Raw genomic sequence first — 256,564 nt, forward strand, 5'->3', positions numbered from 1 at the left:
CCTCCCACAAGCCCGAATCCCACAATAATTCCTTCCTCACACCCTCCTATGGAGTGTGCCCCCCTGGGGTTTGTTCTTCTCTCTGCAATCAGAATGAGCCCAACTCTTAGCTATAGGTGAGCTCCTGTCAGTCTCCTGCAGGCTCTGGCAGGTGGATTCCATCAGATACCCCCACCGCCTAACCCCTGCAGAGGTCAAAGCCAGGGGCCGTCATCTCCCTTTGCCCATGAGGGAACTGAGGTACATAAAAGCAACCAGACTTGCCCAAGGTCACAGAGCAGGGTGAATATAGTTTATCTCCCAAATGGGATACCTTTGAGAGTGAGAGGGTGCACCACTAATAACTGAGCGGGGGCAGTGGGCACAGACCGGGACTGTTCTGGGCAGAGCCGCGTGTTGTCTCCCCGTCACGCCTCCCCATCACGTGTTGTCTCCCAGCATGTCTCCCCATGACGGTGGGGGTCTGGGACTGGAGTCCAAACCTCGGTCTCACCTTCTCCCTCCTCTGCCCCAAGACCTTGGCAGGACTTCCTGGGACAGGGTTGGCGTCTCCCTGCTGGTGGGCCTGCAGCCAGAGGCTCTTGGTTTTCTGCGTAAGGTCTGGGGAATGCCTTGGCATGATGATTCAGGGACATCAGGGCCACTTGGGAGATTGCACACCACACAGCTGTCCCCTGTGGTCACTTTCCGGAGGGTGCCTGTGGCACCCGCCAGGTGTGATGCCTCATTTACCCCGGAGGTTGGAACAGGTGGTTTCACATAAAAGAATTTGCAGGTGAGTGAAGGTGACCCCTTTCAATGCTGACAACGTTTTTATTTCAACCATTTGTGCTGGTGCAGCTTCTGATTCAGGTCGCCTCCTCCCCACCGTAGTGAGCAGAGCACAGAAACACCGTACACCTCACACAATCCCAGGACTCGGGGGGTCACAGGTAGGAACATCTGCTGCAGCCCGCAGGTGCAGGGTGTGCCCAATAACACCTTTCACCGCCCAGGCTTTCATCCTGGAGGCAGTGTGACCCAGAAAGACGAGGGAGTGTTGGGGGGCGGGGCTGTGCCCCTCTGACCCAGTGCAGAGGGCTTCCCTGTCCTGCTGCCGGGGCTCCCAGCCCTGACCCGGAGCCCTGACCCGGAGGCCCAGCCCAGCAGAAGGTCTCCCCGTCCCAGGTGGCCCAGGGGGCAAGCTCTCTGTGTGTGGACCTGCTTGGGGATGGTGCCACTGCCCCTTCCGCTGAAGCAGCTGCCTCATTCCCAGTGCTGGGGTGCAGAGGGCGGGGCGGGGAGCCACATACTAAAAGCATTGTGCTCGGTGATGCCACACCACAGTGATGTTTCGGGGGGCTGCGGACGGAGCTGGTGGAGTTGTTGGCTGCAGACTGCTGGCCCGGATGTCACTCTGCTGCCTCTGGGGCACCAGGTTTTTACTGTAATTTCTGTTTCCACCTTGGCTCCTGCTCCGCTCTCTGTCCCTACCTTATGAAACACCGAGCTCACTGGACTGTGAGTCCTTTAAAGGCAAGAACTGTTTGTTCATCACTTCGTGCCTCTGTGCCCTCAAAGATTCTGGCTTAGTGTCTGGCATATAGTATATGCTCAGGAAATGCCACCTGGATCCAATTAATCCAGGAGGTTTCATTTCACCCACAGTCCTGAGCCAACGCAGATGTATTCTGCAGGGAGGGGGGCTATTCTGGGGGCTCTTCCCCCGGCTTTGTGACTCCTATGCAGGCCCTTTGGAAGCTTGAATGCCAGAGCATAAAGGGGCTGGGAGTCTGAAAGTTAGGGAAGTGCAGGAGGGGCTTATCTGCAAAAGTGTCCTGGGTTCTGGTCAGTTCCATACACCCTCGATGACCACTGACTGACTCTGGACACCGGAGACACCAACGTGAGGGAGGCAAGGGCGCCAGCCTTGAACAGTCATGCTCCTGTAATGAGCGCACAAGCCCCAAAGGTGGCGCCAAGGAGCTAGGACTAACTTGTTCCTGGAGGCGGTGACCTGGGGAAAGGCTTTCAAGAGGGGGGATATCTGCGCTTGGGTCTGGCGGAGGAGCACAAGTTTGTCAGGCAGACAGCATGGCCTAGCAGGGGCAGCAGGGGCAGTGGTAAAGAGTAGAGGGTGCAGCATGGGGCCAACACCGGGGAGTCAGTTGGGAGGTCAGCAGAGGTCAGTCCTGGAAGGGTTTGGACCCCTGAGCAGCAGGAGCCCCAGGAGGTGCACGCACGTAGCTCTGGGTGAAGACAGGTCACACCCGGTTCTGGGCTCAGGAGGAAAAGCAACCCTGAGAGGCATTCCTAGAAGGTCAGAGAACCAGGCGTAGCACCGAGGAGGACTCTTGTTCGGAGGCCAGCTTTGGGGGAGGCAGAGAAGGCTCTTGAGGGCCCCGGCTACTGCAAATCCCCTCAATGAAGAACGTTTTACCTTCAAAGCTTTAACCCCCAGGGTAACAATTAGAACGGCAATGGTCCGTTGAGAGTAATCATCCCTTCCCCGCGCGTCTCTTTACAGTTTTCCTGGTGCTCCGGGAACCTCCATAAAACCCCATTTTGCAGATAGCGAAATTGAGGCCCAGTGAAATCATACAGGGTTAGTGGCTGATGCTGGGCTAGTGCCCAGGGCCAGCTCCATCCAAGCCCTGAGCATCCGGCTCGAAGCCCAGTTCTTTGTCTGGGAGGGGGTCCTCGGGGCTATCCGGCAGCCCGTAGTACAAGTCCTCTTCCTCCTGCTCTGGCTCCCCTACACCCATGTCCGAAGCCTCCTCTTTTTTCCTCGGGGACCGCTGCCAGTAGCTTGGTAGGGCCGTGTCCTGCCCCGGCCCCTCTGGATGTGCGTCCTCCGACGTGGGGGCATCGATCAGATCAAAGTCCCGGAAGCGGTCCAGTTGGCACCTGCAGGCCCAGGGCTCCTCCCCGTCAGGTGGAGACAGGTTGGGGCTGCTGTCCTCACTGGAGCCCAAATCCAGGTCATCTTGGAAGGAAGCCAAGGGTGCAGGGCCCTGGGGACCCGCTGGGGGGCTGCACGGACAAACCAGAGAAAGCAAGGTTAGCTCTGAGTGGGATCACCTGGGTCCAAACCTCAGCCACGAACCACGAGGCCAGCCGAGGCGAGCACACCTGTCTGGGCCTCAGCTTCCTCCCCTGTTGGGTGGGGAAGTAACGGTATTCACCCCTCTGGTGTCTCTGAGGTTAACAGGGGTAAAGGCTCTGTGCCTGCTGATCCCACTTATTCTGAACAATGCCTTTAAGCAGAATAATTGTTCCGGTTTTTCAAATGAGGATGTATCAGCAGTCAGTAGCAGTGTGCAAAGTACTTTGCACAATGCCTGGCACATATTAGGTGCTCAAGAAATGAGCCATTATGATGTTATTGTCCAAACCAGTCACTCTTCCACTTCTCCAATAACTTGGGGGTCTCCTCTAGGCTCTCGGTCCCCATTACATTATATGTCGCCCTCTGTTCCCTCCCCCACATCCCCCATTGGACTGGGAGCCCCTGCAGGGTGGCGGCCACCAAGACCTTGCAGGGAGTAGGTGCCCAGTAACACTGGTAGGATGCGTGAGTAAATGTATGAACAAGGAACCCAGTTTATCAAAATCCCAGGGACTGGGTGGAGTGGGGAGTGACCTGCCCAAAGTCGTAGAGCACGTTCCTTGGCAGGTCCTCTGGCTCCTTGCCCCCCACTACATGTGACAAGAATTCAGACAGTACAGCGCTCCTGCAGTGTGCCTGGCCCTGAAATACACTGTCCCAATCTTCATAGCACCCCTCGGAGGAAGGAGCGATTATTCCCATGTGGGGAAACCTGAGGCTCAGGAGGGTAAGAAACCTGCCAGGGTTACACAGCAGAGCTGCTGGGATTTGAACCCAGGCCCATCCAAGCCCAGACTCGTGCATTTGCTACACCTACTACCTCTCAGGCTATCCCCACTCCCACTGCCCTCTCTACCCCCAAATGCACCCAACCACCCCTCAGTGGCCCACACCCCAGAAGCCGGCATCGCTCCCACTCCTGTGCTCTGCACACTCACCTGGGGCCGCTCTGAGTTGGGTTTCTTTTTCCCCCGACCTCATCCAAGCCCCTGTGGATGACCACAGCAGCCTCCATCCAGGTCTGAGCCTCACGAGGGCTGCCATCCCCTCTCTCACTAGCTTCTGGCTGCGGCTGTCCCAGCTTAGGGGTCAGCAGGGGGCGGGGATCTTCACTGTATCCCATGACCTTCATCCGGATATGGCTGAAGTCAGGCAGGCTCTGGTCATAGGCAACTTCGTCCCACAGCCTTACATAGGGGGGCTGAGGGCTAGGTGGGGACCCAGCAGACAGCAGGAGAGAAAACAGACCGGTGGGCAAGGAGTCATTCAGCAGACATCAGTGCTGTCGCCTGGCCCAGTGCTCTCTGCCACGTCCTGGAGAGCCACAGCTGCGCGCCTGCTTACGAGGCGGGGCAGGTCTGGTCTGTCAGTGACTCCCCGGGAAGTCTGGGGCTTGTGCTCGCACTTCTTGAGCCTCAGTTTCCACATCTACGTAAAGGAATGGCATCCCCCTCCTCCCCTTCACGTGGTTTCTATGAGGACTGAAGGAGGTGAGGGGTGCAAAATGTCTGATTTACAGAGGGCCTGCTGTGCACCGGGTTCTGTTCTTAGTACTTTGCTCATATCATTATCTCACTGAATCCTCCCTGAACCCCCAGGAGGAAGGTGCCATTTTCACAGAGGGGGCAAAGAGAGGTGTGTCACTTTCCCAAAGTCACACAGCCAGATAGTGGCAGAGGCTCGGGACTGCGCCTCAGCCCTCACCAAGCCTCTCCTGCCTCTCGCTGTCTGCAGCGGCAACAGCAGTCACAGCCCTCTGGGGTTTAGTGTCAGACCCCATGCTGATTTCTGGTCTGCCACTAGGTCACTGTAAGACGGGATAAGGTCCCTGAGTCTCGGTGTCCTCATCGGTAAAATGGGAATAATAATGCTTACCTCCCAGAGTTGAGAGTTCAAAACAATCCACGATTTCTTATGATATATTCTAAGTTAAGTGGGAAAGCCAAGCGGGAGCCTGGAGCAAGGGGAGGAGCCCCTGCCCCACCCCACCCCCACGCCCGCCCACACTCTCCTGTGTGAGAGGAGAGGGCTCACTGCCCTCCCCTTCACTCACCCCTCCAGGCACAGAAGGCCTAGCACCTACCTCTTCGTTTCGGCAGTGAGTCCGTTCTCCAGCAAGCCTGTTGGCTTTGAGGACAGGATGCCTTGGAATTCAGAGTCAGCAGGGATGAAGGTGATCTGTAAGGCAAAGGGGAGATGGCTTCTCTGTGGCTACCAGCACACACTCTTGGCCACTGCCCTACCGCCCCCCCAGCCCTGGAGGCATGGGCCTAACCTCTCCACATGCCCTGGGAGAAAGGCCCAACCAGGGAGCACCTCCCCTTTACGGCAAGAGAGGGGTCTGCTGGGGCCAGCATTAGCGGATGAGTGGATCCCTGGGCGCCTGCTCCCAGGTGGCTGACGTTTACCCAACATTTACTGAGCACCTGCTGTGTGCCAGGCACTCTTCTAGTCCCTAGGGGGCAGCAGGGAGTGAATGAGATAAGCGCCCCTGCCCTGGAGCTGCTCACACCTTGTCCTATAGCAGGGTCCTCATCCAGCGCCCAGAATGTGCCTGGCGCCTCATCTGTATCTGACAAATGAGTGCAAAGCAGGCCACTATGACGTTTCTTGGCACAGAGGCTGCGGTCGGGGACAGATGACTGGGGTTGTGCCCACCAGTCCCTGTCCCTGAACTTTCAGGCATCAAGAGGACTCTGCGAGAACAGGCCCGTGCTGTGGGCACGGGGCGGTAGAGGGGAGGCAGGATCGTGAAGAGGGCCGTGGAATGAGGTAGAAGGAGCCTGCCTTTGGAGTCTGGGAGACTGCGTGAGAGCCCTTCCTCGGGCAGGCCACCCCCCTCCCAGAGCCTCTCTGTCCCTCTCCGTAAAATGGGGCCGGCCTCGAGGAGACGTCTGCCGCATTGTTCACAGCAGACAGGAGGTGGAAGAGACCCAGGTGTCCCTACACGGATGAACAGATAAACAGTGTGGCCTGACTGGTCAGTGGGACATTACCCAGCCTTAAAACGGAATGAAGTTCCAACACAGGCTACCACATGGACAGAGCTCGAGGAGCAAGCCAGTCACAAACAGACAAACTCAGTGTGATTCCTCTAACATGGGGCATCTACAGTCGTTCAAGTCATCGAGACAGAAAGCAGAATGGTGGTTGCCCCAGACTGGAAGGAGGGCGTGAGGAGTTACTGTTTCATGGGCAGAGCATTCGGGTTTTGCAAGGCCCGAGGAGTTCTGGAGATCTGCAGCACAGCAGTGTAAATGTAGCAACGCTTAAAAATGGTAACACGGTCAATTTTATGTTGTGTATTTTACCACAATTTAAAGAAATAAGACCAGCAACGCCTGTCTGCTGGGGTTGCTGTGCAGATTCCACGAGGGACTAACGTGGAAAGAATCCCCCACACAACGCCTGACACGGCAGCTGCTCGGTAAACAGCAGTCCGATGCAGCTGAAGGTGAAGTTCCCTTCTGACCTGCCCGCCTCCGCTGAAACTTTTTTTCAACTGGTGTTTGATGAGACCCTTCTGCGCTGTACCAGGTCCATGAGTAGCACCACGCTTTCCCTCTCCATAGAGTGCAGCGAGGAAAAGCTCCACCCCGCTCAGGAGTCCGGAACGACGGGTGGGGGGTCCTTGGAACTCCGTGGAGGCGTAAGCTTCCCTCGAATGTCCGGACATGACACAAGGGTCTGGGTATCTTCCACACCCGCTAAGGATGGCTTGCCCTCGCCCTCTGACTCTGCACTTCAAGGAAGCTGCCCCTTTGGATGCCTCAGTGTCACATGACCAAGTCACCATCTTCCTCCTTCTCCTCATCACCATCACCACCACCACCACCATCATCATCACCATCACCACCACCATCATCGCCAACATCACCACCACCAATATCACCTCCATCAGCATCACCATCATATCATCACCATCATCCCATCTCCATTATCCCCATCACCTCCATCAACATCATCACGGCCACAGTGAAAAGCCTGGGGGAGAAAATAAGACGGGAGCACCTTCAAACACAAGTCCTTTTAAGAGAGGGGAGCCGAGCTGAAGCTAGGGAGGGGAGAGCAGACCATGAAGAGCCCAGAACACCAGACTAAGGAGTTCAGCCTTTGCCCAGAAGCAGCGGGAGCCCTGGAGGAATTCTCCGCGGGGGAGAGCAGGCAGATCTGTGTTTAGGCAGAGCATTCAGCAGTCCCCAAAAGCGGGGAGCAGAGGGAAGGAGGGAGGCCTATGGAGAGGACAGATCCACCATCCACCAGTCAGGGGCCCAGCTCTGGGCTCCAGCCAAACAGGCAGGAGTGAGGAGGGGGACCTGTGGGCAGGGGCAGAAGGTGGGCGGGGCGAAGCACCGCTTTCCCTGCCAACTCTCGCCTCCCTGCAGCTCCTGCCCCATCTCAGCTAACAGAGGCAGCATCCCTCACAGCGCCACACACTAGGCTTTCCCTGATTTCTCCTCTCCAAAGCCGGAGGCCCAGCAAACCACGGCATCTGACCAGGACCACCTCGAACTCCAGGGAGAAAGCTGGAGGGAGGAGCGGGGCCGTGTCCCGCCACCACAGGTGCTATACACCTGATGAACGTGACTTGTCCTCTCAGTTCCCACAGTCCTGGCCTGGGGTTCTGGCTTTGTCCAGGAGGCCATCACCTCTCCCTGGGACCAGGGAAGGCGCTTCCCCAGCAGGGTGCCCCTGGGCCTCCCTCCTTCCCACGTCGGCCTGATAACTGTCTGGAACTGCAACGCTGATCGTGTCCCTCTCTTGTCCCATCACCTAAAGGGTGAGATCCAGATTCCCTGGCAGGGCACCGTGGGCCCCGCAGAACTGAGCCCTACTCTCTCTCCCCATACTCCTCCCCCATCCCCACAGCCCTGTGGCTCTGTCGCCGTGGGTCTTTGGTCATGCCGTTCCTCCACCTGGAATGTCTTTCCCATCTTCTCTGCCTGGTGAACTTCCGCTTAGCCCACGGAGCCCAGCTCCCCTTTTCTGTGAAGCCTACCCCCACCCGTCAGGCAGAAAACTGTCTTTCCTGAGAGGCCCCAGCCCCCAAGAGACAGGGACAGCTTGATTCATGTTGGTACTGCTACCTCTAACCCCCAGATCTTCATTGGCTGGTTCCAGTCCCTCGTATTCATATTTTTAATCTAGGAGATCCCCGTTTACCAGCCACTCAGAGGCAAGGGAGAATCCTGATGGGGGGATGGGCACCAGAGTTTGCTGAGCATTCAGACGGCCGGGCACCAGGGAGGCGGTGTTGCAGGCAGGGCCTCCCCCTCGAATGGGCCTCCCCCCACAATGAGCCTCCCTCATTTCCAACACACTTCCTTCCTGCCCTCGGTGTGCACATGTAACACCCACAGAGACCCACACCTGCACTCGCCCAGACACGGTCCTGAGAATAATGCACAGAACAGCTCTGTGCCAGGTGTGATGTGGATCCCCCCACACCTGACCCCACTGGTTCCTCCCACTGGGCTCAGGAGGCCAGAGACTCCCTCCAACAAGGTCACAGAGGTGGGGCAGGAGGAGGAGGGATCTGCATCTGGGCCTGCTGAGCACTCAAACGCATTTCCTCCCCCCTTCCCCTCCCACCCTGCCCAGGCCCCGCTACCTCCACAGCACAGGGACACGTGGATCCATCAACAGTTACTCATTAATACACGGCCATATTCCCTCTCCCCTCTCCCTCACCCCCCACTGCCACCCAGCCACTGCCCACCACCCCAGAGCCCCTCTGGTAAACAGGGGTGGGCAGGAAGGGACACTACCCTCTGGACCCCTGTTGGACCCCAGCGTCCAGCCTCATCACTGGGAGGAGGAGGTGGATGGAGGTGGTGAGGTGGCTGGCTCCGCCCCCAGGCACCTCTTCTCTAGGTGACCTGGCCTTGCACAGACAGAGGTGAGTTGACTGTAAACTGCTGGGTAAATGACAGCAAACCAGCCAGGACCGCCCCAGCACCAAACATTCTGACAGTCTGGGGCTGGCCCAGGGAGCAGGCAGGCCTGGGGAGAGCCAGGCCCAGGCCCCCAGGAGCCTCCTCCCTCCTGCCTTCTCCCCTGAACAGCGCCCCCACCCCACCAGCACAGTCACCCAGGTGAAAGGTGAGGGGGGGACTGCAGGTGGTGTGGGGCTGCCCAGGGCCCAATGTCAGGGCCAGCGGTGCCTTAGACGCACCACTTCCCTGCCCCAGCTTCCTGACTCACACATTGTTCAAATGAGGAAACTGAGGCTCAGAGAGGGAAGGGATTGGACCGAGTCTTCCAAGTTAGAATCCATGCTTCTCTTTTTGTCTCCCTGGGTCTGTCTGACCAGCTGTGTGACCTCAGAAAAGCCACACCACCTCTCTGAGCACTAAAGGCTTACAATTCCTGATGCGTCCATTCCACAGGGTTGCTGGGAAGATCAATAACCATAAGGGTGACAGCTGTTCACCTAAATATAACACTCTACAGTTTATAAAACATTCCTTTGTCCCATCTCTTCTCTGTTTGTAATAACTGTGGGAGCTGAATAACTGTGGGAGCTGGATGAAATAGAGGTTTGGGGCCCCGCTTTGCAGATACAAGAAACTGAGGCTCATAAATACAAAGCTCTGGGACAGAGCTGGAACCGGAGCTCAGGACCCGCAAACCAACGCTCTCCCCGACACTCAGTCACTCACAAGGCTAGGAGTACATGGAAGCCTGAAGGAGAGCGTGCTGCCCAAGCCCCACCCAAACCAGCCAGGTTACACCTGACCCACCCAGAAGTCTCGGCAGCTCTGGAACCCAGGGACAGCCCTCCGAGGTAGATTGTCATCTGAGATATGGACACACATCTGAGCCCCGCTGTCTGACCCCTAGGGGCTGTGGGACCTCGCCTTTCTGAGCCCCGGGCTTCTCCACTGTAAAAGGGAACTACAGGGGTGCAAAGAGTTCTGGCGGAGGCTTGAGCTGCACAGGGAATGCAGGAGTGACTGGCAGGTGGCCAGCACTCATTTACTCTGGTTTCAAGCACATAGATGATTGTGTGTTGGGTTTCACTGGGTCTCCTCATGGGCCTAGTTCAGGGTTCCTGATGCAAGGGGCTTCTGATTGATCTTTGTGATAAGGAATGGATGGAGGGATAGATGGATGGATGGGTGGGTGGGTGGATGGATGGGTGGGTGGATGGATGATAAGGAGAGTGGAGAGGGGACAAGGGAGTGCAAAGGGGGGGATGAAAAGATGACTGAAGGATGAGGCATTATGCCTAGAACAGAGGCTCAGGCCCCTGCCCTACTGGCCCCTGGCCCCCAGCTGACCCTCCCTCATCACCGCCTACCTTGGGGTAGCACTGGCACATGCTCCAGATGACGCCCCCGATCACCATGACGCTGCCCATGGCGTAGAAGGTGCCGTAAACCTGGGGCCGGTCGTGGCTCATGAGGAACGTGCCGAGGGCCAGCAGGAAGAGCCCCAGCACGATGAAACCGATGCGGAAGGTCTTCTCATCCGCCATGGCTACTCTGCCAGGCTGCGGTCCGTGTACTGCCCGCGGAGGGGCGCCCGTGCACCAGCGTGGACACCACAACCCTCACACCGGAGGGAGGACGCTCCAGGACCACTACAAACCTGGACTTACACTTGAAGAGGGGACCGGTCCAGCCGCAGCTCTTGGGCGCACAGGCTCACCAGGCTGCAGGAGCTACGCTTCAGTGGCCCCTGCCCCACCACCCGCCTTCACTCCCTCTCACCTTCCCTCTGGGCCCAGCCGGAGTGTGTGTGTGACTCTGAGTGAGGGAGCAGCCAGGAGGGAGAAGGGGTGGTTACAGCAGCTGGGCCCCAGCCAAGGTTTTGACATCACCTCATTTGCCTGTGTGGGGCTGAGCTGGGTGGACAGGAGGCCCCGCACCCACTGGTGATTGGAAGCCTGGGCCATAACGCAACCAAAACACATCAGAATGCCCCTGGACGATTCCAGGGTCCCACAGGCTGGCATTTTAGAATCCTGAAGCATTCTAGGCTCTTCAGGGTCATGTGCCCATCTGAGGTTCAGGAGTGATAGGTCCTATTTACCAGACAGTGGCTGCATGCGTGGTGCTCTCCTAAACACGCTATAGACATTCCTCTTTCAGGGGGAATCCTATGAGGCAAGCACTGCTATCCTACTTTATGAGGATACCGATGCACAGACAAGTCACTCCCCCAAGGTCACACAGCAAGAAATGGCAGAGCACCTGGGACTGGAACCCAGAGGTCATGCCCCTAGCCACTGTGCAGTGCTCCCTAACTGTAGGAGGAGGGTTAAAATGTCAGACTCTGGGGGCCAGGCACGCTGCCTGGACTTGGGTTAGGGGGTCCTCTACCACGGACAGTGTGGCCTTGATCAAGCTACTTCCCTGTGCCTCAGTTTTCCTCCTCTGTAAAATGGGGATAATTACAGCAGCTCCCAGAACAGCTGTCTGCTGGCCTGGCCTCTCTGGGCTCCTCTGTGAGTGGCTCCGGGAAAGGCTCAGGTGTTTGTCTTAGTGCCCCTGTAGGGTGTGAATGACTGGCCACAATTTCCTTGTCTTCTAATCTAGTAAAATGACTTAATTCTAAGAAGGACATCATAATGGTGGAATTCCAGTTCTGGGATAGGCTGACAGGAAAAATCAGATCCCCTTATAGAATTATAGGAGAATGAGGACCATCAGTGTCTAAAAGAAAATGTTCGCTTGCCATTCCATACACGGTTTGGTTGCTAATGCGGGATATGGCGCCTGTGTGGCATCTGGAATTAGCAGGTTGAGGATTTTCCAGCTTGTTGTCCCCCTCCTCTCCAAGCCGTGCTTCCAGGCGACACGCCTGCGCTCACACGGCACCCTGCGGTTTTGCCCACGCACACTTTGCAGCGGTTTCCCCTCCACCGGCCCTGAGATCCCAGGGTGCAAGCACCTGAGTTCTCCAGTTTGCAGGGGAGGGTCCCTGTCAAAGCGCTCGGGAGAAAGCCTCCCAGTGCAAGGTTGCCGAGGATCGCGGAGGAAGGCTGAGAGTTAGCAGGTCAAGTCTAGGTCTGATTCCCAGAAGCTGGTGGCTCCACTCTTAGCTTTAATTTTGTCCCCAGAGAACTGAAGGTGGTATCAGGGCCACCTCCCTGGTATTACGCAGGTCAGTGACCTAATGGAGGAGAAAATGCTTTGTAATCTGTGCATATCAATAGGGCGGGATCCCCCACAGAAACCCTGTTGTCATCTTACAGAGAGGATTAGAGAAGGGAAGCAAGGCAGTGTCTGCCTTCCCTCTCCCTCTCCCGAACGGATCTCCCCGCTTGCAGTCCAGAGGAGTCTTGCGCGCCCCCTTGTGGCCGCATAGCCCTACCTGGCAAGGGGCTTTCATCCCCTTTGGGTCACGCCCCTGTCCCTCCGCCAGGAGCGGGGTGCGGTGGAGGGGTCATCAAGTCCGTTTCACAGGTGAGGAAACTGACGCTGGGGAGGGAAAGGGACTGGCTGAGATCCTCCCAAACTGAGTCGGTGGCTGAGGGGGGACTGGGACCCTCAGAGCCTCAGCCTCAATATAGATGGATCTGGTCCTTAACCATTCCTTCTCTCCCCACCTTTCCCGTCCTTTCCTTGTTCAGTCTCCTTTCTCTTTTCTTTCTCCTCTTTAAAAAAATAATAAAGATGTGAGTAAAAAGCTCTGGGACAAATAGGTACTCAATAAAATGGGTCTATTCTAACCTCTTCCCCAGAGTCGTGGTGAGAGATCAACAGCAGTGTTGGGTTACCCACCCTTGGTTCCCATTCCCCTCCCAGGGGCCTCTGACTTGTACTCCCTCCCCAGCAAAGTGCGGAGATGAGGGCGGAGTGGTTCAGGCGTCTGTCGCTTTCCAGCAGAGGGCGCGCTAACCACTGTTTTCTTCTCCACCTAGGAATACCGGATCCTCACAATCCCCTCGGAGGCAAAGAGGGGAGCGATCAGGTCTCAGAACCTGTAGGTGGAGCCAGGATTCCAACCAGGTCCCCTTAGCCTGCTGCTGAGCAGCTGCTACATGCAGGACACTCTGAGGTATGAAACATTATGATAAACATGGGTTTTCAGAGTGATGACACTTAGTCCTGCCTTCTGGGGAAAAATATAGTAAAGGCTCTGAGACCAGTGGGAGGTTCTTCCCCCCTCCTTTTAATATATTTTATTGATTATGCTATTACAGTTGTCCAATTTCCCCCGCCTTCATTCCCCTCCACCCTGCACACCCATCCCCCACTATCCCCCCCTTTCATTCACATCTATGTGTAACAAGTTCTTTAGATTCTATATTTCCCATACTATTCTTGCCCTCCCCCCTGTCTATTTTCTACCTACTGTCTATGCTACTAATTCTCTGTACCTTCTCCCCCTTCTCCTCCTCCCATTCCCCTGTTGCTAACCCTCCAAGTGATCTCCATTTCTATGGTTCCACTCCTGACTTAGCTGTCCTCTTAGTTTCTTCATTCTTTTCTGTTTGGTCATTCTTTTCTTCCTTCTGGTCCACTCCCTTGATTTGAGTCCCGGTTTCCTTTCCATCACTATTGGTTTCGTGTGCATTTCCCTTCATTTCAATTAGTTTAGCCTTCGTTGGTCCCTCTAATTTGTGACTAAAATCGACCAGTTCTGTGAGCATCCTGATCACCAGTGTTTCAAACTGTGCATCTGATAGGTTGGCTATCTCTTGGTCGCTTAGAAGTATTGGCTCTGGGGCTTTGAGCTGTTCTCCTTGAGCCATAATGTTTTGGTCTGTTCACACCTGTTCCATATGAGGGGCGGAGCCTTAGGTGTTCACCAGGGTGGGGTGACCCAGTCGCTGGGTTGTGATGCTGTATGTGGGGGCGGGGTCAGAGAGGAGCAGTGGCGTTTTTCTGCTCTCTCTCGTATTTCGGTCCCCTCTGCTGCTTCCCGAAAGCAAACTGGGACCCACTGGTGCCAGCTCCCAGGTGTGTAGGCCTGTGCGCCCTCCAGGATCCTGTGGGTCTCTCCAACAAACTCTCTGTGAGCCTGGGAGCTTCTCCCAGCACTTCGACCCCAAAAGTCTTTCCAGTTGGTACTTTTAGGTTTTAATTCCTGGTGCTGGGGCCCTGGGTTGCGCAGTCTATCTCACTGCTCATTTCTTTGCCTGGTTAATCTGTGCGTGAATGTGTGACTGTGGTCCACAGCCGCCTTGCGCCCTCACTGGGTCTGCCTGTTGCCACTCCATGCCTGGGATCTGCCAACCACCGCCCACACCTGGGTCAGTTCAACCACTCTTTTCTGCATGACCTTGCTCTGACCCTGCTCCCCCAGCCACTGACTTGCTGACTCCACCCCTCTTACCAGTCTGGCTGAATGGTTCATTGTTGTTGGACTTCCGTACAGTTCAATTTTCTGTGCTTTGGTTGCGTTTTTGTTACTAAAACTTTATTGTCTTTAAACTTGGTTGTGCGAGGAGGCACAGTGTTTCCACCTATGCCTCCATGTTGGCCGGAAGTCCAGTGTGAGGTTCAATGTAAGTGCAAAGCAGAGAGAGGGATAGACTGGGGACTGGGGTGAGTAATGGAGAGATTCACAGAGGGAGCCTTGAGGAGTCCGCTGGAGTTCTTCTGTCAGGGTGATAAAAGCAGTTCAGACCAAGAGACCAGCGCGTGCAAAAGTCCACGGGCAAGGGAGCTCTGACATGTGGCCACAGATAAAACTCTAAATGCAGTGCACAGTCTTGTCCCTACACGGCATACTCCTCTCCCCTCTCCTTCCTCCCAGACCTACTGCTCCCTGGTCAACTCCAGCCTTCCAGTGTTATCCAGGCCAGTTCCTAGATAGCCGGGCCTCCTCTCTCACACCTGCATCCCATCAGCTCTCCCTCCAAGGCGGGAGAACCCCATCAGTTCTCACCCCCTGCTCATCTGAGCCTCCATCATTTCTGTCCCCCAAAGTGCTCTCTGCTATTACCTTTGTCCCCTGAAGTCTCTTTCCAATCCAAATGCCAGGTCAGACATTGCCACTTCTGCTCAGAGCCCTGGAATGACTCCAGAGCGAAAGCCAAAGACCTCAGAATGCCCTATAAGACCTTAGAATGTGCCCGGGTTGCCCACCCCACCCTCCTCTCTGAGCTCATCTTCTGCCATCCCTCCCCTTACTCCTCCACTCCAGCCACCCTGGCTCTGTGCTCTTCTTGGAACACAAGGCACCCCAGGGTCTTTGCACGTGCTGTTCCTGCTTCCTGGGATGCTCTTCCTCCAGATCTCTGCATGGCTCCCTCCCTTACCTTCTTCAAGTCTTTGTCCAAATGCTAGCTTTACCCCAAGGTCTTCTCTGATGTGATAGTGCCCCTCCGCCAGGTGTTCCCTATCCTTTCCAGATTTACTTTGCTCCTGAGTACTTACTGCCATCTCTCATACTATATACATTGTTTCTTTACCTTGTCTCTTGTCTGGCTCCCCTCCACTCGAAGGCAAGTGCCCACAGCGGGGACTTTGTTTTTTTCGCTGTGGTATCCTCAGGGGCCAGAGAAGGGTAGGCTCTGGATTCAGATTGAGGAATGGCGGGGTGGCTATACATTCGAGAGGAAAGGGTGCCAGAGAGGAAGCATGGGCTGGCCCTTCCTGGGATCACGCTACGCTATCCAACATCTTCCTCAGAAGTCCAGAGAGAACTTCTAACAGGGGTATGCAGGGGAACAACACAGATCTGATTTTAGTTTTACCAAGACCCTCTGGTTCTGAGATCAGGTTGGAAGAAGCAAGAAGAGATGGTGGGAGTGAGGAGCAGTTGCCAGGCTCTGGCTGAAACTTGGTGGGGTGGGGGCGGGGTGGGGGGAATTAAAGTGAACAATTTTTAGAAATAATTAGTTGCTGGGGGAAGACAGAGGGCGGCATGAAAATTTACAGTTGGGAAATTTCCAACCGATTCAAAGTGGAGAGCTGCAGGGGTCGGGGGTCAGCAGCCGACCCAGAGGATGCGCTCAGGGGAAGGGTAACAGGCCTGAGCCCTGAGGGGCCCAACATCTCAGGCCTGGTGGCAGGCACCGGATGTGGGCTGTGAGTGGTGGGTGCAGACACCAACAGCTGAGCCCAGGAGGAAAGAGACCAGGAAGCAACCTAGTACCTACTGGGGGCTGCGGAGTGGCAGACCGGCCTCACATGGCTCCTCCACCCCCAGGCCCTGCCAGTGAGCCCGAGAACCCCCAGTCCACAGTGGGGCCGCTGCAGCTCAAAAGGGTCAGGTGGCTTGCCTGACAGGAGACTGGCTCCATGAGCCTGGTTCAGCCTCCAAGGTGTTGGTGACCTTGAGCAGGTCACTGCCCCTGCTGGGGGCTTTCACAGAGTAGTTGGTGTAGAGAGAAAAGCAGAAGAGCTTTCTGAAGGTTTCCAGGCCCCCTCCCTCCTCTACCCTCCAGCTCCTGCCAGGCAAAGGTGGCCCATCCTAGTCCACCTGCAACTCATTAGCTCACCTGCCTGGGGAGATTCCTCACTTTGGGGTAGGAGGGAGGCTGGGCTTTGCTTCCCAGACTGGAGTCCTATTAATGCTTCAGGAATTTCGGAGAGCCTGATAAATCCCCACCCCTCTCCTCGGGATACATACGGGAAACGGGTGTATGTGTACAAAGGAGAGAGGGAGGGAAAGAGACCAGCTCAAGGTCAGGGCCAAGGCAAGAGCCAAACTTACAAGCAAATCCTCTCCCTTGGGCACAAAACCAACACCCTCTGCCAAGTGTCTTTAAGATCACACCTTCCATGAGCCCTCAGCAGCTTTCCTTTTCAATGTAAGAGGTAAGCGTCCCCTGTAAGCACCTGTCTTCCCTCCCTCCCCTTGTCTGTCTGCCAGAGACCACCTCTCCGTCCCTCCTTTTATTGTGTGCCCTTAAGGCAGAACTCTGCACGTGGATGGGAGTCTGCCTTCCCAGGTGGCATGAACTGCCAACAGCGTAATCTCCCAAGAAGCTCGGGGTTTATTTATCCTCACATCCCTCCTATCCTCCTCCTTTTTTTTGGCTCCTAGTTGAGCTCAGTCAACTTCCCAACCTTGTCAGTCAGTAGAACACCTGAAAATGATGGTGTACTCTTTGAAATCTTCGTGTATTCAATTCCTTTGTGTGGCAGTTTCATAGAGGAATTACATTTGAATTTTCCATTTATATTTATTGGCTACTTTTTTGTCATCTAAGAGACAAGCTAAAGTAGTTTATGAAAAAGCAGAGTGTTTCTTAGAAAGAGGAAATTCCATTAAAATTTGGGAAACTAGGAGGACTGTCACCATTCTATTTTTTAATTATATTTTATTGATTACACTATTACAGTTATCCTGGTTTTCCCCCTTTGTCCCCTTTACCCAGCACCCCCCACTCCCTCAGGTAATGCCCCCACTATTGTTCATGTCAGTAGGTCATGTGTGTAAGTTCTGTGGCTACTCCATGTCCTGTACTGTACTTGACATGCCCATGGCTATTCTGTAACTACCTATTCGTACTTCTTAGTCCCCTCACCCCTTCCCCCATTCCCCACACCCCCTCCCATCTGGCAACCATCAAAACGCTCTCTGTATCCATGATTCTGTCTCTGTTCTTCTTGTTTGCTTAGTTTGATTTTTATACTAAATTGTTGATAGATACGTATTATTGTCATTTTGTTGTTCATAGTTTTGATCTTCTTTTTCTTAAATAAGTCTCTTTAACATTTCTCATGATAATGGTTTGGTGGTGATAAATTCCTTTAACTTGACCTTATCTGGGAAGCTCTTTATCCAGCCTTCAGTTCTAAATGACAGCTTTGCTGGGGAGAGCAACCTTGGCTGTAGGTCCCTACTTTTCATCACTTTGAGTATTTCTGGCAAATTCCTCTGGTCTGCAACATTTCTTTTGAGAAATCAGCTGACAGTCTTATGGGAACTTCTCTGTAGGTAACTAACTTCTTTTCTCTTTTTGCTTTTAGGATTCTCTCTTTACTTTAACCTTTGACATTTTAATTATGCTATGCCTTGGAGAGAGCCTCTTGCATTTATTTTTTGGGGGATTCTCTGGACTTGCACGTCTATTCCCTTCACCAAATTAGGGACGTTTTCTTTCATTTCATTTTTCTTGCAAATGGATTTCCAGTTTTTTGCCCTTCCTTTTCCTCTGGCACCCCTAGGGTGTGAGTGCTGACCTCTTGTGGTCGTCTCAGAGGCTGCTTCTGCTGTACATATTTTTTTGGACTGTTTTCTTCTTGTTGTTCTGATCGGTTGTTTTTTTCCTTTCTTATGTTCCAAACCATTGATTTGATTCTGTTTTGTCCACTCTACTGTTGTTTCCCTATACACCATTCCTTATTTCAAGTAGTGAATCCTTTGGTTCTGACTAGATCTTTTTTCTTAAAGATTTTATTTATTTATTTTTAGACAGAGAAGAAGGGAGATAAAATAGAGGAAGAGAAGCATCACTGTGTGGTTGCCTCTTGCACACCCCATGCTGGGGACCTGGCCCACAACCCAGGCATGTGCCCTGATTGGGAATCAAACTGGTAACCCTTTGGTTTGCAGGCCGGTGCTCAATCCACTGAGCCACACAGCCAGGGCCTGACTGGATCTTTTTTATGCTGCTGAGGTCTTCACTAAGTTCCTTGAGCATCCTTATAACCAGTGTTTTGAACTCTGCATCTGATAGATTGCTTATCTCCATTTCGTTTAGCTCTTTTCCTGGAATTTTAATCTCTTCTTTAATTTGGGCCATGGTTTTTTGTTGTTGTTGTTTTTTTGTTTCCTCATTTTGGCAGACTCCCTGTGTTTGTTTCTATGTATTAGGTAGAGCTGCTATGACTCCCTGTCTTGATAGTGTGGCCTAATGTAGTAGGTGTCCTGTAGGGCCCAGTGGCACAGCCTCCCCTATCACCCAAGCTGGGTACTCGACGTGCACCCTTTGTGTGGGCTGAGTACACCCTCCTCTTGTAGTTGAACCTTGGTTGCTGTTGGCAGGTCAATGGGAGGGATTTACCTAGGCCAGCCAGCTGGTGGAATGGGTGTGACCACTCACCACCACCCTCTACCCTCCATGGAGAATCAGGGGCAGGGTGGTGATGCTCCGAAATGGTCTGTCACTGCCCACTGGGTGCACAGGCCCTGGGCTTTCCCAGCTGGTGCAGGCTAAGTTCAGCCCCCTCCTGTGTTTTGCCCATGGCCACCCTGCCTGAGCTGTAAAGCAATCTGAGATGGCTGCTACTTGTGCTGGGCTTGGAGATTCCCAGGTGAAGCCAAGCTGTGAACCTAGGCTGGCTGCTACTAGTGCTGGGCCTGGGGCTCACTGAGGCCAGCTGTTGGTTATTCGAGAGGATTTGGGACATTATAAAGCCCGAGCCAAGACCAGCCATTCACATGGAAAAGTAGCTTGGGTGGGCGGGGCAGAGTCTCAGCGGATCTTCAGGGCAGAGCAAGTAGTGTTAGGTTGTTGGAGTCTCAGATATGGCACCAGCTTGCTGTCTCTGTGCGGGGAGGGTTCCGGAAAGGGACAATGTCCTCTGCTTGCCTTGATGCCGGAAACTTCAGTTTCTCCCTGTATGCCTCAGGTGCCTTTCAAGCTACTACCCCGGTGCTGGAGCTCAGAGGGAGTGAGTCTGAGGTGGTGTATTCATTTGTGGGTTCTTTGATAGGAACTGCTCGGGGCTCCAGAAGTTTCTTCCACTGACTCAATCCCCGCTGTTTTTTGCAGCCAGAAGTTGTGGGGACTTATCTTCCTGGCACTGAAACCCCGGGCTGGGGGGCCCTGTTGTGGGGCTGGGACTCCTCACTCCAGAGGTATCCCACGCAAATTTTTATCTACCACAGGTGGATGTGGGACCAGCCCATTCCATGTCTCTAACCCTGCCTGAAGGTCTGGATGGATGTGATTTCTTTAATTCCGTAGTTGTCAGACTTCCATTCAACTCGATTTCTGACAGTTCTGAGTGGTGGGTGTTCTGTATTTTAGTTGTGATTTTGGTATGGTTGTGGGAGGCGGCGGCCGAGTCTGCCCACACCGCCATCTTGACCGGAAGTTCACCATTCTATTTTTGCTGTAGAACACTTTTGTTCACAGAGAACAGTCAAAGGAGGGCCGTCAGAAGCACTGGCCTAATTAGAGAAAAGGACACATTCGGGCCTTGGTTCTGTCATTGTTTCAGTCTACACAGGGCTGTTCCTCCACAGCTCACTGGCAGAACAGGAGCTTTCATGAGCCAGGGCCTTAACTGGGGGGCAAAGGGTTCTGCTCTCCTGGAACCTGGAAGAGCCCGGTGCTTCTACATCAACTTGAAGTCCTGAGAGGGAAGCGTGGTGGAGGCACCTTCCACCAGGCTACAGAGACCATCCTGGGCTCTTCCAGGATGTCCTGGCGTCAGCCCAGGACACGAATGTTTGGTAGGCAGTGCTTGTGGGAAGATGTTACTGCTGTGTCCTAGCCCCAGTGTCCATCCAGGGCTACTGCTTTCTGTTTGAACCTCGGCTTCATCAGTGGCAGATTTCTTATCCCCAGGAAGTCCAAATGTCTCTCCCCCCTTACCTTGTTTTGGATTCTCATGCCACTCTGCAGCTTTCTTTGTCACTAGTGACATCACCGGGAGACCAAGGTAGAGGTCCCTGAGCTTCCCTCAGCCCCCTGCTTTGTCCTGCCAGCCCTGAATGTCGCAAACCAGAACACAAAGCTACCTGCAGCTCGTCTGAAGCAGATGAATGTGTTGCTCTGTCCAAGGCCAGCAGCTTTGCAGACATGATGGGGATCCTGAAGGACTTTCATCAGATGAAATAGAGCCAAGGTCCATAAGCATTTGATAAGGGGCTCTGGCGATCTAGTTACTATTTCAGTCACCTGTGGCCAATGATCTAGCAAGTCCTCAGTAGCAGCCGTGTGTTCCTTACAGTCCCAAAGCTTGATACCTACTTGCTAATGCTGGGGCCCAGGTTGAGGGAAAAAACACTTTGCATTTGTTTGGAGTGATCTCACCCAACCAAATGTTAGAGGAGGAGGAATTTTCCAAGGTTCATCTAACCCTACCTCTCTCTGCCCCCTAGGCCCTTTCCCACTTTTGCTCTCACACAGCTGGTAAGTGTCCCCACGCCCCTCCCTTCTAAGTGGGGTTGCATAATTAGTATCTCAAATTGGTAGACTTTTTTGGTGGAAGGAGAATTGCATAAAGTTGGGAGTCTCTACTTTCAAATACAGTGATCCATTATGCAAACTAACTGCAATTTTAGAGATTTAGAACAAGGAAAGCTTTTTTTGAGGCTCAGAGGAAGTTCCTAAACATGGGTACCAATCAGAATTGCTCATATTTGTGCACAAAACACCTTACCCTGGCTAAAAGGCTGAACCCACAAGGAGTGGAGTCCTAGGTGTTTGATGGGCGTGTGAGGAAACCGGGGAAATATACTTACCTTGGGAAACGCCCCTAGCAGAGAAGTCCTCGTGCTCCGGCTGGAGGGAGGGACCACGGTGCAGTGTTTCCACGTGTGGTCTGCTCACCTACATGGGACTCGCAAGAGGAGCTTGTTGGCAGGTTCCCAGGCATTGAAACATTTAGGTTTGGCATCCAGACCCCGAAGGCCAGAGGTCAGGATGTGTAGCCGTATCTGTTAATGGAGATTAGAAGCTTTTGTGGGCAGTGAGGGCTGTCTCCTGGGTTCATGAAGTCCCCGTTGAAGGGAAGGTTGCTCACCTTGTGCTAGAGCCCATTTCCCTCTGAAAACCAGACAAGGCCAAGGCCAGTCCTTGTTGCTTCCTGGTAGGCAATCCTTCACAGAAGTCACTTTCACCTTCCTTCTCTGGCCCTAGTCAGGTTGGTCTTGGCCACACTCCCGGTTCTTTGGTCTCCCACATTCCCAAATTCAGCTGCCTCCTTGGGGCTGCACTGAGTCTTTCTCTTCTGGTCAGTGTTTCATGGATTCTCTCAGACTTTCTTTTGCATTCCTCTTGCCCCATATTAGATCCAAGCCCCTCCTCCCACTGGTGTCCTGAGATATTCGGTCCTTTGTTGGTAAGAGGAGGTGGGTTAAGGACTAAGGATGGGAACGAAGGGGTAGAAATGTGACAGACTGAAGGCAGCTACTCTTGTTTTTGCTTTCATAGTTTACTAATCAGTCTTGATCCTTATATCTAGCCTAAGGACTAGTAAAGCACCTTCATGAGGATGTGTGTGTGTGTGTGTGTGTAAGTCCCCTAGGACTTTAAGCAACTGCTTTCCAGATATCTAGGACACTTTTATGACGTTTCAGAGAGAGAGCAATGGGCTGCAGAGTTAACTGGGTCGGCCTCCCCCAGCACTGAGCCCCAGGGCTGTGAGGAAACTGCCCAGAGCCCCGACTGCGGCTGTTGGTTACCTCTCGGACAGGGGTGCCAGGGCTGTGGGCAGGGACCTGCTGGCCCTGAGCACCCTCAGCGAAGAGCTGACTCCAGGAGTCCTTACCATTCTTTTCTCTGTCCCAGGAAAATGCAGGAACAGGGCACAAACTTTGTTTCACCACTCCTGCGTTTTCTCTCCTCCTGGAATCCCTGGATGTTTGGAAGAAGACAGGAGCCTGCCCCTATTTTCTCTGGCAGACACCTTTTGCAATTTAGGCTTGTCCCAGGGCTGATGGCCCTGGCCCCTGGGGGGTTTACTGCGTCTCTTGTACCTTGATGGTTCTTTTTCTTAGATCCACAAAGCCATTCCCTTTTCCAGGAAGAATCCTGCTCTCCCTCCTTCGGATCCAGCAAGCAAGGACTTTCCAAGTCCTGGTGAAGGAACAAGCCAGTGCGTCCTGGCTCTCTCCCGCACAGACCGAGGTGCCAGGCTGGGACAAAGGCAACACGGCCGAGACTGGAGTTCCCATCCGTGGTGGCCAGGAGCCTGCAGGGACTGAGGAGAAAGTCCAGCTTCCTGGGTGTCTGCAGGGGTGGAAGGGGCTAAAGGGCACAGTGCCGTGCATCATCCCCCAAGCCCTGGACCAGATGACCCGGCTGGGCAGCGTCCTTCTTACACTCTCTGTTGGTCTGACTTCTGCAGGAGATGAAACATTCCCCTGATCAATATCATTGTCTTTCCTAGTAAAACAGACGTGAACAACTATCACTCTGCAGGAAAACTCTGCCCTGGGCAGGACTGAGCTGGCTCTTTCTGAAATCCGTATGAGCCTCTATGATTACCCAGTACAGGGGTCTTGGACTCTACATGCCTTTGCAGCTGAGCTTCTAGCTTTCAACTTCTCTATCCTGTCCCAAATGATCTTTCTAAAACACAGAGTTTGTATATTCCCCTACTCAACCATATGGGTGCTTCCCATCACCTACTAATAAAGTTGAGCCTGGCACACAGCCAGACCCCAGCCTAAGTTTCCCAGCCGAGTTTCCACAGGCGGGGTTTGTGTGACCAAGGGCACATCAGCTTTGCTTTCCCCTTGTATTTAATGTGCTTTGTGCTCATGAACCTCGCCAAATATTACTCCTGGGTATTACCCCTTGGGAAGCAGGCTCAGTGCACCATTTTGGACAGCCTCGAAGGCCACATTAACCGTCCAGCTCCAAGGAACCCTCTGGTGACAGTGTGAACACATGGGTTCCCCACTCCCCAGACATTTCATGGCTTAAGAGTAAAGACAATTAGATGCAAAGTCAACCAGCAGGAAGGACAACAGTGGAAAACAACTATTAGTGTCCAGCCCACCGATTGTACCAGGTACAGAATGGACTAATGCCACAGAATTCCACCCCCTAAACTATGCCAAGGTCTAATTACAAACAGAGCTGAATTACCAGTTTCCTCTTTCCTTCTCTAAGAATTATACTGCAGAAACTATGTTTTGTGAAAGAGTTCTCAACGTAGCCTAAGAATCCTGTGTAGACTGTAGGATATACCAGAATTTTGAAATTTGAAATGGAATTTTGAGATGGAAAGTGTTTTTGAAAAAAAAAAGCCTGCTGCTGCTGGAGCCGAGGGGTGTAAGTATTTGCGGGGGTGGGAGTACTTGCGGGGGTGAGAGTACTTGCGGGGGTGGGGGAGTGCATTCTAGAGGTTTGTGCACAGCGACCTGGGAGTCACACCCCTAGTCAGAGCTCTCCTGGGGCACCCTCCAACTAGCGGGACCCTTGCTCCACAAGCCCCCTCCTGCTCGCAGTCAGGTGGTCCCCTGCGGGGGGACGTGAAAGCGAAGAACTGTCAAAGGATGATGAGACACAAGCCGGCTTGATGTCAACCTTCTTCAGAAAAAAAGCCACAGTGAACCCTGACTACTTGAGAAGATTCACACGAAAACACCAGCTATCGATTACTCTTATGTGGACTCTTCACTGTGACCAGCCCAAGACATGCCCCAAAGGTCAGCTCCCCGCAGGCCCCCAGCCCCAGCTAGACCTCTCCCCACTGCTCTGATGGAATACAAATGTTTAATATTAGACTGAGTGAAGCAGAAGCAGAAAAGTATGTTTGTAAAAGCATGTATATATTGCTTTTCAAAAAACAATGATTTCTTGTGTTCACAACCTCTAATAGGTGAGCTATTTCAACACAATACCTTGCTGTCACCACTTACAAATGTCCCCACATGAAAGAATGCACACATTCCTTTTGCTCCCTGGCTGCTCCCAGACGGGCCACCATACCTGGCCGCAAGGTGGAGAAGGAAGCAATGCTGGTCTGCTGGACACCTGTGGGTGGGGTTCGTCTTTGAGTAAAGGAGATCTTAGCCTTTCTCTCTTCAGGAAAAAGTGTTAGCATTTTGGTGCTTACCTTGATTAGATGTGTCTAAAAATGGGTAGAAAAAATAATAGAACCTATTAATATCAAAACAGCTGCCAGATAGGAGAAGTTCCATAAACCCCAGTGACTCCCCCGCTGGGCCCTTGGGGCTTTGCTCAGACCCTATTTCCTAGGCCGTTCTCGCTGCACCTGTCTTCCACTTCCTGCCAGCCCGGTGGTGTGTTTTCTCGGGAATCACACGTGCCAGCTCTAACCCAAGCTTCCTGCTCCCCATGGAAGTCAGGCCGAGTAAACAAGCAGGGTTTGTGGAAGGGATTCCAAGGACGATTAATAGTTAAAGAGAACGATTCTCCATCAGCAGCAGCTGGTGCAGGTCAATAGTTTTCAAGCAGTTACAGAGCGGTTAAGAGCGTGGCTCCTGCGTCACACAGCTTGGTTCAAGTCAGCCCCGACTCTGCCACAGCCGCTTGGCTGGATGACCCTCTGCAAGCTGCTTCATCTCTCTGTGTCTCATTCTCATGTGAGAAACGAGGGAATCCCACTGGGCAGTTAGGGGGGTTGGAGAGTTCATTCACATACAAGTCTACACAGTTCCTGGCTCTCGGCAACAGGATGGCATTCAGTGGCAGGACAGAGACAGTGAAACAGCATCCGTCTCATCCTCTCATTTCAGGCCCCTGAATACAGTACGAACTGGATGATGCACTAGAGAGGTTTTGGAAGTGCCAGCTTTTATAACCCCATCCTTACGTAGTCTGGTTTGGTTTTGCTTCCATTTGCTTATCCTGGAATGCCTGAGAAGTAGGCAGAATAGGATTGCATTCAACTCAATTTGGCTGTGAAAGTCCGAGAAGAAATGGAATCTGCCGACATTCGTGCAGCAAGTTGGAAGCAGGTGTGCAACCTGCACCGAAGTTGTTAATTCCAGCCCACAGCTGCCTTCATCTCACTTTTACATTTGGAAACTGAAAACTGAAATGGTTAAAAGAAGACAGAAATCCTGGCTTTAAAATTCATACTTTGGCCCTGGCTAGTGTGGCTCAGTGGATTGAGCACTGGCCTGTGAACCAAAGGGTTGCCAGTTCGATTCCCAGTCAGGGCACATGCCTGCCTGGGTTGCAGGCCAGGTTCCCCAGTGAGGGGTGCACAAGAGGCAACCACACATTCAGGTTTCTCCCTCTCTCTTTCTCCCTCCCTTCCCCTCTCTCTAAAAATAAATAAATCTTTTTTAAAAAGAAGAAGAACCACCCAGCTGGACCCAGGCAACCCAGAGAGTCAGGAGAGAGAACAAAATGGATTTATTTCAAGCCATTTGTTACACAGCAATGGATAAGCAAAACAGCACTGAGAGACAAACATCTGCTGAGCACCTACTGTGAACCAGGCGCTGTGTTGGACCCTAGAAGAAGCTGAGGACTTGTCTCTGGATTCAAAGCCTGGTGGGAACCTTTAACTTCCTCCTGCTATGGCCTGAACCGGCCAGGCAGCGCCAGATACTGTCTCTCCAGGGATGGCTTCAGTGGCAAGGACGACACATTCATAGCTGGGTGGAGGCGAGGCAGGCTGCGTCCCAAGCAGGGCAGCCCAGGAGGCACTGAGCATCAGGTCTTCCTCCTCAGGGTGTGCAAGGGGTGCCAGGGGCCCCTCAACCAGCGGGCAGTGCACAGCCTCCTCATAAGTGGGGATGGCAACCAGTTTGGGGGTCCTACAAGGACAGGGAAGAGAGGCTGTTAGCAGGGGCAAAGGCAAAACCAACTGTATGCCAGGGAGAGAGTGGTAAGGGCCAGGGGCAGGGAAGGCTGCATGCCCTGGCCCACATTCTTTGCAGGCCCCCAGGGTCCCATATGCACACTGGGAGCTTGGCATGAGCTGCACCTGCCAACCTCAGCTCTCCCATCCTGGCCACCCTGCCCCTCCCCACATGTATTCGCCATGCCTCCTTGTTCTTTCTGCAGGGAAAGTCCTTCTCACTCCCTCCTCCTTCCCTGCTGGTCAGTCCCAACTTGTCCCTTGAGACTCCTCAGAGAAGCTGTCCTGACTGGACCTCCCCCAGCAAATCTCCCGCCCCCTGCTCTGGCGCTTCCACGACACTGACCCCTCCTGGTTGTGCTCTAGGGCAGGGACTGACTTTGAGTGCCACAGGGCTGTGAGCAGACGCTTGGGGGTGTTGTTGAGAGACGGAGTGATGGTCCCTGGGCAGAAAGGCTCCCAGCTTGCTGGAATATCTCCTGCAAGAGCCACAGTTGTGAATGCTCGGAGCAGGATGGAAGGTCTCATTTCTGCTGCCATCTGGGTGCCTGAGGCCCTGATGGAGTAAGTCTGCCAGGTGAGCACCTCTGCTTGTATACCTCTGGAGATAAAGTCAACCGTGCCTACCTCTGAACGGCTTGGCTTCCTGATATCAGACCTGAATTGCCTTAAATGAACCAGCCTGCAGGGACTTGAGGCAGAGACCGGGTCTCTGAGGCTCCCCTGACCACGCTCTGCAGCTAGATTCCAAGGACAGGTCCCCTGCACCCCATGCACACTAGTGCTGAAGGGAATGATACTGGCCCTCTGTCCTCTCAGGGCCCCAGCAGGTGACCTCTGGGGAGTCCCTTACTCTTCTCCTCTTAGGACCCTATGGGGTGGGAGTGTCAGTGATCCTAGGCGTGGGCTGCTTCTGCTTTGGGGATGATGTTGTCAGGAAGTGGGGGGCAGGGGGGTGACTAGGTGATCTTGAAGGTCCCCTCCTACCCCAAGTCACTTGAGGGCTGGTTATGGTTATGAGTCTGGGCACTCACTGGATGGTTCAACTCCCTGATCTGTACAGTCCTGGTGGGAGGTCAAGGTCAGTAACTCCATTAATCTGGGCCTCAGCTTCCCCCACTGTGGATGGGGACACAATGGCCCCTACCCCACAGAGTTGTGTGCAGATTAAGTGAGATCATGCACAGGGTGTGCTTAACCCATGCTCTGTAAATGGCAGCATCACAAAGTCTCAAAGGTCTCCTGGAGGAAGGGGTGTGAGGAGCAAAACTCAGCACACAGCTCCCAAATAGCAAGTCCTACAGGGGCTCCGAGAGGCTGTCACCAACCCACAGTCATCAGTTTGGAGCTGGTGGAGAAGCAGTTCAGTCCACACCAGTGGGCCTGCCTGTGCAGACAGGGAGAGCAGATGGCAGAAGCAGGCCCAGGGGACAGAAGAAGTGGAGAGGACTTTGCTCCAGGGCGTAGTGGGGGCACCATGCTGAGAGCCTGCAGATGCCCCTCATGTGACCCATCACCCGCTGGGGACATGGCCTGTTCCTAGGCAAAGTGTCTTCTCCGCCCAAGCGCACCAAAGCCCTCAGAGCAGCCCACTGAGAGGCGGGTTTGCCACTCCAACCACAGTCCTGGAGCAGGTTTGGGGGAGTCTGGGACTGACCCCCAGCCCATGTGCTAGTCTGATGGAGGCCACCAGCCAGGAGCCAGATCTGGTACACCCCGCCCAGTGCTCTTGCAGACATTTCTCAGAGACCCTCCACCTCCTCCAGAAGCAAGCCCAGCAGCCCTCAGCTGAGGATGGTGCCAGGGAACTTCATCCTTTTTTGCACTCCAGCCTCCTCTGCAGGTGAGAGCAGGCAAAGCCCGGCTCTATTGCCGTGTGACCTAGACTGCGCTCACAGCCCTCTCTGAGCCTCTTCCTCATCTGTAAAATGGGGGTGATAATTTTCATTGTATAGATTCAGAGCAGGGAAAATGGAAAAAGCTTTGATAACACTCAGGAAAATGTAGGTAATAAGGCTTCCAGAGCCCCAATCTCCTGTCCGGCTCACTTCCCAGCCACATCTCTGCCGCTCCTGCTTCTCCAAGCCCTGGACACAGGACACAAGTGTTGGGCACGCTAGGGGCATGCCAGCCGCAGACAGCTGGCAGGGCAGGGTGGAAGTGGGCTCAGCCCACAGCCGGACGTTTGCCCAAGGGGCAGATGTGAGTGGCCTGCGTGCCACCCTCTGGGCTGGCCCAAGTCTCCACTGTCGTGGTCCAGAATGTCGGGACTTGAGCACCACTGGGAGGAGGCTCTGTTCATGGTGTGTTCTGGGTGTGGCACCCTGCACTCATGTGGGGAGGGCTATCACTATGGTCCCCTTGCACAGGAAGCTCCACTGACGCTGGACTCACCCACTCTCTGGGGCCTGGTTGGGGCAGAAGACCTGACGTGGCGCCGGCTCCTCCACCCTCAGCTGAGGCACACAAGCAGGGTGGGAAGAGGGGAGGGGTTGGGCATGAAATGCTACTTGCCCAACACTGTTTGGACAAGCCCCCTAATCCATCTCACATTCATGACAATGCTGGGGGGTAGCCTCTCTCAGCCACTGTACATACAGGTGAGTGAAAGGCACCCCTCAACCAAGCAGCAAGGCCCCAGCTCTATCTGACTACACCCCACCTCACACACCTGTCCCCACCCTGGCCCTGACCTCCCCTGTGAAAGTGGGCCTGAGCCTTACACCTACCTCCCAAGCTGCCCCACTCATGCACAGTGAGGCTCAAACCAGTCAGTGGGCATAACGGCACAAGGAGACTGTGGAGCACAGTGCACGCACTTCCCCACCTGCCATCCCACCTGAGCACAACAGCAGTCCCAGGGGAGGGGTCTGCCACCACCTGCTGCCAGATGAGGAATCAGACATTGCTCAGAGAGCCTGAGTAACATGTTCAAGGACACGCAGACTATCAGAGAAACAGCAGAGGCTGAAACCCTCGTGTCTGAAGAGGACCATGCTTTTTTGCTGTCCCCACTAAGGGTGGAGGCCCCAGGGGCCTCCTGTCTAGCCACCTTATTTAGGGGCTCACACATCGGATGGGGGCCCCCAGAGGGCAGGGTTTTATCTGCTTTTGTCCAGTGCTGTGTTGTCAGTGCCCGGCACAGGCACACAGTAGGTGCTTGGTAAATACGGTTAAATGTGTGAAAGGGTAAATGGACAAATAGCTGGAGAAAGTGAGGTCTAAGAGGAGAAACACCTGGCCCAGCCATCAGCCCAGAAGGCCTCTCCGACCTGGGTTTATGCACATCCAGGGACTGGCAGGGAGTGAGGGCCTGGGACAGGAGCAGCACAGTGGCCTGCCCGTGGGCCAGATGCTGGTCTCACAGGCAGCAGGGCAGAGCTGAGTCAGCCCCAGGGACAGTGAGGAGTCATCAGCAGAAGCAGCCTCCCTGACACCCAGCCACTCAGTTCTGAATCAAAGACTTGGGTCTCCAAACCGGGAACACTCTGCAGCCTCCTGGCCTGGCTGGGGAGGAAGGCTGGGTGGCCACACTGTAGCTATGGCCCGGACCCTGTTGGGTCAACACAGCTGTGTGTACAGACAGCACTCCCCCTGCACACTCCCGCTGCCCGGGTTGGGGAAGGACAGGCACAGAGCCAGAGTGCCCTAGGCTTGGCCTTGTTCCAGCTGACCACTGGCTCACTGTGTGACCAGGTAGGTCACTGGTCCCTCCGAGACCCAGGCTTCTCATCCAAAAAATGAAGAGTTTGGCTAGAGAGTTCCCAAGGCCCTGCCCCTCCCTCTAATTGTCAAGCCAACCAAGGCCCGACCTGCAGAGTAAGTGCCTCTGCTGGATACCCCACTGTCTCTCTGACATCGAGGATTCACAAGCCAGCAGTAGGAACACAGTCTGTTACGTTCCTTAACTCAGAATGCAGGTTCACCTTTAACTGAGGGGAGAAGGTTCAAGTCCCCGGCCAGTGCACAGACGTCTGGCTTAGCCCCCAGTACATCCAACCTCACAGAGTGCTGTCAGAGAATGCGAGCTTTGCAGCCAGCAGGCTTTGCCACTGTTTATTTGTATAACCCCAGCTTCTTCTTCCATCAAGGGCAACAGGGGCCCTTCCCTCTCAGGGCACAGAAGGACTGGGGAGGACGTATGCAGGCCCCTGACATGCAGGTGCACCCAGTGCTTGGCTGAATGAATAAACACATCAGTGCGGGCATGATTCACTTTCCCACGGGGCAGAAATCGGTTCTCAGTATGTCGGTGACACAAAGCACAGGTATACACGCAGTACAGAAACAAATACATCGTGTGTCTGTGGTAGTTAAATCTCATGGGGGAGAATTAAGAAAAATACCTAAAAGGGGGGGAAATGGGACAACTGTAATAGGATAATCAATAAAATATATTTTTTAAATGCCTAAAAGCCTCCTTCAAGGGAGTAAAAATAAAAAATGAGAGTGAGAAATGTCGTCTAATGCAAGATTTTGCCTCCACCCCCATCCCACCACTGAGCGTCTGCACATGCTCCGCTGCCGGCCTAAAACTCGTCCCGCCTCCTTAGCCCCTCAAGGAAAAGCTGGCTGCTACTGAGCACCTGCCATACGCCAGGCGTGAAGCTAAGTTACTTGTCATCTCTCTGAATTCTCCGTGTCCTATGACTCAGGGAGTGGATGACAGCATAGACTCTGGGCCCAGGCCCGGCCCTGACATATACTACCTGGGTGTCCTTGGGCAAGTTACCTAACAGCCTGCTGCCTCAGTCTCCTCATCTGTAAACAGAGTTAATAAGCATACCTACTTTAGAGGGCTGCTGTCAGGACTAAAGGAGTAAATATGAGAAAAGCACATGAATCAGTGTCTGGACCATGATAAGTCCTATACCAGTGTTTGCTGTTATTGGTGCTGGTCTTATCGTTCCTGTTTTATTTCAGACGAGCAAGCTGAGGCTCAGTGGGGCTTCGTGACCTACTCGAATTTCTACTGCTAGTTAGGGATATAACCAGGAGAGGATCCCAGTCAGTCTGATTCCTGTGCCTGGGCTCTTAACCCTTGCCCCATACCATGCTCAGCTCAGCTTCCACCTCCTTCAAGAAGCCTACCTGGATTTCTCCACATCTCCACACAACCACGACTATGCCTCTCTCAAAGCTCTAACTATTCTGCTCTGTCGTGGAGGAGCTTTAAACTCCTCTAGGACCATGCTGATCAGCTTTCCAGCCCCCAGGGCATAGACAAAGCCTGGGCCAGAGGAGGAACCCATGAGAGTTGGCTGAACCGCCCCCCCCCCCCGCTGTGGCCCCACCTGCCACCCATACCCTTCCCCACTAACCTGCAGCTCTCCTTCTCTGAGGGATCCACAGTGAGGTAGTACAGGTCTCTGGAGAGGTGATACGGGTCCCCTTTGGGTGGCCCCCAGATGCTAGCCTTGAAGGACCACAGCAGGCCAAGGAGTAGCAGCAAACCACCTACCCCGCAACAGAAGAAGCTGATGGACCTCAGCAGGGGTCTGGGGGACTCAGGCATGGGGTGCCCAGTGGATGGGGCTGGCTGGCTGGCTTGACCACCAGTATCCCCTTCACTCCACCAAGCGAAGCAGAGTGTCCCAGCCACCAGAGCCACCATGCCGCTGACCATCATGCAGTAGCGGAGGGTGGAGGCCACTCGGCCCCTGTCACAGTTCTAGATGTGGAAAAAGGAAGAGGAGAAGAAAAATGGACATGTAAGAGGCCTGCTGAGTACTGGAGACCCAGGTCTTAGTTCTCCCCACCTGAGGTCACCATGCAACCTTGGAGAGGCCGTTTGAGCTCTCTGCCTCAGTGTCCTCATCTGAGACATGGAGATGCTACTGCTAACTGTGCAGGGATGTTCAAACTGAGCACCACACCTGGGGTCAGGTAGGAGTTTGGTAAGTGTGGCCGGGTTCACCCTGGGCCCCCTCCAGGCGTCAGAGGCCTCATCTGCCTGGTGGGTGTAAGCCACTCCACTGTGTCTACCACAGGCTGGGAGGCTCCCCCAGGCCTGCCAGGATTGGGGCTGGCTGGCCACACCTTGCCTCTCTTCACCCAGTCACAATCCCAAGAGGTCAACCCTGTCATCTCCACTTGACAGAGGAAGACACCAAAACCCAAGATGGGTGCAGGAGTAAGTATGAGGGAGGCATAGAGAGGTCCGAAGGGACAATTCATGACATGGAGCAAAATCACGCCAAAAAAAAAGTTCCTTCTGGCCTTATTTCTGATGGCCCTAACTTGGAAAGCGCCAAAACGTACAGCTGTAGGGACAGGATGAGTAAACTGCGGCATAACCCTTAGATGAACTATTAATGTCTCCCTTTAAATCAAGCTCAGCACAAATGTTTCACAAAAGGAGGAAATGTTTTTAATGTCTTACTTTTTTCAACTAAGTGTACCTAACTATGCATATAGCGTTACCTCAGTCAGGTAAAGAAGAATGCCCAGGAAAAACAACCATGCTGGGGGGAAACCTGGCCCCGGACCTCACGGACAGGAAGGGGCTGAAATACACACTATTCCCTCTTCCTGGCAACTGGCCATTATCGCCCCTCAAGGCTCAGCTCAGCCCCCACCCGGGACGCTTTAAGCACCCAGTCCCCACAGCCTTATTGGCCCACAGTACTTACGTGTCTGTGGCTAACGGCTCCTCTGCTGTCTGTATTGGCCCCCTTCACTGCTCTATCCCCAGTGCCTAGCACATAATAGCTGCTAAATAAACATTTGTTAAAGCAATTCCCTTAAATGAGGGAAAAAGTGTCGCTGGCCAAATGCTTGTTGTGTGAAAAGCCTGCCCCACAGCTGGGAGGGGCTGGGGGAGGCAAGGGTTCCCCAGGATTCTAGCTGCTTCAGCACCGGCCAGGCAGCAGAGGCCTGGCGAGGGCCCCACCCTGCCGCTCACCAGCTGTGTCCTGGGGACAGGCTCTCAACTGCTCTGGGCCTGAGCCTCATCTGCAGGAAGAGCAGGTGCTCCGGTAGGCTGCTAGGAGAACGTCGTAGGGCACCATCTCCCCTTCCAAAGGCTGAGCCACAGAAGCAGGGAACTCACAGACCCCAGCGAGACTACAGTGACCAGAAACACCTTCCAAATGGGCGCTTGCTCAGCACCGGAACGATGCCTGGCTGGGCAGCCATTCAAAGGCATGCTCCTAAGGGAGCAGGGGCATGCACAATGTTCAAGATACAGCAGGTAAAGCATGAGATTTCAAAAGGGCATGTTCCCACTGGAGGGGTGGGGGAGGGGTGGGAAAGGGGAAGGCAAGCAAGAGTACAAACTCCCAGTTACGATACATGTCACCGGGATGTAAAGTACAGCACAGGGAACAAAGTCAATAGCATCAAATAAACTATGCGCCGTGGCAGATGGTTACTAGATTTATTGTGCTGATCACTTTACAAGGCATGTAAATGTTGAATAACTATGCACAGCTGAAACTAATATAATACTCTCTCAATTAAAATCTGAAGTACATAAATTTTTTTAAAGGGCCTGTTCCCAAATGTGTTTTAAAATGTGTGTGTGGTTAAAAAGTAATTCCACCCATGTTATCAAAAAGAAAATGTGTGTGTGGGCACGCATGTGGGTTCACCCCAATTCTTCGGAGCCCCCAGACCACCAAAAGTATATAGAAAAACACCATTTGTAAAGTACCTGCAGTTCTCTTCCTACGAATATGTCTTTGGGGCAAGTGCCTCCCTCCTGTCTCCAGCTCAAGGCATGTTGATGGGGGAGACAAAGGACCCGACTACCCGCTGCCCAAAGTCAGGCAGCTAGGAGAGGCTGTCAAGAGAAAAAGCTGGAGAAACCAACTTGAAAAAAGAATCCAGCAAATCAATCATCGTAAGCCCTGAGCTACATATTAAGGCTCTTGACAGCTGCCCTTCACACCCAGCATCTCGTCCGACCCCCCACACCAGGGCAGGGGAAAAAAACGCCTGCTTTGCAAATAAGGAGACAGGATCCAGAGAGGTGAGGACTTTTCCCACACCCAGATCCAACTAGGTTTCTCAATGCTGGAAGAACTCACTCCTGTAGAAGGTAACTTATGATGCTTTTTGCTGTGGGGAGAGGAGAAAACCACAGACGGGTATAAAAGTGCAAAACAGAAATTCTCATTCAGCCCGCTGCTCAGATGAGCTGATCTCCACGTGAATGAATGTTCCATCTCTCCTTCAGCCTGCATGCACGGTGATGGTGTCCGCCGCTGTGTGCTGGGCATTGGCACGGGCCGGACACCACACCAAGCACTTCACAGGTCTCCTCCCCTCACTTAATCCTCACAGCAGCAATATGCCCCAAGGACATGAGGTTATGAGGGTGAGTGTGTCCAAGGTTAATGCCAAATTTAAGCCCAGGTCTAGTGTGACGCAAATCCCTGTGGGTGTGCACAGCTAGATCTCTCTGTATTTTTAGTATATAAAGTTGAGACCTTGCTGTGAAGAGAGATGTCTGCAAGTCTTTGGCACCGGCGGTTCGCACTCCCCAGAATGCGATGTCCTCCTCAGACAGGCGTGGTCACCTCCTTCACAGGTGTGGTCATCTCCCTCTGTGCAGGTGTCCCCCCTGCCATGTGGATCCCGCCTTGGACAGGCAGGCCGCATGCTAACCTGCCACCCCGAGGGTCAGAGGGGGTCAGTGTCCACCCAATGAGGGACAGCCTGCTCTGTTGCTGCATGGTGGTTTTCATTATCATTACAGATCAGAGCTCTGGTTATCAGCAGCAGGGTGTCCTGGCTCAAGATTCCCCTGATCCACTTCAGAAAGGGCTCTTTGGTCAGCTTACTCACCTCTCACATCTGTGTGCCCGGTACCCTGATGGGGGAGGAAGCAAGAGCTCCGTGCCCTGGAGGGAATAACCCCCATCCCGGAGAAGGCCCACTCCTGACCCTGGCACTCAGACAGGGCCTGCCCCCAGCCCTCTCCCTCCCCTCCCTCCCCTCCTTCACACTCCCACACATAGACTCATCCAAACTCCTGCCACCTGGGGGCCTAAAGGATGTTGCTCTCTCAGCCTGGGGAGCCCTCTGTCCCCATCCAGGGCTTCATTTCACAGCCCCAGCCCTTCAAGACCCAGCCCAACACTTCACCCTCCCAGAAGCTTTTCTGCAGCTGCCACCCCCACCTCCCACCTCCCACCTCCCACCAGGCAAAGGAGGCCTTTCCCTGAGTCTGATCTATTGCGCTCCCGAACCTTGGCCATTCTACTTGTCAGCTCTATGACCTTGGTCAGGAGGCTTGATCTCTGACCTCAAATTCCCACCTCCCTGGGAGGAGCAAATTGAAATGAGAGTGAAGGTGAGAAGCCAAAATGGCAAGCTGTGAGGGAAGCACAGTGACACAGGCCAAGCGGGACTGAGGCTGGACCTTGGCTCTGACACGGGCATGTAACTTAGCTTCTCCATGCCTCCCTTCCCTCCTCTGTGAGATCGGCCCAGTACCATGTTGCATTCTACCAACAGGGAAGCTTTAGGTGCCAGTTTTCTTAAGATTTTATTTATTTTTAGAGAAAGGGGATGAGAGGGGAAAAGGGAAAGAAACATCAATGTGTGGTTACCTCTCCTACGTCACCTGGCCTGCAACCCAGGCATATGTCCTGACTGGGTCTCCAACCAGAGACCCTTTGGTTCTCTGGCCTGCGCTCAATCCACTGAGCCACACCAGCCAGGGCAGGTGCCACTTTTCTGTAAAGAACTGAACCATCTTCTCCAAACTCTCTCCACCTAAACACCCGGTAAACTGAGGCCTTGAGCCCCACGGCCCAAGGCACTCAGCGAGTTAAAACACAGGAAGAGACCTGAGTGTGCAGACTGCCCACCACACCTCCTTGGTCAAGGGAAAGGGAAAGGACACGGGTTCCGGCGGGGTGGTCGTCAGGAGGAGCCGAGATGCTCCCGAAGGAAGAAGAGGGGAGAGCTACCCACCCGGGGCGCAGCCACGGCGCAGCAGGCAGTCAGGCGCCGTGCAGGCGCAGGGAGCCTGGTTGGGCGGAAAGGCATGTTGGCTGTGGGACTGGAGGGCGGCACGAACCTGGAAACGGCGGCCTTCGGGTGTGCAGGGGACTCCGGCCGTTAGGGGGTGGCCCTGGCTTTGGTCTCCTCGCCCCGCAAAAACGCTAAGGTCGGGCTCCGAGTCTCGTTCCGGGGTTTCGCACGTCTCCCGCCCGCCAGCCGCCGTCCGTCCCGTCTGCTCCCGCCGCCCGGCACCCGGAGCGGAGGTGCGGAGCCCGACTTCACCCGGCAGGCGCATGTCCCCGTGCTGCGCGCCCTGCAGCAGCTCTGCTACCCCGCGGGAGCGCTTCGAGGGCCGCCGAGGGCGCGCGGAGCCTGGTCTTCGCCCTCGACCCGCGTGCTGACCGACCCGGGCCCAGGTCCCGGTCCCGGTCCCGGTCCCGGTCCCAGTCCCGGCCCCGGCTTAGCCGACTGCGGCTGGGCCGTCCGGGCTCCGGCTCTGGGCGCGACCCGCCCCACCAGTCCCCGGATCGAGTCCTCGCGGACCTCCGGGTCCCGCGGAGACACCGGGGACCGGCTGCGGGCGGCTCCAGGTGTCGCGGACCGCCCCGCCGGCCCCGCCCGACTTTAAAGTGACAGCGCAAGCGGGTCTGGTGGGGGTTAGGGTTTCCCCACCCGGGAGCGGCGGACCGCTGTCTCGGAGCTGTCGGGAATCGCTTGGGGAGGACCTGAGAAGGGAGACGGACTGCTCGAGAGCCATCGACGCTCAGTCAGAGAGCGATCTAGGATTCCGGAGCCCAGGCCTCCTCACTCCCATTTCACAGCAAGGAAATCTGGGGCCCAAAGCGGGAAAGTCACGGGCCTGTGCTTTCCGCAAACTCCGTTTATGTAACTGGCTTTTTCTTCTCACAGAGGTCAGTCTGAGAGCAAGCCCGTGGAGAACCCCCAGGCCTCACTTGCGGAGGAGGAAGGCATTCTCAGAAATAGTGGCCTGCATTTTAGTGCTTCCCCAGCTCCTTCCCCAGGTTCCTACCCGCAGCTGGCAGGCAAGAGGCCAGGGAGCATGGGGCCTTCGAGAGAGCAGGGCCTCCGCCCTGATGAGTGCCCTAATTTCTCTGAACCTCTGTCTCCCTTTGTGTCGAAGGAGAGCTGAAGATCTCAGCTCACAAGTCTGTGAGGACTGAACGAGTTAAGTAGTCCAGGTTAAGGGCTGGGCCGTTTAACTAGTGCAGCCTAAAAGCTGTTTTTGTGGTCAGGTGATTTGGGCACCTGGAAGGAGGGTCAGCAGTGTGTGTGCGCGCACGTATGTGTGTGTGGGCGCGAGAGTGAAGTCTTCTATGGGAGGACACACGAATTGCCTTAGAAAAGTAGGAATGGGGCATAGCAGCCGGGCTAGAGGGGTAGCACGTGCAAAAGCTGGACAAAGTCTCAGGCTGGTTAAACCTTCAGTTCGTGTGCGTCAAAGGGAGCCCATTCCCAGACCAGCCTGGGTCTTTTCCTGCTGCTCCCATAAGGCGGGGAACAGGACTCTATTTGTGAATCTCCTTAGTCCGTGGTGACCTCTCTGAGGGCAGGGACCCCATGTGACTTGGCTCAAGACCCAGCCAGGCCCAGCAGGGCAGCACCAAGGGATCTGGTCCAGTTTTCTGGCTCTGGCTGCCTCTTCCCCACCTCTTGGGAGCTCTGGGGAGCCCCATGGGCTTGGTATTCTTGCAGACCCTTTCTGATCAAGCAGCCTCGGGTGTTCTGTGGCATTATGTTGAAGACTCAGAGGAGAAAATTGGTCACCACTTATTACAAATGTCACCAGCCAGCCATTTTTCTTGTGGTTTTTATTTTATTTGACTTGATTGATTTTTTTAGAGGGAGAGAAACATCAATTTGTTGTTCCACTTATTTATGCACTCATTGGTTGTTTCTTGTATGTGCTCTGACCAGGGATGGAGCCCACAACCTGGATGTATGGGGACAATGCTCAGACCGGCTGAGATACCTGGCCAGGCCTCTTGTGTGTGTTTGTGTTTTTAAATTCATTTTTAAATTACAGTTGACATGCAATATTATATTTGTTTTTCTTGTTTAACTGTCACACAGCAAAATCATCAAGGCTGAGGTAAGTGCCTTGCCTGAAATCCCACAGCTCGTAAGTTAGGGGTAGGGAGCGAAGGTGGGGAGAGGAGGTGTCGAAATACACATCAGTCTGAATTTTCCAGGTCCATGCGCAGAATATCCCCCTTCACAGATAAAGAACAGTGGTCAACCTGTAAAGAAAGAAAAACATTGCTCTTAACACAGCCTCATCTGCACAGGCTCTGCCCACCCTCTGGGGCTGGTGATTCTGGGCCCAGCCGCCAGATTTGGAGAAGCAATGAGAAATAAGCACTGGAATCAGGCCTTTTACAGTTGTTACGAGGTTAAGGGAGTTATTATAGAATATGCTTGGCTTGTAGTAAGTGCTTAGTAATATTGGCTATTATTCTACCATTTTCAATAGTTTTTCTTTTCATTTCACACACTTCTCCATGAACATCTGCCCATAACTCAGTGCATTTTAGTTACTTCCTTGTGTATCTGGCTCCCCTACAGACAGCATCCTGAGGGCAGATGTGGACCTCTCCTGTCCTCTCCCCACCCCACCCTTCTCCTGCCATCTCTAAGCTGGCACACGGTAGGCCCACCATGAATATAAATGGTGAACAGCATGCGATGTACAACAGTGGTGGGTCATTCTGTCCCCTGCCTCGGTGCACACTCATTTCTGTAGGGAGGGAAGAAGGCCCATGGGGTGGGGACATCTCAAGGTCTGCCAACAATGCAGCTGAGGCTGGTCTAAGTCTAGGGTGGAACTATCTTTAAAGAAGACCTCTTTCTTTAAAGAAAGACCTCAGCCCTGGCTGGCGTGGCTCAGTGGGTTGAGCTCTGGCTTGTGAACCAAAGGCTCACTGGTTCAATTCCTAGTCAGGGTACATGCCTGTGTTGCCAGCCAGGTCCCCGGTCGGGGGCATGCAAGAGGCAACCACACATTGATGTTTCTCTCCCTCTCTTCTCCCTCCCTTTCCCTCTGTCTAAAAATAGATAAAACCTTTCAAAATATAAAAAAGAAAGATCTCGAGCACATTCATGAATGCCAAATAGTAACAGGATTCTAAGGCTTGGCTTCCTGAAGGAGGGGTTCGGACCAGTGTTCCCAACTCCCAGAGAACACCCAACAATGTGCAGAGACATTCTGGGTTGTCACAACCATGGTAACTGCTACTGGCATCTATACATCCCACAGCGCACCACACAGCCCCCTGAAAGAATGACCCATCCCAGGTGTCAGCTGCCAAGGCTGAGAAACCTGGTTTAGACATCGCAGTGGGGCTTTGGAGACTAACTGGTTCAAAGAATGTCACTCATGTTCTGCAGAGAGAAGGGGATTTCTCTATATGATAGAAAGAAACGAAAGAGAAAATAAACCTGAGGTCCTAAAAACTGAGCCCTGTTTCTCCCGTAGGCAAGTCTCAGGAACTTTAACATGTAACTTCTAAGCCAGACCTCCCAGCGTGTCTCTCACACAGAAGGAGCAGAAAGGGTGGGGTGGGCAGTAGCGGGCAGGGACCCGGGCCCCTCTCCTGGCCGGTCAGAGAGAGCAGTGCCCTTTCGATCAGCCTTTGAGGCTAGAGTTCTGTGTCAGGTTCTTTTTGGGGGGTGAAGGGGGCTGGAATCCTGGAGCTGGGAAATGGGTGGAGAAAAGTTTTAAAAACCACTGTTCTGCTTTGATTTCCGTTTCTATAGGCCTAAGAAAGAAAAGTGAATGGCCTGAAGTGACACAGCAAATCTGAAGTACCGTATTTGCCATGTATAATGTGCATTTTTTTGCCCAAATTTTTGAGGCAAAAATTAATACGCCCATTGTGCATGGGTGTAATGAGTATGTGCCATGGGTGTAATAATGCCACGTATAATGCACACAAAAAAGTGGGTCTGCGTTATACACAGCAAAATACGGTATAGCAGGGACCCAGGCAAAGATTTATGAGACCCAGGACCCCTTTTCCCCAGCCTCTTAGCTGCTCTGCAGAAGCAAGATGTCTAGACCAGCAGTCAGGCACCCGCAGTTGGGGGGTTGGCAAACCACGTCCCACAAACCAAATCGGGCTCACGACCTGTTTTCATGTGGCCTACTGATGGAGAACAGTGTTTCACATTTCTTTTCACGGTGGACAAACTTCAAAGGAAGGCTAATATCTTATACATGAAAATTTTACAAAATTCAAGTTTTAGTGACCATAAAGTTTTATTGGGACACAATCAGGTTCTTTCTTTACATATTACTTTTGTTCTACAATGTTAGAATTAAGGAGTTGTGACAGAAACCATGTCACTCAAGCTGTTTGCTACCTGGCCCTTTGTAGAGAGTGTTTGCTGACCTTGGCCGTAGCGTCTTCTTGGCTCTGCCACCAAGGGACTATGCAACCCCAGGTGACTGAGCGGCCCTCTCTGGCCCTCCTCACTTGTAAAATGGCAAGACAACTGCTCTCTATGGGCGGGTGCCACAGTAATGTTCTGTTGTTGCATAACAAAGTATCGCCAACTTAGAAGTTTAAAATAACACCCACGGGTGGCCCTTCAACACAACAGTGGTTAGGGGCGCCAGCTCTACCCGCTGAATAGCTGAAATCCAAGAAAACTTTTGACTCCCCCAAACTTAATTACTAAGAACCTGCTGTTGACCCGAAGCCTTACAATAACATAAACAGTTGAGTCACACATATTTCGTATTTTATATGTACTATATAATGTATTCTTACCATGAAGCATGCTAGAGAAAAGAAAATGTGATTAAGAAAACCATAAGGAAGAAAAAAGACATTCGTAGTACTGTAAGCTTACGCCGTCTGTTTGCAGGATGGAAACATCTGCACGTAAGTGGCCCTGTGCAGTTCAAACCGTGTTGTTCAAGGGTCAGCCGTACTTACTATCTCATAGTTCTGTAGGTCGGAAATCCAGGGGCGTTCACCTGAGTTCTCTGCCTAGGATTTCACAAAGCCAAGGGAGGTATCCTGCCCCCCAGTTCATTTGGGGTGTCGGCAGGATTCCACCCCTCGTGGTTGTCGGACCAAGGCCCTGTGTTCTCTCTGGTTGTCAGCCAGGGTCTGCGCTCAGCTTCCAGAGGCCGCTCACAGGGCCTGCCGGGGAAGCCCTCCACCTCAGCACTGGGGAACCCCTCTGGAGTCAAATCTGTCCCCAGCTTTGAATCTCTCCGATCACTTTTTCCAATACCAGTGGAAGAAAACTCTGATTTGAGACCAACCCAACTCTCAGTTTTAAGGTCAGCTGGTTAGTCACCTTAATTATGTGGAAAAAATTCCTTTTGCCATGTAAGCAGAGGGCAAAGGTCATGAGGGCCATCTGAGAATCCTACCCACCACGGGTGTGCCAGGAAGGACAGAGGATGTGTGTTGTAGACACTCCAGTTACAGGGTCACGCCCTCTGTTTCAGGTGCCATGAGTCCTGCCTTTTGTGTGCAGGATACAAAGGGCAGGACTCATGGGGTGACAGTGTTCCCACGGAATGTGGAACAAGCCAGAAGGTGACAAGAGCTTGCCTCTGGATGTCTGCTGGGGGGGATGGTACAGAGGACAAGCAGGATTTTGAGGTAGACTGCTGGGGAGGCTCCGCAGAGGCGGCCTCCGAGCTGGGCTGGGACATGGACAGGGTTTCTATGGGCGGAGAAAGGGCTGGGACGGGGTAAGGGAGAGGCCCCTGCCCAAGCCTCAGCACAGGCCACCAAAGGCTGCGCCATCCTTATCTTGACAATGGAGTATTTTTAAGCTTTTTGTGTAAATCAGTCTATTAAGGATTATCAACAGAATAGAAGTTAGCATCCACTGACTATCAGCACAATGCCAGACTGTGCTAGGTAGGTACCTTGTATACTTAGGCCATTTAATTCTCAAAGACCCCTCCATGGCAGAAATTTTTTTTAGCTTTATTGAGATAGAAGTATCATAAAAGTCACACATTTAAATGTACACTTCGGTGACTTTCAGTATATTCACAGAGATGTGCACCCATCACCACAACAAATTTAAAACATTTTCATTGCCCTCAAAAAGAAACCCCACACCCCTTAGCCATCAAATTCTTCGATTCTTCCAGTCTTACACAACTACTCATTTCCTTTCTGTTCCTATAGGTTTTCCTATTCTCGACAGTTCATGTAAATGGAAACAAGTAACATGTGGTCTTTTGTGTCTGGCTTTTCTCACTTCGCACAAATATTTCAAGGCTCATCCATGCCGTAGCGTGTGTCTGTGATTCGTTCCTTTTTATTGCCAAATTATATTCCATTTTATGGACACACTGCATTTATTTATCCATTCATCAGTTGATGGACATTTGAGTCGTTTCCAGTTTTTGGCTGCTATGGATACTGATGCTGTGAATGTTCACCTACAAGTTTTTGTGCGGACATGATGTTCTCATTTCCCGTGGGAGTACAACCTCGGTGCAGATTTGCTATGTGGTATCTCCACATTTAACCAAAAGGATAAGGTGGGAATTTTCATCTCCACAGGAGGCTCAGAGAAGTTAAAACGGCCACTCAAGGTCAGAGAACAGAGCAGGTTTAAAGTTGGGTCTACCCAGCACCTGCCTCTGGGGATACACAAAACAGCACAGAGGCCTCCTTTAACCATTTTCCTCCTAAAATATTCATTTCCTGAGAGCAGGGATCTCTGTTTTATCTGACACACCCAAAACATCCTAGTGCCTAGAAGAGGCTTGACACAGAGTAGATGCTCAATAAACACTTGTTATGTGAAGGGGAGGATGAGTCAGTGAGCACAGGGTGAAGGTGGGTGAGTAAGGTTATGGGAAATCCCCCAAGACCCCTTTCTGTCCAGAGCTGCACCAGCCCGGGTGCCAGGATGGATTTTTCAGACTCTTGGAGCTGGCTCCAGCTTCTCTGCCAGGGGCTGGCTGCTTCCCCTGCAACGGCCCTCCCCTCTAGTGGCCCTGAAGGTTCCAGGAATTTGTGCCCGGATGACAGTCTATTCACAGAGAGGCAAGGAGCTGCCGAGTCCTCTGCATCCACACTCTAAAAAAGGAAACTGCCCTCTGTGGACAAGAAACAAATTAGAGCCTCAAGGCCACTGCCACTTTCTTGGAAGATATTTTCTGCTGCGATGAGACGGTACAGGGCTGTTCTGGGGCCTCTGCTCTGGAGGGCCCAGGCTGGGCCAGCGGCCCTGGAGCAGCAGAGATGCAGGCTGGTCAGAGAGGAAATCTTGTCTGCCCCCACTCCCACCCTGAGACAAAGGGCTGAGAGCCAGGAGGGTGTGTGGATGGAGGGCTGGGGACAGGATGGACTCCAGGGGTGACCTCTGGGAGCTCAGGCAGACACGTGAAAGGGCTCAGATTCTGGGAGGGAGCCAGCTGCTCTCTGTTTCCAGAGATCCCAAGAAAGATACTGCAAGCTATTCTCAATAGGCTGCAAATGGGTGGGGAGGAGCTAGCCAGGCAGACAGGAGGCCTGGTCTGGGCCTCCTGCCCTTGGCCAAGTCTCTGCCGCCTCTCAACCTCAGTTTTCCCATCTGCAAAAAGTTGGGGTCCTGTCAAGCTGTGAGATGCTATTTGGAGGCTTAGTGCTCTTTCCTCCCCTTGCAAACTGAAGTCACTAAATGGCAAGTTCCCACCCAAGTCTCACAGAAATCCTGGACTCTGATTGTTCAGAGTCGGCACTTTCCTCACAGGTTACAGGCTCTTCTGGAATCAGCTACTGCTAACCCAGGACTCCCGAGCAGCCCCACTTTCTGCCTCAACTCCCGCCTCCTGTGCCGGTCCACTCCCAGCGCCAGCCCCATTCACCCCGTGGCTGATAGCCCATAAAAACCTCCCACGCAGCCTGGTCAAACCAAGTCACCACTCCCCCCTGCCCCGGTTGCCCTGTCTCCAGTGGTCAGTGGTCAGCAAGTGGCAACTCCAACCACCCATCCAAGTGAGGACACCAGCCACAGCAAAGCCAGGCTCTGGGAGACATGTTGTCATGGGCTACCCTTTCTGGGCCTGGCTTCTCAACAATTAAACAAAGGGTTATAGCTGACCATATTCGAAGTTGCTGACAGGCCCAAATGCTCTGAATTCACTCCCAAATCTGCTGTGAGCCCACAGAGTAACCCTGGCCACGCCCCTCCTCTCTGGGGCCTCAGCGTCTCCAGTTGAGGTGGTCGCACTAGACGCATTTTGGGCTGGAGGAGTGGAAAAAGTACTCACATGGGAGGCCTCGGATCTTGCTTCGTCCCAGAGCCCCTGGAGGGTGGCAAGGTCACCAGATGCAAGGACTCTGAGCCCTCAAGTGCTTGTGTGGAGTAGACCCTCTCGGCGCATCTGACCTGCACTGAACTGTGATGGATTGAGAAATCCTCAGTGTGGCTAAGGGCTGAGGTTTGAGGGCTGCTTGTTGACACCTTCAATGTTATTTCCTCTAACACTCCCAGTGTCCTGACTGCCCAGTCGGACAGACTAGAGGGAGGGGGCACTGCGAGGCAGCTGAGGGCCTCGGAGACTGGGGGCCAAAAGGTAGGGAGGACAGTAGGGAATGCCCCAGCCTAGGGGCTGAGGACTTGGTTGCTTCTCCGCCACAGAGGTGACCTGGCACTAGCCACCTCCTCACAATGAACCTCTGTTTCCTCACAGGTCAGATAAGAACGAGAGTCACTACCTTATATAGCTGTCACGAGTGTCACAAATTACACGGACTGCGAATCAGGGTCGCAGGTTCCATCCTCAGTCAGGGCACATGCCTGGGTTGTGGGCCAGGTCCCCAGTAGGGGGCGCGCGAGAGGCAACCACACATTGATGCTTCTTTCCCTCTCTCCTTCCCTTCCCCTCTCTCTTAAAATAAATAAATAAATATCTTTTTGAAAGCCCTACGAGATAAAATAATTTTTAAAAATGTTTTAAAAGAAAAGAGCATCACAAATGACGTATGTTCCATGCCTCAGCTATCACTCTGCCTTATAAATGTTCGTGTCCCTTGCTCCCTATGACATCCCCATCAACACAAGGCAAACCAAGGCGGGTAGAGAAGACACAGAATAGCTAGCTCACTTGCGTAGCGCTCCTGTGACAGGCACTATTCTAAGCACTTTACAACAGACCCCTTGAATTCTCACAGCAGCCCACTCCACAGACCGGGAAACCGAGCTACAGTGAAGGCAGGTCACCTGTCCAAGCTAGTAAGTAGCAGGGCTGAGATTTGAACCCACAGTCTGGCTCCAGGTTCGGTGCTCCTAACCGAAGCGCTACCCTTCTAAGTGAGTACATCCTCTTGAAAAGGGACAGAAAGAGCCACTGATATCAGGTACCTGGAAAGAGCCCTTCACAGTCAAATCTGACTTCCTGTCATTCCCTGACTGAGCAGACATCAAGGAAAAGCCAGCCTCCCTTGGGGCCCCCCAGGTCCGGAGTCCCCAAGCACGCAATGGCTTTTTTATGGCCCTTGCAAAGGCTCAGACCTACAGGAAACCGCGTCCTTTCTGGAAGCAAGCTGACACTGCTTTCTTGTGAACCCCTATGTTGGAGTTTGAACTGGAGCCTCACTCAGCAGGACCATCCAACCTAATGCCTATATGTTAACAGGTACCAGGCAGGTATCAGCGGGAACCTCGCTCTACCTGGGAGGGCCAAAGTCACTGTTCTGAATCCTGTCACCTCAGACTGGCAGTTAGGACACTCAGGATTCATTCCCCAGGTGGACCACACACTGGCTGTGAGGCCTCAGGGGTGTCACTGGTGATCTTGGGTCCAGAGAAGACCCGTCTTCAGGAGGCAGTCCCCCAGGCTGAAGGCACCGAGGGCAGTCACCGCCTCACACTCATCTGTGCCTCCCAGCAGCCAGCACGGGGCCAGGCACCAAGTGGAGATTCTGTCAGTGATGACTTAAGAATCCAGCTGGGGTGGCGCTGCAAGGCTGGGTTTGAGGGCCTCTGATAAAGAAAATAATAAGTACTGCTTCCATTTGCTCCTACTTTTCCCAAAAACTACATGAGAGAGGAATGACTATTATACGCATTTTTTTTTATTTTAGGAAGGCGGAGGTTCCGAGAAGTAAATGACTTGGCCAAGGTCACATAGCCAGGTCAGAACACTGCATTGTCGTGCCCTTGGGGCCTGCCATCCAGACTGGGTTGTTGGTCTGGGTCTGGGAAGGCTAGCCTGTATTTCCCTGGCAAAGGCTAGCTGCAAACACCACGGCTCTTGAAGTCAACTTCCTAACTAGCTTGTGAAGACTATCAGGGTGCTATTCAGCAACACAAAAAGAATCCCAAATAAGTCCTGGGGGATGAAAATTAAAAATAAAGGAAGCCTATGAGCGCCACCTTGTGGTGATCCCTGCCATCATCCCCTCTGACTGTGGGGCTTGGACAATAGAAGACACATTATTTATTGTGGTTCCCAGAACACATGGGCCACAGGAAACGTAAGGGCTCCAGTGACCTCCACCCAGCCACGTCCCCAGGGCCAGGAGCCCAATCAGCCAGGCACAATCCACAAGTTGTCTTTAATGACGCAGGGCAGAGGCCCTAGATTAAGCCCACACCCTCTCAGGCACAATGGGGTCAGTTGCCCCCTGGGTGGTCCCTTACTATACCACCTCTCAGGGTCCAGAAGTTCAGCCTCACTCATTCCACAGGTACTTTCTGAGATGCTGTGCCAGGCTCTGTACCAGGCTCTGGCTGCCTAGCTGACCCCAAAGCCTGATCCCTGGAGGTCCCGTGTCCTGTACTCCTGCCAGGGCCACCTCGCCCCTCCCTGACCCAGTACCCCTCCCTGACCCACATGCCCATCCATGGCACCTACTTCCATCCTGGGAATCCCCCGGAGTCTCTCCCCCTCTCCAATCCTGACCCCAATCACCACATCTAACTATTGTGGGCACCCCTCAATTTTTTTTCCTTTTCCTCCCTGCCTTAGTCATAGCCACCAGCTCCACCCTGGACAACTTCAAAGCCCACTGACTGGCCTCACCCCTATTCAGACCCTGCCCTTGTTTGCACCGTGGCCAGAGCTGACCTTGTAGAAGGCAAGTCTGAGCCATGGACATTTCTCCACAGAAACCCTCCGGGGCAAATTCCCAGCTCTACTAAATATAAAAAGGAGATGTAAAAGTTAATAGGTAAAGCAGTTATTTTTAAAGTGCCCAGTGCTTGGCACCTAGAAGATCTTTAATACATATCCACTAAGTCTTTGCATTGCTCTTTAACGTATAGCCAGGACCAGCCTCATCATACCCCTGGGAGCTTGTCAGAAACAGAGAATTTCAGCCCCACCCAGATCCCTGAGTCAGGATCTGCATTTTAACACACTCCCCAGGCTTCATGGGCAGTGGACTAAAGGCAGTGACAGCAGAGCCCATATGTCCTAAATTAAGGTCCCCTGTTGAAGCCAACCAGCACCCCCACTGCTCCCTCCGGGGAGAAGGAAAGGAAACCTTGGGTCTCGCTTTGATGTGCTGCCACCTTGTGGCCTCACAGGGAGAGCTTTTGTTATTTTTCACCCTACGTGCCCAATGACTTGTGAATTGTTACCGGGCTATTACCTCCAGGTCCTTGACTCGCCCAGGAAAAATGTCAAGGACAAATCAGAGTGAGAACAAAGCAAGTTTTATTAAGGTAGAGGAAAAGTAAGAGGCTAGCATGCGGGCACCACTGCAAAAGAAGCAAAAACACACATCCGAGTGGACACCAGCCAACTCAAGAGTGAGTTGCTCCCACGGCCAGTTAGTTATCAGGATTTTTATGTGTTTCCAAGCTTGGGGCCGGGGGTTGTCTTCAAGCCTTGTGGTGCCAAATTCTGCCTCTGCCTTCTGGTTGGGAGGGGGCCTTGTTGGGGTGGCTTCCCAGACCACCACAGGGCTTTCCTGCCGTCACCTGTTTCCCTCCCATCATGCCTGGAGCTGGAGGAGCCAGTTTTGATGAGGGATGTCGGCTCCCGCTTCCTCACTCCACTCATGGGGATCTTTCCCTAACTGCTTTCTATTGTGCCTCAAAACCAGCCGGAACTGATTTAACCATAGTAAATCTACCTCCCAAGGCCACTCAAAAAAGATATTCTCAAGTGCTAAACAGCAAGAAACCACCAGCATGCCCACACTGACTTGTAAGTTCAGCCACAGCCATAATTCACGGTGCTTTCAGTAGTTTGTGAGTCTGCCTATAACTCCAGGTAGTTAACAAGTGAGTGAAAAGAAAGAGAGCAAAGGGAATTCGGCATTGAGCTTAACACACTGGGGAGCCACAGCCTGTTTGCTTCACCTGGAAACCACAGCTACACACCCCGGGGGGTCATACCATTGCTCCACCAAGGGCATTAACACTCCTCCCTTCCCCCTTCTGGTATGGGATTGTTGAGGGGCTCAGGGGAGGTGATGACCATAGAGGCTTGTCAGTCTAACTAGGGGGTGAACCTATTAAAAGACCGAGAAAGCTTGGGAAGTTGATCGGTTACTTTCAAAGAGAACCTGATCCCAAGCTAATACCAGGTCTGTCCGGAAAAAGTCCAGCCATGGTTAATATAACAGGAATGATTCATGCGACATTGATGTAACGTGGCAGCCAAGGAGAATAGACTGGAATGCACATGAGTGAACAATGACAATGTCACTGTACACGTCAGTGAACTAGTCAGTGAAGGCAGTAGACACCATCGAGTGAGCATGTGTACTGTGTGGCCGTCGCATTTAAAGTGACTGAGTGAACAGAGCAACAAATCTGCGTCAATTTTGCGTTAAAGCTTGAACATTCCTCCCTGCAAACTATCCAGATGATTCAGGAGGCTTTTGGGAGCAATGCAATGAGTGCGCTACAAATAAAAGTGTAGCACAAACACTTCAGAGATGGTTGAGAATCTGTTGAAAGTGATCCACGTTCTGGAAGGCCCACCATAAGCAGAACCCTGAGAATATTGAACGTGTACGGGCTGCAATCAACAAAGATCAGCAACTGACAGGATGAGAACTAGAGGCTGATCTGGGGATTCCAAAAACCACTGTGTCTGAGATTTTGATGCAGGATCTGGGCATGAAACGTGTTGTGGCAAAATTCATTCCTCAGCTTCTGCTACCAGAGCAGAAGGAACATGGTGCTGCAGGTGCTAATGACTTGATTCAAACCGCTACCAGTGAACCAGATTTCCTCAAGAAGGTCACAACTGGAGATGAATCATGGTTCTACAGCTGTGATCTAGAAACAAAAGCCCAGTCGTCCCAATGGAAGTCACCTGGTTCTTCATACCCAAAGAAGGCACGGCAAAGTCAAAGCAAGATCAAGATCATGTTAACTGTGTTTTTGATTGGCAGAAAGTTGCCCATCACCAGCATGCCCCTGCAGAGCAAACAACTAATGAGGAGTACTACACTTCAACATTCTCTGTCAGTTGAACAATGCAATACAACAAAAACAGCCACAGCTACAGGCAACTGGTGACTGGCGGCTTCATCACAACAATGTGCCTGCTCATGTATCATGTCTCAAGAGGAGTTTTTTTTTGAGAAACATCAGATCACTCAGGTGACTCAGGCCCTCTACAGCCCAGATTTGGTGCCCTCCAACTTCTGGCTTTCCCCAAAACTAAAATCACCTTTGAAAGGGAAGAGATTTCATACCATTGATGAGGTTCAGGAAAATACAATGGGGCAGCTGATGGCAATTTTAATAAAGGATTTTGCGGAACAGCAGAAGAGAAGCCAGGAGAACTGTGTGAGATCCCAACTGTGAAGGGGACTGAGTGGTCATTGTCCTATGTACAGTGTTTCTTGCATCTTGTATCTCCTTCAATAAATGTCTGCTTTTCATAGTGCATGACCGGATACTTTCTGGTCAACCTCATAGAATCCCAGGAGAAGAAAGAAGCTCTCTCTTACTCAGTGACCCAAACTCATGCCATTCTTTTGTGCACTCTCTCTTTCACACAGCCACGTGGGTCTAGCAACCATGTGGCCCGCAGCAGACCACACGGGCTCCAAAGGCTGAGCTTTATACGAAACAGAAACTCCGGACACTGGCCTTCGTTTTGACCTTGCTGAAGACACAGTTGGACTTTTTCCATGGTGGGGTGGACAGAGGAGGGGCATTGGAAACCCAGGCGGGGCTCTCTTTTGATTTTGCATCAAGCACCCAAATAAATCCTACCACCAGATCTCCTCCTCCCTCGTGGGCCCCTGAAAATGCTTTTTCTCATGATACTGCAAGACTCCACGTCCACCAAAACACCCCCGTTTGTAGGTAAGCATATGGTTTATACTGCATTTCTTGGATCTTTGAGAATCACCCGTAATGGGGGAGGGGAAGAGTGTACCACGGTGCAGATTAAATAGTCCAGGCAGCACAGGCTGTTCTCTCTGTGCTCCAGGCGCTGTCCTTGGATGGGAGAACCACGGAGAGCAAAAGGGAGCAGGTCCCCCTCATTGCGGAGCTTGGAGCCTGGAGGCAGAGACTGGTCTTCACCACGTAATCACATAAAAACATTGTCTCAAAATGAGATAAATGCACTGAAGAAAACATACGTGCGGCCAGGAAAGCAAGTAACGGGGGGGTCATTTCCAGTCTGGGGAATTCTGGCAGAAGTGACTGCTGAGCAGAGACCTGAGGAACAGGTGAGGATCAAGAGAACAGCACAGATATGGAATGAATTACCCCAAATTCCCCCAAATTCAGATCTCCAAGCTCAATCCCCAGCGTGACTGTATTTGGGGATGGGGCCTTTAAGGAGGGGATGAAGTTCAACAAGGTCAAAAGGGTGGGTCCCTGATTCAGTAGGACTGGTGTCCTTGTAAGAACAGGAGGAGACACCAGAGATCTCTCTGTCCTGGGAGCACAAGGAAAGGCCACATGAGGACACAGAGAGAGGACAGCCAGCTGCAAGCCGAGGAGAGCGTTCTCACCAGAAACCAGTGCTGACGACACTTTGATCTTGGACTTCTAGCCTCCTGAACTGGGAGAAAATAAATTTCTGTCGGGAAGCCACCCAGCCTGGTTCATTACTGCAGCCTGAGCAGACTCACACAAGTCCGTACGAAGGTCCTGAGGTGACGGGAGTCCGATTCATTAGAGATATGGAAAGAGGATCACTGTGGAGGGAAGAGGAAAGAGGGGGCAAGTCCAGTCTGCGGAAGGTGGAGGGGAGCCCTTGGGGATTGGTAGGCCAGGTCTGTCTAAAAGCGATAGCAGACCAGTGAAGAGCTTTAGGCAGCAGGCTGGCATCTGATGGTGTTACCACAGATAGTCAGCTAATTATTAATCAGGAAGAAAGCAAAGGGAATTGGACATTGTTGAGCATAATCAACTGGGAAGCATAGGCCTGTTTGCTTCACCAGCAAACTACAGCTTCACACGTTCCAGGGGATCACAGCATTGCCTTGCCGAGGATTAACACCCCTGCCTTCCCTCCTCTGGTACCAGATTGTTGGGGGTCGCAGGGGGAGGTAAGCACACGTACAATAGAAGTCAAAATGGTGCAGCGGGAGGAGCTTGACCATAGAGGCCTGTCAGTCTAATTAGGGGGTAGATCCATCAGAAACCCACAAAAGCTTGGGAAGGTGGTTATTTTGAAAAGGTCCTAGTCCTTCCTGAGATAATATAACCTTAGGGGAACAAAGAAATTCTCTCTCTCTCTCTCTCATCTGCACTCTCCCCTGCATTCCACATTCTCTCTCCATGGCCACGAGGCTGCAAGGACTCCAACCCAGGCTCAGGTGGGAGCCTAGGTGCAGCATTGCAGCCAGGCACACAAGCTAAGCTGGCCAGGTGGTGAGAAAGGCTGAACTGGACTAGCCTCGGCATGGCACCGGAACCCTGGACACTGGCCTTTGTTCTGGCCTTGCTGAAGACATGGTTGGACTGCTTCCATGGCAGGACGGATGGAGATGGGACACAGGGGAGGCTTCCACCCAAATAAATTTTTTTAAAGATTTTATTTATTTATCTTTAGAGGGGGAGGGAAAGAGAAAGGGAGAGAAATATCAATGTATGGTTGCCTCTCACGTGTCCCCTGCTGGGAACTGGCTTGCAACCCAGGCATGTGCCCTGACTGGGAATCGAACCGCGATTGTGTGGTTCACAGGCCCGCACTCAATCCACTGAGCTATGCCAACCAGGGCCCACCCAAATAAATTTTGCCATACCATAGTCTCTCATGCATGGGTTGGTGAAATGCTTTTTTCTCTATCCCATGAAAGAGCCCCACTTCCACTGGCAACAATGCTTTAGGTAAAAAACAAAAGAGGGCCCTGACCAGTTTGGTGCAGTTGATTGGAACATCGTCCCACAAACCTAAAGGTCACAGCTTCAATTCCTCATCAGGGTACATGCCTAGGTTGCAAATGATGGATGTTTCTCTCTCACATCACATTTCTCTCCCTCCCTTCCCCTCTCTCTAAAATCAATAAGCATGTCCTCTGGTTAGAATAAAAGACAACAAAAACAACCCTGGTACAATATGAAAAATGAATTGGAGCAGGCACAGTGACCCTTGGAGCAGGGGGAGACCCTTGAGGACACTGTTGAAGGACCAATGAGAGATGGTGACAGTTTGTACTAGGGAGGGGCAGAGAGAAGTCAGCCAGCCTCAGATGTGCTTGGAAGGCAAAGTCAACAGTGCTCGATAATAGATGTGGGGAGGGAGAATAGAGAGCCTCACAGTGATAGCTCCTAGGTTTCTGGCTCATCCAACCTGAGAGACTGGATGCCGCTTCCTGAGATGAGGTCACTAGAGGAGGACTGAGTCTGAGAGGGGAGCACGTGTTGGAGGCTAGGTGGACGCACTGGAAAGGCTGAGGGACATCCACATGGAGCTGCTGGGGGTCAGGGACTGGCCAGCTTGGCTACTTACTATCCACTTGACTTTGGGTAAATTATGGAATGCTTCTGATCCTCCATTTTCTAAGCTGTCCAACAGAGATTTAAAAAAAAAGAAAAAAAACACCTGTCGCATTGAGGAGTTGTGAGGATTAAATTTGGCAAAAAGATAAAATGAGTATAATAATATTAAAATGAAAAATTTGAATAGTATACCAGGATATAACTGATACTAAACACCAGGGGCTCCAGGAAGAGGGGACCAGGTAACCGCAAAGGGAGGCGTTTGGGGGAAGCAGCTTTTTACTGGTTGGCACAGAAATACTGCACTATTTTAACAACTAGCAGAGCCACCAGTGAAACAGCAGTCCTACATGGAAGGTGGGAATTCTAAAAACGTCCCCATATCTCAATCCCTGGAACCAATGTGCATGATGACACATCACTCCCATAATTATGTCATATGGCACAGTTGGCCTTAAGAATGGGGGGGCCTAGTGTAATCGTTGAGACTGTTCTCGGGCTGGTAGCAGAAGAAAAAGGCAAAGAGATTCACAGCACAAGGGGGATTTGACATATTGTTGCTGAAGATGAGGGCGGGGGGCCAAATAAGAAGAAATGTGGGTGTCTTGAGGAGTTAAGAGAGAGGCTCTGGCCAACAGCCAGCAAGGAACCATGGCCTCAGCCCTGCAACCTGAAGGAAGCTAATTCTGCCAAAGACAAGCTTGGATATGATTCTTCCCCAGAGGCCCAGACCACCAGCACCTTGACCCTGACCTTGCAAGATGCCAAGCAGAGCACCCAGTTGAGCCATTGTTTTGTTAAAAGTTTGTATATGCAAAGAACTGCTCCCCCAACGCTGAAGAATGAAGTGGACAAGTCCAGCTTGTCGGTTTATTAGTTTAGTGGGGAACTTGTGTGCAGAAACATACTCTTGAGTGGCCGCAGTGTTGCGGCGAGGTGGAGTTCTTGCAGCGCCACGGGGAAGCACTCCAGGAGACCCACGAGGGGGGATGAGGTGTGGCGAGATTCCTTTGGGTGGAAAGAGAAGGCTGCCTCTGTGTCCCTTCTCTGTCCATCCTGCCATGGAAAAAGTCCAACCGTGTCTTCAGCAAGGCCAAAACAAAGGCCGGTGTCCAGAGTCCCCATGCCATCGTTCTGGCATCGGCAGCCTCAGTTCCCGTCCAGGCAGCTTCGCGCCATCCCCAACTATGCTGCTCTACCCAGCCTCCCCCCCACCCCCCACCCCGGAGCCTGTGTTGGGAGCCTGCACAGCCACCGGCTGTTAGACCTGCATGGTTATCATGGAGAGAACACGCAAACAGGCAGGGCAACCACGGGTCACCCGGTGAGAGAGAGAACTCTGTTTTCTAGGATTATGCTATTCTGGGCTTGGGGAGGATCAGACACTTTTTCAAAATAACCAATCAACTCCCCAAGCTTTCATGGGCTCCTGATGGGACCACCACTGACCAGTCTATTTCCCTTTAGGCTGGACTGACAGGCCCCTATTGTCATGGGTTTAGCTCGTCTACCCTGAACACGCTCAGTTCCTCCTTTATTGTTCTATCCCTTCCCCAGGCGATCTGTGGGGAACGGACCAGTGGTTCCCTGGGGAACGTGTAAAGCTGTAACTTCCTAGCGAAGCAAGTAGGCTTATGCTTCCCAGATGTATATTAGGCTTAATAACGTCTGATTCCCTTTGCTCCCTTCCTTTATGAATATTTAGCTACCTATGCTAACAGCAAGAAGATCAGATTTTGACACCTGTCCCCTCAGGGCCATCTGTTTATACACCCTAAGCAAACAGGGCTGTGTGCTGGGAAAGGAATGCAGGAGAAACCAAAGGTAACAAAGGGACCAGATACTGGAGGACTCTGGCACCAGAATGAGTTAAGAGATAGATAACATCTAGGGCTCCTTGCCCCAGAGGAAGAATTACTGTGATTTTCTGTGACTAGCCCAGGGCCTAAGTGTACATTCCAGAGTCCACCGGAAGGAAGAGGAGGTCAGCGGTCAGCATTGACTCAGATGAGAAGATGGTGATCAGCTCCAGGACAGACTCAGTTTTTCAAGATGGAGTTAGCTCTGTTCACGCAGCCATGTTAACTTCTGCCCTGTGAATGCTAGGACAATGCACGTGTCTGGCTTTACGCTGTTAGATTGGGGGTAATTTGTTACACAGCCATAAAAACTGACACAGAGGAGGGTCCGAAAGGGTGGATTTGGAAGGAGTGTTCACACAGAACTTTCTTTGGAAACAGCTGCCGATGTGCTGTGTTACTTCCTTCATCTCACCTTCAAAGAAAAGTCTTCCTGGGGTCCTCTCAGCCCCTCAGAGTTTGTTCTTGAGGCAAAGCAGCCTGGGGCCTGACTCTGAGCTGAAGAGCAGAGGAGGCTGTGGCAGGAGGTGAAGAGCACACAGCTTTGAGGACTCCAGGTGTTCCTCAGCTAAACCTGGGCCACAGACTGAGCCTTCGGGACCCTGACTGACAGGGGGAACTCAAGAGTTGAATTGGGATGCACAACCTACCCTGACTCCAGGCGGTCAACAAGCAGTTCAACCTTTGTACTCCACCAGGTCTGCAAGCAATGGAGATAGTACCTGAGCCATTTTGTTCCCGAGAGGGAAGTCTGGGGCGGATAAAGAGTTGTTGATCAGCAGGTAGAGGAATGTTGGGAAAATTGCCCCAGGGTTGTAAGTCTTATCCAATTAACTTTTTTTTCCCCAAACCTCTTACCCACCCTTTCCTGCCTTATGAAAAGGTTGTCTTGAGATGAGATGTCAAGACAGCTTTTAGCATGCTTAACCCGATGTCTACTCAGATCACCAACCTCCTGAATAAAGTGCCCATAAAGAGTCAACCCTTGTCTCTACTTTTGCTTCTGGTAGTGACAAGTGGTACAAACTCCAACTTTTCCAGTTTCATGACAACTCCTGCAAGGGGGTCACCCAGGTGGTGACAGGCTCCTGCTGAGGATCTTCAGCTGTGACACGTGGGAAAGCCCGAGTCTGAGGGGAAGGAGCATCAGCCAGAGAAACAGACTGCTGGAGAGCACTCCAAAACTTTCCAACGTAAGGCAGAGTCCACCAGACAGGCAAGAGTTTGCCTTGTGCCCCAGAGAAGGCAAAACCAGTCTGAACCTTCCCATCAGGTAAAACCTTTCTCGCACTCTCCTTCCCGGGCCCCAGCAGAGGGGCCTGAAGCGGTTAGCAGGCTTCATCATTCACTGAGCACGTCGTTCCACCAAATCGCACAACTCTCCCAGGAGGTAACTTTACAGATGAGGAAACTGAGGCACAGAGCAATGAAGGGATTTGCCCAAGATCACACAGTCAGTAAGAGGGTTACAGAACAGACTGGGGCAGGGGGTGAATGATATATTATTACCAAAGGACCTCCCCTTTTTTCTCCGGGGGTTCCCCGCTTCATACTAGGTTCGTTTTGCCCACTACCAGAGGAAAGATGTCTCTCAACTGGTGAAAAGGAAAGACATTATTTATTTAAAGGTTATACAGACTTAGAGCAATGACTTAATGTCTCCATTGAAATCCCAAAGTCCCTTAGAATACCCATAGACGCACACAGTCCTTCCTTCTCCCCTCTGCCCAGTCCAGGGTACCGTAGCTCAGGAAAAGAAGTAGAAGTCCGTGATCCAGGCTCCCAGCGCCATCAGCTATGTTGCCTCCATGATCTTCAGTTAACCCAAAGCTATTAATTCACCTTCTCGTGACCCACCAGCATGAATCCTTTCACCCCTTTTCTTCCCAGCAAAGTCTCTCCTGCTGCCTCAGCCACGTGGCAACAGGGAGCACCCCAGAGCCTCGTTGTCCCAACTCCTCCAAAGTCATGTGGTCCTGACCCGGTATGGCTGCCATACCTGGGTTTAGATTCCCGCACCAATCTTCCTCTGTAGTCCCATTTCCGACTCCTCCCACAATCAGTTACACCTGCCAGCATTCCTGTATTCGTCCAGCTTTACTGGGCTGCCATAGTAAATCCAGGCAGGCGTGGCCCATGGCATGGAGCCAATCATCTCCAAGCTCTCACGCAGGTAGGCAGGCAGGCGCTGTAACCAGGGGGAGTTGCTTCCCAGTTACATCCTGGGTTAAAGTCACTCCCATCCCCCTGGCTCAATGCATGGCCACAGCTATCTAACATATCTATGAAACCAGTAGAAGTTTATAGATGTGTTAAACGACCATGCCAGAGGTTAGCTGCACAGCTGCTGCTGTACAACACAGCTCTCAGTGGCCCTGCTCCATGTGTCCCATCATCCCCCAGCTCAAACTGGTGGGGGTGAGGACATGATATATATTTTTTTCCCTAATATTTCCTGAGTTTCTGGGCCCCATTACAAATCCCTATTTTGGGACCCCCTGCTTGGCTATACCCTGTTACAAGAGCAACCCTGAGATTCAAGCCCACCCCTCTAAAATCAAAACCAGTGCTGTTTCCACTGCGCCAGAAGCCCTCGGAAGGAGCACGTGTGATGCAGACACTGTGTGTGCCGGTTCCACCTGCTCTGAAGCGCAGCTGTGTGGACGATCTCGTTTTGTCTTCACAGCATGATTATATTTTATTACACATATTATTATATACTTCCTGATTTTTCCAATGAGGAACCTGAGGCCAAAGTCCTTTTTTTAAATCTTCACCTGAGGATATGTTTTTATTGATTTTAGAAAGAGAGGAAGGGGGAAGGGAGAGAAAGAGAGAGAGAGAAACGTCAACCGGTTGCCTCCCTTATGCGCCCTGACCAGGGATCAAACCCGCGGCCTTTTGGTGTCTGGGACAGTGCTCCAACCAACAGAGTCACCCAGCCAGGGAGGGTTAAGTTCGTTCCCACCTCTTCTGATGCCACATCCTTTCCCTTGCTCTTTTCTCTTCACCCTCAGCTCGGACAGTAGTGATGAAATAAGCTTCCAGGACAGGGGTGTCAAACTCATTTTCCCCGGGGGCCACATCAGCCTCACAGTTGACCTCAAAGGGCCGAATGTAATTTTCAGACTGTGTAAATGTAACTAGAGGCAGGGAGCTCAGCGCTGCTGCCAGGTAGAAACAAGGTGCCAGGCCAGACAAAACGTGGTGAAGGGCCAGATTCAGCCCGAGGGCCCCCTGTTTGCCACCTCTGTTCTGGAAGGTAGAGGGAGCCAAACTAAACTGGAAGGATGGAGCAGATTTGGAGATACAATGTAAGTGGAGCATTTGGGTAGGAAGGGCATGATCGAAGCTTCTCAAAGAAGAAAGCCCACGCACAGAGTGTTTGGGAGTGGACAGACAGCAGCGACCAGATCCCAGCCCTAAGGAGGCCCTCCATTTCCCCTGCCTGGGTCTGGCCTCAACATGCGCACACAGCCTATGACCATACCTCCGACCAGGCATCCTTGAGAGGTTGCACAGGATGCCAGAGAAGAGCAAAGGCCACGGGGTCAGGCTGCCTGGGCTTGAACTTTGGCTCTGCCGGTTACTGTGTAACTGCATGACCTCATTGTTCTGTGCCTCTTTGTCTCCTCACCTGTCAAGTGGGGCGCTGATCATAGCCAGCACCTGCTGTGGTCTCTCGTTGTGCCATCTACAGTGCTCAACAGGGCTTCATGTGCACACAGGGCTTTGGTGGGATTGGATGAGCCTGTTCGTGGGAAAGGCTTGGAACAATGCTTGGCCCATAGTAAGTGCTCAACAAATGTGAGTCATTATTGTTGTGAAGGAGTCCAGCTCCAGACCAAAACTTTTAGGACATACCGTACCGTAGGCTGTTACAAAACTGGACCTGGCAGGCCCCCTGGGAAGGCCACCCTCCCGCACCAGACCACACGCACAGCCTGCACACAGCATGCTCTGAGTGGAGTTGCAGCCAAGCACTCAGGCCCCCAGTTCTGCGAATCTCTTCCACGTATCTGCCTCTCTACCCCAGGCGCCCCCATTCGGAGGCATCTCTCTGGGGCCTTTGACAGGTGCCTCTGCTGAGACCTCCATATCAAGATCGAGCTGGGGATACAGAAGGCGTTTATCTCCACTCTGACCCTGTGTTCAGGGCTTCTCCACCCCAGTCCTCCCTCTCTCCCTCTCCCTGCAGGAACCTGTTACCTGGGGATCCAAGCTGGATCCGTGGCTTTGCTCATCCGTCACTCTTTGGCAGGAAATGGAACAGAGGTTTAGCCCCTTGCTTACACAGTAAGTGATTAAAGCCTTGACAATTCCTTTCATTTAACTAGTACCTTAATCGGCTATGCTGTTCTTTCGAGGCCAATAGCAGATATCAATAATAACACCCACTGGCTCCACCCACGGTCCCCTCAGGCACCAAAAGGAAACCCTTAGAGCACAGGGCCCACCCTATGGCTTTGGAGCGCAGTGCTGCATGCCTCTGTTTCTAATGGCCCAGTGTTCAGGCTTGTTCCTGAGGGCCCTGGCCTGGCCCCTGCAGCCCTCCCAGCCTCAGCTCTGCACCTCTAGGTTCCCCTCCAGGGACACTTGCTGGGCAGGCACACAGGAAGGCCCTCTGCCTGGCTGCTCTGTCTGACTCCCCTTATCTTTCAAAAACAACATCCCTTTAATAAAAGGTGATGACGATAGCTAACATTTACCAAACACTTAGTATGTGCTAGGAGCTGGGCTGAGCATTCCCCACACATAATCTCCTTCAACCATAGGAGATTCGCTGTGTTCCTTATTATCTCATATTACAGGTAAAATCCACCTCAGACTCGCTCAAGGCCACACGGGTAACAAGAGGAGGAACTAGAATTCGAACCCAGGTGTGTATGTCACCTGAACTAAGCTCTTTTTCAGGACAGAGCTGAGCCTCAGGCATACACATGCAGTGGCAGTGAGTTAGTAGAATGGGTCTCGGAGGGAGAGATGGGAGGCAGCCAGGGCATTTAAATGGATGGAGGATACCAGGGTGTCCTCCAAGCTTTACATGCCTGTTATTCTTTTGGTCTTACTTGCCCCTTGCTAAATTCTGAAGTCCTGAGGGCAGAGATTACTTTAATCCACTTTGTAGCCCCCGCCAACCCCCACCCAGGGCCCAGCAAATGAATTGATTCAACATACTGTGTGCTTCCAAAACAACAAGTCTGTGCCATTCGTCTCCACATCCCTAGTGTCCAGCACTGGGTCTGGCAGCTTGGGGAGGGTCCTCATGTTTGTGAGATGATGGCCCCTGGTCGTCACCAGGCTTCTCATGAACTAGAAACCCCTGAGAGGCCATGACACCTGACTTGCTCCCCGTGGACTTCATCAGAAAGTTACCCCCCATTTATCTCATCTTCATGGACAATTGAGCGGACCCAGTTCACCAGGTGCTTCTCATTCTTCTCTGCTGGAACCTGATTAGACCAGCCACTCACCCTGTGAACGCACTGTGCCCCGGCAGCGCTCCAAGTGTGCTCTTTACCCAGTTACTACTCATTCCAGCAGCAGCCCAAAGGTAGCGGTTTTTGTCTCCCACCTTCCGGAGGAGGAGACGGGGTGGAAGTGGGAGTGATTTGCCCACCAAGTGCAAGAGCTGTGATGAGAAGCCCGGGTCCCAATGATTTCAAAACCTGGACCGTTTTTCATTTCTTACCACCTCAAAGAAGCCAAAAACTTATTTTCAGTTGAACCAGCATAAATTTTATCATCAGGCCCTTCTGTAGGTTGAGCATGAAAAGTATATAGCAGCCTCATCCATTCTCTCTATGTGCGTATTTGCTGTTATGCTCCAGGCTCTCCCGCCCATTGATGCCAGACTCAATGATGCCATGGCTGCCCTCCAGGAATTCAGAGTCTAGGGGGAATGTTTTGCTAATTTGTCAACTGACACATCATAGAATATATCAGTCAAGTTCCAGTTATTTTTAAAAAATATTTTACTTATTTATTTTTTAGAGAGAGGGGAAGGGAAGGAGAAAGAGAGGGAGAGAAACATCCATGTGCGGTTGCCTCTCATGTGTCCCCCACTGGGGACCTGCCCCGCAACCCAAGCATGTGCCCTGACTGGAAATCGAACCGGCGACTCTTTGCTTCACAGGCCAGTGCCTGTGAGCTACACCAGCTAGGGTAAGTTCCAGTTATTCTAACAAAGAGTTTAGTATACAGAAATGTAGACTGAGTTAAAGCTATTGACTCAGTCATCAACAAATCAGGAAGAAAAACACTTAGCTGTCAGGGAGGAAGCCTGAGCAAGAAGCTGCCTGCTTCCTAGGGCTGGGGCGAGAGGGGCAAAGGGAAGAGGTTGGAATTGTCACCAGACAGGACCAGGCCTGGTGTAGGTCTGCCTTGGGCTGGCTGCTAGTGTGTGGGTTCCTAACTTTGTGCAGCAAAGATTTTGCAACACAAGTCCAGGTGATTCTGAGAGTCCATTTGTTAGAGCTGGGGACAGTGAAGCAAGGAGGACTTAGGACAGAAGAAGCAGCAGGAGAGAGCCTGGGCGGGTGGCTCTGGCTCTCCAGAAACGCCGCAGGGAAGAAGTGAGCCAAGGCAGGGCTGCTGTCAGCTCACTGGAGAGTCAGAGGAAAGGGGGCCGTAGAGACAGGGTCAGGGGCCAGCCCTGGATGAGCTGCCACTGCCTGCTGCTCTCCTGGTTGCCAGTCTCATGGGGGCCTCCAAGTTTAGGAGAAAGTTCACATCTGAGAAAGGAGAGGCGTGGGTGTGCCTACGCTGGCATCCTTTTATGTCTCTTTTGTAACAGGAACACAACAGGGCAAAGGGTTTCAGGGGAGGGTATCAGCAGAATATCCATCGCTTTTCCAGGTGTGTTTTTCATATGTTGATGTACCAAAATGAGTGCCTAGAGGTCCAGGGTCATTTTCTGCTCAGCTTTGCCTCTATTATGGATTTGACTCTAATTGGGTTCTTTGGTATTCAATCCCGACTTCATCGTCCTTGGGTTTGGCTGACACCAATGCACTAATTATCTTTGCTGTCTATCTCCCTGATCAGAGGGACTTAAGCTATTTATTCTCTAGATAAGGAGGAGAGTTGTAAATGATTTGCTTTCTAGCGTCCTTAGTTAGAGAAGACACGATCTTTCCATTCACTAGCTAGCTGTCAATTGGTTGATTTGCTTGCCCCCATTTGTTGAACCATCTGCCTCAGTGTCCCTTTACCCACTTGTTAAAATTCTCCTACCAGCTAACTATGCTGCCTCCGAATTATTAAAAGTAAATACTTGGAGGAGGGGCTTGGGGCCTGGGACCCAGCTCTTGGGGAAGGGATACTGGTCACTGGTACTGGTGCCTGTGAGGCCATGGTGTGATGAGGATGTTCTACAAGTACTGGAGGGATGGCAAACCAGATCCAGTAATCCTACAGAAGAAAATGGTGCTGAGACAGAAGTATTGCTGGGTGGTGCTCTCAGGAGAAGGAAAACAGATAAGAGGCCTCCAGAAGCAAGAAGGAAGAAGTCTTTCTTCTTCCCAGCCCTACATCTAGCTGATGGCTGACTAGTCTCTCTCTCTCTCTCTCTCTCTCCCTCCCTCCCCCCACCCCACACCTCTCTCTCTTTCCCTTTCTCTCTCCCTCTCCTGTCTCTTCAGCATGTGCTAACAGATCCTAACAGGGGGCCAGTGGGCTAAGAACCATGGTTTGCACAGTCCCGGCTCCACCATCCAAAGCCAAGTGTGGAAAGTAGGGCTGGAACTGAGAGGCAGTTGTCCTACAACCAACACACAATGCAGGAAAGACTCTGCCCTGGAAAGCAGGGCTCCTGAATCCTCACCCTGCCTCTCCTACTAGCTTGCTCTGTGGCTTGAAGTAAGTCTGGTTTCTGGAGAGGAGTGCTCTAAACGCCTGCCTCTCAAACTGTGGTGCTCAGACCAAAAGCACTGGGGTCGCTTGGGAGTTGTTAGAAGGGCAGACTCTCAGGCCCCACCCTGCCACCCCGATTCTGAATCTGTACCTGCAGCAAGTTCCCAGTGCGCAGCCCCATTTGAGAAGCACTGCTCCAGGGCCCCTCCGAGCCAGGCACACAGCAGATGAATATAACAAGGCAGCAGAAAGGCGTGCTAGTAAAATCAGACTCAGTCGGAATCCTCATTCTGTCATGGAAGCCTGGGCAAGTTGCTAACCTCTCAACTTCACTTTCTTCATGTGAAAAAAAATAAAAGGGAAAATTTCATGAAATGCACAGGGTCAAGGTAAGGATGAACTGAGATGAAGTATTCCAATGACCCCAACACCAGTGGGGGCTCAAGATTATTTGTAGAATGTTATAAAGTCAGTGCGAGTCTGGATATCAATCAGGGCGGGCTTCCTGGGAGCAATCCAGAAATTAGCCCTCAACAAATTCATAGGATGAACAGACAAACCGCACTCCAAAGAGACGAATTGTGATGAGGCACACTAAACACTTGGGAAATGCCAAACATTGTTCTTGCTCTAGAGCAGACAGTGCAGTAGGAAAGGTACAAATCTTGAATCGCCTTGTTTGGGCCATGTGGCCTTGAAATCATACTGACTCTTCTCCTGGCCTCAGTTCCCACATCTGTAAAATGGGGTCATTCTGTAATTTTTCCCCGCTGAGTGTTACTTATGTAATAAATAGATATTTTGCAGTGACTTATTTTTAAAGAACAACTGGACTCCAATGCTTTCGGCCTGGGGGACTATACTGATTGCACCATAATCCAAGATAGGGCTTTCAGGAGGATGAACCAGAGTGTGACAGGAACTTGAGGCACGCTGACTTTGAAGCTCCCATAGGACTCCAAGTAGAGACGTCCGGAAGCACTGGGTACATAGGATAAGAAAGCGGGTATGTTTGTACATGTGTCCTACTTCCCCTGATCAGTGCACAAATAGGGTCACATCTTCGTTTTCCAGATGAACTGCTCAAGCCCCTACCTTAACAGGAAATCCAGCATCTCTCTCTTAAGAGACCTGCCTGCTTCCCAGCGAGCCAAGGACTCTGGGGACCGAAGTCCTCACCCCACCGTTTCCCTGTTATGTGTCACAGTCCAACACCACTCCTCCTGCAGCCAACCCCTTCTTCATTTCCCAAAACAGAACAGCACAGCCAAGCAGTGCCCAGAAACCAGCCTCTCATGGTGTGCTGCCTTTTGAGGTTTCTGATGACCTTTTGCCCAGCTCCATGATCATGGACGGGACCGTGGGTCTACCTGCCAGTATCTCTACCTTTAGATCCCAAGGAGAAGGGGTTGGGGAGGGGTGGTGTCTCAGGCCCTCCTCTCCCCAAGGCTGCTGAATTCCTTTGTCAATGGGCCCCTGGTCTCATCAGATCCCCTACCTCTGAAGAAGAGAGGTGACTTTGCCTAAGAGCCCCTTGTCCCAGAATGATGTGGCTGAGTTCATACACCCGAAAAGGTCATTGCCAAGGCGTCTTGCTTGAAACCTGAGTTTCTGCCGTGCCGGACTTCTGCCTCCCAGAAAGGTGTGGGCACCTCTGCATGCAGTTGATGGGTGAGGTCATACTGTGGGTAGGGTGGGGGGCAAGCATTAGGGCAGCAGTGGGCCCTGGGCCACACGGGGAAGAGCCAGGCACAGGGCTGAGGAGATAGACTGGTGGAGGAGGGTGCTGGGCCACAGGCCAGGGAGGACTGGGCTTCAAAGAGAAGAGAAAGGACCCAGAGGGCAGGAAGGAAGACTGAAAGGGGCCTTCAGGGTCTGGCAAGTCTAAAGTCTTCGGTGGTTTAGGTCTGAGCGTTTAGGAGAGGGTCAAGGGAGCCAGTGAAGTTGCCGAGCTCATAGGAGTGAGGGAAAGGGGCAGAAGTATAAACTTACCCAAGGAGCATGTCTATAAAGAGAAGCAAGAGTCACGGTGGTGAAGGAAGCCAGGAAAAGCAAAGGCTTTGTTGTGACAAGGGCACCTTGGTAGACAGGACAGGGAAGGGTAATTGTACAAAGGAGGAGAGAGAGGACTGAAGGCAAAGGTGGAAGGACAATGGGAGGAGAGGGAGATAAACAGGAAGGGTGGGTGGCCCCATCTTAGGTCATCTCCTGACGACTGGTTTGAGAAACCTGTGTTTCCACAGACAGCAAGAAGCTCCCAGGCTGGTTGAACAAGGGCGCATAGGATTGAGCTGGGTTTGCAAAAGGTTCACTCAGCCGGGGCAGGTGCCTGCAGATCTCTGAGACTGACCGTGGGTTTTAAGCCGATTTATCAAGTGATTATGAGTGATCCAATTAAGGCGTATTTCCACACTCTGATTTGTCCAGCCTGCTGCCTCCACAGTGAGCTGAGCACATCACTCTGCTAATGAAGAAGTAAGGCTTGACTTGGGCAAAGGCCTGTGTCGGAAAGCTAAATAGGCCAGTTCTGGGGGGCGGGGATCAAAATGTTCAACGCCTGAGTAGGGTGACGGTTGCACAACTCTGCAAATATACTAAATAACCATTGAACTGTACACCTTAAGCAGGTAAATTCTGTGGCATGTAAATTCTAACTTAATAAAGTTGTTTTTTTAAAAAAAAAAACCTGGTACCCAAATAATATGCAGCCTCCTGGGAAGCACGAAGCCAAGAGAAACAACTGGTGTTCCCACGATGGTGACAGAGGGCTTCGTGCTGGGGACTCCAGCACTCCCAAGCCACCTGGACGCATCCTCCCTAATGCCAACATTACAACAGGGCCATCCCTCGCTCCTGCTCCGATGCCAGTGCCGGCCGAGTTTTTGTTTCTACAGAACAGAGTTCTGATTACAGAACATCTGACCTATCCCCTTGCATGGCCTAGCAGACCAGCTAACACATGATAGATGCTCAACAGATACTTGCTGAATAAATGAAAGCGTGACTTAGCTGGGATGAACATGAAGGTTAATCTTAATATCACTAACTTTAAGGCCAAAACACGGATGCGCAGAGAGGTTAAGTGAACTGAGACTGCTTAGCTGGTAAGAGGCGGAAGGTTCACTTCAACACATACTTACTGAGCATCTGTGTATGAAGAATTGTTCTAAGCACTGTGGGCCATACCGCATGATGAAGACGCGGTCCCTGCCCTTCACAGGTAGGGGGTGTAAGTCACGGCACCCGCCAGAGAGAAGGGAACGGGCACTGCACTCGGGACCTCTGCCTCCCACTCTCCTTTGGTCTTCACAGGTACCATATGGGGGGGATCTTGTCCCCAACTTGCACATGAGGAAATTTCATCTCAGGGACATGACACACTAATTAGAGAGAGACTCAGAATTTAAACCCAGGTCTATCTGGTGGCAAAATCTAAGTTCTTTTCATAATACTAATACACTTCAAAACATAACAGCCAAGTGAGTTCAAAAGGAAGAATTCAGATACTGAATTCAAAGGAAGAAGTTGCCCACGCTCTTTGGAAGCTGTAGAAAATGTTTCCTGACAGAAATAGCACCGGGTCCTTGAGAACATACTTCGACAGAGAGCCATGTGGCAGGCAGAGACAGGGGCTTTCACAGACCGAACAAGCGTGGAGAAATGTCATGTACGAAGAAAGGCCCGTGTCTTGGCTCAGCTGGAACCAGAGTCCATGTAGAGCAAAGTGGGAGCAAGGTGGGAAGGGGAATTTAGGGCTGTATCATATACAGACCCTTGAAAGCCTGGAAGAGAAACTTGAACTTAATTTCAAGACGGTGTTTCAGCAGGGAGATGACACCAGAACCAGAAACAAACTTTGGGAAGATTAACTTTTTAGCAGGCTGGTTGGTACGGGCTTGTGTAAGTCAGGCAGCAGAGACAGATCAGTTAGAAGGTTGCTGAAACAGGTGCCTGTGCAGTGGAGCTGGAAAAGGAACACTGATTTATGTTGCTGTAATGAACACATATCTGGATATGATGCCCCCCTGTATTATAATTACATAATTGCTGAGTACAAGTACTCAGTAATAATAACGGAGATGCTTACCAAGTACTCAGGCCATACCAGACCCTTTGTTAAGTGCTTTATCAGCACTAATTCATTACTATTCATAACAGCCCAGTGAAGTAGAGGTTATTATTATCCCCATTGTACAGATGAGGAAATTGAGGCTTAGAGAAAATGGAAAACACACGCAAGGTCATACTTACATACTTAGTTACATACTTAGTAACTGCAGACTACAGACCTCCACCCAGAGTTTTTGACTCCAGAGTGCATGCTCTTCCCCACGTGTTGCATACTCAGCCCTCACGGCCATCTCTTCCCAGCTCAGCCTCCCCTAAACTAACAAGATTTTGATGGAAATTCAAGAACAGCCTGGTAGAGTGGAAACAGCATGAGGCCTGGAGTGGCACACCCCTGAGTGCAGAATCCTGGCTCAGCTACTTAAAAACTGTTCCTTGTCCTCCCCGAACTTATTTTCTTTCAATAAAACAGAGATAGCAGACCAGCTCCCCAGGGTTGTTGAGAAGATTGAAAGCAGGAAAAATGGACTGTCCCCAGGTAGTGGGTGGCAAATGGTCACAGGTATTCAACCAATGGTAGCTGATGATGGTAGTAGCAGCAGCAATAGGCACCCGGATGAGGGCCATCAGGCTGACAAGAGGACCGGAGATCAAGCCCCGAGAGGGCTGTGCTTACCCACTAGGGGAGCGCTAAGTACCATCTGCAAATGCAGGCAGTGTTGTCAAGTGGGATTAGACAGAGAGAACTCACCCTATGTGACTCAAGAGGACAGCACTGGGTCCAGGGAGGCCAGTCTGGAGTTCCCAACCACCGGAGGTGACTCACAGGGGAACAGACTGCTTTGACTGACAGGTGGGATCCTGTTACTGGAAGTTTTCTGAAAAGGGCAGGTGCAATTGATCTAGAAGGGGTGCCTTCCAACAGCGGCTCTGCTCTCCAGCTCTGCTCGGGTGTATCAGAATCACTCGAGGGCTTGTTAAAACACAGGTTGTTGGGCTCGCATCCAGAATGCTTACGTCATCTGGTGGAATGGGGTGGGGGCGGGGAGGTGAAGCCTGAGAGTTTGCATTTCTAAGCAGTTCCCAGGAGATGCTGATACTGCTGGCCCGGGGCCCACACTTGGAGACCCTCTGCGTCAGAAAGCAGTGCTTTCTAAATCCCAGGCCCTTTTGGTTGGTCCATAACGATGCTTCCAGAAGTTACAACAAAGTCAGGAAAGCTGTGAAATGCATCAGTGCTAAAGGTGTTCGATTTAAAGGATTGTCCTGTATTTTGAGACTGTGACCGTCTGACTTTTTCAGACATTAAAATTCCCTTCCTTTCAAGAAAAGATAATGATAATAGGTGGTGGTTCTTTTGTTAGTTTGAACCTTGGTTCCTTTGTTTGACAAAATAACAAGTGAGCGACCCTGGAATGGTCCTCAATTTTAAAAAATGTGTTTGGTCCATGTACTTCTTAACTCAAGAACACGCTGATCCTGGACCTGTAAGAATTTAGACGATGTGGTTTCACTTCCAAAAGTTCAGCTCAGGTGCCTTTTAAAAAGGCATTACACACCTCTTTGCCTGGCTGAACAGCTTACTTGGAACACCTCTGACCATTTATTGATGCTTCAAGGGGTCATTGTGCACATCTATTACTCAAAAGCCACAAGCGTGCCCTCTGGGAGAAAGGACTCTTTGTCCCTCCGCAGAGGGTCAAGACTGCCTCTCTGCTGCTGGTGCGTGGTGGGGAGCCGTCCCGCTGCCTCTGCAGCCCCCCTCGCCCCACCTGCCATCCAGTCTCCGCGTGCCAACTTGTTCCTCCACCCAGCGCCCCAGAAAGTCAGCCCCCCCAAGCTTATCAAACCAGCAGTTTGATTTTACACATCAATTTAAGTCAACAGTTTGTGACTTGGCGACCCTTTATCTCCACCAAAGAGGGTGATCAAAGACACTGCACACCATTCTGGTGAGAAACCGTAATGATAGATATTGTTCACTGGAAAATTGCCACTGGCCAGAACTTATCAGGAGCAGTTAGTAACTTGCCCAGGGTTAACCCATGAAAGAGTCGGTTTCAATCCAGAACTATCTGAACAAAGTTGGTATGGCTAAACTTTACTTGATTTCACTGTTGTTTCTAAAAATGAGATGCTGGAAGTCTAATCATTTAACAAATGAACATATATAGAAGTTTTTGTTTGTATGTGGTACTCATTTACCGATAGTTTTTCAAGGGATGTTCTGACTTTATTAGAAGAAACTGAAATTATTCTGATTCAAGAATCAAGCTAGGAGCCAGTTGACTTTGGAATGCTGGCCCCGTGCTGGGCCCTGGGCACTCAGATTACAAACATTAAAACAAATAAATAACAGGGCTCACACACTAATGCGTGGGGGCTTATATGATCACTCTGTTCAATAGATACTCGGCGGTTTATTAATTGATGTTTCAGTGCATGAGTGTTATAACCAAGAACTCCAACCAGAAAGATGGTGGCTCACCTGAGCACAAAGAAGGCTGTCACTACAAAGGATTTGCAAGAACTGCCCTGAAGTGTGACCACACCCTGAGCTGCCACGGGGCTGACAACGGAAAAGACAGTACCTCTGACACTTGCTGGCTGGCTGTCTGCCAGTCGATCCAGGGCTGGTCAGCCTGAAATGTTTATTTCCATCTTTCCTACCTAGAAAGCACCAAGAACTGGACATCACGGAAGACTGGAAAACAGAGCAGCGGCTGGATTTCCCTTGCGGGGGGTCGGTCTTCAGCAAACCCCTCTCACGTGTGCTGCGAGAAGGCACATGGCCCAGCCAGCTCCAGTGTCTGAAACTCCCCGCCTGAGCAAACAGGACAGACCATATTGCTAGTGAGGGCGTGGGAAAGCTGCTGTTCTTGTGTCCTTATAATTCTAACGTCCCGTGTGTGAGTGATGTTGTCAGAAGGCAATTTGGCAATGGGTTTTAAAATATAAAAAGAAATTTAAGAAAATGTCCTAGGTTCAAACACATGTATGATAATGAGAGCTTGTCAGAACTTTGCTCATTATAATAAAACTTTGGAAACAGCTGAAATGTCCTGCAATAGAGGATGATTGAATAAATGAAGCTACATATCTGCACGCACACACACAAACACACACGTTGGGATACGAGGAAACAGCAACAACAAAAGAATCCATTAAAATTGTCAACAGCCTCTGGGTAACTTTTTAAAAAGTAAATTGAAAAGCTCATGTTGAGCTGACCTTGTTTTGTAAAATCATACATGTACGTGTATGTCTGCCTACGGGTATGTCTAGAAGGATGGTCATGAATATGTGAACTTCAGTTATCTCTGGATGGTGAAACCTGAGGTGACTTTTTACTTCTCTGTTTTTCTGTATAGTTGGAATTGTTCATTGGCACAAGCAACAAAGCTATTTTTTACATAAAAATAGAATAACTGTTATTGATCACTTTTTACAAATATTTCTTCTTCTAAGACAGCCATGCTTTAGTAAGAGCTAATTTGTCGTATTCATTCATTAACTCTTAGCAAGAAGACAACAGTGCCCTGGAGGGAAAGGATACAGGAACTGGGCTCTCACCGCTCATCTGCCAATCACCCGTGATGATGTCCAATTATTATTTCTTTGTCCCAGACCCAACGAACTCTGACTCATTGCATCAATCAGTTCAGTGTGCTATAACAGAACACCATAGACAGGGTGGCTTAAACAACACGCATTTATTTCTCACAGTTACGGAGGCTGGAAGTCTGAGATCAGGGTACCAACGCAGCCTGGTTCTTGATGAGGGCTCTCCTCTCGTGGCATAGGCGGCTGCCTTCTCCCTCTATCCTCACACGATGGAAAGAACGAGTTCTGGTCCCTTTATCACCTTATAATCTCACCATGGGGGCTCCACCCTCACGCCTGCATGGGACCCCAGTTACCTCCCAAAGGCCCCATCTCCTGATACCATCACACCAGGGATTCGCGGGCCAGAAAATAGTATCCACGGAGCCACTTTAAAACGGAGCTGGAGCTGCCATTCCAGAGGAGCCGCCTCGCCCATCGTATGCCTCAGAGCTTTGGAATATTAACGCAGGGCAAAATAACCTTTGGACCGGATCCAAGCAAGCTTGAGCCTTGAAAAAGGACTGTTTGCAAAGATAACAAGAAAGCAGTCACAATAACTACTGAATTGAAAAGTAAAAACATCGTCTGGAATTAATATCGCCGTGTTATATCTGCAGAGTAGAAATGCCTTCCTTCTACGGATGGTCATCTTCCCCTTCTCGTAAAGTGCCTTGTCTATGAATCCGAGCACTATCTGGGCTTCTGCCTAAATCAGTGTGTCCAGAATAGCGGTTCTTATTGATCTCAAAGAAACACTTGTTGCCTCTCACTTTAGAAGGCCTTTTGATGTTTAAGCTAACATCAGTTTCAATATATGAATTTGGGGAAATACAAACATTCAGTTCATTGCGCTGGTCTGTTCTCCTACTCTGTCCCAACCTACGCTCTCTACCTTGCTGGTGAACAACCTCCTCTGCCTTGTCATCTGAGCAAAATGCCCAGAAATCACCCTGGACTCTTCGTCCACTTCTCCCTACCTGCTCCTATATCTCTCCAACCTTTCGTCTCCTTTCCAGTCCTACTGACACTACCTTCGTTTTGTAACCCCATCACTTCTCACCTGGTTTTTGGTCATGTCTTCTGATCAGTGGCCTCACTTCTGCTCAGATTCATTTTCCCTCCTGCGACTAGAGCAATCTTTTCAAATCTAGGGGGCAAATAAGGCATCTCTCTTCTAAAATTTGCTAGTGGTTCCTCATTGCTTGTACAGTACAGTGCTAATTCCTTTCGGTTGTCCAAACTCCACACCCCTTCACCTCCTCTGGGCTTTCATGCATGGTATTCCTCTCCTGGAATGCTCTTATCCCTTTAAACCCAAACACTTCACCTGGCTAACTCCTGCTCACTTTATGGTGTTTCTGTTTAGTTATCAATTCCTCTCAGAACTCTTCCTGGACTCTGTGTGTGTCTTCATGTGCTTCTTATTGTACCCTATAATTCCTTGTCAGAGTACTTAACACATTAGTTTATCGTGACCTATTGATTTGTCTAGATCTCCCACAATGATCTGTCTGGGTAAGGACTGGGTCTAGCCCACTACTGTATCCCCATTACTTTGCACAATTCCTGCACACCAGTAATCACTGAATGGGTATGCTATAGACACAGTTCATTTCCATCTAAAACAGACTCTCCTTCTTCTGCTGAATGTTGCTGTATGTGGTGGAACACCAGAATGGTGGCCACTCCGGCCACCATCAAAGAAACTGATCTGGGAAACAGAGAGTAAGCAGAAGATAGGAAGAGCTGGATCCGTCCAGATGTCACTCAGCAAATGAATTCCCAGCTCTGGGTCAACCTGTATTCAGTTTTCTTGAGACATGAGAAAGTAATCACCCTTGTTGTAGCTCTTTTGTTACATGCTGCCAAATCACCACAAGTGAGAGACTGAGTGAATTAATGAATCAGTCAGCGACTCCACCCACTGGCGTAACAAAGTCAACTTCTGAAAGCAAGTTCGTGTCTTGTTTTGGAAGCTTCAAAAATCACTTGCTGTTCTGAAAAGACTCAAGGCAGTAAGACAGTAAAATTCCTTTCTAAAAATAGTTTATTTAATGTTTTTCTTTAGAGAGAGAGAGAGACATTCATCTGTTGTTCTATTTATTTATGAACTCATTGGCTGACTCTGGTATGTGGCCTGATGGGGTATTGAACTGGCAACCTTGGCTTATTGAGAGGAGATGCTAACCAACTGAGCGATCTGGCCAGGGAAAGACAAACAAAATCTTGATTATCAGGAAGCTTAGTGTATTACAGTTTTCTGGATAAGTTTGGTTTTTAGGTGAAAGCTGAACTTTGCAAGAGAAAGGAATCTCTTATTAGGGCTTTATTTTAAAAAACAAAGATAATATTTTAGAGAAGTGTTTCAGAGTCAATACGCATTCAGTCCAATCTCCTAAATGTTAGCAGGCATAACCTGGAGACCTTTTTTAAAACAGCCGATTCCTGGGTTCACCTCTGGAGATTTAGGTTCAGCGAGGTGTGGTGGAGTCCAGGAGCCCATATTTTAACTGGTATTCTGATGTGGCTGGTCTGCAGACCACACGTACCTCAAGAAACCCTGTTCTAAAGCTTCTCCTTTACACCTATAGAACTGAACCATGAGAAATGGGGTTTCACAAAAGAATCAAAAGAACAGGTTGAACTGATGGGAAGATCCAGCAGATGGGAGCCAATCTCAGCTTCTCCATTCTCCAGAATAAGACAGTAATTGGGCATGTCACTTAAGTTCCCTACATCTGAATGTCCCCATTTATTAAAAATAACACCAGTTAGTAGTTCTCTGCATTGTCACCCCTCAGACTGATTGTACCAACCAAGTAATTTCAGTAGATGTACTGTACGAAGATAAGAAAATGTTCTTTGTTAGAACTCTAGTGTTTATTGAGATCCATAATAAAAAATATTTGTGTTCATTAGACTCTATTCATTAAGAAAAAATGGGGACTCACATTTTTGAAAAATTGCTGCATGGTCAAACTGTAAAGGGGGTTTTGCTTCACTTCCAGTTAACCTGAGAATTTGCTAATGAGAACATCCCATTTCTAAGCATTCTAATTGAGTTTGCATGTAAATAATGTATATTTAATATTTTTTAAGATCTTATTTATTTATTTTTAGAGAGAGGGGAAGGGAAGGAGTAAGAGAGGGAGAAAAACATCAATGTGTGGTTGCCTGTCACGCTTCTGTTGCTGGGGACCTGGCCCACAACCCAGGCATGTGCTCTGACTGGGAATTGAACCAGCAACCCTTTGGTTCTCAGGCCCGCACTCAAGCCACTGAGCTGTACCAGCCGGGCTAATAATGTACATTTATTATCAATACATACATTTGTGAGTAGACTCCCTGTAAAAGGAAGCGTCCTTGACTTGGGCAAAAATTAATGGGCTAAACAATCCAGAAATAAAAGACAATATTTGCAAAGCATATATCTGATATAGGATTAATATCCAGAATACATAGAGAACTTCTAAAACTCAACAACAACAACAACAAAACCCACCTGGTTCAAAGATGAGCAAAGGATTTCAATTGATATTTCTCCAAAGAAGATATAAGATTGGCCAAAAAGCACATGAAAAGATGTTCAGCATCACTAGTCATTGGGAAAATGCAAATCAAAACCACAATGAAAACGGACACATGGACATGGACAACAGTATGGTGATTGCTGCGGGGAGGGAGGTGTACGGGAACTAAATGGTAATGAAAATAGTATAATAAAAATTAAATTTAAAAAATGACAATGAGCCCTGGCTGGTGTAGCTCAGTGGATTGAACACGGGCCTGCAAACCAAAGGACTGCAGTTTGATTCCCAGTCGGGGCACGTGCCTGGGTTGCAGGCCAGTTCCCAGTGGGGGATACATGAGAGGCAACCATACATTGACATTTCTCTCCCTCTCTCCTTCCCTTCCCTTCTAAAAATAAATAAATAATTTTTTAAAAGATGACAATGAGCTACCACCTCACACCCATTAGGATGGCCACTATTAAAAAATGCAGAAAGCAAGTGTTGGCAAAGATGGGAAGAAATGTGAGCCCTTGTGCAATGCTGATGGGAATATAACATGATAGTCGCTGGGGAAAACAGTACGGCGGTCCCTCAAAAATTAAACAAAGAACTACCATATGACCCAGCAATTCCACTTCTGGGCATATATCCAAAAGAATTGAAAGCAGGGTCTTGGAAAGATATTTGAACTTTTATGTTCATAGCAGCAATATTCATGGTCATTAAAGAACAGAAGCAACCCAAATGTCCATTAATAAGGACTGGATAAGCAAAATGTCGTACATACAATAGAATATCATTCAGCCTTAAAAAAGAAGAAAATTCTTTTTTTATTTTTTAAAGATTTTATTTATTTATTTATTTATTTATTTATTTATTTATTTTAGAGGTTGGAGAAGGGAAGGAGAAAGAGCGGGAGAGAAACATCAATGTGTGGTTGCCCTCGCGTGCCCCACACTGGGGACCTGGCCTGCAACCCAGCCATGTGCCCTGACTGGGAATTGAACCAGCAACCCTTTGGTTTGCAGGCCTGCACTCAGTCCACTGAGCTACACCAGCCAGGGTAAGAAGGAAATTCTTGACAACTGTAATTAGACAACAATAAAGTTTTAATAATTAATTATTAAATTAATTAATTACTTAAAACATGCAAATGATAAACAATGAAGGAAATTCTGCAATATGCTATAACCAGGATGAACCTTGAGGACATTATGGTAAGTGAATTAAGGCAGTCACAAAAAGCCAAACACTGTGTGATTCCACTTTTATGAGATATTTAGAGCAGTCAACTTCAGAGACACGGAGCGGAATAGTGGGTGCCAGGGGCTGGGGGAGGGGAGAATGTAGAGTCCCTGTGTCATGAGTAGAATTTCAGTTTACAAGAAAAGAGTTATGGGAATGGGTGGTGGTGATGGCTGCACAATAATGTGAACGTATTTCATACCACCGAAATTGTGTACTTAAAAATAGTTAAGATCATCATTGTTATGTTAGGCGTATGTGACAATAAAAAAATCTTTTTAAAAACAATTCATGGGGTCAAAATTACACACTACATGCTTCCATTCATAGGACCTTCTGGAAAAGACAAACTTATAGTACTGAGAACAGGGCAGTGGTTGCCAGGGGTGGGGGAGGGGACTGGGTGTGACTACAGAGGGTTCAGGAGGGAGTTTTGGGGGAGATGGAAGTATTCTTTATCCTCATTGCATTGGTGGTATAGGCACCTTTACATGTGCTAACTCGCACACACTATACATAAACACCTTTACTGTATGTTAACTTAAAAATAAAATTAACTTACACAACTCGTGGTAACTGTTTTCCTTGCCTAGATAATAGCAACCATTGGAGTGTGTAGAGAGAGAAAAGAATAATCAAGGGCACAAGAGAGTAGGCAGGGAAGGAGAATGAGAACATGCCTGCTGTGTAAACAATTGTTCTCAGCACTTTTTTATTCCTTTTCTTTTTAGAAAGTTGTCCCCTAAAGATCAGTCTTGTATATTTCTTGGTGCTTCCTCTTCCTTTTTCCAAGTGTAAAAATGTTCTGATTACCAATAGGTAATTTCTCTTGTATCTCCTACAAGGCGCTAAACACTTTGGTCCCATGTTAGTTTGTAGGTTGAACTTTACTTTTCAGATTACCTCATTCCCCAGCAATACTCAGGCTGGCTGAGCCCTCAAAGTAACGCCCTCTGTAACAGTTCCAAAATTTTAATTCAGACAGAACCCGGGGAAAGGCATTTTCCACAGTGCCTCACCCTTTACTCTCCAATTGCACCCTTTTGACCGGAGCTGCTAGAGATACAATGCAAGACAAATCTGTAATTTTTAGTTTTTTAGTAGCCACATTAAAAAGTAAATAAAGCAAGTGAAATCAATTTTAATACTACTTTTATTTAACCCAGTATATCAAAATGTCATCATTTCAATACACAACCCATATAAAAATTATTGAGATACTTTGCATTCTCTTTTTTGTACTAAGTCTTTGCAATCCACTGTTTCACACTGAAAATACATCACAATGGCCCTGGCCGGGTAGCTCATTTGACTACAGTGTTGTCCCCAAACACCAAGGTTGTGGGTTTGGGCCCTCATCAGGCACATACAAGAATGAACCAGTGAATACACACATCAACGTTTCTGTTTCAAATCAATAATAATAATCAACACACATGACAGTTTGGACTAGCCGCATGCTGAGCCCAATGCAAACAGCCTCTTACTATTTGGACTTCGATCATTACTGAACAGTGAGCCTCTGCCTCCATTCTTCATTCATTCAGTGGTAAACAAGCACGGGGGTGTGTACTGTGCACCAAGCATTATGCTGGAAACTGGAAATAGAAATGTGAATCACACAGTGATGGCTCTACAGCTCAGTTTTTGAAGGTTAGACACACATAAAGAGAGTTATAAAATAATGTGAAAGAATCACGCATGACATAGATGCACTGTTTTATCGGCACCTGAGAGGGAAAGGAAGTGACAAAAATGTAATTTTAGAGGTGGCCTTGAGCTGGCTTCAAGAATGTGTAATGTTATCTCTATGAAGGGGATGGGAAAGAGCATTCCGAAGGTGCCGGCTTGAGCAAAGGCCCTGAAATAAGGGAGAGTGGGTCCCAGGGAGCCCCCTAAGAGTGCATGTGAAGGCAAAGATGAAAGAGGAAAGCAGATAGGTTCGCAATGCCAGTTGACAGGCCTGGTGAGTTACGTTTAGCTTCTAAAATAAAGTATCTCTGACACTTGCTAAAATTTCAGAAGAGATGAAATGCACATGACATCGGATTTAGGCTTTTGCGGGTTACAGTCACGGCTCCTCTGGATTGGCTGCTCCGTGAGGACAGGGCCATCCGCTTTGCTCACCACCCTACCCCAGGCCTCGCAACACTGCCTGGCACAGAGCAGGTGCTAGAGGGTCTACGGTAGCTAGAGTTCCCTCTATCATTCTTTCCCTTCCAGTTCTCCCCAACCCCCTCAGCAGAGTGGGAAAGGGGGGAAGTTACTAGTCTAGCCCGGAATCCCCAAGCTCCAGGGTGACTAACCCAGGGGACACCCCCACCCCACCCCTTGGGAGGTAACTTGACTCACGACGGCTTCACCCGCTTCTCGCAAAGGCGCCACCTATGGACGTGGGGAGGAGGAAACAGTCGCCCCCGTTGGCTGAGGAGCAGCCCTGGCAGTCCCCAGGGCGAGAAGCCCTAGTCGCCCCCGCCCGCGTCCCTAAAGAACCCGCGCGGCAGAGCGCAGTCGACCCCGCCAGAGTGTAGGTCCCCGGGCAACCCCTCCCGGCGCGTCCGCGAGGAGAGGAGGGTGGAGCGGCCCGACTCCCACAGCCAATAAAAGCAGCGGGTTCCTGGTCCGATCTCCCGCGCGGCTCTCCATTGGTTGCCATCCGGGTCTCGGCCCACCGAACCTTTGCAACCCGAGCCAATCGCGAGGCAGCAAGGCGACCCCCGGCTCACCAGGAGCCGGCAACTGAAGCAGGCGGGCGCAGGCGGGTGCTGAACGAGTGGCGGCGACAGGCGACGCAAGCCGGCAGCCCCCTCCCCCGCGTAGCGCGCCGCCGGCCCCACCATGGAGCCGGCTGTGTCGTTGGCCGTGTGCGCGCTGCTCTTCCTGCTCTGGATCCGCGTGAAGGGGCTGGAGTTCGTGCTCATTCACCAGCGGTGGGTGTTCGTGTGTCTCTTCCTGTTGCCGCTCTCGCTCATCTTCGACATCTACTACTACGTGCGCGCCTGGGTGGTGTTCAAGCTCAGCAGCGCGCCGCGCCTACATGAGCAGCGCGTGCGGGACATTCAGAAGCAGGTGAGCTCTCCCGGCGGTCACCGGAGCCTCGGGCCCACGGGATTAGGTAGTTAGCTTGCACAGCGGGGTGCGGACTGTTGTGGGGTGCTGGGAGAGCCCAGACTGCACGGAGTAGGTGACGTGCGAGAGGGATTTGAACTCAGAAATCTAATTGTGAGAGCTTCCCTGTGAGGGAGTGGGGTGAGCAAAGGCTTGGAGAGAACAAAAAAATTGTTCCGTTGTTTATGGAGTTCCCACTATGTGCAGAGTACGTGCGGATACCAGGAGGAATATAAAGAATCATAAGATAGGGGGGTTGGTGGGCAATGAACGGGAAGCTATCTCCAGGCCTGAGCGATTTCAGAGGTGCTAGGGCTTCCGGGAGGTGGAGCTGGCTGAAGACTGGGAAGTAGGGGAAATGACTGGGGAGAGACGTATGGGGGTGGAGGGTCCAGTGTGAGCGGAAGGCTGAGTTAGGGATGAGGTTGAAAAGTCAGTTTGGAGCTAGGTTATGGAGGGCCCTGAAATTTAGAGTTCACTCTGAGCAGCGAGGAGCTTTTGAAACACTTAGAATAAAGGACTAAAATGACAGCCTCTGGGCCAGGTGCTCACTCCTGAACAAGACAGGAAGTGGGCCACCTCCCCGTACCTCTGCACATCCTCACGTGTCAGCACCCACAGAGCCTTGTCCTGCTGCTGCTCAGAGCCGAGCCTCCTTCTTGTGTCCAGGGCTGACATGGGCATTGGGCCTGAGCAGGTTCTTGGCTCCTTCTGTCCCTCCTTAAGTTCCTCTCTTACTTGAGTCAGGTTGCAAAGGGCTTCTGTTTCCTGCTACCGCTCTCACCACAGGTGTAGCAGCCTCCATATTCTTTGTGCACCAGGCTGGGTTTTGCAAGAGTGTGAAGATGGATGCTGAGAGCATTCATTCCCACAAGAGAGAAGAAACCGTGGGCTGGGTGGGAGAACACGGGGTCTGCAAGTACTTTACTTGGGCTGCTCTGGGTTTTGCCGGTCACAGTCATGGCTCCAGAGCCCTGCCTACCCACCCGCTCCACAGCTGCACCCTCTTTCATCACTCTTTCCTTGTGATCAGATTCTCTGTGTACCTGTTTGTCTCTCCAATCAGAGTGCGTGCTCCTAGAGGGCAGGGACTATTATCCAACTCACCTGTGGCCCATGGGACCTGGCCCATAACAGCCCAGAGCTCTTATTTATTTAAACTAAACCAAAGTGTTCACTGCGGACAGGAAGACAGCAGTCTTGGGACCTGGCCTACTGCCCTGGCCCTGCCATGGGCCACGTACAATACCGCTGATGTTTGTTATTTCTAGTCCTCAGAGCAACCCTGGCAGGTCTTATACCTGTTCTACAGATGGGAAAAATTGAGGTTCAAATCGTAGGTCAGCTGATTTCGGAGGCTGAACTCTGATGTTTTTTCTTTCCCATTCCATTCCATCCTGTAGATCTGGTTCTGTTGTCTCACATCTGGCATGTTGTAGTAGCCACCGGACTAGTTGCCCCTGTCCTGCCCCCTGCCCCCCCCCTTTAGCCTATACATAGTCACAGGGGTCACTCTCCACAGCATTGACTCCCTGCCCCAAATCTTGATTGGCTCCAATCCAACCAATGTTTCAGCCTTTATGGCTTCCACATTCACTTCCTATCTCATGGCCCACCCTCCAGGTTGGTTGTAGCACCCCATCCAGTTCCCACCTATGAGCTTGGATTACGTCCTGGGACTGCAAAGCTGGGCAGGGGCAAGGCCTATGTGGTCATGGAATCCCTTCCTCCGTGCCTTCCCTGCTATTCACAGGACCCCTTCCTCCATAACTGCCCCCTGCTCAGACACCTCTCCTTCCCGTGGCGCCCTGGCTCCAATTGCAGGAAAGTTCTTATCCCCGCTGAGCTGTTTGTTCAATCAGCTTCAATGCACCATCTTCCCAGACTCTTGGTTGCAAGTGATAGAAACTCAGCTTAGACTGTTGAGCCAAAAAAAGGGACTTCATTGACCCAGGTCCCCAAAAAGTCTGAGAGTCACACTGGCTCAGGCATGACTGGATCTAGGATCCCCCATCTCCACCTTTCTATCCATCTGCCATCTCTTGGCTCTGCTTTCCTCTGGGTTGACTTCATTCTCAGGGAGGCTGTCTCCCTGTGGAGGCTCCGGCAGTTCCTGTCTTTCATCCAACCAGCTTAGCAGCCCCAGTACAGCAGGAGTGCCTCTCCTGGAGCCAGTCTTATTGGCTTGACTTGGATGGTGGGTCCCATCCATGAACCAGTCACTACGGCCAAGAGGGTGGACTCAGACCTCAGTCATATGCCCACCTCCTGGGGCAGAGGGAGAAGCAGCATCACCTGGACCAAAGGAGAATGGGAGCATGAGAAGCAGACAAAGAGAAATGGATGGCCACAGGTTACAGCAACAGGTAGCCACCTCCCATGTTCTTGATGGCTTGTCATCTCCTGGGCCATTTGTTCTCTGTGTTTTGTGTTCTGGTCACTTATGGCAGAGGTTTTGCAAAAGTTCTTCCTTCCATTGGTTTAGTGGCCCTCCCCTGTTTCTTCTCTAAAAGTGTTGATTGTTTATTAGGTTGATTGTTTATTAGGCTCTGCCCTTCATTGGTTATATAACCTTGGGCAAGTTACTCTGCCTCAGTTTTCTTGGTTGCTCCTATTACTGTTACAAAACCTTCCCTGGCCTTCCCAGTTAGAGTTAGTGTTCTCAAAGCACTTTGATCCTGTATCTTAGCTCTTTCTTCATTCTGCCTTGTGGTGTGGCAACACCCCAGCTTTTCTCTCAGCCTCACTGGCCAGTGGGCCTTCCAGTGTCTGGAACAAGATAAGGATTCAGAAATTAAAGGGCAGAGATTATCAGATTGTTTTTTAATGTTTGCTGACAAGCAGAGGTATGCTTCCCAGCTCCCTCTCCTGGAAGCAGGGCTGTGAGCTGCCCTGGGGATCCAGGAGGGGTTAGCTCAGCTTCTGTCCCTGGTTGCAGGTACGAGAATGGAAGGAGCAAGGCAGCAAGACCTTCATGTGCACAGGGCGCCCGGGCTGGCTCACCGTCTCGCTCCGGGTTGGGAAATACAAGAAGACACACAAAAACATCATGATCAACCTGATGGACATCCTGGAGGTGGACACCAAGAAGCAGGTAAGAGCGGTGTGACTCCCTGGCTCTGGCAGTGGGCATGCACTGCCCCTGGCGCAATGACTGGCAGGGAGATGATTTGGGCCCAGGGTGTCCCAGAGGAGACAGGACTGAGAACTCTGGTCAGCGCCGGAGGGTCTGCTCGCTGTTGCTGTCCTCCAAGGCCTCGAGGCTTTGAAGGAGGTTAGTCGTAGCCCCATCGCACAGAATATTGTTCAGTTTATTGAGATTTACTTGGTGGCCCAGAATGTGGTCTCTCTTGGTAAATGTTTCATGCACAATATTTCTTTTGTTTCTTTTAAGTTATTTATTCATTTATTTATTTTACATTCAGTATATCTTGTGTTAGTTCAGGTGTACAGCATAGTGGTTAGACAATGGTATACTTCATGCACATTTCTTATAATGTGTGTTTCGCTGTTTTGGGGTGGTGTGTACTATACATGGCAATTAGGTCTAGGTGGTCCATAGTGTTGTTCAAGTCTCTATTTTTAACATTTTGCTCTTGGCGTGCTCTACGCATTATTGAAACAGGGCTATTGAAATCTCTGCCTACGATTGTGGATTTATTTCTATCTCTTGCAGTTTCATCAGTCTTTGGCTTCATGTGTTTTGAAGCTCTTATTATATAAATGTTTAGGACTTTTATGTCCTTTTCATTAATTCACTGAGCCTTTATAATTACAAAATGACCTGTTCCTAGTTATATTCTTTGCTCTGAACTCTACTTTGCCTGATATTAATAAAGTCATTCCAGCTTTTTTGTTTGAGTTGTGATAATATGGTGTATCTTTTCCATCTTTTTAATCTGTGTTTTCAATATGTATGTTCAAGATGTGCTCCTTGTAGGCGGCGTTGAGTTAGGTCTCGCTCTTTTGTCCAACCTGACGGTCTCTGCCCTGTCACCGATGTGGGACACGCCGCTTCCATGCAATGGGCTTGTCAGCAAAGTTTGGCTTAACTCTGTCACCTCGTTCTTTGTTTTCGATTTTTCCCCCACTTGTTCTTTGTTCCCTTTTTCTTTTCTTATTTTTTATTTACCCTAGCTTCCTTTGGATTACTGGTTAATTTTTTTTTAAGACAAAAGAGTGTTTGTTGAATATTCTTTTTGTTATTGTTGCTGTTGCTGTTTTCAACTAACTTGTTTTGAACATTTTTTTCAGTTACAGGTGACATTCAGTGTTATTTTGTGTTAGTTTCAGTTGGGTTATCAAATAATTTTAATGATTCTATTTCAGCTTTTTTGTTGGGTTATTAACTATAACTCCCCGTTATAGTAGCAGTTGTTATTTTAGCAGTAGTTTTAGGGTTTCTAGTATACATTTTACTTATCACACTCTACCTTCAAATGGTACCCTATTTTGTGTATGCTATAAGAACCTTATAGTACATACATACTTCCATTTCTCTCCCAACTCCTGTGCTGTTGTTGACATACTTTTATGTATGTCGTTAAGCGCACACTACATTATTTTTAATACCTATCCTTTAAGTAAATTTAAATAAGAAAAAATCTTATATACTTGCCCATACAGCTGCCATTTCTTCATTGCATTGTGTAGATTCGCATTTCCATCTGTTTTTACTTTCCTTCTGCCCAAAGGGTCTTTGTTAACATCCTTTGCTGGTTATCTTGCTGGCGATGAATCTTTTAGCAGTTGTGTATCCGGAAACAGTTATCTTACCTTCATTTCTGCCCCAGGTTTTATTGTGGTAAAATACACATAACATAAAATTTACAGCCTTAACTATTTTTACATGTATGGTTCAGTGGTATTAAATCTGCGTACAGTCCTAAGTTTATGTAGCCGTCACCCCCCATCCAACCCCATCAGTCTTTTCATCGTGCGGAACGAGCCGAAAGCGGTAACTCCCGTTCTGCCCGCCCCCCCAGCAGTCACTGTTCTGCTTCCCGTCTCTGTGATGTTGACTACTCTGAGCACAAGTGGGACTGCACAGATTCGCCTTTTTGTGACCAGCTTATTTCACTCAGCATAATGTCCTCAAGGGTCATCCCTGTCATGGCACAGGTCAGGATTCCAGTCCTTTTTAAAGCTGAGTAACATTCCGTTGTACACATATGCCATCTCTTCCTTATCCGTTCATTTGCTGTTGGGCACTTGGTGGCTCCCACGTTGTAGCCATTATGAATGGTGGTGCTGTGGGCATGGTGTGCATATGTCTTTTCAAGACCCCGCTTTAATGGGGCGTGTACCCAGAAGTGGAATTGTTGGGTCATACGGTAACGCTGTGTTTCATTTTTGAGGCACTGCCATATTGTTTTCCACAGTAGCTGCACTGTTTTACATTCCCACCAACAGTATGCAAGGGTTTCAGTTTCTCCACATCCTCACTAACGCTTGTCATTTCCTGTTTTGTTTTTTTTTGTTGTAGTAGCCATCCTAATGGAAGTGTAGCTGCCTTTATTTTTTTCTTTTTATCCTCATCCAAGGATATGTTTGATTTTAAAGAGAGAGGAAGGGAGGGAGGGAGAGAGAGAAAAACATCAATTGGTTCCCTCACCCACGTGCCCCCACTGGGGACAGAACCCGCAACCCAAGCATGCGCCCTTACCAGAATCGAACCTGTGACCTTCTGGTTACAGAACGATGCTCCAACCAACTGAGCCACAGCGTCCAGGGCTGCATTTGCCTTCATTTTTGGAAGATATTGTCACTGGGAATGGAATTCCATGTTGACTTTACAGACGCTTCACTCTCGCCTTCCCTGTGTGGTTTCCACCAAAATCTCTCATCTTTATCTTGTTGCTCTGTCCCGTTTGTATCCCCTCGGCCTGTTTGTAAGACTTTCTCAGTGTCACTCGTTTTGAGCAGCTGAATTATGATGCGCCCTCGTCTAGTTTTCTTCATAATCCTCTTGGTTGGGTTTTATTATAATTTTCATCAAATTTGGAAATTTGGGGATCTTTATTTCTTCGCATATTTTTTCTGTCCACTACCCTCTCCCTTTGAGGATGGCTTCACATGTACATGGAGGCCACTTACAGTTACTCCCCTGATCAGCTCACTCTGAGACACAGTTGATTTTTTTTTCCTTGTGTGTTTTTCATTTTGGATAGTTTCTCTTCCATGTATTAGGTTCACTACTCTTTTCTTCTGCAATGTCTAATTTGCTGTCAGACGTTGTGGTTTTATTTCTAGACGCATGATAGGGGTCTTTTTACTATCTTTTTCGTGTCTCTATTTAACTTTTGAGCATAAGGAATGCAGCAATAATTATTTCCATGCCCTTGTATGCTAATTTTAATAAACAGATTAACTGAGTTTTCTCCTCATTGTGGGTTGAATTTACCCCTTTGCATGCCTAATAAACTTTGATTGGATTTTAGGTGTTGTGAGTTTTACTTCACATTGTGAGTTGGGTGCTGGATGTTTCTGTATTCCTATAAATCTTCTTGAGCTTTTTCTGGGACATAGCTAAGTTACTTGAAAACAGTTTGATACTGTTGGGTTTTGATTTTTCAGGTGGGGCCAGAACAACATTTAAATCTAGAGATAGCTATTCCCGTGTGAGGCACGACCAGGCTGAGCACTCTACCCAGTGCCCTGTGAAGCGTGAGGCTTCCAGGCTGGCTGGCAGGGACAGACACTGTTCCCTGCACTGTTACCTGTTATCCTTTCTGCTTTCCCCGGCCCCAGCCTCAGGTAGTTGCCTCTTGAGCAAGCACTGATCTGTACTCGGTTGAATACTTAGTGGGCACCCTTTGCAGCTCTTCAGTTTTCTCTCCGAACAGTTTGCCCTCCAGTACTTGTCCTGAACATTCTCTTCACCTCAGTCTTCTGGGGCTCTCAGCTCGGAGGCCACTGGGCCCCCCTTTGTCCCCCTCCCAGCACTGCCTCACTCCCATCAGTTGGCTGGGGCATTCCCAGAGTTCCCTTCGTGTGGTTTCTTGTCTCTCAACGGTCATTAACTTCCTTGACTGCTCTCCACTCCGTTGAAAACTCTTGTTTTATGTAATTTGTCTGGTTTTTGTTTTCAGGAAATAGGGTTTCCATCTTGGTTGGAAACAGAAGTCTACATGATAGCATATTCATGTGTCCATTAAAAATCACATTTTCTGAGGACAGTAGTTATAGTGTCATGTTGGATTTTAAAAGCAAGGCAAGAAAGGTGTGTGTGTGTGTGTGTGTGTGTGCATTGTAGGAAAACATACAAAAGAGCAACATAGGCGTGCTTGGAAAAAGACTGAGTAAATATACTCCAGTATTGACATTGTTACAGATGACTTTTCTTTTCTTCATATATGCTCTTTCTTCCAAATACAGGGTTCCTTATTCTATAACCCGAAAGAAAAATAAACTAAGTATTAATTGTAAAGATATTAGCAAGGACAAGATTGAACCATCGCAAACCCAGGTTCAGAAACCCCACTCACTGGAAGGATAGATACTATAATGTTAGGAAAGAGACTAAGGGCTGGTGGGAACCTCCACCGTGATTGGATGGGAAGGTCTGAAGGACACCTGCATGCAGGCGCCTGTGTTAGGCCTGGCAGCCTCCTTGTGACTCAGGGTTTCTCTGCTTGTGTCAACAGATTGTCCGTGTGGAGCCCTTGGTGACCATGGGTCAGGTGACTGCCCTGCTGACCTCCATTGGCTGGACCCTGCCTGTGCTTCCCGAGCTCGATGACCTCACAGTGGGTGAGGACTCAGTCTTAGGACCTTAGCCCACCTTCCCTCCAGCACAGGAGTTGCCTCTACTCCATCTGTGACAGAAGTCCCCCCAGTTCCAAAGACAGGGACCCCCTGCAGGCCATTGGGTTTCTGAACAGCTCGAATGACCAGACAGCACCCTTTACTCTCGGGCTCGAACCTGCTTCCCTGTGGCACACCCTTGGCTCCAGCCCTGCCCTGGGAGAGACTGTACAATAAGTGAAGTCTCTCTCTGCCTCTGGAGGACTCAGGGGCCCCACAGCCTCCTCTTCTTCAAGGGAAGCACCTTCAGTTCCTTAACTCTTCTCATGGGACACACCTTCCGGCACCCACACAGCTCCCCTTGTCATTAGGGTCCCTCTGAGAATGAATGCACACAGCTTTGAAGGTTGGGTCTGGCCAGAGATGAGGGTGGGAGAGCCCTGGACGGGGTCTGTTATCCATCCCCTTCCTCCGAGCAAGTCCTCACGTTCTCGTCGGAGCCCTTCCTGCTCCCCAGATCCACAGAAATGGGAACTGTCCCCAAAGTAGGCAGCCCATTTCTGCCCGCCCTGTCACACCACCCTCGTGCTGTGAGCTCCCCAGCTGCAGTGAAGTGCCCTTTACCTCATTCCCCTCCCTGCCCCTCCCCCCACCACACACACACACACACACACACACACACACATATACACATATACATGCAGCTCCTCCTCACTAACGTGCATCTTTGCAGGGGGCTTGATCATGGGCACAGGCATCGAGTCATCGTCCCACAAGTATGGCCTGTTCCAGCACATCTGCACTGCCTACGAGCTGGTCCTGGCCGATGGCAGCTTTGTGCGATGCACACCGGTGAGTTCGGAGAGTCAGGATGTCCCCACCTGCCTGCCTTGGGCATCAAGGACCCTGGCACTGGGAAAGAGGCACCTTGGGGTTGCTTCACTGCAAACACACCTGTTCAGTCTGGGTCTCAATTCATAATAACAATAAAGATTTATAAGGCCCCTTTATGTGCTCAGTCACTGTTTAAATGCTTTATATATATTAAGGCTTTTAATCCTTCAACAACTTTATGAGGTCAGTACTATTAGCCACAATTTACAGATGGGAAACGAAAACATAGAGAGGTTCATAAGCTTACCCAAGGTCACGGAGCCCATAAATGCCACACAGCTGGCATTCAACTCCAGGTTACCGGGCTCCCAGATCCCTGTCCTTAGCTACCCATTACACTCACTACCTGTGTAGGGGGGTCAGGCCTCAGTGTCAAAGCTCTACACCAGATGGTGTGCGGGGCAACCAAAAGTGGTAAGAGGCTGTTTTGGAGAAATAAAAAACCAATTCTATTGCCCAAAGATACAGACATTTAAGGCACTTTGAAACCTCAGAGAAACTCAGTCTCCCCAAGCGTGTCTGCAGGGTCCCTGAGAAGGGAGCGACAGTGTGAGCCTTTAGAGCAGGTATTTGAGAGCCACTGGAGTCACTGGCCTCACAGAAGAGTCCCGGGCAGAACCCCCAGCGTGGGAGCTCAGGTCTTGGACAAGAGTGACCCCTTTCACATCGGTTTCACCCATTTCCCTAAACAGGCAGGGCCTGCCTTTTAAGCTATTTATTGCCAACAAAGAAAGGAGACAAACATTCATGAATTACCTTCTCTACAGCCCTGTGTCCCATGTGACAGATGTGTTGTCAGGAAAAGCAAGTAGGTGCCATATGGGCAGCTCCTAGCTCAGAGCTGGGCCCGTGGCAGACGCCTGGTTGCTCCTGCTGTGATCTGGCTATGGGATCAACAGGGGCCCTGGTGGGAATCCATTGCCCACCTGGGCTGTTCCAGAGGCTCCCGCCAGCCCCCCGCAGGGCTCCCCTGCTCCAGCTCCTGCCCCGCAACACTGCAGGCAGCTGAGACCACACCGCTGTCCTCCAGATAAAGCCTGGACAAGGCTGGACTTTTTCAAAAGGTGCTTTATTGGAATCAGAGAATCAGAGTTAGAATGGCCAGAGGAAAAGTCAGTTGTCTGTCTCTAAGACAGTTCCCGAAATAAGAAAATCATGATGTTAGAAGCAGATGAGGCTGTGCAGGCAGAAGGCTGGATCGGGAAGTCAGGTGATCTTGCCTGAGCCCCGGCATCGTGGCACTCCCAGCGGGGAAATTTGGGTGGGCTGTGCACCTCCAGGCACTTGGCTTTCCTCCCCTGTCCGACCAGAAGTGTCAATGCTCTCCGTAGGCTGTGGGGCGGGTTCTGGCAGGTAGGATAGGTAGTAAACTAAGGCAGGGAGGAGGAGGGAGACATGCCTCACCCACCACTCAGCAGTCCTGAGCCTGGTAGGATAAGGTTACCAGGCGTCCGAACATCACAAGCAGGGATAGCCCAGGAGGAGGGGAGTCCTTGAGACTCTGTGCTGGGAACGGGAGCCTCTGTAGCAATTTCACTAAGACAAAGAGCCTTTACTAGCCAAGAAAGAAAGTCTTTGTAGCTGTACCTTACCCCGCAAGCTTTAAAAGGGGGCGTAGGAGGAGGAACCTAGAAGCTCACTAAGGTGTGTAACCCCTGTACCACACAAGTCGGCACACTCAGGTTAGCTGCGTGCCCACTTGTAGCCCGGGCTCAAGTGTATAGAACAAACTTACTAACAACTGTATTTCCTCTGTACGTAGGGCTTTCAGACTAGCCCGGTGCCTGCTTGCAGCTTTGTTTATAAAATAGGCATTTCGTAAACAACCTTGCCATCTCATTTCCACTGTACATTTTTGTCTCTCACATGAATTTGTCTCTTGTAAACAAGACAAGAACCAAGGAAGCAGCTCAAGGTGGGAGGGGATCCCCCGATTCGGGTCTTCCCCAGTGACAATTCCACAGCTAATGGACAGGGAAAGGCTTTGTAAATGTGGGTAATGGCCCAGAAGGGAGGTGCTTTAATGTCTCCTGGGGACTGTCACCCTCAGTAAAGATTCAGCTCGTTGTTTAGCCTGACGTGGGCTGGCCCTTAGCCCTCCATTTTGGGTCTTTGGGCAGCGCCGGTCATGGCCTCTTCCTGAACAGCCTGTGATAGGGGGCTGTGCCAGGGTGGAGGGGGAAGAAGCCATCTCCGGAGCACACATGTAAGATCCCATGTCACGCAGAAGCTGCAAAAGGAAGGATGAGGCCAGGAAGCAGTTTGTGAAGTGCCTTGCGGGGTTTACACGAGATGGGATGGAATAGGGGTTTAGCTCAGGCCTCGATCGGGCTCTTTGTGCCCTGTTGGCAGCGTGTGGGCAGTGCGGGGCCCAGGGCGCGAGTTATCAGCATATGTTGATCTGCCTCACAGTCGGAGAACTCAGACCTGTTCTACGCCGTGCCCTGGTCGTGTGGGACCCTGGGCTTCCTGGTGGCTGCTGAGATTCGCATCGTCCCCGCCAAGAAGTACGTGAAGCTGCGGTTTGAGCCCGTGCGGGGCCTAGAGGCGATCTGTGAGAAGTTCAAGCACGAGTCCCAGCAGCAGGAGAACCACTTTGTGGAAGGGCTGCTGTACTCCCTGGAGGAGGCCGTCATCATGACAGGGGTCATGACGGACCAGGTGGAGCCCAGCAAGGTAGGCTGGGGCAGCAGCTGCTGCAGACTGAGGCCTGGGGGGGAGGGGAGGCCTGGGTGGGCTGGGGTGGAGCCTGTTGCCCCACCTGACCCGGACACCCACCTTCTTCAAGGCTGCAGCCTGAGTCAGCTCACCCAGGGTTTGGGCAACAGGATCTACAGTCAGAGCTGTTTTAGGCCATGACAAATTCTCCCATTCCTTCTGCTCCACCACCTGCTAGGTGTGTGCGTGTCTCTGGACAGGCCTGATCTCTGATCCTCACAGCAGCTCCATTTTAGAGATGAGGAAACCGAGATCCAAGAGATGGTACAAAGTGGTGCAAGACGACAAAGCCAAAATTTGAGGGACTGATTTGATGCCACACAGTCCAGATGGACACTTCTTCAATTTACTATATAATTTTTAAAAGCAACTTTCATGAGTTTTATTATGAGAAACTTAGAAAGTGTAAACAAGTAGTAAGAAGGAAAAGACTCTACCCATAAACATGACCCAAAGCCAGCTGTTGCCAAGGTGTTTCATATAGTTATTTCTTCCCCTTTATGGTGCATAGATCTTTTTTTAAGTTTTTAAACTACAAAAGTAGTAGTATAACAATGTTGAAAAGACAAAGAAAAAATTAAAATGTGCTTCTTTACCCCCAGGCATATGAACACTTGTAATAGTTTGGATGTATGGGATCTTTAAGGCCTCTTTCTCTCTGTGTGTGTGTGTGTGTGTGTGTGTGTGTTCACCCTCATTTCATTCCATAGAGTCTCATCGTTGGATGGAAGTAATTGGCCTCACTGCTTACTGATGAGTGTTTATATTGCTTTGAATGTTTTGCTCTTAAAGATACAGTTACAGTGAAGATCCTCATGCATGTATCCTTTGCCTCTTGTGCGAGCATTTCTGTAGGATCGAGGCCACAGGGTGGGCTTCCTGACCCCAGGGCCTGAGCACGTTCCGTGCAGATGGCTGCGACCAGGCAGCTCTGCGGGAAGGCCGTGCGCGGTCCGCTTCTAGCAGCGAAGTGTGAGTCTGTCTTTCCCCACATTGTTGCCAGCACTGGGTAGTTTCGCTCTTTCATTTTGCCAATCTGATAGGGTTAAAAATAGTATCTCACTCTGTTTTGTAGTCCTCAGGTCACTCGTGAGGTTGAACATCTCATTGCACGGTTTTTCGGGTTGTTTGTCTTTGGCTGTGATCGCCTGTTCAAATTTGTTTTTCCTGTCCAGTGTGATAAGCATTTCCCCGGGTGTTCACACTGTCTTCAGAAATGTCATACTTCATGCCTACAGCACGTTGCCTTTAGTGAGTGCCCTGTTGTTTGCTAAACCCCGGCCCCAAAGCTGCAAACTTAGGTCAATTCCAGTTTTTCACTATTTAAATTAATGTAGCAGTGACTGTCTTTTGTTTGTAATTTAAACACTGTCTTAGAGTAGAATTAGTACAACAGATCGAAGGATAGGCACTTTTAATTACGGTGCTTAAATACTTACATCGATACCTACATACTTAAAACAGTTTACAGTTAGCGGGGACTCGCAGGTCATCTGACACAACCCCCTCTCCAAACAGGGAACTGAGGCCCAGGGGAAGGAGCCCCCTGAGCGTACTGGGCTAGCGCAGGACAGGCGCCAGTCTGGGTCTCTGACTCCAGCTCCGCCATCTCTTCTCCTCTGTGTCAGCTTCTAGAATGTAGCACCATCCGCAGAGGCTGACTGAGCACCATTCCTTTAGGGACTCTGGTGAGCACTGCGGGATGGGGACCCGGGACCAGGGGTGGGAACACCCGACACTGAGCCCAAGTGCCCGGCACTCCCTCGGCCCTGGCTCCGCCTGATCTGGGCGAAACCCAGGTGGCCCGTGTCACCCAGCCATCTGGCAAGGATGTCTCATTCAGAGCTTCTCCAGCGTGTCTGAAGCATCCCTGTCAAGGCTGCCAGTGGCGATAAGAGAAAGGGGCCAAGGGGAACTGCCGTCCCCACTGAACCAACTCCTCTGTCACCTGTTTGATGTGTTAGATGCCCCCTGCGCTTATAATTGGACAGAGGGGTTTGTGCAGCTTTTAAAATGTTGGAACGCCCTGACCCTTTTTTCCCAAGAAGACCAAGACCTTCCCCAGAAGCTTGTCTGGTGTCGCTGGCAGAGGGGTGTCATCACAGGGTCCTGATAAGCAAGACCCTGACGCCCACCGGAAACAGGTCTGGGGGAGGAGAGCGAGAGATGCCCTTAGATGTGTGGACATTTCCTTCAAGGAAGCTGCTCAGGAATTTGTCCCTGTGTGCCAGGCACTGTGACTGGCCCCCTGCAGGCCCTGGGCTGTGGCGTCTCACTGCTGCCCTGGGAGAAGGCAGCCCACCTCCACTTTGAAAGAGGCCCAGAGGTAGGAGGAGGCTTGCTACCTAAGTGCCAGGGCTGGAACCGGAACTCAGGCGGCACCTGGCAGCCCCAGCTCTGTGCCCTGGGAGAAGGGAACAGTCTGGGTTCTTGATAACACCCTGAACTTCTCTGGCACAAAGGGTTCCTAACAAGTCAGTCCACAAGCACCAGGAGCAGCTGTCTCCAGGTGCCCCCAAGTCTTGATATCATTCTGCAGCTGGTGCCACTGGCAGGTGTGTGGCCAGGCCTCACCAGGGGTTAGATCAGGTTGCTGTGCACCGGTTGGGCTCGGTCTTCTATACCTCCGCAGGCAGAGGCCGGCGCATAGTGTCTTTTGTCCCGCCCCGCACTGTCCTCTCAGAAACTGACTTGGACAAACAGGCTCTGTAACCCCAGTTTCCTGGTACACCGTGGCCCCAAGCTTCCTCCCTGCAGAGTGGCCTGCACAAGAGGGTGATGTCCAGATAAGCAACCACCCAAAGGGTTGGCTGGCTCCAGAGTGAAAGGGGTTGGCGAGGGGATGAGGTGGGGGAGGTGTAGGAGGCCAACAGGGACCAGGAACTGGATACTGTGCCGCTGCTGTGGGCAGGCACCTGTCACGGCACTTTCCACATTACCTTTTAGTCTTCCAACCACTGCAGAAGGTAGTAATGTCTCCAGTTTGCCTGCACAGAAAATTAGGCTCAGACCCAGGGCCCACCTAGTGTGTTATAAGTGAGAGTATGCACCGGATTGTGCTGTTTTTATAAATCTGTGAGTATGTGCACACAGAAAATAAACCCTAATGGAGACACATTAGTTTTAGTAGGCTGTGGGCTGAGGGCGAGGCTGCAGAGGCGTCTCTCTCCACTTTATGTACTTCTACAGTGTTTAAAGTTGTCATAGAGCATGGCTTTTAGAATCAGGAGAGAAGTGAATAGCTTTTTTGTTTGTTATGACAACGTCCTCATTTCCGAGCCCACCCTACAGGATTCCCTGCCCTCCAACCCCGGCCTTGTGGCACCACGTGGGGTGCATCCTTGCCCTGCTTCTCACCAGCCTTGTGGCCTCGAACAGTCTCTGCAACCTTGATGATTCTCAGTCTGACCCATGAAACAGGGACAGCCCCCTGCCCCGTGCAAGGTCATGGCAGGGAAAAGGGACGAACTCATTAGGTGAGTTCACCTCATTAGGTGCCAGTGAGGTGCCTAGATCATGGTGCTCAGCACGCACTGCGATTGTTCTCCACCAACTGCTCTGAGCTGCTCATTTCTTGCCTCTGCTCCAGCCTTTCCCTCCCAATGGTCCCCTAGCCACCCCCTCCCTCTCCTAAGTGGCCTCCACTCTCTGCTCCCTAACCCTTTGCCGAGCCCACCCAGCTGGGTGAGATCTCACCTGCCCATAGAACTCTGTGCCTCTCCTGCCCCCCAGGGAAGCTGGTCTGCGTGGGACCTGAGCATCTGCGTATGTGTACATGTTGTTTGATTTCCATAGGCCCCAGTTAAACTTCCACAGAGCATGTATTTTTAATACCATTTTACATGGGAAGAAACAAGCTGAGAGGGTGACTTGCCCAAGGTCACAGAGCTAGTGGGTGACTGGGCCAGGGTCTGGCTCTGACCACCCAACGCTGGAGCCCGAGCTTCTTCAGGGCTGCTGCCCCACCTCTCTCCAAAAAGCCCCTGCCCATAATTCATCTCACGGGTGAGGAAGCCGGGGTCCAGAGAAGCTAAGTCATCCTAGAGCTGAAGAAAACATCCGCTAAACAGAAAACGTTGGCCTTAGGGGCCACAGGGGCTAACACGGGAGGAGCGTGTGGTTCACTCTGGGAGCTTCCTCCCCTGGCAGTGGCTGCAGGGGTGAGCGCCACGCTCAGGACCGTGGGACCAGTCTCGAGTGGCAGGGAAAGGGCCGTGGGTCATGAGTGCTGTCGGCCGTGGGACCTGGCAAGGAGGAGAGGACCCACGCTCAGTGATTGTGCCAACAGCCTAGTGGCCGGGGGAGGGGGGGAATTTACCTCCATGGAACACTGCATTGTGGCAGATGCCGGTAAACATTTGCACTTCGGTTTTCTCAATGAGACGGAGCAGCAGACTAGGTCAGGGTCCCTCAGCTCTCTAGACTGTCAGAGACGAGTGGTCAGGCCCTAGGCACACCCCTTAACCTCGCTGAGCTCTCGCTCTGCTAGAAAATACCCGTGGTGCTTAACCCTGCCAGGCTTTCAAGAGTCTCGGAAGCGACAATAGACATGAAAGAGCTTTGAAAGGGCCAGGAGTGCTGAACCGAAGCTGGGTATCGCCGTTACACCCTGATGGCATTTGGTGCTTGTCCGCCGGCTGACACAATGCCTTCTGTCATTTCAGCTGAATAGCATTGGCAATTACTACAAGCCGTGGTTCTTCAAGCACGTGGAGAACTACCTGAAGACAAACAGAGAGGGCCTGGAGTACATCCCCTTGAGACACTACTACCACCGGCACACGCGCAGCATCTTTTGGGAGCTCCAGGTGAGGCTCGGATTTCCCCGTCGGCCTGCCGGGCAGGGAACCAGGGTAGTTCACGCTGTGGCCACAGACTCTGTGTTAGGGGGAAAGCATGGCTTTGTCCTAGGAAACTGGAACATCCTCTTACACAGCAACAAGTTCGCTTCTGTCCGAGGGATCAAACCATCTTCTCTTAAAATGGCAGGCTGTCGCCCGACCGAAAAATGGAGCACTGGGCGTGTGCTTGGGAAACGCTCGCCTGTCCCGTCACTGAGGAGCTGTAGCCAAGCCAAGCAGACAGCCTTTGCCCTGTAAAGGGCCAGGGGAAGGGGGAGTGGCTAGTATACTTCTCTCTAGGGTTGGAGGTAGCCAGCAAGCTTGGACTTGACAGGTGAGCAAGAATTTGCTGTTGTGTGTGGAGGGATGGGCAGCGGTGACATGTCAAATGAGGGTGTCAGGGAAGGCCCCTCCAGAGATGACTTATGAGCAGGGACCTGAACACAGGGAGGACAAGCCATGCAGAGCTCTGGGAGAGCGCCCCGTGCAAAGAACACATGCAACTTAGTGGCATTCAGTGCATTCACACTATCATGCAACCACCGCCTCTATCTAGTTGCAGAGCATTTCATCACCCCAAAAAGAAATCCTGTACCCATTAATCATTTCCCATTTTCCCTCTCCCTGGCCTCTGCCACCATCAATCTGTTCTGTCTCTGTGGATTTGTGGATTTCCCTGTTTTAGATGAACTCACAAACGGAGTCAGACAATATTCCAGCCTTTCGTGACTGGCTCCTTTCGCTTAGCACAACGTTTTCCGGGATCACCCGGCCGTAGCGTGTGAATGCACTAACTCCTTTCTGTTGCTGGATAACACTCCTGGGTGTGGAGAGACTGCAGCATGTTTGTCTGTCCATCTGTGGTTGGACATGTGGACTATTTCCACCCATTGGCATTGTGAGTGGGGCTGCCTTGAACATTCATATACAAGGATTTGTTTGGGGTTTTTTTTTAAAGATTTTACTTATTTATTTTTAGAGAGAGGGGAAGGGAGGAAGAATGAGAGGGAGAGAAACATCAGTGTGTGGTTGCCTCTCGCTCACCCTGGACAGGGGACCTGGCCTGCAACCCAGGCATGTGCCCTGACTGGGAATCGAACTGGAGACTCTTTGCTTTGCAGGCCCACATTCAATCACTGAACTACAGCCAGGGCTACAAGGATTTGTTTGAGCACCAGCTTCCCCTTTGGGGGTCTGCCTGTGAGTGGAATTGCTGAGTCACATGGCAGCTTTGTGTCTGAGTTACTGAGGAGCTGCCAGGCTTTTCCCACAGCGGCTGAGCCATTTCGCTGTCCCAGCTGCAGTGTTCAGACGCTTGTTAGATTCCGGGGCTTGATTATAGCCGTCCTAGTGGGTGTGGAGCGGAATCTCACTGTGATTTTGATTTGCATTTTCCTATTGACTAATGTTTCACATTCTTGGTTGTTTGCATATTCTTTTGGAGAAGTGTCTATTCAGCTCCTTTGCCCACCTTTAATTGCATTGTCTTTGCTGTTGAGTTGTAAGAATTTATATATTCTGAAGACTATAGTCTTGTACTAAGGGTACTAAGTCATGTACCCTTACCAGCTACATGACTTACAAATATTTTCTCTCATTCTATAGGTTGTCTTTTCACTTTCTTGATAATATCTTTTGATGCACCGAAGTTTTTAGTTGTGATGAAGTCCAGTTTATCTGGTTTTGTTGTTGTTCTTTGTGATTTTAGTGTCATAGCTAAGAATTCATTGCTAAGTCCAAGGTCATGACAATTTATCCCTATGTTTTCTTCTAAAAGCTTATGGTTTTGGCTCTTATGTTTAGGGTGTTGATTTATTTTGCGTTAAGTTTGTTATATGGTAGAAGGCATATAGTTATCCAGTGTCAGAGCAGGTTACATTTTTGAAAACAGCAAAAAGCCCCTGAGCTAGAACCGTGGTGGAAGGTGAGGTCACACAGCAGCCAGAGCCTACATCAAATGTGCCCTCGTAGGTCAAGGAAGAGCTTCGTGCCATACTCCAGGTATGACAGGAAACTGGTGGAGGACTTTGCACGGAAAAGTGGTATGACCTGATTTTTGTTTTAAACGAATAACTTTGACAGCTGAGTGGAGAGGAGCGAGGGAGGGAGGGGGTGGAGGAGTGGAAGAGAAGAGAAGATGTTTGTTGTCCCGGGTGGTGGCAGTGTGGGAGGAAACGATGTCAGATTGGGAGATTCTGGGAAGGCCGGACCATCCACCCTTCCAGACAGACTGGCTGTGGGTGTAAGTCCACCGTTAGGGGCCCGAGCTGCTCGGGGGCTGGAGGTACCGTTGACTGCTGCAGGCCCCCTGGGGAAAAGGTCTGGGAAGGGAAATGGGAACTTTGGTCTGGGACGTGTCAGTCTGAGATCCCGTCAGACATCTAGACAGGACATGGAGTGGGCAGCTGGCTTCGTGTCAGGGCTTCAGGGCGAGGTGAGGCTGCGCACACCCATGTGGGCATGACCGGCATTCCTATCGCGCCTGGGCCGAGCCTGGCCGGTCCCGCCCCTTCCTCTCACCCAGCTGGTCAATCAGCAATATTTGAAGTCAGGGCCAGCTACGTAATTTTCAGGGCTCAGTGGGGAAAGCAGGAAAAAGTTGCCATTAAGGTGTTCAATTACAAAGTTTTTTCCTTTTTCTCATGGTTTCTTTCTTATCATAAGTATTTGCTATTTCATGTTATGTTAAGTAAAGAAAAATTAAACATTTAAATTCTTAGCATGAGTTTTGCTGTTCATCTTTTAAATACAGTGTAAGAGCATTTAAGTCTTCATGCATATGCATTTCATTCTTAAAAGACCAGTGGAAACACTGCACGAAACTAACTCAGCTGTTTTTATTTACCTTCCGGCCAACATTCACGTTCTACCAGCACTGCATCCTGGAGACTCATGAGTAGGAAGGACTATATGGAAAAGGGACTCCAATGGCCTCGTTCTGATGAGGCCTTGTTCTCAGTGGTGTAAATGGTTGACTGCTACAGGGAAGTAAGGAAGGGTAGCTAGGTCCTGGGTTGTTCATGTTTCTTAGAAGGCCATTGTCACAGGCCCCGTGTCTGGGGTTTGGGATCCTGGGTCAGGCTGGACCCGGTGGACCTGTGCCAGTGGTGGGACCCTGTAGCTCAGGAGAGCAGAGGAGACCAGTAGCCGGCTGGACCCAGAAAGAAGCCAAGGGCAACTGGAAAGCATGAGGCCAAGGAGGGAAGAGGCTGTGGCGAGCGGGGCAACATAGACGGCTTTTAAACATAAGAAAGGTGATACAGTCTCACCTGGAGTTGGGGCGGCCGAAACCAGACTATAGGAGTCTCATGTTCTGCCTGTCTGAATGAGAGATACGCAAGTTCGATAACGCGCGCCGGCTGAGGCGCGGGGAAATGGCAGCCTCCTCCGTCGTCTGGGAGAGTATACTATGGCACTGGCTCTTAAAATAGTGTCCATTAAAGTTGCATACACTGTCTGAAGCAGAATTTTCCACTTCTAGGAATTTGTCTTGCAGGCAAACATGTGTATGTGGACACATGCACAAAGGACATTCACTGGACTAGTCAGGAAATAATGTAGACGTCCACCAGCACCGAGCTGATTAAATACATCAGGCTACGTCTACCCAGTGCAGCAGAGGTCAGCAAACAGTCTCTGTAAAGGACCAGGCAGTGGTATAGACTTCGTGGACCCCTATACCACCAGAGGTCTCTCCAGGAGCAACTCTGCCCTTACAGCCTGAAAGGAGCCATAGACAGTCTGGGAATAAATAGGCTTGGATGTGTTCCAATAAAACTTTACTGACAAAGCCAGAGGGTGGGCCCGCTTTGTCCCAGGAGCCACGGTCTGTGGGTCTCTGCAGTTCCACGACAAAGAATGCGGTAGCGTGGCGGGTGCCGGTGCTCAGGATGCGGTGATAAGCAGGAGGGTGTTGGATGCCTCTGCCTGGGAGTTGTGTTTTTGTAAAGCCCACCTGCTCGTGTGCATCACATGTCTCTAGAAGGTACACAAACAACCCCTAACAATGCTTGCCTTTGGAGATAGCAAAGAGGGGTCTGGGGCATGAAAGGAGGCTTAATGTTTTGAACTGTTGGCATTTCTGTTGTGGGCACGTGCGGCTTTTTCCAAGACAACCAGGGAAGCAGTGTGTTGCTGTGTCTCGCACCCTTGTTGTGTGCCAGGCATTGGTGTAGGCGCCGGCATCTAACAGAGAGGAGGCAGGTCCCTCCCTCGTGGGAGTGGTCTGGCAGAGTATGACTCCAGGAAAATGGAGGGGAGAAGTTGCTCAGCCCCCAAGGCTCAGCATGGCGGCCTCTTTGGGAAGCCTCCCGGATCTGTAGTCTGATGTGGACCCTTTTACAAGCTGCCTCTGCATCTCATTGCCCCAGCCCTGTCCATACTGTATCCCAGGGCCTGTTGCACACATGAGGACAGGAACCATGTCTCAGTCATCATGGGCACCTTGTAATTGTCTAATGAACGAAAGAATGTCCTTGGCTTCAAGGGCCCAGGAGCTGTAAGAAGAGCATACCAGGAAGACACTGGTGCCCCTCAGGAAGTTAGCAGACTGGGCACAGATCTTTGCTGTTTGCTGGTGGGCAGGATTGCCAGCGGGTGGGGAGCAGAGTGTGTCTCTGGAAGGCCGTGGTGCTGGGTGAGGAGGAGCAGTCCCTGTTCAGGAGAGTTTCTAGGGAGACAGCTGGGGTAGGCAGGTGGGCTGGTGCTGTGAGGGCCGCAGGAACATGGAGAGGAGACGGCTGGTCTTGTCCAGGGATGAAGGTAGCCATTAAGCTTGACTTTGAAAGGTGAGCAACAACCAAAGCAGCAGCCACAGCTACTTATTTTGCTCCAAGCAGTGGGCTGAATGCCTTGCATTTGGTGGGTATGTCACTATTCTCAGAAGTCCATTTTACAGATAAGGAAACTTGCGTTCAGAGAGGTTAAATAAGCAGCCCAAGGTCGTCAGAACTGGTAAACCCCAGGGCTGAGAATCAAACCCCAATCCAACTGGGTAAATCCTGGGTACCACTACGCCCCTCCAAATGGGAGGGGTGGACCCTGTCATACGTGTCAAGCTCTGAACAAGGACCTGGCACCTAGCACAGAGACACTCGGCCCTCACTGGTTCCTTCTCCCCATCTTCAAATTTTGCCTTTCAGGACATCATCCCCTTCGGTAACAACCCCATCTTCCGCTACCTCTTCGGCTGGATGGTGCCCCCCAAGATCTCCCTCCTGAAGCTGACTCAGGGCGAGACCCTGCGCAAGCTGTACGAGCAGCACCACGTGGTACAGGACATGCTGGTGCCCATGAAGTGCCTGGAGCAGGCGCTGCACACCTTCCACAACGACATCCACGTGAGTGAGCCATCTCGGGACCCACAGCCTTCCCCCTGACCTGCGGGGCTGACTGTGGGCATGCCTGACCCTGGCCTCAGTTTCCCCCATGGCCCTGATGAGAGAGAAGTTTTAGGGCCCAGCGAAGCGCACTTCTGTGAGCTGCTCAGATTGTGTCCTCTAGTGTGGTGGAGTTGGGTGCTCTCTGCCGGGGCTTGTGGGTGAGGGCGAAGCTGGGAGCAGCCAGGGGAGGGGCCCCTGGAGAGAGTTGCAAAGCCTTCCTTTGAATAGATGTGGGGTGGGCCAGCTGGGGGCCCACCGCCTATTGGAGAAAAATCACCAACACCCTCCTCCCTGGTCCACGCAGGTCTACCCCATCTGGCTGTGCCCATTTGTCCTACCCAGCCAGCCAGGCCTGGTGCACCCCAAGGGAGACGAGACTGAGCTCTATGTGGACATTGGAGCTTATGGGGAGCCACGCGTGAAACACTTTGAAGCCAGGTCCTGCATGAGGCAGTTGGAGAAGTTCGTCCGAAGCGTGCATGGGTGAGTGGCTCAGAGCGTAGCACAGTCCCTTCAGCCTCCAGCCCCAGAGGACTGCTGCAGAAGGGTGCAGGGAAGGGCCACAGTGGCCATCTCTGGAGCCAGACCAGCTGGTTGCTTCGGGACTCTGTCACTGGAGCAGCCTCTGCTTCGGGAAGTACCTTGTGAACGGTAAGGAGGTGGGAGTGCCAGGCTTCCGCCCCTCTCCTCTCTGCATCCCCCTCCTCCAGCCAGCACACCTGCATCCCCACAGCTGCCCGCCCCAGGGCAGATGAGGGGGTGGTGTGCCATAAGTTCAGGGCCGAAGACCGAGGCTAAGGCAGGAGAGATCCATGACCGTGATAGCTACGGGGAGGCCTGGGACAGAGCAGTGCTCAGAAGATGGCCTGGAACGAGCTACTGGGCTACACAACACGGGCGACTCTCAGAATAACTGCTGACTGACAGAAGCCAGGAAAAAGGAGTAGTGATGTTTCCATGCATTAAATTCCTGAATCTGTGTCAGGAAACAGACCTGCCTGGGATGGAAGGGGGCAGCAACCCCGGGGCGTAAGAAACCCTGGGGAGGTTGTTTTGGTCATTATCTCAATGACGAGGTTACGGTCTCTAGGTTGTATACATGTGTCAGACTTAGCAAGTTGTCCCCATTCAATCTGCGTGGTTTATCAACATCAGAAAAAGATACAAGGAGAGCAGTCCGTGGCCCCATCGGGGAGGCGGTTTGGGCTGCACCAGGCACAGGGGAGGAGCCAGCAGTCTGAGTCTGCTCCTGACTTGGCCTCCACTTCCAACTCCCAACCCTGAGCCTCGGTTTCCCACCTGCCCAGTAGGGGTGAGAATCCCCACACCACTCTCCACGACCGGGTCATTAGGGGACTGAACACAAGAAATCCTCCGAACAAGCCTCCTGCGCTGCAAAACACACTGCACATAAGGGCGGTTGGGGTTCTGTCTCATCCCCTCCCCCTCCCTGCCCCACTGACTTTGCCTCCCCATGTCCTCACCCCCATCTCTGCTCTGCAGCTTCCAGATGCTGTATGCCGACTGCTACATGAACCGAGAGGAGTTCTGGGAGATGTTTGACGGCTCCCTGTACCACAAGCTGCGGGAGCAGCTCAATTGCCAGGACGCCTTCCCCGAAGTGTATGACAAGATCTGCAAGGCCGCCAGGCACTGAGCCCGCGCCCGCCCACAGAGAGACTGACGTGTGGGTGACCACTGTCCCCGGGGCCAGGAGGCATCTTCTCTTCACTCAAGCTTGGCTGTTCTCCCAGATCTACACTTTCCGAAACAAACCCCTCCAGAAGTCCCACACAGACAGCCTCAGCGACTGCTCCCAGCTTCCAGGGGCTGCCCAAGTGGAGAGAGAAGGACATGGGACTTGTAGTCAGATGAACCTGAGTCCAGTTCCCAGTTCAGCCACTCAGCCCCTGTGAGGCCGGCTCTTCCCCTGGTGACAGGGGTAGCGATATCTGCCTACAGGCTGCAGTGGCTATTAGTGCTTCCCACTGAGCATCACATCTGCCCGAAGTGCTTTGCATTCGGTGGTTGAGTCCTGAAGGCTCCATGTTAGGTCACCTGGACACAGGCATGGCTGGCGTGACGAAAGCATGTCCTGGAGTCGCACTGCCATTGCTTCCATCAGCCAGAATTGCTCCTCATGGGACGGGGGGGGAGGGACCTCTCCATCCCTGGGGTCTCAGGAGAGCAAGAGATGGGCGGGCAGGCCCAAGACATGCTGTGCCAAAGCCAGGTCCAATCCCAAAGTTTTCTCTGCCATCCTTGGTGATGATGTCCTGTCCCTCCCTCCTTCATGCTCAGGCTTGCATGCACCACCCCCCTGCCCTTGCAGCCATCACCGAGTCTGCTCCTAGAGGACCATGTCCCCGGGGAAGACATTTCAGGGTTGAATCCTGTCCCCAGCTTAGGCCTGGGACACCTGCCCAGGTGTAGTGAGTGGTTTCTGCTCCGAATCGGATCCAGAGGATCTGGGCTTGTCCTTGGCTTTCTAACTCTCCATGCCTCACCCCAAGAACCTGCATAGTTATCATGGTGGGGTGTGTCCACGCTGCTTTGCAGCATCGGGGGTGGGGTGGACCATACCTGCAGGAAAATGGAGCCTGCTGTTGTTAGGTTCCATCACGGGGCGGCTGAAAGAACAGACCATCAGCGTGATTTCTCCAGCCACTCATCCCTTTTTTTCTTTCTCCCCCACCCCCAGCTGTAGTTAATTTCAGTGCCTTACAAATCCTAAGCTCAGAGAAAAGTTAGCTCCATTTCCGTTCCAGAGGGAAGGGACCCTCCCTAGGTCCATCCCCTCTTATTAAAGCTTGGTTGTTTATGCAACTCCATCCTAAGAACTGCCCAGCCTCAGCTAAAGACCTGGAATCTGTGGAATTTTGTCCCATAAGGGAAGCTTAAGTGAGCTGTGCCAGGCAGTGACATTCTGAGAGGGAGAGCGCTGTACCAGGAGTCAGGAGACCTGGGTTTCAGCCCCTGATGTATTGTCCGTGAGCTATGCAACTGTGGGCACGTCGTTCGTTCCTCTGAAGTACAGCTTTTCCTCGTCTCACGTCAGTATAGACAAGACCTCCCTGGGGCCATTCTGCTGTCCAAGTGCATGGCTGTCTTAGACCTCGTGGTTGCAAAGCCTCGTGTGTGGAAATCAGAGGAAAAATAAATGATCAAGTGGATACTTGGGGGTGGTGTGCTCGTCTTTTTCAGAAGGGCTTGCGGGAAGGGGCAGTGCTGTCACCACAGGCTGCCAGAACCCTCACGGTCCCACTTCAGTGACGGTGACGGATGCTCACCCACCCTGACCAGGGCGTGGCACACTGCAAAGTAGCTTAGCTTGGTCCCGGGAGCGCTGGGTGCACTGATGGCTCTCAGAAGGCGAAGGAACCCTCTTACCTATTTGGCCTCTGAAGGAGGCCTGGGGGAAATTCAAGAAACCTCATTCCCTAGCTTATATGCAGAGCACGTGGATTCCCACATTAGTTCTCATAGTGGGCCCCTGCGCTTCCCGCCCAGGGTGAAACATGATCCTGCTTGCTGCAGTGTAGAGGAATGGTTAACCCGGGGAGTTGGCCCAGCAGATCAGATAAGGTTCCCTGCCTCACCAGTGGGGCCTCCATCCCTAAGCTGCTGGGAGGTGGTCCCAGGTGCCAGCAGCCTCTGCTGTCCTTCGTCCAGCAAACCAAAATCCTGTCCTTCACAGACCTCACCTGGAACCTGGGGTGTGGAAGGGAAGTTGTTGGCATCATACCAGCCTCAGGTTACTGTTTTATTCCAATAACCTCGTGCCCGGAAAGGGCAGTCTTCCCAGCACGGTGAGCTGTCAGCCTTTCCTTACAGCCAGTCCCATCACTGTCCATCCTTGTGGTTTCAGATGGAGAACTTCACACGGGGCGGGGGGGCATGGGGAGGCAGTGCATGGAAAGTAAAAGAATGGTCCTCTCCAGAGCCGTGAGTTTCTTGGCTGCACGAAGGTTTTCTGTAAAGTCAGTTACAGCCAGTTTCTTTGGCTGCAAGGATCCATAATTGGGTATTACTAAAAGGGAAGCGCAGGTGGGGCTGTTGTGTGATTTTTTTTCTTGATCCCAAGGTCTGAGGAGAAAGGCGGGAGTCTCCCTTAGCAGGCTCTATGCCTGCTGTCCATCCAGAAGAATATTTCACAACCCTGCGGCTGTGTGGCCACCACTTCTGTCAAAATAAAAGTGTGACCTGGAAAGTAGCCTTTGTTGTCCCTTGCTCTGGGGACCGCAATGTGGAGTCGGACCTGGCTCAAGTGCAGGCTCTGCCACGCACCAGGAACAAGGACTGAAGTGACAGGTTTGTTAGGGCAGCGGGGTCGTGGGTGACTTTCTGTCACTGGTCACAGTGTGATCCGGCGTAGGTGTTCACAGGCTCCCCCGTCTGCCAGGGGGAGGATGGACTGCAGCGGGGAAAGCTAGGAGCCAGGAGACCAGAGGAGAGTCTTGGTGAGATTCTGGGGGCTCAGATCTGGGTGGGGTTGTGCTTTTTAAGGTCCCAGACGTGGTTGTCAGGTGCTATGGGACACAGCCCTGGCTTTACCACCAGGTTGTGACCTAATGGGTTTTGGCAAGTCAACCTGGAAAGAGTATTCCCTCACGGACAAACCGGTGGAGACCCCTGGCTCTCCACTAAACTCCACCCCTCCTCTCCTTGGACACTGCCGGACTGCATTTCCCAGCCTCCCTAGCACTGAAGCATGTCCTCTAGAAGAATGTGGACAGGGCGGCAAAAACCTCAGTGAGGTTCTCCGGGCTTCGACACCTTCCATTAGCTGGATGCCAACGACAACCAGGCCACAGGCCGTGGCAGAACCACAAACTGGAAGGAGCCTGGATCCCTGAGTCACTGGAGATGGCCTGTGAACCTGAAGCCTGGCCCGGTTTGCTGTGGGAGCAAGAAATAAAATATTTACTGTCGTTGAGCCACTACATACAGGGGTCTGGCACAAATAACGTCCCCTTTTTATTACAAAATCTTTTATTACAAAATCATAAGCATGTCATCCTGTAATATAACAATATCACACTCAAGCGCACCCTCTGACATTTTAGGTGAAATGTTCAAATAAAACAATAAATTATTACACTCACTACCCTACCAAGCACGCTCAACAGGCGTTGCTCCTGCCGGACCCTGTGTCTGGGACTACTTGGTAGGGCAGCTTAACTCACCCCAATTGTTGGAGGGTTGTCAGAATTAAATGAGCGGGGACAAAAGAGTTGAGATTAGTGCAATAAAGTTGTATGCAAATGCACGGATACACACGATAGACACTGTCCTAGACTGTCCATGATGTGGGCGTCCCTTCCTAAAGTCATTTGAGAGGACCCTTTTAGGAAATTCCTTTTCCAGTTGTTCAGCTTCACAAATCTGGACTTTGTGAATTCTCCATAAGCAGGGAGACATCTATCATGTTCCTTAAAACAGATTTTATAGTTTAAGCCTTCAATCTCACTTTACATTTGAATTGCACACAACACACAGCCTCCCATTGAATCCTCCCCACCCCGTCACAAAGTCAGGTCCATGTTTATCTCCATTTTACACAGAAGGAACGTGAAGCTCAAGGAAGGCCAGGCGACTTGCCGGAGGGCCTCGTGGAAGCGATTCAGGAGTTGAACAGGGATGCAGGCGCATCTAGCCTTGCAGCACCACGGTGCTCAAAGAGCCTGAGCCGGGGCCAGCGGAGACGGGCACCAGCTCTGGGCACGGTGGAAGGAAGCCTTCCCTGGCGGCCAGAGAACCTCCCACCGCATTCCAGTAGGTGGCTGTCTCTTCTCTGCGTACATGGCTTCTGTAACAGAGTTTCATTGTTATCTCGTGGCCAAGTACTTAAAGAAGGAACTTCCTCGTTTAGAGTTGTCTCACAGGTGTCTCTTACAAAAGGCAAGGACTCCAAATTTGCCAACTTTACGGTAACAGTAACTGTCGGTAATATGACGGCTAATACATTTGAAAAATGTACTTTTTCTGTGAGGTCAAAAAGGTCTAACATTTTTATTGCATATTTTTTACACTTTATTTCGAATTAATTTAGACTCACAGAAAAGTTACGAGGATAGTACCGATTTCCAATCCCCTCACCAGCGTCCGCAAAACCACAGGGAAGTGGTCAAAACAAGACATCAACACTGGCCTAATGTTGTTAACTTAACCACGGCCCTTATTTGAATTTCGCCAACTTTAACACTGATGTTCCTTTTCTTTCTGGAATCCTTTCTAGGATCCTACATTGCATTTTTCCTTGACTTCTTCCAAACCGTAACAATTTATCAAGGTAAAATGAACACGTAGTAAACTGCACGTATTGTAAGTGTGCAGTTTGCTTAGTGTTGACACATGTGCGGATGAACCACGAATACTTCTGCATTCATCTGTTGATGGGCGTTTGGGGCATTTCTGCTTTGGGGCTATTAGGAATAAAGTGGCTGGACCGTCTTTGAATGGACAAATGCTGTCCTTTTCAGGGAGATACCCAGGAGGGGAATGGCTGGACCATCTGGTAGGTGTGTGGTTAACTTTTTATCCTGCCAAACTGCTTTCCAAAGGAGTTGTAGCATCTCACATTCCCCCACTGCAGAGTGTGAGCAGTCCATCCCAACACTGGCACCAACACTGGGTATGGTCAGGGGTTTTGATTTCAGCCATCCTAACACGTGGGTGGTGGTATCTCATTGTGGTTTTAATTTGCACTTCCTTGATGACTATGAATTCTGGGTCAGTCCTTTATCAGCTATATGATTGGTAAATATTATCTGTTGCTAGTCTTTCCATTTTTTTAAGAGTGTTTTTAAAAGAACAAGTGTTTCATTTTAATTAAATTCAATTGAACAAATTGTTAACTGGTTAAACATTTGGATAAGTAGTTAAATTGGTATCTGAGAAATATTTGCCTAACCCCAAATTCAAATATTTTCTCTTATGTTTTTTTCCAGAGGTTTTATAGTTTAGATTTTACACTTAGGCCTATCGTCCAGGTTGAGTTAACTTTTGTATGTGATGCAAGTCTGACTGGTCACGGTTCTTTTTATTTGTTGCATGTCGACAGCCAACAGTTCTAGCACCCTTTGCAGAAAACACCCCTCTCTTTACACTGGGTTGTCCTTGCATCATTGCTGAGCATCAGTCACCCGTGTGTACGTGTGTGTTTCTGGGCTAAGTTCTATTCCGTTCATCTGTCCACCTAAACACCAATTCAACACTGTGGCCTCAGGTAACGTTAACCCTTCAGCTCTGTTCCTCTTTTAAAATTTGTTTTGGCTATTCCCTGCTTTGGTTCTTCCCTGTAAGTTTCATGATACGCTTGTCAACTTGAAACTGACCGGGTTGCTTTGAACCCTCCTACCAAGGCTGAATCTCTGACCCAGGAACAGGGGGTGTCTCTCCCTTGTTTGGGGTTTTGCTTTCTGCCGTCCACATTTTGTAGTCTTCCGTGCACAGAGCTTGTATAATTTTTGTCAAATTTAAACCTGTTTTGATGTGATTTTGATGTTTTTTTTTATTTCACAGTTTTGATGTGATTTTAAAGGGCATTTTCCATTTTTGATTGTTTATTGCTAGTATACAGAAATAGTTGATTTGGGTATGTTGCTCTTCCTAAAACCTTGCTAAGTAAGCTGACTTATTAAATCTAGTTTGTGTCCAGTTTGGCTTATCAGCCTTTTATTTTATTTTTATTTTTGAGGTTTCAGTATGATCTTTACACAGATTCATGTTGTCCATGAATAAAGACAGTGTTACTTCTTCCAAAACAGTCGTTTTGCCATGAGTGAAAAAGAAACTGCTTTTGGTAACACACTCAGACTCTGAAGGAAGCATTTGGAGTATTTTTTAACCATTATGTGGGTTTTATGGCCGAGGCTATGGCGTCCTAGTCTCCTTTCCTCTAGCGACAACAATCCCCTATTCTCCCACCCAACCTCTCACTGACAGAAAACCAGCTCAAGACCCTGAGATCAAGGCCCACAGACCCCCTCTGTGCTAGACAGGCTCACAAGGCGTGACTCTGGGGGACACACTTACAGTTCCCGAAGGCTGCACGTTGCCTGCAGGTCAGCAGGGGTCCTTAACGCAGAGGCCCTGCCGAGCTTCCAGAAGCATCCTGGGGTAGAGACGGAATACTCCTGGAAGGGACCCAGAGCTGCCTTGTGACAGATTTCACATTCTTTCGCCTCTTTTTGGATTTTAATGAACAGGGCGTCAAGGACTTTGACTTTAGAACGGAAGGGTCCCAAAAGTCTCCGCCATGTTTCCCCCTCTCGGTCCATCTGCTGTCTGGCTCCCGTGTTCACGTCACTGGCCGACTTGAATTCCCAGAATGACTGCTCCCTCGTAGCAAAAGCTATCTGGCCCCAGGTGTTCCAGCAGACGTCTGGACCTCCAGGTAGACGTCCCCAGCGAAAGTGATCCCGCCACATCACCATATCTCTCCCCTCTCCCCTGCATCCCCATGTGTCCTTTCTCCAACACCCCTCCATCCCCTCTTCTACTCTCCCATCCCCAGATTTGTCCTCAGTCCTTTGGGCCCTCTGGCCACCACCGGCTGTCCTTCACGTGCGGCTTTAGGGAGTAGGATCCGAATTGTGATCCACAGTTGGCGGGCACTTCCCCTTAGTGAAGGGTGTGAGCCTTTCCCTTTAAAAAGACAGGAAAAAAAAAGAAGAAAATGGAACTGGTCCCTTGGAAAAGAGTGAGCCCCCCATCCCTGGAGAGCACCCACAGGAATGAACAGGTATCTGCTGGCTGTGCTTCCCAGGAGACCCTACATGGGGTGCGAGGCCAAAACCAACGACCTCCAGAGCTTTTCCATCAGAACAGCCTGGTTCTAACCACCATACTTTGCAAAGGCGCAAAGCCTTCAGAATTCCGAGGAATAATCATTTCCTACCTAAGAATTTATTTCCAACCAAGCTATTGACTAGTTGCACAGGTGAGAAGAAAAAAATTTTTTCAGGAATGCAGTCTATCAAAAATGTTACCCTAATCACCTTTTCTAAGGGAGCCGCCTACACAAGGGAATAGATCAAAGAGGAAGACACAGGACTATTTCGATAAAAATAAACAATTCAAAGCTGGTTTTCCCCGAGAGCTCTTCTCCCCAGAGCCTGGTCCTCGTGCCCTCACCAGGGTTTCCAACAAATGACCAACTCCGAGGTGCGCATCTGTTCACACTTCCACATTTCTGAGATGGAGAACACACCGCAACTGACGGCCCCTCGGGTCTGTGAAACACGGCAGCTGCTAATCTTTGCGACCTGTTTCACAGCTAGCCATCGTATTTCATGCACTTTTTCTTTGGGCTTCACAAAAACCTCCTCTAATGGGTTTTACCAACCCCATTCTGAGCACCGAGAAACGGAGATTCCACAGGGTGAAGCCCTGCGAAGCAGAGCCCAGAATGGGCGGGTGGTGGGAGGAGGAGTTAGTGTCGGTGCCATCTGTCTCCTTCCGCTGCTTTTAGAGCGTCTCACTTCATTCTCCACAGTCCTCTGCTCATTTGACAGTTGAGGAAAATGAGGCTCAGAGAGGTTAAGCAACATGCCCCACCTCACACAGCCAGGAAATGGCAGAGCCAGGATCTGAATTCTCTCCACTGCCACAGCTGTTTGCCTGGCACTAGGGGCAGCAGCTATGTTCCCATAGGAACCAAGGACCAGGTGGGGAGGACCCCACCCACTCCAGAGTGAGCCGTTCTGCCCAGGCCCCTCTGCTGAAGCTCCAGGGGCACTCACTGCATGAACTTGTCCCAGTCCGGGTCTGAGGGGTAGCGCTTGGATCCTCCCAAGAACAGGGACCGATATCGCTGCCTTTGGTCCTTCATCTCCATCGGCCAGGTGTTGAAGTAGCGGCCCACACCCACGGGGTTCTGCACCACGGACAGGAGGCAGGATGTTAGCAAGCTGGACACCTGGTCTGGAGACTTGACCTCGGGCCTCCTCCCCTCCCCCAGGCTCTTCTCTACACCATCTGTTATGGGTTGAACTGCATGCCCAAAAAAGATATGCAGAAGTCCTAACCCCCAGTACCTCAGAGTGTGACCTTATTTGGAAAACTGTAATTGCAGATGCAATTAGTTACGATGAAGTTGTACTGGAGCAGTGTGGGCCCTTAATCCAGTGTGACTGGTGTCCTTTTACAGGAAGAGCCGGGGGCAAGATGGCCACACAACACGGAGGTGGAGACAGGAGGGATGCATTTCCCAGCCAAGGAACCCCAAGGCCTGCCGGCCACCATAGCTAGGGAGAGGCCAGGGAGGGTTCTCCCCTGCAGGTTTCAGAGAGCGCACAGCCCTGCTGACGCCTGGATTCCAGACCTCCAGCCTCCCAAACTGTGAGAGGATGAACTCCTGCTGTTTTAAACTATCCAGCACTTTGTCCTGGCAGCCCCAGGAAACGAGCGCACCATCCATCAGACCCAGACACCTGGGCTGGCCGCAGACGCGAGAGGCACCAACAGAGGGTCAGAGAGGAGACGCAACCTGCCCGGGGAGACTGGCAGGGGCAGGGGCCCAGCCCCCTGCAGAGAAGCAGTACCCAGGGTGAGCTGGGAGATGTTAGGAGCCAACACTAGTCCCCTGCGCAGCTGAACTTGTGGCCAACAAGGGAGAGGCCTGTTTCGAGGGGGAGCAGGCTCACGTCAGCCCCTCCCACTCTGGCCAGCCCTGGGACAGCTGTGCGGTCGTTGGACCCTTTCCTAACAGGAAATGCAGGCTGGAGGCGAGAAAAGGAAGGATTCAGGGGACTGACCTGCTGGTCCTCATGAGAATAAGGTAGGGTAGAGGTGGAGGGAGGTTGTGGGCACTCTGGGGATGAAGCCAGCCCTCGGGGAGGTGCAGAGGGCGGGAGAGGAGGTGGGAGGCACACTGCTCTCCTCAGAGGAATGGGGGTGGGCGTGGGGTAGCAGGAGCATAATGAGAAAGCAAATAAGCAACTGCCAAGATGTTCCCAGGAGAGGCCTTAAAAATGTACAGCGGTTCAGAACCAGGCAGGACAGGGGGAGATTACATCACATGTGTGGGGCTGGCTGCCTCTGGGGAGGGGTAGAGAGGGAGGGGGAAGGGAATGCCGGGGGTCTCTGCCCAGCCGGGCACAAGAAATGGGCCAACTCCACGAGCTGCCCCTGAGGCTTCAAGACAAATTCAAAGAGAGAATAGAGGGAGGGGAAGATATTCCAGGGGGAAGATAAGGGAATGAGTTGGTTCTGGGGTGATGTAGCACAGTAGTTCTCAATGTGTGGTCCCTGGAATAGCAGGGGGAAAGAGGGGGAATCAGCTCATTCAGAGCTTCAATTCTCAGGGGCAAGAAGGGTTTGGAAATGCTCATCACCCCACAGAGACCCACTCACCCAGCTTCCCAGGAGCATCTGGTAGACCCTTAAGCCTGTCCGCTTGGAGGACAGCAGGAATGGAGGCTGGCTGGTGTGTCTGCCTTTCTTCTCTGGAGGAAGCCACATACTGGGACCCTAGGGGCAGGGGAATGAAGACTGAAAGCTGGGAAGTCTGGCAGTGATCAGCTGGGGCAAATGAGGGCTCCCTGGGCCTCCAGCCAAGGACATTGGGAGGTGCCCAGCTGTCCCCCAGCACACCAGCAGCCCACCCTCAGGGGCTGAAGGGCCCTCTGGGGCCCTCGTGACCCACGCTGCCCATGCAAACCCCTGGCCACTAGTCTGACACCTCTTTCCAGGTTCCCAAGGGCCTCCAGGCCTAGCGGAGTCCAGAGAGATGCCCAGACCCAGTCTGGGGGGAGATACCACTCAGACTTCAGATCTAGATGAGTGGGGTTCCAATCTGCCCCTTCACACCATTGCTGGGGGAGCCTGGGCAAATCCCTTCCTATCTCTGGGGGGTGTTTCCTTTTGTGAAATGCAAATGGTAATCGCTCCATGGGGGAAAGTGCTGGAACACGCCTGGTCCAGAGCAGGCATTCAGAAAACACTGGTACCCTTTTCCCTTCCCCAGGCCTTACTCCTTCCCAAGCCCTTAGCAGTTCTCTCAAAGGGGGCAGACCCCACGGCGGGGACGGGTGCTGCTCAGGCACAGTCAGGGGCCTGCTCTGATGAAAACAGATTATGGAGCCCAAGACACCCTTGGCCAGTGTGCATCCCTTATTCACACTCTGCCCTGGCCCAGTGTCCCCTCCTTTTCTAAGGGACAAGGTAGAGATCAGTGCTGGCCAGGCACTTTTGGGTACCAGGCTCTGCACGACGGGCACCAACCCTTAACCTCATTTAAACCTCACTGCACCCTGGTCCCACTCCAGGTTACATCAAGTGCATGAACCAAGGCTGGGAGAGTGAGAGGGATGCAGCCAGCAGGACTGGCAAGTGCAAGACTGGGACCCTGTGGGTCAGACACCGAGGCTGGGCTTCCCCGTGAAACACCCACCCCACTCCGCCCAGCCCCGCAGGAGCAGCACCCTCCCAGAGAGGACGGCGGGCGGGCCCTGGCAGGGACACTGACTAGTTTTCCGGGACACTGGCTGAGGGTGCACCAGTAAATCTTCTCTGTAGGGGTTGTTGGGTAGCGGGAAAGTTTCGAAAACACCCCACGCTTCTTATTGTGAGGGGAGTTCAGTTCTTCCACGAAGCTCTTAAAATCCATCAGTTCCCTGGGCTTTTTCTTCTGTGAAACAGAGCGGGGAAAGGTTATCTGTTGTGCCAGGACAAGCCATGCTCCCCTCTCTGCACTCTGACCAGCAGTCGGAGAGAAGCGGGGGGCCGCACAATGAGCCAGCACTGCCACCCTGCCAGAGGACCTTCTGCGGCCAGCCCCGCCGCCCTGGGTGGACGAGGAGCAGCCCCCAGCCCGGGGTGGGGGGCCTGGGGGTGCTTAGTCTGGCTGAGTCTCTAGCACCGCCCCTCCCACCGCCCACATGCCCCACCCTACAACCCTACAATCCAGCTTGAGTTTATCCATTCCTTTCTTTCACTCATTTAAGAAACACTGAGTTGGGCACAGCTCTAAGCAGGAGTGGTAGTCCAAATATTTAAAAACCAGGGTGATGGGGGAACACAGAGGACTTTCGGGGCAGTGAAACTACCCTGTGTGACCCTATCACAGTGGGTACATCTGCCCAAACCCACAGAACGAATATCACATAAAGTGATGCCTAGGTAAACTATGGACTTCGGGTGAGGGTGCAGCAATGGGGCTTCACGGATTATGACCAGTGATCCACTCTGGCGCGAGGTGCTGACGGTGCAGGGGGGTGTTTGTGAGGGGGACACAACGCATGTGGGAACTCTACTTTCTGCTCAGTTTCGCCGCGAACCTACACTAAAAATAAAGTCCACTATTTTTTAGATAATAACAAAATCACTCTGAATTCATTCTGAACCTCCTGCATCCAGAATGGACATTGGCTACCAGGCCTGAGGGAGGTCCCGAGGTCCCCGCTGTGCTGGGAGGCACACCCCACCGGCCGGTCACGGAAAGGCCCGCGGAGCCGGCACTAGGTGGAAGGCTCCGTTCGATGGCTGTTCACCAACTGGCCCTCCTGATGCCCTTCTCCCTGGCACTCACCACCTACCAGCACACTACATGGTGTTTTACTCACGACTGTGTTTCTATTTCCATTAGAATGTAAACGCCAAAGGGGCAGGTCCCCCCTGCACCCAGACTATTGCCTGGCCTAAATGCACACACTGAGTGAATGCACAGTAGAGACAAAACTAGGGGGTCACACAAACCCTTAAGTCCGGTTGCTATGCGCATGAAGAAGACAAAGCATGGGGTGGTGTGAGTCACACAACAGGAACTTCCTGGGTGCAGGAAAGGGAGGTTAGAGCTGAAATTCCACCTCAGTTTCCCCTTCTGGCCCTCCAGTTTCCTGCCTTGTTAGTAGTGCGCCACTAACCCAGCCGGCTCCATGGGGTCTGTGATGTCTGGAAGTGTGTCCCAGACATCAGGACACCCAGACCTGAGCTGTCAAGGTCCCTGCAGGCTGTGTGGCCAGTCTGCCACCCATCCATCCTGGCACTGTGGCTGTCAGCCCTGCCCCTGGAGTTCACGCCAGTGCAGAGGAGTGAAAACTGGAAGTGAAGTCAAATAGACCTGCTGGTGTTCAAACCCCAGCCCGGAGGCCTTAGTGGCAGTGGGCCAGCCTCAGTGTCCCCCTCTAATGCTACCAGGGAGAAACACACAGGACGTGAGGTGGGCCCTGCACGGTGCCTGGCACGCAGAGCAGTGCTCCCAGTGGTAGTGAGGAAGCTGTCCTGCTGGAGAATGGCCCCCACCCCACCTGGGCACACACCTGCGTGGAGTAGTGTCCATAAGGCTGGGGCCTGCTTCGATCACCAGTGAAAATTTCATAGGGACCACGAGTGCCCATGGATCGTTCCAAGCATGCCTCTATGCCGCTTTTGAGGGAGTAGGTGCACGGTGCCAGACCGCTGCCCTGGAACAGAGCACAGACGCCAGCCAGTCCCTGCAGGAGGGCTGCTGAAGCAGGCCCATCGCCCCCTCAGGGACTTTCCGCATCTGCGCCTGGAGCCTGCCCCCAGAACTGTGTAGGAAGGCAGCCAGGCCTGGCCAGGTCGGGGGCCTACCTGATGAGCCAAGGGGGGTGGCTTGTTGGTCATCCTGCACAGGAGGCCCTCGGAATGAGACCGGTTCCAGGCTTTCTCCTCCAGCCTCGTGTATGGGTTGCCCTTCACACCATAATTTCCAGGGCCTGGGTAGTAGTTCTGTGGGGGAAGGGGGGACATGGAGGCCGTCAGTCCCACTCCTCGTGCTAAGTGCCCCTGAGGAGGAGACGCCCCCGAGAGGAGAACAGGACTTTCAGGGATTCTGGGGGTCAGCCACCTCCCAATCCACAGTACTGCTGTCCCATGAGCCCCTGCGCCAGTCAGACCCTCAGGCCCGCGCTCCAACTCTTCACCAGGGCCCTCTGCCCCGTCAGCTCATGCTGCCTACATGGGTCCTTGCTGGTCCCCAGACACGTGCGGTTCTGCTGGCCTCCCTGCCTTTGCTCACATGTGCGGTTTCGCTGCTACCCAAAATGTCCTTCCTGCCTTCTCCCCCTTGGGAAATTCTTCTAATCCTGCAGAGCCAACTCAAACGTCTTCTCTCCTGGGAATGAAGCTTTCCTTCACCTGTCACTTCAGAGAGTTGCTTTCTTTGGTGGCCTCTGAAATTCCATCCATTGCACCCATGTCATAGTCTTGTATTTTCATGAAAGGGTCTCACACCATGCTGTGAACATTGCTGTGACCAGGAAGGATCCAGAGTCCTGGGTTTGAATCCTGACTTGCTGCTTCCTGGCCGATGTTGAGCAGACCACTTAGTCCTTCTGAGCCTCATAGAGAACCTTTGTCACATGGGGATAGTAATACTTTCTTCCAGGGTAATGAGGATGAAATTTTTAAGTGTCTATAAAGCCTCTTGCACAGTGCCCAGCCCATGGTGGGGCAGCTGTCTTGGAGGGGGCGGGAAGAGGTGAGAGAGGCTGAGAATTATGACTGGAAGGGTGGAATGACCTTCTGGGACTTTCACTGCCAAGGTCGGAAGTCTGTTCTTTGTAGGTAGCCCGATGAGAGCCACGCTGCAGTGTAGGTGGGTGGGGGTCCTTGGGCAGAGAACCAGCAGGATGTTTGTTGCTGCTCTACATCTTTTGGTCACCAGAGGTCGCTGCCGCTCCACTATCGCTCAGCCCTTCCCACCTCCACTTCTCTAGGGGAGAGAACCCCAAACCAGGCAGGGAGGAAGGGACAGGGGGACTCTGCTGGGAGAGTCAGGGCGCTGCGGGCGCCCAAATTGTTCCCCCTCAGAGGAACACGACTGAATGTTGCCCTCTTCCAGAGTCCGGAGTTTCCAGTGTGTTCCAGAGAAAAGCCCCAAGGTAGGAAGCTGAGTCCCTGCCTCACATGTTAGCTGTTTCGCGAGCCTACTATCTTGGTCCTGAAGACAACCAGATGAGATCAGATCAGCGCCGTCCGCAATTAACAGATGGGGAAACGGAGGCTCAGAGAGGCGATCCTTGGCTCCAAGGCCCGACCTCCGGAGAGGGGCAGCGCGAGGGTTTCCGCTCCAAAATCCACCATCTTTCTGAGCCCCTACTGTTTGCCAAGCACCATGTAAGCACTAGGGTAGGAGAGCAGTGAGCGCCACAAGGTGGGGGTGGTGGGGAGGAGGCATTCAAAGCGACGGCTGTGAAAGGGTAAGAGTAACCCCTGACCTGCTCCTGGGCCCAGTGCCGAGCGCTCTGCTGACAGAGCCTCACCCTTCCTTCCAGGTCCAGAGGTGTGGCAACGCATTGGGCTGATGGGAAAGCCCGTGATTTCATTTTATTTTTTAATATTTTATTTCTTTCTTTCTAGAGAGAGGGGAAGAGAAGGAGAGAAACATCACTGTGTAGTTGCCTCTCTCGCAGCCCCAACTGGGGACCTGACTGGCAACCTAGACATGTGCTCTGACTGAAAATCGAACCAGCGATCTTTTGGATCACAGGCTGGCACTCTAGCCGCTGAGTCATACCAGCCAGGGTGAAGGCCCTCTATTTTAAATAGAATGGTATGTTGACAGAGCTTTGGGACCCAGGCAGGAGGAGCGATTAATTCTGGGGGGAGGGGTGCGTGGGAATAGAGGAATTGGCACTTAAAGATTTTTTTAGATGGACCTTGAAGAATGAGAAGGATGCCAGGAGATGGGTGTGGGGAAGGGGGCAGTTCCCCCAGGCAGAGGGGCAAAGGCAGGGAGGCTGGAACACCACTTTGAGGTCAGTTGGGAGAAGCACGCTGGGAAGAGGGTGGGAAGAGGGTGGGAAGGGCCCCGGAGGCCCCACTGAGGCAGGTTAAGACCTGATTCTGAGGTGTGCGGGTGCTTAGGAAGGTGCTGGCCATGTAGGACACCAGCAAATCCACCAGGAAGTCACCCCTGGGTGGGGCTGGGGCAGTGGTCTGGGCTAGGACAGAGGCAGTAAGGATGAGAGGAGGAGGAGGAGGGAGGGAGGAAGCTGAGAACACAGACCCCAGCGACTGCAGGGGAACAAGGTGTGTGGGTTCCTGGCTCTGGCAGCTGGGTGGAGCCATTCCCTGGAAAAAACGGGAGATGCTGACATGTGATGGGTGGGGGTTGCAGAGTTTGAGGTGCTTGCAGAGTTTGAGGTGCTGAGGGACCCTGTGCCGGGGATCTGGAACCATCTGCGTGGAGCCTGGCTGGGTGGAAGCTCGGGGGGGGGGGGGAATGCTGGGAGAGGAGCCAGGGAGAAAAGCTGGCATAGGAACTTCAGGGCCACAGAGCCCAGTGTCCCCAAAGCCAAGAGAAGGGAGAGTGTACGAAGTGGGGGAGGGCAGCAGCACCCAGTGCCAGTGGGGGATGGGTTCAGAAACCAGAGGAGAAGGCATTGTCTTTGCAGGGTCCAACAGCCCCATCCTCTTGGTGGAAGGAGTCACGGGACCCCAAGGCAGGCACCCACAGCTTTGGGAAGTGATGTTCCAGACCTGCAGTGTGGCAGGGGGTGGGGGGGCGCGGGAGGGAGGGCCTCAGTGGGGACCAGAGACCAGAAGAGGCCATCAGGGTCCCAGCCCAAGTCTCACAGCAAGACAACAACTGAGAAAAGCAGGTGTTGGACCTGAGCTCCCCCAGCCACTGCCCTCACGCCCAGGGCAGCGACCCCACGTTGAATTACTGTCTGAGGCTGAGCCTACGAGAGTGACTCAGAAAGGTCATTGCAGGTAGGGGGACCACAGGGGAGAAGAGACAACTGGCACGGAGGGACCCACCATGGCAGTGTTGCCCTGCACAGCCAGCATTCACAGATGCCCCAGAGCTGGAGGCCAGGGACACAAGCAGGAAACACACAGTATGGGATGTGTTCCCCCAGCTCCTCTGCCCTCAGCTGTGCTGGGCTCCCCATTAGGCCCTGCCCTTCACAGTGAGTTGAGGAACAGAGGCCGGGCCTATGGGGACACTGCAGTGTTAGGCGCGAACACCTGCATTCAAATCCCGCTTCTGTCCCTTAGCAGCTCTGCGACCCTGGGCAGTGACCGAAACCCTCTGTGTTCCAGCTTTCTCTTCTAGAGAGTGGAGGTAATGACAGCACCTAGCTCACAGGGTTAGTGTCAGGGTTAAGTTCATGAGTGCACTGGAGTCCTTAGAAGGTGTCTGGCTTGTGGTAAGGGCTGTGTTTGGGGTCAGCTGTGACTTCTTCAGATTTGAAGGTAACGACTCGTTTTTAAATGCCTGCAGGCAGCCCCTCTCCCTGAGTTGCAGATACAGCGTCTGAACCTGAAGATGCAGGTGCTTGCCTCCTGAAAAAGGCAAGAAGTAATTTCCAGGCCTTGGAGCAGGCTTCCCAGTGGTGAGGTGTGGGGAAAAGGCCCCTGGTGTGGGCTTGCACGTCCCTCACTGCAGCTGTGCGGCCTCAGGCCAAGCTGCTTATGCTCTCTGAGCCTCCAGGGCCTCGTCTGGGGTGAATGCAGAAAGTGAGAATGTTCTGGAGAGCCTGGTACTTAGGAGGCATGTGTGCAGGCAGTCCACAGATACCTATGGTGTGCCTACTGTGTGCCAGGCACTGCTAGGACCTGAGAATTCTGCAGTAACTAGGCACACGTGGTCCACTTGCAGGGGCTGATGTCCAGTGGGGGGAGGGGGAGACACTAAACACATGATCACAACAGGGACTCTCAGGAAAGGGAGATGTCACCTAGCCGGGGCTCAGGTCAGACCTTGGAGCTGAGAGCTGGGGGCTGAGTGGGAGATCTTCAGGTGAAGGGCTACTCAAGGGAGAGGGCATGTCTGACACAGGAAGATCAGGTACAAAGCCCTAGCTGAAAGAATGTGGCTAGGTGAGGAGCTGGGAGAAGGCGGAGCGCCCAGCATAGAGGGCGTGAGGGCCTGGGAGGTGAGGCGCTCAGGGAACCACAGCACTCACCTGGTGTGGTGGGACTCCTGCCTTCTCTCTCATGAACTAACTGAGCTTGAACTCCACTCTGCCCCCCGCCCCACTCACATGAGATGTTCATCCCAGCCTAGCCCACACCACAGCAGCCCTCCGGGCACCTCCACCTCCCACGGCCATCGCCTCCCATCTGGACCGCTGCAGCCTCCAGCCCTCACCCTCACAAGCAGGGTGTACCTCTGAGCATGTTAGTCGAGCCCTTCCTATCAAAACCCTGCTCTGACTCACACAGCACTTGGAATCAAACCAGAAGCGCCGACATTGCTGCTAGGTCCTCACAGCCAGCCCTCACCCCTCTGCTCTCTCCCTGCCCACTCTCTCCGGCCACACGGCCTCCTGTCGGCTGGTCTAGCTCAGGCCCTGGTCTTTGCTGCTCCTGCCCGCTGAGCACGCTCTCCCACAAACATTATAGATCTCAGTTGCTCATGTCCTGCAGGTTTTGCTCAGATGTCACCTCCTCCCAGAGGCCATCCCTACCACCCTATAAATTGCTCCTCTGTCACTTTCTACCCCTTCCCTATCTCAAGTTTCCTGCCTATAATACATGATCTGCTTCTTTATTCTGCTGTTTCTAGCAGCAGGGTGCTCTCCAGGAGAGCAGGCACCTTGTCTTCATCACTGCTGGGTCCCCAGGACCAACAGTGCATGGCACGTAGTGGGTGCTCCATCATGATTCGCTGGCTGGATGGCTGGATATAAACATGAATGCGTTTGCTGAGCTCCTAATGTATGCCAGGCTCTCTGCTGGGGACACAGAGATGCACCAGACCTATCCCTGCCAGCAGGAAACTTCCAGTTTAGTTGGGGGACAGATGCAGAGATATACAACAGCCAGTGGGCTTGAGGTCGTGGTGCTGGGAAGCTGAGGGCTGTAGGGACCCCAAGGAGAGCCTGGCCAAGCCTGGGGAGGAAAGGGGATGAGGGGGCACTTCCAGCACCACCCAGGCTTCAGGAGCGCACCTACCCCGATGGGTCCTCGGAAGCGGACCTCCCCGGAGCTGAGCAGCCCCCGGGTGCTGCACGGTTTCTGCTGCAGCTGTTCTAAGAAGTCCTTGAAGTTGTAGGAGCCAGGCCCCAGCTTTTCCTTCTGTCCCAAGAGAAGAGAAAAGGTGAAAAACTTCCACTTGGGGATGTCCATGCAGGAAGTAGCCTGGGGATGATGGTGTTCCTTAAAGGGTGAGCTCTGCCTGGGCCCTGGAGGACACCGAGGCCACCCTTGGAGTGGGGAGGGGTACGACCTAGGGACCTCACCTGCAGCCTCTTCTGTTTCATGATGGCCTGGTACTGGAAATGGGGCAGCTTGGTCAGCCGCGTCGCTTCCTGGGCCCTGGCCCAGCCTGTGCCCACCTCCTTCTTCAGCTTTTTCTTGCTGAAGCAGGTGCTCTTGCTGCTATAGGTCCCAGGTCCTATATGGGACTGAGTCAGAGTGCAGTCAGGGCTAAGGCAGCCTCACGCACTCAGTCCACCCACAGGGCAAGTTCACACAAAGCTGCCACCATGACCTGGGCGTGACCTGCCTCTCTGCGGGCCCACCCCCAGCACCGAGCCTGACACCAAGGTGCCACCATGAATTCCTCCATCATCGGCCCCTCCCACTTCAGGGAGGAGTAGTAACTCATTCAAGAGTCCACAGCCAGTCAGTGCAAGAGATGCAAATGGAACCCAGGTCTCTGTGGCCCCAATTCGTGCTTTTTTCACTAGAGCCCTGTGCCGGCTCTGAACCAGGCTCCGTGCCGAAGACTGGGGGAATAGAAGAGGTTTAAGGCACATCCCTTATGTGGCTCAGCTCACCCACCATGCTGGGGGACTCCAAGGGCTAAGGCCTGACCCTGTGGGAGAGTTGGCGCAGCTGAGCACACTCACCATATCCACTGAGTACAGCCTGGAGTAGGGGGCCTCCGTGAAGGTGCTCATCTTCTTCTGCTTGGGGTGGATAGCAGAGACATCAAACCTGGGAACAGACAAAGGCCCAGTGAGAGGCCGGCGCCTGGCACCCAGCCCTGGCGTGAGCGGTTCTGGGGTAGGGAAGGTGCCTTTAGAACTAGCCCGTGAAGGGTGAGCAGAGCTGCCCCCACCTCAGGGTCTCCATCCTTCCTGGTTACCTCTCCCTGGATACCGCCCTGGCCAGGTCCCCCCCTTCTGCTGGGAGCCTGTACTCAGCCATTTTCTCAGAGCACCCCCACGCCAGATCCTGGTCCCCACACCAGCACTTACCAGGTCCCCCTCCCAGCTCTCTTTTCCTTAGCCCTTATCACTACCCAACATTTTATACATTTTTCTTTTTGGTTTATTATCCATTCCAAACACCCTACCCCACACAAATGCAAACCCTGAGTCCAAGGTTTTGCTCATTGCTCTCTCCCCAGATGCTGCAACTGTGCCTGATACATAGTAGGTGATATATGAGGGGGGCCCCCCAAAATCCTGGAATTATCTTCTGGAGGGTGGCCTCTGTGTAGTACAGGCTTCCCATGCTAAGTAAGTGTTGTAGGAACCCATCTGTATCAGTGTACCAGCTGGCGTTGCTGTGAGAGGCGGTGTTCTGCTTAGGTGGAAATTTTCTGAAGACTCAACGCATTTGCCGATTTCACAATGGGTGATCACAAGCACACCTACCCAAACCTCACTGAGTGTTCAGCAGTTTTTGACCTGAAACAGAACTGACCCCCATGCCCACCCTCCCTATTCACCCAATCTCACCCCAGGCGACTTTATTGTTGTTTCTCCAGTGGAACAGGTCCTCAAAGGGAAACATTTTGCTGATGTGGGTGAGGTAAACCAAAAAAACGGCAGAAGCACTCACAGTGCATCCAAATCGACAAGTTCAAAAACTGGTTTGGGAAGGGAGGACCGTCTCAGGAGGTGTACGGCATCAAGTGAAGAGCACTTTGACAGTGACAGAAGTTTAAACGTGAGAATAAATACACTGTTTTTCACAAATAAGTTCCGGGTTTTGGGGGGAGATATATATATATATATACACACACAAAATCATTCATCACTTATTCATATACATATGAATATAAAATAGGTGGTTTGCCCATGTCTGTATGTGTGGTATGAATATGCGTATACATACACCTCAATATCGTATGTATGTATGAATAAAGAGACACCTGGGCTGAAACCCTACCCACCACTTTTAAGCTGAGCGACTTGCTATGGGCCAGGCCACTCAGCCTCTCTGAGCCTGGCACATTATAGGTGGTTTTGAGGTGGTTTTGAATAACTTAGTAACGGTGATGAACGGACTTCTGGGCAGGGGAGCGCAGCAGACAGGAGGCAGAGAAAGTCCAGCCCCGCTCCTACAGCGCCCCCCTCCCCCAGGCTCCAGCCCTGCTTCTAGGGCCCTCTCTCCCTCCGGCCCTCTGGCCCAGCCCCACCTGTGGCTCTGCACCCCGAAGGGCGCCCCGCTGAACCGCTTCACCTCCATGGTGCTCGCGGGCCCGCCCCCAGCAGCGAGGCCCTTCCCTCTTCGCGGGGCTCCGGCAGCGGGACTTCTCCGCTCAGCGGGTCGTGGGTCCCCCTGGTCGCTGCCACAGCAACGGAGCCTTAAGATTTGTGATTCACCAGAGAACCGCGGCCACGTCTCTGCCGACGCGGCTGCCTGCGCCGGCCCGCCCGCGCTGGCCTGCCCGCGCTGGGCTCTGACTTTTCTTTTCTTTTTCTCTTTTTTCTTTTTTTTAAGCCTTTATTTATTTATTTTTTAGAGAGAGGAGAAGGGAGGGGGAGAAAGAAAGGGGGAGAAACATGGACGGGAGAGAGAAACATCCATCAGTTGCCTCTCGAAGGCCCCCACCCGGGGCATCCCGCTGAGACCCACGGAAGGGCTCACCTGGGTAAAGAAGGCACCTGGTTCCTCCTCCACTTCGGGAAGAGAAGGAGAGCCAGAAGGGGAAGGCATGAATAAGGCCGCAGAGAGGGAAGGCATGGTTGAAAGGGTAGAGTCAGGACTCATCCTCCTTCAGACATCCCTCAAAAACACACTCACCTCCATCTGCAGAGGCTGTACAGGGTGCATGGGACCCACATGAGGTCCCGGGCCTGAGAATCTAGTGTGGAAAACAATGACCACAAAGTGTGGCCAGGCCTATGAGAGAGGGAGGTCTCTGACCCAGCCTGTGGGTAGATCAGGGAAGGCTTCCTGGAGGAGGAGCATCCCAAACTCATCATGGAAGTATGTGTTTGACCTGCTGGGTAAAGAAAGCAGTTGAGAGTGTGCACTTTCCTCTCTCCTCCTTGTCTATCTGGAACAGCAGAGAGCCACATCTCATTCATGACGACAGGACGTACGTCAGAAATAGGACTTCCTTTGCATCCAGCCCATGGCGGAACTGGACTACTGGGGCAGTGGGTCTCCTTTCAGGCCCCACCCAAAGCCCTTCTGACATCCAGTGAAGCATTTTTAAAAACACTGTATTTATTTATTTTCAGAAAGAGGGGAAGGCAGGGAAAAAGAGAGGAGAAACATTGATGTGTGAGACAAACATCAATCAGTTGCCTCTTTCACGCCCCCCAATGAGGACCTGGTCCACAACCCAGGCATGTGCCCTGACAAGAAATCAAACCAGTGACCTTTTGGTTTGCAGGCTGGAGCTCAATCCACTGAGCCACACCAGCCAGGGTCAGTATAGTATTTAAATAGGAAGTCCAGGCCCCAAGCATAGCCATGAAGCCCGGGCACCAGGCTAGGCAGGCACACAGCCCCGGCTGCTGAGCTGAATGCACAGAACAGACAACTGGGTCATCCAAGCACAGACTCTGCCCCTTCCCAACTGTGTTACCTTGGGCAAGCACTTCCTTCTCTGATTTTCAACTTTCTTACCCACAAAGTAAAGCTTATAATCTCTGTCTCTCCAGATTGCTGTGAGGATTAAATGAGCAAATTTAAATATTCTCCTGGCAAGTAGCGGAAGCTCAGTAAGAGATCATTACCTGCCCTTGGAAAAGTACCTTCAGAAGGTCCAGGGCAGAGACAGGGTCTCATTCACTCTTGGAGCAGTACCTGGCACATAGTAAATGCTCAGTAAATATTTGTTGAATGACAAGTGAATGAGTAAATGAATCTAGTCCAACTTCCCGAGAGTGTATGGATCCTCAAAGGGACTCGTGTTTGAATCCTGGCCCCGCTGCTTCCCAGCCAAAGTTCAGTTTCCTCATCTGTGTCAGGAACATGGGACTGCAGCCTCCTGGAGGAGCTGCGTTTGTGTGTCAGTGAGGTGTGGCTGTGTACACTACCAAGTCCTGTGCATGGCGAGTCCTTGTGACCAGCCCTGGGCCTGCTCAGGTACTCTCAGGGTGACCCAGACCTGCCTGGGCTGCTTCTATCCCACCTTGAGCCCCTTGGTTGTAGCACTCACGGAGGAGTGACCACAGGATGTGGGCCAAGGTCCACTGGGCTGGGAGTCCTGGCAGCCAGACAGACCAGAGCAGGCCGGGGTGAGTCAGCTGTGCAGCGAGGCAGCCTGCCCTGGTCAGTCCACAGCCTCCCCACCACAGCAGCTCACTCTCTCTCTGCTGGGCAGTGCTGCAAGCCGCCTCCTACCCGCATTACACAGGAGAGGAAACTGGGGCTCAGAGAGGGAGAGTAACTTGCCCTGGTCACATCTAGTGAGGTGTAGGATCCGACAGTGGATAAGAAACTCACAACTGGGGTCGGGAGTTCCCTGGCTGCAAGAGTTGCTAACTCTTCTCTCCCTCTTTCTCCTTCCCTTCTCTTCTCTCTACAAATACATACATACAAATTCTTAAAAAAAAAAAAAAAAGCCCTGACTGGTGTGGCTCAGTGCACACCAGTGGCTCAGGCCATCTTCCTGCAAACCAAAAGGTCGCCAGTTCAGTTCCTGGTCAGGGCACATGCCTGGGTTGCAGGCCAGGTCCCCAGTTTGGGGAGTGTAAGAGGCAACTAGTCAATATTTCCCTCCCTTCTCCTCTCTGTAAAAATAAATAAATAAAGTCTTTTTAAAGATTTTATTTATTTATCTTTAGAGGGAAAGGGAAGGAGAGAAGGAGAGAAATATCAATATATGGTTGCCTCTTGTGAGTCCCCTGCTGGGAACTGGCCTGCAACCCAGGCATGTGCCCTGACTGGGAATCGAACTGCAATCGTGTGGTTTGCAGGCCCGCGCTCAATTCACACCAGCCAGGAATAAAATATTTTTAAAAGTTTTTAACTCATCCAGATTCTGGAGCCATCTATGTTATCAATCAAGTCAGGTCAAGCTTCTCGGCCCGGACGCAGGCTTCTGTGGCGGGGCTGTGGCCGCTGCTGCAGTCCTCGCCCCCTGCCCTCTCCAGACCACGCTCCGTGAGCTTTACCCGTGTGGGCTGCTCTGTCCCACGCACACCCCGCACCGCACACCCCGCACCGCACACCCCGCACCGCACACCCACAGGCTTTTCACGTGCCTTTCCTGCCATCAAAGTATAACTCCTACTCACCTCCTCAGTCAGAGCAAAAGCCATGATACAAAGCACAAAACGAAAACTGGAAAAAATGACAAGTGTTGGTGAGGTTGTAGGGAAATTGGAATATTTGTGCATGGCTGGTGGGAATGTAAAATGGTGCAGCTCCTGTGGAAAACAGTATAGCAGTTCTTCAAAAAATTAAATGTAGAATCACCACATGACCAAGCATTTCACTTCTGGGTATATATCCCAAAGAAAGGAAAGAGGGGTCTCAGATAGATATTTGTACGTCCATGTTTAGAGCGGCATCGTTCCTAATAGTCAAGAGGTGGAGGCCACCCTCTCGGGGTAAATGGGTGGATGGATAAAGAAAAGGGGTAATATTCACACAATGAAATATCCAGCCTTAAAAAAAGAAGGAAATTCTGACATATACCACAATGTGGATGAACATTGCCAACGTTAATCTGAATGAATGAGCCAGGCACTGAAGGGCGAATGTTATATTATCCCACTCGTTTGATGTAGGTAAGGTGGGGAATTAGTTGAGACAGCAGTTGAATGGATGGCGGTTCCCAGGGGCTGGGGCAGGAGGGGCTGGGGAGTTGCTGTTCAATGAGGGCAGGTTTCAGTTTGAAAAGGTGAAAAAGTTCTGAAAGTGGATGGTGGTGATGGCCACACAGCCGTGTGAATGCACTTAATGCTACTACACTGTACACTTAAAAATGGTTAAAGTGGTCAATTTTATGTTAAGTGTATTACCACAGTAAGTACTTTGTAAAAAGCCAAACACTCTGGAATCCTTCCTGGTCCTTCTGAGCAGGTCAGAGCCCGCATTTTGCCTCCCAGTCTCCAGAAATTCATGGTAACAAATTTTCATTAAATTATTGAATCTTATACTTGAAGATTACAGGTGAAAACAGCCCCAGAATGTTGTTTTCGTTTACTTTTTTTAGTGTTCAAGCCAAATATTTTTCTAAGTTTACTAGTTGGCTCTATTTCCTCCTTTGAAAATGAGGCTCTGTTTTTCAAACAGTCAAAGCAGCCGGGCCTCCAGGAGCCCGGCCGCACTGAAAAGAGGGGCAGGGGGGCCTCAGAAGTCCAGATGGGCTCCGAAACCCAAGCAAGCGCTGCAGAACCAACAGCCTTGTAGCAGGAGGCACAGCCCAACCTTCTGAGAGTGGTGAGCCCAGGCTTTTCAAGGCCTCAGGTCAAGTGCAGAGGGTGCTGGGAACCAAGGGTGAGGAGTGGGAACTGGCAGTTGGGCAGAGTAGCACCAGGTTTACCCGTGACATCTCCCCTGCCCCTGGGTGAGGGGATGTCACCTTCGTGTCAGAGATGAGGAAAGTCTGAGGTGTGAAATTATAAAGATCATATTTTAGCGGTGGAGACCCAGCATTAGAACCAGCACATGGAGCCCCTGGGTCTTTCCAATGGGGCCAACTGCAGGGCAGAGAGAGGGCAGCAAGATCCCAAGTGCAGAAGCCTGGTGGATAAGGCTGAAGGCAGAGCGGGAGGGAGGTGGCAGGCTGTTCAGAAGAAGGAGGACACTGAGGCACTATGGTGAGGATGGGACAGCAGCAGGAGTGAGGGGGTCTGACGAAGGCATCTGGTAGGGCCGCTCCTGACTCTCCTAGTCAGTGAGCTCACTCAGGGTGGGTGGCGCAGTGCCCGCTGAGGAGGGCCTGCTTGAGAACATCTCAGTGCTGTGACCTCGGTGAGTCCTTTTTCCTCCTGAGCCTTGGTTTCTTCAGCAGAAAATGAAAATATGCCTTTTGCCATGAGCCGGGGTTTGTGCGTCCGCATTTGGCAATGCACCTGCTTATCAGGCACACCTGGTCGAGCAAAGCAGGCATCTAAGAGCGGCAGAGCAGCGAAAGCGGAAACACCCACAGGGACCCACCCACCGGCGGGAGGCGCCCGGGGACCCGGAGGTGGCCGCGCCCTGAGCCAACGAGCGCTGACCTTCGCCTCCCGCGCCGGCTCGCTCCAGTGGGCACCTCATCCACCGCCCTCTACAGCCTCCGGGGCAAGGGCCAGGTCCGGGGAGCAGTGGAGCAGACATGGCGGACCCCGAGGCCGTGGCCGAGGACCTAGACGCCCTCATCGACGACCTGGACTACCTCCCGGGCCACTTCCACCTAGAGATGCAGCTGAACTTCGAGCCACGCTCGCCGGCCTCGCTCCGCGCCCGAGACCTGAAGCTGCAAAGGGATGGCCTGCAGCAGGAGCTCGAGCTGGCTGCTGCCCCGCAGCGTGCGGCGGTGCGCCACCTCCTGGGCACCTTTGCCTTCTACCTGGAGGAGGTGGCCGAAGCCCGAGAGAGCTTCCTCGAGGTGGCTCGTGAGGACCCGGGCAACCTCAACGCCTGGGCCAATCTGGCACACGTGTACGGGCGACTAGGGCAGGAGGAAGAGGAAGAGGCTTGTGCTGGGAGACTGGCCAGCCTCATGGGCCTGGAGGCTGACACCAAGGCCGACGGGGACCCCCAGCTCCGAGCCGCACGCTGCCTGGCGGAGCAGGGATATGCACACGGCTTCGACGTGGGCTGCGCCAGCCCAGAGGAGCACGCACGGGTGCTGGCGGCGGGCATCGCACTCTATGACAAGGCGCTGAGCTACGGGCAGCAGGTGGGTGACCCTACCCCAGGCTGGGAGGGTTGAGGTCGTGGCCCTAACATCTACAGGGATGTCCCTGCACCCTCAAGACCCCCCAAACCCTAGCCCTTTGGCTTCCAGGGGAACTTCCGAATGTGCCTCTCCTATCCAGCATCGCCCTTGGGTCCCAGACCGAGTCTGAAGCTTTTCTCTGGTGGACTAGAGGTGGACCCTTTTCCTAGCAGTATTTGTTCTGGCAACACCACAAACTCAACTTGGCCAACTCGTCCCTCTCACTGTACCCCTCCCAGCAACTACCTGTCCATGTGTCTGTGCACACCCACCTAAGCAAAGGCTCAACCAGACATCCGACCGGAAATTTGGGCTCCTCGCCCCCTCTCCCCACCCATTCAGACCTCACATTCTACCCATTCTAAACCACCTCATATCTCTGAGGTCTGCCTCCTCCTCTCCAGCCTCCATCATTCCCCGCCAGCACCAGCATCGTTGCCATCCTCCTCCTGGGTTCCTGCCCTCTGGTTTGACCCTCTGCCTGGTCCTTCACCCTGCTGCCAGTGTCAAGTCGCCCAGTCTGGCTGGCCGTGTCCCTCAGCTGCTTACAACCCCCAGGGGCTCTGCACTGCCTGGCAGACGAGTCCGAGGCTCTGCGGCAGGCGTGTGAGGCCCTGCTTGATCTCTGCCCTCCCCCTGCCATGTCCCCCTCCAGCCAGACTTTTCCCATGCTGAACTCCCCCTTGCTCCCCCTGAGCCAGGTCTCCTTACAACCCCCTTGCCACTCTCTCAGCCTCTTTCTGAGGTGCCCCCTTCTGCTCACTTCTGCCTGGAAGGCTCTCACAGCCCTGGACATCCCTCCACTGACTTTGGATTGCATCACGTGCCCCCTGGCTCCCACAGCACTGCTCACACGGTGCATTTACATCTATCTCCCCAACTCAACCTCGAGGTCTTTGAGCGTGAGGACAATGCCTGTGTGGCTTACCACTCTCAACCCAACACCTGGAATGGTGCCTGCTACGCCGTGGCACTCACTAAAAATGCATCTTGAATGAATGTGGGTGCAGCATAGTGCGTGGCACTAAATAGACAAATACTAGGTGTATTAATTACCTATTGCTGCGTAACAAATACCCTTCAAAACTTAGCAGCTTAAAGCAATAAGCATTTATTATCTCAGGGGTTTTGTGGGTCAAGAATCTGGGCGTGGCTTAGCTGGGTGCCTTTGGGCGGTGGCCTCATCTGAAGGCTTGCTTGCTCTCCTTCCAGGCTCACTCGCTTGACAGGGGACAGGATTTAGTCCTCACTGGCTATGGCCAGAGGCCTCCCTCAAATCCTTGCCACGAGGACATCCCATCATTTTTGCTACATTCTGTTCAGGAGAAGCAAGTCCTCAGGTTTAGCCCTCACTCGAAGGGAAGGGGTCGCACAGGGCACAGGTGTCAGGAGGTCAGGATCACTGGGGCCAGCGCAAAGGCAATCTGCTTCGGATGGCAGGTGAATGGAGGGCCTCGTCCTCCTCCCCACAGAGGAGGGGCCCTCAGTGCAGAGACGCACCGTGAGTGTCCTGGGAAGGCTCAGCACAGGCCAAGTCGAGCTGACAGCAGTGACGTTTCATGATGGTTCAAATCTGTGATATTCAAATAACGGCATTGCCTTCACACCAGGCTCCCCTCACAAAGCCTCTGTGTGCCTCCTCGGAGCCTCTTCCACCAAACCTCATGGCTTCAGAGAGGAAATGTGGGCTCCTGCCTCGCAGGTTGCAGGGTGGAGGGCAAGGACTTAGTAGGAGCAGTGCAGGGTGGAGGTGAAGACAGCAGACTCTGGTCAGGGGGTCTAGGCCCAAATCCCACCTCCCCCGTGCTCCCTCACCTCCCGTCCGTCCTTAGCATCACTGGGCTTCTATTTCCCTCTCTGTAAAACGGGGTTACTAATGGTACTTATGTCCTTGGCCTCCTCACCTATGAAGTGAGGACATTCTTACCTGGTTGGTGTTGTAACCAGGAGTTGATATGTGGAAAGCAAGTGGAGCAGAGCCTGTACAGAGACTGCAGGACCACAGACACCCTCTGTCTCTCCCGACCCGGGAGACTCACCTCCACCCCATGCCGGCTGTCTCTGTGGCCAATGAGTGGGGCCAACTGGTCCCCTGCTTTAAAGCAGGAGCCTGAGGCCCTAAATGCCAGCTGCCCTCAGTGGGAAGGCACGGCCAGCTTTGTTGGTACTGAGTGTGGTCTCGGCAGCAGCAAGACCCCCGGGCTAGGAGCCAGGAGGACTGCTTGGGGGTCTTCTGCTGTCTGGGTTGTGGTTTCCCCAACTATGAGATGGGGGAAGGGAGGGACGGGGTGGTCTCCACAGTCCCTCCCTCTTCTCCCGAAGAGGTCCACTGGGGGAAGCAGGGAGGCGGAGGTCGGGCATAGGGATGGACTGGAGGCTGGATACTCACTCCCCGGCAGGGGTCACCTGCCTAGAGAGGTACTTCCCAGCAGAGGGAGCGTCAGGCAGGCCACTGCCCAGTGCCCCAGGGAGAGAGCTGATCGCATCGGGTGGGAGGTGGCCCCCTGCCCGGCTGCTGCTCCCCAGGTCCGGACAGAGAGGCTGTAGTCACTCCCCCCGCCCCCAGTAAATCCCAGGAGAAAGCTGGGGGTTTGGAGCTCGCTTTTGTCACCTGAGCATTAGAAGAGGTGGTGTTTATAAAGTACCTGGCACCGAGTAGGTGCTCAAGAAATAGCAGCAGTCAGGATAATGATGATGGCTTCATTAGAGTCAGAGGAAGGGGGTTGGATTCGAGCCCTCAAGTCTCATCACTGTGCTGTGTGGCTCTGGACAGGTAGCTGTCGTCCCTGGCCTCAGTGTCTGCTGCAGGAACGGTAAACAGTCGAGATCTCAGTTCACTGATTATCTGATTGAGTCAGGAGGTGAAGCTGTGCATAAGCTGGTCGATTCTGGGCGTGTCTGTGAAGCATAGATACAGCATCTTATCATTTGCTGAGCCCCTGCTGTTTGCCAGACCCCATCTTTAAGAAGCTCATAGACAAAGGAGGAGATAACATCTGTTTCTTCATAAACTAGTCTTGCCTGGGACCCTCCGCTGGGAGCAGGAGCCAAAGGGGCAAGTCAGAGATGTGTCTACGACAGGCTGAGGTCACAGGCACTCATTACATGGCCTGTGCCATGGGACAGTCACCTCTGAGTACTGAATGACCGACCACACTTTCTGAACCAAAACAGGCCCCCGGAGGCTGACAAAGGACGTGTGCTTTGAGGACATCAGGACCAATGTCGGAATCCGCAGTGACCTGAAGAGTCCAGGTTCTGGGGACAGAGTGGCAGTGACTGAGTATCAGAGGAAGAACACTTCCTTTCTGCTCAAGTGACTGAGGGAGGCTTCTGGGTGAGGCAGGAGTGGACTGGCAGGAAGGGCGTGAGGGCACCCCCAGCGGCAGGCCTGTGGGGGACTTGTGGGGGGCCTTAGGGCTTTGGTGCAACTGCCCTGGCCTGCAGGGGTGAGGCCTGAAAAAAAGGCAGCCGGAAGCTTCACGGGGAAAAGCTCGGCCTGGCCCTGAACAACCGCTGATGGTGAGGACCGCACCACCGCAGTCTTACTTCCCTCGAACCTACTTCCCAGCCATGCTTATCCTTCTCCAGACACCCTGTGCTGCGCACCCCTCCCCGGGCAGCCACTGTTCCCTCTGCCGAGAAAGCAGACTCCATCCATAAAAACTCAGCTCAAATGTCACTTCCCCCTGAAGCCTTCCTTCATACTACTCAGCTTAATCAGCCATATTCATGTCCTCTGTGGGTGCCTTCCAGACTTTGTCTTCGACAGGCCTCACAAGAACCCTCTGATCCCATTTTACAGATGTGGGAACTGAGGCACAGCCAGGCTGAGTAACTTGCTCAGAGCCACAGTAAGTCGCAGTTAAATCCACTCTGCTCTGCCTGACTTCAGAGGCTTTGCTCTCTCTGGAGAGGTCAGAGAAGTAGGGGTACAATGACTGTAGTGTGGATGGCTGGCGGGTGGTGAGGGGAGACCCCTCACAAACCACCTCCTGAAAATCTGGGGTGAAGGAAGTGTTGAGAGAGAGAAGGCGGTTTTGCTACAGAGAGATCTGATCAGACCACTGGGGAGAAGTAGGGCGGGGCCATAGGAGGAGTCAAAGGTAAAGTCTAGGACGGGATTGGCTGAGAAGCTGAATGCCTCCAGAGCACATGGAATTATGGGCCAGAAGATTTGAAATAAAAGAAGGACTCTCAGGCCTTCAGATGGGCTGATGCTGTTTCAGGCTCTTCTCCCTGGAAAAAGCGTGGGTGGTTGTGCTGCAGCTGCCAGTGTTCCCAGTTTGGACGGTGTTTTGGATGGGAAGGAACTCCGGGCGCAGCCTCCCATCAGGCTGGCCTGGCAGAGGGTGGCAGGGTTATTCTTCTCTGGGGGCTCTAGAGGGGTTGAGCTGTGAGGCAGAAGCCTGCCATTCTTCCAAAATTGGGTAGCTTTTGTATCTTAGGTTGTTTTGGTTCGGAAACTAACCCTATAGAAATAAGATCATTGAAAACAGGGAGAAGGATAGGAGAACTCAGGTGTTAAAGAGTTTAGCCTTAATTGACTGGTTTAAGTGACTAATGCAGGTAGAAAGCGGTTATCCCAAAATTGTGAAGCTTTTGAGTAGAGACGCCTTCCCTTGAACACCAAACCTTTGCCTGCCTCCGGAATTTTGCCTAGAGGGTGGCAGCGGGCGGCGGGAGCCCAGTTGCTGTTCGGAAACAGTTTTCCATGTATCCTAAGGGGTCTGGGAGAATGAGGGAGTCAGAGTCGGGGCCAGGGAGGAGGCGGTGGGACGGCAGAGCAGCAGTTGCCCCCCCCCCTCCCCCAGGAGCAGAGCTGGGCTGAGCGGCTGGTGGTCTGAGCACCCTGTGCTGCAGCTCCGAGGTTTTCCATCCCGAGAGGCTGGGACTGTCCCAGGCAGGGAGGGGCCCCTGGAGTTCGAAGGCTAAAGAGCCTCTGAAGAACCCGTGAACAGCTGCTCCTCTAACTAAGATCGCAAGAGAAAACATTCCAAAAGCTAATAATCTGGCCCGTAACCCCAAAACAAGCCGAGTGTTTGTGTGGAGTGGGTGAGTGTTTACGGCTTCCTTTCCCAGCTCTTCATGCCCTCCTTTCCTCTTTCTCGTTACAAAAATATGATTAGGCAGATTGCTTTCATCTGTCATTCCTCCCCTCCCTCCACTCCTCCCCCCACACATATGGTCACAGATGGATGCTTGTGGCAAATCACAAGCTTGAGTGGGTATTAAGAGCATTTGGAATTAGACCAGGTTAAAATTCTGCCTCCATCACCAGGTGGCTACAGGCAAGTCATTTCACTTCGCTAAGCCTGGGTTTCCTTATCTGCAAACAGGAATTTTAACAGCTGTCTCACAGGGCCGCTGTGAGGGTACAGCGAGAGAACACGGAAGGCTCCCGGGAGGACGCAGGTCACATCAGGGGCCCAGCCCTTCTCCCTGCCCACCCCCTGGCCCCACAGCGCTTTGCTGTTGCGTCTCAGCAGAGCCATCCCCAGCCTCTGGCTCATCTCCGAGGGATTTGCCCTCCAGAGGGCCAGCCTGTCTGGGGCCTCCCCTCTACCTTCCCCAGCAACAAGTGTCTAGCACAGAGCCGAACACCCAGAAGGAGGTCGTGACGACTGTTCAATTGAGTTGAATAACTGAATTTTAAGTCTTAAAATTCCAACCCTCTCTTATTTTTTTTTGTAAATAAGGCAACTCAAACTCGTATTTCTTTAAAAAGTGGCATCCCTGCCCTGGCCACTATAGCTCACTTGTTTGGAGTGTCATCCCATAAACTGAAAGGTTGCTGGTTCAATTCCCAGTCAGGGCACATACCTGGGTTGTGGGTACATTCCCCAGCCGGGTATGGATGACAGGCAACTGATCGATGTTTCTCTCTCACATCAATGTATCTCTCACTCTCTCTCACCCTCCGTTCCCCTCTCTTTAAAATAAAGAAGCATGTCCTCAGCTGAGTATTAAATAAAAAGAAAGAGTAACATTCCTGTCCCAAGCTCACTCAGTTATTTGAGTGTCTCCCCCTTTTCTCATGGTCTAATGCCTGTGGCAGGCAGGTGTGCCGTCCCTCTCCCCGGCTCCCAGCTCCTGGCGGGCCCTGGGGGACGAGGAGAACAGACCACAGAGGGCGGGCGCCCTCCATTCCAGCCTGTGCTTGGAATTTCACATTCCTTCGTGCATTCAATTTTTATCCAGACCTCACAGACACTCTGCCAGCAGAGTATTGTGGTTCCCCATTGTACCAAGGACACATGAGGCTAGGAGAGGGAGGTGACATGCCTAAGGTGACTCAGATTTCACCTGGCAGCAGGGGCAGGTGGGGAAGAAGGCCGTCCTGGCAGGCCAGCCTCACAAACAAAGGTGTGGACATTCCAGTCACCACAGCCATGGGGTGGGGACCTAGCAGGAAGGCCAAGGGCACAGCCAGTCAGGAATCCACAGGCCGCCAGCACAGACACACCCTTTGCCCATGGTCCCCCTCTCTCCCTCAGCCTTCCTTTTCCACTCTCCCCTACTTCCCTCAACACCAGAGCTGCCCCAAGACACGGGCAACTCTGACGCTCTGTGCAGGGCAGACGCGGTGTGACCTCAACCAGTGCCAGCATGGGAGGCTGCAGGGGCATCCCCACACCACTGGCCATGCCCTGGGTCACCCCGGCCAGAGGCTTGACCTCCCTGAGCACCGTGTCTGCCTCTGAAATGGGGGCAGGGGTGCCAGCCCAATGGGTATAGCAGGCATGACTGGGGTTGCAGAGAAAGGGCCTGGCCTCAAGGGCAGCAAGCACCAAGGGGCACAGGCTTCTTGTCCTCATCCCATGGGGCTGCCAGGACCAAGGACACACAAGAGCCATAGACTCCTCTTCTCAGCGAGCCCGTCCCCTTCTCTGCTCCCTCCTGCCCATCCTGTGGTCTCCCTTATCCTGAGCCAGTGCCCACCTTGGGAAAAGAACAGAGACACTGGAGAAGACCCCCACTCGGGGTCAGGGGCCAGGATATGGGTCCCTGCCCCAGCCCTGCCCCAGCCATGGGACAGCAAGTCATCTCCCCTCCTGGGGCCTCTGTGTCCTTCTCTGTCAAATGAGGGCCAGACTCAGGTGGTGGGCAGGGGATTTCAGGGACAGGAAGGACTCTAAGAAACCAGAGGCTAATGAGCCTCCTGGTGGAAGAAAATGCATAAATACACCTACCGAGTGGGAACCCCAGCTCAGGGGGTATGGGAGACAGTGTTTTGATGACTTAAGAGTTGATCCCCAGCTTCAGAGATCATGGACAGGGTTGCTCCTCCTACAAACACACACACACTCGCACACTCACTGCACAACCCTGACTGATCTGATGTGGTCACACTAGAAAAGGAGACAGTGACTGCTGGACTGTGAGCTGGGCACTGTGGGCACTAGTGTGCTGCTCACAGACAAGTGCACTTGATCCCGCAGAAATGCTGGGAAAGGAGAACTGGTATTAACGCCACACTACTGATAAGCAAACTGAGGCTCAGAGAGCTGTAGTGACTTGCCCAAGGGCACGCAGCCCTGAATGGCCGGCAGGAACTAAATCCAAGTCTCTGGGGCAGAAAGCCCAGGCTAAGGGACAGCTTTCCAGGCCGAGGCTCCGGCTCTGGTGGCATCGGTGCCACTCACATTCGCAAATCGGCACCTTCCAAGTTTGCTGCTGGCTTCTCTCCCTGCTTACCTGGCCAAGTACAGGACCCCAGAGCCAAGACTGGCCCAACTGCATCTTTTACAGGAGAAAAGATAAAGTTATACGCAGGGTACAGACCTACACGGGGCTTGGAGAAGACGCAGGCATCACTGTTGCACTGCACGGGGCAGGACGCTCCCTCAGACCCACCCAGCCGCCGCCGGTGCTAGAGCTGGATGTGGGCCCAGGACTAAATAGGACCCCCTTTCTCTAGAGACAGTGGAATAGGAAAGTGGCTCCAGCAGGCCTGCAAGTCTGGGGAACTAGTGCGAAGCAAAGGTGACCCGCAGGGCCTGGGTTTGCATAACAGACCAAGGCCTGAAAGGGGGTGACAGGGAGCTGCAGCTGGTCTGGTCAGCTCTCAAGATGCACACAAATCCTCCAGGGAGCCCAAGACTGAGATGAATTAAGTGACCCACTTCCATGGCATAGCACCCCATCCTTCAAGTCCCCTCAGCCCAGTCACATTGGCCACCCCCAGCAACACTCCTGGCACAGGCGGCCAAGTGGGTCTCCCCAGTTTGCAGATGCAGAAGCTGAGGCCCAGGCTGGGCCAGCCGATTTTCCAGGATCCCTGGGGGAGGTAAAGGCAGGGGTGGGCCTCCAATCCCATCTCTCTGTTTACTCCCCACACCCACTGAGGCAGCAGCTGGGTCTGGGAGGAGAAACCCCCTGCCTCTGCCCTCCTGCGCATGCCCCCAGGTGGCAAGGGAGAGCCAGGTGGGGTGAGACCGGGGCTCGGTGTGCAGATCGGGGAGGCACCTCTGTGTCGTCACAAAGGACATTCCGGTTGTACAGGAACAACAGACTCCTGAGTCCTGCCACGTTGCAACTTTTCTTTCTGCAGCGTCAGTCAGCCTTATCAGGGTCAGCTTGGTGAGGTGGAAAGAACTGGTGCGTTGGAGGGAGGCAGATCTGAACTGGAATCCTGACACTGCTGCCTGTCCTGACCTGAGGGGCTGGGCTGGCCCTGGCTTTTCTCTTAGCCTCTGTTCCCTCACCTGCAAAAAGGGGAGGATGCGCTACACCTCAGGCTGCCCTGTGGATCCAGTGTCACGAGGCACTAGAGTGGATGTGCCCGGTGGATAGCTGGTGCTTGAGAAATGTTGTTCTTCTTCCTCCTTCCCCCTCCTGAGGGAAAACCAGCCAGCTCTCGGGAACTAACCTGCGGAGGTATGCTACTGCAGTCATCAGGGGCAAAGTTCAAGCTGCAAGGCAAATATTTCCTTAAGCACCAACAGGGCCTCTGTATAGCCTCTTCGGATGTACATAGAATCATAAGCCATTGGTACACTGAAAGATCTTTTATTGAAATCCTTACAAATAGCCAAGCCCCCAGGATTTCCTTTGGCGGGGGCACCTTTGGAAATAAATAGAATGGCTGACTAAGATCTATCTTCATGCCACTGAGTTAACACAAACCTGCTCTGGAATAGTTTATCCTAATCCTACTAGTCTCTCTGTGGGTTCACCCAGTCACCCACCTTTCTCGCTCACCCATGGAACTGTAGCAGCTTAAATCTTCAGGCTTCTCTGAGGATCTCCATTGCTGATCCTTCGGCTCATTTTAAAAAAGACCCACCAGCCAGCCTGTCCTCACACGGCTCCCCGAGGTGTGGTACAGAGAGAGCCTGCGTCCGTGGTTCTCAAACGAGGGTGTGGCCTGGGGGGCTTGTGAAAACACCAGTAGCTCGGCCACACCTCCGAGTTTCGGATTCAGTGAGTCAAGAATCTGCACTTCTATCAAATGCCCAGGTGCTGCGGGTCCTGGGCCCACACTTTGAGAACCACTAGTCTAGGGTACTTGGGTGCAGGGACTTAGAGGCTAAGCCGCTGAGTTCCCGGCTCTGTTACCTTCTAGCTGTGCCACTCGGGGCCACAGTTGCCTCATCTGTAGAATCAGGACAATAAATGTCTCTACCTCATAGGCAAACCTGGAGAGAGCAGAGAGTTTTAATGAATGCAAACTATGTGCCTGGTGCGTAGCAAGTGCTCGATAAACTTTGCTGTAATTAGCATAGCAAAAAATAAAAATAAAACACCATTTCCAGGTTTTGGTGCAGACTTTCACAGTGGCCAGCCATGTGATTTCAAGGACATCGTCTTGCCTCAGTTTTCCCATCTGTACTAAAAGGGTAATGAGGACCCACTTTACATTCCACTCATGGCCGTCTGAGGGTCCAGTGGAATCTGCGTGAGTGCACTTTTTAAACGATAAGCCCTATATAAACCCCTGCAGCTAGATGTTGTGGGACAGCATGAACGTGGAGTCGGAGAGACCTGGCCTGAAGTATCAGGCTAGATAGGCAAGCCTCTGCCTCTTTGAGGCTTAGTTTCCCTGTCTCTAAAATGGGGGAAAGAATGGCAAGAGCTCCCGAGGAGCTGGGAGATGTCCTGAGAAGCCCTCGCTCAAGGCCTGTTCCTCACTCTCATCTTCAGTGAGTACCAAGGTCTGAGGGTTTCAAATCAGGCCCAGTGCTGGCACTGGGGCCTTGCCTAGCCCCTGACCATGGATCAGCAGCTTAATCTGAGACCCCCTCCAGTCTGAAGCCTGGGCTGACTCACTGGCCAGCCCCTGGTGTAGACCCCCAGCAGCCCAGCGCATGAGGTCCTGGTAGGAATGGAACAAGAGAGAGAGGAAGGCATCCTGCCCTGAGCCCACACCAGGCAGGCCCTCAGCAAACGCTTCGCTCCTGACAGAGATCCTTTCCACCCCTCCCAGGCTTGCCTCCAAACATCTTGCCTCTGGGAGCCATCAACTCTAGAAGCAAATTCCTTGCAGTGTAAGAGGTTTCACAGCAACTTGATTCTCCAGGAGAGAGGTAGAACAGCCCTTCCCTTCTCCAGGAGGGGAGGGAACAGTCAGAGGCCTGTTTAATTTAATTTAACGCACTGTGGCTTGCCAGGTTGCCCCTGGTAACAGCTTCAGCTGCTGCTTCAGTTACAACCAGAAGGATTTTTAAAGAGACAGCCCATTTTAGGGCCAGAATTGCACAGCAGAGGGAATGGCATCCACCAGCTTCATCACAGGGAGAGAAGATGACACCCTAGGGCACACAGGAAGGCTTCAGACCAGATTCATTTATACAATTAACTCCATTCTGAATCTGCAACCCCATAAGCCCTTCTGCAAATATAACTCTTGAGGGGGAATCTAATAAAGGACTGTGCTTGGGATTTGTCATACAGATGTCCCTTGGCTAGCTACTCTTCTGAAAATCAGTTTCAATCTTCAAGTTGAAGGGGAAGGCAAGTAAACTCTTAATAGCTGTCCCTGCAATTCAGGTATACTGCCACCAGGTGGTAGTATTGCTTGCCTAGTTCAAACTCATAACCAGGCTCTTGAATTACCCAAGAATATGAGCGATGGAGAAACCATTGGATTTTAAGACTTGACACTAACCACTGTGTGACCATTGGTAAGTTGCTTTACTTCTGTGGTCTCAGTGTCCTCAGAGATATAATAAGGAGATTGATCAAAGTAATTGAGGGTTGTGGACAAGGCTTGAGTCTAGCACCAAGAAAGCACGAGTTTAAGTCCCAGCTCTGTTCATGTACTGTGTGGCTGGGTACACAGTTTGATACCTCGCAACCTGAATGCCCAACAAGAGTGGCTATGAACCAGGGAGAGCCCTGAGGACACCACATCCATCACTCCCCAATCCTGGGGACCTGTAGAAGTGAGGAAGGGGCCTGGGGCCCTAGGGGATCCCTCACCAGGAGCACAGCGGTGTGTGGAGAGCGGGGTGAGTCAGGCTGCCTTTCGACTTCAGGGCCTGAGGCCTCATTGCCCCTTAGGGACCTGAAACGGGTCACAGTACACAAAGCAGCCTCCTAGACACCCCCAACTCCATTCAACTTTAACTGAAACAAGGAGAAAGGGAGCAAACATTAACAGAGCAAGTACTCCAGGCGAGGACTGCTTCACAATGCCCAAGAGGTGGGTATTATCATCCCCCTGCGGAGGTCACTCACCGGCCCAGTGCTGGCCACCTGGCCTCTGCTCTTTGTATTGCAGCCCCCACGCCCACCACACCTGCTCTGTCCTGTGGCTACACCTCCTCCTCGAAAGGAGCCTGAGAGGGGGAGCGGGTCCTGTCTCTCCCTATCATGACTCAGCTTAGCCAACCTCAAAGTGAGCATAAGGTCAGAGGTCATGAGATCACACCAACTAGCAGCCGGGGAGCCTGAGGCACACCTGCCTTCAATCTTCCCACGGCCAATATTATGTCCGGGTCTTCAGCCAGCTTGGCTGACAATAGTTGCCCGTGAACCCGAGTTCTCTTCCCACAGCCCAGGTCCTGTGTGGGTGCGGCAGGTAAGGTTACCCAGCAGACTATCTCAGACTTTCGCCCTGGCCAGTGTTCCCCACTGAGCTCCCAAGGGTGCCCTTTAACACTCGGGACCCACTGCTCTTCCCTCTGGACAGCCCTGTCCTAACTACAGCCCCATACACACGTATTCCCTCCTAGGTAACAAGATTACTCTCCAAGTGATGTGAATGTAAAGACACATAGGATTTTGGCACTCCCCGGCTTTAACCCCTTCTATGGGTCCCCACTGCCCTGCAGATGAGCTCCAGGTTCTAAGCCTGGCACTTAGGTGCTCCTCCTGGTGTACCCCTGCTGGCTCACCCTCCACCCCTCACAGCTGGGGTTCCAGCCCCCACACCATGCTCACTCATTTCTGAGCTTTTGCACACGAGGTCCCCTCCATCTGGAATGCCTTCTCTCGCCATATCCACTGTGGTGTTCCTACTTGTCCTCGAGCACCTGTTCCAGCTCGTCCTCCTCTGGAAGCCCCGGGGGGTGCCCCTCCGTCGTGTAGGATGCCTCCTCCCCTGCCCCTGGGTTCCTTTACTCTGTGTCTTTGGTTCTGACTTTCCCACCAAATGCAGGACCTGCCTCTTTCCTCTCTATCCCCATTGCCCGGCCTGGGCCACACAGGAAGGTATTGGGGAACAGTGGCTGAGAAATGCCGTTAGTGGGGTCTCCTCTTGGTGGTCTGGCCTGGTTCACTCAGTGGGGTCTGACTCACAGCCCTCCTTCCACCCTCCCTCCCTCCCTCCACGCTCATCCATAGCCTCCCCAGAGCAGCTGCAACATAACGTGCCCACTTGAGCTCCACAGTGCACATCTACACACACCACGCTGCCCGCTCGCAGGCTGCCTGCACATCCCCGTGCTGAGCCCGCCACTGGAATGCCCTGTCCCCACCCACCCTCTGGAGCACCTCTGCTATTCAAGACCCACATCCCAGACCGTGCTCTGCGGGACTTTCTCAGAGTCTTCCGGCTGGGGTGGCCTCTCCAGCCTGCTGTATTTGTCTGCATCCCTCCTAGGGCCTGCATCAAACCCTGCCTTGTGCTGCCGTTATTGGCAACCAGGGGTGGTGAGGGGAGCATGGGCTTTGGAGCCTAACAAAGGGAGTCTGAAGCCCGGCTCTGACATCCGAACCCTATGTGAACTTGAGCAAGTCACTTTACCTCTCCGAGCCTTAATGTGTTCCTCTGTAAAATGGGATGACTCTCATCTCACACGTGTTGTGAGATTGAGGGGATCGATATGAGGATCCTGGCATGGGCAGGCTCTCAGTGAAGCCCAATTATTTAGGCCTGGGTCTGTTTCCCCAGCTGGGTGTGAGCTCATGTGGGCCAGGGTGCAGCTCCCACTCGGTTCCACATTCCCAGAGTAGCCAACAAGGGCCCCGCACCACAGATGCCCAGAGGTGCTGGCTGCCGTGCCTGCTGGGAGTGGGGGTGGAGGGATGAAGGGGTCCTGAGCTGAGGAAGCCATAGCGGGGTGCAGGGTGAATGCAGAATGGACTCTGGAGACCATGGGCAGGAGATGACGGAGGGGAAGCAGCCTGAGGCGGAGCTGCTGATATGCACTGGGGGTTTTATTGGTTTTCATTAACATTCCTTCCCGAGGCAGGAACAGCTACTCCCATAAATAACAGCATAAATATTTTATCTGGTGCCCAAGTCAGTCTAAATGCACGGCAAGGTTGGCAAGAATAACAATGGGAGACAGTTCAGGGGGGTCCTGGGCTTCAGCTGAACTCACTCAGCATACCCAAAGGAGCTTTCTCAGGAAGGTGGGATCTGAGGGACAGCGGGGGAGAGAAGGTGACCAGTGGAGTGTGAGCCATGCAGCACACAGGTGGGGACCCAGGGGAGGAGCCCTGGGAGGGAGTGTATCCCACACTGGCTGTGTGATGGGCTCCTCACATAGGGCCTTCCCACACGTTATCCGTCACATCCTCTGTGGTCAGACAAGTGAAGTGACTTGCCCAAGGTCATCTGGCCAGTCAATGGCAGAGCCAGGAGACTTCTTGGGGTTCAGAGAAAGTGTGCAAATCTATGAACAACAGTCTGAATACCTCAATAACAGCAGCACGGGCCATTCTCTGCTTCCCTAGATCCCCATGGAGGAGAAAAGGGGCTGGTACTTCACCATGGCAACGCTTTTCATCAGGTCAGGCTGGGAAGGGGAGCTCGGGATGGGGGGAGGTGTGGCCTGGAACCAGGGAACAGGCAGCTGAGCCCATCTCCATGGCAAGGGCTCCCCAAGTCTCCCTCCCTGCCACTGGCCAGGGAAAGAGAGGACTCACAGCACGCTGGGGACAGCTGGGGGAGGGGGTACCGATCAGCCCTGTCCTTTCCTCGGCCACAGGCTAGATGGCATCTTCCTGGAGCTGGGCAGCGAGGAGCAGAAGAGGCTGCCCACCTTCAACCGCACACTGGCCTTGCTGCGGCAAGTCCTCAAGTCCCCAGACACCCACCACCGAGGTAGGGCCCTTGGGGAGGGGGCAGAGCAGCCTCTGCCAGGCTCCTGTCTCTGTCACCTGTCTCTGTCATTGGCCCCACCTCCGGCACTGCCTCCCTGTTTGGGACCCTGTTTCTCTCCCTCACCCTCCATCTCACGTTCACTTGTTCATCTTGAGAGCTCACTCACCTGGCACAGGTGAATGCATCAATCACTACAACTGCATGTTTCCAGGCAGGTGTCTCAAGACCTAACATGCAAGAGACAGAGCTTCTATGTCAGCCTCTCACCCCGACCTTCTGGCTGGGATGGAAGGCCCTGCTGGGCAAGAGTTCAGTCCTTTCTCACAGGGCCCCACGACTAGGACAGGGACTAGAACTTCAGAGCTGGTGACGAGCTGGAGCAGAGAAGCTGTGCACCTTCCAATAGGTGACCTGAGTGACACAGTGAACGCAGATTGAGCACGACAGTGTGTTCCCCCATTCACTCGCACGGCTTCTCTCCCCTCCTCTGTTTCTCTCGGTTGGTCCTTAAGTGGCCCTCTGCGATTTCACGCCACTGACCCATCCGTTGTCTCCCTGGGAACTGACCCCTTGGTGCAGCTGGCCCCTCCCTCCTCGTGGCTTCTCTCCCTCTTTCCTCCCTGCTGCCTCCTAGAGACCCCTCTCCCGCCCTCACCCCAGCTCTGGCCTGGTGCTACCTCGGAATGCTGCTGGAGAGGAAGGACTCCTTCTCCACCACACCCATGGGTATCCACGACTGTGGGTTCTCCGGGACCGACCCCCTGGACTGCTTTGGCAAGGTATGTGCCCCAGCCCCGCCCACTCTCCAAATGGGGGCGGAGGCCACCACCCCACCCTCCTCTTCCAGAGCCCTCTCTGGGTGTCGTCCCCCACTTCCACCCCCACGGTCTGCTCACCCAGGAAGTGCCCTCCCTCCAGACCTTTCTGTCCATCCCAGACAAAACAAAAGTGCTCCCTTGTCATCGATCCCCTTCGCCTAAGAATCAGGCCCTCCCCACACCCAGCGTGGCCCACGCCTGCGTCTCCAGACTTGTCTCCTGCTCTGTTCCACACATCCCACGTGTGCCCTCAGGCCTCGGTTCACATGTCCCTCTCCTCCTCCAGTGGCCTAGTGGAAAGGGGGTGGGTTTAGCCAGGGCCTTGGGCCAGCTGTGCCCCCAGGCCGTGTGACTCTAAGGCGAGTCACTTCCATCCCATCCCTGAGCCTCCTTTCCTGTAAACTGTGTGACCCGCCCACCTTCTAGATGACGGAGAGACTCAAAGGAGTTAGTGGACAAAGCGGCTCATTGTAAACTGTAAAGTGCTGTTCAAGTCTTGTGTGTGGCACCGTGTTTGTGTGGCACTTTCTACACTTGTTTTGAGGTCTTCGCTGGGGCCAGGGACCCTGGGCTAGTCATTTGCCTGTGCAGTCAGCACAGAGCCCTGCATGGGCACAGTCCCAGTGTTTGCTGGTGGCTGACGAGCAGTTTCTTGATGAGAGATCTTAGAAGAGAGCAGAGCATTGACACTGGTGCGTGCGTGTTGTGAGAGCTGTGTCCAACTTAAGAAAAATGCTGCTCCCCCCTCCTTGAGAACCTAGTCTATGCTGGGGCAAAGAGACAGACAGACAGGGCCCCTGCCCTGCAGGAGTTCACCATCTCAGGGGCAGCAAAGAACGCAGCCCAGGCAGCCAGCAGTACAGGCACAGGGGTAAATGTGGGGGCCGGGACAGAAACATTGCACTAGGTACAGGGAGGCAGAGGCTGGCTCTGGCCCCTCCTCCCACTCACCCTGGGGAGATGAAGGAGAACACACCAGACATGTCTGAGGAAGAGGGGTTTGTCTGGGGCCTGGAGGGGTTCATCGGACAGGACCCATGAACACGGTGGAGAGCATGCAGGGGGTCAAGGTGTCAAGAGTTGCGTGCCAATGATCTGCACCCCAAAGTGCTGGCCTCCATTCGGAGACTGGGCTCACCGGCAGGTGAATTTGGAGAATAAGAACACTGGGACGGAATGGCTCCATCCAGCAATGGGGCTCTTGAAGGTCCCTGTTTAGCCAGTTCTCGCAGACAGACAAATTGTTGCTGTCCTCCGCCCATACCCAGGCCATCGAGATCGCCAAGGACCAACCCCCAATCCTGAATCGCCTGGCCAAGATCTTCCACTTCCTAGGAAAACAGGACATGGCCATTGGCACCTGCAACATGGCCCTGGACGTCCTGAGGGATCCGGAGCTCAACTGGCAGGCGTATTGCACGAGGGCCAAGGTGAGTCGCCCTTTAACTCCATCTCCTCCTGCCATTGGGAATCAGAGAGCAGGGACCACAGGCCAGGACCCTGTTGCCAGCACCCAAAGATATTGGAGCCTTCGTGGCGGAAAGGAGCTTAGGAGTCATGGAGGCGCACAGTTTCTGTTCTGTACGTTGCTGAGTGAAAGAATAAAGGACCCTCCTATCCACAACAGCGCCCCTTCTGCAACGGCCTCCCCAGTCTGGGACCTGCAGCCTCTTCTTGATTAGTACCCAGTGTGGTCAGGCTGCCCGAGGTTGAAATCTGACCTCTCCAGGTATCACTCTGGGGCTGGGGGCAAACCACTTACCCCTCCAAACCTCCAAATCTGGAAGATATTAATACTAACACCTGTTTTAAAAGACTGTCAGAAGACAGCGAAGTCTAGAAGGCTAAGAGAAGTAACATGGAATGCATCAGGCCTGGAGCATGGGAGGTGCTTGGGAAGGGCAGCAGGGTGTGTCGGGGGCCGTCGAAGGTGGCAGTCGGTCAGAGCTCTGGCTCTGGACACACCAGTCCTGGTTCAGGTTCCACAGCAGCACCTAGCATACACAGGACTGTAGACATACTGTCTCGCCCACATTCTGAGCCTCATTGCAGATGATCACTCCTACCTCAGAGAGTTGTTGTGAGAATTAAATTAGATTCTCTGTAAAACTCAGCACTAAGCAAGCACATAAGAAGAGCTCATACGCGATGGGTTGTTGTTACTAGGCGTATGTATTTATAGCTGGTCTCCTGTCTCATGAAGCAGTCCACCACGTAGTCATTCAGCTCTGCAAGTTACAAATTCAGCTGAGACCCAGCTCCCTCTGCCTTCCCCCACTGGTCCCGGGTCTGCTCTCTGGACCCCCACGTAGCCCTGCTGCTCCGGGACAGAGACCCGGAGCTCTGAGCTTGCTTCGCTCCAGGCTAAAGAACCCCTTCTACCTTCTCTGCTGCCTTCCTCAGGACTTGATTTCGAATCTGCTCCTTTGTTCTTGGTCTCAATGACATAATCATTTTGCCAGCCGGTGTAAGCAGGATATTTATTCACTGTAGTAGATGTGGTTACTATCAATAGTAATGATATTAATCATGATAGTAAATAACAAAACACCTCTGTGACAATGCATTTCACCCAGCACTTTCACATTCATGGACTGATTTAAAAATATCCTCACCCCATCATCTGCATGTGTCCTGCTCACTGGCTCCCAGTATCTCCAAAGGTCACACACTACTCCGATGACCAAACTAGCACCAGGCTGGGGGCCAGGGACACTGCGGTAGAGGGAACAGAAGGGAAGGGAACTCGTTACCTGTGAGAAAGCCTCAGTCCCAACCCATGAGGCTGCGACCCATAGGGCCCTACCCGGCTCATGGCCTCCCTCCGCCTACCCCTCGCTCAGCAGCCTCTTCCAGTCACACTGGTCTCCGTGTTGTCCCTGACGCATGGTCTTTCCTCAGGACTTCTGCGTAGAAGGCTCTTCTTCCAGATGTCTGATTGGCTTCCTCCCTCACCTCCTGGAAGTCTTGATAAAGAGGCTGCTTCTTGCACTGTCTCGCTGAAAATGTCAACTCCCCAACATTTAAAACAAATTTTTTTTTTTACCTCACCTGAGGACCATTGCTTTTAGAGAGAGGGAGGGAAAGAGAGAGCGAGCAAGAGAAACACCAGGGTGAGAGAGGAACATTGCTTGCTTGCCTCTCGTACAAGCCCAGACTGGGACCAAACCCATAACCTAGGCATGCGCCTTCACCAGAATCGAACCCACCACTTTTCTGTTTTATGGGGCCACGCACCATCCAACAGATCGACACCAGCCAGGGCAACCTCTCAGCATTTAGCACTCCCTAACATACTATTTGCTTATTTATGATGTGTTTTGTCTCTCCCCACCTCTAAAATATAAGCCCCATCAGGGCAGGGAATTTTGTCATTTTGCTCTCTAGTATACCCTCAGTTCCTGGAACAGCACCTGGCACATAGCAGGCTCTTGATCAATATTTAGTGAATGAATGAGTGAATGAATGAATGAACTCGGCACCTACCATACACGAGATCCTGGCTGGAATATGTCCACTCAGTCATCATGGTAACTCCCCAAGGAACATACCGGCGCACTAATTTTTCACATGTGGAAAATGAGGCTCCGAGGTTGAGCAACTTCCCCCAGCTCACATGCCAACAAGAGGGAAGGGGCTGCAATTCAGCCAAGGCCAACGGACAACCAAACCAGAGCTCTCCAGCTCCCCACCCCTTTTCCTCCACCCCCCCCCCCCACCTTGTGGTGCTCTCTTAGGACCAGAGCCCTCCCTGTTGGCTATGAGGCTTTAATGCTTTCAACAACAGTGGACCCCCCTTTTCCTTACTTCCGCCTCTTCACCCCTACCTCACCGCTCCTGAATCTCTAGATTTTATAAATGCTCCAAGGATGGGGAAAAAAGGAAGAAGTGAAGATGAAATCAAGGGCCTGGAATCATTTGTAATTTGATGCCTATGCTCTGGGACCACCTGCTATTCTTCCCAAATTGCTTGCTTACATGAACTTTCACAAAATCGATGCTGCCATCCTATCTAAAATAACCCTCTCCCCAGGCACCTCAATCCCATCACCCTGCTTATTTTTTCACAGCACTTATCACCACTTGAAATGGTATCGTTTACTTGTTCGTGATCTTCTTCCTCCTAGAACGTTAAGTTCCGCCAGCACAGGGACCTCAACAGGTCTTATCACCCCTGCACCCCCAGACCTAGCATAGGTCCTGGCAAATGGCAGGCACTCAGTACATACTTGTTGAGTGAATGAAGGGCTCTTACTTCATCCAACCCACTCACTGTACAGACAGGGAAACTAAGACCCAGAAAGGGGACTGGCTAGCCCAAGCTGGCACAGGACCAGAACCTAGGACTCCTGGCCCAGGGGGTTTCTGCCGCACCCCAGAACCTCCCTGAATTGCTATTGAGAAAAAGATCGGCTTCATTTAGGGTGGGCGCTCCTTGCTTGGAGCGTCTTGCCTGAGCTGACTCTTTGTGGACAGATCCACATCAGAGCCTACCTCCACGACCTGGAGCGGGTCAAGATGGGGCTCGGAGGCATGCCTGACCGGAACCACCTGGCCTGCGCCAAGGCAGACCTCGAGGAAGTGGTCAAGGTGTGCCCGGGTCTCAAGACGTACCTGGACATGGGGCAGGTAAGGCAGTCTTCGGGCTTGCATAACCAATGGCTTACTAAGAACATATTTACTTTCTGTCAGGCCAGGTCTGGGAACTTAGGACACAGGGAGGAATAGGAGGCATCTTCCTACCTGATAGCAGTACCCACCTCCTACAGGTGAGGATTAAATGAGAGAATGCGTGTACATCATTTAGGACAGGGTCTCACTCTTTCTAAGCACTCAGAAAGTGTGGACCATTATTATTCTCTATCCAGAAGTGCCTTCTGTGCATAGGGAATGATTATCAAAAGGTGATAAGATCATAGTTTACGGATGAGAAAACCGAGGCCCAGAAATTGTCTTGCTCATGGTTTTGTGGCCCGAAGTGGCCGGGCTGGTACTGCAATCAGTGCTGACTCCCCTTTTCCAGGGAAGGGGGACCAAGCTTTGCGGCAAATAACCGTGGAAAGAGGGGAGGCTGGAATTTGGGGAGCAGCCATGGGGTGAGGGATGGGGGAGGCTTGAAAAGCTCATCCCCGCCCCCCCCCCACGCCAGGTCTACTACTACATGGGTGTGGACGCGATGCAGGAGCTGCTGGCAGTGGATGAGGCGGCGCTGAACCAGGCGCTGGTCTTCCTGGCCAAGGCCGGCGAGTCAGAGCTGGGCGCCACGCTGCCCGAGCTGCAGCTGCTGCGAGGCAAGTGCCTGCGCATCAAGGGCGAGGAGGCCAACGCGGTGGCCTGCTTCAAGCGCGTGGTGGAGCTGGATGACGCGGGCTCCAGCCACACCGAAGGCTTCGGCTGCCTGCTCGAGGCGCTGCTGGCCCAATGGAGCCAGGCGCAGCTGAGCGACGGCGAGCTGGGCCACGAAGTGGACGTGTGGCTGCGCTGCGCCCAGGACAAGTATCCGGCGGTGCGCCTGCGCCAGGAGCTGCAGCGTGTGTGGCGTGGCCACACAGACGAGGTGCTGGGACTGGCCCGGGCCTTAGTGGACCAGGGACGGCTGTCACTCGTGCGGCTGCTCTTTGAGACCATGGAACACGAAGGCGAGGGCACGGGGGCACCACGGGGCCGCCGAGCGTTCTCCTTCTGAGGGACCCCATCAAGGGCTCATCAATCAGTAAATCAGATTCTCCTTCAGGAACTGGAATGGGGACCCTGAGACAGTAGGGCAGTTTGACCTGCCCAGGGAGGTAGAAGGTGCCTGGCTCAGGAAACTGCCAATTAAAGGACAGAATTGGGCGAATGCGCAGAGAACATAAGATGGCTGCGGCTCCCCTGAGAGATACATAAGAGAACTGTCTGTTTTGGTGGTTTTCTAGTTTGAGGTACAATTCCTGAGGCCTCGGTGTCTGTGGATTTCCGTGAGCAACTCTACCCTATACCAAAGCCCTTACGTAAGTTGACTGGAGTGGGTCTCATGGGCCCTTCAGGCCAGAAGGCCATGGCTAGAGTGGAGGGCAAAGCTGCACATCGAGTGGGTAAGGGGCAGGGCAGTGGCCTACACCCGTGTGCTCAGGCCTCTTTCCTCTTTGGCTAGCCGTCTTCCAGAGGGCCGCATCTGTGCTCAGTGTGGTCTGCAAGGGTCCCAGACAAGTAATGAAGCCCACCAATAGTCTTCCCTGTCCTGGGAACCTAGAGACCCACCCATTTGGGTGCCACTCAGTCACACACAGGTGACTCCATCACCAGGTCCACAGGCCTGAGGTTGGGGCCAGGTCTGCAGCCCAACGATCCTTGAGGCCCAAAACTCAACCAGAAAACATGGACTTTTCCCCCTCTTCCTCTCCAGCCTTAGGCCAGTCCTTTAATTCTCCAATTGGGAAAGTAAGGGCCAGACTGGGAAACTGAGACAAGAGAGCAGGGACGTGACCAAGGTCAAGCCATGAACCAATGACAGATTCAAACTTGAACCGACTTCTGGGCCCGTGTTCTCTGCCCTTTTAGGGCTGCTTCCTTTGCCAAGTTTACTTCTATCAGGTCCAAGAGGACTACAGCCCTCCATTCCTTCACTCAGCTAGTACGTACCGAGCACTGCTGGAATTCCAAGCATAGTGCCAAGCTCTGGGGCTCCAGTGGAGAACCAGATAGGCCTGCCCTTACCCTCAGGGAGCTCACAGGCTAGACCTTGCCCAACAGCTTATGTGTGGCCTTGTGGGCTGCAGGGGAGACTTGAGGAGCGGAGACTAATGGGAAGCTGTGGAGGGTTTCAGCTGGCAGAGCCAGCTACTCGTCCCCTCCACACCAGTCATTCACATCCTGTGTCAGTGGCCTTCCCCCAGCCCAGTACCAGGGAAAGGAGGGCTGTCCCTGGGGCTCCGAACCTGGTCCTTGGCCATCCCTCTCCAAGCCGCTGCTGAGGCCAGACCTCGCCGTCCCCCAGGACTGTGGCTCGGGCTGGTTCCAGGAGGCTAGTGGATGGTTGATCTTTATTTAATTACAATGTGGAGCCCTGCAGAACACCCCTGCCCACTGGGTGGCTGGGAGAACAAGTGTCTGTCACACAGCTGAAGCAGCGGGAGATCCTTAGGGGAGCAGTGCAGAGTAAAAGCCTTAATGACCCCATAATCAGAGTAATGAAGACAAATCACACCTCGTGCTGTCTGCCCACTCCTTCCTCTGTACCTAGAAGCCAACATCAGGCCGCTAGAAACTCCTGTTCAGCCAGTGGGAGCAAGGCATGTTAAAGGGAAGCAGGTGAGGTTTTTCAGTCACAGCGGTCCAGAATCTCAGAGTTGGAAAGAACCCTGGTCATCATCAGCTCTCCCAGCCTCTCCATCCAAAGCAGGACTCCTCTCAGCAGTGATTATTCCGAGAGAAGGGTCTAAACCACTTGCATACCTCTGGCAGACAAGCAGCTCGCTACCGACTGAGGGAATTCATCCATTTTCCAACCAGTCTATCTTCTGAGTTTGTCTTTCTATCAAGTGGAAATCCTCTTTTCCGTAGTTTTCATCTTCTGATTCAAGTTGAGCTTCTGGGGCCACACAGAACACCCCCCCAAAAAGTATGGTAACCTTGAATGAGTTACTTTCCTCTGGCCCCTATTCCCTCTTTCTATACCGGCGCCTATTATAGGGTTTGAGTTGTTCAGAAGGTGGCTACCCCGCCAAGGGCCAGACAGGGCTCTGATTTGGCTTCCAGCTGCCAGCACCCAGCCCAGAGCCTGCACAGTGTGGTGCCAGCAGCTGGAAGCAGAACAGAACAGGGCTTTCCCGTCCCTAATCGGCCCCCCAGGGAGCACCCTGTGTGGATGGTGGTGGCGGGATGCCAAATGAAGTGAAATATCTCCTTTCCTCAGGCTGTTAACTTTTTTCTTGTTTAAGGAAAGGGAGGATAATGACATTTAGCACTTTACAACTCAGCAGTAAAATGAGCAGATGGAAACAGATCCCCAGCATGGTGGGCGTGCTTCCAGCAAGAAACCCTCCCTGGCTTTGTGGGGCTGAAGTCAATGGCAAGGCTTGCAGCTGGGTGAGGACACAGACAGCTCCCACCTTCTCCCCAGCCCTGCCCCACAGGCTGCGTAGGCTCTACCTGCCCTCACTCCCCGCTTCCTGCCTGGACCACCAGTACGAACTCTCTCATTTTGAGAGGGGTGCAGGGGAGGATGCTTTTGGCAAGCAGTGGTGAGCAAAACCTGTGGAGCCGCAGAAAAGCTTCAGCTGGCCTCTAGGTGGCCACAAAAGAACAATTTGACTGAGCAGGGAAGGTTCCCGCAAGGAGGTCAAAGAAAATCATATTCATCTTGATCACCACTACGACAACTTACTGAGAAGCTGTCATGGGCCAGTGCCTGTGGTACCATGTTTCTCATGCCTTCACTTCTCTGAACCCCCCTCATAAGCCCATGAGCCATGTATCAGCATTGTCTCCCTTTTACAGGTAAGGAAACTGACTAACAAATGGCCTGTTAACTATTTGGGGTTTTGATTACTCTCTCTTCTATCACATATGTTGCTGTATAGACTGAACACGAAAAAAATCAGAATGTATTTTTCATGTTTATGTTTCCAAGCCCAGCAATAGCTCTGTGGTAGGGCTTGTTCAATGTCGGCATGTAAATTGTTTCATTAACCTGCAGCTCCTCTGTGAGTTTTATTTGTCATCTGCAAAATAAAAGAAACAGAAGAACCTCTGTGTTTATGTTGGAGATCACTCGTTTTGTCTGCCCAGAGCCCACCCCCACTGGGGATAGCACACCTCTCCTTCCTGGGCTAGGAATTGCTTCTTCCCCGCTCCGCAGGGAAGGGGAGGGCTGCCAGTCACAATACCCCAGGCCCCGACCGCAAGAGCTAACACGTGACCCAGGTTGGGCTAATCAGAGTCCCTCCCAGAGTTTTCTAACCAGGTGCAGGGACAGCAAATGCAAATGATTTTTCTATCTGCTGAAACGGCTATTAGTGGCAGTCTCCGTTAGGATTAGGCTTAGCCTTCATCAAAGACCTGAAAACAGTACCTTAAACTGGAGGGCAGTTTACCCTGTGAGGGCGCTCAAGTATCGCATCAGTGCCCACCCCCCTCCCCTCCCCCTCCCCTACTGGGTTCCTGCCACATCCCACTGCAAGCCCCGGCCACTCTCTACCTGACCTGAAGCACCGGGCAGCTGATGCCCCCAGGAACAGCCTTCAGCTGATGGGGACTGGACATTAGAGAACAGCCCAGCCTCATGGGGGCAGGAGGAGCGGGGAGACCGGATCATTCTGAGACAAATTCCACATCCTCCCTGAGGTCCCACTGGAACAGAAGCTGGTTGCCCCCAGCAGTCACCTGCTTGTTCATTGTCACACCCTGTGTGCATCCCTGCCCTTCCCTCTTTCGTTTCCTCCCTCCTCTACCTGCATTTCCTGGGATCAGCTCCCAAACTGCTGGCTCTACACTCCTTGATTTGGGGCCTGCTTCTGGAGGACCCCAGCTTCAGACCTTCAATCCTTGAAGTCCTTCCTTATCCCAAGAGGAGGACTTTGCCACCTCGATGCTCCTTTGACACTTTATTGTACCTCTAATACGAGACATCATGGTTGATCTTGTTGCATTCATGAACTATGAGGAAAGAGTGAAGATGGGGAATATGTAAAATTGAGTCACTTCACCAAGCTGCTAAAACTGTTAACATTATGAAGGTTAGTGCATGAGGGAGTTATCCCATTCTCGTTCTAACTGGCCCGGGAACTTAAACTTTTTGGACTTTCCAGGCCTGTGTTGATGCCTGGGTATAAATCTGGTCATACAGCAGACTTCCAGATAAACCTCTGATTACTCCTTGAAGGACTCAGGTACCCAAACCATCTGACATCCATTCTCCAGACCCCTGACATCTGACTGATAGCCATCCTGGACCAACCCAGGGTTAAGAATGCAGGACGGATAATTCCCAAGGATGTTCTTTTCACTACAAGAACTCTTAACCTTAATTTCTTCTTCAAAACACTTCTGGGGGTTTGCCTGTGTTCATAGTGTGAAAAGTCGAAGACCCTTGAGTAAGTCTTTGTCATTTATTTCTAGCAAAGCTTCAGACTCTTTAGATCTTTTGGCAAGTAAAAACCAGAAAGGAATATGCATTTATTGAGTACCAGCTGTGCACCAGGCACTGTACTGGGTGTCTTGTGCTCATTTGTTTATTTATCCACTAGTTAATTTATTCAATAAATATTTATCGAACATTTACAATGTGACAGACAGTAATCTAGGCTAGGGGTTGGTAAACTATGACCCATAGGCCAAATTCAGCCTGCCACTTTCACTGTTTTTGTGAATAAAGTTTTATTGGAACACAGTAGTGTTAATTTGTTCACATACTTCTATGACAGCTTTTGGGCTATAACAGAGTTGAGTAGTTGTGACCGAAAAGTGTGTCCTGAAAGGCATAAGATATTGACTGGCTGGCCCTTTATAGAAAAAGTCTGGTGCCCTTGGTCTGGGCACTGGGGGTGCTGCAGTGAACAAAACAAAAGTTCTACCCTCCTGGGTAGACCTTACATCCTACTGGGGCTAGGGGAGAAGTAACACAAATAAACCAAACACCAAGTGAGATATTTAGTATGTTGAATGGTGATAAATGCTGTGGAGAAAAATAAGGCAGGTAAGGAGTATCAGGAATGTTGTGGGGGGCAGGTAGTAGTGGGGATTTCTGTGAACAAATGGGTGTCAGGAAGCCCTGACTGTGAAGTTGACATTAGAGCACAGACACGATGCAGGTGAAGGAGTGAGCCACGTGGACAGGGCAGGAAAGAGCCACCGGATAGAGGAAGGGCAGATGCAAGAGCCATTCTGGAGTACTGACAAAGTTAATCTTATACTGAGCACCAGATACCAGCATCCTTCAAGTGCTTTACATACATAATCTCATTTAATTACTTAAAAGTCATCTTCCCATTGTATACTTAATCTTACAAAAGAATGATCTGAATATATTTCCAATATTTATACAGAACTTTCAGTTTGCAAAGTTTTGTAATGTTTGCTTGCTCATCACAGCATTTCAAGGAGGTTACTGACCTCTTTATACAGTGAAAGACGAGAAAGGTCAAGTTCCTTGCTATGAGGAAGCGCTGGAGTTGGAAAGCAAACCTAGGCCTGTCTGGGTCCAAAGGCCTTACCCCTCTCTCCAAGCCACCCGCTTTGGAAGGCACTAATGCCATCTTGTTAACCCACACCTCACCCAAATACTGCACCTTGAAGAGAAAAGGCAAAGGCATGTTGAAAGGAACTCGCTGTCCATCATCCTTCCAAACGAAGTGCACAGATAAGCTGAAGTCCCACCCGGAACCCAGGCATTTGACCACTTCCTTGATCGCCGGGTATCTGCACTCTGCCCCAGATGACTTCTGGCTGTGCCTAGTGCTCCACAGAGCTAACCCAAAGTAGGTGCTCAGAAAGGAGCCCTGGCTGATGTAGTTCAGTGGATTGAGCGTGGGCCTGAGAACCAGAGGATCAAGGTTCGATTCCCAGTCAGGGCACATGTCTGGGTTGCAGGCCTGTTCCCTACAGGCCAACTCCCAGTAGGGGACGCACAAAAGGCAACCATACATTGATGTTTCTCTCCCTCTCCTTCCCCTCTAAAGATAAATAAATGAATAAAACCTTTAAAAAAAAAAGGAGTTGTTGCCCACCGGATTAACCACAGCTGAGGTTTTGTTGGGTTGCATTTTTAGCAGTTTGCTCTTAAGATTTGAGGGAATTCACTAGAAAGCCATTAATTCAGCAAAAAAGGTGTTGAGATTTACTGTGGGGGTGAACAAGAACTTTTGGGATATCCTGCATGACCTACTGTGTGCAAAGCACTGTGCTGAGCCCTTCACGTGGGCCAACCCCTTGCATCTGCATCACAACTCCAAGGGGAAGAAGTCACTGCTGTTTTACGGGTGAGGCATCTGAGCCTCAGGGAGGCGGAGTATCTTCCCCACAGGCACGTGGTAAGTGGCGGCAAAGCAAGGATTTCACCCAGTCCTGCTTGCCCCATCGAATACGTACAGTCAGCTGTCACACTCCTCAGAGAGTGAATGGCCAGAGGCAAACTCAGACAGAAATTCTGAGGAGAGTGGCATCCTTGCACCTGAGGACTTCAAGAAAGGCTTACCAAAGAGGGTGCCTTGAGCTGGGCTCTAAAGATCAGGCCTTCAGACAGAGGGGACCCACCCAGATAGACCATTTGGGTGATGGTTCCCACAATTTTGTTTATGGGCCCACATGTTTGATACAAGTAAGTTGCCACTGGAGGTTGTGAGCACAGAGATCAGACTCAGAGGTTACCCTTTTCTCCCCCTTTGACTAGTGGTGTTGACCACAGACGAGCTAGCCAGCCTTTCCCAGCCGTGGTTGCCTCTCCAGGAGGTTACGAACGGCTTGATGTCAGCAAGTTCACCATTAACTCTGCCTTCACCTGTTTGTTTTGGCACACACTCGGAGCCCCTCTCTGAGCCAGGCATGGGCTCTCAGTGCAGGAATGACTCAGGATGTCCTCAAAGGAGTCCGACCTGAGGGAGAGACAAACCACCCATTCATTTGTTGATTGATATATTAAAACAACAAACAAAAAGACAAAAACAAAAACCACCTTTTGCTAATCGCCCATCTGGGCCAGGCTCCATGTTCAAGGTACAGAACAGAGTGAAACCCATACCTGCCTCAGGGGCTCCCAGTCTGGCCAGGGGCCAAGAGAAACCATTAAGTGCATGGTGTGTCCCCAGAGCTGGGGGACACAACTGTTGTAGGAAGTTGTAGGGTCTTTTTCTTCTGTTTAGTTTTATGTGACAATAAATCATTTTTCTGTCGTGTTTTTTTCTTTTTTCCTAGTTTAGGGCACTTGTGGAGTCTTCGCCATGAATAAATGCTGTAAATCACGGCACTCAGTAAATGACTGACCAACCGATTGACTGACGTGTCACACAGTAAGTTGCTAGCAGTGATAGGGGTCCATTCTGGGTCCCCACCACCCTGGATGTCCTCAGTGGGGAGCAAATTTACTAGACCACAGCTGGCTTGAGCAGGCTGTGCAGCTCTAGGCTGTAAAGCCTCCTGCAAACTTGAAGGAAAATGCAGCAGTTCTCAGCCTGCCTCCCAAGGGGGTCGTGAGCATTAATTAGTTACCATTGGTAAAGTGCTCGGAAGGTGTGGGGTGTGTAAACACAGCGAGTCATTAGACCTCTCCACACCACTATGCTCTACAGCCTGGGAACTGCTAATTGAGAAATAATTAACACCTCGGGGTGCAGAGGATGGATGCTGGCTTTTCTAAGGATTGGAAGGGATGTAATAATGTGCATGGGAAGCAGGGAGAACTATAAGGCTACTTGGGATCCCAAAATATGCCAAAGATTATTCATCTCCCGCCTACAAGGAGGAAGCATGGGGGAATACTGCCTCGGTAAAACCTCAGAGACTGCGCTCCTCGGGGAAAGCCTTGACCACAAATCTGAGCTGCAGAGGCCGAGTCACACTCTTAGATCAAAACAGCTCAGGTCCAGCCCAGCACTTAGACTCCTGGCTTGGTTGGACAGATAGCAGTTGTGTGGTCCACCCAAGCTGTATTTTCCTCAACTGTAAGACTGAGATGATAACACTTACCCACCATTCCCCCCTCCCCCACACAGTTGCTTAGTGCCTTTTCTTGAGGCCAGCAGATCCAAACCCAGCTGCATACTAGGGTCACCTGAAGGACTATAAGGTACTGATGCCCAGCTCCACCCAGATCAATGCCCAGCATCTCAGGGCTGAGCCTGGGTGGGTACTGTGATTCCAATGCAGTCAAGGCCAAGAACCACTGCTTTGGCCTATGTGTCAGGAGCAGTGGGAAAAGAAGACATAAACCCTACCACACTCCATGCTTCCCCCACACCTGCTTATCATTTCCTGATTCCCTGCCCATGAGTGTCCTGGCCCGCCACCTGGACATTCTACTCCACTCCCACTGCCATTCTTGTCCTTGTAAACCCCGTTCACCCTTCAGACTAGATTCCAAGCTCACCTCCTCAGTGAAGCTCTCCTTCTCGGCACCCCCTCAGGAGGTTTCCCAGCTCCCATTACACCACTGATCACGCCTGTTGCTCCTGGCGGATCCAGGATGAGCTGAGAGGTTCTTGGAGCCGCTAACAGAATCACCAGTGTATTGCATTGGGTCTGGTACATTTTAGCACTCAATAAACTGTAGCTGTTATTGCTTAGATAGAGTTACATGATATGTATCTCTCACCTCACTACATTTGCACTTGTGCCAGGGTCTGGAACATTCTTCCCCCAGGTATCTGCAAAGCTCTCTCATCTCCTGCAGGTCTTCGCTAAAATGTGACCTTCTCAATGAGGCTTTTTTGATCGTCCTATTTTAAATTGCAAGCACACGACCTCCAACCTGTGCCCTTCCCTAATTAATTTTTCTCCATAGTATTTTAACAGCACGTGACTGATGGATCCTGTCTTCATATACAATTTTGATAATTTGTACACCATGGACTTTTTGTATTAATTTTTAAATTAATTGTATTAAAATACCACTTCTCTTGATTGCTGAGTTCCTTGGCAACCCCTCCTAAGTTTCACTGTATTTGTTTATCGACTAGAATGTAAGCTGCATTGAATACAGGGGACTTTGTTTGGTTTTGTTCACCACCCCCAGCTTCTACAACAGTGGCTGCTGGTACATGGTACTGCCCCCAAAATATTTTATGAATGAAAGTTTGACTTAATATCTTAAAGGCTGCCTTCTTCCAATTGTTTAAAATGTTTAATTTATTTAAATTGAAAGCTTGTGAAATAATGGGGTAGATGTGAACCGACACCGTCCACTGTCGTCATGGTTACACTACAGCCAGCGGTGAGAACCGCTGAGGATCCTCTTTTATACAAAGAGGATGGGGCGGGTCCTGGCGGTGGGAGGAAACAGAAACCAGAATAAAGACTTTGACCATAGAGTTACGCCTCCATAAATCCTAGAGGGCACTTCCGGGATTTACTCATCGCCGCCCTGGCCAATCTTCGATCTTGGGAAGAGTCGAGTTCTCGCTCTTTGGCTGAGCTTCCGGAAAACCTCTCACAAATATACAAGTTGAGTGGGGCTAGTCCCCCAAACCGGCTTCTGATTGGCTACAGAGGCGGGAGGTGGAACTTGGAAGGGCACGCCCCTCCCACTTCTAGCTGCCTGCGCAGGCGTGCTGGCCCGGCGGTCTTAATCAGTGTCTTCGGCTGGCCAGCAATTGGTGAGCGTGGGTGCCAGTGAAGAGTGGAGCTGGCGGTGGGGAATGGAGGGGCGGGCGAAGGAGTGAAGAGAGGGCACTGGGCGCGGACACCTAGGATCCTGGTGTCCGTTTTCCCACGTGCATCCCGTCTTTGGGTTGGGACGGAGTCACAATCATACAGAGTTTTGGATAATACTTGTCTCCTGGTCTCAGTTTCCTCCGTGGAAAGTTGAGGCCAGGACTGCCTCCCTACCTCAGGTGGTTGCGTGTCACGGTGTTCCTAGAAACGTCAGCCCTGGAAAGACCCTCGGGGATCCGATCTTCCCATTTACCTAAGAGAAAACAGGTCCGGAGAGTGTAGTCGTTTGACCATGTCACCAGCCAGTGACAGCCAGTAGGCTTTTGCAGTGGTTCTCCCAGTGTGGTCCCTGGACCAGCAGCATCAGCATCACCTGGGAACTTGCTAGAAATACAGATTCTCTTCCTACACCCCAGACCTATTAAATCAGAAAATGTGGGCGTGAGGCCCCACTGTCAGTGTTTTAACAAGCCCTCCAGGTGATTCTGATGTTCACTTAAGTTTCAGAACCACTGGTCTAGTTAACCTAAGGCTGAGGCAGTAAGGGTCAGAAAGGAAGGGGTGGACTTGAGAGAAATCTTGCAGATAGACTCATTTGCTTTAGGAGGAGCCAAGGGTGAAGGCATTTCTGGCTTGGGCCACTGGCCTGAGGTGGAACCTCAAGTGGAGTCAGGTGTGAACCACATGTTCCTCGCTTCTAGGAGCCTTACTCCATGCAGTCACACTAGGACTCTGTAGCATTGCCTCCCATCCTTTCTCAGGGTGTAGACCACACAGAAAATGATAATGTCTGTACAGTGTGCAGGGGCAAGGGATGGTGCTGCCTGAGGCTGGAGAGAACCAACTGGAGGACCTGAGGCTGAAAGCTGGAGGTAACCACGTGAGAATTCCAGCTTCCCAGTGCTGAGAGGGATCGGTAACCCTGCAGGGGAGCTTTGCTCCACAAGATACGCTGAAAATCAGAGGGGCTCACTAAATTTGACAATGTAAATTAAGAACCTTGGAAGTTTGGTCCCTTTGACTCGGTAATTTCATTCCTGAAATTCCTCTTCCAAATATAAAACAAAATTAAAATTTTCTGTTTGTTGTATATTTTTTATAAAAGAGAAAACCAACAACTCTCTGGTAGTAGGAGAATCATTCTTGATGTAGTCAATCAATGAAATGTACTGTCATCAGAAATGTGTGACTATTTGGTAAAATCGTAGAGAAACCTACATGCTCATCCATCAGTTGATGTCTAGTGAGCCCTTGCTGCATGCTGAGTGAAGAGCAAGTTAGATGTGGTCTTTGCCTGCACAGAGCAGAGCGCCCGGGGGAAGACTATACTGCTCACTCACTGAGCAGACTAGTGATGCCTCAGTACTTATCGTTAATTCGTCCTGACAAGTGGCAAGCAAGCAGTGATTGATGAAGCATTTTCTCCTGCGGGGTGGCATTGTGACTCATCCGAGTTCTAGCAAGTGCAATGAATGGCGAGCAAGCACGGAGTGCAGAAACATTTTTTCCTGTCAAAATGCGACGGGTACCATGTTTGGCAAGTTCTGAAGCGACAACTATTGAGGTACCCCGTAACTCCAAAGAGTGACTGGTGTTTGGTACCGGTGAGTGGGCTGCTGCAGAAGCTGGTCTTTGGAATGCAGGGAGTGGTACAAGGCAGGTGTGCGAGAGGACAGGATGGTACTCCTGAGGCCTGGAGGATGGGTAGGTGTTGGTATGCAAGGGGGGGCAGTGTGTTTAAAGTGAGCATGGTGCAGCGGGAACATGGAGAGGGTGATGTTGAGAGGCGGCCAGAGGAGCAGCAGCCAGCTCACATGGGGCCGTGGCGCCACGCAGGTCTGAAGCTCAGACCCAATTCTAAGGGTATCAGGAAGCCATTGGAGGACTTTGAGCAAGAAAAACTGTTAGGTATTTTGAAAGTGTCCCCTATGGCTGCAGCGTGGAGAGTGTATTAGAGAAGGAGGGGGTGGAAGCTGGGAGCCCAGTGAGGAGGCCGTTGCACTAAGCAGGTGAGATGATGGTGGCCTGGACCTGGGCGGAGGCCGCGGAGGTGGAGAGAGGGAACAGCAGGTGAAGAAGAAGGAATGGCAGGGCCCAGAGGGTTGGTGTATGTGGGACATGGGGGATGGAGTGGATGGAACCCAGGTTTCTGGTTTGGGTACATGGTGGCTTGTGGTGCTATTCAGAGGGATAGGCAGCACTGGAGGCAAGTAGGTTTGGAGGAAAGGTGCTGAGTTCGAAGTGCAGTGTGTTCTCCAGGAGGCATTTGGATGAGGACTTCTGAAGCTCAAGAGACATACAGGAGGCAGAAATGTTGACTTGGAGCCACTAGCATGCGGCCTGACCATGTGTATGTGGGAGGGCAGAGCACAAGCCATCCGACATTTAAGAAGGGTGGGCAAGGGACAGGGCTGACAAACAGGTAAGGGATCACCAGCCGTGGTTGTCTTTGAACTGAGGGATTATAGTTGCTTTCCTTTTCTTTTTTATTTATTTTCCCCACTAGTTTTCTATAATAATAATAACAGCAAACATTGATTGAACTCACAGAATGTGCCATGTACTGTTCTAATAACTTTTCATAACTCCTCTAAATTCCCTATCTGTAAGGTAGGCACTACATTATTACCATTTTACAGATAATGAAACTGAGCACAGAGGGTTAAGTCACGTTCCCAGGCTACACGGGGAGCTGTCAGCAGGAAGTGCCCCCCCCGCCCCCCAGCACGCAGGCTACCCGGTGTCAGTGCCTGTGCATTGCCGCCCGTTCATGTCTCCACAGTGTACAGTTACATTTCTGTAAGTGGGAAAATGGTGGGGTTTTTTCACATGGCAGTAAGAAAAGTAGTGCTTGGACCTGCAAAGATATTAGAAATGAAAGAATTTGCATCTGCAGAATTGGTGGCTATCTTAGAAGTTTGGTGGAGGCCACACTGAGCTGGCCATTTCACGGTGTCAGTCTGAGTTAATGCTTATTTCTGTACAACTCGTTTTTCTCCAGGCACAAGTGCTTCCCTGTGCCGGGTGTCATGGAAGGGCTGCTGACGAGATGCAGAGCACTGCCCGCCCTGGCCACCTGCATCCACCAGCTCTCTGGGTACATTCCCCACAGGTTTCACTATGCCCCAGGGAGAGGGAAGCGCTTGGTGCTGTCCCACATGTTCCAGCCCCAGAACCTTCGGGAAGACCAGGTGCTCTCGCTGGAGGGCAGATCTGGTGACTTGACCTGTAAGAGCCAGCGGCTAATGCTGCAGGTGGGCCTGATCCACCCAGCAAGCTCTGGTTGTTACCACCTCCTGCCTTACACCGTTCGTGCCATGGAGAAGCTGGTGAGGGTGATAGACCAGGAGATGCAGGCCATCGGTGGGCAGAAGGTCAACATGCCCAGCCTCAGCCCAGCAGAGCTCTGGAGAGCCACCAACCGATGGGACTTGATGGGCAAGGAGCTTCTAAGACTTAGAGACAGACACGGCAAGGAATACTGCCTAGGACCAACTCACGAGGAAGCCATTACAGCCCTGGTTGCCTCCCACAAGACACTGTCCTACAAGCAGCTCCCGTTCCTGCTGTACCAGGTGACAAGGAAGTTTCGGGATGAGCCTAGGCCCCGCTTTGGTCTTCTCCGTGGCCGAGAGTTTTACATGAAGGACATGTATACCTTTGACGCCTCCCCAGAGGCTGCCCGAGAGACCTACAGCCTGGTATGTGACGCCTACAGCAGCCTGTTTGACAGGCTGGGGCTGCAGTGTGTGAAGGTCCAGGCAGACGTGGGCAGCATCGGGGGCACGATGTCTCACGAGTTCCAGCTGCCAGTGGCTATTGGAGAGGACCGGTTTGCAGTCTGTCCTCGCTGCGGCTTCTCAGCCAACGTGGAGACACTGGACTCGTCTCAAATGAACTGCCCTGCTTGCCAGGGACCACTGACCGATACCAAAGGCATCGAGGTGGGGCACACGTTTTACCTGGGCACCAAGTACTCCTCCATTTTCAATGCCCAGTTCATTAACGTCCATGGCAAACCTGCTTTGGCTGAAATGGGGTGTTACGGGTTGGGTGTGACACGAATCTTGGCTGCTGCCATTGAAGTTCTCTCGACAGAAGACTGCATCCGCTGGCCTGGCCTCCTGGCTCCTTACCAAGTCTGCCTCCTCCCCCCAAAGAAGGGCAGTAAAGAGGAGGCAGCCACGGAGCTCATGGGGCACCTGTACGACCACATCACAGAGGCGGTGCCGCGGCTTCGTGGGGAGGTCCTGCTAGACGACAGGACCCATCTGACCATTGGAAACAGACTGAAAGACGCCAACAAGTTTGGCTACCCCTTTGTGATCATTGCTGGCAAAAGGGCCCTGGAGGACCCTGCCCATTTTGAGGTTTGGTGCCAGAACACCAGCGAGGTGGTCTTCCTCACCAAAGAAGCAGTCGTGGCATTACTGAGCCAAGTGCAGGTCGTCTGAGTGCCCCCCGCCCACCCTGCCCACAGTGCGGCCGTGGGGTTCGTTCAGATGCCACCTTTCCTGAGCTCCTTTCTGGGGCCGGTCCCTCCGGAAACGGGGCTCATGGAAGGTGAGCGCATGTCAGGGAAACCGATTTTTATCTCGTCATTTACTCACACTGTTTGTATTTAAAGTCATTCACTTGGTCCCCTCTCTGGACTGAGCGTGCTGCCACGTACCATTTTTTTATATCTCACCGTGGAAGCCTCAGTCAGGAGGCAAGGAGGAGCAGACTTCCCGCCGTGTCCCTGAGGCAGTCACCTCCCTTGTCTCAGCTGAGTTTCCCTGATGCGGGGCTGGAGTGGCTGACGGCCCAGGGCCTTGCGGCTCCACGGTCTGACTACAGGCCATGCTGCACATGGCCCTCCACCACTCGAACATGTCCTCTTCCCCACTGGGGCCTCAGTTTCCCCATCCGCAACAACAGCAAAAATGACCTAGATCTGTGAAGTCCTTAACGGCTGTCTGTCACTGGCTGGTTCCACAAGAGGTTCGTGATAGACACACCTGGGTCCTCTGATGCTCTGTAGCCAAAGCTACACAGAAAGTTCATGTGAGGAGCTGACGGCCCGACGGATCTGGCTCTGGGGAGGTGGCTGTGCGCTGAGGTGGTGCTGTGTCAGCTGACAAAGGCAGACTGTTGGGCGGAGCCTCGCACGCTCATCTGAAACATGGCAACATCTGCCATCTTCATATTGTAGTGGTTACTTGTCTTGAGAACGTTTTTCTACCGCTTCTACTCTCCATTCCAAAAGGGCAAAAAATGGGTGTCTGGAAAGCTGTTTTAAACTGTTGATTTCCACACGTACCAGGGGTAGCAGGCTTTGAGTGCCACACTGACCTTGCCCTCGGTGCAGAGTCGAAATCTAGAGCCATGGCAGGGGTGAATATTAAGGTCTCTACCTGAACTGTGTGGAAAACTAGGAGCAGACTTGAGCCACTCCTGCAGTGCCACCTGCTTCTGTTGCTCCCACTCACCATATTAGGGTCTCATCCAAATCCAACAAGGGCAAGCTCAAAGCCACCATCCCCTAAAAAGGCTCCTGACAGCTCCTGGAACTGATTTTCCGTCTGGCTGCCCCACACTCTCCTGTTGAGCCCAGATGGCATTCTTTCTTTTTTTTTTTTAAGATTTTATTTATTTATCTTTAGAGGGGAAGGGAAGGAGAGAAATATCAATGTATGGTTGCCTCTTGTGAGTCCCCTACTGGGAACTGGCCTGCAACCCAGGCATGTGCCCTGACTGGGAATAGAACAGCGATTGTGTGGTTCACAGGCCCGTGCTCAATCCACTGAGCTACACCAGCCAGGGCACATTTTTTCTTGTTCGGGGCCACTCAGCTCCTTGTCTGGTGGGCCAGCTTCTGGAAGTTGATGGTCAGCTTCCCAGGGCCAGGGTCCTAGACAGATTCCAAATGCACCACAGTTCTTGTCTTGGCCAGCTGCTCCACCTGCCACAAGCTTCCCAGCAGCTTATTGCTAGAGTAACCCCGCCCCAAACACACCACTAGGTTTCCTAATTACTGCACATGCCAACCCCTGATGACTCCCAGCCCTACCAACGGGGCTCAGGCCCAGCATTCAGGCCAGATGTGGATTCTGACAGCAAACCTAGAGAGGCCGGATCATGAGGCACAGCAGCTTACCCTCGGCTGTACACTGGAACCACCTGGGTCCCACCCAGAGCGAGGTTCTGTTTATGGACGGGGTGTGGCCAGGTGTCGAAGCTCCTGGATGATTCTAGTATGCAAAGTCCACTGAGACTGCCTGGTGTGCAGTAGCTGCCTTCCCTGAGCCTACTTTGTAGTTGAGCGTTTCTTTTGGGTAGTTTAGGTTGTACATTATCGGACTGATGTGAGCTCTCTGCTTCTAGTGGTCTAGTCATTTATTGGTTGGGGGCTTGCCATGTGTCACTGCTGTGAGACCCCTTTATACACAGTTTTCAGATCTTGGAAATGTGTGGGGGAGGTGCTCTTACTCTCAACTGACTGACAAGCAAAGCTGAAGTTTAAGCAACTTACTCGAGGATGCACAGCTCCTAAGTATCAGAGCTAGAATCCAAGTATTGACCCAAACCTTTGCCCTCCCCACCACACTGCATGGCCTCTGCCTGCACAAAAGTGATTTCAGAAAATAAAACAGGCCCCGGCTGGAGTGGCTCAGTGGACTGAGTGCCGGCCTGTGAACCAAAGGGACACTGGTTTGATTCCCAGTCAGGGCACATGCCTGGGTTGCAGGCCAGGCCTCCAGGAGGGGGCATGTAAGAGGCAACCACACATTGATGTTTCTCTTTCTCCCTCCCCCTCTCTCTCAAAAAAAAAAAAAACCTTGTAAAAAATAAAACAATGAAGCCCTGGCTGGTGTAGCTCAGTGGATTGAGCGCGGGCCTGCGACTCAGACGATCGCGGTTCGATTCTCAGTCAGGGCACATGCCTGGGTTGCAGGCCAGTTCCCCGCAGGCCAGTTCTCAGCAGGGGACGCACGAAAGGCAACCACACATTGTTGNAGTGGATTGGGCGCAGGCCTGCGACTCAGACGATCGCGGTTCGATTCTCAGTCAGGGCACATGCCTGGGTTGCAGGCCAGTTCCCCGCAGGCCAGTTCTCAGCAGGGGACGCACGAAAGGCAACCACACATTGTTGTTTCTCTCCCTCTCTCCTTCCCTTCCCCTCTAAAGATAAATAAATAAAATCTTTTTAAAAAATAAAAAATAAAACAATGATTTATGTCTATCTAATCAAATTTGCCTAAAATAGGTGAGAAAGTAGAATTCATGCAAATGGGTGCATATATATTTAAATGTGTGCTCTATAATCATATATATGGAAGGCTAACACTTTAAAAAAACAGTTAACTTTTAAGTTGCAAATGCACGAATTACAGAATGATTTGAGGGTGATACAGAACATGGAACTTCAGAGCAGGAGGAGTGCTTGGGGTCTGCCTGTCTGGCCTTCACTGCACAGATGGGAAACAGGCCTGCAGTGGTAACTCACCAGCCACACACCGTCCGACTGGCAAAGGTGTGACGGTAGGCCAGGTACCACATCCCCTAAATTAGGCTGCTTCCAGTTACCGTATCATATTAAGAGAGGGAGGTTTGATCAGCTTTTGAGCCTCAAAAGCCTCGTAAGTATGAAACAGGTACTTTTTAAGACAGACAAACACAGGGAGTACAGTGGTTTGCCTCAAGTCAAGTTGAACTGAAACCGAGGTGTCCTGGTTACTAGGTTATGTCAGTGTTTCCTCTCGTAGCCAGGGGCAGTATCATTTGGTTGAAAGATCAGGAGAGACAGTCCTAGATTCACCTCTAGGACCTTAACAAATTACTTGCCCCTGTGTATCTCAGATTCTTGTCTGTAAGATGCCCTCGTGTTAATGGTCTTGTCTGGAGGCTGGCTGAGCTGGCTTACATGAAAAGCTTAACCCTTGGAATGCTCTCAGGAAACACTTCCCGCATACCTGATGGCTTAGGGAACACCCCCATTGGGGGCTCAGGGCTGCTGTTAACTTTATCTCCAGACTGGGATCTTGTTTTCTCGTGATGCTTTACGTCCTTCCTGGGAATGCCCCAACAAGAACTAAGTAATGTCTGCGGAATGGCTCCGTCTCCTTAGAGGAAAAGATGGAAATATGCACATTATGTATCTTTCTCCTTCCTGAGCTTGCCAGTGTCACCACTTGCCATAAATTGATGAAATGGAAATGCTTGCAAAATAACAGGTGCGAGCTGTATTATCATTGCTTATTCCTTGGGGAGATCTAGAAGCAACTTGCTGGGAAATATTTAGCAGAATTAATACTTGGGGACAAAGGCTGATGCATAACAAAACCATCACATAAATCAAGCTTAGGATGCAAATCAAGGGCTCCATTAATATTCTGTGTTTTAATGGAAGAAACACCTGCTGGGCTATCCATGAAGGAGCTTGCAGAAATCTGTAGAAATTGTCATTTCCTTAACTACCTGTGTGCCAGGCCTCTTCGCAGAGTCCCCACCCCCTATTTCCACACCAAGGCAGCAGAACCCTTTTTAGAATGGATTCTCACACATCTAAGGGCATGGAAAGCTTTGCTTATAGTGAGGAAAAATTTTTCTAATTGTGGATAGCTTTCTATGATGTGGAAAATGGGGAAAAATTATGATGTTATTGAAAACTTAGGGAACATTTTTTTAAAAATCAAGGTTCTTCATTTAATTGAAAATAATGGCTTGTATATTAGTGACCCGGACTAGAGACTCAAGTCACACTTCCTGGCACCTGATAGCCGTGTGACCTTGTGCAAGTATGACCTTCCTCATAGTCCCAGCCCTTCCTGGTCAATAAAATGAGGACAATACTGCCTAGCTCATAGCAGATGCTTGGTAGGGGCAACTGCCCTTGTTAGACATCCCTTTGCACACAGCAGGTGGACGGGTGTGTGCAGGCCAGCACATTCAGCCACCACTTTAGTGCAGGCACGGTGGCCACTCCTGTTAAACCAGCAGCTCTAAAGGCCGCTATGGTGAAAGGGCTTAATTGCCCTTGGCTAATTAAAACTGTGTAGGGCCAAGAGAGTGAGGAGGAGGCACGTACCAGTGAATGCTGACTGAGGACGCTCCCCCTGCAAGGATAGAGCTTGTTGACCAGGCTCACCTAGAAAGCTCATGGCCTGACGGGAACCCCACCGGTAGGGTGTTGGGTGCTGTGGGGTTCAGCTGTGGGCTCTGGTAGGGTTTCTTCAGACTGAATTCTTGTACCCAGGCAGATAAGTTGGGGACATTGCGTGATTGAATGCCAAGACTTTACCATAACCTTGGGGTGAGTAGGCAAGGGCCACTGAATTGACTGCCAGCTTCTCAAACGCAGGAGCCAGTCTTGTTATTGGTCTCTCCTGAAGGGTTTAGGGGAGTCCTGAATTCAAGTTCTGGCTGAACTTCTCAGTAGCAAGCTCACTGAGGATGAGCTGCCTATACTCTGTGCCACTTTCCTTGTCAATAAAATGGTGCCGTACAGCTGCTCGCCTCCTGGGGTTTTGGGAGGATTGTGAGCCAGTCCACGCAAAGCACCTAGAACACGGACTGGCACGTCCGAAGTGTTCCACAGACGGCAGCTGTTACTGCGAGGCCAGACCAGCGTATGCACCGCCCCATCACACCAACACTCTGTTCAACATCATGGCCCATATCCGTCATGTGTTCAGGGGTGAAAAAGCTCTGCCTCAAGTCATGGATGCACAGGATTCTGGTGCCTTGCCCTTGCTCCTCCTCCTCTCTGGACTTCAATGTCCTCATCTGTAAAATGAGGTGGAGGAAGGTTGAGTCCTTGCAGGAGCTCTGACTCAGCTCTGCTAGTGTCCCAGGCATGAGCAGGTGACCAGGGTGGTCCCAGATGAGGGCCCAGCCCACATGCCCAGCTAGAAGCATCTGCACCTGCACTCCCACTTTGAAAGCCCTGACCCCGACCTGTGGGGTCTGGGGGTGGGGTGTACACATGCCAGTGTTCGGCCTTGCAGAGACCCCTGCTCTGTGAGCCTGCTCCTAAATCTGCCTGGTCCGCTCTCCTGGGGACCAGAGAATGACAGAGCCCATGGGCGGGGCAGGTGAGGAGCATTCCTGGAGGTGTAAGATGCCACTGATGCTAGTGTGTGCACACGTGGGGCCTCAGAACAGGACTTGTTATCTTTTGCATTCATCCATCAGCACACTCACTATCACTGAGCTCTCGCTATGTCCAGCCTGGGCACTCAGACAAACCCCCTTCTGACCTCTGTGCACTGACAGAGCCTTCTGGGAGGTGTAGTGCAGCATTTCCCAAAGCTGTCTGACAGTTTGGGTGGGACTGGGTGTGGCGGGGGGCTGTCCTGTGCACTACAGAATGTTTAGCAGGATCCTGACTCTGTTCTCTGGATGCCAGTACCATCCCACCAAGTTGTGATGACCAAAAATATCTTGAGACACTGGCAAAGGTCCTCTCAATGCAATGACCCTGAGAACCACTGGCCTGGTGTTACCAGTCTGCAGACGCACACCTGGGTATAGGTTGCTTGAGCTGACCCAGTTATCGAGTCATCACGTGCCAGGCGATTGACTAAGGACTTTGCTAGCACAGAACTGCCACAGACACACCTGTGAGGAGGGGCCGAAAACATTTTACACATGAAGCAGGCTCCTAGTGCAGTCCCTTAAAGTCACAGCAAGTTAACAGCCACTAGGCTCCTACCTCTAACACTTTGCCATTCTGAATCTCTCTTCTCTCTTTTCCATGTCTGCCCCCTCCCCTCCCTGGAGGGGCAAGCAGGGACAGGAAGGAGAACAGAAGTTACTGACCTGGCCTTCCAGGAGCCTTATGAAAGGCGTAGGTGATGGGGATGAAGGTAACATAATGACCCTTGTCAGGTGCATCTATTTTTGAGTGTACAACCTGCTCTCACCTGTCATGTCAACTTAGCCTCACAGGGCCTCTGGGAGGGGGCAGGGAGGCAGGCACACTGGAACCTGCTTTGCCACGGGACAGTGAGGTGGCTGGAGCAGCTGCGACAGGGAATCCTGCATCGCCTGCTAGGGTTGTTGCTAACTGAATGTCAGGCCCCGTACACCAAGTGCTGAGTTCCCACAGAGAGAACCAAGCAGGAGTCTCTAACTGGGAAGTGAGGGAGAACGGCCTCAGTATGGCTTCAGCCAGGCTTAGGATGGAGCTGAACTCTAGCCTCCTGGCCACGAGCTGCATGGTCCTTTGTAAATATTCCACAGCAAGCTGCCCTTCAAAGACAAGGAAGCACATAGCACAAAACCCCACATTAGTCCATCTCAAGGGCAGCAGCTGGTTTCAGTTTAATGATGTATTAGTTAGCATTGTTGTAGTAAAAAACAACCCCTAAGTCTCAGTGCTCTTACAACAACAAACATTTATTTCTCACTCAAATTACAATCAGTGGCTGAGGGAAGGCTGCTGTAGCTCTGTTCCGCATGTCTTCCCACACTGGCACCCAGGCTGAAGGAGCAGCCCCAGTCTGGGAGATGTGTTCTCACGGTGGAGAGGAAAGAACATGAACATTCCACACCACGGCTCTTCAGGTGGGTGCACTCCTCCCCGGGGGGAACAGGGGAGACACAAAAGGAAGTCACATGGCTACAGCTAAGAACGTATAAAACCCTCTAGGTACAACCTATAATAATGATTCAACATGCAAAAAGATTTTCCAGCGTAAAAGGCCCCTAAAATGTGAAAACCGGGGAAGAAATGCGGTCCATTGTCCAAGTACATCACTGCCCTCCACATTGCAAAGACTGGGAAAACTGGCAAACCTTTCAGGGGTTCTGGAGGGTCCCAGATAGTAGGTGTGTAGATACAGAGACAGGACCTGCTGTCCCTGACCCCATCTCACCCTGGGGCATCTACAGTATCTCCACAGACCAACCCTCCCTGCTCAGGAAATAACTGGAGGCCATAGTCCCAGCTTTGATGCTTTAAAATTACATGTGTGGTTTGTGTGTACGTGCAGTTTGAGGGGTAGTTTCTCCAAAGCCTCTAACCCCACAAAGGTTCAGAATGTGAACTTGGGTCATTGGATCCTGACTCGGTCCAGGGAGTTCCTTGGGCGAGTTGCTGTGGTAACTGACAGATGGTTCCTTCAGAGAAGGGGGCTAGTTAACGCAGCTCACAGTGAGTCCAAGGATGTCACGACCAAGGCACAGAGCTTTGTGTCAACAGAGGAGAGTGAGGACCAGCTGAGGTTCAGCACTTGGACCAGAGAAGCTGCCGTTCAGGGAAGTCAGCAGCTCCTCCCTAACCATGATTTGAGGAAGGGCTGTTGCTGGGGTGACAAAAAAAGTGCTGGATTCTAGGGGCACACTCTGCTGATTCGGGAAGGCTACATTCCAGGAAGAGGAGGGGGAGGAAGGAGGTCCAGTGGGAATGTGTCCACAGCCTGGCTCCATCCCTCTACCTACTGCACGTTTCTCGCCTGGAAATATCTTTTAGAGAAAAGAGAGGATTCCACACAGACCAAAAACGATGGTGTCAGGTCTTTCACAAAGCACCTGTAGTCAACACAACGAAAGAGAGGGGTTAATTGAACTGCAATCTTAATCATCTGTGGCCTTCCCAACAACATTCAAGGTAAAGCTTTGGATGTAAGTGAACCTTACAATGCGAGTTTAACATGCTTGTAGGGCTGCTTACAAATATGGCAAATGAGCATGGCCTTGCCCCCTCAGAATCCCTGGGCCAGCCCTCTAGCACTGAGTGCCTGTGGCTAAACACGACACGAGACTGCTGGAACATGGTTCACTCGTTCATGCAATAGTGAATACCCAGGGTAAGCCAGGCACTGTGCTGAAAACAGTTAAAAAAAAAACAAACAAAACCACTGTCTCGGCTCTCAAGTCCTGGAGGGAGGGAGCTGAATAATCCATTTGCCACAGCAAGGCACAAGCATAGAAGCATTTGTGAGGTACAGCCCTAGTCTGGGGGGTGTGAGTCCCTCTATGGGAAGCCCCATGCTTCACACCTACTTACATTTACTACTCAGCCCATGAAGTGACTCACCGGGGGTGCTGCAGCACCTGCCGCAGGGTGCTCTTGGGAGGCACCTGGTACAGCTCTTCCCTCTCCTCATCCTCAAAGTAGACCTGCAAGGTTAACAGAGGAGCAGCAGTCAGATACACCAGGCACACTGAGGCCAAGTCCAGGAAACAGGTACAGAGATGGTGACCGTCATTAGCTGAATGCCTCCTGTACAGAGCTGTGGAATATAAAGCACTCGGTCCTCCCCCAGGGTACTAATAAAGGTATTATTGGCCCTGATCACTGTGGCTCAGTTAATTGGGCATCACCTCACAAAGCAAAAGGTCACTGGTTCAATTCCCAGTCAGGGCATGTGCCTGAGGTGCAGGTTCAGTCCCTGGCTGGAGTACACACGAAAGGCAACCGATGGATGTTTCTCTCTTTCCACCTTCCCCTTTCTCTAAAATAAATAATCTTTCTAAAGTTTTTTTTAAAATGTAAAGGTATTATAGGGCCTCATTTTCCAAAGATAGAACCAAGGCTCAGAGAAGGAAAATAATGCAGCAATGAAACCTAGCCTGTAAACAAAGGAGCCAAGACTCAAGCCCAGGACTATGAGCCTTCCCTTCCCTAATAATTCAGCCCTAGAGCCATCAGATGTGCAGGAAGAAGGCCAGGACAGCACAGAGCAGGGGTAAAAGGGTGGCCACACAGGGAACAGCCCTGTGCAGGTGGTCAAAGCCCAAGCAGGGTGAGCAAGACATCTGCATAGGCCGGCTGCAGAGCACAAGGGGTGTCCACAGAGCCTAGCCGGTCAAGGAGGGGATCCTTGCTGGGGGCTGGCCAGCCTAAGGCTGAGAAGGGTGTCCTTATAGGATGGCTGTCAAGAACGGTGTGTCAGAGCCCACGTTGGGTGAGGCGGGCGTCCATGCATGGGGACAGCCTGTATGAGGTGTCAGGGCCCAATCAGGGTGAGAACCCCAGCAGGATAAGGGGGAACATTCATGCAGAGTGGCTGGACGTGTGTGTGCAGGATAAAGAGGCCACCTACGCTGGAGCAACAGCCTGCTGCGGGAGTCCGAAGCCCAGGTAGGGCGAGGAAGATTCCACATGGAGAGGGGACAATGGGGTGACAGGAGGGGGACTGATCAAATTAGTAAATATGTGAAGAGTAACAGAAGCCACTACTACAAACACAGAAAGGAAGGAGAGAGACCCCGTGGTGCTGGAGCAGAGCAGGAGAGCCCTGTGAGCCCTCACGTTCTCTCACACACACTCTTACACACACACACGCCTGTTTAACAGATCCTGGCTTCCAAACTTTTCCACCAAAACCACCAGGGTTCCTTAAGAAAAAGTGGTTGATTCCAGAAGTCAGACAAGAAAAGCACAATTTAAGCCTAGAACACCTCATGCCAGAAAACAAGGAAATGCTTAAAAAACGAAAACAAGTCAAAAGGACTCAGAAACAAATGTGAAGGGATTCCCACTGGCCAAATCTGAAATAACCTGAGCATAACCCAATCATAGTAATAGACTATAATTCAATGAATAAATTAGAAAACCAGAAATCCACTGATATAAAAATTATTATGTTGAAGGTCTGACAAACAACAGGGTATGTACATCATTTCACAGTACTTCCCTATAAATTACTAATTATAAAGGGAGAAAGATTTACTTTCCAGTGGCAAAGACTCTCAGAGCCCCACTTCGACCAGGTGATCAAAGCGAATGCAGTGACAGGACAAACCGAAATCAGGAGCAACTGACAGCATGCAACAAGACACAGCGCCACCTGTGAGATTTCCCAACCAGATGTGCTTCTGGTCAGGAGAAAGAGAAACAAACCCACACTGATGGACTCTACACAAAACACCCGATCCGTGACCTTCAAAAGTAGTAAGACCACGAAAATCAAGGAAAAACTGAGAAACTCTGCCAATAGCCTGAAGGAGACTAAAGGGACGTGACCACTAAGTACAGATCAGTGTGGGATTCCGAACTGGTCTGTTCGCTGTGAAGACCACCACTGGGGCAACCTGCAAACACTGAACGGAGTCGAAGGATTCGATGGCACTAGCGCAGTGATCTCCAACCTCATAACCTCACGGCACACACAAACTAATTACTAAAATCCTGCGGCGTGTGCGCGTACGTACACACGTACACACACACACACACACACACACACCCCTGATCTGACAAAGAAACAGATATAATTTGATTCATTCACACTTGATGACTATTGTTGTGTTGGCTGTTGTCATTTTTTTTATTTGACCATCTAAGGGGAAAGAGATCAGTGGCCCTGACTACACAGCCAGGGACTGTATGTTTTAAAAGTTCTTGCTGCACAGTGGCTGAAAATCACTGCACTAGTACATCAAAGTTAACTTCCTAATTCTGATGGGTGATTGGGATGATGAAGGAAAATGTCCTTGTTTTGGGGAAACAGAAGCCGGAGTGTTCATGGTAATGGAGGGTCAGCTGGCATCTTACTCTGAAATGGTTAGAAGATAAATTCTTCATACTGTAATCTGTGATTGTTTTGTTAATCCCAACAATGGAATATTAGCCCGCCTTAGAAAAATAATTCTGACACCTGCTACAACATGGGTGAACCTTGAGGACATTATGCTAAGTGAAATAAGCCGGTCACAAAGACAAATACTGTATGATCCCACTTGTATGAGGTACCTAAAGTAGTCCAGTTAACAGAGACAAAGTAAAATGGTGATTTCGAGGGGCTGTGGGTAAGGGAGGTAGGGAGTTGTTATTCAGTGGGGACGGTTTCAGTCTGGGGTGATGAAAGTGGGTAGGGATGGTGGTGATGGTTCCAAATAATGCAAATACACTCAATGCTACTCAACTATAATTATTAACAATTATATAACTATAATTAAAAAACTAAAAATGCTATTTTCATGGTAAATGTACAGAACATAAAACTTACCACTTAATGTATCACAAATTACAAAAAAATTTACAATAAAAAAAGGCAATAAAACCCCCACATTCCTCAAAAAATCCCATACAGGAACAAAATAAAACTTCTCTTACCTCTAAATTGCCAGCATAGTATTTCTGCTCTAAGTCCCAAGGGGGCAGTTCATCAAACATCTCCACTAGATGATCAATAAACCTAAGGATGTAACATACAGACTTTCTTGGTATCAGTAACTCATGATCTACTTTCCCATATCACACTCCCCAGAGACCAAATCACAGAGATATCCAGAATGTATAAAACATGAAATGTAAGTCCTTTTCACAACAGTACCCAAAATGTGTATCACCTGTCCTATTACGACATAGTAATTTTCTTTAAATTTAAGCCTGACTCAAGCTTAACAACATTCCTCACATTTAGCCACATTCTAAGCATTAACCCTAGGAAATCACATGTTAAAACTGCTAGCTATATTTTTTCTAATAAATATATACTTAAACTACTATGTGTGCACTACCCACAACGATTTCACATCTCACTAGATACGCACAAACACTGTATTAGCCCCATCATACAATGGTGGGACTGTGCCGGCCACCGTGGAGCTAGGAAGCCAAGGGAGAAATCAGGGACAGGAGAGACATTATGCAAATCAGAGTGAAACCCTCGACACTATTCTCTTCGTCCTGAACCAAACCCACCTGTCCCTCCTGCAGAGACAGCAGGAAAAGAGCATGCCAGCAAGACAGAAGTTCTGGGGCGAGTAAGTACCTGGAGTCCTCGTGAAAAGCAGAGATGAAGTCCGACTGGGCGTACTCCGGGTACAGAAAGAGCACAGGCCAGCTCAGTCTGCCCTGGTCGTCCACACTCGGCCTGGCTCCGTAGGAGTTCTGAAAGCTGAGCCCGTTCAGGAGTTTACAAAGACCAGCTGAGGCGGAATCTTCCTCCTCGTTGGCAGCTTCAGTGACTAGCTTGACCTTCCTAGCCTGGAGTGAAGACAGAAACACACCTTATTGTGAGGAAGGATGCGAACCCAATTTCACTTGACCAGGGAACCACAACACTGCAAGCTCCCTGATTCACCTTCACCATCCCTGAGGCCTGGCACACAGCAGGCATCACGTGTTCAACTCAACTTCCCCAGACATCTACCACAGCAGAGGCCAGCTAGACATGGTTCTTGCCCTCAAGACCTTGCTCATGGTCTAGTGGGGAGAGACCTTTGGAAATGAATACAATATACAGTAAGAAGTAAAGCTGTGGGACTGCAGACCATGAATAATTAGTTCGGCCTGAGGGCTGGAGGTGACTGGGGAAAGCTAGGCCTTAAACAAAAACTTTGAAAGGTGGAGGCACAGGAGTGGGGGAAGGTGGAAGGGCATGCCACCCCAAGGAACAGCATGTACCAAGGCACAGAAAAGACCGAGTGTGACATTTACAAAAATGGCAACGCTTCAGTTTAGCTAGGACATAGAGTACTAAGATAATGCACAATGACTTAATCTTGACTGTCTCATGGAAACAAGGATAAATCTAAAGTCTGAATAGTAGAGTTACCTCTTATGTTTGTGTATGGAGATTCTGAAGGCTACACATGAGAAGAAAATTACATGCAATCAAAATTGCCTTTGATGGTACCTCCTAACAGGGGTTGGCAAACTTTTCCTTGGGTCAGATAAAAAATATTTTAGGCTTTGTGGGTCCAATGGTCTGTGTTGAAGTTACACTAAACTCTGGCACCGTAGTGTGAAAACCACCACAGGTAACACGTGACACACAGGCAGGGCAGCAGTGTGCTGACTTCTGCTTTAAACCACTGGTAACCATGTATGGCTGTGTGTATCCACTGTCTTCAGAACAGTGAAGTTTCTGAGATGCAGTGAGACTACGGGAGGGACTGAAATAAGGTCTGTGTGCAAATGCCTGGGCATCCCAACATTCTACATTTTAGGAAATGACCAAATCCCTGACTGTGAGTGATGAAGAACCGGGAGCATGCCATTTTGTTTAACCTGTTAGTATGTGGTAACCGTCTGCTTGTTGTGGGGAGGGACTAGTGGAGTGCGTCTTAGAAGTGGGACGTTCTCAAAGTGAACAAGTCACTTAAATGAGAGCATAACTTAACTTGCCCAAGAATGAGACCAAGAACCTACCCCACACCCTCACAGCAGGTGTTGTCTCCCTTGGGAAGACCAAGACCAAGTAGGCTCAGGCTCACCAAGTGACTGGCTCACCAGGTAAAAGCGGGGTTTGGATCAGACACAGTTATTTAGGGCAAGGATCTGACTCTAACCAGTACTAGCTATGTGAGATTTCTTTACCTCTGTGAGACTTCATCATCATCTAGCAAAACAGGGGCAAGAAAACCTACCTCCGAATGCTACCGTGAAGATTAAACGATGCTTAACCCATAGCAACTATGCAGTACAGGCTGAGACCAACGTGTGTACACACTAGGAGAGGAGAATGGACTCAGGGAGTCTGACTCCAGAGCACACAGAGAAAACGAACAAATTCATTCAGGCAAACAGGTTCCCAAGAGGCCGCAGGATGAGTGCATTCAACAAAACCATAAGGGCCTATGGGTTGAGAACTCACCTTGATGGTCTGGAGTAAAGCTTTATTTGTGTTCTGCTCCTTCTTTTCTTTCAGCTTTGCTTTCCTCATATCCCTCTGTTCAGTTCGCTGAAAGTGAAATTGAGATCCATCAGCTCTAGGGAATTTGCTTCCTCTTGTTATCCCAGCCTATTCCTCAATTACCATCTCATCCCTATCCCATCCAGGCTCCTGTGTCAAGGGATGCCAGTGGCCAAATTCAGTTCAACAAATATTTAAAAGCACATGCCTGGGTGCCAGGACCAGTGAAGGCAGAAATTTAAAAATCTGCAGTTCCTGTACCCAAGGAGTTCACTGTCTACTGAGGGTCAGACAAGTACAAGGGCACCCAGTGGTATGACCCAGGTGCTATGAAACACAGAGGAAGGAATAACTGATTCTGCCCCTTGGAGGGGTGGGTTTAGACAGGAACAGGGAGTCCAGTCCACCAGAAAGAGAAAGGGCATTCTTGGTAGAGGGACTGACATGGAGCATTTCTTTCATTCCTTTTATCCTGAGGATATGCTTATTGATTTCAGAGATGGAGGGTAAGAAGGAGAGAAACATCAACGTGAAAAAGAAACATCAATTGGTTGCCTCTCATATGCGCCCAACCAGGCACCGAAGCTGCAACCTAGGCATGTACCTGACCAGGAATGAAACCCACAACTTTTTCACTTTATGGGACAATACTCCAACCAACTGAGCCACCCAGCCAGGACATTTTGGCTTCACTGATATGGCTGGAAAAACCCAGGGCAAGAACTTGACAAGAGGCTATGCCTTTTGCACAATTATAATCCATGAGAGAAAAGTGTCACCAGTCCACTTAATCTGGAAGAAATATAATTGGGATTTCCCTTTCTTGCTAATCTATCCAAAATCAGTTGATCTGGTCCTGCTCTTACCCTCAAGATTGTGGGTTAATAGGGATCAGCAAACTACTGTAAAGGGCCAGAGTAAATGTTTTAGGCTTTGCAGGCCATGTATGGTGTCTGCCATATAGCATCTGGTTTTGTTGCTATTTATAACCCTTTAAAAATGTGAAAAACACTCTCAGTTCATAGGCTGTGCAAAAACAGGCCTGGATTTGGCCTGTGGGTCAGTCTGCTGACCCCGACTCTGAAGTATAGCACCAGCCATCCATCGACCTCCCCACCAATGCCCCAGAAAGGCTAACAGGCCTTTTTTCCACTTGTGGACAAAGTCTATCGCCTCAGGGATGTAGGAGCTGACAGTTCTTGGTCATTCCTTCTCCAGTCCTGTCTGTCAAGAGAGCTGCAAAAACCCTTTCGCTGCTGGCAAGTTTGATCACACCATCGAGAGCAATTACATGCAATCAAAATGGATACCACTAAAACTGTGTCCAATTCTGCCTCCCTGGTTGAGCTACACTTGACCAGTGTCTGGCCCACATTAGAGAATGATTCAAGTGAGTGAGTATGGCTTCCCGCTAGCTCACCTGAAGTCTGGGGTCTCAGTAGCCTGCATACAGTAGAACCACCACCAGGTCAGGTCAGAAGGGCCCTAAACTACGGGTTTGCTGCTCCCTCTTTTTAAATCAACTCTGCTGAGGTATAATTTACAAATTTTAAATGTATAGTTTGATAAGTTTTGACAAATGTATACCCTGAGTACTCAATATTCCAACTAAGGTAGAGAACATTTCTATCCCTAGAATGTTCCTTCATGCGCCTTTGTAGTTAATCTCCCTCCCACCTCAACACTATAGGTTTCTTTTTATTACCAAATAATATTTCATGGCATAAATATACAACTTTGCTGATCTATTCTCCCGTTATTGGATATAAGGCCTATTTCTGGGTTTTTATAAATATAACAGGCTATGAGCATTCCTATCCAAGTCTTTTTTTAAAACTTGTTTTCATTTCTCTTAGATCAATTCCCAGGAGTGAAATGATTAGGTCATAAGATACATACATGAAACTGCCAAGCTAATTCCCAGCAGTCACACCATTCTGTACCACATGGGCAGTGCATCAGTTTTAGCTGCTCTGCATCTTCGCCAGTATTTGGTACTGTCGGTCTTGTAAACTGGGATCCTGCTGAGGTTTAATTTGCATTTCCCTGATAACCAATGATACCGTACATATTTTTCATGTACTTATTGTAAATCCTCTTTTGAGAGGTGTGTTTCTTTTGCCACATTTTAAATATTTCCATATTGTATATGTTCTGGATACAAATATCCTTTATTAGACATATGTATTACAGGTATTTTCTCCCATTCTATGGCTTGCCTTTTGCTCTTCTTAATGATGTATCTTTTTCTAGGATTTGACTTAAGTCCTATTTTATGTATAATTTTGTGTTTTACAGTTAGTATATATTTTTTAATTTTGAGGAACTGTCGTGAAATTCACACGACCTAAACTCTACCATTAACTATTTTAGCAGCACCTCATTTATTCACTGTATTGTACAATCATCACTTCTGCCTACTCCCAAGACTTTTTAACACCAAAAAGAAAACCCCAAACCCTTTCAGCCATCAGGCTTGTTTACCCACCCCAACTCCGCAGCCACTTGTCTTCTTTCTGGGTACAGGTTCCCTATGTTGGCTCTCCAGTGTATGATACAGAGTCATGCAGTGTGTCATCTTTCACATCTGGCTCCTTTCACCTACCACAGTATTTTGAGGCTCATTTTCATTTTGCAATGTATCAGTACTACATTCTGTTTTACGGCTGAATAATATTCCCTTGATGGACATACCACATTTTATTTAACATTGGTTAATGGATATTTAGAATGTTTCCACTTTTAGCCATTACCAACAGTGTTGCTTGAACACTCATGTACAAGTATTTGTTTTCCAACCTTTGGGATATACACCCAGGAGCGGAAGTCTCAGGTTATGTGGTAACTCTGTGGTTAACTTCTGAAGAACTGTCTTCCACAGCGGCTACCATTTTACATTTCCACTAGCAACACTTGAGGGTTTCAATTTCTCTACATTCTCACCAACATTTGTTATTTTCCTTATTTTAAAAAAAGTACAGCTATCCTAGTGGGTGTGAGATAGTATCTCACTTTAGTTTCAATTTACATTTCCCTAGTGACTAATGATATTGAGTATCTTTCATGGCCATTTTGTTGGCCATGTGTGTATCATCTTTGGAGAAATGTCTATTCACATCCTTTGTCCACTTAAAAATTGGGTTGTCTTCATTCTAATTGAAATGCAAGGGTTAAAGAGAGAATCTTACAAGCAGCAAAAGCAGAGAGTTACCTATAAAGGAGTTCCCATAAGACCATTAGCTGATTTCTCAAAAGAAACCTCACAGGCAAGAAAGGGATAGAAAGAAGTATTTAAAAGTGATAAAAAGCAAGGACCAACAACCAAGATTACTCTACCCAGCAAAGCTATCATTTAGAATGGAAGGGCAGATAAAGTGCTTCCCAGACAAGGTAAAGATAAAGTAGTTTATCATCACCAAGCAATTATTATATGAAATGTTAAAGGACTTATTTAAGAAAAAGAAGATCAAAACTATGAATGTTAAAATGACAACAAACTCACAACTATCAACAACTGAATCTAAAAATAAAAACAAAATCAAACTAAGCAAACAACCAGAACCAGAACAGAATCATAGGTATGAGGACCACTTGGAGGGTTATCAGATGGGAAGGGGAAAGGGGAAAAGGGGAGAAACGGTGTAGGGATCAAGAAGCATAATTGGGAGGAACAAAATTAACAGGGGTATTACTAATACAGGAAAAGGGAGAGGCTGAAGAACTTACACACATGATCCATGGACATGAACTAAGGGTAGGGGCAGGGGGTGGGAAGGTTGAAAGGAAGGTGGGTAGCAGGCGTAGGGAGGAAAGGAAAAAAAACTGGAACTGTTAACAGCATAATCAACAAAATATACTTTTAAAAAATTGGGTTGTCTTTGCCTTGGCTGAGTTGCTCAGTTGGTTGGAGCATTGTTCCATCCACCAAAAGGTTACAGGTTCGATCCCGTTCAGAACACATACCTAGGTTGCAGATTCAATCAATCCCTGGTTGGGGGACATACAGGAGGCAACTGATGGATGGATGTCTCTCTCTCTCAAATCAATAAACATATCCTCAGGTGAGGATTAAAAAGAAAATTGGGTGATTTTTAAAATTATTTAGATATTAAGATTTCTTTATATATCTGAAGTCGCTTAACACAGATGTGATTTACAAATATTTTCTCCAATTCTGTGGGTTCTCTTCACTTTCCTGATGGGTCCTTTGAAGCACCCAAGTTTAGACTTTGGATAAAGTCCAGTTTATTTTTTTCTTTTGTTGCTTGTGCTTTTTGTGACATAACAAAAAAGCAATGCTTAATCCAAGTTCATTAGATTCATACCAGTGTTTTCTTCTAAGAGTTTTATAGTTTTCACTCACTCATTGAGGTCTCTGATCCACCTTAAGGTAATTTTTGTACATAGTATGAGGCAGGGTCCAAGTTCATTCTTTCACAACTGGGTATCCGGTTGTCCCTGCACCATTTGTTGAAAAATCTATTCCTTCTCCACTGAATGGTCCAGGAACCCTTGTTGAAAATCAACTGTCTACAAATGTGAGGATTTATCTCTGAGCTCACAATTGTCACACTGATCTGTGTGTCTATCCTTCTGCCAGAACCACATCTTGACCACTACAGTTGTGCAGTAACATCTGAAATTGGCAAGTGTGAGTCCTCTAACTTTTTGTTCTGCAGGATTGTTTTGTCTATTCTGGGTCCCTTGAATTTCCGTATGAATATTAGAGTCAACCTGTCAATACGCTCCAAAGAAGCCAACTGGGATTTGGATGTAGAATGCACTGAACCTGTACACCAATTTGGGGAGTACTGTCATCTTGACAATATAAGATCTGATCCATGAACATGTGATGTTTTCCCACTTATTTAAGTTTAGTTTCTTTCAACATTTCATATTTCCAAAGTAGTTTTTATACGACTTTTGTTAAATCTGTTCCTAAGTATTTTACGGTTTTTGATGCTATTATAGGTGAAATTGTTTTAATTTCATAATGGGAATGTTATTAAAACTCTATAGAATACAAATGATTTTTATGTTGACATATTCTACCAGCTGGCTGAACCAATTTATTAGTTCAAACAGTTCTTTTAGGGAATTCCTAAAATTCTCGTTTTTGTCTTTGATTTTCACCAGTTTATGTGTCTGGGTATAGATTTAAGTACATCCTACTTGGGGGTGGTATTAAGCTTCTTGGGAAGGCAGATTACTGATTTTTCATCAAATCTGAGAAGTCTTCAGGTCTTATTTCTTCAAACATTCTTTTGCCCCTTTCTCTCTCTATCCTGGAACTCTCACCATGCCTCTAGTGATATTCCTTGTGACATTCCAGGGGAGTCTTGGTCTCTCTTCGCCTTTATTCTTTTTTCTTTCTGTTCCTCAAACTGAGTCATCACAAATGACCTATCTTCAAGGTTCTGCTGTTCAGCCCCTCAGTGAATTTGTCATTTCAATTACTGTACTTTTCAACTACAGGATTTTCAGTTGGTCCTTTTTATAGTTTTTCTTTATTGATAGTCTCTCTTTGGTGAGACATCATTATCATACTTTTTTGCATTCTTTAGACGTTGTTTCTTTTCATTCTTAGAACATACTTAAAAGAGCTGGTTTAAAGTCTTTGACTTGTAAAGTCCCATGTCTGGATTTCCTTAAGGACAATTTCTATTGAAATTTTTTTTTTCTGTGTATAGTTGTATTTTCTTCTTTCTTTGCACGTCGTGTAGTTTTTTGTTGAAAACTGGGTATTTTAAATGTAATGTGGCAACTCTGGAAATCAAATTTTCTGCTCCCCCCCCACCCCGCCCCCAGTGTTTATTGTTGCTGCTGTCACTTAGTGACTTTTCTGGACTAATTCTCTAAATGACCACTGAAATCTCCCATCAGCTCAGCAGTCAGCTGATACCTAGACAGATTTCCCTAAATGCCTGAAGCCAAAAAGTCTCCCAGCCTTTGACAAAGGGCTCAGGGTATGCACACTGGAGCATACCTCCAACTCTCGCCCAAGCCAACTTACAATTCAGCCTTAACCTTCACTTCCTGCCTTGCACAGAGCCTCCAAATCAGCCACACAGAAGAGGGTAGGGGCCTCCTCAGATCTTTCCTGGGCACAAGCATGGCCCTGAGCACACATATGCCCTTCCAGATTCCTAGGAGTATGTTAGCGCTTTACACAGCTCTTATAGAATTTCATTCCCCAGCTTTTCAAGTGTTCTGGTAAACCTATCATTTACACTGAGTGTTATCCACTGCCTCAAGCAACTGCAATCTTAAATAATTACCTCTAATTGTTTTTGACAAATGTTCCCCCACACCACCACCCCTATACCCAGCCAGACTATGACAGTCTTATGCCATTTCTTATTTATTCAAATCACAACAGCCATAAACTTATCTGGTCCTTACTACATGTCTCCAAAATGTCTAAGAGTGTACACATGTACATACATTTTCATTTACACTTCACAATGTATAAACTTTGAGGTGTATGTTTACTATTTTCAGAGAGGGGACTGAGTTTCAGAAACACCAGGAACTTACTCAAGATTAATCAGTTCTGCTTTCTCCTGTTTGGAATGTTTCCCCCACCTCCAACAGGGTAAACTCTTGCTCAATTTTAAAGAGAGCAGACTCAGGCAACACCTCTTTCAGCAAACTTCTGAGACCAGAGACCTCCATCTCTGCTCTGCTCTTGGCCAAGGCAAAATTAGATACCACTACTGCTGTGTATTCTTGCTTGCCTCCACCACACTGTAACTATTTATCTCCTTGTTTATTTCCTTGTCTGTGTCCTCCAGTATTCCAGTGGTTGGGACTGGTTTGGGGTTTATTTAATTAATTTATTTATATTTAATGCAGGGAATGTACAGTCAATACTACCAATGAACTAAACATCTGAAATTTCATAAAATGCAACAAACAGAAATTAGTCATGTTAATGGTTACTATTCACTAGGTATATCTGCAATTGTAGGATATTAGGCCATTAGACATCTGAGTGGATGCTGTCTGCAGCAAACATAACTCTCACACAAAATATAATCAAAAGTTATTTCAAACAAATTATCCTATCAGCCCTAGCAGGCTAGCTCAGTTGGTCAGAACATCAGCTTGATACACAAGAGTAGTGGGTTCAATCCCCGGTCAAGGAACATACAAGGAACAACCAATGAATGCCTGTATGGGTAAAGGAAAAAAGCAATGGTTCTCTCTCTCTCAAAAAAATAAAATTAGCCCTGGCTGGTGTAGCTCAGTGGATTAAATGCGGGCCTGCGAACCACACGATCACAGTTCAATTCCCAGTCAGGGCACATGCCTGGGTTGCAGGCCAGTTTCCAGCAGGGGACTCACGAGAGGCAACCATACATTGATATTTCTCTCCTTCTCTCCTTCCCTTCCTCTCTAAAGATAAATAAATAAAATCTCTAAAAAAAAAATAAATAAATAAAATTAAATTTAAAAAAATTTTAAATTATCCTATCAATAAACTTTCTGTAGTTAACATCAACTTCATGTAGTATTACGTCTTTGCAACAAACAGGGACAATACAAACATGATACGCCAAACGGAGCACAGGAAGGTCATAGCCTTCTGTAGAAAGGGCTCTAACTGACGTTCTTTCAACCACAGCACATGCACAAATCAAGAGTTCCTAGCTGCTGCAATGCGTTACCCAGCAACCATGACGTTAGCCTTTGACCAGCAATGGCAGCACAGTCTCAGAGTTCTTCCTATGCTGTTTCCTGCAACAAATCCACCCTTCATTAAGAGTCGTCGTAACCTGTGTAGAATTCTTGGAACTGAAGGTATAAACGCACATTGATTCCAGGAGACCATAAGCAGTTCCGCCTCTGTGCCTCGGGAGGAATGCAAGAAATCAAGATGGTATTTAAGCCTTTGTGCTCCAGGGAGAGACACCCAATACCCAGGACACAGATAAAGACCAGAGCCCAGCACAGAGAAGAATGCTGCAGACAGACCTAGGCAGGCCTGGGAGGAATGGAAAATCACCAAGCCAGAAACTGCACTATGGGAAACGGCCTGCCCCCCTACCCAGGACAAACAAATAAATGTTCAGCTAAGATTGGGGTCTGGGGTCGGCCTGTCCAGCATAACAGGATGCAGCTTTAACTTGAGCCTGACAAGATGTATCAAGAACAATGGTCAGCAGAAATGGCAACCAGCAACCAGCTCTGGCCAATCAGACTCTGACACCCCAACCAGTTACCCTTCATGGGTTTTTCTGCTTAAAAACCCTGCCCTAAGAACAACTGAGTGAGTCTTAACCTCCCTAGGTTGGCTCCACTTTTCCCTTTTCCTTGCAAATAAACCTTGCTCCTTAAAAGAAAAAAAAAGTAGTGGAAAACACTGTTGTAGCAATTTCAACCAAGCTGAACCCCCACCAAGCCAAGGGGAACTAAGACATTCTCACCAAATTGTTTCTCCTTCCAGAGACAGACTCTCTTGATATAACAGGAAGTCAGGTAGAAAAACTACCACAATAGTCTTGGGAATGCAGTTGGTTAAATATGGACTCTATAGTAGGTGGGGAAACATTTTGAAAGGCAAATGACCCCTCCCCGTAAGCAGTTTATTTTACAAAATAGGTTTTCATGCATTTGTGTTATCAAGAACAATTACTTTTTCCCTATCAAATGTAATGAAACACTGGCATATCACTTAGCACACTGTATTTTCCTCTACATTAAAATTCACACTAATAACAAAAATCATAGTATGCATTAAATCATTTCAGTAACCTAATGGGAAAGCAGATACTTTTTTTCCTTGTGAACGTATTACGTATTTTTAGATACACAGAGGTATACTCTGATACCAAAAGCAATATAGATTTAGTTTGCTAGAATGTTTGACTGCTGAAATTTTGCTAATTTGCTAACTTGGCACAAATTAAAGCAGTGGTAGGTATAAAAATTCAGACAGGTAATCACTTATAAAGCTGGCAGTATGTATGTATAATTCTGCTGAGATTTTAAAGTTTTAGATGGAATGATAGAAGGTAGGGAAGTTTTCTTTGTAGAGTTTCAGAGTGTAGATTTGTTGAGGGGGTAATATACCTTCACTTATTAGCTTAAAACCAGCCTAGTCATATAGAAATACTTTGCTCAGGAATAAACGTCGGGATCTGAAATCAGGATTTATGTTAAAGTGAAACGCACCTCTTCCATTATTCCCATTTTGGGACTATCCCCTCCCTTTTGAAATGTATAAACATAGAAAACTACTATGGATTTTTTAGATAAAAAGTCCCATTTTAAAAAACTTTAAAGTCAAAGTTTTAAAATTTACATTATGTAGGTTCAAAGTATTGAATCTAATATAGTTCTCCCACTTGTAATTATAGAAGTGTATTATCTCCCAAGGTCACCATTCTTACATTTGTTGTTCCAACGCATTACACTATTGGGTTGGTCAAAAAGTCCATTTAGTTTGTTCTGTAAAATAAGACATGTTTTTCATTTTTACCAATGACTTTATTAATTTGGATATTTTGAGTATGTCAGCTATCTCCCGTGTAGTATAATGTTGATTGTTCTCAATGTCTCATCTTGATCACTAGCAACTTCAGCTGGTCTACCCCACTGCAGAGCATTGTCCAGCGAGAAATCTCCATCACGAAAACTTCATAAACCACTTTTGACAGGTTCGATCAGTCACAGCACATTCTCTACACACTGTACAAATCTTTTTGTCTGTTTTACCTTTCTTGAAATAATAAAGCATCATATGCTCAACATGTTACATATTTTCTTCCATCTCCAATATTAAAACTGCTTCACAAAAATTCACCAATTTTGATGTTTTTAAACACATGCCGATATGACAACTGTCACAATACAATATAATACTATTTCTAATGAACTTAAAGACAACCACTACTAGAGCCATCTTACAGAAAAAGAATTTTTTTAGCCAACCCAATATAATATCTACAGCTAACAAGGCTTTCACCCAGTAGAAAGTAAACCTCTATCAAACTGATTCTGTATTATAGTGTATTTTCAAAGACATGTGCTCTTAAATACTATTTATATCATAATATTCAATCATGATATTTAAAAAACGCAAAATAAATCCTAGCTGGTGCGGCTCAATGGATTGAGCGTGGGCTACAAACCAAAGGGTCACCAGTTTGATTCCCAGTCAGGGCACACGCCTGGGTTATGGGCCAGGTCCCCAGTGGGAGGAGGGGGGGGCGCTTGGGAAATAACAACACATTGATGTTTCTCTCCATCTTTCTCCTTCCCTTCCCCTCTAAAAATACATCTTTTTTTAAAAAAGGCTAAATTAAAAATCAGAAAGGAAATGTTGCTGAGGCTTTAAGCCTCTTCATTTTATCTCCCCAAATAGATGCTGGTCTTCTCAGTGGCGGGTGCTGGCTAGCCAAGACTGTTTTCTTTTACATGGGCTATAAGAAGGATCTGGTTTCAGTTCTTGGTATGGCACCACTTGTATATCTGAAGGGACTCTGGAAAGGAGGTCAAGTAGTTCTTTATTATCCACTGCACAGGGACACTGAGTCTTTTTTGAATTTATTGATGCCCAGACAATGACAATGTACCTCAGTGGAATGAAGTACAGAAAGACTATGAACACAGAGGGCTACGACAGCCAGCTTAAGAATGGGACCATCCAATTGAAAGTATTTTTTTAAAGATTTATTTACTTTTAGATAGGGAGGGAGAAAGAGTGGGAGAGGACCACCAAGAGTGGGAGATACATCGATCAGTTGCCTCTCACACGTACCCAACCGGGAACCTGGTCCAAAACAACACGTGCCCACCTGGGAATCGAACCTTTTGGTTGCAGGCCAGCACTCAATCCACTGAACCGCACCAGCCAGGGCTGTAAGTATTCTTTATCCTTTCACCAAAGTAAGCCACTTCACCAAGGATGTTCTGGACACTGATACATATTCCTGGATGGCACAGATTTCATTTATAAACCCCTTTTCCACTGTCCTTGACATCTGTCACCCTCTTCCTCCTCCTCTAGCATGTCCTCCACATGTCTCACATTGCCGTTATCTTTCCCTGGTATTATCAAGTAGTTCCATGTCAACAATAACCACAAAACCAGTGGTATCACGTAGAGCTCAAAGTTCCAGACAACAGAGCATGTCTTTTCCCTCCTCGAGCAGTTCCTGGTTTCTTCCTTTGGTGCTTTAGAACTCTTCCTTTTCCAATGTGTTTTTTATTTGTTTATTGGCTTTTCATTGATCACCGTGGTGGTGCTGTATGCGGCATGTAGTGGTGATGTACTCTCACTGCAGGACACTTTCCAGCTGAGGTAAAGATCCAGCTGAGGCAGCATCTTACTTACTAGGCATTTAAATTTGTTGTGTTTGTTGAACAATTACCAATCATCCCATGTGTTTAGAGGTTCGCTCTGTGCATGACAGAACAAAGCAAAAGGAAATGGTAACAGCCAGTAGAGGGCTGGTTTCACCTGGAGGACTTGGATACCACTTCCTAGTTGGAATATCCTGCATTGGTCTAGAATACATGAAAGACACATCAGTCTGTAACTTAGCTACTTTTGTGTCTGGTGATTTCAACTTAGCCTCCATGAACTTGGCCAAGCTATCAATTGCCCAAGGACAGAATCCATTCTCTCCAGTAGATGACCTCTAATTTTCTTTGTGTCAGTTAATATATCACTGGTATCTTCACTTGACTCACTTCTAGGTGGCTCCTGTGTCTCTTCCTTTTCACTCCGTCATTTGTAGAGTCAGCTCATGTGTTGGCATGGCTTCCCCTTGTTTCTGTTTCTTTGACAGCTAGAGACAGGGCTTGGGTCCAGGCTTCCTGTGCCATGTCCTCCAGGAATGCTGATGGCTCTCTGCATGCTAGATCTTTCAGGGGACCTGCCTGACAAGGGTCTGCTGGCCCGGACATCATGACTGATGGCGGCCTGCCTGGGCAGCTCTCTGGGGGGCTCAGACATCTTGGTTAAAACTGCTGGTTCTTGGGTTTTATTTTTAAAGAAGAAAGAGCTCCCAGTGACCAAGAGATACAATATGAAGAATGCTAATTAATTCATTAATGCTAATTAAATGCCAAAGGGCTGCTGATTTTGTCACCAACCTTTAGCTTGTCTGCTTTAGCCCTCACTTCCAGAAGCGTCTTCTCTCTGGAATCTATCTGCAGCCCATCATCGCACCAGTTCACAGCCTCAGCGTAGTTTTTCAGTTCCAGATGGCATAAGGCACCTGCAAAACCCAGAACCCTTTAGGATCAACGGAAAACATTCACGGGAAGAGCCCCTCCTTGAGGAGGAACCCCTACCTCCACTGACTACTAGCCAGCACCCTGTAGGGAAAACATAAAGCCCCTTGTACTGCATTCCCAAGACTAGGAAGACTAACTTCTATACATTAAATCAGCAAGATCTCTAGTGCCCTCAGCTCAAAACTCCTGTGAGCCTCCCTTGTCTTAAGGACTCTCCAAGCAGGGAAGGCTGCAGCTAAGAGGCAAAAAGCACAAGCCTGGAATCAGACAGGTCTGGGCTGGAAATCTGGTTCTGCCATTTACCAACAAGGCATTAGACGAAGGACTGAGCATCTGTGAGTCCCAGGGTCTTCATCTGCAAATGAAAAGAATTAAGCCCACCTCACATGATTTCTCTAAATGGAGTCTGAAAGCAGAATTTGCATCAGCCATTAATCAAGCAGTGGCAAGATCAAAGACATTAGGTCTCTCCTAAAACTGTGCTTGATGGCTACTGGTTTTGGACGCCTCTCGTTTAATCACACTCAATTTTCTCATTAGCTTCTTTGGGCTTTCCACAGAATCCCAAATATGAGAACTAAAGGTCTTAGATGTCAACAGAATCCAACTTCATCTTTCAAAGATGAACAAACCTCATTCTGAACAATACTCAGAATGGGAGCCTTGCCAAGGTCACGCAGTAAGGTAAAACTGACAGTTCACTGAGGATTACAAACTTCCAGGCTGAGGCCAATTCCACAGGACCACATTCAATTTACTTGCCGATCTTTATTCAGTACCTTCTTTCCCTATGAGGAACATGGATCTACTAACCATCCCAACCATAAATGTCTTCTTTAGATAAACCTGAATAAAAAGCATTTTAAGTTGGTCCACGGGGATATAGAGAAAACTAATATTTAAGGAATAAATTAAAGTTTGCAAAGCACCTTTAAACTTCTCAAAGTGAGGTATAAAAGTAATATAAGTTCTATTACCACACAGAAAGGTCAGACTACAAGAGAAAAAGTAAGCTGGGCACATCTCAGCATCACAATATCAACACAAGTCACATAACTTATCTTTTAGTTAACATTAACATGGCATTTGAAGATCTCGCCATTCGAGCAACAAAATTTTTTTTAAATCCTCACTCAAGGATATGCTCGTTGATTTTAGAGGCGGGGGAGGAGGAGGAAGAGAAAGAGAAAGGAACACCGATGTGAGAAGCATCAATCAGTTGCCTCCAGTACATGCCCTGACTGGGTACGAACCTACAGCCTAGGCATGTGTCCTGACTGGGAATAGAACCAGTGACCTTCCTGTTTACAAAATGATGTTCCAACCAACTGGGCCACACTGGCCAGGGCTCAATCAAAAATTCAGAAAAAAAAATTAGAATGTGGCTTTGGAACTGCTTTAGTTAATTTTATTCTCTACTAATTTGAAATGAGAAATTTCAATTTCTCTACAAATTCTTAAAACACAAAGGACCAGATTATTAATTACCTATCTGAACCACACACTGATGCTTCTCCCTCTCTTTCTCCCTCCCTTCCTCTCTAAAAATAAATTTTAAATATTCTTTAAAACTTTTTTTTAAAAAGCTTACAACATCTCAACTTTTGGTGCAGTTAACTTTTCCTTACTTAAAACCATACTGTAGTTCTATAAGACTTACCTCTTACTATTGCTTTCAGGTGGCAGGGTTTTCGCTTTCTGGCAGCCATCGCATCATTGAGAGCCGAACGAAAATTACCTAGTGAGACACCATTTCATAAAACAAGGAACAAGTTTTGCGAGCGCCAACTCCTAACCACTAGACCACCAGGTAGGCGACTAGGAACAAGTTTTGAGATCAGAATATTTCCAAAATTTTGTGTGTAGAGACAAAGACATTCTTGTACAATCTTAGAAAAATATAAATCAGAACTGGGGTTTTTAAGTATTTTTTAAAAGATTTTATTTATTTATCTTTAGAGGAGAAGGGAAGAAGAGAAATATCAATGTATGGCTGCCTCTCCTGAGTCCCCTGCTGGGAACTGGCCTGCAGCCCAGGCATGTGCACTGACTGGGAATCGAACCGCAATCGTGTGGTTCACAGGCCTGCACTCAATCCACTGAACTACACCAGCCAGGGCACAACTGTTTTTAGAAAAATAATTGTGCTCATCAAAAGCCTTAGAAATAGTTCTATCAGGCAACCAATCCATAGAACTATAGATGGCTAGCTAATAAGCACATGAAAAGATGCTTAACCTCATGAATGATTAGAGGAATTAAAATTAACATGAAATTGGTAAAGATAGATAATATCCAGATATGGGAAAAGCGCACTCTAATGGTAAATTAGAAAGCAAATTAGTACACTCTGATCCAACAATACTCTTCTAAGAATTTTTCCTACCTTACATAGCTGCTATGAGGTTGAGAGGGATAAGAAATGTAAAATGCTTTGTAAGCCCTACCAGTGATATAAATTAAGGAATGGCTCTCACTATTATGCATCTGCCCCTCTGGTGTCCTGCACACACACTTTTTTTTCTTACAAGGTGCTTGTTCTTTTTTTTTTTAATAATTTTTTTATCTAATTCTTGTTCAAGTAGGTGCTTGTTCTTATTAGCCCTATAAATGGCATCTCTAAGTTCCCCAAGGAAAGATACTATGTAGCCCTTGTTCACAGTGCAGTGCCCAGCATACAGTAAAGATCAGGTCTTACTCATCTCCATGATGTCAGAACCTGGCAGACTGTCTCCTGAATGAAGAAAATGTATTTCTCCAGAAATCAGAAGACTGGGTTTCTAGTCCAGGTTCAGGCTTCAATCAAAGGGTCCCTCTCTCTGGGCCTATGCAAAATGGAGGCACTGGCTGGCCCAAATAACCTCCAAAGTGCTATACCACTCTTATTTTTTAGAATTTTGTAATCGAACAGGCTTAAGAGAAAACAGGTGGAGCAGACAATGGTTGAGGAGAAACCCGTCTGAAATAGTGGTGAGCGCCATCAGACTTGTCCCAGACAGACTGCAAGGCTCATTCTCTCCCAGACCCTCAGAAAGCCTGGGCTCATTCCCAGGTCCTCTCTCAGCTCTTTGATAAGACACATGGGTTTAAAATAACCAAGACTAGTCACCAGTAAATAATCACTGTTTGCAAAGTCACATCTGCAGAACAGTACTGCATGCTGACTAAGTGTTACCTGAAGAGATGGTTCACAAAACTCAGATTCACTGTGTAAGGTTCTTTGATGTAGGTTATCTGAGTCCTTAGCATATCAATGCGCACTGCAAATTCCCCACAAAGCAGCACTTTCAGAACTTACTTGTCCAAATAAGTTTTGTTTTTTATTTCAAGAGTCCCACAGAACACTGAGAAATTCTCCCTTAGATAATACAGTTTCTCTCACACAAAGTTCTCTATTACCTCAATCCTTCCACAATAGCATATTTGAGAAGGCTGGGGAGGAGGGAAGGGAAAAAAAGGCCTTTTTTTTTTTAAAGGAAATAGAAGCATTGGGCTAAAAAAAAAAAAAAAAAAAATCCCAGATCACACCAATTCATATATTAAGGTATTTGATGTCACTCATTTGGTTCAGATAGCAAAAATTATGCAATCTATCTGGTTTCCCTTTTCACCAAGTCTACTTGGAAGATCAGACTTCAATTAAGAGTAAATAATCCCAGGTATCTGGGATAAGCAGCTCCTCTCCCTGACATTCTCAAAATCTCTACTGGCCATCAGAATGGCTTTATTATAAGTTAATTCTTTAGAAAACATTCAATAATGGAATAAATTACCCATATAGTACTGCGCTGCTGCTCGGTTGGTATGAAGAACAGCATTCAAATTAGGGTCTGCACACTTCTTCTTTAAGCCTTCAGTATATGATGTCACAGCTTTTTTATAGTCTTTTTCTTTAAAGTAATCATTGCCCTCATTTTTATAGATCTTGGCCTGTTCTGCAAAAAAAAAAGAAAAAATAATCATTATTTCCTATTTTTGTTGTTTATTTCCTACTTTTTAATAGGCTCATTAAAATATTCTAAATCATGCAACAATGAAACATAGTAAACAAAAAAGAAACCAACAGTGAAACAAAACCCAAAAAGTACGATAAACTTGGTATTAAAATGGAGAAACAAAGTCATGTTTACTTAATGCTACCATCAATTCCAAATATTTTACAAGGCAGTCTATTAAGTGCTTACAAAGAAGGAAGCATGCAGGGGGAAAAAGCGTACTTACCCTAGCTTTTAAAGAACTTTTTTTTTTTGATTACTAAAGAAATGGGGGGGTGAGGGGTGGAATTACACTTCACTTTTGCTTGTGTTATTTTACTGCATTGGAATGCAAATTCCATCCTCACCCTAGCCTACAAAATTGTTAAGATTCAGTTCAAATTTCTGCCTCAATGTTCCAGCAGCACCCAATACACAGCTACATGTTGGCACCCACCGCACATGCTTGTCCTGATTCTTCAGGACAGTCTGGTTACCCACTACACATGACATTTGAGGGCAGCCTTCTTCATCCCTGTATCCCTAACACCTAGCATCTAGTGGGCATCCAAAACACTGTATGTGGAATAGACAATGACAGGTTATCTCAGGCTAACTACCACTTGTTATAAATCAGAACGACTCACTCTTTTTTGGACAATGCTCCAACCCAGCTACACCAGCCAGGGCCGCCAGGACGGCTCACTCTTTACCTCAATGCAATGGAGACACAGAACAAATGTTAGAGTCATGAAAGATACCTTCTGGAGAGCGTTCATCATCGAAAATAATTGACTGGAGGCAAGCCAACTCAGGATTCTTCAGGGGATCAATTTCTGATGGTGCTTTCTTCATAAATAGCGGGATCTTTTCAAATTCCTAGAGATTAAGACAAGAACGAACTATACAAATGAGATTTGCCGCTGAGTAGATCCAAGTCTCTACATTAGTTTTGTTATGATTCGCAAAACATCATGATTAGCTATACCACTCCCTATCCAGCCCTCAGTTTTCCACCTGTAAAATGAGAGTGTAGAATAATGGTCTCTAAAGATTCTTTCAGTTATGACATTCTTACAAAAGTGGTAGTAATTATCATTCACTGAGCACTCAATGTTCCTTCGTCTTCACCACAATCCTGTGAGATTCGTACTACAGTTAAGGCAACTTTACAGATCCAAGAGACGGCTTGGGGTCGTTAAGTAACCGACCCCGCATGTGAGCCAGTTAGTGGTGGAGTCACAAGTCTGACTCCAAAACCTGTAGTCTTAAATGTACTAACAGATTAAGACCCTAAATCCCTCCAGGCCGGTTAACATTCGAGTAGAAATCACGTGTCGGGTGGCAGTGTCTGGGATTCGGATATGAGGAAGCCGCCGAAACCCGCACGACGCCCCCCCCCAATAGTACGGAGCCCACCCAACCGCCCGCCTACCTCTTCCCACTGGTCCTCGTTGAAGCGGCCACTGTAACACGGACCCCGGAATTCTTCCTGGAACGACTCCGTACCCAAGGCAGCGATGATCTCCGGGTCTACTGCCGCCATAGCGACTCTTTAACTCTCTCGCCGTGTCCCCACGTTCTTGGCGCAAAAGAACTGCGCGACAGTTTCCGGTGGCGCAGGCGCCCTTCCCTAAATCCTCCGCGCTGCGTCGGCACGCACGCTCGGCGTTCCTAGATACTGGGGCGTGGCCGACCCGGCTCCAACCAGCCCACGGACACGCCCCGCCCCGCCCCACCCCCCCTTAGCCTCAGCCCCGCCCCCCGCATGTTTCTAAAGGAGTGGATAAATCCAGTTTCCCGCCGCGCCGCCCTCTTACTTCATTCATTCATCTGTTCAACCGGTTAACACAAGTTATCTAAGCTCCCCCTTGGGTTCCAGGCCTGAGGTACAGTGGTGGGCAAAGCAGATAAAATCTCAGCCCTTTAGGAGTTCATAAGGTAGTGAGGACAGACACAGTAAACAAAGAAAATGTGCGAGTTTGTCAGGTGGTAGGGAGCGCTAAGGGAGTAAACTTAAACAGCTGGATAGGCATTGCAGCAAGAAAGGCCTGGAGTGACCAGGGTGTGTATGTTGGGGTGAGGGGATGGGCGGTCGGGGTTGGAGGGAAGGGTGGCGGAGAGCATTCGTCCTGGAGGAAACAGGTGGGGTGGAGCCCCAGTGTGGGGAGCTTGGGGGATGGGGTGCTGGAGAAGAATGAGAAAGAAGGAAGTGAGGTGGGAGGGATAATGGGCCTGATTCTGAGGACTGGGATTTTCCTCAGTGCAATGGGACCTTTTGGAGAGTTGGGGGAAAAGATGTGGTATAATCAGAGATATCTATTTCTGAGGTTAACCACTCCCTACCACCCCCACCCCCCACGATTGAGATGGAATAAAGCCTCCAGGCCAAGTGGGCCTTTCAGCAGACACTGGATTAGGCAGTAAGTGGCTGCCAGTCCTGTACTGGGGGCTACAGCCCCAAGGAGCCCACAGCCTGGACTAGAAAGAAAGGCAACCAGGCCACAGACCAGGGGGAATCAGGGCTGCTTACAGGTCTGCACAGAGGAGTGGGTGTTACCTGCAGTGAGACAGGACAGTAAGAAGCTAGGAAACTGCCTTCTCAAGTAGAAAGGGGAAACAGACATAGCTGAACAAACTGGCCAAGCAATTTAAAGTAAGGTACAGACAGTCACCTCCCTAGAGATATCGTCTAGGCTGTATGTCAGCTCCAGGCCCCAAAAAGCAGCAAAACCAGGTGGGCAGTGCCGGGTCCAGTGGCTCTAACTAATGACTCCCCTGTCCTGGTGCTGACCAGTCAGTGGAGACCACAACCCTGAAAGTACACACCTGGAAAATCTGATGAATATTCTTCTGAGATCTCCCCTCAGACCTCCCTTAAATTCCCAGCCTTTAAAAACCCTCAAAACAGAGGACTCAGCACTCATCATCCCTTCAGGGAGCACACCTGCCCCTTTCCTTTCCCCCTCTTCTTTCTCCAAAGGCTTGCATCTCCTAAACTCCAAGGGTCCCTTGAGATTTGCAACCAGGGGAGCAATGAGCAGTGACAGCTTGTCCTGGGCTGACCCCCTGACCCTGTTTCCAAGGCCCTTTTCCTCTGACTTTCCAGTGACCTGACAGCAGCTTCACCTGTGCTTATTTGCTTCCTACGTTTCTAGAGAACCAAAGCAGCCCCACCTAGGCTCTCTCCTGTTGCTTCTTCCATCCTAAGCCCTCCTTGTTTCGCCATCCCCAGCTTTAATAAACACACTCTCACAGTCACCTGGACTTGTGTTGGGAAATGTTTTCTGCACAAGTCAAGAACCCACAACACTGCCAGCCGGCCCTAGGTGGACCTGCCCATGGTCAGGCCTCCTTTCTAGTCACAGAAGGATTCAGGGAGATTTCACAGACAAGGTGACACAGAGATGAGGAAGAGCTCTGCAGATGGGTGGAGGCTAGAGGAACAGTTGGGCACCTCAGGCAGTGGGAGCCCACATGCAGAGAGGCATGGGGGGGGGGGTGTCAAGACAGCCAGTATGCTGGGTACTGCAAGAGTAAGGCCAGCAAAGTGGGCGAGGGCCAGAGGGCTGATCACACGCTGGCCTTCATTCTGCAGAGGATAGTGAGCTGTGGAAAAGACCTACAGGCGATCTGTCTCAGGAAGGCCTGCGTTGCCAGGCCAAAGGTTGTTGGAGGGAGGCTGGGTTAAGAGATAGACAAGGAGACTATTGTTGAGAAACCCAGGGAGAGAAGAAATCTGAAGCCCAATAGTGGAGCTGCAGGGCTTGGTCATTGTTTGATACAAAGATGAGTGAGGCAGCAGGGCTAGGGATGACACATGGAGGGCTATGAGCCTTCCAGGGCCAGGACCGTGTCTTTCCCTTGTAACTCACCCCCACACAGCAGAACACCTGGTCCCTTTCCTCCACAACCAAACCTTTTCTACACTTTCTGCTCCACACAGCTCCCTAACTGCAGTTTCTGTGCTTATTCTCCTCCTTCACTATCTTCTTGCTTCTTGAATACAGAGCCCACTTTTTCCTTTCGCTTCCATTTTAAATTTGATTCCTACAAAAACGCTGTGAAGAACCCATTTCACAAGTGACAACAGGGGAGGCTCAGGGAAGGAAGGTGACTTGCCCAGTGCTCTTTGACCCTTCCAACTCAAGACTACTTGGGGGCCTTGACCAGTAACAGAGCCTATTAGCCTCTGTTGAGCTTTGAGGCCACCGGATTGTGATTATGTCAGCTACCATTTGTCAAGGCCACCCCCAGACCTAGGTTCTTGCCCACGGAAGCAGCAGTGTCTCTGGGTGGAAAGGGCTGAGGCATGGGTGGGAGACCTTTGCGACTCACACTTTTATTTCCTGTGTGATTTCCTTGTGTGACCTTGGACAAGGCCCACCGCCTGAGCTCTGTCCTCGTATGTCAAATCTAGACAATAAAGCTAGCCTACCTTCCCCATAAATCTGTAGGCCTCACATGAGACTCAAAGGAGGTAATGCTTGCGATCATTCTTGGCAACAGAAAAGGTTATGCAAAAGGACCCATTTGCTACTCTCTCTTCAGCCCAGGATCCTGATGGCCTTGGCCTACCATTTATTGCAGGATGATTGTGTGGTCAACTTCTTGGGTTCTTATCCCCAGCAAGAGCTTACATGTAGGTGCCCCTCATACTTGTGTCTCTTCCCACTCCATGGACTCACCCAGGGAATCTCCACTCACCATTGTACGCAGATGAGTCCCCAACCTGTTCCATCTCGGATCCCTCTGCTGAGCTCCGCCCTTGCACAGCCAGCCATCTGGAGGATGTCTCCACTAGCGTGGCACACAAGCCCCTCAGGCTCATCACGTCCAGCCTGAACTCATCCCTCCCCAGGCCTGCTCCCCGTTGGAGGAATCACTCAGTGAGGGGACACCACTGACCCAGTTGTCCACCCAGAAACCCAGGCACCATCCTGGGCACCTTGTTCCTCCTCCCTTTCATCCACCACCAGGTTCTGAAAATCCTCTTTCCTTGATCTCACACGGGTCTGATCATTCTTGTCGTGCCCCACTGCAGCCAAGTGCCCCCGCCCTTCTTCTCTGAAGCCTCCAGCCGGGTCTCCCTGCCTGTGCTCTTATCCACAGGACGGCCCCCACCCACTGCCCACCCTTTTGTTCCACTTCAAGTGAGCTCTCTACCACTCCTTTCTTCGTTATTCCCTTTTTGCCCCAGAACCCTCCTCAGCCCCTCACCAATCTGTGTTTTAGTGGGTATTTATCTTCAGCTTGTACATGTTCTTGCAAAATGCAACTTTTAGTACATACATTTTATTATTTTTTTACCCTCATGGGAGGATATGTTTGTTGATGTTAGAGAGAGGGAGGTGGAGAGAAACATCAGTCAGTTGCCCCCTGTACGCATCCTGACTGGGATTCGAACCCACAACCCAGGTAGGTGCCCTGACTGGAAATCAAACCTGCAACCTGTTTGGTGTCTGAGATAATGCTCCAACCAACTGAGCCACTGGCCAGGGCCATGCATTTTTAATATGCTTTTTTCACTCAGCACTAGGTTTTAAGTTCCATCTGTGGTGTTACGTGTGCCCCCACTGCCTCTAACTGCTTCCATGGGCCCATTCACTCCCCGACTCTCCCAGGCACCACAGATAGCGCCATGGCAGACTTCCTCGCACATCTCTCTTTATGGACCAATGGGAGGACTTCCCGGAGAAGTGTGCCCATGAGGGGAATTTCGGGGTCATGGGTATACATAAACTGAATATGACTGACAAGAGACAGATTCCTGTCCAGAATGGCTGCACTCACCTACCCTCCCACCAGCAGTGCCCGGGAATCCCTGTATCCCTAAGAGCAGGGAGCTTTCTGAAGCAGACATCTGCTCACCTTTCTGCCCTGCTTGCCTCGCCCCTCCCACCATGCCTTCCCACTGCTCTGTGGATGACGTCTCCCTCCTTAACATAGCCTCCAAGGCCACAGTGACCAACCCTTGCCCTCCACTTCCTTCCCGCTGGGCTTTGTTGCACTTACGGGTCTGCGCTTGGGCCTTGGGCCCATGTGCCCTGTTCTCCATCCACCCTCACCATGTGGTCACCTTCCCAAACCCCCTGGAGGGGAGCCTTGTCTCTGGGAAGCTTTTGCCAACACCCCAGCCCCAAGCTAGTCTGTATGCCTCACAGCTCCATGCTTCCCTTCATCACAGCACTGACCTGCTGAGCTGTTGGTGTGTTTATGTCTCTTATACTTTCATTAGACCAAAGTTTCCCGACCCCAGCACTTTCGACTGGGGTGAGTGATTCTTCCCCGGGTGGGGTGGGGGGTGCTTTCCTATGTATTGTAGGACGTTTGGCAATATCACTGGCCTCTACCCATGAATGCCAATAGCATCTCCTTCCCCAAGTCGCAACAACCAAAAATATCTCCAGACATTACCAAATACTCCCCAGGGATCAAAAAACGCCCCCTTGTGGGAACCACTGTGTCAGTGCTTCCGTGAACTGCCCGGAGCCTGGGGTTGGGTCTCATTCATGTCTGTGTCTCCAGCATCCAGGGCAGACCTGGCTCGGGTTAGCTGCTCAGTAAATGCTGTCCAAATGAATGGCAACCAATCGCTGTGCGAAGATCTGAGGGTGGGACTCAGAGGTTTGGGTTCTGGGATATGCATGAGTTATGGGTTGGGAGGCCTCTCTGCTTTTCCTCCCTCAAAAACCACCCAAATCATCATCTCCTTTTGTTCTTATGCTCTCCCTACGGGGGAAGGGAAACGGAAACATCCAAAGAACAAGGATGGATGTTTGGCCATCCGTGGCCTTGAACAAGCCACTTCACCTCTCTGAGCCACAGCTTCCCCACTTACAAAATGTGGACAAACAGCCCGTGTGAGTCTGTAGACGTTGCCTGAGTCATCGAGAAAGGCCGTGCTCTTCTCACAGGCTTGCGCACAGAGCAGTGGCTGCTCCTGACCCCAGGGCCCCTCCCACAAGGAAACACTCAGCAGCGAGAGGTAAGCCACATGGCATTTATAATGAGCATGGCCGGGGCCCTGGCGCCTCCTGAGGAAGGTGCAGGAACATCACTGCTTCAGGGACATTGTCCAGGAGTCCAGTGCCTGCCTGATCCAGGAGCGCTGCCGGTGGGAAGTGGGCAGGTTCTCACAGCTAGGGCTCCAGCGATGTGTGGTGGCCGGGTCACATTCCCACAGGTCCCCATGTGGCAGTGACCATGAGTTGCGCCAGCAGCTGGCCAGTATGTTGTCCTGGGCCTGGGCCGCGCAGATGCACACTGAGGCTTCTGGATCGTATCTCAAGTTTTCCAGAGCTGAGTTGTGGGAGGGGAAGAGGTCACTAGTGAAGACCAGGTCCCCACATGGGTCTCACACCTCATCCTTCCCCCTCACTTCCGTGACATGGCTTAGGCACCCTCTGCTCAGCCTCTCCTCAGCCTCTCCTCATCTTACCTTCCTCCCAGCTCTTCAAATTGTTTACACTTCAAAGCTTGAAGCTAAACCTGCCTCCTCCAGGAAGTCTTCTTGGACCATCCCAGCCTACCTTCAGCTTTTGCGTCAGCTTTCCCAGTTACAAAATTAATCTCCACCACTTAAGAGTCTGAGATGCTTGCCCTGAACTAAATGGTTTTGGGTCTGGTATTTTCTGAGCCTTGTTTCTTAGACTATAAGCTCCCCCAGGATGGGGCTGTGTCCTCTGTCTTGGTGACCCCATGGTCCCTAACATGTACTTCCCTGCATAAAGACGAGCACAGCTGCACTGAACTGAGGACCCTTGCCCTGGGACCTACCCCTTCCCTTTTCTGTGACCCGCTGTGAGCCCACCCACTCTCTCACTGGCCCCTGAAATCTCACCAACACAGGGCCCGACTTACCAGCTTTAACTTCATTCAGACACTCTTCCGTCATTATGCTATCCATGAAGGGGACCAGGAACCCTTGAGCACAATCCAAGAGGTGAGCACATCTACCTCCCAACTCTGACCCACCCCCATCCCACCCCCGGACCAGACCTCCTCAGAGAGGCTCTCTCTTCTCCAGCCTCGCAAATGAGGGCACAAAAGGAGAAATTCGGTCTGACCCTGTGACAGAGTTCCCAAGAGGGGCCCTGGGAGAGGGGGCAGGCTTGAAGGCCAGGGATGGCACTGGAACAGGGGCAGGATGTGGGCTGTAGCCAATGCTGATGGGCAGCCCCAGATGGTCCCTTAGTCAGACTGGCCCTTAGTATCCTCACCTAAGACTGGAGGAGGGGCTACCTCAGCTGCCCCTTCTCTGAGGAGTTTGAGCCACAATAACACGAAAGACACCAAGTGCCTGGCCTGCCTTCCATGCGGGCAAGTGGCAGGGCTGAGACTCAGGTCCTCAGCGATATTGTTTAGCCCTCCTCTGTTCCCAGCCTGCATGTCTGGCTCCCAAAGTACCATCAGACCCTTAAATGGCCTATACCTCTTGGAAGGCCCTTCCTACATTTTCTTACCTGACTAATTCCTATTTATTTTTTAACGTTCAGGTCAACAAAGGTGCTCTTCCAGGAAATCATTCCGCCCCTGCCCTCAAGCCAGATGAAGCATCTCTCTGGGTTCCCAGAGTTCCTGTGGGTTTCTCTCTGTGTGTACAGTGTGTTGTGTTTTATGTGTGATTTATGAATCTCCCACCAGGCCAGGGGCTTCTTCCACTTACATGCACTGGGGCGGGGTGGGGGGGCAGTCACCCAGGATCCTACAGCATGTGCACAATTGTATGCATATATGCATTTTCCTAGAGAAAGCAATCCCAACTTTCTTCAGAGCCTCATCAAAGATCAGCCACCCACAGGGGGCTGTCAGCCTCTGGCTGACGCTGCTCAGCGTGGTTCCCCCAGCACAGCCCCCAGCAGAGAGGAGGTCCCCAGGGTGTTAGACATCAACATTTTTAGAAGTGACTGATTTGGAATAAGATTCACAGAGTAATGTCACTCCCTGTGAGAAGCAGGCCCCCACATTCTGAGGGCTCCCCTAGTCCTGGGCACGACTCCTCTAACTCATCCCTGATCACCCAAACAGCATCGCCTCCTGAAAGGCTCTTTGTTTCTCTGGACTAAGCAGAGCGACTGACACAGCACAGAGGGCCAACCACCACTGGCTAAATAAACCACTGACGGGGTTCGTGAATGATTGGACGGGTAACTGCAAATGAACTGAGCAAAGTCAAGGAAATATAACTTTACAAAGTGGGGGTCTGGGACCATCACCTTCTGCAAGTCTCTTTGCAACAGTGTCTGTTGGTCCTTGGTGGAGGGCGTGTGATTATTGGGGGGGGCAGGGGCAGTATAGCTGGGAGAAGACATACCCAGCATGTCATCAAAAGGGTCCTGTGGAGGATTCCAGGAGAGGGGAATCTGCTATTTGTTTTCCCCACAGAGGCAGAGGTTGGGATTGTGGGGAGAATGAAGGTAACTAATGTTGAGTGAGTGCCTTGACATGCCAGCCTTCACATTTAAAAAAAAATTTCTCATCCAGTCTGTGAAGTGGGAGTTGATCCCCATCTCACAGATGAGAAAACTGAGCTCAGAAAGGGGGTCTACTGTAGCTGAGACTCAGCTTGACTTTTCCATTTCCACAATGGCAGGCTCCCGCTGGGCCTGGACCCAGGCTGCACCCCAGGGGGGAGACAGCAGTTCCGCTGTGTACAGTTGCCACGGTTGTAACCTGCACAAGGACTCCAGGCTGTGGCCCATGCGGTGATCTTGGAGGAGAGAAGAGCTTTCTAATCTGCACAGTGACTGTCTGCTGGCCAACCCTCACACCCAAGGGGAGGTCCCCGCCCAGGTGCCCAAAGGGCTGGCAGCTTCCTTCCAAGGGAGAAAGTTGGAGATTGCGCAGAGCACAGGAAGCGGGACTAGCTGTGCCAAGGTGGGTTACCTATGAACATGACTGAAGATTTCCGGAGGGAGGCCCGGGAATTCTTGGCATACTCCAGGCTCTGGCTGAGAAATGTGAAGGCGCTGTCTTGGTGGGTGGTCACCTGGGACAGAGAGAACCCCAGGAGTGCCAAGCCCTCACCAGGACTCATCCACGCCTCTTGGAGCTCAGAACGGTGACTCCGTCAGGCGGCCAAGCCCTGGCCACTTGCCTCCTAAATATCTCTGCCTGAGCCCCCAGAGGCCAAACCATATCTTCTCCTGGCTGATCACGGCAATTACTTCCATGGTCTATCTGCCTTGAGTGTCTCTCCTTCCAACCCACCCCCTGCTGCAGCTGGAAAGAAAACTCTACACGAGTCCATCCTCAGGTGAGAACACACCTGGCACACGAGGGCCGTGATCAGTAAGGGGACAGGTCTCACCAGGGTGAAGGATGCAAGCTGCAGAACAGTTGGGAATAAACTGAAGAGAGAGGAGGGTCTTGAAAGCCCTTAAAAACAAGACAGGAACAGGGCTTACTTATGCTTTAGAAAATAAGAGGCCAGAATTCATTCTTGGTAAGGCCATAGCAAAGCAATATTTTGGGCAAAATCATCTGATAGTAGTGTTAAGGATGAATTTGGTCAAGTAGAAACTAAGGGACAGGCATCTTGCTAAGAGGCTGTGGCGGGAAATGAAGAGAAACCTGATCAGCTCACTCCTCTGTTGACAATCCACACACCAGGGAGTAAACTCCTGGGCATGTTGCAAAGCCTTTATGATCATGCTCCTTCGTGGCCGCAACTTCTGCACCACCTCCACCTGCTGTGCACATTAGGCTCCAGTCCCAGGACGTAGCCCCGCTCGCCTCAGATCTGTGTCTGGTACGAGCAACTGCTCCAAACGGCAGTGCCCTTCCCTCTCTTCATCTGATGAGTCCCCTCTCACCCCTTGAGGCTCAGCTCAGAAGCTGCCTCCTCCCCGAGGCTTCCACAACCCTCAGGCAGAGCTGATCCCACCACCCTAGATGTTTCTGCAGCATCTTGCACAGTCTTTGTCCTAGCCCCTATGATATTGTGCTGTAATTATTTACACTATTTCCTCCCCGGGATCCTGAGCTTCCCAAAGAGAAGGAGCCATCTCACTCGACCCAGGGGCCCCAGTACCCTGCTCAGGACTTGGCATGGTGCAGGTGCCCAGAGAGTGTTGGATGGATGAATGAATGAGCAAGTGAATGAATGCATGAATGAATGAATTTACAAATAGGTTACCAACCCCTTAAAGCTAAGGCTAGAACTTGACCTTCACATGAACAAAAGTGTTGACACCTCGAGACCAAAAAAGATACTGAGAATCCTTCAGGATCTAACACAGAGGTCACAGCTGGCAGCCCACGGGCCACAAGTGACCAGCCAAGCAGTGACCCTCACAGTGCTTTAAGCAAGCTAAACTGATTGCCGATTAATGTCTTATAAAAATCTGGGTTTTGCCCTGGCTGAGTAGCTCAGTTAGTTAAAGTATCTTCCCAATAGGCCATGGTTGTGGGTTTGATCCTTGTCAGGGTGTACAGAAGAATCAACCAATGAATGCATCAATTAGTGGAACAATGAATCAGTGTTTGTGTGTGTCTCTCTCCCCCACCCTCAAATCAGTAAAAAAAAATCTGAGTTTCTAGCTTCTCCTGTGAAGCGAGAGGAGCTGGCAGGAGTGGCTGCCCCGTGAGCTGAAGCCCTCCACTCGGCTTGCAGCTTGGCTGGGCCCCACAGGGCGCCGCAGGCACGACCACTGCCACGTCACCCATGATCACAGCTGCCCGGTCCCTGGGCCCTGCAGGTGTTCAAATTAGTGCCCTGGCCACACACTCCCTCCAGGGCATTTTCTCTCTCTGGAAAATGATGGTAACACTGTTAAACACTGGGTGAGGAGATTTCGGGCATTACTGACCATGGCGCTGTTGAGCCCTCTTCTCAGTCTCTTACTCCATATATATTTGTTAGGTTGGTTTGGGGGATGCTGGCATGCCCTGTCCAAATCTCTCTTCGGGTGTGAAAAATGTATTCCCCCAGCTGTGGGGACTGCCTTGGCTGGAGAAAAGTGTTAACCCAAGGTCATGTCCCTTTCTAGGGTGGCTGCCATCCAGAGACATGGGGATGTAAAACCTGACCCCCGGCCTCGATTTGGGGAATCTCGTGTAGCACTCCCTGAAGCTACACTGAGGCTTGACTCCTCCTCCACCGCTCCTGCTCCTTGCTTTCCCTTCTGCAGGGGTTAACTCCAAGGGTGCTCCCTCATCACCCCCGCTGCATGCTAACCAACCTCTGTCTTAGCGTCTGCATCCAGGGGACCCCTGCCATGACAACAGGGAAGGGAACGGGCCATACCCTGCAATGCAGCACTTGACCGTGTTAGGATGTTCTCAGGTGTTACCTAGAAAATGGGTTCTGTGGGGTCAAATAAGTTTGGAAACCCATAAATTTAACAATCATAAAATATATCCTTAGCATAGAACTTTAATGAGCCGATGGCATTGCAAATATCCAAGAGGAACAAGACAATGCAGCATTTCCCAAACTTGTTTGTCTCAGAACTTCTGTTCTCCCCAGTAGGGCATATCCTATACAGAACTGGTGTCACAGCCCTGGTGGGTGTGGCTCACTTGGTCGGAGTGCCAGCTCACGAACTGAAAGATCGTGGGTTCTCCGCCTGGTCAGGGCATATGCCTAGTTCTGGGCCCAGGCCTGTCACAGCACATACAAGAGGCCACCAATTGATGTTTCTCACATCCGAGTTTCTCTCCCCCTCTCTCTCCCTCACTTCCCTTCTCTTTAAAATCAGTAAGTATATCCTCGCATGCGGATAAAAAAGAAAACTAGTGTCAGACAATACACTCTGGGATTTAGTGTTGTAGAAAAGGGAGCCAATAAAGCCCTTTTAGCAAGATAAACAGATGTGTGTTCTAACCAGACCACTCTGGCGGCCTGGGTGGGAAATGGATTGGAGAAGATGAGATCATTAAAGGCTGGGAGATCCACTGGATGGCTAGACCCCTGTCCCAGCTGAGAGACGTCCATGATCTGAACTAAAGGCAATGACAGTCGGGGTAGGGAGGGTAAAACAGATTCAGGGGTGTTTAGGGATCCAAGATCGATCCAATATGGAAGGTGAGGGAGGTGAGAGAATCTAGGGGGACTCTAGGTTTCCGCTTTGGGGACCTAGGGGGCCAGAGCACTGCTGAAATGGGAGGTCCGTAACTTCAGAAGGGACAAGCTAAGACTGCAGGTGTGTGATTCAGCTGGGGGAGGTGCCTAGTAGACCACTGGGAAGGGAACACTCTGAGTGAGGAGAGCAGTTAGAGACAGAGATGAACATTCAGGAGCCAGCAACTCATGGTTAGCACTGGTATGCCCCGTCAAGATATAAAAAGAAAGAAGAGGAAAGGAAAGAATTGCCTACCCCCAGCATACTCGTAAAGAACCACTGGAGTCTCGGAAGCACTCACAAGGTAGTTGCAGATTTTGGCCACCGTCTGCTGCTGGCCGTCCCAGGGCTTCTGGCTGTAAGCTCTCTTTGGCAACATCCATCCCATGAAGCAAGAACAGCGGAAGAGGGTCTTCACACAGAACTGAGGACCAACAGAGAGAGAATACCAGGGCTGTGGAGTTCCAGGACGGCCAGAACATGTTCCAGAAGAAAGTCTTGCGAAACTGGATTTTGGAAAATCAATTCCTATTTGAAATGTGCACATGAAGCTGGTGTTTGGAAAAAAGAATCCTGACATGGATGCTTTTGGAAAATAGACGTTTCACCATAGTTGTTAGTGAGTCTGGATCAGTTTCCACAAAGGGAGAGGCGCCCGCAGGGCCAGGCGCCTGCGCACACTCACCTGGCCCACCTTCGTGTTGCCTTCTTGCATGGTCAGCAGCAGGGGAACCAAGGTGCTGATCAGCTGTTCCTCCACGGCAGGGGTGCGGGTCGACGACCGCAGCTTCTGGACCACTTTGCCGTACAGGTTGATACAGGAGGAGCGCACATCTTCCCGAGACTGGGACAGATGCAGAGGCTCAGGCACACCCCCTCCTCCAGAAGGTGGCCCCGGGCCTCTGTACCTCACATGGAGGCACCACGACCTTCCTTCCACTCATTCTGAGTGGCCCTCCAGGCTCGGGGTGCGGGTGGGGGATGCACAGAGACAGAGAACAGCAGAGGCCACCTGGTGGGGCTGATCTGGGGCTGGGGTCCCCTCACCAGAGCCTAGTTCTGGAGCTCCTCCCACTCTTCCCAGCCAGGCCTCCTGCTCGCTCAGAAGGTACCTTAGTGCCAAGTGTTGGAAAATACCCGCCTCTGCCAGGACCAATAAAAAATGCACCTCCTATAGGTAGACCAATAGCAAGGAAGCAAGTCTCTGCGGAGACTTGATTATAAAAGAAGTGCTCCCTCCATGCAAGCCAATTAGAAGAGGACCTTTCTCTATGCAAACCTATTACAAAAAAATGGGGACCAGTGGAATGAGGAATGAGGTCCCCTTCCGCTGGGTTGACTGGGCCCTGCCCAACTGCCGGTGGGCTGTGGAGGTATTGCACCCTGCAGGGTAGTAAAGAACCACCCTCCATGTGCCATCCCCCACCCACCCCCACCTACCACCACCCACACTCAAGGGGTTCCTTACATCACTGAAGTGTGGCAGCAGGACCTGCAGCATCTCCACACAGACCGAGTTGTCATTCAGTTTCCTCCGGTCCAGCCCCTTGAAGATGGTCTTGAGGTTGCAGCCTGCCTCCATCACCAGCAGCCCATCCACACACTTCAGGCCCTTCACCATAAAGGGCAGGAGAGCCTGCACCTTGGCGGTCTGTGGGACAGGAGCATTTGGGATGGGGGCTCTTATTCGGGCTAACAGGCGGGAGACCCGGCCTCTGCTTCACTGAGAACAACGCAGTGAAACGGGTCCCACTCCCAGGCCTTTGCTTCCGCCACTCCACCCTCCCAGAACGCCCTCACTGAAGCTCCCGCCGTCCCCAAAGCCTTCTTCGGCCTTGCTGACTCCTTCCTGGCCCGGACACCTGACGCCCTTTCTTGTCTACTCCCTTCCTTGTGTTATTATTAGTTAGCTTTGGAGTCCACATCTTGTCACTTCATTATTTATATGTTTACACACACTCACACACCATGAGCTATAACAGTGCCTGGTAGAACAAATCAAAGCACTTTAAAAAATGCTAATGATGCCCCAACAATCCCAGCCTTGGTTTCCTAATCTGTAAAAGAGGAATAATTACCACCACCTCCAACCCCTTAGACACACTGCTTTTAGAGTCATTGTGACCCTAAACTATTTCTTTTTTTTTTTACAAACCATTTCAAAAAGAAGAAAGTAACCAGGGAGTTATTAGGGGCTGTCCTTTTGCAGAGGGACGGCTGAGGCAAGGAGAGAAACAGGGTCTCATTCTGACTCCAGGCACCAGCATCTGCAAGGTGTGATGGCTAGCTCCATCCTTCCTCTGGCCCGGCTGGGCTGGGCTTTCCTCTGCTCTCGGCTCACCTTCTCAGTCTTGCGGGCCAGGATGACCAGGCCTCGGATAGATAGAACCTTCACGATGGGGTCGTGGTGGTTCAGGCCTTCCGCCATTCTCCCCAAAGAGTATTCCTCAGGGATCCGCCGGACCTGGTCCATCCGGAGGAGCTGAGGGAGTAAGGGTGATTACTGCCTAGGCTGAGGGGACAGGCCGCGCTCCGGGGCACCCCCCACCCCCCGCCCCACACTGGTAGCACACGCTGGATGAGCAGGGGCCAAGTGTGGGGCGCAAACGATCACTGCCCAGCCAGTGCTGTCTGATCCGAGCCACTTGTGGAAGCCTGAACTTTTTAGTAGCCACATTAAAAACATGAAAAGAAGTGGGAAGTGGGAAACATTAACTTGAGTAGTACATCTTCTTTAACCCAATATATCCAAAATAGTATCATTTCAACATGTAATCGATGTATTTCACTCTGAAACCTGGGGTGAATTTTATACTTAGAACACAGTTTGATTCAGACAGCTGCGTTCCCAGGGTCGACCAGGTGCCTTGTGGCTGTTGGCGATTGTATGGGACAGCCTGGGATTGGCTAGTGAAGCCACTGGCTCCTCTGTCACTACCCAACCCTCAGTGGTGACAGCCCTGGGCCCTGTCATTTCTGCCCACTCTTTTTTCCCCCCTCATTAGTTTATTTTGTTCCTTAGATTCCTTTTATAAGTGAGATCATGTTGTATTTGTCTTTTACTGACTGGCTTATTTCACTTAGCATAATATTCTCTCCTTTTTTTCTTCTCTCTCTTTTTTACCTTTCTGCCCACTCTTCTCGATGAGCGCCCCATTCTCAGGATCTTAATTGCTGTCCCTACATGAATAACGCCTAAGTCTGCACCTCCACCTCCGCCTCCATCGGGGCTTCCAACTCGGAAAACCAACAGTTCACCACGCATTCTACCCAATGTCCAGCACCTCTGACCGCTGGGTGTCACTACCCAGCTCAGAGCCCCATTCCTCCCCATTGCCTTTCACTGCCAACCCTAATTGCTTTGGGGCCTCATCCATGCCTGCCTGCCCTCTAGCCACACTCTCGCCCTCAACCAGCTTCTCACCCAGCTGCACACTGTTCGTGGAATGACCCAGGCTGTGTCGTCCCTTTGGGGTGGGCAGGGTGCCCTTCTACCAGAGCACCCCGTCTCCACTCCAGCCCCTGCTTATTTCGCTTGGCCTCCATCCAGAACTCGGCTCCTGACAAGCCATGTCCAACAAGGCCCCAGGCCTCACCTAGGCTGCTGGCTCCCTTCTTGGGGCCCCCTGGAGTCCCGAACATGGAGACATTAGGGCTCCCATCTGCTAATGCATCTGTCTCCCCTCTCCCATTTCTGGTTTCCTGGAGGACACAAATGAGTGCTTGTCCTTTGGGTCCCTGTCACCTAAGAATATGTGGTTAGGGGACACTTGTTGCAGGAAACATGACCTTTGAACCCTTTCCTCATTAGGATTGCCCTTCCTCCTATGTCCATTGAAGGGTTAGCAGCCCCACCCCAATCCTTGTCTGAGCCCCAAACCAGGCATCACTCTCCTCTCCTTCCTCTCCCCAGCCCACCCTCCCCACCCACCATGACCACGGTCTTCAATTTCTGCCTGGCTGTCCTCATGAACACTCCTCCTACCTACTCCCTTGCCCCGTATCTACCGAGACTTTTGAGACCAGACCACGTGTCTGTATGACGAGAACAGAGAACTGGGGAGAGGGGCTCCCACCCATCCACACAGGATACTCAGGCCTGCTCTGCACCAGGTTTTGTGTTGGGCATCAGAGATGCAGAAAAGGGTAGTGATAATAATAATAGCAGCAACAGGGCTGACTCACAGGCAGCACTTCCTGGGTCCTGGCACTGTTCTGAGTGCTTTGTGTAAAACTCACTGAGTCCTCATCGGAACCCTATGAGATGGGCAGCTCATTATCCCCATATTACAGGTGAGGAAACTGAGGCACAGGCAGGTTCAGTGACTTGCCCAAGGTCCCACAGTTTCCTTGAGGAGTTCCCAGCCACTGAGAGAAGCAAGTGCATGCAAGGCAATCACAGCATAGAGGCCTGGGGAGCCAGGGAGGAACATCTGAGCTGCATTGAAGTTCCACAGTGCACGCAGCGGGCTGACTCTGGCCACCAGGCTACCTCTTCTGGGGAGTAGGAGAACCTAGGGAGGACTCTTGCTCCGGGAGGGAGTGCTGCTGCTCAGAGTTCCAGGCAAATGCTGGGAAAGGTTAAGTCTAGGGTCCTTGACCTTGTAGTGAACATGAGAGCATCCCCTGAGATCTGGCAAGGTCCAGCTTCCCACCCCCTCCCCAAAGAGCCTGTGTGGCAGCCACTAAAGACTAAGGTTGACTGACGGCAATGGAAGAGCCAGTCAGGGACACCCTGTCTGAATCTCTCTGGCTGCAATGGGCTGCATGACCTTGAAAAATGCCCTTTACATCACCTAAACTTGAGCATCACATGTCCTCCATTGCAGCACTGCAGTGCAGATTAGCGAGGTAACTAACACATGAAAGAGGTCAGCACAGAGTTTGGCACATAGTAGGCCCTCAAGAAATGGCACTTGCCCTTTCCTCACCAGGGCCACATGGGAAATTAGCAGTATGACCACGCTCATCCTCCTGGAGGTGACATGATCTGCTGGTACCTGCAGACCTGGCAAAGTATCCGTTCAGACCCTCACTTGTCTGTTTCATGTCCACATCTTGGAGCCCCCTCAGGGCTGGGGCTGGGGATATAACACGAACATCATGTGGCCCCTGCTCCACAGACTCATGGTCCAGAGCAAGACTTCTGGAGAGGAAGCAAAGATGCAAGGAGCGCCTGGAACACCATGTGGCCTCCTGTCCCTCTGGCAGACTGCTTGCCTATCAAGGCCTGTCTCAAATGGCACCTCCTCCAGGAAGCCTTCCTTAACTGAGCCTCCTGTTTCTGAACCCCACTGTACAGACCCTGGTGATGCCCCTGACCAGCGTGATCAAGAGGCACACAGGGGTAGGTTAAAAGAGTGGGTTTTGCAAGGGTCCATCAACAGATGAATGGATAAACAAAATGTGGTGTACACAAACTATGGGATATGATTTAGCCTTAAAAGGCGTGAATTCTGGCTCGTGCTACAACGTGGATGAGCCTTAAAAACATTATGTTAAGTGAAAGAAGCCAGACAGTGTGTGATTTCACTCATATAAAACCTCGAACAGGCAGTTCACAGACAGAAAGTAGAACGGTGGCTGGCAGGGACCAAGGGGGGGTGGGGGGTGGGAGGTTTCAATTTGGGAAAGAAGATGGAAAAACTCTGGAGAGGGACCATGGTGACGGCCACACAACAACGCGGATGCCCTCAATGGCCCTGTACCACGCAGTTACAATGGTTAAGTGGTGACTTCCATGCTGTACGTGGTGGGCAAAGGTCAGCCTACTTACCTCCCCCGCACTGTACGTATTTTACTACACACACACACACACACACACACACACACGCACACACAGAGTGTTTTAAGAGCCCAGATGTCAGGGTTTGGAGCCTGGATCTGCCACTTACCAGCTGTGAGGCCTCAGGAAAGTTACTTAAATCTGGGCCTGTTTCCCCCTCTGAAATGGGGGCGTGGAACAGTATCTGTATCGTAGGATTGTGCAAGGATTGCGTGACTCACTATGTGTAAAGCTCTTAGAATGTGCCTGGAAGATAGTAAGTGCTCAGGAAATGTTCTGTTATCTTAAGTGAGTCTCCCCTGCCGGGTCTGACCCTATCAATCTCCTCCTGACTCACCTTGCCCCAGTACTCCCTCCCATACCCACATGCGCACTCACTCAGCTTAGATAGCACTTGCTCCAGGAAGCCCTCCCTGATGCTCTCCACCTCAGATCTCCTGTTCTCCCCGCACAGCCTGGACTGTCTCCATCATAGGGTGCATCACTCTGCAGCACCCCATGTTACAATGGGGGTGTCCTCTGTCTCCTCTTTTGCACCAAGAATTCACCGAGGGCAGGACAGAGTCAACTCTATATTCATATGCCCGATCTGGCGCCTGGCACACAGAAGTGCCCCCCAAAGGACAGCAGTTGCCTGGGGAGCTAAGGGGGTCTGAGAAGAGTGGAATGAGCTGAAGGAGTGGAGAGAGGAGGAGAGAAGGGAAGGAAGAGGGAGCTCTTCATGTTCAAGAGTAATCACGTTCACGAAAGACTGTAAGTTGTTAAGTACTATTTGCACAGGAGCGAAGACCACTAATGTGAACTGAACTGAAGCCTAGGCTCAGGGGAAGGCCGAGAGCAGCCCCCGCCCTGCACCCAGTGCCCGTTGGTACCTCCACGAAGAAGGCGGTGGCAGTGATCTTGTGCTTCTCGTCGCCTCGCTCCAGGAGCGGGATGAGCAGGTAGAGAATGCGGCACAGCTCCTGGCAGGAGTAGTGCACCATGGCCCTGCCGGTGGGGAAGGGTGAGCAAACCCTCAGGCTGGGTGGAAGTCTGGCCCTGACACTCAAAACTAGGGGTCTCTGCATTCCCAAGATCTCCCTCCTGGACAGGACCTCAGAGGCCATCCATTTAACTACTTTATTTTACAGATGGGAAACTGAGGCTTAGAGTGGGAGAGTGACTTGCCTGACAGCACAGGGCAAATCACTAAGACAGACGTGAGTAAGACCCCCTGCTGCACAGGACTGCTGCAGGAGGAAGAGACGGGAGACCCTGTGAGGACCCTCTCACTAAGCACCGGGCAGCAGCGAGGGTCTTTCCTGTTGTCATTGCACTTGGTGCAGTTGTCATCCCCTTTTGCACAGACAAGGAGACAGAGGCTCCGAGTGTAACCTGCTCTGGACCACAGAGCTGGAAAAGCGGCAGGGCCGGAGCCCCAGCCCAGGTCCCCCCACTCCAGCTGCCTTGTCCATTGTACTGAGTCAGTGGTTCTCAAAATGTGGCCCCTGGAGCAGTGGTATCAGCATCCCTGGAGATTTGTCAGAAATGCACATTCTCGGGCCCCCATCCCAGACCTACTGAAACACAAACTCTGGAAGTGGGGCCCAGCAATCAGCATTTAAACAAGCCCTCTTGCTCAAGTCTGGGGACCACTGCCCTATGCTCCACTATCAGTGAGCCCAGAAAGTGTGGCAGCTATGCACAACTCGGGTTCAAATCCCAGCCCCACCACTAGCTGCTTGACTTTGGCAAGTCACTTAACTTCTCTGTGCCTTGGTTTCCTCATTGGTAACATTGGTAACATTGGTAACAGGAGTGCTATTTCATCAGCCACAGTGAGAATTAAATGGAATAATCCACATGCACACAGCTCTTTGCATGGTGCCTCAAACACAGTAGGTGCTCAATAAATGTGATTGTATCCTGAGACTGCAGGGACACCCCACCCTGGGCACTTGGTGCAGGTCTAAGAGGCAGGCTTTCCTGCAGGAGTCAAGGTGCCCTCTCCTGACCCCTTGGGAGGCTGTGTGGTGGCGATTGCAGGGAGGAGCCCTGGTCTGGGTCAGCAGGTCATTCCCCAGCTCTGCTGCTTCCCAGCTGTGTGACCTTTGGTACATAACTGCCCCTGTCTGGCATCCTCCTCTGCATCAGTAATTCCGACCCCTGCAGGCAGCAGAGCGATAGTGAAAGCCAACCTGTGTGAACTCTGACGTATGCCAGGGGCGGTTCCAAGCACTTTACTTAATCCTCACCCCAAATCTTGGATGTGGGTCCTATCATTATTTCCTTACTACTGAAGGGAAAGCTGAGACACAGACTGGGAAGTAACTTGCCCTGGGCCACACAGATGGGAAATGGCAAGCTGGGGTTCAGACTCAGGCAGACCAACTCCAAGGCCACACCCTGAACTTCTCAGCCATCCCATCATTTCTGTATTATGGTGAGTATTAAATTCCTATCGCAGTGAGGAATGGTGCTTTACAAGTAATCTAAGTGTCTGCAAGTGCCAGGCACTGTGATAACCACAGTTTGCCTCCGTAGACTGTGGGCCCCCTTTCACATCCGTATCATCTATTGACCGAGGCAGACGGTACTCTGCTGGTTTTAGAGAAAAGGTGATGGACCGAGGGAAGGGTTTTGCCCAGAGACATGCAAACCCCAGTCCGTCTGAAGATGCTGAGGTCTCTCCCCTCCCTCTGACCCCTGCCTCAGGGGTCCCTGGCCTCACCTGGCCAGAAGGGACACTCCTCGGTGGTGGTTCTCTGCCTGCTCCATGAGCTCCCAGCCGCCCTGGTCATCCAGAAAGGTGGCTTCGTATGAGCAGCCCATCTTCAGCAGTAGGGTTTTCACCACTCTGACCACCCAACTGCCAAGACAAGGGGGCTGAGACCTCACGCCGCCCCGCCCCCAGCAGGCTGGGCCTCCCGCCACCCAGGTCTCTCCCACCCTCAGCTCCCATCTGGCCAGACAAGCCCTTCTCTGCCGTGTTATTTGTTAGCTAGTGGTGTTCAATGTACCCACGAAGAGCGGCTTTTTCACAAACAATTGTTAGCTTTGAGAACAAGAGAGTAAACAGAAGCCAAATTTCCCTCCCTTCGGAGCTGCTGCTTTTCCCGAGCTTCTTACTGAACAGGGAGGTTGGAGCCGGGCCTCCAGCCTCCTAGGTCCTGCCTTGATCTTGTCCTCCCCCGCATGAAGCCCTCGGTTGTTGGGCGGTACTCTGTGGGACAGTCCTTTCCGCTCATCCGGGCAGTCTCCTGTCCAGCCCTGAGTCCTTCATTCACTCGGGGACTCTTAAATAGCGAGTCCCAAATCTAGATGCACAACAGAAGTCCCCAGGGAGCTTGTACAACCCGGAGACTGATCGGGCTGGGCCACCGGTCTGTGCTTTGAAGCCCTGGGTGAGCTGGAGAAGCCCTGGAGTGAGTGAGCAGGAGGGCACTGCCGAGGACTGGCACCCTCCTGCGCGCCTGGCTCAGACCGGCTGTTCACAGGCGTATATTCTATACATGTATGGATGGATATATATATATATATATATATATATATATATATATATACACACACACACACACACACACACATTTATAGGTGTGCGTGTGTGTATAAGCCTTTATTAAAAACAGACAATGTGTGTAATAAAGTTTACATTTAAAGTTTTCCAGAAAGCCAAAGCCTTGCTCTAAGAGTTTGTGATGCAGTTTTGCGGACACAGTTCAGATGGTGCTGAAAGCCGAGGAGTTTTTCTGCTCCCAGACAAAGCATCAAGGCATTTTGGAACTCAGGTAACATTCAGGAGTTTGCTCTTAATTTTCGTGTTTTAGGCTTTGTAATGAATGTGAGTTCAGTGGGGAAGTTCAAGCTTCTCCTGAGCCCGGGGCATCTGGAACCGTGCCAACTCTGTGCTGATTCTTTGAAATAGCCCCCCAGCAGCGACGCCTTTAGAGTTACATGCACACGCGCACACACACAGCAGGATGGAGGGGGCAGGCTCCAGGTGCTGCTGACCTCAGAGCCTAGGGCTCAGCCTTCCCAACGCACCCATCCACCATCCTCCCTCAGCCCCCACTTTCAGCTAAAACAGAATGAACCACCTGCGTGTGCTCTCCATTACATATCTCTGTTACGTGTCTCCGTCTCTGCTGGTACTTGGTCACCTTCTCATTCATTGGGTTGGGGACAGCGTTGACCTTGGGGCTCAGAAGCTCCACAGGAAACGACGTGACTCAGAAGTTTCAGACAGTCATCCGTGCGGCCAACGAGGAAGGCAGGTTTGGGCCAAAACTTCCAAACACAGAGCTGCGTCATTTGTACTTTATCTTCTCCCATCTGACCACTGTCTCGATAAGGCTCCCAAGTTTAACAAAAACGATCCTCCTCGTCTCCCTTCCTCCCCACCTCACTCCCGAAGACACTCCTGTAAAAGCCTGGAGAAGGCCAGCCTGTGCCGCTTTGTGAAAAGGCAGAGGTGCACCATTGGGAGGAAGCTGCGGGGTGGGGGGTGCATTTCCTTCGGCTCCCCCAACACCCACTCTGCAAACTTCACCTTCCTGGGAAGGGCTTGGCTTCCCCAGCAAGCAGAGCCCCTGTTCTGCACTGGGGCGGGGAGGGGGTGGTGCCAGGGTAGGGAGCAAGAGTCCAGCCCTGAGCTGCTTCAAAGCCTGAGGCTGCTGCAGGGCATGGAGGCTGGGCTTCACAGGACGCACTGTCAAGCTGTATCTGCGATGTCCAGTCCAGCAGGACACTCCCTTCCCCCCGCAAAGCCAAGTCTGCGTGACAGGGCTGGCGCCCACACGCATCGCACCCACCCCCCCCCCCACCCCCGCCTCTCCTCACAGGCGGTGTGAAGGCCTCTGAGCACTCGGTGCTCTCAGTGGAGCTTTCCCGTTGCCTCGCCTGAGGCCAAAGCACCAGTGACTCAGCGTCCACGCGCCCGTGTCTCAATTTCCTGCAGCTGCCTGAACGAATCACCACGTACTCTGTGGCTTGAAGCAACAGAAATGTACTCTCTCTTTGTTCTGGACACCAGAAGCCCAAAATCCGGGTGACAGCAGGGCCAAGATCCCCGTGAAGGTTAGGGAGAGAGTCCATCCCGCCTCTCGCTGCTCTGGGGAACTCGCGGTGTCCTTGGCATGCGGCCGCAGCACTCCAATCTCTGCCTCCCTTCACGAGGCCTTCCCTCCTGTGTGTGTCTTTTCCTCTTCTTACAAGGTCCCTTGTCATTGGATTTAGGACCCACCTGTTAGTCCAGGATGACCTTATCTCAAGAACCTCCATAATACCTTCGAAGACTCTTTTGTCGAGCAAGGTCACAGTCAGAGGTCCCAGGTGCACATATCTTTTGGGAGCTGCCATTCAGTCCACTCCACCCAGCCAGCACCTTGTGGCTTTTCTGGTCCCCTTCAGTGTGGCACTGGCCCAGCTCTGGTTTTTCTGCCTCAGAAACCGAACCCTGTGAGGCGGAGGTGAGGGGCACACTCCCTCCCAGCTCCGTGATGCCAACACCAGCTGAGTGGAGGCCTCCGTGTCAGGAGTTCGCACCTTCGCTCAACAGCCAAGAACTCCTCTGCGACATGTTCCTCTTCCTCCTCCTCCAGCGTCCCCTCCACCCCTCTGGTTTTGTTTCCTTGCAAGCCCACCAGCTTTCTGAGTGAGGGGCGACACCCTCATGGTAGCACCTGTGAGTGCCAGGGGAATGAGTACCAGTGTCCTGCTGTGACACCACCGTGTTCAGGCCTCACAACACACCTGAGGGTAGGAGTCACTTACCCCATTTGATAGGCAAGGGGACCAAGCCACCAAGAGGTTCAATTAGTTTACCTGAAGTACAAACCACCAACCGATGGAACCATGACTCAGATCCAAGCCCAGCTACCCAATTGCTTGCCTGTGCCCTTCAAAGTGCACCTTGGTGCACATCACACACAGTAGGAGCCAAAAAGGAAAGAGCTAACAAATTGGACTACGTAAATTTAAAATTTCTGAATGGCAAAAACAAAACAATAAAGTGATTGCAGGTCAAGTAACAAATTAGAATACTAATGACAAAGAGTAATGTCCTTAATATATAAAGAGCTTTTATGAATAATTAAGAAAAATTCCTAACAGTTTTGTATAAAATTGGGCAAAGGGCAGGAACACGTGGCTCACAGAAAACACAAATAGCACCTCAACCTCAACTTCACTCATGATAAGAGAAATGCAAACTCAAATCGCAGCAAAATACTTTTTTTTCCAGTTTTCACATTGGCAAAGGTGTAAATGTTCTATACCACACTGTGCTGGTCAACGTGAGGAGATGGACGCTCACACACTAGCGGCCACAGTGCCCTTATGGGGAGCAATTTGGCAACTTTGTGGCTTTAGGATGCATTTCAATTCCATTTCAACCACTTCCCTGGTGAAGAACACTTTCCACCACACGTTCCCGTCCACCTTACTGTTTGGGCATGGAAACCCTTCCGCACAGCCATCCGCTGGCCAGGAATTCCTCCTACAGATACAACCACGAGGACGCACAGACGGACATGCGAACAAGCAAACCACGGCAGCATCACGCATCATTGCGAAGGGCTGCAGACTGCCTAGATTAAGAGGCCCTGCTGAAATAAATTACAGTGCATTGAGTTTTTGCATGGAAGTATTATGCAGCTGTTAAAAATAACGACCAGCTCTATGTATAGTGATCTCCAAGATATAGTGTATACTAAAAGCAAAAATGTGTGACTGTGTAAAGTTCACAATCCCATTTGCACAGGTGACTCATTTCCCAACAGAGAAATGAGCACGCACGCTTATTTATCTCTGCGTGCACCAGCTCCAGGTCCAGGGGGGCGAGGAAGGACTACATCCTTCTGGGGAGGGTAAGTGGGGTAAAAGGAGGAAAGGAAAGTCACTTTTAAGGTCTCCTGAGATTTTTACCATGTGTATATATCACCTACTCTGACTAATAATTTAAAGTCAGATGGTTGGGTCTTAAATAAACCCCCGGGCGGAGGGCTGATTCTCTCCTGCAGCCCAGCGGACTCGCCTGAGCAGAGTGCGACACACAGCAAGGCTCACCACCAGTGGCTGAACAAACAACTTGCTCTCATAAAAGTGTGCTTCTGTTTTCTCTTCTAGTCTCACAGCTCCTTTCCATTGGTCGGTGGCCCTAAAGACTTTCCCAAAGGCCCTTGCAGGCTGGCCCTCCCTGAGCCACAGATGGCAGGAGCATACCGCACAGGTACGAAGGCAGAGGGCCCTGCATCCTTCTTGGTGTCCTTGCAGGAGCCCACGCGGCCAGACAGGTTGAGGCCGATGTGGTAATGGACCTGAATGAGCAGGGCCAGGAGCAGCTGGGGGTAGATGCGCCTCACTCGGCCCAGGCAGCTGTTGACTGACAGGAGCTCGCACAGTCCGCTGGCTGCCTGGGGGCAGAGGAGGGGCATGTGGGAAGTCCTGACCCGGATCTTTTCTCTACTCAAAGCCCAGGTCCCCCTCCAATCCCACCCCCGATCCTGGCTCCTGGCTCTGTGGGTGAACCCTGCACCAGAGCAGTTACAAAAGCCTGCCTCTCTGACGTGGACACACCCCTGGAAGGTCATGTCATGGTGCTCGTCTTAATCCCACTGTGCCAGTGAGGAGACAAGCTCAGAAGAGGGAGAGGACTTGCCCAAGGCCACCTAGCCCCTAGGGGGCAGAGCTGGGTCTTGAACCTAGGGTCTCAGAGATGGCAGTAGTGTGCCCTGCCTCTTCTTTCTCTTTCGCACCACAGGCTCACAGACTGCAGAGGGCACCAGATGGCTCTCCACTTTGGGCCATGATGCACAGGGTAGGACCCCCTCTCCTGTGCCCTACCTCGCTCTCCTCTGCAGGTCAGACAGACAGGCAGGGGTTTTCGCTGCTCACCGCACAGACCTAAGTAGAAGGCCTTCCCCTAAAGAGGGCAAAGTGCCTGCGCGAGGTCAGACAGAGAGGCAGAGTCAGAGCTACAACAGGCCTCCTGGACTCAAAGCCTGTACGCCTCTCAGCCTCCCAAAACTAAAGACTGTGTCCAAAGAAAACAGTCTGTGGTGGAGAAAAGAGTCTCTGGTGACGTGCCCCAAGGCTCTGCTCTTGGCTTAATCTTGCTCAGATGGTTTATTATTCCCACGAGCTAAAAATGAGTCCAAGGCTGCATCTGTGCGCAAACTAGGCTTGTTGAACAAGGGGCACGAGAGGGTGACTGGAGAACACGCTGGAGGAGTCAACGAATGCCCACATCAGGAAGGGCATGGGGGCTGGCACCTCATTCACAGAACTCGGTGCTGGGGAGGATAACGCCACCTGCTCCCCCCTTCCCTACATCTGGTTATTTGCTTCCCTCCTTCAGAGTCCCCAGAACTTATGAGTATGATTGGCACAGAGTAGATGCTCAATAAATAATTGTTGACATATCAGTTCAAAATTTTTGAATATCTACCATGTGCCAAGTAAAGGTTAGCCGTTTACTATTCCAGGAAGTGTGAGGAGCAGTCCTGTTGCATCATGGTCACAGTCAGGAGCCGACAGATGAAGACGAACCCAAGGCCACACAACTGCCGGCCAGCAGAGCAGTGCACCAGAAACTGGGTGTGTTAAGCCCAGTGGGAGGGGGAAGGGGAAAGGGGCTCACCGCTAGGGGCACAATGGAGGCCCTGCCCTTCTTGGTGACAGGCTTCTCCTTCAGGCTGTTCAGGAGCAGGTCCAGGAGGTCTCGGACATCACAGCTGGGCTTGCGCAGTATCAGCTGCCTCCACATATCCGCTCCATTGCTGGGAGTTCAAGGGGGAGGTGGTTAGTGGGAACCAGGCCAGGGGGCCAACCCCGCCTCCCTCTGGTGTCCATGTGCATCCTAGCAAATTTCTGAAATGGTCTAGAAAACACTCCTTACGAGGCAGGGGGCTAACAGTGATAGAAAACCCTATTTATTTCCCTGGTATTATACCAGGTGCTTTACATGCAATTTATTACTTCAGCAAATATTGAGCAACTGCTGTCTGCCAGGCACTATACAAATCTCTGGGGATAAAGATATGAACAGATATTTAAGACACCCAAGGTCACTGAATTCTCACAATGACCCTCGAGGCGGGTTGTTACTCCCATTTCACAGATGCAGAGTTGAGGCTCAGAGAGGTGAGATCGCCAGACTGAAACAGCACATCTAATGAGTTGTATTGTCAAGAAGCGACCAGGTCTGATGCCCCAAAGCCTGTGTCCCTTCCCCAAGGCCCAGGAGCCCTTTAGGGCCTGGGTCCTGCATCTGTCACATAATATCAAGGAGCCCATGCTCCTGTCCCTCAGAAGGCAGCGCACCAGGCAGGGGAAGGCGGCTGCACAGGCCAGCGCACTGTAAGGTTAACCCAACCCTTTCCCCTCCTGCATGAGCTGTTTGAACCTCCCATTAACTTTCCAGCTCTGTTCCCTGGAAACCTGATAAAGATAGTATGTCAACTATGTTGCTAGGGTAATATCATTTATGGTAAAAATGACCCAATTGGTAAATTGCATCTGGGCTGGGAGGAATTATAACTTAACTATAAGAACTGATGGGGACATGGCAGCATTGAGCTTCCTGGGGTGACTGGGCATGTCCCTGTGGGGACCCTGGAAGCAAAGTCTATATAGTAATTTGACGTAAGAAATACCAGTTCCTGTGAGGCCTGAGCCATCCAAGCCAGGGCAGCTTCTGCACTTTTCACCTGAGAGGCCCCCCAGGGACCAGCTCTTCAAACCAGGGCCAAGACTAGGATAAAGAAGGTGAAGCATCCAGGGCACAAAATTTAAGGAGTCTCTCACTCTCAGGCTCATACAAGCACAAGCTTACCCCCTGAGAGGGAGGGCCTCCTTAAATTTGGTTCCAGGTCTGTCTGACTATCTCCATGGGCTGCTGCAAGGTCTCCTGCAAAGAGGACCTAGCTCTGTGGGCTGCTGCAAGGTCTCCTGCAAAGAGGAGCCCCTGACACCATCCTGTCCTATCTCCTGAGCAACTCTGATGCCAACTGTGGCCCCTGCAGCCTTGAGAGCCTGAATGGTTAGTGGCTCCAAGAAGAAAACCCTCTGGTGGGCAGTGCAGTCACCAGGTTTAAATACTTGCAGGTGAGAGGACAGAGATGTGGCACCCCAGCCCTCACCACTGGTGTCCTTGGCTTCTATGAATGACGCCAACTCTCCTTATTAGGAACACACCCCACCTGCATTGCTCTGCACAATTCTTTGACATTCACTCTCAACCAACCATCTTAAGATGTAGAACACATGCTTTCTGCTTTTATCCAGCCCTGGTTGGTATGGCTCAGTGGATTGAGCACCAGACTGCAAACCAAAGGGTGGCTGGTTCGATTCCCAGTCAGGGCACATGCCTGGGTTGCGGGCCAGGTCCCCAATAGGGGAGCACTCGAGATGCAGCCACACATTACTGTCTCTCCCTCTCTTTCTCCCTCCCTGCGCCTCTGTCTAAACAAAACTTTAAATTAAAAAAAAAAGATGTGGACCGCATGCTTTCTGGCTTTTTTCTGGGTGTGGGAGCACTTCCGGGGCTGGGAGGCTGGAGCAGTCACACTGGGCCTGTCCATGAGCTCACCATCTGGCCACAGTCCCCTCTGCCCATCAGACCACCGGCTCCCTGAAGGCAGAGAGCATGATGCATCCTCCAGCCTGGGCCCAAGCCCAGGCCCAGGCAGGAACTCAGCGCAACTGGCTGCATTATTGTCACAACCACCCATCTGGAGTGGGAAAGCAGCAATTCCTCCTTTCACCTGTGGGGGGAACTGAAGCCCAGAGAGGACAAGCAGGCCACCCAAGACCACACAGCAGGTGGCGGCTGAGTCAGGACTGTTAGCTCAGGCCTATGGCATCTTGAAAGAGCTCTGGGCTTGGAGCTGGAGTTGGCCAGATCTGAGTTTAGGTCTTCACTCTGTTGCTGGCTCGGTGGATGCCTATCCTAGGGTGGGAAACTTCCCCTGAGCCTCAGTTTCTTCATCTGTAGAATGGGGTTATTGTACTATTAATGCTGAGCAAAGACAGCTAGTAATGCTTGGGAAGTGCCTAATGGTTGGTGTAAGTACCCCAGATTATAGCAGAAGGGCCCTCTAGAAGGGCAAGGGGCTCCTCTGGGTAGAAAAGCCCAAGGCCAGGGGGGTAGGGCTGCTTCAACACTCTGAGATGTAGTGGCTGACAACCCCCCTCACTCGGTACCTGTCTAACGGGAGGGGGCACATGAGCAGGGCCACAACGACCTCAGTCATAAAGGAGCTGGCCAGGAGAGAGATGGGCAGCAGGGCCACCTCGCGGGCCCGTGGCTCCTGGATGTGGCTCAGCTGCACGTAGATAGCCTGCATGATTTCTGGGATCTGGAGTAGAGTGGGCAGCTGTGAGCAGGCAGAGGGCCCATGGAGAAGGCAAGGGGGAGGTGGGGGCAGGGAGATGGGAGGAGGAAAGGGGTGACAGGACAGAGGGGCACTCACAGGAGAGAAATGGGGAGGGGACAGAGTGCCTGCTCCTTCCCTGAAAGTCAGCTACTCTGTCTCACTGCCCCCACCCCCCCACCCCCGACCCCACACCAGATGAGTGAGTCCTTTCTCACCTGCAAGCTGGGAGCACCTAGAACTCAGCCCCCAACCACCCCTGCCTGAAGGATGAGCAGGCCCTGTGGGGTCTCCCAGCCCAGCTGCTGCTCCCAGGGGCCTTACCACCTCCAGTGCCCTGTGGCGGTACCACTCCAGCACGGAGCAGAGCGTGACCTCCGAGGCCAGCTGCACCACCTCCACTGAGTCTTTCGCCCAAGACTCCGAGCCGCCTTTCAGCCCTTCCAGGGCTGCTAGCAGCAGGTCCTTTACCTGCTGGGGCCCCAGGAAGTCTCCAAATTCCTGAAACAAAGGCACAGAGGTTCTGGTCCACATGGACAGACTCTGAGCGAGCCACACACAGACGCATAAACACTGCCAGACGCACGCAGAGATCAGCAGGGAGAACTCAGCACCTCTGGGGAGGACCTATAAGACAAGGGGCAACATGGCCTCAGAGTGGGGTGACACGGCCCACTCGCTGCGGCACAGACCAGGGGGGTTGTGGGCCCTCAGGTGGCCCATGTGGTCAGGGAAGCCTTCCTGGAAAGATGGGAAGGGAGGGGAGGGTATTGGGCAGGCTGGTGCTGTCCTTCTCCCCCACTCTCTGGAAGGCCCAGGGCTGATGGCAGCAGCAGTCACCGCAATCACACGCAGAATGTTCTGGCATGGGCTGGCGGGGTTGTAGGGCCCCAGGAAACGCTTGTTGCTCTCATACAGTTCCTTCTTGTTGATCTCTTTCTTATCCCTGGCTCCTGCAAGAAGAGGACCTTCTCAGTGAGGCCGATCACCCTTTCTTTAAAACTTTTTGTCAAACGTAGATGTGGGAAGTGCATAAATCACAGGTAACCAGTTTAACGAATCTTCACATGCTCAGCTTATCCAGGTAACTGGCCCCTAGGCTAAGGAACAGAACGTGATGGGCACCCCAGAAGCCCCTCTTGGGCCCTCTTTCAGCCCACTCTCCCCCTCCCCCACCTGGCACAACCACTATTCCGACTTCTCCACCCACAGCTGAGACAGCCTGGCTGCCGGACTTCTGTAAATGGACACACTTCTTATGTGATCTTTGATGACTGGCTCTCACCCAGCATCATGTGGGTGAGATCCACTGACCCCGTTACAAGGAGCACCGCTTCATTCATTCTCGGTGCTGCATAATTTTGCATGGTATGAATGTACTACAATGTATGCGTCTGTCCTACTTCTGATGGACCTTCGGGTTGTTTCCAGCTATTATGCGTTGCGTTGCTATCAACACTCCAGTATGTCTAGTCCCTGCCTTTTGGCTCATACACGTACACGTTGGTTAGGGAGACAGCTAGGAGAGAAATTGCTGTGTCTGGGGGCAGGCAGAGGTTCAGCTTCCGGGGATGCTGACCCACAGTTGTCCACAGTGCAGACCAGCATGCTGCCACCCGTGGTGTGCAGGCATCCTGCTGGCCTCACATCTCAGCAGTGTGGGCAGAGTCTGTTTCATTTCTGCCATTCTAGTAGGTGTGTGGCACCCCTCTACCCTGGCATTCCCAGTCCCCACTTTCTGCTTCTTTTTCCTTTAGGACTCACCATCCTCTGGCTTGCTATAGGTATTACGTTTTTATTGTGTCATCTCCTGACAACGAGAAGGTAAGCTCAGCGGGGAGGACTATTTAACTTTATATTCATTTCTTCACTCCTGTGTCCCAGTGCCTCGGATAGTATCTGGCCCCTGCTGGCTCTGTGTTTCCTATCGAAGGAAACACATTTCAGATGCATTTCCTGAGCCCTTGCAGTGGCCTGGCCCGGGTCCCGCCTGGATCTCCCAGGTTAGGCAAGACGTGGGCGTAAGACAGGCCCACCGGGCGAGGGACCATGCAGGCCAAGTGTGTGGGCCTTTTGCAAAGGGAAGGACTTGAGGCCGGGACTCAGGAAAATGCAGGTTCTCACCCTGATTTTGCTGCTTCCTGGAGTCAGGGGCCTGGACAAACCATGTTTCTCCTGGAGCATCTAACAGAGCGGGTTTGCCCTAACACTGCCAGATAAAATACAGGGTAACCAGCTACATGGGAATTTCAGGTAAACAAATCATCGTTAGTGAAAGTACATCTCAAATATACAATACTTTCCATCAAAGTACTCATTGTTTATCTGAAATTCACGTTTATGTGAGTGTTGCACCTTTTTATTTGCTAAATCTAGCAACACTAATTTGGTCTATACCATTCCTGACCTTAAGGCTGAGGATAAACATGACTATGTCGCTGTCACCCATCTCTCAGGAGGTCTGAGTGGTTCCTGGGCAGCAGGGGAAATCGTCCAGGGGACAAATCTTTGTCCCAAATGCTAGAAGTCAGATCCCAAAAGGTGACACTAATAAGATCATCATTGAAGGCATGGAGAAAAAACTCTATTTGACAAGTGCCTATAATGTGTGGTACTGAGCTGGTCTCTGTACGTGTATAATCTCATTTAATCTTTCAGAAAGCTTGTGAGTTGTATGCTATTGTACCCTTTTTTAGAGGTGAATAAATCTAGACCTGGACAAGAAAAGTACTTGCCTGAGTTCACGCAGCTAGGAAGGGCCAGAGCCAGGTCTTGTACCTACGACATTCTGCCACCAGACCCAGGGAAGTTTAAACAACATGCCAAGGTCCCTTGGTTTGGGGCAGTGGTGGGACTATGGAAAAAAGAAGGACGCAAGTAGCTGGTGATACTGTGCACCTCTGGGTCAGTGCCATCTGGGTAGCTGTGTCAGCCCGTGCCGCGTCACCAGCTCCCTGAAGAATATCCCAGGAATGTTCTTCATCTGCAGGTTTGAGCCACTATGATTCTAAGATAGAATGTGGTCCTGGCCAGTGTGGCTCAGTGGATAGAGTGCCAGCCTGCAGACCAAAAGGTTGCTGGTTCGATTCCCAGTCAGGGCACATGCCTGGTTTGTGGGCCAGGTCCCCAACTGGGGACCTGCAAGAGGCAACCAATGGATGTATCTCTCTTCACTTTGATGTTTCTCTCCCCTTTTCTTCCTCCCTTCCTCTCTCTCTAAAAATGAATAAAATCTTTTTAAAAAATTAGCTAAATATAAAATTTTTAAAAAATAAGATAGAATCTGTTCTTTGTTTATTCAGTAAATATTCGCTGAGCACACACCATGTGCCTGGCCTGTGGCTAGCCCTTGGGGAGTCTGTGGTGAACAAGACACAGCCTCGCCCTGCCCTGCCCTCAAATGAGGTTTAGTCTAGTGGGGAAGACACGCCAGGAAATAAGAGGTTCGGGCTATCGTGCCTGGGTGTGCATGGTTCCATGAGAATGTGGAAATGAGAATCACAAATCAATCTGGAAAGAGGAGGAGAAGCTTAGATAGAAGGATGCTTATATTGAAATGGGTTTGTTTGTAGCCTTTGTTCCCTGGTCCTGTGGGGACTAAGCCTCTGGACCTCTACAGACCCCATCAGACCCTGGGCTGGCCTCCACCGTCTCCCACCAGAGCCTCATGGCCAGTGCCGTCCAGGGCCTGGCTGAGTGCCCGCGCAGAAGCCTTGCTTCAGAGGTGCTCCAGGCTTACGTTTCTGGAGCTCCAGGATGGTGTAGAGGATGATGATGCCCTCCAGAGCCTCCCGGCCAATGTCCTCGTCAGGATCCCCGATGCGAAGGGTGAGTCTCCCCAGCAGAAGCCCCAGAGCAGGGAATCCTGAAGACATCTGTTTGTGTTGTACTCTTAGGGATTGAGCCTTATAGGTTCAATAATGCTACCCAGTAAATGGTGAAGGAGCTGGGATGTCTGTCCCTGATAGCAGAGCCCTCTGTGGATGGTAAGGGCCACCTGGGACTCTCTGGACAGATGCACAGGCTCCCTCAGAGCTGGGACGATTATCCCTAAGAGTGCCCCCCATGCCTCCCAGGGGCCACTCACAAAGAAAGGCGGGGTGAGAAGCGTGTGGTTCAACACAGAGACATTGCTGCTCACAGCTCGTGCTCGTTCATGGGCCTTTCCCGAGTTCATCCAGGGCCCCAGGGGCTGTGAGGACAAGGGTAAGACTCAGAGCTACAGGCTGGCCACCAGCCTATATGTACTGCCTGGGCAGGCAGGCCAACCTCACTGATCGGCTTCTGGGGAGAGCATAAAGCCACACCCCACAGTTCTCTACTTCTCGGAACATAGGGGTTCACGGGGCCCCAAAGCTGAGAATAGGACTGAAAGTCCATAGGGAGGATGGTCAGTGAGGACAGAGGTGAAGGATGGAGCATCATGAGGCTCAAAGAGAAAGACAGGAGCAAGGGCAAAGAGAGCAAAAATATGAGGACTGCTACAGCAGGAGAATGGAAGAGAGGGAGAGAGGGGATGGAAGAGAGGGAGAGAGTGAAAGGGCAGGAGTCTGGGATGGGGCCTGTAAGGACAGGGACGCAGAACACTGGAACAATATCACATCCTGGAGTCAAACCTCTCCTTCTGGGTCCAAGCCCCACCCCCACCCTCCCACCCCACCCCCACCTCCGCTCCTGAGCCAGTCCTCCATTCTTCTCCACCCTTCCTCTCCTCCCTGTCCCCACACCTCCAAAATGCTCTTCAGCCCAGCAGGAGTGGGGTCCTCAACAAAGAGAGCGTTGAGCAGTGTCTGCAGGGCATCCAGGGTCTGCTGGTAAAGTGTCTACGGACAGGAGAAGGACCAAGCCACCAGGGGGCTCTGGAGCAGACCTAGCCCCAGGCAACCCCTCCTGTGGACCCCTGTAAGCTGCTTTCTCTTCCCACACCTGAGACTAACTTGGTGTATGATATTGGACACATCACTTCCCCTCCGCGGGTTACAATTTCCTATTCAACAAATTGGTCATTAGTATCCCTGCACTTTTTACCTTACAGGGGAAGGAAGCAGACACCCAACATTTGCTAAGAATCTACCTTAGGCCAAGTAAGCAACAAATGAGAGGTGGGTGGGAAAATGCTCTAGAACTGTAAGAGCTGGGTAAACTTTTATTATTGTCTCTAGGGAAGTGCTCTGATTCCTTTTCTAATTGCTACTCCTGGACCTAAATCAATTTTCCAGTTGCCTCTTCCGGGAGCCATCTCTTCCCTGCCCAGGCTCCTCCCCCACCAACCACACGAGTCTGGGGATTGCTTTAGGAAGGTGCAGGCGTTACCCAGACCCAAGGCTGAGCAGTGGGTTTGAGCCACTCAGAAAGATCCTCTCTCCTCCGCCTTCCTTTGTCCTGCCAGCTCCCCATGTCTGCCTCTCACGTTGTTATTGTTCAGATTTCCTGAGTCTATTCACATCAGGATCACAACCACAACCACCAAACAAACCTCACTCTCCAATTACCTCCTCCTTCCCTACTCATCTGTAGCCCATCACTGTGCAGCGCTGACCTCTGCTGGCTGGACCTGTTACTACAAGAGGGCTTCTGGCTTGCCCTGTCCAAACAAGGATTCCCCCCACCCTTCCTTTGGGTCTTCTCTCAGTGCAGCACCTCCGGGACCCAGAGTCCTCATACTGCTGCGTGGTCTGCCTCCACAGCTCTCCAGGCTCACTTCCCAGCACTCTTGCCTGACCCTGGGCTCCAGCCACGGTGCCTCAGTTACCCTGTTCTCTCCATCCTCAGGCCTCTGCGCAGGCTGTTCCCTCTACCTGGCATGCTTTTCCTTCTGCCAGCCCCACTCCCTTCAGCTAATTAGCTCTCCTTTAACCTCTCAGCCCTGGCACCATGACCCCTGACCTCCATCTAGGCCAGGCCCCTCCATTCTGGGCTCTTTAGAGCATCAGGTACTTCTTGTTTGCAACATTTACCAGTGTTGCAATTTTGCATTAATTGAATGATTCCCTGGTAACGTTTCTCTCCCCCTGCCCTTGCCCCTACTGTATCTCACCCCTGTACTTCTGGAGTAGGCCCTCAGTCAACATTAGATGAATGAAAGGATGAATGAATGAGCCTTACCCTGAGCTGAAATGCCCCTTCCTTGACTTCCCCCACTGGTCCTACACCCCACACTGAGTGTCACCCCTGACTACTCTTCCCTGGGCAACTGCAGGGGTTCAGAGATGTTCGTGTGAGTGGGCTCCTTGAGGTTCTGCTTCTCCGGATCCCGGCCCAGGTCTCCTTCCTTGTGGCCCAATCCTCAGCCCTCCTCTTCTCAACCCCGGCCCTGCCTCTGGCCATGCCAGCATCTGCCCACACCCCTCTCATAGGTCAGGACTCAGAAGTAAACAGAACCCCCCCAGAGGAGGGACTGATCCCTATTCCAAACATCCCTCTCAGGCCAAGAGAGGGTGAGCAAGTTCCCAATGCCCAGCGGCTTGAGCACCCTCTCACTCCCTGCTGGGAGTCCTGCACTGCGCCTCACTCCGAGGACCCTAGACAGCCTGAGAACCTGCCAGGAGGGTGCTGCTTACCTGTATGTTCTCAGCCTTGGCCTCCTCTTTCTCCTGCATGGCCTGCACAGAGGGCAGGGAGAACACACTCTTCACACACGTGTTCACCAACTCTGACCTTTCTCGAACACCCAAGACAGGTTTGGTGTGACTGGTGAAGAGACAGAAATTGAAGGCATGGAAGGAGGGAGGGGGCCCTCTGGCCGGAGGCTGGAGCTATGAGTGCAGGGCTGGAGTGAGGGCACTTCGGTGGGGGGCCAGGGTTGGGCCTGAGATTCCGATCCACAAACGGTGAGAGGAGCTGGGGGCAGGAGGGAAGTGGGTGCGGAGGGCAGACCACCCTGGCAGGGACAGGGCGAGGGGAGAGGAGAAGACATGGGAGTGGGGTTGGGGCCCTGCAGAGAGGTCCCAGAAGAAAGAGGCGGAGCCCAAGGGAAAGAGAAAAGGGGAAGGGTGTCGGGGAGGGGCCTGTGGACACCTCAGCTGCGTCAGGATCTCCATGGCCTGCTGGCGGATGGGGCTGGACAGGGAGTCCAGTGGCTCCTCCAGGATCTGCCTCTGGACAGGGCACACGGAGGGCAGATAAGGCGGCAGGCAGCTACCGACCCCCAGGCCTGAGGCTGCCCTCCAGGAGCAGGCTAGAGCAGCGTCTCTCTACCCGGTCCCGCCTCCAGTGCGGGGAGCCAGCTCACTGCTCAAACTTGTCCGGAGCCTCAGTTCAAAGCCACCAAAACGCCCCACACTCTAACCCGCTGCACCCCTCCAGCGGGGCTCCGCAAGAACTGTTCCCGCAGCCCCACAGTGGGGAGGTTTATTTAAACCATGGACTGGCCCAAAGCAAAAACGCCATGAAGGGCCCTTGAAAGACACCCAGTTGAATTTCTTTAAAAATGTTCTTCTAATTAGTTCTCACTTTTGATCTAGTACCTGCACACAATAAGTGCTCAGTGAGGGTTAGTTAAATGAAGGTATCGGGGCAAAGCTGTTTTCCCTCCTTAAGGGACCCAAAGCTAAATACAGTTTTGGAAACTTCACTGATTGTCCCCACCTAACACATTCTGACAGATGACTAAGAAATGACATATTTAGCAAAATGACACGGAAATTCCCCACCAGGAATAATTTTGGTCTCAAATAACGATAACTCCTCCCGGGGTACTTAATGCTGTACAGTGAACCACCACTGGGTTGTGTCCTCCCCACAGGTGGTGACGCAGGTCATATCGAGGACGAGCCCAGTGAAGCTCAGAGAAGGGAAATGACTCGCCTGGGCTCCCTCTGTGTGTGTGCAGAGCAGCTGGAGGCCGAGCTGAGACTCTGGTCCAAGGGTCCTGCCTCCTCATCTGTCCTCACCCCTGCAGCCCCCCATCTCATCAGCGGGCAGACTCAGGACTTCCGCGGCCCCCACCCCAATGCCACAGACCAGATGTGGCTTCCGCACCATCATCTTCTTCACCATGGTCTTCTTCTCTCCACCTTCCAGCATACCCTGGCTCTTCTGGAGGGTGATGGCATTCTCCACCTCGGGGGCAGCAGAGGGCAAAGCCACAGGGTGAGGGCCGCACCGAACCCAGCTTTCAGGGGCTATCCCTACAGCTGCAGTAGTGGCCCGCCACCTGCAGGCACGCTAGACTGCTCCTCCCCAGTGGCCAGCCCCAGTGTTGCTCAAGAGAAATGAGAACCCACAAGGGGAACCGCTGGGGTTGGAGTGAGATTTGAGAAGGCGATGGGGGGCGGGGTGTAATTATCCTTGAAGCCCAGTGTTTGGAGGAGGACAGATATCAGGGACCTCAAAACTCTCCCCCTTTGCCAGTCAACTAAGGGAAAAGAGGCAGCAGCAGGGGGACAGAAAGAGTCCCAAGGAAATCACACCGTGAGTAATGCCTCTTGAGGGCCTTCAGGCATCTACCCTTCTTAAAGGCACATCCTACTCAGATTAAGGCACTGTGCCACCTGAGAGAGGGAACACATTCACTAAAGTCCAATTAACCTATGCATTCTCCTATCTTAAGGGAAGAAGGCAAACTCGTGAACTAAATAAAATAATAAATGATAAAAATTCATATAGTAAAGGAAGTAAAGCAAGGTAATCAGATGGGCAGCGCAGTGGGTGAAAGGTGCCACAAGCTCCTTCCCGCTCTTCCTGTCAGGAGGACAGGGGGCCCTCGGCCCTGGGCGCACCGCACCGCTTGTTTGGACCAATAGAAGGCCATGCAAGGGAAGTGCTGTGGCTCCTGGCCTGGCCCTGAAAGGACCGGTGACTCTTCCCCTCTGGAGCACAGCTGCCATGGAATGGTGACACCACAGGGACAGAGACACAGGGAGATGGGGTTGCCGCAGATGTTTCAGCCTGCCTCCCGTAGGGATCTCTCAGAGATCCTCCTCACGCCACTCAGAGCAGAGGAGCCATCCGCTGAGCCCAGTCAAACTCCAGAACCATGAGAAATTGGGCCCTTTTCATCCTTACTTTCCCAGCTGTCAGAGTGAACTTTTAAACCACCAAGTTTGGGGGCAGTTCGTTAAACAGAGATTAGTAACTTCATCTGCTGAAGTGGTGGGAGGGAGGCGGCTCATTTAGAGGAAACGGGGAGGCCTCCCAGAGGAGATCATATTTAGGTCAGGACCTGAATGACAAGAAAGAGATGGCCAAGTGAAGAACTAGAAGGAGGGCCTGTCTCCCCAAAGTAGAATGTCATTTCACGATTGTATCTCTAGTGCCTGAAACAATGCCTTGCACACAGGGCAGGGGCTCAGTTGAATTTGCTAATGGCTGCAGTGATAAACTCTTTCTGCTCAGGGACCATGCTCAGTGCTGTGCACACAGTGTGTAACATAGACCTCATTTCAACTTTGCATTGCCTGTCTTAACAATGGCAAGAAGCTTCCTGGCAGAAGTAACAAGAGCAAAGACCCTGAGGTAAGAATGGGTTTGGCAAGTGCGAGAAACAGAAAAAGGCTGGCGTGGCAAGAGCAGGGTGGACAACTGGAAGAATGCCAGGGGGTAAAGACACATACTCCCAAAATGCAAGACCTCTTCTTAGTTCAGTCACCTCCTCCCCACACTCACACTGCGCTGAGCTGGCCCCCCCCCAGGCAACCGCAGGGCAGGACAGAGGCTCCCCACTGTGAGTCCTGGCCTGGGTGGATGCCCTACCTCCAGACTCTGTCCATCAACCAGTCTCTCTCGCACTCTGTGTGTCCTACTCATGTCCACCAGCCTGTCCAGTCTGCCCCCACTGGCCCTCAACAGCTCCTGCAGACGCTGGCTTTCCCTGGCCTCCCGAGGCCTGGTGCCTGGCCAAGACCTAGGTCAGGCCTATATCCTGAAGTGGGCCATTTCCAGCCTTTCTATCTCCTTTGGAGACCCTCTTGTAATTCACTTAGTTGTTTAGAAAACTTCCAAGCACCTACGATGTGCCAGGCATCACTGTAGATGCTGGGAATACAGCTGTGAATGAGGCAGATGGAAATGCCCGATTCACAGGACACACACTATAGTGAGGAAGACTAATAAGAAGTACGATGAAGAAGTAAAGCATACTGTGCACCAGATGGTAATGAGCACCAGGGAGAAAAGAGGAGCCAGGCGGAGAAACAGGGAATGCTGGGGCTGGCGCTGGGGCTGGGGAGTGAGGCATGCGGAGGGGAGGGGGCATCCCGGGAAGTCAGCTGTTGGCCGGGCAGGAAACATACCAGAGTCAGTTTGTTGCTGTCCTCTCTGTTCCCTGGCTCGTTCACTAGGCATGTGGCCCCTTCATCGAAGGCTCCTGCGTGTCATAGTTTTGATGAGGAGAGAAAAGGGTAGAAAGATATAGTATGTCTAGGGCGCCACAGCCCCATCTCGCCTCCTCCACTGAGCTTCTCTAATCCTTACTCCCCCGGCAGCCAGACTGAGCTCCCTCCCTTCCCTAACCCTCCAGTGGCTCCACATTTCACTGAGCATAAAGTCTGCATGTTTGTCAGTGCCTGCAGGGCCCTGCCAGATCCGCCTCCCCGAACCCGTCCCCAGGCTTGTCCTCACTGTTCCCCCTCACTCACCATGCTCTGGTCACACCAGCCAGACAAAGGTCCAGGCCCAGGAACTTTGCACAGGCAGTTTCCTCCACCTGGTCCAGGCTACTCTCACACCCCCTTGCCCCAGTCCTACACCCATCCTTGAGGTCTAAGCTTGCCTGCCACTCCTCAAAGAGGCCTCCTCTGACCTTCAGGCTAATGGGGGGCCCACTGTGATCCCCTTGTGCATCATCTTACTCTCTTTTTTCAATTATTATCACAATTTATAATTAAACTTTTATTTTTTTAAAGATTTTATTTATTTATTTTTAGAGAGAGGAGAAGGGAAGGAGAAAGAGGGAGAGAAGCATCAATGTGTGGTTGCCTCTCACATGCCCTCTCCTGGGGACCTTGCTTGCAACCCAAGCATGTGCCCTGACTCAGAATCGAACCAGCAACCCTTTGGTTCACAGGCCAGCTCTCAATCCACTGAGCCACACCAGCCAGAGCTAAACTCTTAATTGTCGCAGTAGATACCTGCTGTTTGGTGGGCCCCAGATTTGCTCATCTTTCTTTTGGTTAAAGAGTTCCTGCCTTCCCTGTGAGTTACCCATTCCATGTAGCCAGGTGAGCTGAATTCTTCAAGCCCTACTCATCACCCCTCTTCAAACGGGGGTGGGCCTGCAACCCAACCTTGGACAATAAAGAGAGTCTCATGCCCACAGTCATGGTCCAGGGATGGGCTCTTGGGTGAGCAGGGCAATAGAGCTCTTTATTTAAGAAGTGCCTGTCTCTCCTTCTGAGAACCTCTGAGAGCCTGGAAGTCAGGGCCATCTTGGCCACCAGAGGCTGCTGGAGGATGGAGGCGGCCAATAGGGAGAAGTAGAGACATCCCAGTCGTAATGAATGCAGCTAGCACCAAGATCTTGGCTTCTAAGTACCATTCTCCACTAAAAAGGACAAGGCTCCTTGCTCTGATTCTAGGACTTGGGCAGGAAAAATATAAGATGTGCCAGAAAACAGGGAAGAGACATCTAGTACCAAAAAAAAAAAGAGAGAGAGAGAGAGAGAGAACTCCACACTAATGTAAATAAATAAATGAATAAACAGAAAGCTGGATGAAGAATGGGATATTTACGTAGTTTCAGAGAATCATTATTACAAAGGGGTAAATTGTGACTTCACAGTGGTGAACCTGGGCAGCTATCACCTCACTCTGCAATGAGCATCATCAGTGATGGGAGCGACCCAGCCGTATCCCATCAGAGAGGATGCAGTGAGAAAAGGCTGGCATCGCCTTCATGCTCTTCCTGCCCTGTGTACATGACAGGAATGCGACCACGAGGACACAGCAGACAAACCCAACCCCAGGCACAACTCACAAAACAGCTGGCCTGCAGTCTTCAAGGGTGTCAAGAACATGAAAGTCAGGAGGTCCCATGTTGCTTCCGCTGTCCTTGATGCCTCACAGGCCCCCTGTGGCCACAGCCAGAAGGGTGCAGGACCTGAAGCAGCAAGTGGAAGGGGCTGCCCAGGGTGCAGCCGTGAACCGGGAGGCCAAATATACCCAGAAAACCACGGACAAGACTGCTAACCAAGCCTCGGAGACTTTCTCAGGTTTGGGGGGCAAATAGGCTTCCTGAAGTGACAAAAGGGAGCCACAGGTGACCCCTCCAGGCCCTGAGCGCTGGTCAGCGGCTGCCCCCCTTGGCCTGACACCTCATTAAAGGGCATTTCAAAAAAAAAAAAAGAACATGAAAGTCAAGGAGAGGCTGAGGACTGAGGAAACAAAACAGACTAGACAAAAATAGGCAGCAGGTGACCCTGAGCTGGACCTTTTTTTCCCCAGGAAAACATTACATTTGGATGGCATCTGGAGACTAGATGGTACCAGTGTATTAATATTGATTTCATGATTCTGATGGTTAATGCTTGTCCTTTTTTGTAAGAAATAAAAACCGAAATTCAAGGGTCAGGGGGCATCATTTGGCAACTTAATCAAATTATTCCCCCCAAATGTTTATATTGTGCTTTCAATTTTTCTGCAAGTTTTTACTGTTTTAACGTTTTTAAAAAAAGAATGAAGGAGAATGAGAGGCATTTTTCAGACAAAAATGATATACATTTATCATCAGCAGAATCCACTAAAGGAAATTCTAAAGCATATACTTCAAGTAAAAAGGGAATCAATGCCAGATAGAAGGTCTGAAATGCAATAAGCAATGAGGTAACAGAAAGAGCTTAGTATTTGGGTAAATATATTAACTGCACAAAATAATAATAATGTTTATGTGGTTAAAAAATAATGAATATGCATTACCAGGATAGCATATAAATAGGGGAGAAGAAATTCAATGGGATTAAAGTGTTCTGATCACACTTTTTATAAAAGAATCACATATTTATATGAAATGGCCAAAACAGGTAAATCTATACAGAGAGTAGATTAGTGGTTGCCTGGAGCTGGGGGACAGTGGGTCGGGGGTGATATCTAAGGGGTTTGGGGGGTTTTCTTGGGGGGCAGGTGATGAAAATGTTCTAAAATTGCCCTGGCTGTTACAGCTCAGTAGATTGAATGCCAGTCTGTGAACCAAAAGCTCACTGGTTCGATTCCCTGTCAGGGCACAGGCCTGGGTTGTGGGCCAGGTCTCCAGTTGGCGGCGTGCGAGAGGCAGCCAGTCAATGTTTCTCTCCCACACTGATGTTTCTCTTCCTCTCTTTCTCCCTCCCTTCCCTTCTCTCTAAAAGTAAACAAATAAAGTCTTTCCAAAAAAAATAGAATGTTCTAAAATTGATTGTGGTGATGGTTGCACAATTCTGTGTATATTTTAATACCATTAAATTGTGCACTTAAAGTGGGGAAATGTTATGGTATGTAAATTATATCTCAGTAAAGCTGTTTTTAAAAAGTTCAGTGTGCAAAAACAGAGTTCCTCTACATCATCAAGCATCATCAGTACAAAATAATAATTGTATTAAAAAATAAGATACGATTCATGATAGTAATAAAAACTATAAAGTACATAGGAATTAACCTATCAAAAAATGCAATAATCTTGAAAGAGAATAGGTTTAATTCTAATAAGAGATGTGTCCTATACAAAGGAAAACTTTAATAGATGAATAAATAAATAGCACTCCAATAAAAATGTCAGCAAAAATTTTTGAAGACCTAGACAAACATATTCTAAAAGGTATATGGGCCCTGGTCAGTGTGGCTCAGTGGACTGAGTGCTGGCCTGTGAACCAAGGGGTCCCTAGTTCAATTCCCTGTCATGGCACATGCCTGCTTTGCCGGCCAGGTCCCCAGTTGGGGGTGCACGAAAGGCAACCACACATCAATGTTTCTCTTCCTCTCTTCCCCTCTCTCTAGAAGTAAATAAATAAAATCTTTTAAAATAATTATAAAAATAAAATAAAATAATATCTGTATATCAGAAGTGAGAGCAGGCTCCAGAAAGGGCCTCAAGGCCCTGCTCAGGTGGAAATCTCAAACGCTCAGAGGTAGGCTGAGCCTACACCTGCCGGCTCCACTGACCTGAAAAGCCAGGTCTGATATGTATCAAAAAAGAAAGGGGCATAACCTTTGAAAGGAAGGTGTAGTGAGTGGACTTGTCATTTGGACGCAATAAGCATTCTATCATACGGAGATATCAGACTTAAGGAAACTGAAGTTCAGAGAGGTTAACTAGCTTCTCCTACATCAGTCACCAGGCAGAGGCTGAGCACCGGATCTCTAGTGCATAATTAACGTAGTACATGTCACCCACTGACTGATGCTCCCTTTCTCTGCCCTCTCCTCTCCCCTCCCTGCCCCACCAGTCTGAATACGAGGTTCTTCCAGGACAGCGCCCTCTCTGGGGCTGTTGCCATACTTACTCTCAGGGACACTTTGGAAGGCCGGGGTGTCCTCATCTGCGGTGTTGCAGGTGGGGACCACGGGTGGGAACCGGCCCATCTCGGTGCCAGCCATCTCACTCCAGCTCTGCTGATTTTCCTCCAGGGGCATGGTGCGGGTGGTGTTGTCCTCAGAATAATCCTGCTGGCTGCTCAGTGTCAAGGTGGATGTGTCACTGAAGATGAGGCTAGAGGCCAGGCTCAAAGTGTCCTTAGAGCCCAGTATAAAGGTCATGCATGAGGGTGGAGATAGGACAGAGTTGGGTCCATAGGTACTGGAGTGCAGGCTAGTGTCATCATTGGAGCCAGGAACCAGGGCCAAGCATGAGGTCTGAGTGACGGTCATGTTCAAATCAGACTTGACATTGCTATTTGAAGCCGCATTGGCGGTTCCCTTGCAACTAGTGTTCCAGGCTGTATCAAAGGCTCCTTTCGAAACAGACCCAGACGTGTTGTATGAAGCCAAAGTGAGGGTCTCATCAGTGTTTGGGATTAGGGTCCCACAGGAATCCAGAGCCACATTCAGGTCCAACTTGGAAATAGTTTTTGAGCCCACACTGAGCAGGTGATTGGAGCTGGAATCCAGAGAAGAGTTTGAGGCTTGAATAAGGAGTGCTTTTGAGCCCGGCCTGGAGATACACGAGCCCAGAAGTAGGGTTTCTCTTGAATAGGACCTCATAAAAAGGTTTGATTCAGGCCTGGAAGGATTGGAGTTACTCAGACCAAAATCAAAGCTACTGCTTGAGGGGGAGTTGAAGGCCTCCTCAGAGTTCAGCCCAGAGCAGTTGTCCAAGCCCAGGCTCTGGGCCTCGGTAGAGCCAGGGCTCTGAACGACGCCTGAGGCTGGACACGAGGCCCCCTGTGAGTTAGGCCCCAAGATGTGATTCGAATCCAGGCCCAGGGCTTCACCAGAGTGGGAAGTGGCAAACTGGAGGAAGGCTGGAGCCACAGCGCCGCTGTCAGCAGGTCTGGGGGTGTTATCAGACACCAGGCCCGGGGCCTGCTCAGAGACAGGACTCAGAATTGGATTAAAGTCTGGAACAAGAGCCAAGCCAGGGCTCAGGGGTGGATTCAGGATAGAAACAAGGTCTGTATCTGGGTTTGACCCAGAGATGGTGCCAGAGCCTAAACCTGGGGCCCTGGTGGAGTTGAGACTAGGTGTCATCTTTGGGTCTTCGTGGAGGACCAGACCAGCCCCTGGACTCAGAGCCATGCCTGGCCTAGTGGTCTCTCAATGCCACTGCCCCTTCCTCTCCAGCAGCTGACTGTTGAGCTCCCTGCAGTGCTCCTAAGAGAGAGAAAAGGCAATGCCTCACCTGTTAAAATCTTTCCATGGATCCCCACTATCTTTAAAATGAGGCCCTCAGGTGACTCACAAGGTCCTCTGTGACCACGCCCAGCCCACCTTCCCAGCCCCATCCTACACCACAAAACATTCGTCGCACTTTATTCCAATGACTCAATTAGTAGTCTAGCCTCTGCTGGACATGAACTCCACACTGGCAAGAACTGTGCTTATCTTAGTCCCCGGGGCATTCCCCAGCACCTAGCACTGTGCCAAGTACACAGTAGGAAGTCCACAAACACTAGACACATGAGGAACCTCTCCCGCCTTAAGTAGAAAAAGGAAAGGAGAAGCTTCCTTATGGGTCACCCTACTTCCAACCAACCCTTAACTTGCTAGAACTACTCTGCAAATGGCTGTCGCCCTAGATTCCCAAAGGAGCCTCGGCAGAGCTGCCCACTGTCCCTAACAGAGGAGACGCTGGGGCAATTGTCAAAAACATATCCTGCCTCAAACCCAGCAATCTGACTGCTAGGTGAACTCCTTAATCCCCCCCACACCTGCCCCCATACCTACACCACAGCTCACCTGCATGCATGGTGTTCTTAGGCAGGAGTGGGCCCCTGGGAGGAGACACAGAAGGAGATCACGTCAGGTGAAGAGTGGCTTTTTCAATATTTACTGAGCAAAGTCTACAAGTCAGGCATATACATACAGAGTGTCCGGGAAGTTAGATATTATTGCTGCATTATACACTTGAGGAAGTGGAGGTCAAGGAGAGGATGGTCACCCACCCCACTGGCCTTCAGGGCAGCCAAGACCATCTCTGTATGTCACCTATCTGCCTATCCTCCATCACTCCCCATTGTCTTCAGGACAGCATCCTCAATCCTTAGCAGCACCCAAAACACCTCTCTGTGTCTGGCCCCAATTTTCTTTCCACCCTTCTTGCCCCTACATACACCCTTCCCCACTCCATTCCACCCACCCCCCACCTCCTCTGGTACCAGATCTGAGTTTACTATCTTCTCCCCAAATTGGACCCTCCAATTTTTTTCCATTAAAAGGAACTGGTACCACTACCAAGCCTGAAACAGTATCATCCTTGACAACTCTTTTCCTCATTTGCTGCCTCTAATTTTAGCCAAGCTCTGCTCATTCTGGCTCCAAATAAGCTCCTAATATTGTCCCATGTCTCTGTCACAACTGCCAGACCCTAGTGACACTCCCTTGCCGTGGGGCTAGGTTTTGGTTTTGCCCTCTTGACAACGGTCCCTGTATCTAGGGACTGCCCTCAATAAACCATTTTTCAAATTGAGCCCCAAAAATATTTTTTAAATTGTATTCAACACAAATTGGTAGTTATAAAATAGTCATAGGATGTGAAGTAAAGCATAGGGAACATAACTATGTCTGGTGCCAATTGGGTTCTGGACATATGGAGGGGCACACTATGAAAATTATATGATTGTCCAGTTGATAAACTGTATACCCAAGACCAACACAGAATAAAATTTGAATAGAAAAATTACATTTCACAGTGTGGTACTGGCATAAAGGTAGACATACAGACAAATGGAATAAAATTGGGAGCCTAGAAATAAATCCACACATCTATAGCCAATAGATTTTATATAAGAATGCTGACTCCAGTCAGTGGGGGAGAAAATAGTCTGTTCAAGGAATGATGATGAGACAAATGGATATTGACCCTAAAAGAACGAAATTGGACCCCTTACCTCATACTCTATGCAGAAATTAACTCAAAATAAATTAAAGAACTAAATGTAAGAACTAAAATTATAAAACTCTTAGGAGGAAATAAGGGAGTACATCACATGACCTTGGATTTGGCAACGGTTTCTCAGATATGATACCAGAAGCACAAGCGAGAGAAGAAAAAATAGATTGGACATCATTAGTATTAAGAACTTGTGCCCTGATTGGTGTGGCTCAGTGAATTGACCTTTGGCCTTCGAACCTGAAGGTCACCAGCTCAATTCCCAGTAGGGGCACACGGCTGGGTTACAGGCCAGGTCCCCAGCTGGGGGCGTGGGAGAGGCAACCAGTCTGTGTTTCCCTCTCACAGGTTTCTCTTCCTTTCTTTCTCCCTCCCTCCCCTGTCTCTAAAAATAAGTAAGTAAAATATTTTTTTAAAAAAGAAAGAGGCCCTGGCTGGTGTAGCTCAGTGGATTGAGCTTGGGCCTGCGAACCACACGATCGCAGTTCGATTCCTAGTCAGGGCACATGCCTGGGTTGCAGGCCAGTTCCCAGCAGGGGACTCACGAGAAGCAACCATACATTGATATTTCTCTCCCTCTCTCCTTCCCTTCCCCTCTAAAGATAAATAAGTAAAATCTTTTTTAAAAAAAAGAAAAGGTCATCTATACACCATCCAAGGTCACCTTGCAAATTCACCAGAAGTAGAAGTACACCAGGGATGTAAAGGAATAATATTAAAATAAAACAACTCGTGCATCAAGACACTATCAAGAAGAGAACATCTACAGAATAAGAGAAAATATTCATAAATCATTTATCTGGTAAGAGTTTAGTATCCAGAATATATAAAGAACTCTTGCTTGGAGTGGTGAACATACAACATACAGATGATATATTATAGAATTTTACACCTGAACCTATATAATTTTATTAGCCAACATCAACCCAATAAATTCAATAAATAAAAATATATATGGAAAATTAAAAAATAAGAAAAGGACTCTTACAACTCAACAAAACGCTAACCCAATTTTTAAACAAGCAAATGACTTAAAGAGGACATTTTTCCAAAAGAAAAAAAATATATATATATATATATAATAGTCTGCCTGAAAAAGTCAAGCCATTGTTAATGTAATGAGAATAGTTTGTGTGACATCAATGTAACCTGGGAGCCAGGGAGAGTGGACTGGAATGTGCATGTGTGAACAATGATGACTTCACTGCACTAGTCAGTGGGGGAAATAGATGCCACTGAGTGAGCATGTGTATAGATGGTCATTGTATTCAAAATGACTGAGCAAGTAGAGCAAAGAATCTGCCTCAAATTTTGCATTAAGCGTGAACATCCCTCCACAGAAACTATTTGGATGATTCAGAAGGCCACAGCTATGGACAACTGGTGACTGGCAGCTTCATCATAACAACACATCCACTCATGCTTGACATCTCATATGCAGCGCTTTTTGGCAAAACATCAAATCTTCCAGGTCACTCAGCCCCCCAGTAGCCCAGATTTGGCACTCTGCAACTTCCAGCTTCTAAAAACTAAAATCGCCTTTGACGGGGAAGAGATTTCAGACCATCAATGAGATTCAGGAAAATATGACAGGGCAGCTGATGGCAGGTGGGAGAATTGTGTGAGGTCCCAAGGTGCCTACTTTGAAAGAAACTGAGGTATCATTGTCCCATGTACGATGTTCCTTATATCTTGTATCTTCTTCAATAAATGTCTCTATTTTTCATATTACATGGCTAGATATCTCCTGGACAGATCATATACATAAAATATGTTTGTATACTTTATATACATATATAACCAATAAGCCCACGAAAAGATGCTCAACATCATGAGTCGTTAGGGAAATGCAAATCAAAACCAAAAAGAGATACTACTTCACAGCCATTAAAATGGTTATAATTTTTTGATGGAAAATAACAAGTGTTGGCAAGGCTGTGTAGTAACTGGATGTGGGAAATTGGAACCCCACTGCTGGTGGGAATGTAAAATGATGTGACCTCCATAAAAACCAACTTGGTAACTCCTCAAGAAGTTAAGCATAGAGTTATCATATAATCCAGCAATTCCACTCCTATGTATATAGCAATTCTTTCTCCAAAGAATTGAAAATTGGTGTTCCAACAAAAAGTTGTACACACATATTCACAGCAGCACAATTAGCAACAGCCAAAGGTGGAAATAACCCTAATGTTTGCCATCTGGTGAATGGATAAACAAAATGTGGAATATCTAGACAATGGAATTTTATTCAGCCAAAGAAAGGAATTAACTACATGCAAAACATAGATAAACTTTGAGAATATGCCATGTGAAAGAAGCCAGACACAAAGGTCACATATTGTATGATTCCATTTACATGAAATAACTAGAATAGTCAAATCTAGAGATGCTGAAAGCAGATTAAAGCAGACAGAAAAAGGTTGCTGGGGACAGGAGAAAGAGAGAATGGGAGGTGACTGTTTAATGGGTACCCGGTTTCCCTTTGGAGCGACCAAAACACTCTGAAACTAGATAGTGGTGATGGTTGCCAAACATTATGAAGGTGCTAAATGTTACTAATAATAAACGTTATGCCATGTATATTATATCACAATTTTTAAACGCATGTAATAGACAAGAAGGGATAGACCCGTTTTCCCTACTCCTACCTTCTAAGCACAACTAAATATCCTGAAAATGGTTCAACAGAAAAGTCAGTGAATGGGCTAGCACCCTCAGGACCTGAGGGATGGCGTGACAGTTAGTTCTCCCAGGTTTTCTTTGTATCTCCTTCACACCCCAGACCGGGTGCCCTTGAGGCCTGCGACACAGTTCTGCCAAGAACGCATACGTACACGCACACACACAAAGGAAAAGACGAGGTTGCTCTCTCTGGCCAAAGATCGAGAAAGGAGGAGGCCAACACAGAGCAAGTCCCGTGAGGCACCCCGGTCCCCACTCCATAGCTGGGCGATGGCAGGTCGATCCACCTGCAGCGTCAGTGTCAGCACAGCCCTGCATCCCTGGGCCCTCCCCACCCAGTGGCAGGGCACTCGCCAAGCCCCACAGCTCCTGGACCCCCAAGGACAACATGTGGCCCAGGGACGTGCCCCCCGCCCCTACGGGCGGCACCAGCAGGAATGAAGAGAAGCCCCAGCAGTGCGAGGAGAACAAAGCAGACCAGGGTTGACTCCCTGCTAAAACAGAAGATTAAAGTAGGGTCCAGAGTCTTCTAATATCCAAAATGTGAAAGATACAATCAATCAAAAGTCACTCATCATACCAAAAACTAGGGAAATCTTATCTTAAGGAGAGATAACCAACCGATGCCAACCCTGAGATGAATCAGATGTCAGAATTTGTGCTTTTAAAATAGTATCATACAAATGCTTCAAAAAACAGTTTCAAGTATTCTTGAAACAAATGAAAAATAGAAAATCTCAATAAATAAATACAAGTGATTAAAAATATAACAAGCCCTGGCTGGCGTAGCTCAGTGGATTGAGTGCAGGCTGCGAACCAAAGTGTTGCTGGTTCGATTCCCAGTCAGGGCACATGCCTGGGTTGCAGGCCAGTTCCCAGCAGGGGATACACGAGAGGCAACCATACATTGATATTTCTCTCCCTCTCTCCTTCCCTTCCCCGCTAAAGACAAATAAATAAAATCTTTAAAAATATATATAACAAGAAATTAAAATAGAAGTTATTTTAAAAGCACAATGACTAAAAAAAAATTTTTTAAAGCTAGCTAGACGAGGTCAACAGCAGAGTGGAGATGACAGAGCATATAATCAGTGAACTTGATAAACGTATCAATAAAATTTACTTATTTTCATTAACAAAGAGAAAATAGGCTGAAAAAATAAACAGAGACTCAGGGGTCTAGAGGAGAAAAATGTATATATCTAACATTCTAGTATATGTGCTGCCGAAGAGAGCACTATATCTAACATTCTTATCATCAGAATTCCAGAAAGAGGAGAGAAAGAATGCTGAAAAAAATTCAAAGAAATATTAGCTGAAAACTTCACAAATTTAGTGAAAGACATCAACATACAGGTTCAGGAAGCTGAGAAAATCCCAAACAGAATAAACCCAAAGAAATCCATTTCAAAATATCATGATTAAACTTCTGAAACTAAAAAAAGAAATAGAAAAGAAAAAATCTTAAAAGCTGCCAGAGAGCGTTACCTACAAGGGAACCTCAGTGTGAATGGCAGCAGATTTCTTATCTGAAACCGTGAGGACCAAGAGAAGTGCTGTGTGTTGAAAAAGAACTGCCAACCACAAACTATCTGTCAGGACCATCCTTCAGGAATTAAGGGCAAATAATGATATTGTCAAATGAAGGAAAAACACTTGTAAATCCAACTACGCCATTTCCCTCTTGGACCCCCTCTGTGACTTCTCGTAAGTGTTCAGACTCTGGGGTGTGGGCATAGTTTATATATATTTTTAAAGACAGATTACTGGACCTCACTCTTAGAGACTCTGCTTTGTAGCTCTGAAGAGCCCAGGAATCAAGCTTTTTATCGAGCTCTCCCCTGCCTCCCCTCCCCAAAGTAATCATCACACAGCTAATGGACAGACAACCCTGGTCTGCCATCTGAAGTCTGCGTTTCCGTTACCAGAAAGCTCTGCCCACATTCCTCCCCCCTCCATCTCCGCAGCTTCACCCATCCCCTTTCCTGGTCCAACCCTTGAGTCACTCTCAACCAAGCTGCATCCCACACTCAGATCTTTCTCCACTTGTCCCAGTGCCTCAAGTGCATTGGCCAACCTTCTGACTTGGGGAGTGTGCCGATACTCTTCCTTCTTCCTATAAACTTACCCAAGACTACCCACCTAAACCTCCATCACTTCCCCTGGCTAACATATAGTCACATATTAGATGCCAGCTTTGGTATCTGTTTCTTCAAGAAGTCTTCCTGAGACCCTCAAGTGTGGGTGAGGAGCCTTCCTCACGTGATCAACTCTGTATCAGAGGATTGCTCTGTATATTTACTCATGTAAGTCTCCATCTAGGAAATGAGCTGAGTGAGTGTCTGGCTGCCTAGTTATCCTTGTTTTTCCAGCACAGGGCAGAGTGCCTAACACACATAGTAGGTTCAGAAAACATTTATAAAGTAAAAAAAATGAACGAATGAATGAATAGCAACTCTTCAAGATAGGTGCCATTAACCTCATTTACTGGCGTATTAACTCAGACTGTTCAAAGGTATGAAGCAATTCTTGCAAAGTCCCAGCAAGTGGCAGAGGCAGGATTCAAACCCAGGTCCTATAAATTCAGTTTTCCTTACAATGCCAGAGATTCTCCAAGTATGAATCACTCAGTGAATCTATGTCTCCCCATTTCTCATTTCCTATTCCCTCTGCCACTCTTAGGCCTCTATCCTAAAGGAAAAGATCAGTGAAAGCAAGCAAATTCTCCTGATGCTTATTCTAATACACAAATCCAGGGCTTTGGGGTCAGATAGACCACAACTCAAAGCCTGCTCTGTCTCCCACCAGCTGTGTTAGCCTGGGCAGGTAGCCCTATCACAATGAGCATCAACCTTAGTACACAATCCACAAGACTACTGTAGGGAATAAAATGAATAATAAACACAATGATGATCACAGGGGAGCCTGGCCCCCAGTAGGCCCTCAATAAATATCTATCCTCACCATCTCTTCCTCCCCCTGGGTAAGGGTAGGTTACGGGGAAGGGGGACTTGAGAAAAAGACCAAGGCTTGCTTCCAGGTTGTCTGCCTTCTCTTTTCCCCATGTAAGGTACCCGCTTCTTGAGTCGTCTTCTCACTCTCTTCCCCTTCACCTGCGCCTAATTTCTACCCACCACATGCACAAAATTTTCTCGACGAGCCTTAAGCCGCTGATGTACAGTTCAATGTGTTACCTCCATCTGGGGTATCCACATGGTAACAGAAAATTCAGCTTTATGAAGTTTCAACTGTGGAATTACAGCCAGAAGGGAGAGACTTTTCCCCAGGTGGGGTGGGGTCAAGATGGTAACTGCCTCTCGGAGGCTGTGAAGGGTGCCCCCACCCCTGGTACGTTTCCAGAACCACCTCTCAGCTTACCTAGGCTCCCCCCAGCCCAGGCCAGCCTTACAGTCTTTGTGAGGTCAACATGACTCAGGAGTTCCCAGCCAATGGGGCTCTTGCTCAGGCCAACGCAGAAGGGGAAAGCTGTTGAGTGTTCTTCTGATACAGGCTTGTAAGACAGGACCAATGAAATAGGGAAACTGAGGTGGTTAAGCAACCAAGCAGTTTACAACCAGCAAGTAAATCGTAAAATCCTATTATCCCTAACTGGAGGATAACTATCTTACATCATCCAACTCAGGCAGATAGTTAACAGAAATCCAATTAGTGCCAACCACACCCAAGTACAGATGAAGGCAGGCGAATAAATCTCATTTGGGCTCATCAGCATAAAGTTAATGAATATTCTATTGAGATCCTCCCCTAAGACCTCCCCTAAACTCCCAGGTTTAACCCTCAAGGTGGAGGACCCACTGCACAGTCTCCTTCTGAGCAGGCCTAGGCCTTTCCTTTCCCTTTTCTCTCTTCTCCCCCCTCCCCCACCCGGCACGTCACCTTTGCCTTTCTAAGCTCCAAGGGACCTTTTATTTTTTGTAACTAGTTTCCTGAGTCTGTGCAACTCAGCTGGCTCCCCTCTACCACCTCTGTAACTTTCTACATAAACTTTCTCTTATAATTTGAGTTCTTGGCTTTCTTTGCTAAAATCAAGAGCTGAGGTCCAGTTTTGCAGCCAACACCAGGAGTAACGCTTCCAAAGAAGGATCTAGCTTCAGACCCTCCGCCACTGCCCGGAATGACCTCACTCAAACGAAGACAGCATTCCTTGCCCTGTTGTGCTCAAGCCTCCCCATAAAAGCCCCACTGACTTTATGCCTCTGTTTATCTTGGGATGACAGCCTGGTTCTAAGGAACATTCCAGTTTGGGGTGTAGCAGACCTGAGGTGGTGTCCCACACATAGTGTGGTGTGGACAAAGGGCTTTGCAATCAAGTAGTCTGTGATGAGGTAACAGACCCACAGAGGGGAAAGACTGGCCCAAAGTTAAGAGCTACTCTATCCAGCAAAGCTATCATTTAGAAAGGAAGGGCAGATACAGTGCTGCCCAGATAAGGTCAAGTTCAAGGAGTTCATCATCACCAAGCTATTATTGTATGAAATGTTAAAGGGACTTACCTAAGAAAAAGAAGATAATCAAAAATATGAACAGTGCCCTGGCTGGTGTAGCTCAGTGGATTGAGCGCGGGCCTGTGAACCACACGATAGTGGTTCGACTCCCAGTCAGGGCACATGCCTGGGTTGCAGGCCAGTTCCCTGCAGGGGACTCACGAGAGGCAACCATATATTGATATTTCTCTCCTTCTCTCCTTCCCTTCCCTTCTAAAGATAAATAAATAAAATCTTAAAAAAATATGAACAGTAAAATGACAACAAACTCACAACTATCAACAACTGAGCCTAAAAAGAACTAAAATGTAAACAATTAGAACAGGGCACCTCAGCGCTTGACAGTGTGAATGTAAGAAACATTCAAACCTGTAGAAAATGTGTGGATTTATTTGAGCCCAAACTGACGACAAATGCTGGGGAGCACGATCTCAAATGCTCCAGAGAACAGTTTTACAGTTACTACCTTGCATTTGAAACTAAAGAGAGAACAAAAGGAAGATTGGAGAAGGCAAGGCAGGAACTGGGTTACAGGGTAGTCAAGGTACCTGTCCCTGAGGGTGGTAACCTGTTAGAGCAGGAGCCTGAGGAGTGGTCCACAGGTTAGGAGGAGGGGCCTGAAAGAGGCACTTCAAAGGGGTGTTAGCCTGGATCAGCCGTTTTTCAACCGCTGTGCCACAAGAATTTTGAAAACTTGCAACCCCTGACTATTTAGTCAGCGGTACGGATCTCTTTTCCCTCAGAAAAAGAAGGTCAAATAAAAAGAAGGCAGTGGCAACACAATAGCTGTCCGACGTGAATGAATCAAAATGTACCGATGTTTTTTTCAGATGGGCAAAAAAATGTTTGTGTGCCGTATGAAAAAGGTTGAACCGTGCTCACTTAGATGCGCAGAAAACATGGACAGGGTTTGCTTAAGGCAAAGGTAAAACTTTTACTGATCGTAAAACTGTACATGCCTGGGGTGTGACTATCTGCTGTGACAGTTAGAAGCTTATGATCACATCACCCTGTGAGGTTACCTTCCAAAGAGCCCCCTTTCTCGTCCACAGCAGTGCAGTGTCGCCTGTCCTCCTCCGATCTGCCCCTCCCACTGCTGGCCCTGTGCCTCTCGCGCCCCGCCGCAGCTGCTGCTTCAGGGGACTGGGTCATCCCAGTTCCTTCTCTACTTGCTTCTTCCCTGTAGCCTGTGAACCTGGCTAAGGTTTCTCTCAGCAAAAACCCGTCCTTCAGATTCTTTGTTTCTCCCGGCGGCCCCTCACTCACTGCAGTGCCCGGCCTCTCCGCAGAACCCTTTTTTGACTCCTCCCTCTCCTCCCCAGTCTCATGCGTCTAATTAACCACCGAGTCCTATTGCCAGACTCAAGGGGTCGGCTTGGCTGCACACATCAAAGCCCAGTAAGACACGAACAGGAGTTTGCAGCCAAGAAAGTAAGGATTTATTGAGGCAATGGCGCCATGCCCAGAGTCACAGGTAGCTAATGCTCAAAGCCCTGGCTCCCCGATAGCTTCTAGCGGGTGAATTATATAGGGGAAAAATCATTAATCACGGTTACTAAAGGAGTTAGGGTCGTGGTCTCTCCTGATTGATTGGGGCTGGAGTAGGGGGTGATCGGTCATTGCGTCTGGTCCTGATGTCAGCCACGAGTTGTTCTGTTGCATTTCGCAAGGGTTTGTTCTGTGGGATTGTTTGGCTTTTCCTGCGTCTGGAGCTGAAACACAGCGGAGGCCAAGATAGCGTCTTTAGTTTGATTGAAAACTGTCTCTGTAGTCAGTAGATCCAGGACCTTGTTCCTAAGACTGCTGAGTGCTGACCAGAGCACCATTGTCCTGAGGGATTAATGCTTGAGCAAGGAAGAGGGAGGCGGTGAGTCAGGGTGCTGGGTGAGGCCAGTTTGAGTCAAAGGGAAAATATTAAAATAAAAGGCCAGATTAAAGAAAACAAGGTTTCTGAGAGGTTACAGTTCTTCCAATTTTTACCTCCAAATCTCTCCTGTCCCTCCAACTCCACACCCGCTATTCCGGGTTGGGGCCTCACCATTGGAGGGCCAGGCTCTGGTCATTCTCCTCAGTGACGTCCCACAGGCAGTCTCTCCCCTCTGCTAGTCACCTTCCCCACCCCCGCAGCGGAGGGGCGCTCCCTTGACAGCTCACTGCCCCCGGAACCCCTCAGCATCTCCACGCCTGCAGGGTCACCTGCCAGCTCTGCAGTCTGGCTTTGGGGCCCCTTTTCGGTCTTCCTCTGTCTGCCTGTCTGCCTGTTTCTGCTCCCTTTTTGATTTTGGAAAAATGTACACCAAAGCATCATATACATACAGAAAACTGCACATGCCGTCAATGTTGATTGACATTTTTGCACCCATGTAACCAGTACCCCGATCTAGAAAATAGGACATTGCCACACCGGGACCCTAGAAACCTGCCAGCCCCCCCCCCCGAAACTAAGGGCAACCACACCCTTACTTCCAACACTGCTCTAATTTGCCTACTTTTGACTTATATGCCTGGAAGATTACACAGCGATACTCTTGTGTTTGGCTTCTTTGGTTCAATATTATGTTGATGAGATTTTACATGTTTTTGCATGTAGTAGCTGTTCCTTCGTTTAAACATTGGCTCCCTTCTAGGCCCTTCCTGATTTTGATCTCTTCCTGAGGCTTCAGGTAGCTGATTGGTATGTTTTGTTCAGAACCCATACCTCTAGGAGGGCCGCTCTGACAGGAGCCGCGCTGGCCTCACCAGAAGTCAACTCTCTCCTTTTCCATTGCCGCCCTACTTTCTTCTTTCTTTCTTTAGCGTTACCAAATTCGTCATCTTTCTCTCACTCATTTTCCCCCCTTTTCTATTTCATTGTAAGTTACATATTCTGTATATATATACTCTAGGATTACTTTGGCCATTTTAACGTGTATACCTCATAGAGCAAAGTCTAAAATTAAGTAATATGTTATCCTCCTTTGAAAAAAGCAAAAAATAAGAAACACAAGGACTATGGAAGACTCTTAGATCAGACACCTCCCAGCTTAAATATTATTCTTTTTTAAACTTTAAATATTCCTTTTTAAAACTTTTCTTGTATAAAGAAAAAACTTGTCTATATATATATATATTGTTCTTTATTTTATTCCTATTCTGTGCTTGTCTAATTATTTTTAAAAATAATTTAAAATAATTAGACATTATTGTTTTATGCAATGAATATTTGTTTACATTTAACCAATATCTTGTTAATATCTTGCCTGACTTTTTCCCCCTGAATTCCTAAAATACTTTGCATTTCCTCAGTTTTGGGTTGACCTTATTTATTTATTTATTTATTTATTCTTAGAGAGAGCAGAAAGGAGGGAGAAAAAGGAAGAGAAACATCAGTGTGTGGTTGCCTCTCCCACACCCCCTACCAGGGACCTGGCCCACAGTCCAGGCACACTGGGAACCAAAACAGCAACCCTTCGGTTCACAGGCCGGCACTCAATCCACTGAGCCACACCAGCCAGGGCTATTTGCCTTTTTAAAGCATTAAATATATGTGAACAAGAATTAAATTTTAAAAATTATTAAAAAACATTAAATATATGAATCTATCTCTGATAAGTTTGAATTCCAAAGATTTCGTGGGTCTGACTCTGCTCCTTATTCTTCCTGTCAGTTTTCTTCACTCAGGGTGCCTCGTTTTCTTATGAGTTTGGGAGTGTTTACAATGAGCTGTTCATTATCTTGTAATTTGCCTGGGAATTCTTTAAGATCCGGGTGAAACTATGAACCTCTTGGAAGGCTGATTTTTCCTTCTGCTCCTCACGTTAGGATACCACCAATAGGGGACTACTGTAGACTAAATTTCACCATTTAGAGTTAGGGGGCCACCCAGACACTATGAATTTGGACCAGATGCCTGTGTGAGGGACAGCCTGTGGCTCTTCACTTTCAGAGGAATTTTTTTTTTCCCACCAAGTGCCAACATTGAAACAGGTGAGTAGTTTTATTTCTCTTCGATCCTCACGAGGGTGCAGCCTTTGGAGAACCAGTTTGTGAAGGCGTTTCCCACCTTCTAGGGACCCCCCTAGAATCCCCGCGCTGGAGGGGTCTGAGGCCAGAGCTCCCGTCACCAACACCTGCACAGCCACCACAGCGGAAGCTCAGTGTCTCCAGGGTTTGGCAAAATTCCTCAGGACAAACGTCAGCCTTGACAGTTGCTTTCCTCTCAGGGTTCCAGCTTTCACGTCATTTTTCAGTCTTGTGGATTCTTTGCTATTACACCAGTTTAGAGATATGTTTAAGAGATTGTTTTTACTGTGGTGATTGCTGGGAGGAGGGGGACATAAGGGGACTAAATGGTATTGAAAAAAATACAATAAAAAATTAAGAAATAAAAAAAGATTGTTTTTAGTTTTTTCAGCATTTAAATTCTTTTTCAATTGTGAGGGTTTTTTTCAGTGTTTCTAATCAATTTTACCAAAGGAATTTATCCTGTCTCATCTCCTACCATTTCCTCCTGCACCATTCCTGCTTTGCAACACAGGGGTTTCCCCAAACTCACAGTGATATTTTTGGCCTCTGTGCCTTTTCTCATAATGTTCCTCCATACAGAATGTTCTTTCCTTCCCGATTTCCCCCACTTTACTCATCTTGCAAAGCCCAATGATATCTCCTCCAGGAAGTCCTCCATGATAGCTCCTAAGCAACCTGACAGAAGGAAGAACTAGTCCCACACTGACATGGAAAATTCCACTCCCAAACCCCTCACAAGCCCGTCTTTTCACACAAGTCTGCTTTGTCTCCAGCTCATAAAAGCAGCCAAGCAGAACCAGCCCCTCCGCCAGTTTGGGGGACCTCCATTTCCTCTGTGCTGTCTCCCTTGTGCTCAAACGTAAGCTTCATGAAATCTGTCTGCAAATTTCTCTGGGGTTCCCTCTCAGTTTCTCTCTTGGAGAATCTGAAAATCAATGTCAGTAACACAATGAGGCCATGAGCCAGAAATGCAGAACAGGCCAAGAAGTGGACTCTCCCCTAAACTCAGCCTTACCAATATGTTGATTTTAGCCCTGTGAAATCTATTTCAGACTTCTGACCTCCAGAAGTAGAAGATAATAAATGTGTTGTTTAAATTATTAAATTGGTAGTAATTTGTTACGGCAGTGATAGGAAACTAAGACACCCACTGAGAAAGCAAAACAAAGCAGAATATCAATAAACGAGCATTGAAAAAGATTGGGGCAATAAAATCAAAACAAGTCATGATTGCTAAGTAGATCTTTTTAATTTAAAATCATGATAATTTCCCTTTTCCATTTTTCTGAGTTTTCCCATATCTTTTTGTACCCTTTTTACAAGGGGAAAAGATAGCTTTTATTGTCTCCCTAGGAGTTCCTACCCATCCTTCAAGGTCCAGTTCAAACGCTGCCTTCCTCAGGAAGACCCCCAGCTGCCTTGACCGAGCGCAGACTCCCCACTCCCAAGGCCTTAACGCTGCCACTGGATTCTAAATGCCTCGGGAGCAGGGTCCAGGTGGGATTCTCCTGAGGCTCAGCAGACCTCAGCTCTTGGGTGTTGAACCTTCACAAGCTGGATTCAGGAACAACCATTTTTCCTGAGACAATTCAAGGCTACTTTTCCCCATGCCCACGGGGTTCCCTACAGAAGAGGGCAGTGGAGGAAGGGGTACTGCCTCACAGAGCTGGGGAGGCCTCTCAGGGCCTATGGGCAGAACCTCCTGCAGCCCCAGCCCCTGAGACAGCTGCCCCACCTCCGAAGTATTGGCTCTTCCCAACAGCCTCCCAGTTAGTCTTCCTGTCTGTCAGCGGGTGGGAGGAGCAAAGTAACCCAGGTAACAGATCCTGGGGCTCAAAGCTGGTGAGCCTTTGGTAGTTCCCAGCACAATGCTGCGGGAAGTCACGTGGCTCTGTCAGAGGCTGGAGTTGGGGGCCATGCTGAGAGAGGATGACCAGGGTGCTAGAAGAAGTTGGGCCTTTTCAAGCCATTTCTCCATACGAGCTTCCAGAATCACCCTCCAAAATGCAAAGCTGAAAGCATTTCCTGTGTTAAAAGACAAATTCCAACTGAGTAAATCTGAAGATCTAATTGGCTTTATTAAGCAATTCATGAATCAGTTGCAACCCATCTGGCAGCCAGGAGAGAGCTCCTAGGGGCTGTAGGAAAGGGAAGGTTGTTATGGCCAGAAAGAGGGTTAGCCTGAGAAGTTAAAAGAGTCCATTATTCCAGGCAGTCTCCTTCCCTTAGGGAAAGGCAGGGTATCTTATTAGGAAGGTTTTATAGGAGTGGGGAAAGGGAGCTATTAGGGAGAGAAAAGAAAGGATGATTTTCTTTGGGAAAAAGAAGGGAAGGGTTTTGATAATGCAGACTGCCTCCTCTAGTGGATGGATGGACAGGGCCCAGGTGACAGATTACCTTACTGTCTGGTGCATCTGGTGCTTGACCAGAAAGTTCCATACCGGCTGATTAAGATTTAATGTTTCTGGGAAAGGTAGAAACTACAGCTAGATACAGTATTAAATCTAGGCTTTGTATCCTGGACTTCCAGCACGAGTGATGTCATTTTGAGCCTGTGGTTTTCTGTTTAACACCTGCTCATCTCCTAGGCGAAGGCTCCCCATCACCTCCAGGGTGTGTGGTAGGCAGTCAGGCACAGAGGGATACAGCAAGGACGATGGACAAGGTGCAGAAGGTCACCAGCACTGAAAGTCCCAGGTGCGTAGCAATGGGCAAAACTGGGAAAACAAGGAAGGAATCACCCCCTTTCCTCCCCTAGCATATCATTACTCATATGGGTTAGACCCCGACCTTTCGTATCGCCGGTCAGGTGGTTCGGAAACTCCCTGATTTTTCCTTCCCTGGTATGTTGCTAGTAATGTGGTAGACCGCCTTAGAGGAGGAACAGGGGGGCTGGAGAATAGCCCCATGCAACTCCATACAAACGCTTGCCTGACCACTCCCTTAAGCATTAAGCCCTACAGATAACATCTAGGGTTCGGTTTTATTTCAGCTCCAGGCCCAGAAAAGTAGCAAAACCAGATGGAGCAACATCACAGCTGAAATTGGGAGCAGCAGCGTTGACTAATGACCACCCCCTGCCCAGCACCAACCAATCGATGGAAAACAGCCCTGAGGGGACACACCTGGAAAGCTGATGAGTATTGCATTGAGAGCCTCGGGGGACCTCCCCTGAAATCCCCGGATTGGAGGACAGATAAAAGCCTTCAAGACAAAGACCCCAACTGGCTCTCCCCGTGGAACACACCGAGCCATTTTCTGCCCCTCCCCCAGCTGCATTTGCCCTGCCTCTCTCTCCCAAACTTCAAGGCCCCTACTTTTGTCTCTGTACCTTCTTTCCTAAGCCCGTTTCTTCTAATTCTCACTTCTTCTATGTCTGTGACTTTCTAAATAAACTTTCTCTTGTTTAAAAAAATTTTTTTACTGTATTATTTTTTTACTTCAATAGCATGAGTCTTGGCTCTGAATTCTTTCCTCAAGTAGCAAGGTTGCCAGACCAAGGTCTGGTCTGATTCCACCGGTACAACACTTGGTGTGGTTTTCACCTCCAACAGTTGGAGCCAAGCTCTTATGAGGGAGACCCGGGCCTGCCTATCTCCCAGAGTACCTGCATCTCCCACCCAGCAGTCCAGTCACACCGCACGTTCCTGTGCCTGAGCAAGCCCGCTTTGCTCCCGCACACACTGCTCTCTAGTCTGGACTGCCCCTCCCTAGCCCCTGACCCTTGTGATCCACCAAGTTCACCAGGACTCTCCTGAAAGCCGCCTGACCCCCCCCAGGTGGTTGGGGCTCCTCCTAATCCCCTGTGTCTCCTTAATCTATCATGCCCCCTCCACCGGGGGCCCTGCCATGCAGCACCACCTGCAGATGCTGCAGCCCCCCTGACAACCCATTTCTTCTCTCCCATAATAGGCCGTGGGGGGCAAGCGGGTCCCCAGAGCCCAGCACAGTGCTGGGCGCAGAGTGGGCTCAGCACCTTAATTAGTTGTCTGTCTCACAAGAAATGGCCCTGGCATTGGAATCCTTCGCAGTCTGGCATCTGCCCTAGAGCTGGATCAAGTCCCCCTGCCCCCAGGATACAAGCCTGCAGAGCCCTCAGAGCTGAGAGGAGCTCGGTACATCCTTGGGGCTGGGGAGGCTGGGATGATGGAGAGGGCCAGGC

General features: G+C 50.6%; 8 protein-coding genes, 1 long non-coding RNA gene and 1 pseudogene across 9 annotated transcripts; 4 read left to right on the top strand and 6 right to left on the bottom strand.

Annotated features, from left to right (window-relative positions):
* Nucleotides 1-970: 970 nt before the first annotated feature.
* BSND (barttin CLCNK type accessory subunit beta) lies at nt 971-10,828 on the bottom strand. The gene is made up of 4 exons (XM_037043175.1): nt 10,392-10,828; nt 5,172-5,266; nt 4,027-4,296; nt 971-3,012 (listed from the first exon to the last, which is right to left on the bottom strand). Exons 1-4 carry the CDS (start codon nt 10,566-10,568, stop codon nt 2,604-2,606), a joined length of 951 nt encoding a protein of 316 aa, XP_036899070.1. The 5' UTR covers nt 10,569-10,828; the 3' UTR covers nt 971-2,603.
* An 11,376-nt stretch (nt 10,829-22,204) lies between these two features.
* LOC118985033 (aurora kinase A and ninein-interacting protein-like) lies at nt 22,205-24,729 on the bottom strand (annotated as a pseudogene).
* A 1,257-nt stretch (nt 24,730-25,986) lies between these two features.
* On the bottom strand, nt 25,987-36,628 carry TMEM61 (transmembrane protein 61). Its single transcript, XM_037043177.1, has 3 exons — nt 36,385-36,628; nt 31,782-32,131; nt 25,987-26,416 (listed from the first exon to the last, which is right to left on the bottom strand). The coding sequence occupies exons 1-3, from the start codon at nt 36,457-36,459 to the stop codon at nt 26,161-26,163; spliced, it is 681 nt and encodes a 226-aa protein (XP_036899072.1). The 5' UTR covers nt 36,460-36,628; the 3' UTR covers nt 25,987-26,160.
* Nucleotides 36,629-78,129: 41,501 nt separating this feature from the next.
* On the top strand, nt 78,130-103,284 carry DHCR24 (24-dehydrocholesterol reductase). Its single transcript, XM_037043178.1, has 9 exons — nt 78,130-78,490; nt 81,468-81,623; nt 86,176-86,281; nt 87,009-87,127; nt 89,582-89,845; nt 94,552-94,695; nt 99,870-100,067; nt 100,414-100,592; nt 101,613-103,284. The coding sequence occupies exons 1-9, from the start codon at nt 78,260-78,262 to the stop codon at nt 101,764-101,766; spliced, it is 1,551 nt and encodes a 516-aa protein (XP_036899073.1). The 5' UTR covers nt 78,130-78,259; the 3' UTR covers nt 101,767-103,284.
* Nucleotides 103,285-107,629: 4,345 nt separating this feature from the next.
* On the bottom strand, nt 107,630-126,841 carry CIMAP2 (ciliary microtubule associated protein 2). Its single transcript, XM_037043349.1, is given in 13 exon segments — nt 107,630-108,758; nt 109,856-109,989; nt 111,468-111,584; nt 112,582-112,743; nt 114,374-114,517; nt 114,669-114,806; nt 119,985-120,107; nt 120,272-120,436; nt 120,884-120,971; nt 123,956-124,025; nt 126,706-126,742; nt 126,745-126,801; nt 126,803-126,841. Coding segments are annotated over 13 exon segments (1,347 nt in total). The 3' UTR covers nt 107,630-108,685.
* A 505-nt stretch (nt 126,842-127,346) lies between these two features.
* Nucleotides 127,347-152,133, top strand: TTC22 (tetratricopeptide repeat domain 22). The gene is made up of 7 exons (XM_037043179.1): nt 127,347-128,058; nt 142,225-142,280; nt 142,479-142,594; nt 143,255-143,373; nt 144,681-144,842; nt 147,889-148,041; nt 148,562-152,133. Exons 1-7 carry the CDS (start codon nt 127,492-127,494, stop codon nt 149,096-149,098), a joined length of 1,710 nt encoding a protein of 569 aa, XP_036899074.1. The 5' UTR covers nt 127,347-127,491; the 3' UTR covers nt 149,099-152,133.
* Nucleotides 152,134-158,642: 6,509 nt separating this feature from the next.
* On the top strand, nt 158,643-163,671 carry PARS2 (prolyl-tRNA synthetase 2, mitochondrial). The gene is made up of 2 exons (XM_037043180.1): nt 158,643-158,696; nt 161,756-163,671. The coding sequence occupies exon 2, from the start codon at nt 161,784-161,786 to the stop codon at nt 163,206-163,208; it is 1,425 nt and encodes a 474-aa protein (XP_036899075.1). The 5' UTR covers nt 158,643-158,696; nt 161,756-161,783; the 3' UTR covers nt 163,209-163,671.
* A 5,643-nt stretch (nt 163,672-169,314) lies between these two features.
* Nucleotides 169,315-175,680, top strand: LOC118984958 (uncharacterized). Its single transcript, XR_005066020.1, has 2 exons — nt 169,315-169,585; nt 175,406-175,680. It is a non-coding gene; the product is annotated as an uncharacterized LOC118984958 (long non-coding RNA).
* TTC4 (tetratricopeptide repeat domain 4) lies at nt 170,116-195,182 on the bottom strand. The gene is made up of 10 exons (XM_037043181.1): nt 194,985-195,182; nt 194,311-194,428; nt 193,349-193,510; nt 191,236-191,313; nt 189,432-189,556; nt 177,288-177,374; nt 175,461-175,675; nt 174,800-174,881; nt 171,779-171,861; nt 170,116-171,270 (listed from the first exon to the last, which is right to left on the bottom strand). Exons 1-10 carry the CDS (start codon nt 195,093-195,095, stop codon nt 171,177-171,179), a joined length of 1,155 nt encoding a protein of 384 aa, XP_036899076.1. The 5' UTR covers nt 195,096-195,182; the 3' UTR covers nt 170,116-171,176.
* Nucleotides 195,183-200,604: 5,422 nt separating this feature from the next.
* Nucleotides 200,605-239,394, bottom strand: MROH7 (maestro heat like repeat family member 7). Its single transcript, XM_037043350.1, has 22 exons — nt 238,164-239,394; nt 233,985-234,058; nt 231,733-231,813; nt 230,770-230,849; nt 230,313-230,442; nt 228,480-228,575; nt 227,840-227,944; nt 227,492-227,627; nt 224,593-224,705; nt 224,077-224,253; nt 223,583-223,737; nt 221,019-221,157; nt 219,602-219,792; nt 215,112-215,249; nt 213,274-213,388; nt 208,958-209,098; nt 208,085-208,267; nt 207,302-207,460; nt 206,918-207,040; nt 203,438-203,540; nt 201,413-201,475; nt 200,605-200,851 (listed from the first exon to the last, which is right to left on the bottom strand). The coding sequence occupies exons 1-22, from the start codon at nt 239,392-239,394 to the stop codon at nt 200,607-200,609; spliced, it is 3,978 nt and encodes a 1,325-aa protein (XP_036899245.1). The 3' UTR covers nt 200,605-200,606.
* Between the last annotated feature and the right edge of the window lie 17,170 nt (nt 239,395-256,564).

The sequence above is a fragment of the Sturnira hondurensis genome, unplaced genomic scaffold, assembly GCF_014824575.4.
Source record: "Sturnira hondurensis isolate 20B ecotype Veracruz unplaced genomic scaffold, ASM1482457v3 Scaffold0004068, whole genome shotgun sequence".
NCBI classification, from domain to species: domain Eukaryota; kingdom Metazoa; phylum Chordata; class Mammalia; order Chiroptera; family Phyllostomidae; genus Sturnira; species Sturnira hondurensis.

Bases quoted from the DNA above. Each gene is read 5' to 3' on its own strand.
- BSND (XM_037043175.1), bottom strand. From the start codon at position 10,568: ATGGCGGATGAGAAGACCTTCCGCATCGGTTTCATCGTGCTGGGGCTC. The intron at 5,267-10,391 runs GTAGGCGGTGAT...TTTGCCTTACAG, and splicing joins TGTGCCAGTGCTACCCCAAG to ATCACCTTCATCCCTGCTGA. The intron at 4,297-5,171 runs GTAGGTGCTAGG...GTCCCCACCTAG, and splicing joins CTCACTGCCGAAACGAAGAG to CCCTCAGCCCCCCTATGTAA.
- TMEM61 (XM_037043177.1), bottom strand. From the start codon at position 36,459: ATGCCTTTCCGCCCAACCAGGCTCCCTGCGCCTGCACGGCGCCTGACT. The intron at 32,132-36,384 runs GTGGGTAGCTCT...TTCCACATCTAG, and splicing joins GCGCCGTGGCTGCGCCCCGG to AACTGTGACAGGGGCCGAGT. The intron at 26,417-31,781 runs GTTAGTGGGGAA...CTGTCCTTGTAG, and splicing joins TCAGAGAAGGAGAGCTGCAG to GACCCCCAAACTGGTTGCCA.
- DHCR24 (XM_037043178.1), top strand. From the start codon at position 78,260: ATGGAGCCGGCTGTGTCGTTGGCCGTGTGCGCGCTGCTCTTCCTGCTC. The intron at 78,491-81,467 runs GTGAGCTCTCCC...CCCTGGTTGCAG, and splicing joins TGCGGGACATTCAGAAGCAG to GTACGAGAATGGAAGGAGCA. The intron at 89,846-94,551 runs GTAGGCTGGGGC...CTGTCATTTCAG, and splicing joins ACCAGGTGGAGCCCAGCAAG to CTGAATAGCATTGGCAATTA.
- TTC22 (XM_037043179.1), top strand. From the start codon at position 127,492: ATGGCGGACCCCGAGGCCGTGGCCGAGGACCTAGACGCCCTCATCGAC. The intron at 142,595-143,254 runs GTAGGGCCCTTG...CCCTCACCCCAG, and splicing joins CCCAGACACCCACCACCGAG to CTCTGGCCTGGTGCTACCTC. The intron at 148,042-148,561 runs GTAAGGCAGTCT...CCCCCACGCCAG, and splicing joins CGTACCTGGACATGGGGCAG to GTCTACTACTACATGGGTGT.
- PARS2 (XM_037043180.1), top strand. From the start codon at position 161,784: ATGGAAGGGCTGCTGACGAGATGCAGAGCACTGCCCGCCCTGGCCACC.
- TTC4 (XM_037043181.1), bottom strand. From the start codon at position 195,095: ATGGCGGCAGTAGACCCGGAGATCATCGCTGCCTTGGGTACGGAGTCG. The intron at 194,429-194,984 runs GTAGGCGGGCGG...CTTAATCTCTAG, and splicing joins ACGAGGACCAGTGGGAAGAG to GAATTTGAAAAGATCCCGCT. The intron at 171,862-174,799 runs GTAAGAGAAGTT...TTAACCTTGCAG, and splicing joins ACTATGCTGGCAATTTAGAG to GTCTACTTTGAGGATGAGGA.
- MROH7 (XM_037043350.1), bottom strand. From the start codon at position 239,394: ATGGCTCTGAGTCCAGGGGCTGGTCTGGTCCTCCACGAAGACCCAAAG. The intron at 224,706-227,491 runs GTAAGCCTGGAG...CTCTTCTTGCAG, and splicing joins CATCCTGGAGCTCCAGAAAC to GAGCCAGGGATAAGAAAGAG. The intron at 213,389-215,111 runs GTGAGGCCAGGG...CCCCACCGGCAG, and splicing joins GGAGTGTCCCTTCTGGCCAG to GGCCATGGTGCACTACTCCT.